Source organism: Euleptes europaea, chromosome 11 (genome assembly GCF_029931775.1).
Source record: "Euleptes europaea isolate rEulEur1 chromosome 11, rEulEur1.hap1, whole genome shotgun sequence".
Classification (NCBI taxonomy): Eukaryota; Metazoa; Chordata; class Lepidosauria; order Squamata; family Sphaerodactylidae; genus Euleptes; species Euleptes europaea.
In genome coordinates this window covers 21,863,173-22,151,530 of record NC_079322.1, presented here as the reverse complement: position 1 = coordinate 22,151,530, position 288,358 = coordinate 21,863,173, and the positions used below count along the sequence as shown (strand labels likewise).

At 44.2% G+C, this 288,358-nt stretch overlaps 4 protein-coding genes across 5 annotated transcripts; 2 read left to right on the top strand and 2 right to left on the bottom strand.

Moving 5' to 3' along the window:
* Window positions 1-43,835: 43,835 nt before the first annotated feature.
* EEPD1 (endonuclease/exonuclease/phosphatase family domain containing 1) lies at window positions 43,836-114,229 on the top strand. The gene is made up of 7 exons (XM_056857518.1): window positions 43,836-44,686; window positions 89,122-89,173; window positions 100,335-100,445; window positions 103,795-103,929; window positions 106,951-107,083; window positions 112,387-112,581; window positions 114,030-114,229. Exons 1-7 carry the CDS (start codon window positions 43,836-43,838, stop codon window positions 114,227-114,229), a joined length of 1,677 nt encoding a protein of 558 aa, XP_056713496.1.
* A 9,997-nt stretch (window positions 114,230-124,226) lies between these two features.
* MATCAP2 (microtubule associated tyrosine carboxypeptidase 2) lies at window positions 124,227-147,806 on the bottom strand. 2 transcript variants are annotated; one of them, XM_056857544.1, is made up of 7 exons: window positions 147,779-147,806; window positions 139,540-140,216; window positions 134,377-134,520; window positions 129,862-129,994; window positions 128,284-128,589; window positions 125,505-125,602; window positions 124,227-124,394 (listed from the first exon to the last, which is right to left on the bottom strand). In XM_056857544.1, exons 1-7 carry the CDS (start codon window positions 147,804-147,806, stop codon window positions 124,233-124,235), a joined length of 1,548 nt encoding a protein of 515 aa, XP_056713522.1. In that variant the 3' UTR covers window positions 124,227-124,232. The 2 variants fall into 2 exon arrangements, with proteins under 2 accessions (XP_056713522.1, XP_056713523.1); XM_056857545.1 differs by lacking the exon at window positions 134,377-134,520 and having other exon boundaries at window positions 147,779-147,803.
* A 9,498-nt stretch (window positions 147,807-157,304) lies between these two features.
* On the top strand, window positions 157,305-186,304 carry ANLN (anillin, actin binding protein). The gene is made up of 24 exons (XM_056857729.1): window positions 157,305-157,353; window positions 161,052-161,205; window positions 161,617-161,877; window positions 163,606-163,943; window positions 164,561-164,765; window positions 166,485-166,675; window positions 166,993-167,091; window positions 167,213-167,324; window positions 168,999-169,115; window positions 170,073-170,305; window positions 170,560-170,696; window positions 171,340-171,487; window positions 172,186-172,321; window positions 173,107-173,286; window positions 173,751-173,877; window positions 174,703-174,751; window positions 174,830-174,886; window positions 175,923-175,961; window positions 176,216-176,237; window positions 177,995-178,107; window positions 182,665-182,751; window positions 184,452-184,559; window positions 185,553-185,725; window positions 186,061-186,304. The coding sequence occupies exons 1-24, from the start codon at window positions 157,336-157,338 to the stop codon at window positions 186,182-186,184; spliced, it is 3,228 nt and encodes a 1,075-aa protein (XP_056713707.1). The 5' UTR covers window positions 157,305-157,335; the 3' UTR covers window positions 186,185-186,304.
* Window positions 186,305-197,910: 11,606 nt separating this feature from the next.
* On the bottom strand, window positions 197,911-287,250 carry AOAH (acyloxyacyl hydrolase). Its single transcript, XM_056857043.1, has 22 exons — window positions 286,935-287,250; window positions 284,383-284,412; window positions 282,361-282,456; window positions 280,714-280,780; window positions 279,713-279,812; window positions 271,493-271,549; window positions 264,669-264,739; window positions 258,173-258,233; window positions 257,419-257,489; window positions 253,180-253,228; window positions 250,061-250,109; window positions 248,018-248,112; window positions 245,469-245,560; window positions 244,338-244,420; window positions 235,901-235,937; window positions 232,751-232,825; window positions 222,991-223,163; window positions 217,209-217,267; window positions 216,082-216,141; window positions 210,568-210,664; window positions 202,246-202,322; window positions 197,911-198,039 (listed from the first exon to the last, which is right to left on the bottom strand). The coding sequence occupies exons 1-22, from the start codon at window positions 287,248-287,250 to the stop codon at window positions 197,911-197,913; spliced, it is 1,944 nt and encodes a 647-aa protein (XP_056713021.1).
* Between the last annotated feature and the right edge of the window lie 1,108 nt (window positions 287,251-288,358).

The window sequence follows — 288,358 nt, the reverse complement described above, 5'->3', positions numbered from 1 at the left end:
CTTTCCTTATGTTTCCTTATGTTTTTCTTATCCTCACAAGGACAACCTTATGAGGTAGGTGAAGCTGAGAAACTCTGGTGGGTACAGGGCCACCCAGCAAGCTTCCATGGCAGAGTATGGATTAAAACCAGGTCATCCCAGGTCCTAGTCTGACATTCTAACCACTACACCATGCCAGCTCTCAACCTCAACAGTGGGGAGGGGGTTGTCTGTTCTACAAGCCCACATGAAGCTTTGGAAGACCACCAGCGAGCATTCAAAGAAAGGTCAGAAGACAAGGTGCCCTTACACTATTTGCACTAGCAGTAGGTCCTTCCAAATAGAAGGGGGAAAAAGGTTTTTAGGAGATAGCAATCTACTTGAAGGTTCCAACCGTTGGGCTGAAGACCGTTATTTCACAAGATATGAAAATAAACAACAATTACAGTCATACTTACCAGACCTTTTCCCAGACAATATTCTAGTAGTTTTACGAAACTTTGTGGTAGATAAAATCTAAGCAGGCCCAGTACTCACATGATGTTAACAGAATCCCCATTTGGCAGAGGATCTGGTAACCTGAGCCAGTCAGATCCCTGGCTGTGCAGATACCAAGCCTGTCTGGGACATGCGCTGGGCCTCATCCAGCTGGAAGTCCCAGGATAACTTATTTTAAGGATAGCCCCAATGCTATGCGTATTGGCCAGGCAGTTCAGCTTGAAGTACAGTAATTCCAGAATCCTCTGCAGTGTAAACACAGACTTTAGTATGGACTACCCTCAGAGAGTGAAATGTAGCCTTACTAGGTTACAGCAATGTGCTTATAAAGGTAGAATTCGGCATTCTATAGAGAGCGCCTGACCAAGTCAAAAGAGGAAAGTGGCTCATTGGGGATCTAATTTTACCTGACTGTCGGGATTACTGCATGAAACTGTTATCTCTGCCAGCTTTCCATCCCTCTGTTGTACTGCACACATACATGCGAGAGAGATTGAAATGTGTTCTCTTGTGATCCCAGGAGGTATTCTTGCTTTTGCCATTTCCCGTCCTGTTTTTATTAACAAGTGAAATGCAGCCCATAGATTTCACAGCGACAAATGACACACTCCTAAGTCTTTTTGTGCAGATCCCGTCCCTTGCGCCTCTTCTCTATATTGAATATATAAACGCTAGAGTGTTTTGAGGATGGAGAGCAGATTAAAGGACTTTTAGATTAATCAATTAATTAATTCACATCATTTATAGCCCGCCTTTCTCACTCTCGTACGTAAGATCCGTATGAAGGATCTTTATCCTGCACTTTTCTAGGGAATTAATTAATTAATTACCATTTCTGGGGAATTAATTAATTAATTACAATTCAGATGCGCATAGAGTTTGTGCACACATAGGTCCTGTATGAAAGGTAGGACAAGTGTGCTGAGATTGGGGTTGAGGCCAGGGGGCACAACCCCAACACAAACATGTTGCAAACATTTTGGCAAGCATAGAGTGTTCAACAGCCACAATCGCCCATGAGCTGAATCTCAGTTCCACCCTCCACCTCAAATGGCTCATGAACAGCTAGCAGTGGTGGTGCATCATTTCCTTGCCTTACAGGGATTTTCCATTTGTGCAGTAGGTGAGATTATTCTACTCAGGGTTATTGGTGGTTAGGTGTGATAATTAAACGACATGAAGAGGTATTATACCTCCCATATGGCTGTGTGAAAATGCACATGTGAGAAATAACGTTAATGACATGGACTTAAATGAACACAAAATGGTAAGATTTTTTTTTTAAAAATACAGTGTTTATTATAATCGCTGGCTGACCGATTGGCTCACTGTTTATGTGTATAAATGACTGCCAAGCAGCATGCAGCAGGTCTGTGCAGGAGGAAAAAAGCCCTCTCCAGAGGCCATGTGAGAATGTGCGTGAGTGAAACAGCGCTAATTGTACTTTACTGTTCTGCACAGGTAGTGAAAAGTAACCCAACTAAAAAGGCTTGAACTGCCCACAAACTATTCAACAAAAAATCAGCTCCCTGCTCGCAACCAGTGAACCAATCACAAGCCGAACAGGCGAGGATTCGAGTATCCCTAGCACACACTTTCGTAATTCACAGAATTTGGTCAAGTGAACAGAGTCCTGAATTGGAATCCCGTGCTGGCAGAGTGCGCAATGGAAGGACCTGTTCACAAATCTGTGTATATGATCCTCTCAACAGTATAGTGGCCACAGGCTGCCACACAGGGTGTGGTTAAGAGCGGTGGACTCTAATCTGGAGAACCGGGTTTGATTCCCCACTCCTACATATGAGCAGCGGACTCTCATCCGGCGAACCGGTTTTGTTTCCCCACTCCTACGCCTGAAGCCAGCTGGGTGACCTTGGGCTAGTCACAGCTCTCTTAGAGCTCTCTCAGCCCCAGCTACCTCACAAGGGGGGCGGAGGGGAAGGTGATTGTAAGCCACTTTGAGACTCCTTTGTTGTGGGGAGGGGAAGGGAAGGTGATTGTAAGCCACTTTGAGACTCCTTAAAGGTAGAGAAAAGTGGGGTATAAACACCAATTCTTCTTCTTCCTTCTTCTTCCTTCTCCTCCTCCTCCTCCTCCTCCTCCTTGTCAGCATTCATTTTACATGTGGAGAGAAACTTGCAAAGGAAGGAGCACTGTATCTGTATATAAACCCACATTAATTTTTTAGATTGGTCTTACGATTAAGCCCAGAGTTGATGTTGGTTACGACCTCATTGTTTACAGTACGATTATTTTTAGGATTGGAAAAACATTATGAATGACATGTTCCCGAAAAAAAATACAATGGTACCTTCACACATTTTAGAAATAAACACATCTGTGGTTTGCACTGATATGACTGAGCCTCCTAATTTTAACCACAGCCTGGTAAACAGACGCATGGTGACGAGCGTTTCAGGAATGTGCCTCTCGCAAGAGTCCACCAATTCAAGGATGTAATATTTGGGAGTTGAACTTTGTGTGACGATGGAAAAAACTGAACAGATATTTTGGCTGTAATCCTAAACACACTCACTAGGGAGAACGCCCATGGAATTCAGAGTAACTTATTCCTGTGCGGTCGTGTTGCCCACTGTGCTATTGGTGGCATCTAAATGTAAACATTAAGGTTGCAAGCCGCATAGGGCAATTCCATGTATGTTACTCAGAAGTCGGTCCCACTGAATTAAGTTAGACTGTGCAATCCTATGCAGAGTAGCTCCATTTCAGTGAGCTCAGACTCTCCATGGGTTTGCACTGTTACTCCCTAGGAAATATGCACAGGATCGCAGCCCCCTCTTGATCTAGTTAGGGGATAAATCAACTACATTTTAGTTAATTGGAGAGGTGGAAACTGTAGGTAGTGGGAATGCAAAGTAAGAGCACTACTGGTTATGAGCCTTGATGAGCAATGGTTACGAACTGTAAATAAAATGGAAAATCTTATAATCAAGGGTGAGAAAGGACAATGTGCTGCGATGACAGTCTAGCTATTTTATAGAGGACTAAACCATGTATTTGGTGTGGTAGTATGAATGAGGATATTGAAATAAACTGTAATATAGAAATTCGGTTAATTTTTTTTAAAGTTTACATATATATATTGTATTTTAAATTATTTTGCTGTTGTCCATTTTATTGAATAAATAATAATAATTTTTTTTAAAAAGAGCACTAATTTTTAGTCTATGGCTTTTTATGCATGGGTAGTTTGTGTCGCAGTCGCCGCCGGACTACTTCAGGGCTTCGTTGGAATTATGCATGATTTTTTCTGATTTTTAGAAGTCACATTCTTCAGTTGCCCTGACCCCACCCAAAAAACCTCCTGACGGTGTTAAAGAGGGACCTGGCAACCCTATCTCCTCCTCCCCCCATTCCTTACAATAACGACAACCCTGTGAGTAGGTTAGGCTGAGCGAGCGCAACTGGTCCAAGATCACAAGCGTCCATGGCAAAATATGAACCTCCCCCCCTCCCTGCTGAACCCTGGCCTACATTAAGTGCAGCAGCGGGTGGGGAGGTGGCTCAGAGTCTATTGGCCATGACTCGCACACAGCTGATTCTGCACACACGCAAGGTTTGGGGGGTTCGGGACAGGAAAGCCCCCCCACCACCACCACATGGGAAATAGCTTTGGAAATGGCAAGGAGTTTCAAAAACCTTTTCTGATCTCAAATTGGGAAGGGACGCCTGCTGGTCCAAGTTAGGGTTGCCAGCGTGGTGTGGTGGTTAAGAGTGGTGGTTTGGAGAGATGGACTCTGATCTGGAGAGCAGGGTTCGATTCCCCACTCCTCCAAGCGAGTGGCGGATGTTAATCTGCTGAACCAGGTTGGTTTCCCCCACTCCTACACATGAAGCCAGCTGGGTGACCTTGGGCTAGTCACAGTTCTCTCCGAACTCTCTCGGCCTCACCTACCTCACAAGGTGTCTGTTGGGAGGGGAAGGGAAGGTGATTGTAAGCTGGTTTGATTCTCTCTTAAGTGGTAGAGAAAGTCGGCGTATAAAAACAAACTCTTCTTCTTCTTCCAGCTCCAGGTTGGAAAATACCTGGAGATTTTGTGGGTGGAGCCTGAGGAGCGCAGGGTTTGGGGAGGGGAGGAACTTCAGTGCCATAGAGTCCAATTGCCAGAGCAGCCGTATTCTCCAGGGGAAACTGGTCTCTGTCGCCTGGAGATCAGTTGTAATAGTGGGAGATGTCCAGCCACCACCTGGAGGTTAGCAACCCTATGCCAAGTCCAAAATCCTACAGGACCCTGTGTAAGCCCTTTGGATTTCTGGACATCAGAGTAATCTAGTTCAGCCGAGTTTTAAAAGTGTGCAAGCCGCTGTTGCATTTAATTAACCAGCCATCGGCTTTTCTTGACTAGGCTGGCTGATTGTAGCTAATATTAACAGCGCTAATTATGTCTCTTGCACTTTTATTTTTACCTCCTACCAGCAAGTGCACACTGACAAGCCCGGCAGCTGAAGATCTGTTTTTCCTCTAATGATTCCTCCAGTGTTTCAGTATCCCCGAAATAGTTACGAGATTAACCAAAGGTGATATTATTAGATGAGAGCCTGGGTGCCCCTAAAGCCGCTAAGGTTAGAACATGTCACATGTTCCACATTCAGCCCCCTCTAATTCCCAGTTCATGTTGGGCTTTTCACTTGCAGGTCCTTTTAGTGCTGCTGGGCATTGGGCAATGAATTGTGGAGGAGCCCCATGGCGCAGAGTGTTAAGCTGCAGTACTGCAGCCAAAAGCACTGCTCACAACCTGAGTTCGATCCCGACGGAAGTCGGTTTCAGGTAACCGGCTCAAGGTTGACTCAGCCTTCCATCCTTCCGAGGTCGGTGAAATGAGTACCCAGCTTGCGGGGGGTAAAAGGAAGATTACTGGGGAAGGCACTGGCAAACCACCCCACAAACAAAGTCTGCCTTGGAAACGTCGGGATGTGACGTCACCCCATGGGTCAAGAATGACCCGGTGCTTGCACAGGGGACCTTTACCTTACTTAATGAATTGTGGCCATTTTGGCCCATGACTAGGCTGAGAGAACATAAGAACATAAGAAGAGCCGTGCTGGATCAAACCAAGGCCTATCTGGTCCATCAGTCTGTTCACACAGTGGCCAACCAGGTGCCTCTAGCCCACAAACAAGACGACTGCAACAGCATTATTCTGCCTGTGTTCCAAAGCACCTAATATAATAGGCATGCTCCTCTGATCCTGGAGAGAATAGGTATGCATCATGACTAGTATTCATTTTGACTAGTATCCATGGATAGCCCTATCCTCTATTAACATGTCCACTCTCCTCATAAAGCTTTTCAAGTTGGCAGCCATCACTACATCCTGGGGCAGGGAGTTCCACAATTTAACTATGTGTTGTGTGAAGAGAGAGAGGAGGCTATGTGATAATAATAATAAATGGATTCCATTTGCTGATTACTTACAGGAGGAGGAAAGAATGGACAGGAAATAAACAGGGAGATTCAGAATTCTTGAGGGGGCTTTGTTGACTGTGGGTTAGTGATCCTTGGATGGTGTGCCTTTAGTACATCTGGAAATCAGGATAGGTGCATATTGGCTGCGCCCATATCACTGTGCCTGGAAATAGTATTGATTTGAAAATGGGTCAGATTTTCCCACATCAATTTATTGCACAAGGGGGGGAAAAACCTCTTGCAAACTGGACTCTCACTAATCTGACATGGCGGCTGTTGGCTGTGAAAAGAGCGGATCGTTCCTCGTTTCTCTCATGTGTGAAACATTTTAAGCAATCGGCCTAACAGGGTGCTGCTGATTAATGAGCAACCATATCATGGCACCCAGCACAATACCATATCGAGGAGCACCCAGCACAATTCAGAGCAGAAACACCGGCAAGAGACAGAACATTCGAGCACATTCGACTAGATGCAATTGGAAGAGTCAATTCAGTATGCCAGAAGGCGTGCCAACCTTGTTTTCAAAGTCCCAATCTGCCATCATGCTTGCCAGGGCTGAATTTAGACATGGAGTTGAATCACACCACAAGTTATAAACCATGATATGGTTATAAACTGTGGGTTGGGTGAATTCTGGGCTCAGTGTAATGTAACTAATGGGAGGGCCACAGGCTGAGATGCTGAGAGTTGCAGTCCCGTTTGTAAATTATGGTAACACTAATTCTTACGCCACAGTGTGGGAATCCCAGGTTAATTTTGGCATAATCAATAGCATTGCCCCACAACACAGCATCACTCAGTGCCACTCCTGGAGAAGTCCGGGAGGCCCGTGCTTGGGGCATCCTTGGACAACATGCAAGTTTGAGATGCAATGGATTCCCATTTAGATATGCCTCAATTAACTTTTCAGTGGTTAACCCCCCCTCCCAAGTGTGCCAGGCTTTATGTACCACCTTCTTGCATTAATCAGGGACATGTGAAGCAGTGACATTACCACTCCCCCAAGGAATAACAGTGAAATGACGTTCATCTCCTTCACTTCAATGATCTTTTTTTCTTCTCTAAAGAAAACATTCAGCGCTTCCATGGAACGTTTCTTCCTTTTTTCCCCCCTTGATCCCAGGAGCAGCCCATACAAAACCAACAATGTGCCTTAAAAGGTCACAGTCAGAATTAAATATAATTCTCTGACTTAATTTGGTTCCAACCACACAACAGGTGAGCTACTCTTGAGACACTGGGGGAGGGAGGATTAGGGCTTAGGATCTACCTAGCAGTGCCATTAATGAGACTGTATGTATTTATTTAAACCTTTTTATGCTGCTTTTCCACAAGGCAGCGAAGGAATGCATGAAGAATCTCTATTTGTGTTGTACCTGTGGCAGTGAATCCCCTTGACAGCGATTGACTGAGCTGCTCTGATGGCTTATAATGTTCATCCCCTCAGGGAACAAAGCAGTTTGCTCATGTAAATTAGAACTCACGGGGCAAATCTAGGCTTTCCTGCCCGCATGGCAGCCATCGCAGTTTTGCTACCCTCTTTCCCAAAACGTCTCAGCAAAGCATGTGAGGTGGACTGATAAACCCTGGGAAAGATCACTGGAAAGCCAAGTCAAACCCAGGAGGCGCCCAGATGCATCGTGATGCTGCGGGGAAGCAAGGGGAGGAAAAGCCCACTTCTCAATAGCATCCAAGCTGGGCCAAAGAACGCATGTTCTAGTTCCCTTATACATGTGATGCCTCCTGGCAGGACAGGATGGTACCTCTGGGATTTGAAAAATATATGAGGCATGATCTTGGAAGCTGTTCTTTTGAAAGGAAGCTGTATAGAGTATGCGTACTTGGGGATCCAGAATGCATCTCATGCTCCAGCAGCTATGAACAGATGTCTGCTTGAGGAAGAAATCGGTTTCATTCATTACATCGCCCATTTGCTGTAACTGTGGGTGGTTAGAACAGAAATATAATGAACAAAAGGGCAACACGTTGGTTCTTCTGATTTTTTCCTCCTCAGGATGGATGCTTGCTCCTGTCTATCTGAGGTGACCTCATCTTTCATTAAACAAAAGCAAAGCCCTGTTGCAGGCCAAGAGTACTGGAAAAGAAGGTTACATGTCCAAACACTGTCCTTGGGAGTCTGTCTGATTCTCAGTTTTATAACTAAAAGTGTGCACATTTGACATAGACTCTGCTTTCACACGTGCTGAATAATGCACTTTCAATCCACTTTAACAATTGTTTGCAAGTTGATTTTGCCATTTCTCACAGTGAAATCCAGCTGCAAAGTGCATTGAAAGTAGACTGAAAGTGCATTATTCGGCATGCATGAAAGCACCCTTAATGTAAAAGGGAAGGGAAATGGAAAACCCACACTATAGGTTTTTGCTCAGTTTGCAGCTGGCATGTTGCTGTGTCTCTTTTGGAGGGCTCCAAAAATGTTATTTTCACTCCCTTTATATAGAGCAGTTGCTCTGTCCCTGCCCAGCTCTCAAGCAGTTATTTTCTCCTCCTTCTAGTACACAGCATAGTACTATAACGCAGTGGGTGCCTGTAGGAACGGACACATTCGTGACCTAGTTTCAGATTCATTGAGCTGTTGGGGGCTTTCAAAGTTCAACACACTTACTAATGTCTGGGATTCTCTATGGACTTTGTGACCACCTGCTTAAACAGACATCAGATTACTGGGGCATTAGAAACTGAGGGCAGAAGGCTGCAGTTCGATGCACCCTTAACTGTAAGTCAAACTGAATTCAGTGTTGCCTTACTCCCAAATGGAAATCTACAAGATCGGGCTGCGTCGCAGCAAACGTCTAATGGGCGAGTCAGTTGTAAATAGTGTTCCCAGGTCCCTCTTTCCCACTGGTGGGAGGTTTTGAGGGCGGAGTCTGAGGAGGGTGGGGTTTGGGGAGGGGAGGGACTTCAGTGCCATAGAGTCCAATTGCCAAAGTGGCCATTTTCTCCAGGTGAACCAATCTCTGTCGGCTGGAAATCAGTTGTAATAGCAGGAGATCTCCAACTAGTACCTGGAGGTTGGCGACCCTAGTTGTAAATTTGTAATATACTTTGGCTTCATTGTTTGTACCAATTTGCACACAGTTCCCAAATATGGTGATGTGGAAGCAAATTATATTAAAGCTGTAGAAGGGGAAAGTGTGCTGATTCTTCTGCAAGCTGTTGTCATCCATTAAACCTGCCTCCTGTCCCCCACCCAGCTACTTCCTTCCTAGGGTTGCCAGGTCCCTCTCCGCCACTGGCGGGAGGTTTTTGGGGCGGAGCCTCAAGAGGGCAGGGTTTGGGGAAGGGAGGGACTTCAATGCCATAGAGTCCAATTGCCAAAGCGGCCATTTCCTCCAGGTGATCTGATCTCTATCGGCTGGAGATCAGTTGTAATAGCGGGAGATCTCCAGCCTCCACCTGGAGGTTGGCAACCCTATTCCTTCCCAAAGGCCTCCACATCATATTTATTTCCTAAACTGAGTCTTGGGGCAGAGGGAGATCAGGGACATTGTGGCGGGGCAGTCTCAGGATTTAGATTTCCCCTTAGTATTGTTTTGAAGACTAATTTTCTTTAATATCCTCCTTCCTGCTTCACAAGCAGAAGCCTAGCATGCAAATTATGCTAATGATCAGCAAATAGGACGTGCAAATCAATGCCAGCCCTGTCTAGTTTTCCTCTTTAGTGAAAATGTTATCTGTGTTTATGGTACACCAAGAATGGATAGATCTCAAACCGGTTCTCGGCATGTACGGTTTTGTCTTGGTGTAGCAGGGGCAGAATGAATGTAACTCACAGTCGCTCACGTGGACATAATCCCCACACCGGTTACGTAAAAGATTAAACAGATATTATATAATCGGGAAAATTAGGCTGCTGGATGGCTTTAAACCTTTCAGCTTCCCATTCTTTAGGAATCCAAGTGACATAAAACCTGAAGTATTAGGAGCTCCAGCGATGTCAGCTTAATCTAGCCAGCGGCATTTGTGTCAGGAAGATGAGCGCCTGAAGTAGTATTACCACTGAGTGCTAATATTTCCTCGTGGTTAAAAGAATGCACTGTGAGCTCAGAGGTTTTTGATTCTTTTTTTCTTTTTGCTGTCAAGTCACAGCTGACTTATGGCTAGGGCTGCCAGGTCCCTCTTTGTCACCGGCGGGAGGTTTTTGGGGCGGAGCCTGAGGAGGGGAGGAGACTTCAATGCCATAGAGTCCAATTGTCAAAGCGGCCGTTTTCTCCAGGTGAACTGATCTCTATTGGCTGGAGATCAATTGTAATAGCAGGAGATCTCCAGCTAGTACCTGGAGGCTGGCAACCCCACTTATGGTGACCCGGTAGAGTTTTCAAGGCAAGAAACATTCAGCGATGTTTTTCCATTGCCTGCCTCTGTGCCGTGACCCCGGACTTCCTTGGTAGTGTCCTGTCCAAATGCTAACCAGGGCTGACCTTGCTTAGCTTCCGAGATCGGGCGAGCCTGGACTATCCAGGTCAGGGCAGTTCTGTTTTTACCTTTGCTATAAATGCACTGCGTCTCTTGAGGTGGGGCATTGTTCTATCAGAGTTAGCACTCCATCCCCACTCATCTGAAATCTGCACTGTGGAAATTATTTATTCACTTACTACATTTTTATCCTGCCCTTCCTCCAGGGAGCTCAGAGTACTGTACGCTGGTTTCCCTCCCTCCATTTTACAAGGGTTGCTAACCTCCAGGTACTGGCCAGAAGAAAACAGTGCAGGCAAATGTATCAAAAACATATATTCATGAAAAGTGCAAAACATCAAACAACAGTGCTATTACAAGAAAACTATCACAAAAATGCAGATATGTACAAAGCTATTCACAATGTGAAAGCCATATTAAATAAAGCACAATGGCTGTCTTCCAACGTAACAAAGTCCAAAATCAAGTTTCAGAAATCAACGTCTGCTGGAACACCTCTTGCTGCTCCAAAGAAGGTGACAGAGGGAACGCTATCCCGGATATTTGTAGCGCTTTCACCAATTGTTTGGCTTCATCAGCCTGAAATGTTATTATATAAATAATAAATTACCATGCCGGCTTACCATACAACATTAGATACAAAATTTAAGGTAAGTTTCTAAAGCGAGTCATTCTTACCTCAGCAATAAGGTTTAAGCCCACCAGTAGGTTTTCCTTATGGGAGGTTTATTCAGGTTGAATTCAACAGTTCTTCAACTTATTCTATTTTTATTTTGTCTTTTTCTATTTTCTTATTAGCTCCCAACAAAATGGGCTGCTAATGTTTAGGGGCGAATTCATGGCACATATACTTCCTGAGTCCGATCACATGTTTCTTGACACGCTCACTGGTTAAAGTTCTTAAATGGGACAGGTCTAATTCATCTACACTAAGGAACTCGCAGGGCTTCGAAGAAATTCTGGCAACCTTACTGGTGTTTTCTACTTTTAGAATTTCCATTCCATGGAAATGCCTTGATCTCAATGAAGCTCCGCTGTTGCGATTTTTGATACATTGAAGCAGTGGAAGCTCACTGCAATTGAATTGAATCTGGTTCATGGTGGTCCCTTTAAATTTCCTTGGGTCGGCAAGCTGATGAAGATATTCGAAACGCGTCCTTGCTACAGACCCAGCCACGGACCTTTGCATTCTTCGTTTCTTCATGATTCATATGGGATTGTATTCCTATGTAGTATGTTAACGATATAAGCCCTAGTTGGCTATTTTGAATATTTAATATTTAATTTCTCCTTTAATAAGGTTTATCCGGTTTTGGGCTCTTAAGCCCTGGGAGGCAGACTGTGTGAATTGTGAACACATTACCAGCAGAGTGTTTTGTTTTGGTTTTCTAGTCAATTATATAAATAACTACAAAGTTTTATAGCTTTGTCTTATCTTATTTTTTTTATTGTACTTGAGCCACGCGCTGCCGTCTTCTACAGTACAGACACCACCTGGAGGATGGCAATCCTACTACTTAGTCACTCCAAACTGTATTTTGAACGAAAAGCCAAAATGTGTAATGGCCATGCCCTACTGGTGGGTAGCTGGGGTTCAAGGAGAACTGTTGCCCTGATCTGTAGGGGGAGGGGGTATTTTGTGTTTTAATAGGCCTGCAATATTTAGCCAGTAGATCAATTAATCTAGTAAATGACAACCCTTTTTGATTAAGTTAAAAGGTGCCGCCAATTAACCAGGCAGTAGGCCAGAAAGAAAAGTTTCAAAAAAGCACGTAAAAAACCCCCCCACAGATAGTAAATTATGTCATAGAAGAGGCATTCCCTCCCCTCCCCCACACAGGAGATACTCCCTCTTATAAGATCATACCTGCTGTATTGTGCATATGTGTGCATCATCCAAAAACAAGTCGAATGTTTTCTCTTAAGAACTATTACTTGATTTGAATGCTGGGTTGATGGATTATAAATATAATTATACACTTCACCAAAAAAAATGTCTTGAAGTAGGTGACAACCTATTTTTAAGACATAAAACCTGACCCAATAACCTTAACAGGAGCCATGAGGGACATTTTTGTCCCAGAAAGGGGAATTCTTGTGACTAAGGATGGTAATTTGATGAAGGAAACCTACCAATCCTTGCTAGGGACTGGTCCCCACGCTCAGAAGTGTGTCATGATGCAATCTTTCCTAGACTGTATGTAGGGATGGCTACTAATCCAAGAAGATGCTTGGGGTACCAGAAGGAGGGCTTGGCTTCCTCCCAATATAGGGCTGCCAGCACCTCCTTGGCAAATTCCTGGGGAGGAGAGGGAACTCAGCAGAGAAGTACTTCCATAGAGTGTACCCTCTTGGAGGGCTCCCCAGGTGCATTTCATCATCAACCCTTCTTTATGAGTTTGGTCTTAGCTCAATAGAAGCTTGTGCCTGGGTAACGCGCCTTTAATTATTGGCTTCATCTATTTTTTGAGGCCCCGGAGGGCAGCTTGATAAGCTTAACCCTCAAGGACTCTTATAAGGCTCCCTGGCTCCAGCATTTTGAACATAAGCTATCACTTGTAAATTTGAAGGCGGAAGACCTTTACTCTTCTTCTGTAGAACAATGTAAAAAACATGTGGCCAAATTGATCTATGCTAGAGATAAGAGTTACATTCATTTTGATGTTTGGAGGACATGTATCCACTTGCCCGGGCCTGTCATGTAAGGATAATTTTCCTTCCTATATGGATTCTCTGGTTAGTCCAAAGTTATGTAGAATCTTTATGCATTCAAGATTTAATTGCCCTTTTCCAATGGTTTTGCTGGGCCGTATGCTAAAAATCCCATTTTTAGACCGGCTTTTTTAGACCCTGCCCTCTTCAGTCAGTGGACTCCTTGGTACATATCCTTTTGCATTGTCCTTATGTATACCAACTTAGGCTAAAATGGATTATACCATGTTTTAACAAATGGTCCACATCTTGTCGAGCAACCTTGGAGCAAAAGGTTCAGTTCCTCTTAGGGGACTCTTACCCTCAACATACTTATTTTGTTGCTCATTTTTTGGAGGCTGCAGAGAAGAGTTGAAAGCAGGTGTTTTTAGAGATGGATCTTATTTAAGTGTTATGGTTTTTTTGTTCAAGACCTTGGTCTAAGAACAGGGAGAAAGAAAGAAAGAAAGAAAGAAAGAAAGAAAGAAAGAAAGAAAGAAAGAAAGAAAGAAAGAAAGAAAGAAAGAAAGAAAGAAAGAAAGAAAGAAAGAACCGGGAGCTGATTTCTGTAGTCTGGAGATCAGTTGTCATTCCAAGAGAATTCTCAGTCCCACCTCATAAGAACATTTAAAAGGCCATGCTGGATCCCTAATCTGGAGAACCAAATTTTATTCCCTACCCCTCCACATGAGCAGCGGACTCTAATCTGGTGAACCCGATTTGTTTCCCCACTCCTCCACATTAAGCCCTCTGGGTGATCTTGGGCCAGTCACAGTTCTCGCCAAACTCTCTCAGCCCCACCTACCTCACAAGGTGTCTGCTGTGGGGGAGAGGAAGGGAAGGAGATTGTAAAATGGTTTGATTCTCCATTAAAGGTAGAGAAAATCGGCATATAAAAAACCAACTCCTCCTCCTCCTTCTTCTCTTATAAATGGTAAACAGGCAGGTGTAATGCAGGCAAATTAAAGTGTCTTTATTTGCATTGCAAGAATGTGGGAATATCCATCACTTCAGGGAAGAGCTTTTGCTTTACTAATGAAGGATCCCTATCTGAAAGGAATGGAAGCTTAACAAAAGGTATTAATGTACATATCCAAAGGCTTTTTTGTATACCCCTCTGCTCAATTAAGTTCCTTTAAAGACCAGAGGATAACCCCCTGCATCTAGCAGATTACAGGATCCTAGCCTGTTGCAGCTGGATGCAAAATGCAAAGAATGAAGAAAGTGGGAGGCTGAATGATCAGTGATACCTTTGAGAAGGCTCTTTGCCTCAAGCAGAAGCTAAAGTAGAGAATAATTTGGCAAAATGAATTGCAGTGCCAAATTGCCCTGTCAACTTTCAGCAGTAGTAATTTCTGTTGCTAAACAAAACCACAGTTGTTTCTTTCTGGAGGATGTTGATTCCAAGACAGGTTTTACTGCAAGGGTGGGTTTAGAGCGGAACAAAAAGGAAAGGAAAACACTAGACCCAGAGAGGAGGGGAAATGTTTCGAGCAATATGGAACAGCCCTTGCAGAACACATGGGGATAAGAGTGAAAGAATCATGGGGTCCTTGTGCACAGTGTCTCGCAGTCAAAGGGGGCTCAAGCTATTTGCCAGTCTCAAAGCATCAGAGAGTAAGATAATATATAGCATAAATAGTGGAATAGACCACAATCCAGTGCCTCTTATAGAAGTGCCCTCCTGAACTATTATTTTGCACCCAGCATATGCCCTAGAGCAGGGGTGGGGAACCTTTTTCCTGCCAAGGGCCATTTGCACATTTATGACATCATTCAGGGGCCATACCAGGTGTAGAGCTCCCAGTGGGGGGGAGACTAGGGTTGCCAGGTCTCCAGCCACCACCTGGAGGTTGGCAACCCCAGGGGAGGCCACACAGAGAAGACCTGCAGGGGCCCCCACTCCCCCCCTCCCAGGCAGGAGGGCAGCCAGTGGTGGGCCCGAGCAAACCAGGCGCCAGGGGGGCGCAGACCACAGTCGATCAGCAAGGGAGGGAGGAAAACAGAGAAAGAGGAAAAGGGAGGGAGGGAGAAAGAGAGAGAAAGGGAGAAAGAAATGGAGAGAGGGGGAGAAAGAAAGAAAATGACGGAGGGAAAGAAAGAAAAGGACTGAAGGAGACAAAGAAAGAGACAGAAAAAGAGGGAGAGAAAGGAGAAAGAGTGACAGAAAAAGAGGAAGAAAAGACAGAAAAGCCTTCCGCCACACTCACACACACTCACACACACACACACACACACACACCGGCCTCGTGCGACCGGGCCCCAGTCGCCATACCCTCTCCCCCCAGAGTCCACAAAAGCCCCCCCCCCAAGCCCGATCGGCTCCGGCATGCATGCTCTGCCACCAGGAGTCGCCGGCCTCTTCCCTCCCCCTGCTGCTCAACAGCCGACAGGCAGCGAGAGGGGCTTACAACGTGCTGCAACGTTCCTGCATGCCGCGGCTGTAGGGGGCAGCCTTGGGGGAAGCATCCCTCCCCCTCCCCTCTCGCCGACCAGCAGCCGACAGTGGGCGAGAAGAGGTCCAAAGAGCGCCACAGCTCCCCTGTAAGCCGCAGCCCCAGGAACACCCTCGGGGAGGGCCGCCCTGTGCTCCACCTCCGCGGCAGGGCCCCAGAGCTCCCGAGGGCCACAAAAACTGTCCTCGGGGGCCGCATACGGCCCCCGGGCCTGAGGTTCCCCATCCCTGCCCTAGAGTGTTACAGATACCGTGGACTGCCAAAAAAACAAATCAGTGGGTTATAGATCAAATCAAGCCTGAACTGACCCTAGAAGCTAAAATGACTAAACTGAGGCTATCGTATTTTGGTCACACCATGAGAAGTCAAGAGTTACTGGAAAAGACCATCATGCTAGGAAAAGTTGAGGGTAGCAGGAAAAGAGGAAGACCCAACAAGAGATGGATTGACTCAATCAAGGAAGCCACAGCCCTCAATTTGCAAGATCTGAGCAAGGCTGTCAAAGATAGGACATTTTGGAGGACTTTCATTCATAGGGTCATCATGAGTCGGAAGCGACTTGACGGCACCTAACACACACACGTATGTCCTAGAATCTTCTGTAATGAATATGGATTCCATGGCATCTCCAGGAGGGAACCTTGGCAAATGATGTGGAAACGTTTTCTCAAGGTAAAAACCAGTACAGGTTGAGTATCCCTTATCCAGACATCCGATATCCGGACTGATCCGAAAACCAGACTTTTTGAGTTGGCATTCAGGCATTACTCACAGGCCCTCAGCAACATGCCAATTTGCTTTCTGATGGTTCAATGTACACAAAATTATTTTGAAATTACATTCAGGTTGTGTGTATAAAGTGTATGCAAAACATATATAAAACATAAATGAATTTTGTGTTTAGATTCGGGTCCCATCCCCAAAATATCTTATTATATACATATGCAAATATTCCAAAATACAGAAAGATCTGAAATATGGACCACTTTTGGTCCCAAGCAGTCTGGATAAGGGATACCCAACATGTATCATAATTCCACACATTATTTGGTTTTGTAATTTTATGCTGGCCATTGGCTGTAACAAACAAACAAACAAACATTATTTGGAAAAGAGGAAGACCCAACAAGAGATGGATTGACTCAATAAAGGAAGCCACAGCTCTCAGTTTGCAAGATCTGAGCAAGGCTGTCAAAGATAGGACATTTTGGAGAACTTTGATTCATAGGGTCGCCCTGAGTCAGAAGCGACTTGACGGCACATAACACACACACATATCCTGAAATGCATGTTTGTACAAGACAGGGGACCAAAATGCCTGCAAGGGAGAAGGGGTTTCGTCACTGACAAAAGAGTTTACACTGTTACAGTTTAGCTGCATATTTCTCAGAGTTCCCTTGTGCTAAGGAATTCCTCTTTCCGCCCCGCTAAAGTCATTTCTGTTTTATCAACATTAGCACAGTTGGAGGCTCTGATGCAACGGAGGGATCCAGTTCTTCCTAACTGCCACGATAATGAGTTCTGTTCTGTAAAGGATCATTAACGGCATTTTAAATGCCTATGACAGCTGGTGGCTCATCCACATGAGATTTCCCCCCACCCACCCAAATGGTTGCAGCTCAACAGAAACATTTATGCTTCTAGTGCAGCCAAAGGATTTAAGTCGTAAAACCAACCAACCCATGAGTACTGTATCTGAGAAGAAATAACTTTATCGGTCTCACCGAAGTTTAAAATTCTACAATGAGTTGGGTTGCCAACCTCCAGGTCCTAGATGGAGATCTCCTGCTATTACAACTCATCTCCAGCCGATAGAGATCAATTCACCTTGAGAAAATGGCCGCTTTGGCAATTGGACTCTATGGCATTGTAGTCCCTCCCCTCCAAAGGCTCCGCCCCCAAAACCTCCTGCCAATGGCGAAGAAGGACCGGGTAACCGTAGCAATGAGATTTTTGGTTATTTAGAATGTTTCTTCAGATACAGATTGCCAGACCAAACTTTTTTTAAAAAAAAAAAAAGTCCAGGGTTTATGCTAACCTAATAACAAGTTGGCCCTGACCTGGATGGCCCAGGCTAGCCCGATCTCATCTAGATCTCAGAAGCTAAGCAGGGTCAGCCCTGGTTAGTATTTGGATGGGAGACCACCAAGGAATACCAGGGTTGCTGTGCAGAGGAAGGCACTGGCAAACCACCTCTGTTAGTCTCTTGCCATGATAACCCCCCAAAAGGGGCTGCGACTTGACGGCACTTTACACACACACAATAACAAGTTGTGGTTAAAATAGTGGGACTGAAAGGATTAGGCACTGGATTGTGTTAACTGGGTTTCAGCCCATCTTGCTTAGCTGTAAATACTAGGTTACACGTACCTCAAAATAGGCAGTGAAACATTTCAGCAAGGAAAAAAAGCTACATCAGTGAAATCAAACTCAACCAAATGGCATCTTTCCAGCTCCACTGTTATTTGAGCTTCAGGGAACTCTTTTAAGAGAGCAAAGGTAGTTGTTCCATTGGCAAATATTGAGAGAGATTATTCTGTACTTCTCGTTCTGTGGAATCTACACCGCAACTAAGGGCCAATTCACCTGGTTGTTTTTGGACATTTTTTTCTCTCCTCAGAAACAATTCTCGTACACCGGATCACACAAAGGAACACATTCTGGGAACTGGTGCTATACACATATACTGTAGCCAGCGTGGTGTAGTGGTTAAGAGCAGTGGTTTGGAGTGGTGGACTCTAATCTGGAGAACCGGGCTTGATTCCCCACTCCTCCACATGAGCGCCGGAGGCTAACCCGGGGAACTGGGTTGGTTTCCCCACCCCTACACATGAAGCCAGCTGGGTGACCTTAGGCTAGTCACAGCTCTCTCAGCCCCACCTACCTCACAGGGTGTCTGTTGTGGGAAGGAGAAGGGATGGTGATTGTAAGCCGGTTTGATTCTTCCTTAAGTGGTAGAGGAAGTTGGCCTATAAAAACCAACTCTTCTTCTCATTCATTTGTATAGTGACTTTTTAGATCATTAATAGGGACGGTCAGTGGTGGCAGAAAGTACCATCAAGTCTCAGCCAGCTTATGGTGACCCCAACATGTTTCAAAGTGAGAGGTGCACACAGGTGGTTTTCCGTTGCCTGCCTCTGCGTCGCAACCCTGGACTTCCTTGGTGGTCTCCCATCCAAGTATTAACTGAGAATCACCATGTTTAGCTTTTAAGATTTCATGAGATGGGGCTCACCTGGGCCATCCAGGGCAGAAGGGTCACTACCCTGCCCCATAAAAACTTTCAGTATTTCATCGGCATCTATATCCATCCATCCGCTGCAAGGCCAGATTCCTGGATCCTATGCAGCTGCTAATCCTGCCCAGGACTCCACCCCAGTGCTGACTTCGGGACGTTGGAGTTGGTCTGCAGAGCTACTGTCACTTGGCCTGCTTTAACTGAAAGAGGCAGGGTGTGGGAATTCTCTCGTACTGCCTTTCTTGGGTGCTCCATGTAAAATGAGAATGGTGGTGCTATCCAGGCCACTCCTGAGCTTTGGGGAGGCTGAGCAAATGTTCAACTTTGCCAAATGCTGGAATCTGTCCTGGATCTACATCCCATGCCCAACCCAAGACCTATGTGATTCCTTTTACCTGCTGTCTCCTGGAGCAGTTAAGACACTTTTCCAATTTCCTTGGGTCTTCCTGCCTTTCTTTTAACTTAGTCCACACCCTTTGCTGAGCATCTGAAGCAGGTGTACCAAGATGGCACTGGGGATGGAAGGTCCCTGTGTAGAATCTCCTGTTGCTAAGGCTGGTTCTGCATGACAGCAGAATATGGAGCTGTTAGCTAAACCAGAAGATTCCAGGCTGGGGGAAGCTATTTGAAGCAGCTTCTGCCCAGCAGGTGTTTCATGAGTGGGCTGTGACATATGGAGCAGCTTTCCACAAGGATAGCTGATATCTCTTGGAGAATCTCCATGTATGTAATGTTTCTGGGTTCCAAAATAAAAGACCAAAAGAATGAGGAGTAGTTTCAAACAGCTTTAATCTAAGGAGCAACTCCAACAGGTTCATGCAAGCACTCTCCACTAACTTAACTGCCTATGTGAACAAGTGGATTTAGGGATGGTCTTCAAATTAACACACCAGACTAACATAAGGGAACATCTATCACAACAATGTTGCTACCAGTAAATCTGGACCAGATTAACACATGCTGAGGCTCTAAATTATGTCATTTTTTAGAGTCCCCATATCATTAATATAAAGAGTCATTTCACCAATTTTAGTAAAAAAAAATTGGTATTCTGAGGGTCTAAACTAGAAGAAGAGTTGGTTTTTATATACCAACTTTCTCTACCACTTGAGGGAGAATCAAACCAGTTTACAATCACCTTCCCTTTCCCTCCCCACAACATACACCCTGAGAGGTAGGTGAGGCTGAGAGAGCTCTAAGAGCTGTGACTAGCCCAAGGTCACCGAGCTGTGTAGGAGTGTAGGAGTGGGGAAACTAACCTGGTTCACCAGATTAGCCTCCGTCGCTCATGTGAAGAAGTGGGGAATCAAACCTGGTTCTCTAGATTAAAGTCCACAGCTCCAAACCACCACTCTTAACCCCTACACCGCTCTTTACCACTACGCCACTATAGCTTACTTAGCTTGTACTTGCATCCAGCTCAGCAGAAATCCTTTCACCAGTCTGATGGGGGAATCTCCAAATGACAGTGAAGGTTCATGTGGGAAGATGCTCTAAAAGTTATGGCTGATACGTGGAGAAACCATCAAGAACAAGCGATTTCAAATGGCTTTCACAAAGAAATCAAAACTTACAGGTTGGCCCTCAGGTAAACTGGAGTTATGCTGCATATTCGCAACCCAGAAGGACATTGTCCGTATGAGTTGCTGGCATTCATTTTCCTTCAGGGTTAATCTCCCTCCCCAGAGCCTCTTTTTCTTTTTTTGCCTTCAAGTCACAGCTGATTTATGCTGACCCTGTGGGGTTTTCAAGGCAAGAGATGTTCATAAGTGGTTTGCCATTGCCTGCCTCTGGGTAGCAACCCTGGGTTTCCTTAGCTGTCTCCCATCCAAATATTAACCAGGTCTGACCTTGCTTAGCTTCCAAGATCTGACAAGATTCGGCTAGCCTAGGCTATTTAGGTCAGAGTTCAGAGTCTCTAGGAGGAGTTACATGTCTTTTGTTACATTTTGGGCTCCCCTACCTCACATATCAGCAGACTGTGCTACCTGGGATCCTTCCAATACATGCAGTTACCATTTTGTGTGAACAGGGTAATGTGTATTTTCCAGCTCTGGTATGCAAAACAGGAAACCAAGCTTTGTTGGAGGTACACATTTGCATGTACTGAAGCTTGAAAATATGTGTGTTGCCCTAGTCACACAAAATGGCTATCACATGTATCGGGAGGATTTGTGCGTAGCCGGTGTTGATGCATGTAAACAAATGAAGCATGCTTACACTATGCTAGAGATTTGGTCCATCTTATTCAGTAATGTCTGCTCTGGTTGGAATTGGCTGCCCCGGGAATCAAGCAGAGGAATATCTTTCTGAACACTTGCTGCCTGAGAGCCTTTTTAACTGGAGATGCCAGGAACTGAACCTGGGACTTTGCATGCAAAGCAGGTGGCTCTTTCAAAGAACCACGGCTCTTCCCTAAAGTATCATTCAGTACACGTCCAGAGCCAGCATGGTGTAGTGGTTAAGAGAGTTAACTCTAATCTGGAGAACCGGGTTCGATTCCCACTCCTCCACATGAAGCCTGCTGGGTGACCTTGGGCTAGTCACAGTTCTCTCCGAACTCTCTCAGCCCCACCTACCTCACAAGGCGTCTGTTGTGGGGAGAGGAAGGGGAGGAGATTGTTAGCTGGTTTGATTCTCCTTACAAGGTAGAGAAAATCGGCATGTGAAAACCAGCTCTTCTTCTTCTTATGTTGGTGAGACTCATTTTGAATGCCTGACGACAGGTTACAGGACATTTTCCCCCTATTGCATCTTAGACCTAAAGAACAAACAGTGAAGGAAAGACTGTGGTGGTCCTTGGATACAGGGAAAGCCTTGAGCCTTCAGAGATCTCTAATCATGAGGCAGGGAGGTATGGACGGTGATCTTGGGTAAGAGAATAGGGGTGTTACAAGCTTTCCCCTGTTTTCAGTGTTGAAATTTTCTGTGCAAAGGCGATTTATGGGCCAGGCTCCCTTGAGTTATCAGAGCACATTTTCTATCTCAGTTACGGAAAAGTTTGCCTTTGACCAGCGCTTCCATGACAAAGTACTGGACCTGTATGCAGTCATCTGTGGACGTCACAGGGGGACTTTCCTGCTTTCCCCTCCTGCTGCAGCCCAAAGAGTCCTCCCCAATTTCATTCTTGATAGTCAACAGACCTTCAGGAACAGCACGGGAAGACAGAGGGCCTGAAGTGGGAGGGTGGAATCAGCAGAAATCACTACCCCCATCTTTTCCAAACGGAAATGCTGCCCTGTTACAGTAAATGCATGGCTGATAAAGTTGCCAGCTTCAGGTTGGGAAATACTCGGAGATTTTGGGGGTGGAGCCTGAGGAGAGCGGGGTTCAGGGAGGGGAGGGACTTCAATGCCATAGAGTCCAATTGCCAAAGCGGCCATTTTCTCCAGATGAACTGATCTATGTTTGGCTGGAGATCAGTTGTAATAGCGGGATCTCCAACCACCTCCTGGAGGTTAAGCAAAACAAACCAATTACCTGTGCTGAAGAAATGTCAGCTCTAACAAAAATGATAGCATACTAGACCATCTACAACATTAAACACAATATATTAAACAATTCACAAAGACTATATCTACACCTATAATAACTCCTAATTAATATGTGCGTATATAGTCACACCTATGCACCAATATACATGTGATTACAAACCAACCACAAGAATTCATTGTCGCCGTCAAGAAGGGAACTCCTTCAGTAACATACCAATTATCCTTTGAAGATTTGCAAAACAGATTAAGATTAACCTGTTGGCTTTGCGGAGCTGCCACGGTGGAATTCGCCACCTTCCTCAATGCTAATTTGGTACATGTTGGTTGAAGACAGGCATTTGTGGATCGGCTTGGAAGGAATCAGCAGTTTGCTACAGCATAAGCCAGCGTGGGCAGTTTCATCTGTGCCCCGATTGAATCAGGCATTTATTCCAGCACCAGTTTTGCACATGGGGCTTAAATGAAGACGGGCATTTATTCACTCCATTGGAGTCAGCTTCTACGTACAGCACTTATCAATGACTTGGCTTACATGAGACTTGGCTGGGACACTAGATTTTCCTCCCCTTTATGGGAGGTTTGACTGGACGACGTTATTGTATCAGTTGGTTTGTAATCACATGTATATCGGTGCATAGGTGTGACTATATACGCACATATTAATTAGGAGTTATTATAGGTGTAGATACAGTCTTTGTGAATTGTTTAATATATTGTGTTCAATGTTGTAGATGGTCTAGTGTGCTGTCATTTTTGTTAGAACCACCTGCAGGTTGGCATCCCTAATGGTGAGGATTTCAAGCCCCTGTCTTATTGAGCCCCCACAGGCAATGAGGACACTGTTTTAAGTGGGAGAGAGCCGGCTTCTCAGAATTTGCAGCCACACCCTGCAGCATCTTGAGCCAAAGCTCTTCCTGCTCCTCAACCAGCTCCACAGCCAGCCTTTAGGTCCAAGAAGTCCTTCCTTCCCTCCATGACCTCTTTGGTCGTTTATGCATGGGTACTTTCACTCACATTCGCCCCCCGCCCCCCGGTCTGAATCAGTTGTTCCTTGGAGTTCTGCATGAGTTTTCCCTCCATTAGAGATGACCTCGCTGCCAGCCCTCGCAAAGTCCAGATCTTCCCATTCCTCTGTTAACCCAGCTCTTCCAACTTCACTGAACAAAGCCTGGGTGAAATCCCCACGCATAAGGCAAAGTGCAGGGCACGCAAGCTTGGTTTAGCTCACAGCCAATTACAAAGCAGCATGTCCAGAGGCAGGGATTGAAATGCTTCCTGCGAGCTCTTTCTCAGCAGATGAAAAGCTTTTTAAAACCGAGGCTTGGATTTCTCCCCCCCCCCTTTTCAGATTGCTCCATTTTTGTTTCGTTGTTTTTCTTAAAATGCTTTTTTATGTGGCAATTGGGTTTGGGGGAGGATTTTCTCGCACAGTAAGCACTACAAGTAAGCCAATTACAATGCAGCATTTAAAGGGGCAAGACTTGATTTGAGCTTGGAGACTGCTGGTGCATAGATTCCCAACAGGAAAGTGTGGGTCCAGCAAGCAACGAACCTCAGGTAAAACTCCCATGCCTAAACGACCTTTGTCAGCCCTGGTTGGCCACTGTGTGAAACAGGATGCTGGACTAGAGGGACCCGTGGTCTCATCCAGCAGAGATCTTCTGAGGTTCCCTACCAGCTCACTTGGGCGAGCACAGAGTTTCAGGCAGGTAGCCAGTTACCAGATGTCCCTTATTAATTAGTATGCCTGTAAGCCAGCCCATGATGCTATTCTCAAGCTCTCCCCGTCCCTTTCTTTGAAGTATGTGAAACAGATTTATAAATAAAGCGGTGTTATTTATAACTAGGGCTGATTTCAACTTGACATAAATTAGAGAGTGTGTGTGGAAACAGATGATCTATGTGCCAGGAACTGTGGATAATTTAAATCGGTGTTTGTATGGTGTTACCTTAGCAATACCCCAAGATTTGCAGCTAAGGTCGATGTTACTTATTTGAATGTGTGCAGTCGCTCAGAAAGATGCAGAATTTCTAGCCTAAGCATAGGATTGGGTGTTTAATGACTATGGAAAAAGTCTGGTGTAGCTTTTGACACCTAATTAACATTTAACAAGCTGAGATGCAAATTGAGTTGGGATAAACCAGAATTACTACAGGAAACCAGGTTTTGTATGGGGGGGCAAAAAAAGCTTGGCCGTTCTTACTGCAAAATGATAGGATAGTTGTTCATCTAGACCAAAGCACATGGACATTTTGGGTTTGGATGAGCTGAATGGAGCGTTGTGAGCTCTTTTACACGCGTGGGGAAGTGGGGATGAGTTTTGCTTCACCCCCTGCCCAGATTCTGATTTACTGCAATGCAGAAAGGAAACACACTGGTGGTGTAGAATATGATTGTATTGTGGAAAATCTGATCTGGGTGCTAGGTGAAGCAACAATATGACCACTCAACACATGGCCCAATGATGAAACACCGAGTGAATAATCAGTTCTGCCATGATGCATCCCATTCCAGGGGGTAACAGTCATGTGAATGTTTTCCTTCAGATGACTCTGTGTCTTTTGGAACATGGAAATAACAAAATACAAAAGGGGCAGGCAACCCTTGGTATTTCAGTGGACTGATAATGTGTGGTGATTTGTCATGCTCTGTGGGCTCGGGTTCCTGTGAAGAGAGTAGGGTTGCCAACTAGCTGGAAGTCTCCTGTTATTCCAACTGATCTCCAGCCGTAGAGATCAGTTCACCTGGAGAAAATGGCCGCATTGGCAATTGGGCTCTATGGCATTGAAGTCCCTCCCCAAACCCCACCCTCCTCAGGCTCCACCCCCAAAACCTCCTGCCAGTGGTGAAGAGGGACCTGGAAACCCTAGGAGAGAGCCAGAGCAGTGGTTTTGGTGTCAGGCTAAGATCTGGGAGATCCATGTTCAAATCCCTACTCTGCTGGGGAAACTCGCTAGACTTCGGCCAGTCCCACATTCTCTCTCATCTTAGCCTACCTTGTAGGTTGGTTGTCGTGAAGATAAAATGGTAGAGGGGAGGAGGATGTTGTAAGTTTTTTGGGGTCCCCATCGGGGAGAAAAGCAGGCTAGAAATATCTTAATAATACAGAATGCTTGGCGAAACCACAACTGCTGTAAGAGCCTGTGCAACTTCCTAAAGCCTAGAGCAATTTTTATGTGATGCCATTTCTAGGCCTGGCGTAAACAGTTAAGGACTCATTTTAACTTGTGATATTTTCCTGTAAATATGAGGGTAGTGGTATCTTAACAACCAACAAGATTTTTTTCCAGCATCAGCTTTTGTGGACCAGTGCTCTCATCTCTAAGCCCCCCCCCCCTGTTTATTTCTGCCACTACAGACCAACACAGGTACCCCTCCAGAATTATTAATGGTATTTGTTATCCATATTGAACCTCTAAAATACATAGGATTGCCAGCTCTGGGTTGGGAAATACCTGGAGATTTTGGGGATGGAGTCTGAGGAGGGTGGGGTTTGGAGAGGGGAGAGACTTCAATACCATAGAGTCCAATTGCCAAAGCAGCCATTTTCTCCAGGGGAACTGATTTCTAGCGCCTGGAGATCAGTTGTAATAGCGGGAGATCTCCAGCCGCCACCTGGAGGTTATAATAGTAAGCTGTGTGCTGTTATTGAGCTGAGCAAAGTGAGATAATGTATAACAAGCACACAGACCACAATGGTGATACAAACAAACGTAAGTACTATCAATGTTGTAGCATGTATTAAAGCTCATACAAGAGATTGTTGCGAGGCTTTTTACTGATGACATATGAGTCTCTCCAAGAACTGCAAATGTTGTGGTCTGATGGATGTTATGCTATGAATTTTATTCTGAAGAAGGAAATGAAACAAGTCTGACCAGAGCTTGTCATTTTGTTCTCCATAGGTGGATCAGGTTTTCCGATCTGACCCAGAGCTCTTTCAGCTCAGCTGGTTTCCCGATTTTCGGTTGGTGTATACAAGATCTTCTCAGCACACACCAAACGCTTTGTGGATATACAAGAGTCCATTACGTTATTGGAAGCTGTCATTTAATTGTCTCATTGATCATTCCTCGCTCTTCAGTTTTCACCACTGCGCATGCTCAGTGCAGCGCACCTCTCAACTACTGTGCATGCTTGGAACAGCGCTGCTTGGGGACACGCTCCATTCCACCCCGTTTGGAGGATCTTTTCTAGCGTTTACTCTTGAGGCATTTTATGGTTCTTGTATACTATTTGTTATGTTTGTAATATCCATGTATGAGTGACAGTGACAGTCACTATAATTATTGAACAATCTCTTGTATGAGCTTTAATACATGCCACCTGGAGGTTGGCAACCCTTAGAATACACCAGACCAGATCTGGGAATAAACCCCCTTCTCCTTTCCTTAATAGTGGCTGCTGTGTAGGGCCTTCTGCCCATCACAGAGAACTATGAAAACGATTGCAGCCTTTCTGAAATTGCTCTTTTTAAGTAATCGAGATTAGTTCACTACACTGTCTCAACCTTTTACCATTGTACAAAGCAGCAATCTGAAGCTGAGTGCCTTTTCCAGTAAAGCATATATCCGCTTTTCTGTGAAGTATGTGAATTAGGTCCTCCGCTAGCAGCACACTTACGGGCCTGATCAATTGTTCTCCTCTTTGTTGTCTTCAGTATGTATGTTTGAGTTATTTACTGGTTCCTCAGTTTGAAGCCAATAGAGAATCCTTTGGGTATGTTTCAGACCAAAATCCGGAGCAGCCTGAAAAAGGATTGTTCTTTGTATTATTTAAGGATCCCTAGTGACTAGGTAGCCTTGATTTGGATGGCCCAGGCTAGCCTGATCTTATCAGATTTTGGAAGCTAAGCCGTGGTTAGTACTTGGATGGGAGACCACCAAGGACATCCAGGGTTGCTACACAGAAAGAAGCAATAATTCCCTTGCTTGCAAATCCTACAGGGTCACCATAAATTGGCTGTGACTTGATAGCACTTTTACCGCAGTAACCATTGAATGGCCACACTTTGCTTGGACTGTGGTGGGATAAGGTCTCAGGTCTTCTATTTGCATTTTGGACTCATTTGGGCTCGGCATAGAACTATCACACATTGACTTATATGTTCGGATTGCCATCCTCCAGGAGGTGGCTGGAGATCTCCTGCTATTACAACTGATCTCCGGGCGCTAGAAATCAGTTCCCCCTGGAGAAAATGGCCGCTTTGGCAATTGGACTATGTGGCATTGAAGTCCCTCCCCTCCCCAAACCCCGCCCTTATCAGGGGCCACCCTAAAAATCTCCAGGTATTTCCCATCCCAGAGCAGGCAACCCTATTATATGTCTTGGTCCTTGGCCTATTGCACATGATCTCTAACATGGCTTTTGGTGGTGGTCAAAGGGCATCCATCCTTCGGTTTTCACCAGCAGAAAAGCCTATTGGATCCAACCCATTATTCTGTATCCTAGACCTCAGCTATTGTTCCGAATCTGAACTCCAAAACAATGTAACCGATGCCTTTTTTTTTTCCACCTGAAGATTGCATATCTCTTGGTTCCGGGATAACGAGTCACTTTCTAGCAGTCTTGAGTTTCTCACAGAGGACTGGGATTGCATTGTTCAATTATAAAAATATGATTGTAGGTAGCTAAAACCATCTTAATTCAGTAGCTCCAACGTAGTGAAAGGTTGCTGCATTCCAGCTTGGGTAGATGGTGCTTCACAAACAACATGAACACACACATGAAGCTTCTTTATACTGAATCAGACCCTTGGTCCATCAAAGTCAGTACTGTTTACTCAGACCAGCAGTGGCTCTCCAGGGTCTCAGGCAGAGGTCTTTCACATCACCTACTTGCCCAGTCCATTTAACTGGAGATGTTAGGGATTGAACCTGGGACCTTCTGCATGCCAAGCAGATGCTCTACCACTGAGCCACAGCCCACCCCAAACATGGCTGGCTAAACTTTGCCTTCTCTCCTAGTATCTCTTCACCTTCAAGCAGCGAGCAAAATGTTGTATCCTGAAGGCAAGGCACCCAAATGAGAGGGCAGCTCGGTTTTAAACCAAAGTGTGGAAAGCTCCTGCCCTGCACAGAGCAACAGCAGCTTCCTATTTGTTACTCTAGCCCACAAAAAGACCTGGAGTGAACCACAGCCTGGCCAGTCCAGGGAAGTCTAAAACACTTGCCCAGAATTTACTTATTTATTGGATTTTTAGGCCGCTCTCCCTGAGTAGAGTGGCTTACAGCACATAAACAATTAAAATAGTTTTAGTATTACAATAAAATTATCAGCCATAGTCAGATAATCTGGCGCTTTAGATCACAGCAGCAGTTGTCACAAACACCGTGCTAAAGCCCAGGGCATTTTTCATTTCTTTTTTGTGCTTAAGGTCTAGTTCATAATTCGTATATGGACAGTGATGGATTTCTCAAAGATTACTCTGTGACTGATGGCAGTTGATTGTAGGGACTGAGTTGGTGGGAAAGTATTGTGCTGGAGGTGGTATTCAGGTTTAACCTGTGATGTTTGACTCACTCCAGCATGCAAGTCATTTTAGGCCAGCATCTTAGTTCCATATCCAGGGGCTTCCAAGGATGTTAAATGAACTTGAACTCTGCTCTCTTGGAGGCCACCTGCCTGTCTTTAAAATTCTGAAGGCAGGGCTTTGGATAACTAACTCTGCCACGAATAAGGTTGCCAAGTCCCTCTTTGCCACCGGTGGGAGGTTTTTGGGGTGCAGCCTGAGGAGGGTGGGGTTTTGGAAGGGGAGGGACTTCAATGTCATAGAGTCCAATTGCCAAAGTGGCCATTTTCTCCAGGTGAACTGATCTCTATCAGCTGGAGATCAGTTGTAGTAGTAGATCTCCAGCTAGTATCTGGTGGTTGGCAACCCTAGCTACGAATCATAGCAGAAAGGCAATGTTGTGTAATGCAACGCAGTGCAATTTCACACCATTAATGGAAGGAGACAAATAAAGAAGTAGAGAAGAGCTCCCTTTTATACCCCAATTATCTCTGCTTTTAAGGAGTCTCAAAGTGGCTTACGATGGCCTCCCCTTCCTCTCTCCACAACAGACACCTTGTGAGGTCAGTGAGGCTGAGTGAGTTCGGAGAGAACTGTGACTAGCCCAAGGTCACCCAGCAGGCTTCATGTGGAGGAGTGGGGAATCACACCCAGTTCTCCAGATTAGAGTTTGCTGCTCATGTGGAGGAATGGGGAATCAAACCCTGTTCTCCAGATTAGAGTCCACCGCTCTTAATCACTAAATCACGCTGGCCAAAATGGTGAAGTGCTTTGTACTCTCCAAAATGTTAGAGGGGGGGGAGGGATGCATTTGACCAATGGTGTGCTTATTGATTCACTTCTACTAAATTATTGGTTGCTCTCTTCTCATAGGTATGGTTTCCTACAGAGTGTGCAGTAAGACACTAACAATTATACTTACGTAATGTTACAGTTGCAGCAAAGAAGATGCTGCTTAGAATTGCAATGTTTTATTCAATTCCCAGTGTCCCATGTTGCGTAAGATTGGTGAAAAGTATCATTTCCCCAAGAAGGTGACAGTCATAGGGCCAGATTTTACAATACTTATTCATACTAGCTGGTACTTGCCCATACAAATAGGCTAATTAAAGTCAACGAGACTTTTTGGATGGGTAAGAATGGCTCAGCGTGAGGCCAATACAATCTATCCTGAGTCTGTGCTTTACAGTTCATGTAAGGTTTCCAATTATGTCTGTTTACTCAGCACATTTATTACTTACTAGCAGTATGTTTGTTACAATTGGCAGGATGTGGGTACAGGCATAGTGTCAATAGCCCATGGCAGTGCCCTTGCGTTATCACCTTGACAGCGGGCCCTGCCCATCATTTTGTGCTAGGTGGGGGTCCACTGCATGAGCACAGCTGTCAGAGAGCAAAGGATTTCCCAAATCAAAGGGCAAGTGCAAGATTTCTGCCTCTAGGCTCGTTCCCACATCCAAATTCTCCCCTGAACCTCAAAGCCGGTTCTCATTGGTGGCAGCCAAGTCAGTGGGTATGGACATCAACACTTGCCCCAAAGGAAGTAAACATCCATTTTTTAAAAGCATTATTTATTTTCTTACTCATTTATACCTAGGGTTGCCAACCTCCAGGTAGTAGCTGGAGATCTCCTGCTACTACAACTGATCTCCAGCTGATAGAGATCAATTCACCTGGAGAAAATGGCCTCCTTGGCAATTGAAGTCCCTCCCCTCCCCAAGCCCCGCCCTCCTCAAGGTCTGCCCCAAAACCTCCCTCTGGTGACAGACCTGGAAACCCTATTTATACCCTCCCTATTTATACCCTCCCTAGCATGGTGTAGAAGAGCCAACGTGGTGTAATGGTTAAGAGTGGTGGTTTGGAGCTGTGGACTCTGGAGAACCGGGTTTGATTCCCCACTCCTCCGCATGAGCGGCGGAGGCTAATCTGGTGAACTGGATTTGTTTCCCCACTCCTACACACGAAGCCAGCTGGGTGACCTTGGGCAAGTCACTCTCTCTCAGCCTCACCTACCTCACAGGGTGTCTGTTGAGGGGAGGGGAAGGGAAGCCAGTTTGATTCTCCCTTAAGTGGTAGAGAAAGTCAGCATATAAAAACCAAATCTTCTTCTTCTTCTTCTTTCAACAAGGATCCAAAATGGAGCACATTATTCTTCTCTCCTTCATTTATCCTCACAACAACCCTGTAAAGTAGATTAGGCCATGGGCAGATTGGCTATTAAGGCTACCAGGAATATTCTTGTGGGGCCAGATAGCCTGGGGGGCCACACCCCTGCTAAGTCCACCCTGGCCCAATGAGAGGAGGGGTGCAAGTCCCTCCCCAACCAGCTGGAGCTGCCTGCCCAGAATGGGGCCAATGCCAGCCTCACCATGGCAAGGTACCCACCCAGCTAGCCCAGAGGATAGCAGTGTTGGTCTGCAGAAGAACAGCTAGATTCAAGGCCAGCATCACCTTAGAGACCAGTAGGGTTGCCTACCTCCAGGTACTAGCTGGAGATTCCCTGCTATTACAACTGATCTCCAGCCGTAGAGATCAGTTCACCTGCAGAAAATGGCCGCTTTGGCAATTGGACTCCATGGCATTGAAGTCCCTCCCCTAACCCCACCCTCCTCAGGCTCCACCCCCAAAACCTCCTGCCGGTGGTGAAGAGGGACCTGGCAACCCTAGAGACCAGTCAGATTTTCAGCTTTTGAGAGTCAAGGTGCCCTTTGTTAGATACAAGTGGAAATGGAGATCCCGGAGTCCTTAGGTCCCAGTCAGAAGGTGGAAGGGGTATTGCAGAGAAGGGAGCAAGGAATCGGGATGCAAAATGCAATCGGCTTGATTCAAACAGAGGAGAAATGCTTAGGGGCAGAAAATTAGCATCTCTAGTGAGACATAAATCCTATGTCCCTACTGAGAAGGGCAGGGTTTGGGGAGGGGAGGGACTTCAATGCCATAGCGTCCAGTTGCCAAAATGGCCATTTTCTCCAGGTGAACTGATCTCTATTGGCTGGAGATCAGTTGTAATAGCAGGAGATCTCCAGCTACTACCTGGAGGTTGGCAACCCTACTTTCTCCCTTCACTACTTCTGTCTCTCTTGCCATTTTCCCTGGAGGAAACAGCAGCTGGGGGGTGGGTGTTTGCCCCTTTCTGTGGCGAGGGCTGGGAGGGCTGGGAAAGGAAATGGGGTTGGGAAATTTCTGGAGATTTGGGGGTGGAGCCTGGAGATGGTGGGGTTTGGGGAGGGGAGGGATGTCACTGTGATATAATGCTATAGAGTCCACCTTCCAAATCAGCCATTTTCTCCAGGTGAACCAATCCCTGAGGTGTCTGTAGATCAGCTGTCGTTCCAGGAGATCTCCAGGGCTCACCTGAAGGTTGGCAACCCTAGACAGAGGACATGCTCTAAAATAGAATTTAGAGGAATTCACTGGACTTTTAAATCTTAAGTGATGTTTAATAAGTGTATAATCTAAGGTGATTATATGAGTTTTCTGAGGGAAGGGAAATCCACCCATTTGTCATCTCCATTCCAGCATGGTGAAACATTTAAGCAATGTAAAATTTTTTGAACATTTGCTATGTTCAAATAATGTTTGCTACCATAGAAATGAAAGACTGGTTAATTCCCCCCCCCCTTAGCATCCATTCTTCAAATGGTAAAGATAAAAGACAGAGCAAAGTACACCATAAAATTAGCAAACAATTGGATGATGTCTCACATACAGCACGCCTGGGCAACTCAGAGAGCCACCATGGAAATCCATCACGAGTTGCAGTGATGAAGCTAATTGGCATAGTCAGTGTATAAATAACTAGCATAGTTTGTGTGTCATCTGAATGACAGCTTAGACCGTCAAGCCAGTATTGATGGATGTGTTGCCATTTTCCTACAGTGGCATTTGTGCAATTTCCAGAGTGATGCCACAAGAGAATGCTTTTTAATATAATCACAAGATCCATCTCAATTAAATCCCTGAAAAGATTTTCTCATGAACAGAGAGCAATGCGGTGCGGCTTAGACTTTTGTTTCCAGTTTGGTTTGTCTCTTGTCTGCAGTCTTGAGAGCCAGTGTGATGTAGTGGTAAAACTGCTGGGCTAGGATCTGGGAGACCCAGGTTCAAATCCCCATGGTGCCATGGAAGCTTGCCAGGTGACCTTGGCCAGTCATACCCTCTCAGCCTAACCTACCTCACAGGGTTGTTGTGAAAATAAAATGGAGAAAGGGATAATGTTGTAAGCCACTTTGGGTGCCCATTGGGGAGGAAAGTGGGTATAAATGAAATAAAGTAGTGGGTATAAATGAAATAAATAAAATCATTTGCCTTCACAGGTTGAAAGTGCAGTTGGACATTTTCTCATAAACCTTCAAAAAGCGGGATGAGCCATAGAATGTTTTAACTGCAATTTTTGCCCTATGTAGATCTTCACATAACCAATTTGTTATAGTCACTAGCCAGAAACAACTGGGGCAGAAAAATAAGTTGTGTATTGCAGTCAAAGTGGCCATAAAAACTTGACTGCTAATATACTAATATACTAATAAAATAGATGTCACCTTTGCCCGTATTTTTCACCAACACATGTTTAATCAGAAAACTGAGGGCTAAACTACACAATATGTGTTTTGGCTAGTTGAGTTCAGGTTCCCATAGGAAACCTGAAAGGGGTCGCCATAAGTTGGCTGCGACTTGACGGCACTTTACACACACACACAGGTAAAGGTAGTCCCCTGTACAAGCACTGGGTCATTACTGACCCATGGGGTGACGTCACATCCCAGTGTTTACTAGGCAGACTATGTTTATGGTAGGGTTGCTAGGTCCCTCTTCGCCCTGAGGAGGGTGGGGTTTGGGGAGGGGAGGGACTTCAATGCCATAGAGTCCAGTTGCCAAAGCGGCCATTTTCTCCAGGTGAACTGATCTCGATTGGCTGGAGATCAGTTGTAATAGCATGAGATCTCCAGCTAGTACCTGGAGGCTGGCAACCCTATTTTACGGGGTAGTTTGTGATTGCCTTCTCCAGTCATCTATACCAGTGGTCGGCAAACCGTGGCTCGCAGGCCGCATGCGGCTCGTTGGCCCCTTGAGTGCAGATCTGCCACAAATGACCATGTGCGGGCGTGCAGGCACGCGCGGGCGCATCGGTCGGGTGACGGGAGACGTGGGGCAGGCGGGCCGCGGGGTATGCGGCGCGGGGGAGGCATGCACGACTCAAGCACGAGTTGAGTGAGTCCGTCAGTCAGCAGTCTCATTGTGTACAGTAGAGCTTCTCTTGTTGCCATGGCTTCCTCCGCCGCAGCCTATGGAGGAGGCGTGTGAGGGTGACGTGCTTCCCCGGGCACTTCCTGCTGTTGCTGTCTTGGTGGCGGCTGACCGCTGAACCGTGTAGTGGAGCTGCATTTGCCATGCTATGGAGAAAGTGGTCCCGGCTCCCTCTTTTGAGACTCCTCAGGAGTCTCCAGCCGAAGACTGTGACGCGTGTGGAGGCAGCAACTCGACAGTGGCGGCGGCGGCGGCTCCTGCTCTGCATCTCTTTCTTGGAGCTCTGAATAAGCAGGGGCGGGAAAGGAATTGGTCTCCTCGTCTGCCAGGCATGCAATGAGGCGCTGTTACATTCTTGGCCGCAGGTCTGGGCTTCGCCTTGCATGGGTGGTCCATGGGGCACCTTGCAAAAGGGGCGTCTTAAAGCGGTGTCGTTCATGGGCAGTTCATGGGGGGGAGGGCATCTTGGCCATCTTCTAGGCATGGAGTAGGGGTAGGGTTGCCAACCTCCAGGGACTAGCTGGAGATCTCCTGCTATTACAACTGATCTCCCGCCAATAGAGATCAGTTCCCCTGGAGAAAAATGGCCGCTTTAGCCATTGAACTCTACCTATATAGTTTAAGAAATTTGGCTCTCAAAAGAAATCTCAATCGTTGTACTGTTGATATTTGGCTCTGTTGACTAATGAGTTTGCCGACCACTGGTCTATACCTTACCCCCAGCAAGCTGGGTACTCATTTTACTGATCTCGGAAGGATGGAAGGCTGAGTCAACCTTGAGCCGGCTACCTGAAACCGACTTCTGTCACCATCAAACTCAGGTCTTGAGCAGAGCTTCTGACTGCAACACTGCAGTTTACCAATCTGCGCCACGGGGCCAGAGGAGGTGCTAAATATCATTTCTAGGGGTCAGAGATCAGCAATGTTTCAGTCCCTCCTCTTGACTAATGACAAAAAAACAAGAAACATTGTAGAATGAATCGCTTGTGTAATTTATACAGGCCAGCTAGCCTTGGCACAGATTTCATTTTAGCACAGAGCTGTATACCCAACCCTGGTTACTGCCTCCACCATTCCTTTTCATTCACATATATTTCAACCTTCAGCTGTTTTTGGCCAGTCTTCCTTTGTGACAGATGGAGATTTAAATCCAATCAGGTGGGCTTAGCAGCAGCACCTTCTTTACAGGGAACTAGAGAAAATGAATGCAATGCTCAGGAATTTCATGTTGCATTAGAAGTTAAAAAACAAACCGGAATGGTTATGTCAGTCAGACATGCCTTAATTCTAGAAGTCAAAACAACGAGAAATTCAATTAGACAGAGCCGACTTTTACTTTATTCCTATTCCAAAATGCTAACTATGACTCACCTCTCTCTCTCTCTCTCTCTCTCTCTCTCTCTCTCTCTCTCTCTCTCTCTCTCTCTCTCTCTCTCTCTCTCTCTCTCTCTCTCTCTCTCTTTTTGGGTAAGGGAGATGGTAGCCTTAAATCCAGAAGATTCCTCTACAGAGATCTATGAGATCTGTACTTTTAAAATTATTCTTTTGCACAATTTGGAAACCTGAATACATTGTAAACCACTTGAATGAGCACCTTCTTCCTTGAGATGGTAGAGTAAGACCTATTTCAGCTGTGAATTTTTTTTTTTTTACTTCTTCAGAAGCATGGCATAGTGGTTAAGAGCAGCTGACTCTAATCTGGAGAATGGGGTTTGATTCCTTGCTCCTCCACTTGAACTGCAGACTCTAATCTGGTGAACCGGATTTGTTTCCCCACTCCTCCACATAGGCGGCAGACTCCAATCTGGTGAACCAGTTTCCCCACTCACCCACATGTAGCCTGCTGGGTGACCTTGGGCTAGTCACAGTTCTCTCTGAACTCTCTCAGCCCCACCTACCTCACAGGGTGCCTGTTGTGAGGAGGGGAAGGGAAGGTGATTGTAAGCTGCTTTGAGACTCCTTAAAGGTAGAGAAAACGGGTATTTAAAAAAAAAAAAACCCTACTCTGACAGTTGTTCAAAATTAGGACTGAAACAGACTTGCTGAGGTCACAAGAGATAGGGTGTATTGCAAACTGCAAGAGCGATTGCATCCATTTAGTGCTTTCCAGAGCTTTCAGCTTGAGTGCTGTAGGTCACCATTGGGAGCATGGGAAGTTTCTTCAGGCTCCCCCCCCCCCCATAAATGCTCATAAAATAAAGTCAGCCGTAGGAACTGCCCGTCCTGTGCTCATCCTCCCGCCAGCTGAATGGAGCCGTTTAAACGCCCTGCATGTCTGGACTATGAACAACAAAAACTTCTGAAACTGCACACACACAGTTCTCTAAATTATCATGCTGCTCGTGCAAGGTCACCCCAAGCATGAAGAGTATCGAAGGTCCCAGCTCTGAAACAAATAATTGGACAGTTTTATATGCTGGCTTCATTGATTCTCTTAAAGGGAATCATCTTTCAGATAGGGGTGTGGCCATTTATTGGACACGACTCCCCTAGAGCGATTGCTCCGGGGAAAGCATTATTTTGAACAAGGTGGTGGTGTCACTGGGATAATACTAGCTGTTGTGAATCTTGATCGTCTCTATGTTGCTTGTGTTTGACAGTTAGATGGGACTTTGCACGTTATGTTTCACTCTCTGTGCTGCTTTATGGCTGTTTTAACGGTACCCAGAAGGGCCTATGTGCATAGGCATTCCCACACATGGAAATCCCAGATCTTCGGCTCCAGGGAATGTTTAGGCCTCTTGTATACACAGGCCTGGCTTTGACTTGATATCCCTCCGGAAGTATACAGAGAGGGAGGAAGAGAGGGGCTTAAACAATTTCACCTCGGTGGTCTAACAAAAGGTACAGGAAAGCAGGCCATTCTAGATATCAAAACAATGCTAAATTTGGAGGCAGTTCTCAGAAGAACAGTTCTAAACAATGTAACAGCAGCAAGTTATTCCGGGTAGTTCCAAAATACACTAAAGGTAAAAGGTAAGCACCCGGTCATTCCTGACCCATGGGGTGACGTCACATCCCAACGTTTACTAGGCAGACTATGTTTATGGGGTGGTTTGCCATTGCCTTCCCCAGTCATCTACACTTTACCCCCAGCAAGCTGGGTCCTCATTTTACCTCGGAAGGATGGAAGGCTGAGTCAACCTTGAGCCGGCTACCTGAAACCGACTTCCGTCGGGATCGAACTCAGATCATGAGCAGAGCTTGGACTGCAGTACTGCAGTTTACCACTCTGCGCCACGGGGCTCTTACACTAAAAATACACTAGCAGTGATCAATCACAAATTCCTAGTGTCCTGTTGAGCTAGAGTTTGTCCCCAAAATGAGATCCTCCCAGATGACCAGTCCAAGAAACAACCACCCAGAGGAAGGGGAAGGTATGTGTCTCTCCCTGAAGGTATGTGGAAGATGGGAGGAGAGGTTTGGAGAGGGATTATGGAAGAAGCCCTGCTCTGGAATGGGAATTAGGGAGGTATGGGGATGCTGGAGAGGGAGGAACCTGCCAGGCAAAAGCAAAAAGAAGATTAGGAAGGTTGAAAATACTTATCATTTATTATGGCCTGTGGGTATGTGGGTTGCCCTGACCTGGATAGCCCAGGTTAGCCTGATCTTGTCAAATCTTGGAAGCTAAACAGGGTCAGCCCTGGCTAGTATTTGGATGGGAGACCTCCAAGGTATACCAGGATCATGACACGGAGTCAGATAATGGCAAACCACCTCCAAACATCTCTTGCCTTGAAAACCCTATGGGGTCTTCATAAGTCAGCTGTGACTTTACTGACAATATACAGACTAGTACCGAACCTCTGATATAAAATTATATCAAACACATTAGTGTATTTATACATGTATTGGTATAAACATAAGTTTACATTCAACTCTATGGTTGCAAATTGATATCTATTTTACATTTGTGATGCAGTTCTTACAAATAAACACCTTCTGATACATAATACAAGGAGTCTCCATTGCTTGACTCTCTTTTATGTGACGCTTCTTCATATATCACAATTAGCAAATTGAGTGTTTGATATAATTTTATATCAGTCCAAGGTGCACAGTCTCTCGGTATGGATCAGCAGCTGGAAGGCCCTGGCCCAAATCCAGCATTCTGTGAACTGACCCTCCAGTGGACAACCCCAGACCAAAGAGATGTATGACGGTCTTTGGCAATTGACCACTTTGCCAGGAGGTCATGGGCAGAGGAGGGGTACAGGAGCGGGGGCTTTGCTTTCCACCCTTAACCCCATTCACAGCTGGCCCTCCAAGAACCAAATGTTGCTGTAGCAAACATGAGAACGGGCCAAGCCCAAACCAATACCCATTAGGAATGTGTCCTAATTCCACCTTGAGAAAGGTGGACTATGAATGAAAATAAATCAAATAAATGACCACATATATAGAACACCTCTACACATTTTCTGATTTACAGTTAACATCCAATACCTGTTTTTGGACTACAGTCTTGATGGGAACATCCTAGGGTTGGCAGCCTTCAGGTGGGGACTGAAAATCTGTCAGGATTACAACTGATCTCCAGATGACAGAGATCAGTTACCCTGGAGAAAATGGCTGCTTGGGAGGGTGGATTCTTTGGCATTAGACCCTGCTGAGGTCACGCCCCAAATCCTCCCCTCCTCATGTTCCATCCCCAAATCTACAGGAATTTCCCAACCCAGAGTTGGCAACTCTATATGGAACACCTAACGTAACTGAAAATCCTGCACGAGGACGCCAAAGAATATAAGTTGTTTTGGGCCCGTTTGGGGGGAAAAGCAGGGTATAGATTAAAAAGAAAATAATCATAGGCACTTATGAGTCCTGAGACCAAGGGGCTGTCTTTGTGATCCCAACAAATGTTTCTTCTTATCACTAGAAAGCATACTGATTCCTAAACCTTTCTTTCAGCCTCTCAACGGCAACATATTGATGTGTGCCGATAGGCTAGTCTGAAGGCTTCTCTGAAGTGCCGAAACTATGTAAAAAACACAAAAACGCCCCCCAGTGAATAAGTACAGTTTCCTTCCGCAAAGCACACCCGATGCAATCAGCATGGCTTCAAAACGGTATTCATTCGCTGGTATCTGCTCAGCCCTTTGAAAATGAAGGGCTTTATATAATAAGAGTTAAGTATTACAACTTTCTCTCCCGTTCCATTCCCCCACCCACCCGTGCTGCACTTTGTCAGCGCCAAGGCTGTTTTTCTTTTGATTTTGGCAAGAGTCCCGAAAAGGAAATGTATAATGAAATTACTCTCTTCATCTGTGAGCGTCCAGCACAGAAATATACACGCCAGAGGGTCACTGCGGTTTAAACAAGCAGCCAGCCGCATCCCCTGCAATTCCTTTGTAGGGTGAGGAGGGACAGGAGTAGGGTTGCCAACTCTGGCTTGCAAAATTCCTGGAGATTTGGGGATAGAGCCTGGGGAGGGCGGGGTGAGAGGCGGGACCTCAGCAGAATATAATGCCATAGAGTCCACCCTACAAAGCATCCTGGGGGACTGATCTCTGGAGCCTGGGGATCAGTTGTAATTCCTTGAGATCTTCAGGCCTTACTTAGAAGTTGGCAACCCTAGACTGCATACCGTTGTAACTTCTCGGTGGATGATAACAGCCACTATTTTTAAAAAGGGGGAGAACTTTGCTGCATGATCCTTATAATTCATAATTGTCAATATCTATTGACAATTATTATCAGCCAAGTATTAGCCGGCATGGCGGAGTGTTTAAGAATGTCGAACTAGTATCTGGGAGACCCAGGTTCGAATCCCCACTCATGCCATGGAAGCTCGTTGGGTGTCCTTGGGCCAGTCACACGCTCTGAGCATAATCTACTTCACAGGGTTGTTGTGAGGGTAAAACGGAGGAGGAGGAGGAGAATGGAAGCTACTTTGGGTCCCCGTGGGGGAAAAGGTGGGGTATAAATGAATTAAATAAATATCAGATGTGCTTCCTGCTCCAAGGGCTAGATTCCAGTCCAGTAGCACCCTAGAGACCAACAAGATCCTTGGCATGTAAGCTTTTGAGAGTCAATGCTCCCTTCATCAGCTTTGACTCTTGAAAGCTAGTATCCTGAAATTCTTGTTGGTGTCTTAAAGTGCCAACTGGACTCGAAATCTGGCTCTTCTACTTGCAGACCAACACGGCTACCCTCTAAAATTATCTCCTGCTCCAAAAAGTGAAGGGCAGCCTGCATGGGATTATCCCATTTCATCCCCACGAGCCCATGCAGAAAACGAAGCTGGGATCTAGCAAGGAATACAGCAAGGCAGGCGGAGGTAGCTTTTTTCCCCTTCATTTGGAAGCATTCTGGCTGCAATCAATCCAAACATGTCTTTTCTTTGCCGTTTTATGATCTCGAAAAAGCTGTTCTGCTTGCTTCACAGCAGAAGCCAGCAATCCAGCGGCTGATTGGCCGGCGCCCATGTGGCACCCTCCCCACCAATCCCCACAGTGGTTGGCGCAGATGTTCAATTTATGAAAGTAAACCTATGAACGAATGGAGAAAATATGAATGCAATGTTTTTAAAAATAAAGATGCAGGCAGCTTGCCTGAAGTATAAGGAGAGGAAGACTGATTATTTACAGCAAAACCAAAAGGCCCCATTTTCATAGGCTGCATCTGAGAATATTTTCCCAGTGCCTAGTGACTTCTCCCCAGTGCGCCAGCTCTAACGCATGTTTCTGTGGTGTTTGCATATTGAGGGGGAAAGTGTTGTTGCCTCACGCGCCAATGGGTGTGCACTGTAACATGACAAACCACAGCATTAAATTGTGGTGTTATGTTAAGGCGGTGTGGTTTGCGTGTGTCTATTTTGGTACTGCATCATAACAATGGCAAAGGAAAACCGAGCCCCCTTTTCTTCCGGGAGAGAATGGATTTGTGCCTTTGGCATGCACGTGTTATCAGACGTTCACATTTCATTTGTTACAATGAACCGGTGAGACGGAGAGGGAAATGGGAGCGGAGGGGGTGTGGCTCAGCGGTAGAGCCGCTGCTTGGTGGGCAGGAGGTCCCAGGTTGGCATCCCCAGCAACCCCAGTTAAAAGTATCAGGGAGAAAGTGATCCGGAAGACCTTTGCCCAAGGTTCTGAAGAGCTGCTGCCAGCCTGAGTAGGCAATACTGAACTTGATGGACCAAAGGTCTGATTCAGTACAAGAAGAAGAGTTGTTTTTTATACCCCGCTTTTCTCTACTTTTAAGGAGTCTCAAACTGGCTTACAATCCCCTTCCCTTCCCCACAACAGACACCTTGTGAGGTGGGTGGGGCTGAGAGAGCTGTGACTAGCCCAAGGTCACCCAGCTGGCTTCAGGTGTAGGAATGGGGAAACCAACCCAGTTCACCATACTAGAGTCCGCCGCTCATGGGGAGGAGTGGGGAATCAAACCCGGTTCTCCAGATTAGCTTCCGCCCCTTCTAGCCATGGCTCTTAACCACTACGCCACGCTGGCAGCTTTATGTGTACCTGTGTCCATGATGTGCTCATGTGACAGAGCTGCGCATGCAGCATTTACATTCACGCAATCACATGCTGCGTGAGTCCTGAAACGAAGCGTCCTCCTTTAATTCTGCAACGACGTAAGGCGACTGTAACAGCATCATGGGTTGCAAACTGTCCCCAGCCCTAGATCCTCGGACCCCAACGCAGCGTTTCCCCCACCCTTCCTCCAAGGAAGTCAGAGCACCCTTCCTTTTTTTTAATTGTTTCTTCTTATACAAATTTCAAATATATAGTTCTTATTCTACATACATTGTTTGTATAAAGTACTTTTCTCATTCCCTTCCATCCCTCCCATCCCCCTCCCTAGCCCCACTCCTTCTCCTTATAATTTTTAGTCTCTTAACCCCAGCCACGGGCACAAAGTCTGGATCTTCCACCGAATGTCTTTTCTTCCTTCCACTAATATCCACTCTAAGTAGGTCTTCCATCTACTCGTGATTTCCCTGCTCTTGTCTTCCCATGAAGTCTTCATGTGTGTCAGAAAACCCAGCAGGTAAAATTATGAAAGGACTACTAGAGGAAATGAAAGTGATTAAATTCAATGAATTGGAACATAATTTTTTTACAAAATGGTACAAAACACCAGCGCAATTAGCGAATATTTTTCCAGGACTAAGCCCCATGTGTTGGCACTGTAGACAATCTAAGGGTTGGTTCTCCCGCATGTGGTGGGAATGCCCAGAGGTTAGGGACTTTGGGACACAAATACTAGAAATTATAAGAACATGTAACGTCTCCTTAACCATAGATTTTAAGCTAATGTTAATGAGCACAACAGGGAACTCGGGGGTAAACAAGAGGGATCAGGCCATACTCAAGGCTATGCTATTAGCAAGCAAAGCAGTAATAGCTCTGGGTTGGAAGGATAAAAGTAAATGGACTATAGAAATATTGTCGAAGGCTTTCACGGTCAGAGTTCATTGGTTCTCGTAGGTTATCCGGGCTGTGTGACCGTGGTCTTGGTATTTTCTTTCCTGACGTTTCGCCAGCAGCTGTGGCCGGCATCTTCAGAGGAGTAACACTGAAGGACAGCGTCTCTCAGCGTCAAGTGTGTAGGAAGAGTAATATATAGTCAGATAGGGGTTGGGTTTGAGCTGATACTTTTTGCAGGACAACGATTCAGCTGAAACCCAACCCCTTTCTGACTATATATTACTCTTCCTACACCCTTGACGCTGAGAGACACTGTCCTTCAGGGTTACTCCTCTGAAGCTGCCGGCCACAGCTGCGGGCGAAACGTCAGGAAAGAAAACACCAAGACCACGGTCACACAGCCCGGATCACCTCCGAGAACCAACGGACTATAGAAATCCGGCACAACTATCGGTTCGAATTCTCACAGTCGGATATCGCCGAGACGATGCGTCAGAGAGCACCCTCCCTATCCTCACAACAACCCCGCGAGGCAGGCCGAGCGAGGCCGGGAACGTGACCGGACGCGACTCGCCCAGTGACCCGTTTCCCCGTGACTGAGCCCTGCACGTGCGGGCTGGAAGGAATAAGGGGTGGGGGGGAGAGGGAGACCCTCCCGCAGGAGGGCCGGCGCCCAAGCGAGCGGAGGTCGCAGGCGCGGTCAGCGCAGCCCACGGCCGTGCAGAGAGGGCGGAGGCGGCTGGGCGGCCGCTGCGCGCTCGGGGCTCGCGACCCCACCCCCGCGGCGAGGGGGCGGCCGGACGGCGCTGCAGACCGGCCGCTGGGGGCGCTGCTCTGTCCGCGGGCGGAGGGCGGTCCGGCACTGCCCAGCGCCGCTGCAGCCACAGAGGGGCCAGAGCCCAGCCCGGGCGGGGAGGCGGCGCCGCGGCTGCGAAGCCCCAGCAGGCAAGCAAGCAGGCAAGCAAGCGGGTAGGGCGGGCGGGCGGGCAGCCGGAGCTTGTGGGCTTGGCGGCTCCCCTCCTCTTCCCGGCTTTGCAAGAGGGCCGGGGGAAGGAGGAGGCTCCGCTGGCAAAGGAGGGCTGGGCGGGAGCCTGACCCGGGGCAGCGGGCTGCAGCTGGCCTGGGTCTCTCGCCCGGGTCTCTCGCCCGGCCCCCCTGGGCAGAGTGACGCCCGATCCCCCTTGCGCTGGGCAGCTGACCTCTTGCAGCTGACCTCTTGGGCAGCCGGCCTCTTGGCTCGAAGGCGGGCGGGGAGCCTCTTCCCCTTCGCTCGGCCGGCGTCCAGCCAGCCCGGCGGCCCCTCCCCTCCCCTCCCCTCCCCTCCTAGGATGAGCCCGCGGCCGGATCGCTCTCGCCCGCCTCCAGTGCGCCGCTGCCCGGCCGCGGCTTCGGACGGCACCCCGGCGGCTCTCGCGGGCCGGGCTCGGTGAGGGCGTCGGGGCGCAGCGGGGCGCGGCAGGGGTCCCGGGCGCCGGGCATGGGGGGCAACCTGGGCTGCCACCGCTCCATCCCCAGGGACCCGTCGGACCTGTGCCGCAGCCGCAAGTTCAGCGCCGCCTGCAACTTCGGCCACATGCTGGTCAACCAGGAGCGGCTGAACATCAACACGGCCGCCGAGGAGGAGCTCATGACCCTGCCCGGCGTCACCCGGGCGGTGGCCCGCAGCATCGTGGAGTACCGGCAGTACATCGGGGGCTTCAAGAAGGTGGAGGACCTGGCCCTGGTCAGCGGGGTGGGCGCCGCCCGCCTGGAGCAGGTCAAGTGCGAGATCTGCGTGGGCGGCAAGGGCGGCTCGGCCCAGCACTCGCCCACCTCCCTGCGGCGGGACCCGAACCCGGACCCCCTGGGCGCCGCCAAGGTCAACGTCAACACCGCCACCCCCGCCCAGCTCATGAGCATCCGCGGCCTCACCGAGAAGATGGCCCAGGGCATCGTCGCCTGCCGCCAAGAGCACGGGCCCTTCAAGAGCATCGAGGACCTGGTCAAGGTGGGCTGCGTCAACTCATCCTTCCTGGACCGCATCCGGACCCAGGTGTGCGCCGAGCGGTCCAGGCCCCCTTCCGCCAACGCCAACGGGGGGCTCACCTTCGCCGCCAAGCCTCACCCCAGCCCCACCTCCCTCAGCCTCCAGAGCGAGGATTTGGATTTGCCCCCCGGAGGGCCCGCTCAGATGATCTCCACCCGCCCCACCGTGGAAACGTTCGGCGGGGTGAGGGATGGGAAGCCCGTGCTCAGGGTGGCCGCTTGGAACCTGCAGAGCTGCTCTGTTGAAAAAGCCAACAACCCTGGCGTGCGGGAGGTCGTGTGCATGACGGTCCTGGAGAACAGGTAGGCGCCTGCAGCTTGCCTTCTGGCATCTGAAGTATCTGCAGATTCCCCCCTCCCCTAGTATTGCTTGCTTCAACTCTTCCACATCTGCGAATGAAAGGGTATTGGCCAACAGTGGATGCTACCGACCTGTTTTGCAAGTTGGGGCAGCCTTATCTATAGACCCTAAGAATTTCTGGGCAATTGTACCACTATTGTGCATAATCAATGAATACGTATGCCTTGTGTTGCGTTTGGGGTATCATTGGAACCCAAACACATATACCAAAAACCTCATTGAAGAATGTGACGTTTCACTGAAGGAGCTGGGTATGTGTAGCCTGGAGAGGAGACGACTGAGAGGTGACATGATAACCATCTTCAAGTACTTGAAGGGCTGTCATATAGAGGATGGTGCCGAGTTGTTTTCCGTTGCCCCAGAAGGTTGGACCAGAACCAATGGGTTGAACTTGAAATTAAATCAAAAGAGTTTCTGTGTAGACATTAGGAAGAATATTCTAACAGAGCAGTTCCTCAGTGGAACAGGCTTCCTCGGGAGGTGGTAAGCTCTCCTTCCTTGGAGGTTTTCAAGAAGAGGTTAGATGGCCATCTGTCAGCAATGCTGATTCTATGACCTTATGAGAGGGAGGGCATCTTGGCCATCATCTGGGCATGGGAGTAGGGGTCACTGGGGGTGTGGGGAGGAGATAGTTGTGAATTTCCTGCTTTGTGCAGGGGGTTGAACTAGATGACCCTGGTGGTCCTTTACAACTCTGTGATTCAGAAACGTGCTCCTTTGGGCATGCTTCTATCTGGGTAGTGCACATTTTGTAACGGACCTTAGAGAATGGTACAAACATCTCTTCCCAGTGTGCTTTGCTAGCAGTTGGCATTTAAGACCCAGTCGGCAGTTCTGGTGGTCCCAGGCAAACACTAGTGGTTGGGTTGTGGTAGGACGACATCTCTCTCTCACAAATCTTATCTCTCTCACAAATCTTACTCCCCCCCCCACTCAAACTTTTTCTCCCTCTTTTGGAGGTCTCTGTGCGTCAGCATCCATGTTTAAATTGGCCCTGATGCTAACTTGGCAGGGGCAGGGGCCTGTCTGTGTGCTGGCAGAATTTCAGTTCTCAGCAATATTTTGTCCACGGTATTGCGGGGCGAAGCTTCAGGGCGCACAGACTTGTTTGTGTGGTCACAGGTTTGAAGGGTCATTAGCAGCACTGCACCCATGATGCAATTAACTGGTGGCTGATGAGCAAGAGATGCTGTCACACTTTTTTTTTTGTAATTTAGCATTTTTGTGAGATGAAAGCACTTCTGTTCCTGAAGATACATACGTTTCCATGACAAACGTTATTTGAAATTAGCATTGTGGTGCGTCTGGACTTCTCCATATGATTCTTCGTATTGCAAAAACTTCCTCCCTTTCTCTCTTCCACCTTCATGAGAAAAAAAGTAACTTCTCTCCCTAGGGTTCCAAAAAGCTAGTTTCTGAATATAACCTCTTGCTTGCCTTGAGAAAAGTATGCACAGAAAGAGTGCTATGGATAAGCTATTTTAGATCAAGGTATTTCTATGCCTATATTTTTCTTAGTTTTTACCTGCACTGCAACGTGAAGTTGAGTATCTGCAGCGCAGAGAGCAACCTATGCAGTATGTTTTGTTTCAATGCTTTGTGTTAAAAGGAACTAATAAGCAATTCTCGTATTCTGTAAGTTGAACTGTGCTGCAATCCTCCTCTCTTCTCTTACAACATAGCTCTGTTAATGACCCAGAGCATATGAGAGCCTTGCGTTTCTGCAGAAGGCGTTCTTGGCTTGGAAAACTTGCATGGCAAACAGAAAAAGCCTATGGCTTCCTAAAGGCTTCTGGTCTTATTAATTCCTTGTAAGCATTTGTAACTGCCCCTAAGAGAACTGATTTCCTTGCAGATGCTGAGACCGAATGCAGTGTAGGATTCTGACACAGCCCAGGGTGGTTGTGGAATTGAGGGTGACTGCCTCGTTTCATGTTGATCTATAGGTTCGGTAATTCATGTTTCATGCTTCTAAAAGTAGGGGAAGGTGATTTATTGTTTACACTGTTCAAACTGACAGCCTGTTTTGTACCCTAAAACAAAAACTGTGCAATACCATTTAGTGTGCAAGACCCACAGAGAGATTGCGGGTAGCTGCATTGGGAAAAGAAAAACTCAAAAACTTTTGTCTGTTTACATCTCATTGCATGAATGTATGACTTAGGGACACCAAGGGAACTGGACTTCAACTAATGTGTGGGGAACATCAGCTTCCCACATTCCACCTTACAGTTTAAAACCTGCTGTTACAGATTATCCTTCTGGAGTTTGTCAGCGCAATGTATATATGTTTTTCCTTGGAAATAAATCCCACTGGAATCAGGGGGACTTCCTCAGTATAGAATCGCAGCCTGAATGTTGAACAACCTATTTAGAAATATCAGGGGGCAAAATCCTTCTGTTACTGTCGCAGTGGCAGGTGGCATTGATTGTTTTTGCTCCCCTACACCAGAAACTCCCAACATCTAGAAAACTAGTATATCAGGGAGAAGACCAGCTGGAGTCCATCTCCCTAATATACTAGCTTTCTGGGAGAAAGGAAGTGTAACATGGGGGAGCATCCAAATGTTTTCCCTCATATGTGTTTGCAGTTTTGAAATCCAGGAATAGCTCTGTTGTGGGATAGCTCTAGATTTGTCATTCTGCTGTGATTAGGTTTTTCCCTTTCAGGTGGGATATAAGCTTGAATAAAATGTACCTTGAAGAAATTATACCTGCAACACCCCTACACACATTTGAGTTCATGCAGTTCTGCTTGAGATCAATTGCATTAATTTATTTAAGTTACTTGATTTATATCCTGCCTTTCTCTGCAATGGGTGACACCTTCCATCATTCCCCTTTCTTCCATTTTATCCTCACAGCAACCCTTTGAGGTTGGTTAGTATGAGAGTGCGGGAGCAGCCCAAAGCCATCCAGCAAACTTCCTTGGCGGAGTGAAGATCTGAACCCGAGTCTCCCAGATCCGAGTCCAGCACTGTACCCACTACACTATACTGGCTTATCAGTAGTGTATATGGCCCATAGCCTTTCCCCCTCCCCCGGTATTTATTGTGAAGAGCATATTGCTAATGAATACTTTGAGACTTATTTTCCAGGGATTTGGCTCCAAAGGTGCTCTCTCTGTAAGCAAAACGGCACCTTTGGAGCCAGCCAGGGTCAGGAAGCAAGCTTAAATAGCTGTGGTTGCTGTATTTGCCATGTTGCCTTAGGACGAGTTGACTTGAGATCTTTATCTTCTTGGACTTGGTCCAAGATAGCAGCAGGGGAGGCAGGCTGCTGGAGTTCCCTTGTCTTAAGCAGAATCTCCCACCCAGCACGCCTGCCTTACTTCTTTAATCGCATGCAGTAGAGTTCATAACTCTGTAGGAATTTCCATAGGAAATGACAACACTGATGACCACTGTAAGAATCCGGTATTTCGCTTTTTGATCCCGGCCTGCAGAAATATTCGAAGGGGAGCCCCGTCAGTTTTGCCCTGTGTACTTGATTCTTTAATCCACCTGTGTTCCACATGACTTACATTACTCCAACACCGAAGCTCCTTCTATACCTATGAATGAAAACACCAGTTCTTCACAACCTGTCTGCTTTTCCCCGTTCTTATTTATTAAAACAGGGGTGGGGAACCTTTTTCCCACCAAGGGCCATTTGGATATTTGTAACATCATTCACGGGCCATACAGAATTATCAACTTGAAAATTAGCCGACCAATACGTTTCTCCATGGCCCAGGTGGGAAAGGGTTAACACAGTTTCTTGGGCTGTCCTAGCAGCTCCATAGCTAACAACTCTTCTGCAAGGGGGAAAGAAGGTTCCTTTTCTCGGTAAAACAAACTCTCATCCGCCTTGAGTAGAGGCTATTCCTGTCCGCGGGAGGGGGTGGATCACCAGTCCTAGATCCTTCTGAGCTAGAGATCTGCCAGGACCCACGAAGGGCCAGACCAAATGATTTTGTGGGTTTTATACAGCCCCCGGGCCTGACGTTCCCCACCCCTGTATTAAAAGAACAAAGATGAATCTCTTCTATCTATTTAAAATGGTGGGTGGCTATCTTTACTTCATTGTATTTATAATTGCAGTTTCAATATTGAACGCTTATTAAGTGTTTGTTGTTCCTGGGGCTGCTACTTGTGTAAATGTACCGTTGAATCTCGGACCGAAGATGCTGATGGTATGAATTTTTAATGGCTAGCATATTGCCTTTTCTCACAAACTCTTTTCATTATTTAGAGGTGACTATTAATGCCTTTTGTATTTGCCCTGAAAACAGACTTATTAGGTGCCCCCATCCCTGAAGCTAGTTGGGCATTGACAGACTCTTGTGAGATGGAAAGTAATTTGGCCAGTGAATGGCTATTTATGCACGGCTGTTTCCTCATGGTCACCCCGCTGACTACTTCAGGGCTTTGCTTTGATTATGCTTGCATTTTCTGACTGTCAGAGGTCGCCTTGCTCTCCCCGCACGTTTCTGCTCATTTTACCCACGTTTTCTGGACTCGTGTTCAGCCAGCATCCAGAAAACGCAGGGGAAATGCGTGGGGAGAGCGAGGCAACCTCTAACGGTTGGAAAATGCAAGCATAACCAAAGCAAAGCCCCGAGTACCGGTAGTTGGTGGGGTGACTGTGAGGAAATGGCCGTGCATAAATGGCCAATGAGAAGAATTCCCAGATCTTTGCAGTGGATTGCACAGTGTGACCACATTCCAAGAGGAACAGTGCACGTGTCCTTTTAGGGGCACATCAACACATATTTACACCAGTGTGAAACTGTTTTGATTTCCTCAGAGTTCTGGGGATGAGCTGCAGTTCCGTGTAAGCGCTAAGAAGGCTTGTATTGACCCCAGTCTGTTTCCAGGATGATTATTCCAAGGCCTGCTTGCTTGGTCATGGGGGCTAAGCAGGTTTGGCCTTAGTTTAAAATGTGTAGTGTGTAGATTGTCCCTTAAACTGTAAGAAGCGAAGCTGCACTTGAGAAGCTTTGGTCTTCCTGAAGTGTCAGCCTCATTAATACACTCCTCTCTGATCTGGAGCAGCAGCATCTCCATTTGTGGAAACAGATGCTCGTGTTTGGGACTGAGGCTTCTGTTCTATTCTTTGCTGAAACGGGTGCTTAATGTGAAGATTATTGTGGGTAACAAACGGCCTTTCTCAAGTGTATCTTTTGTGAGTTAAAGCTTATTAGTCCAGAAGTTAGGATGCCAAAATGGCACCAAGTTGCATGAGATCTGCAGGATAAATTGGGCAAGTTATGAGCTTGTGTCTGCTCACTCGTTGTTCCTGCCTCTCCCCCTTTCCCCTTCTGTGGCTCCCTCTCTGTTGAAATTCAAACTGTAGGCTCCCTACAGCACAGACCTTGTCTTTTGGGTTATGGCGCTGTATAGAGTGCTATGTTCGCCAGTGGCACTACATGAACAATGATAATGCTCACTGGAACCCTGTGCTCTAGTATCAGAGATTCCACCAGGTACCGCCTTCATTGTCCAAAGGTCTAGAAACTTAGATATTCTCAAGGTACTAACTTCTGAATCCACTGCTGTAATGATAGATTCTCTGGAGCGCTTTCTGTGCACGCCAAAAGTAAATGTTTGAGGATTGCCAGCCAGTATTGGCAGTAGTGCATGGCTAAATCCATTTACAGAAATCTTAACTTGTGGTTTTTAAAAAAAGCTTTGTGAAACAGTTTTTAATTCCTTTGTTGCTTTTGTTATTAGGAGGAATTATGACTTTTTAAATAGCTTTTTCAAAATGCTTTACCATCTCCCATCTTGGCTTGCCCTCACAACAGCCCCCTGTGAGGTAGGCACATTGAGGAACTAAGGCTGAAGGAGCATGAGCTTGTCCGGCTGTCTGCTCACCAGGCTGCAGTAGTGCATGGAACAGGTTGAAAGATAAAAATGCAAAGGCCACATCGGCTCCTTATATTCTTTGGAAAGGAAGTGGCTTCCAGCAGGGCCTGGGCCAGACAGTTTCATCTGATAATATTGAGGAAGCACAGTAGTCTCCCCACACATTCCAGACTTCCCTTTGCAAACATGATACTGAGAAACAGGTAGGCGTTTTCTTCTTTCGATGTAAAGGCTAACATTCTCAGCCCATGGAGAGTTGCATTCTGAGTAGTCTTCTAAAGCTCCTGCCAACCACCAGGTACTAGCTGGAGATCTCCTGCTATTACAACTGATCTCCAACCGATAGAGATCAGATCACCTGGAGAAAATGGCTGCTTTGACAATTGGACTCTATGGCATTGAAGTCCTTCCCCTCCCCAAACCCTGCCCTCCTTTGGCTTCACCCCAAAAACCTCCCCGCCAGTTGCAAAGAGGGACCTGGTAACCCTATCCTGCTTCTGCATTGGAGTGGAATGACTTCCAAGCATCCGTACCGATATTACTTTGCTGCTAATCTGTAAACGTTTCAAAGCATCAACAAACAGCGTATGCTTCTGTTGGTTTATTTTTGTATGCTCAGCTGCTGACTACTTGGCAAAGTCATTAGGTGTGTCTGTTTTGTTCCTTATCTCTTCCTTTTATCTCTACCTATATTTTCCTGTACCCATTCTAATAATATACAGGAGGACTCCCAAGATAAAGTCCCCTGCAATACAAGAGTAGAGAAAAACACAGCCTTAATAACTTGAGTACACACAGATATCTTGAGCCTCTGGAAGGATGCAAAACACGATTGTGGTTTTGGCATTACGTCCGAGCCAGCCTCCGTGTTCTCTAACTGGTCTTCCACAAATCCAGACGATGTGCTTGCAGCGTATGCTGCATATAGGCAGTTTGGAAAAGCAGCAGAGTGAATCTCAAAGCCAGACTACCTGATTTAATGTATGTGAGTCAGGCCTGGGGACTCACAGACATATTGTAGCTGCAAGTTTCTATTGGGACCTCAATTTAAAAGTATCACAAGAGCCCAGTTCAGATCGGAACTCTGGCACAGGTGAGGAGGGTTCCTGTCTCCCCCCACATACCATTTTCCTGAGCTGGAATGGCATGGGGGGTGTTAGTTACCCCATTGGGGGTTGCACGTTCAAGCATTCAGTGCAACTGGAACCCCCCTAGTGGGTCAAATAATGTGGCCCCTTGCCCCACTTCAGCTCGTGAAAATCACATAGTGGGAAGGCTGGAGGCCCTCCTCCTTCTGCAGTACTGATCTTCTAACTCTGGAAATTTAGAAGCCGGGGGAAGAGGGGAGTTGGGAAAACCCCCAATTGTGGGGGGAATTGAAAGATGTGCAATACTTGCCTTCTTATTGAACCTAAACTACTTCTACTGCTTAAACAACAGAAATGCATCATTTATACCTTGGCGTATAAAATTACACTACTTAGCGTATTCATAGAATTTAGAAATATAAATATCTTTTTAATGGGAAAAATTGCAAGTATATCCAGAATTTGAGCACTGCAGATTGCTGAACCCTACACCACTATAGCACATGTGTCAGTAACTATTTCTGATCTGAGCAGTAGGAAAAAATAAAACAAATTCTGTAGTGAACAAAAGGAAATGTATTATTCAGACAGACTTTGGGGGTTAGCGCACTTTGTATTCCCAGCGATGTAGTAAGAGTTTGAAAATGTTATAAAAAACATCGCTTTAAAAGGCTTTTTGGATACCACGGCTTATAAATGGTTGGAAGACGTCTTCACAGCTAAAGGGGCCAAACAAAGTGCGAACAGTATTTTTTATAACGTTTTCAAACTCTTAATACCTCGATGGGAATACATAGAAAGTGCGAACAGTATTTTTTATAACATTTTCAAACTCTTAATACATCGCTGGGAATACAAGTGCGGTAACCCCCTTTCTCATACAATCACAATATGTAGGACTGCCAGAATGTTTGGATATTAAGCTAAATTTTAACATTAAGAAGAAGAGTTGGTTTTTATATGCCGACTTTCTCAACCACTTAAGGGAGAATCAGACTGGCTTGCAATCACCTTCCCTTCCCCTCCCCACAACAGACACCCTGTGAGGTAGGTGGGACTGAGAGAGCTCTAAGAGCTGTGACTAGCCCAAGGTCACCCAGCTGGCTCTATGTGTAGGAGTGGGGAAACAAATCCAGATCACCAGATTAGCCTCCGTCGCTCATGTGGAGGAGTGGGGAATCAAACCCGGTTCTCCAGATCAGAGTCCACCACTCCAAACCACCGCTCTTAACCACTACACCACACTGAACTCTTCAGTACACCACACTGAACTCTTCAATAATATAATGATCATTAAACGTGTTACAACATATGTGCCAAAATTTGCATTTAAACTACTGAAAAATGTTGTACAGGTCTCCAGTGTAAGAGCTTTTTCAGTTAACCAGGTAAATAAGTTGTAAGGAATTTTAAATTGATTTATTGACGACTGGAATTAAGCTTGCATCTTTTGATAAGCAATTTTTCACACTTCTGAACTTTTTTCTCTGTAACCATGAGGACTAGAAATATACTTATTTAGCATAAAGTGACTGGCAGTGGAATCCAGAGAAGAGTTATAGTCTTCCAAGCCCATTGACTTCAATGGATTAAGCAATGTACAGGCCTACTGTGCTGGGCCGTGTCAAGTTATAGAGAGGTTGATTGTAGGCACTAGAAACGGCACCTAAAGCAGAACAGCAGCTGTCCGGGAGGCTGCCGGGAGATGAAAACAGGAGCCAAAGTGGCCAAGCTGGGTCACGGTCAGTCGGGCCGATCCGAAGGTCAAAATTCCAAAGGGTCGTTGCCGAAAAGTGTCAGCAGCAAATGTTTCAGGCTCTTTTGCAAAGTTGCGTCCGCAAGGCTGGCTTATGGAAGCTAGCCTTTTGTGCTGGCTTTCTTTTCCTCAGCCTTCATCCCCCGAAGACTCACAGTTCTCTATGCAACGCCTCTGAGCTTCCAATCTGGCGCTGCGCCTTTTAGTGTGGAGTTCTACTGTGCAATGCAGTCTGCATGGCTGCACTAGTTCAGGTGAGCTGGGTGGACTGGGTTGCAGCTGGTGCTGGGTCAACGGAGTCAGGCATCTCCACAACCATTCTGGAATCCCATCAGGGCTGACCTGTGATTCGGATTCCTTCTGCTGCACCTTGTTCTCTCCCTGCTGTGGGTCGGATTGCAGTGGGCTCTCAGCCAGCTGGGGTCCGAGGAAGGTTGGCTCCTCCTGGCACAGCTCTTCCCCTGAAGATTCCTCGCTTGCTGGCGGTCTGAGCCACAATGCCTGCTTTGGATTGCCTTGTGAGTCTCAGAATCACATTTTGTACCAAATACCAGCCTCGGTGCTTGTACCTTGTTTCTGTTATCAGTTACACACACAGCACAGATTCAAAGATATTGTATTAACCTCCATGCTTGTGAATCTGCAGTGCAAGGCTGCTTTTAACTCTTTTCTCGAGGTTCCTAAAGTAAGATGCAGATTGCACCTTTTTCTTCCTCTGAATTTTTTTTAAACAGTTTTGAAATCTTCCTGGTTGTGTGGAGAGAACTTGAAAATGTTACCCGTAGCCTTTGGCTGGAAAGTTGGAATTGCTTTTCGCAAAATACCGGATCGACTTTTTGTAATAAATAAATGGAAAGAAAACAGTACAAGATGGATAGCACTGTAAAATGTAGATAACACCTGTGGGTTGTGTATTATGCCTGATTTGACCTGTTCTGAATCTCAAATCAAAATTTGTTTGATACTTTTATTAATATCACCAAAAATGAAACAAAATAGTGACCTTTGTTTTTGGTTTTTTCTTTGGACCCGTGCTTAGCAGGACTATAAGCTTCTCTCTTCCATAAGGCCTTTGGATTGGTTTTGAGGAGTTGGCTACTTAAAGGTCCTGTCTCCTGTGTCCACTTAGACTGCTCCAGTTTTTTTTCCCATCAATGAATGTGTGGATTGTTTTATTTCCTTTTAACTTGAGCATCTCTGGGTGGAAAGACCACTGATCAGCAGTATTAATAAATGCATACAGCCCCTTTGCTACGACAAAAGGTACCAAAAAAGACTCCTGGCCTCCCCCCCCCAGGAGCTTTCACTACTGTCAAATGTCAGAGCGTGGGAGCACAGGGAAAAGAATGTGAGGTGGAGAGGAAGCGGCGGGTAAGAAATGGTAAAGAAGCTCGGTTAGATAAATTCAGACTTGCTCACAGGTTTGATTCCTCACTCCTCCACATGAGCAACAGATTCTAATCTGGTGAACTGGATTTGTTTCCCCCACTCCTCCGCATGAAGCCAGCTGGGTGACCTTGGGCTATGTGAACTCTCTCAGCCTCACCTACCTCACAAGGGCCATTTATTCATGGAAGGTTTTGCATTGGAGTTGTCACTCTCTAGATGCACATTTTCCCCATCTGAATTCTCAAAACTCTGCACGGCGGCTTATTGTTGAGTTTGGAGAATATGGATGGGGGGAAAAGTGCATCTAAAGAGTGGCAACTCCGATGCAAAACCTTCCATGAATAAATGGCCAAGGTGTCTGTTGTGGGGAGAGAAAGGGAAGGCAATTGTAAGCTAGATTGATTCTCCTTAAAAGGGAGAGAAAGTCAGCATAAAACCAACTCCTCTTCTTCTTCCTTGTGGTTCAAGGTGGCTGGTTCCTTATGCCTCCAGACAACCAGGTGGAAACTTCTTGTTTCAAGAACATAAAGTTGCGAACTGCTCCAGGGAACACAAAGTCCTGTCCCTTTAATAGGGGTTTAATGTGCAGAAATGGGCAGTTTGAAGCTTTGTGTGGCATGGACCTAAATAACCTGATAAATGCTGCAGGTGAAAACTGCTATTAAAGAGACAGCTCAATGGGTCAGTTTAAAAAAATGACAACCTTAGTAGTGCATCACTTAGTATTGCTCTCCTGTGCTATAACAGCAAATGTGGCTTCTCCATTCTGTCTTTTAAAGAGTTGGTGGCTCTCCGTGATGAGAAAGAAGCAGAGGAGCCTGTCAAGTCTTTGAGCATAAGTAGCAGTTTCGCTGTTTAGATTAATGATCTCTAAAACTGAGGAGAGATTTAATTTCATTTTATGGTATTATCGGTCCTGTATGTCTATTTTCTAATTATTTCTGATGATGCTAAGGAAGTAAAGTGTGTGGGGAAACCAAACTAAGGTTACTGAAACGTAACTTCTGAACTTGCCCTTGGTATTTAGCCCACCAAATGAAGGCAATTGAGAATTAGCGGTTTAAGTAATAGGTAATAGGGCAGTACGTGAGCCGTTCCCATTCATGTCATGGGGAGAATTGCCTCGTGTGCCAGTTCCTGCAATCTTAACCATACCTACCAGCAAATATTGAATTTAGTGAGTCTGATGAGCAAACATAGTTAAGATTGGGTTATAAATCTTTGGTCCTTCATCCAGACACATGCATTAGTCATCACGTTATTTCTTTCAAAATTCCCTTCTTAGAAGGTGCATGTAGATTTATCCCTTAAATAGAACTCGCTATTTTTCCAGAGTGAGCTCCCACCACCACTTCACAGTTCCTTTGACAGGTATCAGTTCAAACACTAATCTATTTCATCTGTCTTAGCCTTTCACTCAAATCTTCAAATAGGTTTTATGTCTACGTCTTCATAGCAAACATGCTACGAAGAAAGTCTATTTAAAAATTTGATTTCAGGGCATTTTATTCATGGTTTTATCAGCTGGGAAGCCTCTCAGAAGGTGGCACGGCTGCACCCTTCCTGGCCGTCACGTATCTCCCCCCACACCCAATTTGGATTGGGCTGTAAGTAATCCCCCCCTCCTTCAGCAGCACCACAGTCCTTCTGGCTGCTTTTAAAAGAAATCTTGAGTCAGTCTGGTATAGCGCTCAAGTCTGGAATGAGTCCAGTTCACACTCCCTGCTTGCCATGAAACTGAATGGGTGACCTTCGGTGAGCCATTTCCTCTTGACCTAACCTACTTCACAGAATTGTTGGGGTGGGGGAACCACATCTGCCTCCCAAACGTCTTGGAGGAAAGATGGGATACGAATTAAAGAGCCTAAACATCTGGTCACAAAACTCCCAGCATCTCATTTTGTTTGGCCTTAAAAGTGGCTTGTCTCCCTGGGTTTGGAGGGCAGCTCTGATACCCACCGTCTTTGGGGTGGTGGTTTTTGAGTAACGCTTGAGGTGTTTCAAACATCAAGATATCCCCCCGCCCCATGTAGGAAGGCCTAGAAGAGCCGAGAAGCTCAGAACCTAGAACTAGACAAGGGCAAAGAGCAAAAGGAAGAAAGGTGCTCATTTTGGTCACCTTAGCAGGAGAATTAGCCAGGTTCTTACAACCCAGCTGTATTTTCTTTCCTGACCTCTGAGAACAAGTGAGTAGGTGGCGTTATTTTGTAAAAGGAGAAACTTGTGGGAAGGTCTCTCCTTTGGTAAAAGAAGAAGACGATGACACAGACACCGTTTTTGTTGCTACCTCTGTTTTGGTTTCTGTGTGTCCAGTCGAAGAGAAGAAATAAAGGTTAAAGTACCAGAAAGAATTTATCTTAATTTTTAAAAAGGGAAATGAAGGATTGTTCCCGAACTTGCAGTAATGTAGGTGTGCTGCGAAATTTACTACCAGCCTCAGCCTTTATGTCAACATAATTGGGGATTTATAACTCTCCCCCACTTGCTTGAAGGGAGGAGGAAAAATGTTAATCTATTAAATCTTCAGCTTAGTCGGACGCCCTGAGTTGTTGCCACAGTAATGCTGTCGTATCGAGCTTATTTCCCCTTCTTCGTCATATGCCTGTGGCTGTTATATACCACAAGTGTGTGTGCTGCGCTCCCGTCCACGCCCCGGCCTGGATCTGTTCCAGCACTTCCCACAGAGTAATTCCTGGTCATTGACCTCGGTGGGGGTTCGCTGATGGGAGAGTTTTTAATGCGTTCTTGCTGAACTCGAAGTGGCTGGCCCTCGTGTGTGCAGCAATTGCTGACTTGGAAAAGCTGCTGTTTTAAAACGACACAGGGACAAATCTATCCCTATTGTCATGCCCGTGTCTTTGTAGCAGGGAGCTTTCTGACTCTGGCTCTTTGAGGTGGAAGATCTGTTGCTCTAGGGTAGACGATAACCTATTTTGAACAGTTGAAAAGAGTCAACTAGTTTCACTAACTCTGCTCTCTTTTTTTAAGCACTTTGGTCTCTTTCTTTTATCAGGCAGCAGAAATGTAGGCTGTCATAAATTAGCATTGTGGGAATTGTGGGAGCCGAAAAGATGGATGGCTCTTGGCTATGCAACCCCATCTGAATTTTAAACGGGGATGCTTGAAGCACCTGCCTTTCAGTTCGGCAGCAGGTCTTGTCATAAGGCTGTCGCGTAGGTGAGAAAATGAGTCTCGTGGAAGTATGGGAGGCTGCTGGAGTGAGCGATGACTAAGCGTTTAACTTAATTTTCATAAAGAGCCCATGGGTAACAGTGGGGAAGACTTGGTGGCTATGATGATGATAAAGCAGCTGGAGAAATTAACATTTTAACATACCAGGCTTCTTAGCCATCCAGCTACCCGTGAGGCATCTAACCTGTTTTTCTGGTTGCGTGCAAATGTTATTGATGTGATCAACCCAAACCAGCATGCTGTTGCCATAAAGAGAATTGCAGTTCATTTGCAGCGGGCCAGTTTGAAAAAACACATTTTTAATTAATTTGTTTATTTTAGAAAACCATCTGTATTTTTAATTTCAATACGCAAACATATAAACATTAAATGTAAAACAATCATATTATTAATATGAATAATGTGAAAACCATCTGTATTGACCATGAAATGTCTTTCAAGGAGATTTGCAAAATTAAAGTTAAAAGTCTTGTCACATTAAAAAGGTTTACGTCAGAAATAAGGAGCCCCGTGGCGCAGAGTGGTAAGCGGCTGTACTGCAGTCTAAAGCTCTGCTCACAAGGATTCGGAGTGGCAAGATTAAGGAAAAACTTTTGCTTGAGATCTTGGAGAGCCTTTGCCAGGCACAGTAGATGGTGTATCAAGGTAGATGGATTAGTAGTTTGATTGTGGGTAAGGATGCTTCATGAGTTCATAGGATGAGAGAAGAATCACCATGGTTGGTTGGTCTCGCCCTCTTTTTTAAGAGTATGGAACAAATAAGCAGCAACTTGGCTAGATTCCTACTCTGTAGCATTCTTAACTTACTGGATATTTCAGCTTTATGAATCAGTTCATTCTCAACACTGGCAAGTCCTATTTTTAAAGGCCACTCTCCTTCTTCCACATTGAAATTCATCCCCGGCACATTTTGGTTTTGGCTGTTCCACTGCAAAGAACCTTTATAACATTAGGAGATTTACTTAGCAACAAGTTAAAATAGTTCAGAGATTACAGTTGAACCTTTGGATCCATCAACTCAAACCTTCATGGTGTTTGAGAGGCTTTTTGTACAGAGATGGGAGTAAAAAATCCTAAGGAAAACACTTTTATGCATGGATGTTGCAACATATGAGCAGCAAAGATTTCTGAACAGTTGCTTGTTTTCCTTAAAAACCAAGCATCCCATCCCCACTGTGTTCCCTCCCCTCCCCTGGTGCTGACCCAAAATCCCCAGGAATTTCCCAGCCCAGCGTTGGCAACCCCACTCTCCCTTAAGGTTGCATCTCACAGACTTACCACAATGGTTGCATGACATCTTTAGAGACAGAGACAGGAATAAAGAGTAAACTTTACCTGATGCATACAGTTGATACTGAAATAGCACACTGTGGGCTGTGCCACATGCTCGACTTACTCCTGATTTTCTTGGGAGTTGATCCACAAGCACTGGAATCGGTTTGGGCATGGTTCTTCCGCACATCTGCCCTTCCTCTGCATTTTCACAGTTATGGGGTCAGTTTACTTTTTCTGTACATGCCTTAAATCACGATTTTCAAAAGGGTATTGTCATCTGTGTTGTCACAGCGCCCCGCCTTTTATTTTTTGCACGTGCTTATGGGTCGACGATATCCTGGCTGAATTTTTTAGAAAATCAAAAATGAACATGTGCTTAGAGACCAAGAGAAAGAGTGGGGGGCTCCATTGACATACGTGAGGCTACTGGGGAGGAAGGGTAGCATTTCAGGGCGGGGGGGGCTCCAGCTGGCTATTGGGGAGGGTTGATGAGATTTCCCCACACACACACACACACACCTGCCTGTCTTTGCCGACGGAAGTCAAAAAAGGGAGCAGCTCCACCATCCATCATATGGAGCCAGAAGTAGCAATGTTTCCTCCCCAGGGCTTATGCCTTTTTTAAAAATCGGGATATAGTGTTGTAATGATAGCAGATTCTCTAAATTCCCAGCTTTAATTTGAAAAAAAAGTCTCAAACCCCCTTCCCTTATGGAAATACATGGAAAGGGGCATATCTCCACAAGGTGAAAGCTGGGTATTCAATGAACTTGTTAAGACTAAATGGATTTTTTGTGCGGAATTACATCAATAAGGGTTGTAATTTTTTAATTGAAAACAAAACCACTTGTCATCGGGCTGTGGAGGGAGTGGTTTGACAACGATGACATCGTAGTCATCGAAAAGTGGGTGGGAGTGGATGGGACAAAGAAAACCAAAATTAACATTACACACAAGGAAAAATGCGACTCAGTAGAGGGTCCCAGGAAAATGTTGAGGTGAAAGTGGATTCAAAAGAACTGGGGGAAAACCAATCCAAACAAACAAAAGAGGCAAACGCCGAAGGCACAAAAATGTGTGCAGAAATCGGGGGATAAACTAAAGTCATATGGGGCCATACCTGATGAAAAAACCCTATGCGGTAAATCCCTGTTAGCGATAAAGCCTATTTCCCCCCTACACCGTATACCCTCTACTGTAAGTGAAACATTCTGCACTTGCCAGGTAGAGGGCTGGTTTGTATGATGTTCCTCCTCAGAAACTGTTGGGGAAGGGAAGGCCACACAGGCTGGGCCACCATCTGATCAGCTGGTGAGCACAAGAAACCTGGAAACACTCTTAGTGGGGGAGATGTTCCAGGCTATTTCCGTACCTTTTCCTTTATTTCTGTTCTTTATGCTTGCGGACCAACAGATCATGTGCAAAACAAATTCAATAAGCTCGGTAAAACGGATCATCAAGCATACAGAAATACAAAGTTCAGAATATACATTTGGAAGGAATTATCTTTAAAATCCGCAGCGGGGTTACATTTGGATCAGTATCAGCCAATAACTTTGCTACTATCTCTTGCTTTTCAGCAGGCCCCCACTTCTATTCAGAAGTATACTGTAATCCATTTATACCTGACGAGATCATACTTTTTACAATTTCTGTACTAAATGTACTGAATGTATAAACCAGGGTCATCTTTCTGCAGCTGTCTTTGAAGAAAATTAATACATCTCCTTACAATTCTTGATCATGCCTCTTAGTTGATGCCGAGATACTTTCTCGATAATTTCTTTTTAAAGGATGGTGTTGATTCAGGCAGTTCTTTCAGTTTCCTAAGTTAGCAAGTGCCATCTGGATGGGAACATGGTTGCAGTGCTATTTTCACATTTCTCCCGTTGTAGTGTTATTGAGTGAAATTTGATATAGTGTTGTAATGATAGCAGATCTGAATTCCCAGCAGGCACATCTGAAGCACGATAGTTTCTTGTGAATTTCTTTATTGAGTAAGGATATACATAAATACTGTGTAAGGAGGAATCTGTTCCTCTTCATAATGGTCCTGGATAGGGAAGCATCCTTCTCCCATTAAAATATGCATACTTACTATGCTTTAATCTTCCTAATTGGATCGGTTTAGAACACATGTGAATGGCAAAAAGGGTTCTTAGGCCATAGCCTTTTAGCTGTTTATTCAAGACTAGTACATTGTTTCAAGATTTAAAAAATTGCCTTCAAATCTGCTCCTAAATGTTTTCTTCTCCTGATGGCAATTGTATTCCCTTATGTGTTTGAGACAGACAGATACTCATACACACCCATATCAGGAGGTGTGTCTTGCTGTGTTTTCTTTAACCGGTACTCTTAGCTCATGCTTGCTTTGTGGGCAGAGCAGGAAGCTGCTACCCAAGTAATTGTGCTGCTTAATCTTGTTATCCTCGGCTGTGGAGCCATGCACACAAGGCATATTAATATGCGTAGAAGGTGAGAGGAGCCAAGTGCGTTGACCCCCCCCCCCGTCCCATGCACATTCTCTGCAACATAGGAAAACACATATGCATGTACAAGCTGTATACATGTAGGCTTCATCTCTGTGGCTAGTATTCCTCCTCATTCCCTAAGTTCAACATCTGTTTCACATATATTATTGTGATCTCAATAGAACTTGTATACAACAGCCTTCTACCATTTCTTCTGCTAATGTATAAAGATTGGATGGCATTTTAAGTGCCTGCCACATCTCCACGCATCGAAGCCTTTACTCTGTCCCCTCCCTTTTTTCTAATGACAATAATCAAATTAATAAAACTTGTATGAACCTTGCCTTTAAACATTATTTGAAAAGCTTTTCTGGAGCAAAGACTACTTGGTTACTGTGTGTGTGTGTTAAGTGCTGTCAAGTCACTTCTGACTCATGGCGACCCTATGGATCAGCGTCCTCCAAAACATCCTGTCTTTAACAGCCTTGTTCAGATCTTGCAAATTGAGGGTCGTGGCTTCCTTTATAGAGTCAATCCATCTCTTGTTGGGTCTTCCTCTTTTCCTGCTGCCTTCAACATTTCCCAGCTTCACTGTCTTTTCTGTGACTCTTGTCTTCTCATAATGTGACCAAAATAAGATTATAAGAAGTTACACTGCAAGAGGAACACCCAGCCCACCACCAAATTATGTTACCTTCACCCTCAGTTCAGTCATTTTAGCTTCTAGCATCCAGGTTACTCAAAGTCCATGTGATATAAGAGAACAAGAGCAGAAAGAAACTTAGTGTTTGGATATCACAAACTTAGAATATCTGCTTTTTGCACTTCCAGTGCTTCAGGAGCATCTGTGCCATTAATGAGACCCAGCAGAGGTCTCCTGTCGTAGCTCTTCGTTGTCAATATATGACTCCGGAGGAGGACTGATCCAGTATTGACTCCAATAGAAACCTTGCAGAGAAAGAGAGGAGAGAGTGACTGCTCTTGTTTTTTTCTTGCCCTTTGGGGTATCTCCAGCTGCCTTCTTTGCAGTTAGTGCTGCTCTCTGCGCACAATCTTGGGGAGATCTGCAACAGAAGCCTTGCAGATAGGTCTACAAAAAATGATTAATCTCCCTTCTCCCCAGTCTGCTGGGCCTTCCTCAACTGATTGCCTGGGAAAGAATCCTTACTGTCTACCAGCAACCACACACCAGTGACTGTTTCAGATTCTGCTTTCCTCCTTTGCTTTTATTGTATGTTGAATCACTGAACACGGGGGCTGAAGGTGACATAATTTGGTAGCGGGTTGGGTGTTCCTCTTGCAGTGTAACTTCTTATCTCATTTCGTATATGGCTAAGGTTCCCTGCCCTTTTTTCCCCGAAAAGGAAATCTTGCTCTAAATGACACGGAAGATTTTAATCAGGACACAGAGAGATGCTTCCCTTTTTTGGCTCTCAAAAGAATTCTGTGCCATGACTTCCCTTTCACTTGGTATCTAAGAGCTGATTTTCCTGCTGATGTTTTGTCACCAACAAGGTGTGGGTTCACCCACCATCGCCAAACTTGCATTGTCTGTCTCTTAAGTCACGGTTAAAGAACGGGCTGTAAACATTACTTTTTCCATTGTATTAAGTGTCTTTTACATAAATGTACTTCAGTCTCTTTGAGTAGTAGAAGAAATCTTTCTAAACATATCTTCAGTAAATAGCAGAATGGTGGATGGCTTATTCTGTTTTATTTTCCCAGAACTTGGTTCTGTGTAGTTGAAAGTCAGAGTTAACAGGGGAAAGTTCTTAGGTGAATTCCAGGGTGGATCAATGTGGCAGGTAAGCTGACTGGAAAATGGCTCAATCGACAACTTTGTCAAGGCAGTCTGGAAGTGGTTGGGGAATGTCCCTTTTCAACACCTTTCCAGCAATGACATATGTTTTGAAATATGCTGTAGCAATGCAACCATAACCTCAGTGTTAAGAGAGATAATAGGCTGGAGAGCAGTACAGGTGTACCAGGAAGGACACAAACCATTGAATTGGTTGAGCACTCTGTTGTGTGGCTACTAGGCTACTGCAGCTTGTTTCTGCCTCGAGCAAGGCCATGAAGCCGTTTGCATCTATATAGGGCTGGAAGAAATGATAAAAGGTGGTGGTGGAGTAGAGATGTTAATTGTTTGCATTGTTGCAACTTGAGAAATCGGCAGAAGTCTTCTCTTTCCAGTGTGTGGGCTTTCACTGATGGTTCGCTATCAGTCAAATAGTCCAGGTTATGTTTCACGCCTCTCCTAGAACCCTCCCTAGAAGCCAAAAGGAATAAACTGTCGTATAGTACTTTGGTCACATCATGAAAAGACAAAAATCACTAGAAAAGACGGTAATGCTAGAAAGAGTTGAAGGCTGCAAGAAAAGAGGAAGTCCCAACATGAGATGGATTGACTCAATAAAGGAAGCCATGGCCCTCAGTTTGCAAGACCTGATCCAGGCTGTTAACGATAGGACACTTGTGGAGGTCATTAATTCATACAGTTGTCATAAGTTGGAAGCAACTTGATGGCACAAATACACAAACACGTTTCACATCTAGAGTAAAGGGCTAGCTATATAGAAAGGAAGTGGAAAGTGACAGCAATATTATGAAAGGGAAAGTAGAATATAACTGTCGGGCATTTTGAACTTACCCATCCTTGTTAGTCAGTGTATTTTTTAGAAAGGGGAAACCTGTCTATACAACTTTGTGTTCCATCAGCTATGAACCATATGGAAAGTATGCCTATAACTGATGCCCATAGATTTACTTATTTGTTTGTTGGTTAGATTTTTATCCCACTCCTCCCTGGCCAAGGCTGGGCTCAGGGTAGCTCACAACCATCAACAGTACAGTTCAGTTTTAAAAATAATACATCACCATAATAAATTAGCATTAAAACTCTAATAAAACCCCAGTTTATACATTCCAGTGTCTAAGGCGCCAATCATCACATTAATAAATCCTTAAGTCAGGAGAAAAAGTGGGTGGGTAAGATGGAACAAGATTACAATACATAAAGAAGAAGGAGTGTTGGTTTTTATATGCTGGCTTTCTCTACCACTTAAGGAAGAATCAAAGTGGCTTACAATCACCTTCCCGTCCCCTCCCCACAACAAACACCCTGTGAGGTAAGTGGGGCTGAGAGAGCGCTCAAGAGAGCTGTGACTAGCCCAAGGTCACCCAGCTGGTTTCACGTGTAGCAGTGAAGAAACAAATCCAGTTCACCAGGTTAGTGTCCGCCGCTCATGTGGAGGAGTGGGGAATCAAACCTGGTTCTCCAGATCAGAGTCCACCTCTCCAAACCACCGCTCTTAACCACTACACCACAGGAGCAGGGAGGCCAGTTTTGATGGAGACCATTGCTGACCGCAACCATGGATGTCTACCATAGATGTCAAATGTCTGCAGTACATGCAGTTGTTTTGTGATGTTCATTAAAAGGCTGAGCAATAGTTCACTGGTAGAATGTATGCAGCTGTACATACGTTAGGTTTGTGACCTGGTGTTCTGTCAAGGAGCTCAGATGTTCTCAACGAGAGTTAGGGAGATCTCAGGTTTGTGTGATCTATGATTTACTAGAGCCCCAGGTTCCACCAACTGGAGCTGGTCATAAAATGGGGGTGAAGGCAGTTCTCCTGCCTTTTCTGGTACAAATCAGCTTGTGGGTTGATCTAGATTTTAAATTCTAACCTTTAATCTGGAGCTCTGTTCCATGACCACAATACTACTACTTTACAAGTGACAAAAACTGAGGCTGAGAGAGTGCTGTTTATTTTGCTTATATAACACATTTACATGCCTCCTTTCCACCCAAATATAGTCCTTAAAGTAGCAACTTCAAAACAGCAGTTAAAATGAAAGTATATAAAACATTTAAACAACGCAATGAAGCGTATAAACACACACAACAACACAACCAGGGAGGAAGGCTAATAACAGCAGGGAAACACCAAACAAAGTTTTCATCCACTGGCATAAGGCAATGATTGACGAGTCTCCTTGGGGAGGGAGTTCAAAAGTTTCAGTGCCATGACCAAGAAGGTTTCGGTTGCTACTTGCCTGGCCTCGGATGGTGGGTGCACATGAAGCAGGGTGTCTGAAGATGACCAGAATGGACAGGTTGATTCACATTGGAGTTAGGTGGTCCTTAAGTTATTTCCTGAAGTGTGACCCCTGAATGCGTGACAGAGAATACTTTATATCTACAGATGTCTAACAAGAATTTGTATCTGCGTTTTTATTTATAACTTTATTGAGTTAAAGTTTTTATTGTTACCTGATCTCTTGGCATTTTTTCAATCTGCCTTGTAAAAGCTTGCAGTCAAGATATTTTTATTTGCCTCTCCTATGCAAGCCCATGAATGGGAGGGCCGTGGTTGGTAGGAATGGTGTTGATTTTGCTCAGAAGAAAGAAGAAATAGCCTAGGACAGTAAAGACAGAAAGGGACAAGAAGACTAGAAGAAACTGAAAGATTGATAGTTGCTGTAGAAGAAGATCTGTTCCCCTTTTGATTAGAGTTGCCAACCCTTGGATTAAAAAAAATTGGATACCTTGGAAGCAGAACCTGGTACATCTTGCTAGATCTGTGTAATGTTCTGTGTAATGCCATCCACACATCAGGCTTCCACTGACGATCATACAATTTGGACTGCTGTGCCACAGTCAAAAAGCGGGAATAAATAGCATGCATGCAGAGAAGATACTTCATGAAAGGGAGCCAAGCCACAGGCCAAATTTCACACATGTATTAAAGATCAAGAAATTAGGCATGTATAAGCAGGAGTTGCTCCATTTCCCCTTATCCCCTTTCCCATGCCATTTTCTCTTCTCTTAGAAACCCCCATATCCTCTCCCTGCTTCCTTCCTGCTCATCAACCAACCTTTCTTTTATCTGCCATCCACCAGTCTTCAGCTTTATTATTTATCCATTTATACCCCACCCTTCTCCCCAATGGGGACCCAAAGCAGCTTGCAAAGCAACCCCCCAAATGGCAATTGAGATCTCAAAGGGCATTCATTTCATAAAGGTACAGGCACTGCTTCAGTCATTAGGAAAGTTTAACCTCCCCCATGTATATTTCTTTAGATTTCAGATTTTTATGCTCACCTAGGGCTTTTTTAAAGTTTGTAGAAAGATCTGTCTTGTCTGTTCATGGCCCCAATCTCTGGATTTAAGTATCCACAGATGGGCCACATTGAAGATTAGCCTCATTGATATAAAATTCTGAAAAACACCTGCCTATTTTACAGATGGGAAGCACTCTTCCTGAGACTAGTCCTAAGTGTGGTCTGTAAAGCCAGGGCCAAAACTCCAGTACAGATATAAGCACCTATCATTATTAGTCTACTTCTGTAGCACTCAGGAAACACGCAGACATAAGAAGGTGATTTAGCAGCTACTGTTGAAAGTGCTGCCCATTGTCTAGCCTGCTACTCCCCCTCCTCCCAACCTGCTGTGGTCTTCACCCTTTCCAGACTTGGGTCTCACTGAGCTGCAGGCAGGAAGTCACTTGACAGTTGTGTGGTGGGGGCACAAATATATGACTTTACTGATCAACCGACCAGAAAAGCTGGGGACATGAAACACAAGCCGAGCACCAAGACATATGCTGGAGTGAGGACCAAGCCAAGAGCCCTGGAGGAATCCACCCCTGAGTGATCTTGCTGTTCAGCATACGTGCAAAGAGAGAAAGTAGGCATTGCTGTCTACACAGCAGGTCCTTCCAAAACACTGCAAAAAATAAAATAAAGGCAGCTCTGTATAGGTTCACTACCCCGCAAGAGGAGCTTCGTGACCTGTGCTTACCCATCGGCTGAAAATTGCTGCTCTAGGGTATGAGGTAGTTGACAGTAAACAGAGTCTGAGCCCGCTGCCATCTCTGTTATGTGACAGGGAGGTGTGCAGATTGCAATTAAAATCAGCGGGATTGGTGTGAACAGACCTGTGAACAAGCAAGCGCTCACAAGTAGGCGTTCCAGGCTCCATGCTGACACCAGCACTACCGCTCCTCCTGAGTTCTGTAGGAGGTGGGTTGGCAAATTCAAGCGCCATGGGTTTGTGTCTCTGCAGCAGCCACCCTCGTCAAAGATCCACCTGGATATGAACAACATTTTGCAGTTGTGGAGGCCGACAGAGCTCACTGGAAAGAGCTTCTGGCCTAGTCGCCTTGGTGAGAGGCATTGGCCTTGTTGCGGGATGAATGAGGACCGAGGCAAGGGTCAGAGCGCCTTGGGCAAAACACCAGGCGGGTGTTGACTTCTTTGCTGGGGCAGCAAACACATGCCAAGGCAGGAGCAGGAGCTGATCAACCGCAACTAAGCACATGACTGACACATGACTAAGCACATCTGTTGCCGTCCGCGTTCTGCCCACACTGGTTTTAGATTCACAACAACTGTCCTGTAAGATGGGCGAGTTGTATCTGTTACCCTAATCTGAAAACACAGTGAGGTGCAGCTGGCCATGCATTTTGCTCCTAGATTTCCCATGACTGAACTCAACATTTGCATTCATTAGATCCCAAGTTTGATTTCCCAGTGTCTTAAGAGGTCAGAGGAAGTAGTGCTAAAAATCTTGTCTCTCCCCCAGTGGAGATCTGGATTTGAGACTAGTTGACAGTAATGACAGTTTGTATCCCAGTGAAAGGAACTGTGGGATCCTGATGCTACTCTGATGTCTGCAGGAGACCCACACACTTAAACAAATTAGGAAACTTCTCTGCTTAATTTCCCTGATTTCATCTCAACCACACCATTGCACAATTCATGCTGATAGCTGAAATCACTCTTCTAACCATGTTGTAGCGTGTCTGCTGTCAGCAATTTTAATCCTATTGTCTGTTTAAAAACATGTTCCTCTTTCTTCCACAAGGAATCCTAGTAACCTCTAAGATGTCTGTTTGGCTTTTTGCCCAGTTTGGTGTTACTTGAGTTCAACAAGCCTACTCTTCACAAAGTTCATGATTCTCCCAGACAGGCCGTCTTGTGCAGAATATGCTCTGTAAAGTAGAAGGAGGGCAAAGTGAGGGAGACTGCAAACTTGTTCTGTTACATTCTGGGGAAAGCCTAGTATCTTCAGACTACTTCATTTTGATTTTTGAAAAAGTCTGGTTTTAAGTGAAGTGTTATGGCTTTATAAAGCTTCTTGCAGAGGGAGAATGGGAATTTAGTGAGGTTACAGATTGTAGTCCCGCTTGGTTAATGGACTTATAATTGATTTGAAGATGTAATTTAACTATCAAGTCAATGAGTTTTGGCAAAATGACTCAGAGTAGCATCATTTTGCCAAAACTAGCTGATTTAATAGTTGAAGTCCTTTCCTTTGAAATTCGCAGCTCGTTCAAGCCAGGCAGATGAGATCCCCAGGTAAAAGGTATTCACATCCAGCTCCTAGACTGTTCAAAGAAAGTAGATATGAATAAAATTAAAGGGGCTTGCATAGGAATGTGACAGATAGCCCTCCACACAATTCGTTATTCTCACAGGTTTCTTACATTCCTTTGTGTACACAGAACAATAATTTCTCTCTGAAATCCGCATCCAGCACGCTTCAAAGCTGAACATAGACTTGAATACGCATTTCCCGCTGCCAAATTCAACGCCACGTTCCCTATGCTACAGTGACCCAAGCTCATATTGTATTTAAAAGAGCCACCAAGCTGCAAGCTTGTGATGGGAAGTAATGTGACATCTGAGTCACATGAGAGGGAGAGGCGAAGCCAGAGTTATGGCCTCATTGGTAGGGAGAGAGGTTCCATGCTTCGAGCGCCAGGCATGTTGGGGGATCAACTAGTAGGGATAGTGGACAGCTGGAGCAGATCAGGCCCGGGAGAAGAGAGTAACCAAAGTGAGCTTTTGCTTGTGTACAGAAGACCAACTGGCTGGGGTGTGGGGTGACTGGCCATTTTGGGGGAAGATGGAAAAATCAGAGGAGAGCTTTTGTGTTATAAAGGATTTATTTCCAGAGCTGAGTGAATTTACCTTGCTGTCATTATGTTCCTTTCAGTGTATGAGCAACCAAAGGCAGCAGGGAGAAACGAGGATTATAGGAATGTTGAGGAAGGGGCTTTAAATGTGGCCATTGGGAGGGAATTGAGAGCAACTGAGTACATTCATTTTCTGGCTTTACCCGTTACTGTTATACAGTTCTGTTATACAGTTTTTAGACTGACTGCTCTGAACTGACAACTAAAAAAACATTGATAGAGAAAAAATATCTCTTGCCTTCAGGAACGTTTGGGAACAAAAGCAGTGAACATCCTCTCTGGCTGCAGTGTACCTGTTCCACTGAAAATGATAGAGCCAAATACCCCAAAAGGAAAGCCTCAGGTTTTAGCTGTTGGAGCCATGGGGTTCTGCCATAACAAGCACAGATATAATAGGCGTCAAGGCTGGTTTATGGAGATTAAGTTCTGAATCTAAGGCAGTGAGATGGAGATGAAGGACATAGTGGTTAGGGTGGTTGACTAGTATCTTGGAAGCCCAGATCTGAATCCAGATTCTGCTGTGAAGCGTTCTGGGAGACCTTGGACTGATCACCCTTTCTCTCAGCCTAATCTACCTCACAGCCCTGACCTGGATGGCCCAGGCTACCCCAGTCTTGTCAGACCTCGGAAGCGAAGCAGGGTCGGCCTTGATTAGTATTTGGATGGGAGGCCACCAAAGAAGTCTAGGGTTGTTATGCAGAGGCAGGCAATGGCAAACCACCTCTGTTTCTCTCTTGGAAACCCTACAGGTGATGGCACTTTACACACACACCCAACCTATCCCACAAGCATGTTGTTGTTAAGATGCAGTGGAGAAGGGGAGAATATTGTAAGTTGCTTTGGGTCCCCAGAGAGCAGAAAGACCTAAATAAGGGTCAGATGAGAAGAGACATTGGGATATCTGGATCTAGAGTGTTTTTAAAATGTTCATAGAAGCAATACTAGGACCTGTGGTGGTGGCGGAGTTAATTCTGTGGTTTTGCCAACCAGTACTCTCACTCCACCTCAACCCCCATGCGGTGCTGTTAGCCCTCAAAGGAAAACAATGAGCAAAAACATAAAGGGAGTGTTTTCTAGTTATTCAAGATCAGCCCTGCTCAATTATGCTGTGATTAATTACCACAAATAAGCCTGTGTTGGGTGACTTACCCGTCATGTAACCACTCATTACCACATGCTAACAGGTTATCATTCCCCTGTCCTATCAACATCTGACATACAGATGATAAGGATGCTAGCGTGCGTGCGTAACTGCTGCCAGTTACCTCGGGCATTGCTCACATGTGCCACAAAATTCTTATATGGATATTACCTATGCCGGTGTGCCCTCAGGGAGGGACCATGGCTCAGCAGTAGAGTACCTGCATTGCGAGCAGAACGTCCAGATTTCAATCTCTAGCATTTTCAGTTTATAAAAAAGAACGAAGAAGTAAGTGATGTGAAGGGCCTCTGCCTGAGACTCTGGAGAGCTAATGCCGGTCAGAGTAGACAATACTGACCTTTATAGACCAATTATTTGATTTCGTATAAGGCGGCTTCATGTGTTTATACAATCATCAGATGAGTGAAATAGCCCCCCCTTTGTTTTTCCTGTTTCAAGTGGTGGTGGGGAAAGGGTTTGCTTCTTTGAATTCTGCCCTGATTTTTTTTTTTAATCCCACACGTCAAAGAATAACAAATAAGACATACATTACTGGCCCGAAATGGTGAAGTCCAAGGAAAGGTTTTTATTGCGTGATTGTGCTGATTGTACAAATTGGTGCCTAGAAGAGACAGGCAAGGGTGTTGAGATGAGGGCCTTTTATGCAGGAACGTTTCCCTGTGGTCACACCTGCCAGCTGCCTCGGGGCTTCCTTTTGATTATGCATGCCTTATCTGCCCCTCTGAGGTTGCCTCGCTCTCCATGCGTGTTTTGCCTGTATTTTCCAGATGCACTTTTTAGCCAGAATCTGGAAAATGTGGGTAAAACGCCCGGGGAGAGCAAGGCAACCTCTGATGATCGGGAAAGGTATGCATAATCAAAAGGAAGCCCCGAAGCAGTCGGAGGGAGTGACCGAAGGGAAACATTCCTGCATAAAAGGCCTAAGAGTTCAAAATCGGAGGGGGGTTACCCTGCAAACCTCGGGCACTGGGTAAGCTGCCTCCGTGGGGAATCTTGCTGAGTTAAAACAGTTGTCGTGTGTGACTGCTGACAGACCTGAATCTTTTTACTTGATATATGCTTGAGCTCTCAACAGAGTTGCTATTGTTCGTGTTCAACACAGTGCCGGATTTATGTATAAGCTAAACAAGCTATCGCTTAGGACCCCACTCTCTTGGCCCACCAAAAAAATTTAAAGGAAAAAAAAACTGGATGTACATTTCCAAAATATAAGATAAAAAACAAATAAAATAAAACCTACATACATCAACAGTGTTTTGTGTTGTGTAGGCTCCTATGATGTAAGTAATGGGCCCCGCCTGCTAGCCTGCTCCCTAAAATATCACTGGTTTGCTCATTTCTATATATAGGGTGCCTACATTCTGCATGGACTAGTTGCATGGCAACATGTAGCATGCAGCTGCAGACTGCAGTGCAGCACAGTTGAATGTAGGTCAAGCTGTTGTACCTGGTATCTAATATTAAAGAGTGCTTGTAGACTGATGATCAGGCAGCATAGACTAAGGGTATGAGTCTTATGCCTACTGATTGATTTCATGTAATACATAATTTATTTTGATCCCATTATAAAATTACTTTAGAAAAATATTCATCTTATGTAGTATTTATGTATTTACACCTATTAATATTTCATGTTATAGCAAGTTTCTAGAGACTAGATTATGAGTCTTTGTAAATTGTGTTTCTAAAGGAACTTTTGTTTTTGCCAAATGCCAATGTGTTTGCATTATTTTGTTATGAATAAAAAATCCTTTTAAGTTAGAGCTTAATAATTATTTCACTATTAATATACTTCTTCTTAATTATATTTCAGTTCAACAATTACTTTGATAAAATGCATATTTTGTTATGTGCAAATGGCTTTAGATACCTATTAGGTCCATAAATTACCATATAGCATATATTCAACACAAAAAACAGCGACAATGTGTTGTTGACAAAGGACAGCTGGACATATAAAGGGCCCCATTACCTTCAATAGCTTAGGGCCTCATCAAGCCTAAATCCGGCCCTGGTTCAACAGTATTATCCCTGTTTTAATCAAGTATATTACATGTGCTCTTCTGAAGGTTAAGGGAGTACTAGAGGTAATCTGTTCAGGGGCTCATGGTAGCTCCCAGTGGCCCTTCAGTTGGTAGGATTAGAACTCATGACTAATCATGTGCCAGCTTGCACACAGCCACTACAGAAAACCCGTTCCCTCTCTCTTTGCCCACGCCAGACAGTGTTGTGTTTTGAGTTGCTAAGCTGCAGATTGTCAAGAGGGTAGTGATGAAATCCGTTGTCACTTTTCGGGGAAAAGAATCTTGCTGAGTTAAAACAGTTGTCGTGTGTGCCTGCTGACCGACCTGAATCTTTTGACTTGATAGATGCTTGAGCTCTCAACAGAGTTGCTATTGTTTGTGTTCAACAGTGTCCTTGGATGCTCTGACACAGAGATGCCGTATGTAATTTGTGTGCGTCCTTCGTTACTCATTCTGATAACTTTATCTGATTAATCGATTTGGAGACTGTCACCAGAAGGATCCTTCCCTTTATTACCATGATAAGTGCAGCCATCAAATAAAGGGCCGGGACTAAGGAGAGGGTGACTCATGACTGACACCAGGGAGAGCACAGGTCAATCCTGAAACCAGGCACCTACCTGCACAACAAATAATCTATTGTTGCTATACCTGTTTAACCTCTGTGGCTCCACCTAGAATTCTAGGGACTTGTCTTTTGTTGAGGGTGCTGAAAAGCCTCTGTTCCTAGCCCACCTCCCAGTATCTGAGAGTTAGCCCATCCCTTCTTGTACTTCAAATCTTCGTCCTCCTGTGGTGCCTGTTTCAAGGCTGAGGTGGGGTTTTCTCTTGGATCCATAAATTGTCTCAGTAGCCCTGGCCTTCTGCGTTCAGCTTCGTCAGCCTCTTGGGTTTCCACACCATCTTCCTGTAACTAGCTCCTACCCTACCAGAAAATATTTTTGTTAGGCTTTAAGGTGCTACTGGACTCTTGCCCTTTTCTATCCCTGTAACTAGGTTTGTGAAACCTCCAAAGGGCTGGCAGGTTTTTGATTTCCACCCTCACCCTTCCTTCTGTTCTCAGCGTCTCTCTGCCACATTTCCATCCAGGTTCCTTACTTTCCTCCAGAGTGTAAAGCATCCTCCTTTAGGAATTATTGCTTGATTATATAGCTGTTCAACAAAAGATGCATTCATTCTGGATTTCCTTAATGTGTTTTCTGGGTCCTCGCATGTTCCCCTTGGGTGTTTTCTCTGCGTATGGGAAGAAAACGTTAGAAAGCAGATTATTTTTACGCTCCTGTCGTAACGTAATTGAGTCAGCGATGTTATCACTGGCCAGACCCAGATTGTACAACTCTATGATGTGTGTGTTTGTGTGATGGTGGGAGCTGTTGGCATATCCCTGCATGCTGCTGCAGAGAAAACATTTGGTTTAAGTAGAGTAGATTCTGATGAAAATTAATGTGTTCTGGATTAGAATTACAGCTACTAAAACAACTCTTTGAATGTTTATGTATCAAATATCATGAACTTTTGATTTAAAGCAGTAGTGGCATTGACAATGTAATATACACAGCAAGATCTTTGTGACGGATCTGAAGCTTGAGTTTCCTATAATACCGTTGAACTCCTTTGCTGTTTGAAGTGGGTGGGGTGGGAAACAGCTGCATCCCAATGAATAAACCATCTTGTTTACTTTGTGGTTTTAAAAAATTATAATAGAACATTGAGAATGGGCCGCAAGCTTACTTTCCCCCCACTGTGGTTTTTCTGCAGTTATGTAGCTTCCCGCATGAAAGGAATATAGCGGTTGTGAAATTAAAAAGTTCTATCTAAAGGAACGCGTGGTCTCATTTAAAAAATAATGGCACGTACGGCTCCAGTCGCTACTTTAAAAATGCCTGCAAGTTATAAGGAAGAAATAAATTTGTGTTCCAGATTTCTGTTCTATTGATGCTTCAGGCTAAAACGTTAACTTCAACCCTCGTTTTGTGTTGGCTTGCAGTTTTCTTTATTTTGTGTATTTAGCTATATTTCCATCTTCCACGTTCTTCAAGATGGAGCTCAGAGTAGTGTACACAGAGTTTCCAGCTGGTCTGCCAACCCTGTGTGTGTGTGTGAGAGAGAGAGAGAGTAAAGTGCCGACTTTTGGCAACCCCAGCAAGGGGCTTTCAAGGCAAGTGAGAAGCAGAGGGGGTTTTCCGTTGCTTTTCTCTGCAGAGTCTTCCTTGGTGGTCTCCCTTCCAAGTACTGACCCTGCTTAGCTTCCAAGATCTGATGAGATCAGGCTATACCAGGGGTCTGCAAACTGCAGCTCCCAAGCCGCATGCGGCTCTTTGGCCCGTTGAGTGCGGCTCTCCGAACTTGGTTCGGAGCCCCTGCTCTCGCACCCGCTCGAGCCAGCAGCCGGGCTGCGGAGCTGGCGCGCCTGAGAGAGAGAGAGCAGGCGAGCGGGCGCGCTGTCTCTCTCCCCCCCCCCTCCGTGGAGAATGGCCAGGTCCCCCTTTCCCTTGCCCTCAATGGTTGGGAGGCTAAAACCTCCCCTCTAGCCGCGTGATTGCTGGGTTCCTTCCCCCCCGCCCGCCTATCAGCTGTTGGGCAGGGCGGGCTTCCTTTGGTAGACCTGGCCTCCGGCTGAGTCCCATTGGGAGGCCATGTCTACCCACTGGCTTTCTTGGCGGTAGACCTGGACTCCGAGGAGGGGAAAAAATCCCCCTTCAGAGGCCAGGTCTACCAATTGGCTTCTATGGGCCTCCGGAGGCCAGGTCTACTACCAAGAAAGCCAATGGGTAGACCTGGCCTCCCAATGGGACTCAGCCGGAGGCCAGGTCTACCAATAGGCTTTTTTGGCGGTAGTCCAGGCCTCCAGACGGGGAGGGGGAAATGGCAGGGACTTACAATTTAATTTTTATCAATAAATAAGATCACTATTAAGTATGATATCAAGTTTTATTCAGTGTACCTATAGTTTAATTAAGACTTAAAACTTTAATTAAAGTTTATTAAGTTAATAAACAGTGTACCTACCTACATAGTTTAAGAAATTTGGCTCTCAAAAGAAATCTCAATCGTTGTACTGTTGATATTTGGCTCTTTTGACTAATGAGTTTGCCGACCCCTGGGCTATACCATGCTGCCTTCCCTCCCAGTCTGCCACCCTGGTACAGCCCAAACCCAAGACAGCGTTGTTCAGCTACGGAACCACACGAGGCATCTTCGAGGCAGTATTTCACACATACTGTCCAAGAAGGTCCAGGCCACAGCTTTGAGGAATGTTTGGTGGCATTGGGTGCATGGAAGCATTCCACACGAGAGACCCTTTCTGTAGCAAGCTGCTCTGCACAGTGTGAGCCACACAGAAGACAGAGTTTGGTGACCTGCAAAGGGTAGTCATAATGTGTAGATTGGCTGTCACTGTTTGAGTGTTGTAACTAGGGTAAATGACATGGGTGAGTTTCCTCCGAAATACAGTATTGCTTGGGCCGGTGAGGCACAGAGGAAAGTGTGTTGAGTTTGGCTGTGGAATTTCACTCCATGTGGGATTTGCCTAATTCACTCCATGTGGGATTTGCCTAATTCACTCCATGTGGGATTTGTCTTATGTTTATTTGCTTCATTTATCCCCTCCCTTTTCCTCAGTGAGGGCTTCAAGCACCTTATCCATTTCCTCTGTTTTATCCTCAGATAACCCTGTGAGTTAAGCTAGGCTGCGTGTGTCTGGTCCAGAGTTACCCAGCAAGCTTCCATGGCAGAGTGGGGATTTGAACCCGGGTCTCCCAGATTCTAGTCTAACAGTTTAAGCACTTTGGCTCATTTTTACCTCTCTCCTAAGAAAAGCTTGAATACATGTAGCTGTCTTATCCCAAGTCAGACCATTTGCCTGTCAAGGTTAGTCTTGCCTACTCTGACTGGCAGCAGCTCTCCAGGGTCTCAGGCGGAAGCTTCTCACACCACTTACTACCTGCTGCTTTCAGCTGGAGATGCCAGGGATTGAATATGTAATCTTCGGCATGCAACCACAGATGCTCTGTATTCATGACCCAAAGCAGTTTTACTTGCTTAATTATGTTACGTCGTGTGCTGTTTAAAGTGCAGAAGCCAGGCCAGGGAAAAATGTGGCAATCCTATTTATATAGCGTTTGAGAGCAATAACATTTCACCGTGTGCAACACCATGGGAAAGTTCGAGGAGAAATGCTAACAGGCTCCAAAAGCCACATAATACTTTTCATTAAGATTGACAACATATAATACAACACAGAGCATAAGTTTTCATGTTCTCCGTTATTCTTCTTCAAGCTGGCTGTTTTTTGTTTTTTTTTACAAATGGGGGGTGGAGGGATAAAAGGATCTTTTGGGTCAGGATCGTAAGGCCTCTGTTGTCAGCATCTTGTGTTAGACTGTTTTGTTGAGCACAGTGAGCGTATTGCACCCTTGGCATAAGCGGAGAACAAAAAGCAAAAAAATTAAAAGGAAGCTATCCAACCAGTGGTTGATCAAAGGTCTTTCTTATACCAAGCAGGATATACAGATCCCTTATTGGGCCGAGAGCAAAGGAGAAAACATTGTAGTCCTTATATTCTATTTTATGCAGTAAGTGAAGAGGCCGATTTAAGCCAAAATGTTGCAGTATTGCTTAGGGAAACCTCCCGGGTTCTTCTTCTGCAATGGAGGTGCTCCTTTTAATCCAGTGGTTAAATTGCAGTGTTTTCAAAAAATGTGCGCAGCCTTCTTGGTCCATAGCAGATTCCAAAAGTAAAAGCTTGCACACTGTATGTTGTGGCGTTTTAGTTGTTTGTAATAAAAGGGATTGTGTGACTTTTGTTTTCGGGTTTTGCTGTGGACCAAAGCAGCTTCTTATGGTTTTCCCTGGTTTAATATAGGGTTGCCAGCTCTGGGTTGGGAAATTCCTGAGGAAGGCAGAGTTTGGGGAGAGGAGGGAAATCCACTGGATTTAATGCCATACAGTCCATTTTCCAAAGCACCCATTTTCTCCAGGGGAACTGATTTCTACCGTCTGGAGATCTGTTGTAATTCCAGGAGATATCCAGGCCCCACCTGGAGGCTGGAAAACATAACGGGTTGTCAGATTTTCCTCAAACCTGCAATTGTGTGTGTGTGTGTTTTCTTTGTAGCAACAGTCGACTGTGGCTGTATACCTTGAGTACACAGGGCAAAAACTGTACATATGCCTGCATAATACACCAAGCAGGTTTCACACTGTTTTGTACATGGAAGTAATCCAGTGGATTTCCCTCCTCTCCCCAAACTCTGCCTTCCTCAGGCTCCACCCCCAAATCTCCAGGAATTTCCCAACCCAGAGCTGGCAACCCTATATTAAACCAAAATGATTAGGGGACTAGAGCAACTGTCCTATGGGGAGCGGTTAAGACGCTTAGGGCTGTTTAGCTTGGAAAGAAGGCGGCTGAGGGGAGACACGATAGAGGTCTATAAAATTATGCATGGTGTGGAGAGAGTGGACAGGGAGAAGTTTTTCTCCCTCTCCCATAATACTAGAACACGGGGTCATCTGCTAAAGCTGGAGGGTGACAGATTCAAAACAGATAAAAGGAAGTATTTTTTCACACAACGCATAGTTAAATTGTGGAACGCCCTGCCCCAGGATGGGGTGATGGCTGCCAGCTTGGAGGGCATTAAGAGGGGAGTGGACATATTCATGGAGGAGAGGGGTATTCATGGTTGTTAGTTAGAATGGATACTAGTCATGCAGCATACCTATTCTCTCTAGTATCAGAGGAGCAGGCCTATTATATTGGGTGCGGTGGAACACAGGCAGGGTGGTGCTGCTGCAGTCGTCTTGCTTGGGGGCTTCCTAGAGGCACCTGGTTGGCCACTGTGTGAACAGACTGCTGGACTTGATGGGCCTTGGTCTGATCCAGCAGGGCCCTTTATGTTCTTATGTTCTTAATTCCTACACAAGGAAGCAGCCCAAATGCGTACTGCCCGATGTCCTCCATTTCAGATACAAAACATAGTTCAACAGTCCACCGTGTCCTAGAACACAATTTTTGAAATACTGGAACATGACAGACTGTCAAAAGATCGTCTAGGGAGCATAACGTTGTTGAAAATGAATGCGAGATGAAAGTTTTCTCACTGAAAGCCCTGCGCAGGATTTGGCAGAAGGACTCGGATGAAAGAAGGGAATCAAACAACCTTAAATTACATTTGATTGCTTTGGGTTTAAAGCCGTTTGGCAAGGATGCAGGATTAAACTCCTCGGATGATAAATCCCTAAAAGAGCAACAACCCCTTCTATTTCTGAGTTGCTCGCACAGCCCCTTAATTTTGTTTTCAGCTTTGTTTTGTGTCAAGAGATGATGATAAACTGCTGACCACTTCTTTAATTTTTCGCAAACACGCACACACAAATAAAGAGCAAACCAGTTCTTCAGTTGAAACAATGAGGCAGAATCAGATGGAGGAAGTGGTACTTCTCAGTCTCAGGTATCAAAGTGTAATCCACCGAGGAAATTAGAAAAACAAAGCAAAGGAGCCAAGCACACACAAGTGTGTTTATTTGTAAAATAATCATGTTCTTTATTTGGAAATCATAAGTCATCTATTGTTAGCATGAGGCTCAGGTCCTTGTTTTCAATGTTAGCCTTCCTTCTTCCAGTAAAGAGAATTTTATCCATGATCTGAGTCATCCAAACCACATTTAAATGCCTCTTGTGAAGAGAGAGGTGGAGAACGATATTCCCAGTACACCTTGTGCAGCAAAAGCTTTAAGAAACGTGCTGGCTCCAGCAATACACCCTGAAGATTTAAACAACCCAATAGGACACTCAGAACGCAGTGCATTTTCCATAATTACAAAATAAGTCAACCCATTGGGATAGGATTCATTCCAAGTGTCGATGTAGTAGCAAACGAATCTGAATTAAATTAGCTAAAACTGTAGGGCTTTGTTTTAATAGAAGGATGTACTATAATTAGAATAGAGCCCAGTGCAAATGCAACGCTGGTTTCCTGCCAATCAGGCTTAGCCTGTGATACTGAGCTCTCATTAATCGAGCTGGTGCGACACAGCTTGGTTTTTATGTAGCTTTTTATTTGTTAACCACATTGAGTCCGTGTTTTCAGGATCAAAAAGTCTTGGAATAAACGTGCATGCCCTCACCACTAAATTATAGTCATGGCCAGCCATGAAAAAGGAAGGTGGAATTCACACCAGTGGAAAACTGCTTGCATGGTTCCAAGGCTGGTTTCCAGTTTAAACAAGCATACGAGCCTTGGGTTTGAGGCTGTGATTGTTGGCTCACGAGAGAGAGAGAGAGAGAGAGAGAGAGAGAGAGAGAGAGAGAGAGAGAGAGAGAGAGAGAGAGAGAGAGAGAGAGAGAGAGAGAGAGAGCTAGAGAAAGAAAGAAAAAAAGAGAGAAAGAGAGAAAGAAAGAGAGAGAAAAAGGGAGAAAGGAAGAAAGGAAGAAAGAAAGAAAGAAAGAAAGAAAGAAAGAAGGAAAGAAGGAAAGAAGGAAAGAAGGAAAGAAAGGAAAGAAAGGAAGGCAGGCAGGCATTGAATTCAGAAACCAGGTGGGAAGTACCCAACCACCTGTGGGCTTTGTGGAGCAGGCAGGACTCTCCCAGTTCCTCCTCCTGCAGGCAATTAACTTCCTCCATTTTGGTCTTTGGGGTAGGGGCATTCAGAGGACCCTCAGGAACAGTAAAGGTGGCAAAGTCAGGCTCGGCGGTGTGTGTGTGTGTGAAGCAGCAGAAATCCCCACCTCCTCTTCTGCAACCGAAATTCTGCTCCATTAGAGGAACTGTAAGATCAGATATGGGCCACTTTATGCATTGGCTCCAAAAGACAGCATATTTATTCATTTAAACCGAACTGCATTTTTTTCTTGATGCCAGGGTTATCATATTTCACACTGGAAATTTTATTGCGGAGGTGCATGCCACCCTTCTAAAGCGGCACATAGAAAATTAGCAACACTTGTTGCATGACCATGAAGCATGAACACCTGAAGCTGCCTTATACTGAATCAGACCCTTGGTCCATTGAAGTCAGTATTGTCTACTCAGACTGTCAGCTGCTCTCCAGGGTCTCAGGCAGAGGCCTTCCACATCACCTACTTGCCTCGTTCCTTTAACTGGAGATGCCGGGGATTGAACCTGGGACCTTCTGCCTGCCAAGCAGATGCTCTACCACTGAGCCACAGCCCCTCCAGTGCTTCTAAAATACCTCACTGGCTTCTCCCACCTCTATCCTGCTCTTGATCACTTGGCTGCTGCTGCTTCAGGGCCGAACTAGACATGACAGCATCCTCATGTCCGCAATGGGGATGCTGCCACCATTTTAAGTGCTTTAAAAATGCCGCAAGGGTCCAGTCCTTATCAAGCCCGCAGTGTGGTAGGATAAGGTGATCTTATCCTCCCCTGCACCTTTTCAAGAGCTGCAACAGCCCCCTGTAGCTGTTTTGGCATTTGAAAAGGCATAGGGAAGGGGACAAGAGGGCCTGGTGCTGCCATGCTGCAGGCTTGATCAGGATTGGACCCTCACAGCATTTTTAAAGCACTGACAATGGTGGCAGCATTGCTGTGGTGGACAAGAGGAGGCCGTCACATCTGTTTTGGCCCTGAAACAACAGTGACTTCCCATGCCTGAACCAATAGAGTCGGTTGTCTGCTTCTTCACTTTAGCCACCAAGGAAGCTCTCTGGGTGGAGAAACAAACATTAGTGGAATGAGGAGTTTGTCAGATCGTATATTATTCTGAACAACTAAGACAAATGTGAAGTTCTATTGGAGATCTTTACGAAATGGGATTAGGAGCCGGCAACCGGTCGTATTTTTCTAATAGCACCGAGAAAGATGATTTATTTCTATCTTTCTACTGATACTGAAGAGATTATTTACAGCTTTATTTAATAACTGATCTACTGGTGTTGCATCGTTGAAGAAATATCCACGGTATATGGAAGAACAAACTTGAAGGGTTGCAACAGGACTCTTGATTCTATGCCAGCAGAATTATTGTGTGATTGTAACCTTGGATGTATTTTAGTCAGTATATGTAGGTAGTCGTAATGTTTGTACATGATAAATTATATTTATGAGTATATGTCCCTCAGCCACATACATTTGTACTTTGAGGTTTAATTGGCGAAACAAGAGGCCAATTTTGTTTGGCAAAGCTGCTGCGACATCCTCTCTCAAAGGCCACTCTAAGCAGCTTGGTGTAAGCCTCCTAGCCTGGGGGAAGGATACGATGGAGCTTTCCTTTACGTTCTCCTTCATCCGTCAGCATTCTCAACCTAGAAGGCCCGTAGGTAGTGTTGTGAAAGGTGCCAAGGGAAAAGTCATGTCTAGTGGAAGGGGTGTGTTTTCCCCCCATTAGCTATCATTCTGAAAGGCAGTCCACTTCTATGGTCTCATTAAAGTGGTCTCCGCTATGCTTACAATAGCAGAAGCCAGGTCAGGATCATGTGCAGCAAAATTAAAGGTGTCCCTGTTACCATTTCCCAAGGGAGGACTCGCAGGAACTTGGCAGTATTGCTGAAGCAATAACTTGGGAGGAACCTCTCAATAAGTGTCGTTGCTGGCACAAAAATTCATCATTACAAGCCTTGGGGCAAAATATGTTGAGCAATTCACCTCACATAAGCAATAACATACTCCTGGTGCATGCAGTCAAAAAAAAGCCCAATTGCATTTCAACTTCAGTTCAATAAAAACGGTTATATTTCCTTATGGTGTATCAACTGCCTGTGAGCCATCTATTTTTAGCATGAGGGCAAATTTAATCAGCACTGGATTGAAAGATATTGTTTCCAGTTATCTCATCGCATTACAGGTCGAGTATCTCCTGTCCGGAAATCCAAATCTGGAATGAACCAAAATCTGAAAGTTTTTTGAGCTGGACTGCCCTTGGAACAAGCCACGGCTCAGGGGTACAGCAAGAACCCCCAACCGCTTGGCGTGACTAGGAGCCAGTGCTTATCCGGGAGCCATCTGTTCCGGTTGGCCAGGCTACAGGAGACACCAAGAGCAACAAGAGGCAACCCCCAGTCAGCAGCCACAGAATGCCCCTCTTCAAGCCACAGCTTTGGGAGGAGAAGGGCGAGGCCACATGTAAAGCCGGCCATGCCGCTGATCAGCTGAGTCCCCAGCTGATCAGCAGTTGGGCGGGTGTGGTTGGGGGCAGGACGAGGCAGGTGTGGATGGGGCCCACGTACAAGTCTTACCTAGGGTGGGGCCGGGAAGGAGGCCAAGGAGAGCTCAAGCTGGAGCAGTGGCAAGCAAGAGGGGAGGAGAGAGACTAATGCCGGCAGCCTGACAAGAAAGCAGCCATTTTCTCCAGGGGAACTGATCTCTGTCGGCTGGAGATCAGTTGTCATAGCAGGAGATCTCCAGCTAATACCTGGAGGTTGGCAACCCTAAGCATTGAGTGGAATACACGGGTCCTTTAAAAGGCTGAGAGCAGAGCGGAAGATATGGTAGTAATTAGCAAAACATGATACGCTAGGAAAAAATGACACAGGAAATCAGTTGGGAGCATGGCCTGTAGCTCTGTTTTTGAAGTCCATCACAAGTTTAATACATTTCTTCATTTTAGAGGAGACTCTTGCTCTACGTGCCCAGGTCAGGTAGAGAAAGCCCGATAATGCCATATATTTTATGTTTCTATATTGAAACACAACTTGGATTTTCTGCTAAGAGTGGTCTATGCAGTTTGTTTTCTTGCGAAAGTAGTCAGAATTGCTGCTTTTAAAAGTCACAGAAGAACAACTCTCTTCTCTTCAGATCCAAACAACAGATTTCCTTAATATATATAACACCAACTTGATGATAACAGAAAAAATGCAGAACTATCCTTGTTCTTATTCTATATGTTAATTCAAATTTACAATCTTCTGAGGCTTTTCTGCCAGCGTTCCCATGGGAAGGGCAATCTCCTCTTCCCTGCACTTCAATGCGCAACTCCCTCCGTGGACTCCCTTGAGATTGGCTGTAGCTAGGATTCTGGCGCCTAGCTCTCTCCATAGCTATTCTGCCCTCCAGGGTCTACAGCACTGGTTCCCAACCAGGGGTCCATGGACCCCCAGGGGTCCGCGAGAACTAAATTAAGGTCCGCGAAACAAAGTTATAAACCCATAATAAATTAATACTTTCAATTAAAAGTTCTCTTTTATAAAATATATATATTCAAATATAATTCTAAGTTTAATGTTTAACTAACAGTTACGATTAAAGTTTATTTTCAAATTCCCGGAATTTTTATTTTGAACCTTGGGGTCCCTGCACTGAACAAAAAAGTCCTAGTGGTCCCTGGTCAAAAAAAGGTTGGGAACCACTGGTCTACAGCTTCTTCAGCTCTCAAGCTCCTTCTACCTCCTGAAGGAATTTTCTGCTGCAAGTATCTAGACTTCAGCTCTGTCCCTGTTTGCTGAAGTCCTCCAGAACTCTTCCTCTGTGTGTCTTTTCTGGCTTAGTTAGTTCTACTTATAGTTTGAAGGGGGATTGACAACTCTTACTTGTGATTGGCTCTTATCGCAGTTTGCTAAAAGGGCCAATAAGATTGCTCCATTCTCCCTGCTTCCTGCCTCCTTCTGTTCTTACCAGGTTAAGGTAACAATAAAGGTAAAGGTCCCCTGTGCAAGCACCAGGTCATTCCTGACCCATGGGGTGAATGTCACATCCCGACGTTTACTAGGCAGACTTTGTTTACGGGGTGGTTGGCCCCAGTCATCTTCCCTTTACCCCCAGCTACCTGAAACCAACTTCCGTTGGGATCGAACTCAGGTCGTGAACAGAGCTCGGACTGCAGTACTGCAGCTTACCACTCTACGCCACAGGGCTCTTAAGGGACCAATACAACAGCTTTATTTTCCCTCCTCCTTCTCTAATAGGTTAGCTTTACAAATCCTGATTTGCATGATTGTTCAGCTTTCTACTACACATACAGACCTTAAATTTATTGTAATACGTACAGGTTGAGTATCCCTTATCCGGACTGCTTGGGACCAGATGTGGTCTGTATTTCGGATCTTTCCATATTTTGGAATATTTGCAAATCCATAATGAGATATATTGGGGATGGGACCTAAGTCTAAACACCAAATTCAGTTATGTTTTGTATACACTTTATACACATAGCCTGAATGTAATCTGAAACATTTTTAATAAATTTGTGTACGTTGAACCATCAGAAAGCAAATTGGGGTGCTTCTGGGAGCCTGTGAATAATGTGTGCATGCTGGCTCAAAAAGTCTGATTTTCGGGTCAGTCCGGATATCGGATTTCTGGATAAGGGATACTCAACCTGTATACATTTCTGTTTACAGATATTCACATGGTTTTAAAAAAATTTTCCTCTCAAGCTGGTTGGATCCAAACTCTTGAAATGGACAGAGGTCTCTGACTGCTTTCTCCTCCTTAGATTGGCTTGCCCCCTGACATAATTTAGTTCAGGAGTCTTGGTTTTGTCATTATGCTTAGAGAGGTATTTGACCAAGCTCCCCACGTCTTTTGGTTCTCACTATGTCAAAGTTTCAGGATTGCCACGCTAAGGTGAAACAAACTATATTGTGCTGTGTTAGGATCACTTTGAATTCACTGGCCCATTGAAGGTAGATACTGTTTTTTAGTCGGAGATACAGAACAGAAGTGTAGGAACAGCTGAGTGCAGGAAGTATGAAAAAAATCCATATATCAAATGATGAAGTTTAGGGCACGGCTATGGTCCTGCAGAGACAAATAAGAGACTGCATTAAAGTATACTGCCAAAAATACTCCTTTGGTTTGTCCTCTGAATCAAATGAAACGGACAAAAGAAGAAAAGCCTGAAGCAAATAGACTACAGTGTTTGAAATTTCCACTGTGGGTGGCTATTACGCTTCTAGCTTCATTTGACTGTCATCTGTCTTTCCTGGCTATTGGTTTGGCTGGAGAAGTATTATGGGATGTTTTATGAACTCCCCGGGTACCCAGAGTTTTGACGGAATACTTCTGATGCACAAGGCCTTAGCAGTGATTGCAGTCTGCTGGTTGCGCAGAGGTCTCAACAAGGATGAGCCTGAAGGTGTAGAGCAGTGGTTCCCAACCTTTTTTTGACCAGGGACCACTAGGACTTTTTTGTTCGGTGCAGGGACCCCAAGGTTCAAAATAAAAACTCCGAGAATTTGAAAATAAACTTTAATCATAACTGTTAGTTAAACACTAAACTTAGAATAATATTTGAATATATATATATTATAATAGAGAACTTTTAATTGAAAATATTAATTTATTATGGGTTTATAACTTTGTTTCACGGACCTTAATTTAGTTCTCGCGGACCCCTGGGGGTCTACGGACCCCTGGTTGGGAACCAGTGGTGTAGAGGCACCATCTGACCTGCTCCGGACTGCCTGCGGCTTCCTTGCCAGAGTGGGCTGGTCTTTCTGCAGGTCCCTTCTTTAGCCTGAACTGAGAGATGGTGCTGAGGCCGAATCCATGCCCAATATCCCTTAGGTTGCCAGTGCTTCAGGTTCAATGTAGATTTAATTCCAGGCATTTCCTGTTCTGTGGATGATCATTTCTCCATGGCTGGCTATATATATATATATATATATATATACACGCAGCACTAAAGAATTTTTGTTTTGTTTCTTTTACAGCCAACCTTTGTAGTCCTTGGGAAAGTGTAATGCATTGAACAGACGGCAATAATTGCCTCCTATTTTTAAAGCAGTTGCACCTCAAGTCCTGAAAACCATGGAGGATGTCCAGTCCGTTCTGCTTTCTGCAACAGTTACTGGTGCCGGGTTGCCAGCTACCATTTAGACAAATTGATCTCTCCTTCACAGTGCAGTGCTATAAATCCTGGCTTGGTGATTATGCTTCTTTAGAAGCCCTGTGCTTTGTATTAGTCAGCATAGAAGCCTGGCTAAAGTTAACAACAGACAGAGGGACCATCTTATGTCTCTCTTCTTTCTCCTGTGTGTCGCTGCATATGGCTACATTAACACACAATCAAGTCAGCTAGGTAAACCTGTTAACCTCCTTATTTATTCATTCATTCATTCATAAACCTTTAATGGCATATAAACCTCCTTATTTACATAAGTCAAAAGGCGTGCCTTGAATTCTCTTCTCTCTCTTTTTTCCCATCCCATCTTGCACTCAGTTTTTGCTCTGGGATTTGAGCTTGTGCTTTGCCACAGAAGCAACAGAAGAGCCAGCGGGGTGTAGTGGTTAAGAGCGATGGAATCTAATCGGGAGAACCAGGTTTGATTCCCCGCTCCTCCATATGAGTGGCGGACTCTAATCTGCTGAACCGGGTTGGTTTCCCCACTTCTCCACATGACGCCAGCTGGGTGACCTTGGGCTAGTCACAGTTCTCTCTGAACTCTCTCAGCCCCACCTACCTCACAACGTGTCTACTGTGGGAGAGGAAGGGAAGGAGGTTGTAAGCCGGTTTGATTCTCCTTAAAAGGTAGAGAAAGTCATCATATAACAAAACAACTCGTCTTCTTACCGTGACTGGCTGCCAGGTCCCGGGCTGGGCTAGGAGGCTGGGTAGTCGTGCGGTCCAAGGTTGAGTCAGTGGAAATCAAAACAGGAGTCCAAACGTGCCCAGAAGAAGAGTCGTGAATCAAGCCGAGGGTCGGAGTTCCAGGAATTCAAGCCGGAGAAAGGGTCAGAAGCCGAAGTGGATGCGAAGCAGTCCGTAAACTGAATCGTTGCTTCCACAGAGAAACTTCCCAACAGCCTGGAATACATGGTTCTCTGGTGGTGCACTCCTTTGCCCCACTAGTTACCTAGCCTGGCTCCTGTCAGTATTCAGGGCTTTGTGTTCGCCTATACTCCCGTGCATTCCTGCGGTGGGTGTCTGCATCTTTGCGTAGTCTTTCCCTCAGCCTAGCTACAGGCGGGGGTGATTCTACCAGCTGCAGCTGTCTCTCCTCCTCATTACTCAGGCTAAGTGCGGGGGGCTTCAGCCTTTGATAGAGACCATATGCTACCTTCCGAGGAGGTAGAGGGCCCAGCCTCTGCCACCAACTCATCTGGGAGCTCTTCAGTGTCCTGGTCCCTGCTGACCACGACACTGGCACATTTTTCAAGATGCTCTGGTTTCAATAAAACCTGTTGATTGACTTTGGTTAATTGGACAGTAAGTTTTTTTTTTTTTAACAAAGTGGCCTTTTGAAGTAATGACGGATATCTTTCCATTGTTTTTTGTTGGCCAGTGGAACGTGTCTGATGATGGTAATATTTGGGATTGGCTGATATGCTTCCGGAGGTTTCATTAGCACAAGATTAGATGATTGACTAGTAGCTTCAGTGGCATTCAGACAAATTCATGGGAGTTGGGTGTATTCATTACTGTTAGTCATGACAGCTAAATGGTATCTCTGTGTTCAAAGGCAGTGTAGCTCCAATAACCTAATGAGTGTCACAAATACCAGGTGGTGTTACTACCTGCATGAGCTGCTGGCAAACATCCCAATAGCATGTGGTCAGTTACTGAATGCCTGACTTGATGGGACCCTTATCATGATTCTGCAAGGCAGTACATAGGATCTTACCATTCCAAAAATTCTCCTGTTATTGGTTCTAACATACTGGATTTCAATAGAATAATTATCAGGCAGAAATGTCAATCTGCATGAGCTCTGTCCACTTTAAATAGAGCAAGCCGCAGCATCTGTGTCCCACAAAGAACCACAAACATTTGCAAGATAGAATAAATGAAGATAATGCATAGCTAAATTGTGGAACTCCCTGCCCCAGGATGTGGTGATGGCTGCCGACTTGGAAGGGTTTAAGAAGGGAGTGGGCGTGTTCCTGGAGGATAGTCTACTATACCATGGCTACTAATCAAAATGAATACTAGTCTTGTTGCATACCTGTTCTCTAGTATCAGAGGAGCATGCCTATTATATGAGATGCTGTGGAACACAGGCAGGATGCTGCTGTTGCACTCGTCTTGTTTGTGGGCTTCCTAGAGGCACCTGGTTGGCCACAGGGTGAACAGACTGCTGAACTTGATGGGCCTTGGTCTGATCCAGTGTGGCTTCTCTTATGTTCTTAAGGTGTTCAGTAACTTGTTGTACTAATGTAGATCTGTTTACTGTGGTGGGTCTAGAATTGTGTAAGCAGTTGGCTAATTTACTACATAACATTTTTGTACTTCCAAGTTCTAGTTGGATGTTATTTCAAATGACACTTTTTTCTGTGTTTCTCTCCCTTACAGCATCAAGCTTTTGGCTGTGCAGGAGTTGGTTGACAGAGATGCACTGGAAAAGGTATTTTTAATGTGTTTCTAGAGCAACACAAGCACAACTCTGCTGTTGGCAACAGGATTCCCTATTTAGAGTTAATCCTGCCACATAAAGAAATGATTCCTGCAACCTTTGCTTCATATTGCCTCTTGTCAGAGGAACAGAATTTGGTTTCCAACTTCAATGTGCTGTCTTTCTGTTTATTGCTATGTGACGATACGCAAAGGCCTGGATCCTGTGACTGCGTTCCACTGACGGTGGCGCTTTCCACCAGCAAAAGGAGCCTCTTCCACTGGCAGAAAGCTCCTTCTGCCAAAAGAAAGCTTCAGTGGAACAGAGACAGAAGATCTCTCATTTTTATGCAGTTTTAAAGTGCAAAGCCTTAGTTTTCTAAAAACAAAATTGTGAATATATCCAACACTATAGAGAGAGGGACTGGGGAGGGAGAGAGGCAAACTGCTGCAGCTTATTCTGTTTCAGCATATTTATCATAGTTTTTGCTCTCTGGGTAGAAGGTAAAATAAAAGTTACAAACAGTAAACCGAAGTTTTGTAGTAAATAAAATGAAGTGTATTGTGTGGACGGAACCAGTCTCATATGGCCTCCAAACATATTGGATCAGGGATATTGGATCAGGGATACCACAAATTGCTGCCACGAATCTGCTGTTTGGCAGATGAACTTACCTTGTTTAACATTTATGATCAGATTGTAAGTCAGTCAGGTATATGTTTGGGTTAGAATGAACAACTCAAACCAGCTGCCAAACGCATAAACAGGTTGCGAACAGCCAAACGGTCGATTAATTGGCTACCGGATCACCACCAGCAGGTGTTTGTGCATCCCTAATTTGGATGTCAAATTCTCCAACGTTGAAAACAATTAACTTCAACAGTGTATTATCATACACACTGGAGCAAGTTAAAGGTGGAGAAAATTAGTTGTATTTAAACCCAAACATATCCTTGAAAATATGTTGTACATGTCTGCAGCCATAACTAATCTTCATCATCTAATGCTGTGGATTGTTGTGCACAAAAATCTTTACAATACTTGTTCTGAATGAGTGAAACCTTTTCTCAAAAAGCATTTAACTCATTCCAAAGCAGAAAATATTTCCATTTGCGGGGGGAGCAAAAAAACCAAACTTTCATCTCACTTTTTCGACCACGTCCTCAGATCTCAAACTACAGTAAAGGGAAAACAAGGCTAATGGGTTTTTTTTTGGTTTTTTTTTTTTGCTGTTTTCTTTCTACTCCAGTTTAAAATTTCCTTTTGCCCTCAAGTGACTTTTCTTTCAAAATGTAGACTTGCAAATGCCTTTTCGGTGGTTTCTTCCCCACTCCCACCCCAGCCTAGAAGGGAAGTGCATTTTAGCCTGATCAGGGCTTCTTCGCGATGAAGCCTCTGCTACCTTTATCAATTCTAATTCACTTTCACAGCAAAACACACTGTGACACTGCTGTTAAGCAGAGGTTACGCACTGCCCAAATACAACTCTGATGCTCTGTTGGCTTAAGCGTAGAGATGACAGCTTTTATGTGCATGAATCTAATTAGCATATAGTTTTCTGTTCGTGCAGCATTGCTTTAGAACACATACATCCGCAAATGTGAACAGGCTCATAACCTGTTGGCCTCCTTAACCTCCCAGCAGGGGCAGACTGGCCACTGAACTTAACGTGGAGATTTCTTGCTGCAGTTCTGGTCTAGAGCAGTGGTTGCCGACCTTTTTGTCACTTGCGTACCCCTAGGCAGCCCATTTCCATAAATTGCACCCCTCATATTGCCAGAATGTTTGTAATTAATATAGTTGCTGTTATTTCAAATGCCTTTTTCCGCCATTATTCAGTTTTTTTTCGCGGACCCCTTAAATGTCCTGGTTCGTACCGCTGGGGGTACATGTGCCCCAGGCAGGGAACCACTGGTCTAGAGGACTACTGGTGGCCAGTAACATGGAGAACTAAGCCCCAGCAATTCTGCCAGTGCCCCAGAGGCTGCTTGGCTTATAGGCAATGGTAGTTGGTGTCAGCTCACCAGTTGTGTCCTCCCACACTGCTGCCAGTTTGCAAGAGGAAGCGGTTGGTGAGCTAGTGCCTATTGTTGGCGCTGCTGAGCTGAGCGACCAAAACGATCAGGGGGCTAGAGCCACCGCCCTATGAAAGAAGGCGATTAAGGGGAGGCATGATAGAGGTCTATAAAATTATGCATGGTATGGAGAGGGTGGACAAGGGGAAGCTTTTCTCCCTCTCTCATAATACTAGAATGTGGGGTCATCTGCTGAAGCTGGAAGGTGAGAGATTCAAAACAGATAAAAGGTAGTATTTCTTCACACAATGCCTAGTTAAATTGTGGAACTCTCTTCCCCAAGATGTGGTGATGGCTGGCACCTTGGAAGGCTTTAAGAGGGAAGTGGACATGTTCATGGAGGAGAGGAATATACATGGCTACTAGTAAACATGGCTACTTGTCTTGATGCATACCTATTCTCTTCAGGATCAGAGGAGCATGCCGAATATATTAGGTGCTATGGAACATAGGCAGGATAATGCTGCTGCAGTCATCTTAAGGGTTGCCAAGTGCCTGGTGGTGGCGGGTAAAATCACGCCAATCCACTGGGCTGGCCGCCGACCACCTAAGGGCAGGCGGGCAACGCGTGCACGCGCGCCCACGTCACTTTCAGTTTTACTCGGAAGTGACGCGGACGCTCTAGCAACCTCCGCCGAAACTCTGTGGAAACTCTGAAAGCTCCCGCCGGTGGAGCAAAGGGACCTGGTAAGCCTAGTCATCTTGTTTGTGGGCTTCCTAGAGGCAACTGGTTGACCACGGTGTGAACAGACTGCTGGACTTGATGTGCTTTGGTCTGATCCAGCCTGGCTTTTCTTATGTTCTTATGAGTAGCCCCTGCAGAGCTGGGTAGTAACACCTCAGAGGCTGTTCAGCTTGTCTTCCTCCAGGGTTGCTTTCACTTCCTAGTCCACTTGTATTTCATAGCTTTTTCAAAATGTTTCTGCAAGGTAATAATAGTTGGCTGAAGCCTCAACCAACTAACCCCCACCTCAGATTCAAGTGCATACATCTTAATGGTATGAACTTTCTAACTAGGCCATAGATTCCCACTGACCCCTTTCCAAAGGGTTGGTCAAGACTGAATGCTGTAGGTGCCAGGCTCAAGCCATGTGGGGTGGGAGGGCACATGTGAATCAATACTTGGAAACCAAGTTCATCTCCCATTTGTGGTCTGTGATGTCAGTGGCCAGAACTGGGACGTGGAGAAGCTGAAACCTGAAATACAGCAGGCAAAGGTGGAAAAACGTGGCCAGGCAACAGCCAGAGACTCAGGCCTCCACTAATTGTACCAGGCCTTGGCCTAGCCAGAGACTTCATACTTCTGCTAATCATAGGTACTAGCTGGAGATCTCCTGCTATTACAACTGATCTCCAGCCGATATAGATCAGTTCCTCTGGAGAAAATAGCTGCTTTGGCAATTGGACTCTATGAAATTGAAGTCCCTTCCCTTCCCAAACCCCGCCCTCCTAAGGATACACCCCAAAAACCTCCCACCGGTAGCAAAGGGACCTGGCAACCCTAGCCAATCACGAGGCCAGCTGTTGCACAAATCCTGTTTCTTTCTGTGCCTGATGAGATCACTAAGGCCTGAGCTCACACAGCCCATAGTAGCTCACTAGATTAGGACCTAGTCTCACTATGGTTGCTGGTCTCCAGGTAAAGCCTGGAGATCTCCTGGTATTACAACTGGTCTCCAGACTATGGAGATTAGTTCCTCAGCAGAAATCAGCTGCTTTGGGGGGTGGACTTTATAGCATTAAACCCTCCCCTCCCCTGGCTCCACCCATAAATTTTCCAACTTGGAGATGGCAACCCTAAACCTCATCTCTGTGGGGTTTTTTGTTCAAATCTCGAAGTCCCTGGTAGGCTTCAGACATGTTCTGAGTGAACCTTGTCTCAGGCTTATCCTCAGATCTATAATGGGTTATACCTGGGGTTGACGCTTGGTTTTTATGCATGCAAACTATACACTTTGCAGCCAAGCAATGCTCCATTGAATAATGCTTCCTAACTCCCCAAGCTAATTTTAAACTTCCCCCTATTCCTTCCCCCCAACTAAACTGCTGAACAGGTGTGTCAGTTTGCTCACCTGACCATCTGGTTAGTGAGAGCCAGCGTGCTGAAGTGGTTAGTGTTGTTCTGGGATCTGGGAGACCCAGGTTCAAGTCCCCCCTCTGCCATGGAAGCTTGCTGGGTGACCTTGGGTCAGTCGCATTCTTTCTCAGCCTAATTTATCTTACTGGGTTCTTGTGAGGATAAAATGGAGGAGAGGAGAATTATGTAAAGTAATAGAATCATAGAGATGGAAGGGACCACCAGGGTCATCTAGTCCAACCCCCTGCACAATGCAGGAAATTCACAATTACCTCCCCCAGTGACCCATACTCCGTGCCCAGAAGATGGCCAAGATGCCCTCCCTCTCATTATCTGTTTAATGTCATAGAATCAGCATTGCTGACAGATGGCCATCTAACCTCTTCTTAAAAACATCCAGGGAAGGAGAGTTTACCACCTCCCGAGGAAGCCTGTTGCACTAAGGAACCACTCTAACTGTTTGAAAATTGTTTTGGTTCCCCATATGTGAGAAAGGTAATTGAAGTTCAGAAAGGAAAAAAAGGTCCACAGAGAAGCAGAATATCAAGTACTGCTCTAATTTTGAATTAAAACATTAATTTTAGCCCTGATTCATATGATCACATTAAGAGAAAAGTGTTTTCTTTTTATCTTAAGCTTCATTTTTGTGCAGAGAGGTCCAAGAAAAAAGTTTGTAACTTGGTAGGACTGTGGTGGATGCATGACCTTGGTTCACACTGTTGGCTTTGGGTTCTATCCAGTTGCTTACTGAATAAATTACTTATTTTAGATTAAAGCAGCTCTTACACAGCCTGTATGCATGCCATGCTCAGGGAGAGAGGATTTTGTCAATACTTATGAGCATGTCTGTGAAGCTGCATTAGTATATGAAAATATGACTTAGATTTTCTGAATGTAGTTGAAGTATTAAAGAATTCCAAATGAATTAGTAATATAATAAATGGTCAGAATTTTTCCAGTAGTGATTCATTACGAAATAGTTAAACAGGAAAACGTAATTTGAATGGTATTCGAAGAAATGGTATTTCAAGAATTCCAAGAATGGTATTCCAAGAAAGTTCTAGAATTCTGTGTTTAGTGGAGGTCGGTAGAGTTGAGAAGGTAGATCCGATCTGCACATCACCTGAAGGTAGATCTTCACATTACCTGATGTGAAGCAATCCTAGATAATACTTTGTACATTAAAAATGTGGATAGAGAGGGAAAATGCGATATTTTTAAAACAAAATTAAACAAATCAAGCTTTGTTGTAAATAAAAATTATTTTGAACACTTGAATTGTACTGTATAAATACCTAAGGAAATGCTTGCCTGTTAACTTCCTTTAAAATGTCTAACCTGTTTCTTGGGCCAATGTGAGTGACCCCAATATGATTTTTATATTAACTGAGAGGAATTTTTCACTTACTGAGGGTGCTCTTAGACACAGGCAATTTACAGTAGCTCCAAAGCATGCTTCTAGTTCATACTTAGGGTTGCCAACCTCCAGGTACTAGCTGGAGATCTCCTGCTATTACAAGCGATCTCCAGCCGATAGAGATCAGTTCCCCTGGAAAAAAAAGGCCACTTTGGCAATGGGACTCTATGGCTTTGAAGTCCCTCCCCAAACCCCGCCCTCCTCAGGCTCAGCCCCCCAAAACCTCCCGCCAGTGGTGAAGAGGGACCTGGCAACCCTATTCATACTTGAAGGAGAGAAAGCAAGAGGTTTCCTGTAGATACTTTTTTTTTTTTTTGGCAAATATTGAAACTTGCAGCATATTATAAAACTTCAGAACTGGCAAACGTTGCAGATGCCTGCGTCAGCTACATTCCTGGCTAATGTTCTTTGCGTTTTTGTTTTTGTTTTTTGCTCTCGTTTCATTTTGGCTTGATGGCTAAAATAATCAAATTTAGTACACTTTGCTTTTGATTTCTTCCGTTTGCTGATTTATCAAAGTCAAAGCACATTCAAAGTGAATTAAACCAACTTGGCTGTAGGTCATGGCGTAACTGCAATAAACCTTCTTGAACGCTTGAGCATAAGAGTTGTGCCATTCAGCATGGCGTAGTGGTTACAGTGTTGGACTAGGATCTGGGGGACCCAGGTTTGAATCCCCAGTGTGCCCATGGAAGCTTTGCTGGGTGACCTTGGGCTGGTCACACTCTCCTTCCTCACAGGGTGCTTTGTTGAGAATAGAATGGAGCAAGGGAGGATGAAGTAAGCCACTTTGAATTCCTTTAGGGATGCAAAGCAGTGTATAGATAGCTAAATAAATTATGGTTCATGTTGATTTCTACTGCAGCAAAACACTGTTGCAAATAACAGTATTGTAATGGGAAGGCTGTTGTGTGATAGCAAGAGAGGAGGTAAGCATCTCTAGGTTTCTGTGCCACTAATTGCTAAATGGCTAAATGAGAGCCAGCGTGGCGTAGTGGTTAAAGTGTCAGACTAGGACCTGGGAAACTCAGGTTCGAATCCCCGCCTGTGTCATGAAAGCTTGCTGGGTGACCTTGGGCCAGTCACATGCTCTCAGCCCTGACTCTGGCTAGTATTTGGATAGAAGACCTCCAAGGAATACCAGGGGCTTGATGTGGAGGCAGGCAAGGGCAAAACCACCTCTGAACATTTCTTGCCTTGAAAATCCTACGGGGTTGCCATAAGTCAGCTGTGACTTGATGGCAAAAAAAAAAGCCAAATGTTTTTCTTCGTTGGGAACGAGCTAGGAATCACAACCAGCCAGCCTGCTTGCGTGAGAGCAGAACATTTTGACAGCTGGTTGTGTAGCCAGTAATGGAGCCAGGAGGCTGAGGCTTGAAGCTGGTTGAGTGAAAGCATGTTCTGGCATGGAGAAGTGCGGGAGGGCTGCTAGTTTTTGAAGGAACTCATTCCGTTTTGAAGGCGAGAAGTTCAAAGACCTGTTAATGTTTGTCAACTTCTCAGCGGGCAACTCACCAAGCATGCCCACCATATCCCTAGCCAGGTGGGGAACCATGCACCGAAACAAGTTCAGCACGTGGAATTCTCCTCCTTGCTTTGAAATCTGGAGGTGGGGGTTGGGGGTCTCAATGTAATCCTTTCTGAAGTCTACCACCCAAGTGGCTGTTAGGGGACAGGAGGAACAAGCTCAACTTTCTTCCCCAGAACAGGAAATAGTTATGATTCCACGCACCTTTTTCTCTGCCAAAGAATAGATTGAGAATCTCTACGAGGGAGCCCTACACTAGTCCTAGGAATTGAATTGAAAAGCCTTTGTGGCTGATGAAGCTACTTTTGTAGCGAAAACGCTGGAAAACATCCGGAGCCGCGTTACCATCTCCTCCGCCTGAAAAAGAAAATGAAATTGACCAAGAACAAGCCAAGCTCATTACACGAACTGTTTTGTTGTTAATAATTAGCATTATTGGCTGTTCGTTTTGCTGGTCTTTGTACAATACTTTGTTATCTTCTTGTTGCTTTGTAACCCATGTTACTTAGCTTGGTTTGTGACTTTAGTCCTGTCTAAGTTACAATATATTTACAGTCTTTGACTGTGTGCATTCTATTGGTTATCACTTGTCATTTACTTTTTCAACCTCCAGTTGGTAACTGGAGATCTCCTGCTATTACAACTGATCTCCAGCCAATAGAGTTCAGTTCACCTGGAGAAAATGGCCGCTTTGGTAATTGGACTCTATGGCATTGATGTCCCTCCCCAAACCCTGCCCAAAATCTCCAGGTATTTTCCAACCTGGAGCTGGCAACCCTAATTGCAGATGTTCCCTGTCCCACAGCAGTCCTTTCCTATATCTGGAGAATTGATTCCCAGGGTTGTGGGACCTGCATGGAATAACAGCTATGTGGGTTGGTGGGCTGTAGTGAGGAGGGGGAAAGAGATAAAATCTCTCACTCTTCCATCTTTCCTTGCTGTGCTGGTTTTCTCGCTTTCCATAAACTTTCCCCTTTTGTCTTTAGTACTTTGTTTTCATTGGCTTCTGTCCTTCAAACTGAAAAGAATAATTTGACGTATTTACTTCTTAAATATTTAAAGATGTTTTCCCCTTGAAACTAGTGAGGTCAGTTACAATTGATTTTTATTTTATTTTTTTGTTTCCTCTTTAATGAATAATTAACTGCTAAAGGCATTCTCCGCATCTATATCTTCCAGGATGCAGTATTAATATGTAATCTGAAGTTACAGTTTCGACCTCTGATCAAAAACTGAGCAAACATCAATGCTTCCAGCTTGGATGGAACTTTAGGGGAGGTCGCCTGCCTGCTGGTGTGTGTGTGTATGTGTGTGTGTGTGTGTGTGTGTGTAAAGTGCCGTCAAGTCGCAGCCGACTTATGGCGACCCCTTTTTGGGGTTTTCATGACAAGAGACTATCAGAGGTGGTTTGCCAGTGCCTTCCTCTGCACAGCAACCCTGGTATTCTTCGGTGGTCTCCCATCCAAATATTGACCAAGGCTGACCCTGCTTAGCTTCTGAGATCTGACGAGATCAGGCTAGCCTGGACCATCCAGGTCAGGGCCTGCCTGCTGATACCCAGGGTTAACCAGCCATATGCCTCGCGATTGAGAAATATCTTGCTTGCAAGTTCCAAAAGGCTCATCTGTAAGGAAACCAAGTTAAAGCTGCTTCATCCATGATTATTTATTTATTTATTTTGCAATTTCTAGCCCGCCTGCCCTGGCCAAAGCCAGGCTCAGGGCGGGTTACATCATTTAAAATATACAGCAGTAATACTAAGACTTAAAACAGTAACATCCCAATTAACAAACAAACAAAATCCCCAGATGGCGCTCAAATTTCAATTATATTGACTGAGACGAACAGGCAGGCTACCCCTTCAGATCGATCCAGCATATAACATAAAAAGGGGGGTATGGAGGGCAGCAAGTATAATACCCGCGGCTGCCCTCAACTATAGGCCTGGCAGAAAAGCTCCGTCTTTCAGGCCCTGCAGAACTCTTTAAGGTCCCCCAGGGCCCTGATGTCACCGGGCAGAGCATTCCACCAGGCCAGCGCCGAAAAGGCCCTGGCTGTCATCGAGGACAGCTGCACACTCTTAGGGCAGGGGACCACCAGTAGATTATTATCAGATGATCGTAACGCTCTTTGGGGGGGGGGGATGTACCAGGAGAGGCAGTCCCGAAGGTACGGTCCCAGATCGTGTAAGGCTTTAAAGGTCAAAACCAGCACCTTGAACCTGATCCAATATGCCAGCTGGAACCAGTGCAGTTGGTGGAATACTGGCTGAATATGCTGTCTGGGCAAGAGCCCTGTAAGGAGCCTCGCCACCACGTTCTAGACCAGCTGGAGCCACCGGGTCAGTCTCAAGGGCAGCCCTATGAGTGTGTGCACGTAGGAATAAAATGTCTGCTGTTGTGAAGACTGGGTTTGTCTTGTTTAGCCCTGTGTATTTGTTTGTTTGATTAGTACGCTTTTAGCACGCCCTTCCTCCAAGGAGCTCAGGGCAACATACATCAGCCTCTACTCCACCACTTTATCCTCACAACGACCCTGTATAGTAGGCTGAGTGAGAGTGACTGGCCCAAGGTCACCAGCAAGTTTTCATGGCAGGGTTGGGATTTGAACCTGGTTCTTCTAGATCCTACTTTGACCCTTAACAGCTTTGAGAAGTTGTAATTGTGCGTATGACAGTATGTAGGTGTGATTTTCATAAGTAACAGTAAACATGATTTTTTTCTATACTTATTTTGAAAATATGATTCAGGTACCAGAGTTCCCAGTATCAACTTCACAGCTTAGAGCCGGGACCTAGTTTAGGCAACTATTTAGGATCGTGTGTGCTCAGGCTTCAGAATCCCAGTCGTGGAAACAAGACTTGGAGCATCAGAGCATGCAATTGGCAGGCTGTATGAAGCCTCACGATTGCCCAATCCTGATTTTAATAGTTGGAGCCCAGATTTCTTCTTCTTCCTTTGTAGAGAGCAGCCCCTTGAAATGCAAACTATACACACGTTATTAGCATAACAAAACATATTCAAAATATTGTCGAAGGCTTTCACGGTCAGAGTTCATTGGTTCTAGTAGGTTATCCGGGCTGTGTAAAATACCAAGACCACGGTTACACAGCCCGGATAACCTCCTAGAACCAAAAAACGTATTCAAGTTTGTCTGCTGTTTATCATTTATCCAGCTTCTCTTGCTTCCTTCTCCCTTGGCCTCCCTCGCCGTCAAAATGTCAGTTGTAAGCACCTTGGGGCAAGACACTCTGTCTTTTCCGTTCTATCACTCAGTAAAGCACGACGTACTCTGAAATAGTATTATAATAACAAATAAAATTAATGAATAAATTGTTTATCTGTAAGTTAATAGGCCTAGTTCGACAGCAGCCTGATCCTGGCAGCCAGGGAAAATGGGAGGTTTTGATTTGGTAAGGCTGCCTGGGTTGGCATGTGGGAAAGCTTTGTGCTGACAGTATAATGCTTCGCATTTAGCACTGGCTGCTTCTGGCAGACTTCCCCAGAGGATCCCATCTTTTGAGACAAATCTGATCAGAACACCACCTGCCATCAGCTAACAGCCTGTTCCTTAAGAGGTTCATGCGGGATGTGACTCAGATTGAATGTGGCACTGAAGCGCTGGGCAACCAGCCATCTTCCCCACCTTCTTTAGGAAGGGCATTCATTTTGGCGTTATTAATAGATATTGCATTCTTCAAGTGTCTTCTAATTTACTGGTGCTGCTTCTAAATCCTTGGTTAGGCACCTCATCTAATGTAAGTCAGCATCACCACTGAAAATCAGTAGCACTGTTCAGGAGTTAAGAGGATTTCCCCCCCCCTCCCTGTGCTTTGAATTTAATTCCCTTTTCGAGTCATTTTGAGAAATCTTTAAAGTGAAACTTTTTCTAGGACTCCTTACTCTCCACCCCACTCCCTTTTCTTTAAGCTATTTCTTAGTCCCGTTTCTTTTAAAATGAATCTCAAATCTAAAACGTTTGCTGACTGAGATATGGTCAAGGATTGTTTACTTTTAGCGAAAACCTACAAATGCTCTTGTGTTCTGACTTTTGTTGCTGATGTCGTCTCTTTGCAGTTTTGCATGGAGTTAAATCAGCCAACTCTGCCGAACATTCGTAAGTGGAGAGGCCCTCGAGGATGCTGGAAAGGAGTTACTTCCGAGAAGCTCTCAGGCGAACCCCACAAGGTATTCTACTTTAATCTTGCTCCCCCCCCCCTGACGGAGTAACATCAATAATGGGCATTGCTCTATGGCCACCTTGAAATAACATCCTCCCTAAAATAGAATAGTTGGATGCCAGTTTAAGATTATTAGTTGTATTTTTAGATAGGTTTTAAACTGTCTAATATATTTTTTATACTTACATGATGTTAGCCGCCCTGAGCCTGGCTTGCTGGGGGAAGGCAGGGTACAAATAAAATTTATTATCATCATCATCATCATCATCATCATCTGGACTCCTTGTGGCATCTTATTTTTGTCTATCCAATGGCATAGTTTAATTAGTTTGTGCTAGAGCAGGGGTGTCAAACATAAGGCCTGGGGGGCCGGATCCGGCCCCTTGAAAGCTCTTATCCGGCCCGTGAGACACACGAGGCAGCCACCACCACCCCACTCTCGACCTGGGCTGGCATGGCATGGCCTGGCCCAACCAAGTGGCATTTATGTCATATCCGGCCCTCGTAACAATTGAGTTTGACACCCCTGCGCTAGAGCCTTCTGCATTTTTCTTAAAGGTCATGTTGGTTAAGGATTGTATTGCTCTTCTGCTTTGAGCTAACTTCTCATAATTGACTTTCCCATGGGCTTTGTTATTGGTTTTGGAAATGCTCACTTTTCCCCCTCAGAGTGCAGTAAGTTTTTGTCCAAAAAGGTGAAGAGCTCTATTTAAACCACACACACACACACACACACACACACACACACACACACACACACACACACATATTTGTGTCTACCCACTATATGTAGAAAGATTTTAATGCTGGAATCCAGTTGTTCAAGGTGATACCTGAAAATAAGATATGGGGTTGGAGCATATAGTAGACGTCTGTTAGTAGAACGGTGGTGGTTTGCACTGATGCCCATCTCCAACTGTGAATCCTCCCTTTACCCCTCATGCTGTTTTTGAGGGTCCCTGCCCCCTATTGTGATCTGCAGTGGGGATGGGGCAGCAAGGAAGTCCCATTCTGCTAACACAAATGCCTTCTGTTACCAGGAATTTACCAGTGGCATCCAAGAAAAAGGCTTGGTTTAGACATCATGCAGACTGTAAAACCAGTGTTTGGCTTCCAGAATACCACTCAGATCTGGTTTTCCTTCTACTAATGCTGGTTTCATTGCCTTCACTCAGTTGCCAGGAAGGGCTGGAGAACAAGCTGGTTAAGTTAGGCTGTCTGCAAAACCGTGGTTATGCCTACCTCTGGTTAATAATAAACTAATTCCAATCCATGGCTTCAGAACGTGGTTTGATGGGTGCTAACTATAGTTATAGATTTCAATTTCAATACCTTTATTGGCATACCATCAAGCAGTCGATCAAACTATAGTTGAGGAAGGACCCGCCTTCAGACAATCACGCTAACCATAGTTGGGTTTAATTAAACCATGGTTCTGCATGGTGGCTGAATTGAGCTGTATAGTATCAGTACATTACACATTAAAACTTTATTATGTTTCACGACCAGCACAAAAACAGGTACAGGGAATAAACAAAAGGAATAAGATTAGTATACAACAAGTATCAGTACATTGGGTTGGATCCTCTTGACTCCTTTCTGTTGGCACAAGAAGAATCCCTCTGGCTGTAGAGATTCTACTGACACCAGAGGCAGAAAACAGAGTTTTGGTCGCTTCCTGCTCGTACAGTTTCCCTGTTTGGCCTTTAATCCACACGTATCCTGCAGCTCCCAACATAGCTTTTTTGGCTGTGGGGCTGCTGAGGAAAGGGCAAAGGAAAGAATCTGCCTTTGTTGGTCATTTCTGCACCAGAGGATGCCCTCAACTGCATTTACAAAAATCATAAAAGTAAAAATCGTATTGCAGTTGTGAACACAAACTCACAAATTCATTGTTTCATAGCCATAGCTTCAAAGCATTTTATGAACGAGTTCAATTTTTTCTCTTTCAACAGGGTGTCAGTGTGGCACTCATTCCAGCATAAGCCTTATTCATGGGGGTGGGGGAGGGGGGAGGGACAGATTTAATTTCCAGAACTCAGCGCTGTCATCGAAAGATGAAATGCGCAAAGTTAAGCAGAGCAGTAACAAGAGACAAAAGCGTAACAACTGGGGACGTCACAAGGCGCTGGCTCTGAGAGGCATACTTGCAAGAATTCTTAAAAGAGCTCCAGTGTAAAAATGTTGATGTACTGACAAAATATCCTAAATTTAGAGATGTGGCCTTCTGATTGGACGATTGGAAGACACCTATCAAAACACCAGTTTCTAAACGGATAACTGACAGAGGATGACTTGATTAGTGGTTTGAACATTATGCATAGTGCAGAGGAAACGGATGGCAATTTTTTTTTTCCTCCTTCAGTCATCCAATAATTTTAATGGGCAGTAAAAATCAACAAGTACTTCTTCAGACCGAAATAATGTAATACATTTATGGGCTTCGAAAGTCAGAAGATGTAGTGGTGCTATTACTTGTTTTATAGCTTTAAAAGGCAATTAGACAATATCATGATTGATGGGTCTATCCAATACTATTAGCCATAGTAAGGAAGTTGAGCCACATGTCCAAATACCAACTACGAGGGCCAAAGAGTGGGAAAAGGTTGCTGCCTCCATCTTCTGCTTGTGGATTTACTAGGAGTGTCCAGCTGGACTCAATGGGTTCTTGATCCATCCCAGGTGCAAAGAATGTTGTAGAGAAAGCTTTACAGGGACTTCCAGCGGCCAGGTCATCATCATTCCCTTTAATAAAACTCTGGGAACATCTTCTCACACATGGTTGACAAGAGCCAAGTTAGGTCCATGGGTGACTGTACCCCAAACCGTGGAGTAAGATTCCTCAGCTGAAGCTCCGGAACAAGCCCTATGAGGACAGGCTGAGGAAACTGGGAATGTTTAGTCTGGAGAAGAGGAGGTTGAGAGGGGACATGAATGCTCTCTTTAACTATTTGAGGGGCTGTCACTTAGGGAAATGTTCCTGTTGACCATAGAGGATAGAACTCGCAATAATGGGTTGAAATTGCAGGTGGAAAGGTACCTGCTGGACATTAGGGAAAAATTTTTTATAGTAAGAGTTGTTCAACAGTGGAATCAACAACCTAGGGAGGTGGTGAGTTCCCCCTCACCACCTCCCCTTTAAGCAGAGGTTGGACAAACACTTGTCAGGGATGCTCTAGGGCCGGCTGATCCTGCATTAAGCAGGTGGTTGGAGTAGATGGGCTGCATGTCCCCTTCCAACTCTATGATTCTAACATTGCTCATTTTTGGTAATCCACAATCATGGTTTGGGGTAGTTAAGTGAATAGTCTTTGAATGGCAAGTAGTCTTCATTTTTTTCCCCTTTTACTTCCTAGGGTGTGGAATATTCGGGCTTCTTGTGGGATGTGAGTGCGGGTGTGGAGTTGAAAGATGCCACCATCTATGAGAACACGCACACAAATGGGAATGGGAGGCAGGCCTACCCTCAGCCTTATGTTGCACACTTTAAGGTAATGTGTTCAAGAGAGCCCTTGTTTTATTTTGCTTCTGAGATTTTATACTCCAGTGTTCTGTTGTAAAAAATACCTAGCAAGGCTTACAAAGATGGCACCTTGCCTCCTACCGCTTTGGTCAGCTGTGTGCAGCATGTTCCTCTCGACACAAGGAGCCTTCCTTCCTTCCTTCCTTCCTTCCTTCCTTCCTTCCTTCCTTCCTTCCTTCCTTCCTTCCTTCCTTCCTTCCTTCCTTCCTTCCTTCCTTCCTTCCTTCCTTCCTTCCTTCCTTCCTTCCTTCCTTCCTTTTCCCCTGTTCTTAGACTGAGGTCTTGAACAATAAAATTTAAATAAGACCCATCTCTAAAAACACCTTCCTTTGATTCTTCTCTGCAGCCTCCAAAAAACAGGCAACAAAATAAGTACGCTGAAAGTCAGAGTCCTCTAAGAGGAACTGAAGCTATTGCTCCAAAGTTGCTTGAGAAAACGCAGGCCATTTATTAAAACATGGTATAATCCATTTTAGCCTGAGTTGGTACACGTAAGGACAATGCAAAAGGATATGTACCAAGGAGTCCATTGACTGAAGAGGGCAGGGACACAGCCGGTCTGGAAAAAGGATCCTTAGCATACAGCCCAGGAAAACCATTGGAAAAGGGCAATTAAATCTTGACTGCATAAAGCTTCTACATAACTTTGGACTAACCAGAGGATCCAGATAGGAAGGAAGATTACCCTAAGACAACAGGCCCAGGGCATGTCCTCCGAGCATAAGGAGCCATCCTTCGATGCAAAGGGCTTTGTGACTGAACGAAAGCACCTGTAAACGCTTTTGTTCTGAAGGAAGACGCTGCAGTTTCCTTAGCGTACTGGCAGGATATGAACTGACATAAAGGCAAAATAATCAAATCATGAAAAGCCTAACATCAATCACATAATAAACATAATAAAAATAAAATCCACAATACAAAAAAAAGAAAAGAAAAAAAAGAATCAGACCTTCAAAGAGGCAGTTGAGGAATTATTGGAATAATAAAATTTAAGAAGTCTAAATCCCAACAGTCAGTTCTCAGAGGCCCTAGAGAATGAGCAAGTTTTTAGGTTTCAGCAGAAGACCGCCAGAGGATGGTGCTGTACTTTGTTAGGAAGGGAGTTCCATATCCAGGGTGGAGGAAGAAAATACTTTTCCAGGCTCCCCGATTGCCCAGCACCTTGCACTGAAGACTCTGTCAGCAGAGACCTATCTAGCCATGTGGGTAGATGTGGAGTGTTAGATACTCTGGCCTGGAAGGTCAGAGCTCTGCTTCAAGCCTGAAAGCAAATTGGGAGCTTGTGCCATTCCTAAGGCCCTGGATTTATATGTTTCTTATGCTGGTCCCCAGTCAGAATGTGAGCAGTTGTGTTTTGCACCAGTTGACATTTCCATGCCATCTTCAAAGGCAGCTTTATGTAGACTGATTTTTGCAGTAATTTAATCCATGTTCTGCCCAACCATGGATGAGAGTGGATGGGTCTGCATTTCCAGAGTTAAAACAATCTTGGAATTGTTGTACATTTAAAAACATGGACACATTTTGAATTTTAAGAGAGTTCTTTAATGTAGCCAATGAAAATAGCTGACCAGTGTCTCCTGTGATGTTAATTTATTCTGATATCTCTGTATCCCACTTTTCAAAAGAAGAATCGAAAGCAGCTAATGAATGTTATGCCCAAATAGGGGAAAGCAGATCCACAAAAGAGGGCCTTTCTGTACTTTGCTCTGGCTTGGGCAAGGCCACAAGCTCTTGACGGAGGACCTCACTTCCTTTCCCTACCCAAGGTGGTCGCCAGTGGGCCAAGCAGCCTTATGGGAGGAGTCTTGTTCTCTCTGCCTCTCCTTCTTCTGGGATAAAATGTTTGATAAAGAAGTTTCTCGTACATACATACAAACAAACCACAGCATTCTCATGGCTATTAATAAGAATGCTTTTTTCAAACGTGCCAGATAATTGTCACCATTGCAACTGCTTTGTAGCAAGGTGCTAGACAGAAGCGGCAAGAGGGAATTTTGCTAAGGGTGTTAAGATTATTAATTAGTCTATGTTCCGTTTGGTTCACATCCCTGTACAGGTTGCTCACAAGATGGATATTAGCAAACTTGGCCCATTTAGAGCACATATGTCTTTTTATATGTGGTATTATCATGATGTGCTTATGGAAAATAATTTTCTTGGAAGCGAAATGAGGGAGCTTGATTGGTAACAAAAAACTCCCTGCTGTGCTAGGATCTCAGAGCACAGTTTTCTTAAATGAACATTTCATTTGCAGTCATGTAACAATTTGTGTTATTCACATAAGCTGCAGCATGGAAACTATTCATAGTGTGTCACACATCAAAAAGACAGGAGGGAATGGCAAAGTTGTGAGAATTTGTTACAGCAGAGGGAAAGGGTTGTAAAAGAAATATCAGCCCATGTCTAATATATGGGAATACAATGTAGTTGGGGAGGGGTATGGCTCTTTAAATGGCGGATTACTGAAAAATAGTCCAAAGAAATACAGGACCTCAGATTTTAGGTCTGTTTGTCTTCCTGTCACGAGTGAATCTCCCCTTTCCCCAAAGGCGTGGGATACATCCCTAACTTTATCTTCACAACAATCCAATGAGATTAGGCAAAAAAAGAAATTGACCCCAGGATGCTATATTGGGATTTGAAGCGCACACACTCTCTCTCCTGAATTCTTCCAAATTTAAAATTTAAATGCAGAGAGATCTAAATTTAGAATTCTAAATTGAGTGTTACTGGTTTTCAGTGAAAATCATCAGCGTGATAAAACAAACATGCCTTACATGCAGTAAAAGGAAGTATAGGTGTGGGCTGGGGATGTCAAGATACATGTGACAGATTCTGAAGGAGGGGACATTGATGCAGGAGAAGTTCTGTTATGATTCATTGTGACCTAGGATGGTGGTTTTAAGTTTTTGCCGTGGTGGCTGGCTTTGTGGACGGACCTGTGACAAGCTTTTGTAGTCATGCTTTCTTCCTCCCACCTGTCTAGGTGGGGATGAATGATCTAACACTGGTGAACGTTCATCTGGCCCCTTTGCCCTCAACGGGAGACAATGCTGTGAAAAACCACAATAGCCACAAATTAGCAGCCTTTGCACAGACTCTACAGGAAACGCTGAAAGGTAAGACCATATTTCTCTTCAGACTGAACCTGTGGGGGTAAAAGAAATGAAAAACTAAAACCCTAGCGTCATGGGCCTTGTGTCCACTTGGGTTTAAAAACCTACATAAACCTCAGCTGTTTTACAAACCTCAGAATTGACCTGTGTTGGGGCCACACTGGGGAATTCATAGGAAGACCTTAGGCATAGTCAAGAGGTAGTTAATTGCCTAAGACGTCAGCTGGAAGCTGTACAGGGATGGGAAGGGCTTATATGATCCCTCACATCTTAACTCATCATCTGGAGGCTCTGCAAAAGTGTGTCACACTGCCCCCTTGGAAGTGGCCGGCCAACTAGATCTTTGAATCCTGTTTCCTTATTTCTTATTGCTCTCCCTTGTTCTGATACTTGAAGGTGAGATTCAGATAGATTCTGTACCCATAATGTATATTGCTATCTGGCCTCTGTTGGGGGACTGGAGCGACTAGCCTTCTGTTTACTGTTTACCAAATCTAAAAATGCGGCATGCTGTAAACGTTGGATGACTTAGCTTGGTTTTCCAAGGTCAGTGGCTTAAACCTGATTTCAGAATCAACACCCATCTCCAGTTTCAGAAGAGGTGTGTAGAGAGGGAGAACCTTTACATGCAACCCGTTGTCTGTGTTGGATCTGCAAGGCTCTGTAAGTTGTGTGTTTCTGACCATGACTGACATACCTTTCGCATGGAAAGAAAGTACAGTTGTGATCTAGACTCACTGCTCATTTTGAAAGACTAAAGCTACTAGATTTGATGCCAGATTTGTTGGGTCAGAATTTAGTTAACTTCCCCCCCCCACACACACACACACATTTAATGCATTTTTTTAAAGCTAGGAAATAGCTTCCAGAACGATTCTCCATTAGACAAGTATTGATTTCTTCCCCATGCAAATGGACTCGAAAATAGCATTTGAAGGAAACACTCTTGGCAGTGTTCTAGGAGAGCTGTGGGATGACGGTAAGCATTTAGATGCAGAAGCAAGTCCCGCTGACTGGCATTCTTAGGGGCACCCCAAGGGCAACTTCCATACCATGGGCACGAACATAACCTGGGCTTCTTTCGTTCAGTGGTTGGAAAAGCTGCCCCAGCTGTGCAACAGCAGCAAACAAGCTCGAGGCTTGCCCCCCCCCCACCCCTGTACCGCTCGATGCTGGCACCCCCCCACCACGCCCTTCCTTGTCACATCAACACAGAAGTATCAAGCCCACACACACACACACTGCAGTCCAGCAATCCCTCCCCCAAAGCTGAGCCTTGCCTGAATTTTGAAGAAGAATAAGAAGCTGAGCCTTGGCTGAATTTTGGAGGAGGAAGTTTTTATATGCTGGCTTTCTCTACCACTTAAAGGAGAGTCAAACCAGCTTACAATCACCTTCCCTTCCCCACAACAGACACCCTGTGAGGTAGGTAGGGCTGAGAGAGTGTGACTCACCCAAGGTCACCTAGCTGGCTTCGTGTGTAGGAGTGGGGAAGCAAATCCAGTTCACCAGGTTAGCCGCCACCACTCATGTGGAGAAGTGGGGAATCAAGCCCGGTTCTCCAGATAAGAGTCCACCACTTTATTTGGAAGCCCTGACCTGGATGGCCCAGGCTAGCCTGATCTCGACAGATCTCAGAAGCTAAGCAGAGTCAGCCCTGGTTAGTATTTGGATGGGAGACCACCAAGGAATACCAGAGTTGCTGTGCAGAGGAAGGCACTGGCAAACCACCTCTGTTAGTCTCTTGCCATGAAAAACCCCCAAAAGGGGTCGCCATAAGTTGGCTGCGACTTGACGGCACTTCACTCACTCACTCACTTTATTTGGAACTCCTCCTTTAAACCCCAGAATCTATTGAAAGAGGGTCAGCTTGCCTCTTGGGATATTTCCCTAAGTCCCCTCACAAGTCCCTAACCTAATATTTCCCTAAGGCAGGGTTCTCAAAACTGCGGCTCCAGAGCCGCATGCGGCTCTTTGGCCCGCTGAGTGCGGCTCTCCAAACTTGGTTCGGAGCCCCTGCTCTTGCGCCGGCTCATGCCGGCAGCCGGGCTGCGGAGCTGGCGCACCTGAGAGAGAGCGGGGAAGCGGGCGCACTGTCTCTCCCCCCCCCCTGCCGTGGAGAATGGCCGGTTCCCCCTTTCCCTTGCCCTCAATGGTTGGGAGGCTAAAGCCTCCCCTCCCCTCTAGCCACGTGATTGCTGGGCGGGCGGCTCGGTGGTTCCTCTCCCCCCCCCCGCCTATCAGCTGTTGGGCGGGGCGGGCTTCCTTTGGTAAACCTGGCCTCCGGCTGAGTCCCATTGGGAGGCCATGTCTACCCACTGGCTTTCTTGGCGGTAGACCTGGACTCCGAGGAGGGGAAAAAGTCCCCCTTCAGAGGCCAGGTCTACCCATTGGCTTCTAAGGGCCTCCGGAGGCCAGGTCTACTGCCAAGAAAGCCAATGGGTAGACCTGGCCTCCCAATGGGACTCAGCCGGAGGCCAGGTCTACCAATAGGCTTTTATGGCGGTAGACCAGGCCTCCAGACGAGGACTACGGACGGGGAGGGGGAAATGGAAGGGACTTACAATTTAATTTTTATCAATAAATAAGATCACTATTAGGTATGATATCAAGTTTTATTCAGTGTACCTATAGTTTAATTAAGACAAAACTTTAATTAAAGTTTATTAAGTTAATAAACAGTGTACCTACCTATATAGTTTAAGTTTAAGAAATTTGGCTCTCAAAAGAAATCTCAATCGTTGTATTGTTGATATTTGGCTCTTTTGACTAATGAGTTTGCCGACCCCTGCCCTAAGGTAATGCAGGATATCTGCTCTATTGCTGCATCTTTATCGGGCCCTCAGCCCTATAGATCTTGGAGTTCTTTTTCTTCACTGGGCAAAGCATGATTACCTAACTATTCTCCTGGTAACTCCCCCCTCGTGTGTAAGAAGTCTCTGTTCTCATTAGGCCTTGCTGGTACAACATCAAACAGCTCTCTGTTCAGGTTGTGACCCAGTTCCAAGTCTAATGAAGCCAAGTCTTAGACCAGGATTCTAAGCACCCTACTAGAGAACTTTCAACACCTCGAGAGGTATCACAGCCCGAAGAGGCCCATGTGCTTTGGCCCGTTTATGGAACGGAGGCAAGTGGGTACCTTGAAAAAGCAGTTGCCTTTTATATGGCCCGATTCCTTCTATACAGACCGTGCTGGTTCTGCAATTAGCATTAGGGGGCTGTCAGCTAACACCACCCCCCCCAACAACGATAATCTACAGAAGAAATAGTTTTTGAAATTGAATGATATGGAGGCGGGGATCGCTCGAAAAGGCACACTTGTTGCCCTGAGAGAACACTCCCTCATAGGTGTAGAAATATTTTAATTGTATGCTAATAATGTGACAATAATGTCAAAGATAGGACATTTTGTTTGTTTGTTTTAATTTTTTATTATTTTTATAATAAAACATATAAACAAAAAAAGAAAATATAAAATACACATACATAAAAAGAAAAAAGAAAAAATTACATGTACAGTGCACTACTTATCCTCTAATACAATATTCAAATATATATATATATATATATATATATATATATATATATATACACACACACACACACACACACACACACACACATATATATATATATTTGTAATGTCATAACACTCCATCGGAAGTCCAAAGATAGGACATTTTGGAGGACTTTCATTCATAGGGTCGCCATGAGTCGGAAGTGACTTGACGGCACTTAACACACACACACATAATGTGACAATCACTCACAAGTCTGTTTCGCAGCTTGGGCCCCATGTTTACCCAGAGGGGTGTTTGCTACCAGAGAGGGTTCAAATGCCTTTTCTGGCCGAGATGTTCTACCGGTGTACTCTCTGTAACATTTATAGGTTGAGAACACACTTAAAGCAATGTTGATTCAGTATGGGATACAAGGTGGTGAGGATTTGTGGCTGACCGTGGGCTCCCTCTGCTGGCTGATGGTTTGCATAGCAATGATAACTTGAGTCTTAAGAATCCACAGCAAGTATTTATAAAAAATGTTCTCCCACACCCAAAAAATAAATGTCAGCTAAAACAAACAATGTGAAAGTCAGTAGGTTCTTGGCAGCTGAATTTTGTGCTTGTTAAATATTTCTAGCTCCTTAACAACTTAAAATAATTCTGGAATCTTAGCAAGTTATTGATTGATGTTTATCAGGTTTTGAGGCGCTGTTGTCCATCATGATTGAGCTCATTCTTTAGGGTTATCTGGTAGCCTAGCCGAAGAATTTCTCTCATTTCCAGATGGTCTGCTTTAAGAACAAATAAGGAATCCTGGCCAAAAACGGATGTTAGCAATGAATTATGCAGAAGCAAAGATCGACATAAATAATTAAGCTAAAAATCCAGGTACTGTGCACAGTCACAGAGCTGGAATTGAGTACAGGAATTAGAAAAAAATCTTGCAGTCCTAAACTAAGGGGGGGAAATCATTTTGCATGAAAGAGATTTAACCCAGTAAAAAGTAAGGGCATTTGTTCAATTCCCAATTGCTCTCCCTGAATTTAAAAAGAGAACATTTATGAGGCAATGTTGTTTAGATGCTGAAAACGTATCTACCAGAATACTCACTTTGGTGAGTGTTATCCTTTGCAAAATTATTTTTGGGAGATCCCTGCACTGATCACCAATATTCAGTAATTGACCCTTCCTCCTCCAAGGTGTTGGAATGTTTCTGGACATTCAGAAACTGCAGCAACTCAGCCAAGGTGCTGCTTAAGTGATAAGCAACAGGCAGCCATGTTTCCCAGCCAGTGTGGTGTAGTGGTTAAGAGCAGTGGTTTGGAGCAGTGGACTCTGATCTGGAGAGATTCCCCCCTCCTCCACATAAGCGGTGGATGCTAATCTGGTGGACTGGATTTGTTTCCCCACTCCTACACACGAAGCCAGCTGGGTGACCTTGGGCTAGTCACACTCAGCCCCACCTACTTCACAGGGTGCTCATGGGGAGGAGTGGGGAATCAAAGCCAGTTCTCCAGATCAGAGTCCACAGCTCTTAACCACTACACCATGCTGGCTCTCTGTAAACAGTTACAGCTGGGATCAAGGACCTGGCAGAAAAGATGAGTTTTGAGAGAGGACGTGAAGGTACAGTGAAAGGGGCAACATGTGCCATGTTTAAGGAAAGTGTTCCATACATAGGGGGATAGCAAAGGAAAACAGGCAGAGCTGTGTTGACTCGGAGGGCAAAGGTTGTGAGCAGGGATGTCCCTTCTCCTCAGTCACTTACCGAACCCTCCATTTTTTGTTTTATTTCTCCCCCAGGAGAAAAAGATGTGGTCATTTTAGGTGACTTCAGTCAAGCTCCTGACAGTAGCGACTGTGACTTGTTGAGGAAGGAGAAGTTCCACCATCTGGTCCCCGCCAATACGTTTACAAACATCAGTACAAAGAACCCTCAGGGTTCAAAGTCACTGGACAACATCTGGATCAGTCGTAGCTTGAAAAAGATTTTCACTGGTGAGTCATCAGTTCTATAGGAGGTGAACATTTAGAATCTATATGTAATCCGGCTTCTGTAGTTTGTTATGATGTTGTGAGAATCACCAGCTCTGGAGCACCTAAATGCATTTCCTGCAGCACATCTTGCTAAGTAGACTTAGGAAGGCTTTGAAGATTGGATGCTGGTCTTTCCTCATAGACCTATTCCACACTTTATCTGGAAGTTGCCTTTACAGTGATGTGTTTTTTGTTTGGTTGGGTTTTTCATAAGGCTGTGCAAAAAAAAAAATGTTACCAGTATTTTGGGGGTTTATCAAACCTGGAAAGTTTCAGAAAATCCAGAAAACCTGAATTTTCCAAAAAAAATTGAGTGAACCTGAAAAACCTGAAAAATACCCAAAAACTGAAAACAGTTTCAAATCCACGGTGTGGATTTCTCTTAGATCTGTGCTGCTGGCCCTCTCTGGGGTCCGGAGAAGGCTGGCAGCATAGATCTGAAAAGTCTACCTTACCTGGCTTCTCCAGAGTTCGGGACCTGGGCAGGGTGGGCTTAAGATCCATGCTGCCAGTGAGGGTCTAAGTGGAGTCTTCCCCGCCCAACTTCCCCAGACTCTGGGGAAGCCTGGTGGGATGGACTTCACTTAGATCCAAGCTGCCAACCTAGGCAGCATGAATCTTAATGAAGATCCATGCTGCCTAGGCTGGCAGCATGGATCTAAGTGAAGTTCGCCTCGTCTGGCTAGTCTGGGGAAGCTGGGTGGGTGAACTTCATTCAGAGGCAGGTAAGTAAAGGGGTGAGGGAAGAGGGGAGGGGGGAAATGGTGGCAGGCCAAAGCAGCCCAAATAATGCTGGAAAAAACTGCCATTATTCAGGGTTGCTTTTTCGGCTCCCTTTATTGCCACCTTTTTTAATCCCAGTATTTTTCAGGTTTTTTTTTTTTTAACTTTGGGATATCAATACGCACACCCCTAGTTTTTGCTATCAAGTTGCAACCAACTTATGGCGGCCCCATAAGGTTTTCAAGGCAAAAGACTTGACCACTGCCTGACCTTGCATAGCAACCCTGGCTTCATTGATGGTCTCCCATCCAAATACTAACCAGAACTGCAGTATATCAGATCCTATTATCTCATTCCCTTGCATATTAAAAGGAAGAGACCAAAAGCTTTGTCACTGGGTGTCACATGAAGCTGCTTTATACTGAATCAGACCCTCAGACCATCAAAGTCAGTATTGTCTACTCAGACCTACAGCGGCTCTCCAGGGTCTCAGGCAGAGGTCTTTCACATCACCTACTTGCCTAGTCCCTTTAACTGGAGATGCCGGGGATTGAACCTGGGACCTTCTGCATGCCAAGCAGATGCTCTACCACTGAGCCACAGCCCCTCCCTTTTTGCCTTCTTTAAAAAAAAAATCCCAAAAAATTTACACTTCTCTTTTCCCTCTGCATTTTCCATCTCTGCAGGTCATTGGGCCGTGGTGAGAGAAGGTCTTACTAACCCCTGGATCCCTGACAACTGGTCATGGGGGGGAGTAGCCTCAAGCCATTGCCCAGTGTTGGCCGAATTCTACTTGGAAAGAGACTGGAACAGAAAGGATGCAATTCGAAATGGAAATGGGGTGACGGTGGAACATAGTGACTCAAATGCGAAACATGAGCGATGACGGACTGCATGATCAAACCTCCATTCCTGTGCCTGGAAGGGGTGGTTGGAAGATCCCTTGGCGGAAGGCCCGACTGTGAACCAGAACTGCCTTTTTTCCTCATTTAAAAAGAATTGGCTTCTGCTTTTAACATCTCCCTTTCCCATCTCCCAGCTCAGTGCCCCTCTGTGGATGTTTGAGGGTATCTTATTGCCATGGAGTGGTTTGTGATTATTTTTTTTAATAGAGACATGGTGGACACTTCTGTGCTTGGATAACTGCAAATAAAATGCACTTTTTAATACTATATGTTCCTAATTTCTGTGATTTCTTATGCCACCCCAATGTATAAAAGAGAGTAGCTCATAGACATTCAAATAACCCATTTTTAATATTTCACGATTCGTGTGTGCGTGCTGCATGAGTGGTCTGTCTTTATTGATGGCAAACTAATCTAGAGAATGTGAATTCCACATATGTTGTCAAGAATATTATTTTACATATCCAATATAATCGTGGAAGTGGGGTCATTGTGCATCGTGATCTGAAGACCTGTGAAAGCATTTGCAAGTAAGTAAGTTTCTAGGCCTCTTGAAAAGACTGCTTGTTTTTTGTTTATGTATTATGTGAAATAGCCTTGGAATATCTGAATGAATCATTAAGTAGAAATGAGGATATGGATGAAGTGTCATAACACAGAACATTACCCGATGGCCAGAGTTCAACATGGAATTAGGAATGCTTTAACCCATTCCAAGTGAAGAATTAAAACACGCATCTCTGCTGAGAGTGTGTCCTACGTATGTTTAAAAACCCAAAAAACTGTCGTGTGCACCTCAGAAACACAAGCTGTGAACTGCAGAATTGTTTCTGCGGTGTACATAAGGTTGTGTGTGTGTTAAGTGCCGTCCAGTCGCTTCCAACTCATGGCAACCCTATGAATCAATGTCCTCCAAAACATCCTATCCTTAACAGCCTTGCTCAGACCTTGCAAACTAAGGGCCGTGGCTTCCTTTATAGAGTCAATCCATCTCTTGTTGGGTCTTCCTCTTTTCCTGCTTCAACTTTACCTAGCATGATTGTCTTTTCCAGTGACTCTTGTCTTCTCATAATGTGACCAAACTATGACAGCCTCAGTTTAGTAATTTTAGCTTCTAGGGTCATTTCAGGCTTGATGTGGGCCCAGTTTATTGCATGTGAACCCTGGTACTTGCTAAGATCTCCAGTGAAGGCTCTCCCAACTCTTCAGTAAATAGTACTTCCCCGTCATGGCTCCAATTATCTGTAGTTCCTTCTCTAATAAGGTCCCCAATACTTCCTGAAATGTGTAGGAAGCAGGTGAATAAATATTCAAGCTAAGTTTTTATTGTGCCTTACTGTATTTTTTAATTATTCTTTTATTGGGCATTGCTTTGGGCAGGGTCACCTAGAAAGGCGACTGATCTGTTTTTTAAAAAAACAAATACATTTTAAAGAGGAAATGTGCAAGAGTTAGTTTTTAGCAGAATGTGCAAGTTTGTACCATGTCACCATTGAAATTGTAATCTGTCGACTAAGCCAAGTGAATGAATTGCAGCCTCAGGTCCAGAAACGTGTTACTAAATGTCTCCTTGCAAATCTACTTGGTGATGTAATCAGATTTCCCATTTTGCTAAAACAGGAGATTTCCTGGGAATGCGCATAACGTGTTCCTTTATAATCAGTACTACAAATCCAACTTAGAATAGCCATCTCATAACTATTCCGAGGTCAACTTGACAAGAAAGCATAAGTGTAAATTCACGGATATATTGTACAATTCATATGTGTTATGGGGAGTGGATTAATCTTCTATAGTTACATTGTGAATAACCATGATGGCTTAATATTTAAGTATCCCCCACACACACACACACACACACAAATCAGTTCTGTCTTGTTCCTAGGCCATTGTCTTTAAGGAATAGTTTCATACAAAGAACCTTTCCCTTCATGGGTTGGATTGTGAACTCTTGCCCCAGTAGATGCTGTTGAAGTTTCCAGGTCTAAGAATTGTAGGGGATAAACTATATTGTGGACCAATTGTTAGATCACTGATATAAGCCTGGGACTAAGCCTTTCATGTTTACCCTTCCTTCGGCAGAAAGTATGTTACCTAGCTGATAAAATCACAATGCATGTGCTGTCAAGTAACTTACGACCTATGGTGACCCTATGAATTAATGATGTTTGAAAGATCCTATCGTTAACAGCCTTGCTCAGGTCTTGCATATTGAGGGTCGTGGCTTTCTTTATTGAGTCACTCCATCTCACACTGGGTCTTCTTCTTTTCCTGCTGCCTTCAACTTTTCCTAGCGTTATTGTCTTTTCCAGTGACTCGTCTTCTCACCGTGTGACCAAAGTACGATAACAGTGTGTGTGTGTGTGTGTGTGTGTGTGTGTGTAAAGTTCTGTCAAGTCACAGCTGACTTATGGCAACCCAGTAGGGTTTTCAAGGCAAGAGACTAACATAGGTGGTTTGCCATTGCCTTCCTCTGCATAGCGACCCTGGTATTCCTTGGTGGTACTAGCCAGGGCCAACCCTGCTTAGCTTCTGAGATCTGATGAGATCAGGCTAGACTAAGCCGTCCAGGTCAGGGCAACAATCTATGTAGCCTACTTCAAAAGGATGATATTGGGGCGAGACTAAACTGGTTTAAATCCAGGTAATCTGCTATACCTATCAAGGGATTAAGGACACAGCTTAATTTTTATGATAAAAACCAATAGCGGTCTTTTGTCACGAGGAAAGGCCTGTGGAGACTCATGGAGGGGGGAAAGAACCATTTCCTCCCAGATCCCTGCTCCCAATTTTCCTTCCTGTTTGCCTTTCCTGTTCTTACCTCACTGCACCACTCTTTTCATCCTCACCAGTTCTCCTCCCCTTCCTTGTAGAAGAAGAGTTGGTTTTATTATGCTGACTTTGTCTACCACTTAAGGAAGAATCAAACTGGCTGACAATCACCTTCCCTTCCCCACAACAGACACCCTGTGAGGTAGGTGGGGCTGAGAGAGTGTGACTAGCCCAAGGTCACCCAGCTGGCTTCGTGTGGAGAGGGGAAACAAATCCAGTTCACCAGATTAGCGTCCACCGCTCATGTGGAGGAGTGGGGAATCAAACCTGGTTCTCCAGATCAGAGTCCACTGCTCCTAACCACTACACCACGCTGGCTCTCACAATCTCTCCTTGATTCTCCTGTTAGGTACATTCCCCCCCCCCTACATTTTTCCTCTTCACTTTGACATAAGCAACATTTTGTTTCTTCAGTGTGCCCATGTCAGTTACTGATTTGGCAGGGATTAATGCCTATATTTAAATTACTTTCTTGCAAACCTGGGATTTCTCCTGGGTTTGCAGCCTATGAGGTCCCATTGTGCAGATTTTTTGATCCGCACCAGGTTTGGGGGAGGGCATACGCAGCTGTTCTATAGATATTAAACTAGCTGAATTCACCTCCCTTCTGCCATCAGATCTTATGCTTTCCATAGCACGATCAATTCATACAGCGGCATGATTCTTTCCGTTGGCTGTTCTCCAGATTAATTGGTAGAGGTTCTGTCATCTTCTGATTTATCGTCAAATGTTAAAAGTTGTATAGTGCTGTGAGGTTTAAGCCGATTAACTACCAGACACTGACTGCTGATACGTTTGGCATGCACAATCTGTTTGGCACTAACCGCGCCTTAATTCAGTAATAGGATTATAGGACATCGTTTGTGTGTTTCAACCTTGCGAAATGTAGGAAGTGTATCAGGGCCGGAAGGCTGTCACCAATTTAAATGTGCAGCTGTTAATATCTGGATCGAAGAGTAGAACAAAGAGGATCAGAGACCAAAGGCAGAACTCTGGTAAACTCTTTTTAGCCATCAGAATAGGCTGGTTTACAGTTATATTTCCTGACCCAATTTGTTTTACTTCATTATATTTGCTTCTAGTCAGTCCTGTTTCGTACTGTTTTTGTACTGTAATATTACATTCTGATCAGAGCACTGGCAAACCACACGCCCTCTCACAGAAAATAGTTTTGGGCCGTTGGAAAACTCAGGCCTGTTTCTGTTAGAGATGCCAAAACCCAGCGAAAAAATAACGGGCGTGCCTTACAATGGGGTGAGAGGTTATAGCGGCAGAGAAGTTTTTGGAAGCTGCCAGGGCGCTGTGTCAGATATTGGTAGTGGGCAAGATTTAACAAAGACTTAAAGCCCAGAATTTGGATGTACAAGGTAAATTGTTGGGGGATGAAAGTATGTTTTGTGATTCTTTTACCCCTTTAAAATATCCCAGAACTGCTACAGCAATATTAGCAACATGTAGAACAAGCAACAGAGTTTGTGTGGCATGACCCAGCCACACGATTATTTTGGTAGAGACGCCTCGGAGCCTGACCTCACGCTAGCACATTCTCACGGTCCCTGAACCTGATGGACCTGGAGTCTGAGATGTACGGCCTCAAAGCCCTCTCTCCAAATAGAGAATGAGTTCCCAAGTTCCCGAAAGGAACAACTCATACCGTTGCCCACAAAGGCTATTTGTTCGTCAAGAAGAACTCAAATAACAAATTTATCTTTTAACATAATTGTCATGAAATGTTTTTTGGGGGGTAAGACTCATCCACATACAGTGTCACTCCTTTACTTTATTTCAGAACTTGTGTTACCTGACTCGGTAACAAGATTTTCACAAGAATAGAAACAATCCAAAAAGGGCTACGAAACCACAAATACAAATCTAAAACACCCGTAGAAAGAGGAGACACGGTTGGTGCTGAAGAACAGGCTGACTGCAGTTCACATTGGGGATTTTGGTGTCGGCCAGGATGGTAACCTGCACAGGAAGTTAGTTTTGAATTAATACTAAATGTTTATCATTAAGTCTTAGATATTTTGGACCACGAACAACCACAATCTGGAAAAAAAAAGATTTTTGATGGTTCTAAATGTGCAGTGTGCCAGAATAAGAGGTGGAGAATGCTAAGCATTAAATTGCAGCAGATATTTTAAAAAGGCCCTCTGTCAAAGACAAACAACATCACTACTGTGGTTGCAGCAGATGAGGATTTGCACTCATGTGCCATAGTTCCTCCATGTGCAAACTGGGATGACATCCATCCCTATGGCAAATGGTGGTGCATGGTGAGTTGTATCTTTCACCATATAGCGCCTCCAGTAATAAACTACAGCATATTTCTCTACCTTTGTGGAAATTTGTGCTAGTCTAAAATGAAGGCAGTTACTCTCGCCACTCTTTATGGTGCTGAAGACTCTGCCTAAGCCAAGTTAAGATGAGCAAATGCAGATTTATTTCAGACGAAGCTCCAAATTGTGACCTTTGTACGGCAAATTACACCAGGGGTCAACTGGGAGGGGGAAATGGCCCTGGAAAGGGACCTGCGCGCCCGATGGAAGATGGGAGAGAAAGCCAGCTGGGCTCCTCCTTCCTTGTGCGGCAAAGAGGGGGGCTTGGCAGAGTACCTCCTTCCCCATGCGGAGATAAGCTGATCGTGGGGCGATGGCTACGGTGGCAGTGTTTGCCGTGCACCTCACACAGGGCAAATGCTGCAGCTGTCGCTTGGGGTGGGGACGGGCCCATGCAGAGACAGGCTAAGGACAAGGAACCCTGACCTGGCTAGCCCAGGCTAGCCTGATCTCATCAGACCTTGGAAGCTAAGAAGGGCCGGCCCTAGTTAGTATTTGGATGGGAGATCACTAACGAAGTCCAGGGTTGCTATACAGAGGCAGGCAATGGCAAACCCCCTCTGAATGTCTCTTGCCTTGAAAATCCCATGAGGGAGTCACTGTAAGTCATCTAAGGCCAAAAATGCACGGTCCCTTAACCCACTTTATTTCCCGTTTCAGCCAGGATCAAATTTACCCGGGCTGGGGGGGAAACTGTACGCATTACCTTGAAAAGCAGGGACGAAACTGTCCCAATCGATCCATGTAAACAGAAAGTGCAGGAGACATGATGTTCCTGTTTAGTTTGGCACACACCCCACGCCCCCAGTGATTGGTCATTTCAGATTGACCAACGAGGGCCTTCCCTGCCCCGGGAAACGACCAATCACCAGGGGCGGGGCCTGGGGGTGTTGCAAGCTACAGGAACTGTGCACATCTCCCAACTACATGGATGGATTTGCACACAGTTTCGTCCCTCCTTTTCAAGGTAATGCGTACAGTTTCCCCCTAGCCTGGGTCAATTTGATCCTGGCTGAAACGGGGGAAGTGGGTTAAGGGACCATGTGTTTTTGGCCTAAGTCATCTGCAACTTGACAGCACTTTCCACCATCGAGGACAAGGAATTGGACCCCACCAAGGAACAGGAATGTATATTATTCTCCTCCCCACTCTATAATACTTTTATGCAGGGGTGACCACTTGCACAATGGTATGGAGTACAAGCTTTGTGTTGTAGTAACACCTGGCACGCTTTCGTGTAGAACAACACCCCCTTACTGCCAAAGCCATTCATTACAAAAGGAGGAGTTTATACAGTGTTAGTGTGGGTTGTGTTTCATGAACTAGTGCTCTTAATGTGTTTTAATAAGTATTTTACAGCAGTGTGCCCATTTCATTCATCAGATCTAAGCAGGCAGAACCAAAGCGCTATTTATATCCTCGCAACCCTAAGCATTCGGGACATGATTCTGATGTACTGAAATCAATGTGAATGTCACTGTGGGCTACAGTGGATTCAGGCAAGTACCCAAAACTGTTAGTGATAAACTGTAACACAAGTACAAAGTCAAGGCGTGTTCTTGGCCCAAGTTTTCTAAAAACGGACAAGTACGATGTTTGAACCAATCACTCCAGCACACGCACAATGCTATTTTCAGGCAGCTGGGATGATGCGTTTCTAAATACTTTCCATAACCCTTGGCAAATGAGATTTTCCTTACAAACTATCATGTTACAAAATTGTATTTATAACTTTCAAAACCAGCATGGTCTTTGCTTGTGCTTGGTGTGCTGCATCCAGGAGCACTAGATTACTTAGCATAGCAACTTATAGAAAGAGGCGAGGGTTTGATTATTCCTCCTGGAATTGGAGTAGGAGGGGGTTGCATGCTCAGTGTCTGTGGTTAAAGTCTTAAATTCCTATTTATAATTGAGAGGTACACTTGAGAGAAGAGCTCTTATATATTCCCCATTTGCTGAAGGCTTTAGATATGCAAGAGGAATATGCTCTGCCTTTGATGTAGCACCAAAATCCTAGAAAGAGGTAAAAATGCTTTACTAACAGCCTGACTACTTCAGTTGCTACAGATCCAGATCCCCCAATAGGCACAGGGGAATCAGACATTAATAACTGGTGGTAATGAATAAAGATATGCACATGGAAACAAATGCATCCAGTAGGGCTCACACAAACAGTAGTCTACATAGAAGAGTTGGTTTTTATATGCTGACTTTCTCTACCACTTAAGGAAGAATCAAATCAGCTTACAATCACCTTCCCCTCCCCACAACAGACACCTTGTGAGGTAGGAGGGACTGAGAGAGCGCTAAGACAGCTGTGACTAGCCCAAGGTCACCCAGCTGGCTTCATGTGTAGGAGTGGGGAAACCAACCCGATTCACCAGATTAGCATCTGCCGCTCATGTGGAGGAGCGGGGAATCAAACCCGGTTCTCCAGATTATTGTCCACCGGTCCAAACCACTGCTCTTAACCACTACATCACTCTCGCCACTTTCATACTCAGGCAATATGTATAAAAGCTGGTTTAGATTTGTGGATCTTTCCTAACTGACTGGAATGGTAACCGTGAGAACAGTATACTTGTGACCTCTTCCTCTGCTTGATCTGCCCAATGAAGGCCTAATTACATGCTACCCTGTTTCTGGTCGAAGCAGATGTTCAGGACATGGAAAACTTAATTTTCAGGATTGGGACCAAGGTGGGGGGAGAAGGGGGCTTAAGCCTTCTTCCCTCACACCCATCTCCTGACAGCTAATGAACTCAGGAAGCTGCTACCACCCAGATGGAGATAACGTAAGGCTATGTGTAAGATTCTCTGTGGGACAAATGGCAGCTCCATGGGGGTCATTTCTGGTTGGGAAAACTGTGGGGGTGGGGGTTAAGTATCCTTGCCCTGAATCAGGCCCCAAATAATTAAGTTTCAACACAAAATTCCTTGTGCAAAAATCTCGTTTGACAGGTCCTGAGATGAACCCAGAAACTGTGTAACATGCAATTGGATCCTGACATCGATCTTCTAGGCAGAGGTTATGGGGCAGTCTTATACCATGATGATTATTGCCTCATAAAGAATGCACATGATACAGCAAAGAGGTCTTTTGCTCCTCAAAATGTTAAGGGTTTTATGCTCACAAGCCATTCTTCCTTTTCCCCATTTTTCCTTATGTGAGGGAAAGGGGGGAATGCCCTTTTCCAGAATTTCATCTGCTGAAATGCTTATGCTTATGAGGGACAGAAATTATTGTACAGAACTCTCATCTGGAATACCATGAATGATTTGAGCCAAGTGCCTTTCATGTACTGCCATAAACTTCCACTAGTATTGAAATACTAAATGGGACAATTTATAGTCCCGTCCCAGTTGGCATCAGCAGGACTGCCCCATTAGGAGTGAGTACCCTGAGAAAATCTCCATGTATAGAGAATTCTTCACCAAATTTGAGAACTATCCCAACAAGACCTCTCCAGAGTAAGTAATTTTAGGATAATCTTATGGACGCACAAACAAGGTATGTTGTAACAATGTCCCCTCTGCTTCCTGATATTCATGGGAAAGCCCTAGAGCTGGAAACCCACACTCTTCAGTGGCAGCCCTTCCACAGTTGAGCCATATGTATATAGAATCAGAGAATCATAGAGTTGGAAAGGACCACCAGGGTCATCTAGTCCAACTCCCTGCACAATGCAGGAAATTCACAACTACCTCCCCTCCACACCCCCTGCGACCCCTACTCCATGCCCAAAAGATGGCCAAGATGCCTTCCCTCTCAAGATCTGGCTAAGGTCATACAATCAGCATTGCTGACAGATGGCCATCTAGCCTCTGCTTAAAAACCTCCAGGGAAGGAGAGCTCACCACCTCCCGAGGAAGTCTGCTCCACTGAGGAACTGCTCTGTTAGAAAATGTCTTTAGTCCATCAGCAATAAGGGCTCGCTCTTGACACCACCAACATGCCAACTCTGACAAAGATTTCATGCCTGGGGAACACCTCCGTGGACGCCAGCACGGCCTTTGACTGTGTTCGGACGCTGCCGGAAGGCCCTGCCGGCGTCTTGGGGTGGCGCAGCAGCGGTCAAATGGGAGGACCTTCCCAGTTGAGGCTGACCCCGGGTAAGACCAGTGGCCATATTAATAGGGTCAAACAGCAGCACACAGTAAGAAAAAGTCAACTATTTATAGCAGGACTGAACAATACCCCCGTTGTTCATCTGTGCATATAATGCTCCCCCAAAGGAAATGGGACACATGAGGGTGAGTGAACAGAATGGCTGGCATGGCAAAGCGTATGGAAATTTCTTCACTCTTTGAAAGCGGTGCGGATATAATGCTCAAAATCCAAACCCCAACCGTCAGGCCACTGGGGAGAATGAACTTTTAAAAATTTCATTATGATGGGCTGAATCAGTATGACTGTTGGGGGAAAAAAATCCACAAACTTATTCCTCAGAATACAGAACTTGTAAATGGTAAATATGAAAGAACCTGCGTAAAGGATTTCTTAAAGAATGTGTCTGTGTTCAATCTATAATTTAATCTTGAAAATGTACAAAATCTGACATATACCTTGAGAACGGGATGAAAATGAGTCGTGGGGTGTTTTTGTTCAAAAAATTGAAAGCAACAGATTTCTCAGTCGGCAGCTGCAATTTTCTTTCTTCATTTTTTTTAAAGAGAAAGAGAGGCAGTTTTCAAGAATTTAGATGCTTCCGGGCATCAAAATATGGTTGATCGATCCACTTCTGCCAGTTTGCACTTCCTGTGTTCTACTCTGAAGCAGACAAGAAGCAAAACAACCCCCCAATATGGCCACCCTAAGGGACAAGTGCCTGGAGCTCCTTGTCTGACAGCTCGTTGACTTCCATGATCTTCTCCAAGTGCTCCATGTACCGGATGTGGTCTTGCAAGAAGTGCGGCACCCTCATGTTCTCGAGCACTGCAAATTCCTTCAGGCGTTCCACATCCTCATAAGAAACCTACATGCGAAGGAGAGGAAAGGGTTCATACCAAAGCATGCTTGTTTCGGTTATCTGATTCTGCGAATGCACTCTTCTCTGTCTCCCAAAACAGTGCACTGGGGTTTTTCCTCAGAGTTTGGCGCATGATTGTAAACCCAGAGGCCTAGGAAGACATTTTCAAAATGGTAGCCGGAAGGTGATGAGTAAGTCCTACCGTTCTCACTTCAGTGGCTCCCTGTAAATGCCTTGTTCATTATCTCGGGGACCAGGGTGGGTTGAGCTTCACATTCTACTTGGCTTGTAGAAAAGAGCAAGAGTCCAGTAGCACCTTAAAGACTAACAACATTCCTGGTAGGGTGTGAGCTTTCGTGAGCCACAGCTCACTTCTTCACATACCAGGTATCTTCAGATTCACGTATCTGAAGAAGTGAGCTGTGGCTCAGGAAAGCTCATATCCTGCCAGAAAGGTTGTTAGTCTTTAAGGTGCCAGAAATGTTGTTAGTCTTTAAGGTGCTACTGGACTCTTGCTCTTTTCTACTGCTATTGACAGACTAACACGGCTACCCATCACGATCTACTTGGCTTGTGGCAGCTTGCACTGAACAAGCAATTCCTGAAAAACACCCTGGGAAGACGTGCAAAAGCGCCAAAAAAAGGATTGGTAAAGCTACCTTGAAATGGTTTGTCAGCTTTCTTTTCTCAAGTGCCCAGAGTGAAACAAAACATAAATTTAGGGTTGATATTGCTTTAAAAGCATAAAAGCAGAAAGCTTACAATTGAACGCAACATTCTCTCTGCTGAAGAGGTTGAGAACTACACAAGAGCATAGTGGGGGCAGGTTAAGGAAAATGGATCAGCACAATTTTTGGTTGCTTCTTCAGATTTTTTCTATGCAGAAACCAAAATGTACTTCTGAATATGAGCTGCGAACAACTAATTTCACAGTTTGGAAGATCCCCATAGTGCTAACCATAACATTTTGAACACTGATCTCTTGTCTATTCTGTGTTCACCTCTCTCTGAATGTCAACAGTCTCAAATATTTCACAGCATACTTTTAAAGGACAAGATGCACTTCACATTGGTCAACGTGGCACGCTGGTTTAACCATCCAGCCATTTCACCCACCTTTCCTAGGGCCGTCAGTAAGTAGAAATCAATGGACTGTCGGTATCTCAGAATTCGAAGGATGCCGTCCAAGTATACTTGATCTTTACTGAAGCAGCCTTTTAAAAAAGTGGGGGGGAGCAGACATTTTATTAAGCACATTTCTATCCCATGCTCTCAGCAAAATATATTCCCAAGACAGCCTGGGAAACTCACAGGGATATCCCACACCAAGTTGTTGTAGCTCAGCTTCTTAAATGGATCATTTCCCTCCCGCCCCCAACAGCCTTACACACCATATCATTTGCCAGTTGGAGAAAACCCAGGAAACCGACAAGTTTTTCCCCTGTTTTTTTAGACCAGGAGTGGTCTGAAAAAAAGGGGACAAATGAGGAAAAAGGCCCAGGAAAGCAACGAATGGCAAATGGCACTGCACGTAAGGGAGGGGGGGAAACCAATGCAGCTAATAAGCCAAGATACAGAAAAAACTCGGTGCAGAAAAGTCCACAATTATATATTAAATATAACAGCACAAGTAGCAGTCTAAAAAAAACTAAGTAATTTTAATCAAAATATGTAGAATAAATGAAAGCTAAGTGAATGCAGAAATCAGAAGGAGATTGAGACTGGGAAGGGCAGCCATGAAGGAGCTAGAAAAGATTTTGAAGTGTAAGGATGTGTCACTGGCCACCAAGACTAAATTAATTCATGCCATCGTATTCCCTATTACTATGTATGGGTGTGAAAGCTGGACAGTGAAGAAAGCTGATAGGAAGAAAATAGATTCCTTTGAAATGGGGTGTTGGAGGAGAGTGTTACGGATTCCGTGGACTAATGCCAAAAAGACAAATCAGTGGGTTACAGATCAAATCAAGACTGAACTGACCCTAGAAGCTAAAATGACTAAATTGAGGCTATCGTATTTTGGTCACGTCATGAGACGACAAGAGTCACTGAAAAAGACAGTCATGCTAGGAAAAGTTGAGGGCAGCAGGAAAAGAGGAAGACCCAACAAGAGATGGATTGACTCAATTTGCAAGATCTGAGCAAGGCTGTCAAAGATAGGACATTTTGGAGGACTTTCATTCATAGGGTCGCCATGAGTCAGAAGCGACTTGACGGCCCTTAACACCCACACACACACCCACAAGGGAATGCAGTACATGAGTTAAAAGGACAACAGAACTAGGGTAACCAGATGAAAAACAGGCAGCAATTTTTTAAAAAGGCCTGGCTAGATGCCGCTTCGTCTGCTAGCACCGAATACTCTGCAGATTCGGTGCCAGATGGGTAGGTGTGTGTGTGTGGAGGGGGTTCCATAACAAAGGCTCCTCCACAGAAAGAGGTTCAACTCCTTACGGCCGTCCATCTTACCTGGGAGGGCACAAAACAGAGCCTGTAAGGATGGCCTGAATCAGATCAGAAATTGGGTGGTTCAATTTTTAGGAAAAAAGCCAAATATTCGCTGGCGAACATCTGCACAAAACACTTTAGATTCGTGCGTAGCTTTATTTAAGAATGATGAAAAGAACACTATCTGAGGACAGCTGCAGTCCTATGCACATACTTGGAAATCCACCCCATTGAATTCAATAGGCAGCCGGCTCAAGGTTGACTCAGCCTTCCATCCTTCCGAGGTCGGTCAAATGAGGACCCAGTTTGCTGGGAGTAAAGGGAAGATGACTGGGGAAGGCTCTGGCAAACCACCCCGCAAACAAAGTCTGCCTAGAAAACGTCGGGATGTGACGTCACCCCATGGGTCAGGAATGACCCGGTGCTTGCACCTTTGCCTTTATCTTTTATGCCTGAGTAAACCCATTTAGGATTAGGCTGAGTATCAGACTTCAGTTCCATGTGCCAACCTAGTTATCTGATATATTTTGGATATAAATCAACTTAATCCTACTGAAGGAATTGAGACTGAGAACCTGGTCCAAAAAAATTTGCTGCACCAGCATCTATTGATCTAACTGGGATGGATCAATAGGTATGGCACTAAATAGAAACTTTGTGATGGTATGTGATGCAGGCAAAGTCTTTACAAATGGGATTCTAATCCTTTTAAATCCCAATATTCCATCAAAAATGAGCAGTGAATCAAGGAAGGATTATCTAGCTCAGAATTTTGATGATAAGTAAAGAAGTTCAAACTGTAATTCTGAGGATCAAACATCTCAATCGTGTCCTCTTTGTATTATGCTTCATTTTTAAAAAATTACATTTTAAACAATAAATAGTTTGTACCCCAACTCCATTCTCACAAAAGATCCTTTCCATATTTCATGACAAACACTTTAAGATTTTAAGGACTCAGTCTGGTCTGAAGAAGAAGAGTTGATTTTTATACCTAGCTTTTCTCTATCTTTAAGGAGTCACAAAGTGGCTTACAATCGCCTTCCCTCCCCACAACAGGCACCTTGTGAGGTAGGTGGGGCTGAAAAAGTTCTGAGAGAACTGTGACTAGCCCAAGGTCACCCAGCAAGTTTCAGGTGGAGTGGGGAAGCAAACCCGGTTCTGTCCCAACTTGGGGTTGGATCTAACCAGTTTTTCAGCTGGTGGAAAAAGGGAAGTGGGATCCCCTCTGACCTCCAAAAAAGGCTATACTGGGGATCACGGGACCTGCGTGGAAAATGGCACATACGTTGTAGTAAATAAGGGACTTGGACAAGATAGTGTTAAAAAGTTGGCTGGATCCAGCCTCAATCTTTGTCTCTTGATCTCCCTTGAGACCCCTATTTGAACCATTGCTTTCAATAAAAACATTTGAGTTGACCGGGGGGGGGGGGGGAGACAAGCTTACCTGGCTGGGATGTATCAGTCGAACCTCTCTTGGCTCGAACACAATAGTCCCACCTCGTACTGGGGTCCTTGACAAACCTTCCAATGTCCTGAAATAGATCGCTAAAGGACATTTGGCTAGCTTGGTAGACAGTGTAATAGAGAAGGGCTGCCCTCCATAGAAAAGGGTCTTTTCGGAAGAGAACGCTATGAATGCTCGCCAAACCTTCCTCCGTGGGGTTGATGGGTTTTAGTCCATGCTTTTTGCGACCAGCTCCATTGCTCCATGGTTGACTGTTGTTGTTAATACCCCTAAGATAATGAGTCCCTAAACAAAATGGACACACAGGTTATGTCAGAATATTAACCACGAGCAGCACAACCAACCACCACGGCAGAAACCTGAATAGTGTACCTCTAGACACTACCAGCAGGGGACAAATTCAGGACTTCCCAAAACAATGAGCAACTAAAAAGTAAACAATGTGAAGAAGAAGAATTGGCTTTTATACCCCGCTTTTCTATACCTTTAAGGAGTCTCAAAGTGGCTTACAATAACCTTTCCTTCCCCTCCCCACAACAGACATCTTGTGAGGTAGGTGGGGCTGAGAGAGTTTGGAGAGAACTGTGACTAGCCTAAGGTCACCCAGCACGCTTTATGTGTAGGAGTGGGGAATCAAACCCGGTTCTCCAGATCAGAGTCTGCTGCTCTTAACCACTACACCACGCTGGCTCTGTGGGCTTGAATTTCTGCCTCAAACTGTGGACTGTGGAATTGAGCTTCTGCCTCAACCTCAGGTTTGTTTCAATGAGGATTGTGTGTGAGTCGTGTTTGCTAGATTGTACCTACCCTCCAAGGGCAGATTAGTACACTGACTAGATGTGAGGTGGGGGGAACTGGAGGAGAGGAGAGTGGAATGAGGCGCCTAACTCTATCTATACTTGTTGATTTTCCCCCAACAAGTACACATAATCCAAGTCAGGCTTATTTCTGCTCTTGGGGCCCAGCTGGAAGAAAACAACTTTAAAACACCAGTGGGGAGGGCATTTGTAGGGAGCATCAGCAGGTAGGGAAAGAGTTAAGCACTTCCATCCTGCTCAGTGATTTTCCCTGACAAAGTCCCCCTGCCCCTGCATGAGCCTTACGAGTAGGGTTGGGAAATACCTGGAGATTTTGGGGTCGGAGCCTGAAGAGGGCAGGGTTTGGGGAGGAGAGTGACTTCAATGTCATAGAGTCCAATTGCCAAAGCGGCCATTTTCTCCAGGAGAGCTGATCTCTATCGGCTGGCGATCAGTTGTAATAGCAGGAGATCTCCAGCTACCACCTGTAGGTTGGCAACCCTACTTACGAGGCAAACAGAAGGTGGGAATCCCATGCAATTCATCCGGCAGAGCAGCTTCTCCATTTGCAGAACAGCGCAGTGGTAATTTCTACTGACACCCCCACCCCATCCTAAAGCAGTTCCCGAGAGTCCACTGAACCCCACAAACAAACTTAACAGGGGCTCAGGGGACTTGCCCCAGGCAACAGAAGCAGGAAAGCCCTGCTCCGCAAAGTCCACAGCTAGTTGAATAGCCCACCACTGTTTCTTTGCCTTACCTATTTCATGCCTTAACATCCCTTCCAGCCAATGCTCGCGTGCAGTGGCAATATTGATTGTCAGAGTTGGACGGCCATTCACGACTGTCATCGAGGCTCGAGAAAGCAGGTCTTCGGTGACGTGAACCACAATCTGTCAGGGAGGAAAGGCTCAATACATTAAGAGTTCTTTCTTCCCTACTTTAACTTTTTTCCATCCCCCGTCCCGCACCAGAAGCATAGCTACTAAAAATATCATGCTATCTATATGCCATTTTTCAGGTGAGTTGTTCAACTTTTCTATAACAAAGATGTGACTAGCCCATTCTAGTCACTTCACAATGGAATCATCATATTGTATTTTGTTGGGCCAGAACTGATATTGGAATGCTCTACTAGGGAGCTAATCTAGATCTATTAGTTAGCAAATGGGTAGAATGCGTAAGGGAGAGTGCACGTGGCAAAAGCTTAAAGCAGATTCCACTCCCACCTACCCCACACCTCGCTAGATCCACTATTCAGTCTCTTGATTACTATGATAAGCAAATGCAGGTTGCATCTGGTGCCAGACGCAGCAGTTCAGACTAGAGCTCTTTCACTAGAGGATCGTGTTGGCTCAAGGCAGCTCTATCACTGAGAACACACCTTTATCTATATATCTAATTCTGAAGTGTGCCCCTGCCTGTGGATACTTAACTCTGCAGATAGGGAACACACTCACCTCCAACAGATGTTTCTGCAGACTTAGGGAACCCCCTAGATCTGCAGAAAAATCTGAAGTTTAAAAAAAGGGGGGGTTAAATCCCCTGGTTTAAAAAAAAAGTGGGGATGGGGGAAAGGAGGAGGTCTCGCCGCACTCACCCAGAGCGGCTTTGGACAAGTCGGCAAGAGAGCGGGACTGGGGAAGGAGGATGCCTCACTCCACTCACACATAGCAGCGCCGGGCAAGCTGGCAAGAGAGCTGGGCTAGGGGAGGAGGCGGCCTAGAGCTGCGTTGGGGGGAGATGGGATCTCTCCATGAGTTTCACAGCCCCCAACTTGTGAGAAATGAACGTGAACTGTGAAAATATGACACTGGAGAGCAGATGCATTATTTTTTTTTGTTTAATTTACACGTTGTGAATTGCTTTAGCTGAAGAAAAAGCCATTACCTGAGTTCTTGAAACAAACATGAAATTAAAAATGTAGGTTGAAACACCAAATTAGTTGACATTTATCCCTGCCACTTGGTTATTTGTGACTCTGCTGTTAACTCTTTCCGCCTTGCTATATGACAATCGGCAGCCAGTGTGGTATAGGGGTTAGAGTGATTGACAAGTATCTTAGAGATGCCAAGTTCAAATCCGCACTCTGCCATGAAAGCTCACTGGGTGACCTTGGGCCAGCCATACACACTCAGCCTAACCTACCTCACAGGGATACTGTGAAGATAAAACGGAAGAGAAGAATGATGTGAGCTGCTTTGCGTCCCTAGTGGGGAGAAAAGAGGGATCTAAATGAAGTAACTAAATAAATTCACCAAATAATACAAATTTAGAATGTCCCATGCTCATTTCCAAATAGCTAGAGTGGAAACGGATAGGAGACATTTAGAAGTGAAACAACACATGCTAATTGGGTTACATGATAAACTGCAGGCTAGCCGACACCGATCTAAGGTGGCCGACGGAAAAATGAACCTAGATTGTGCAAAGAAAATGAAAAGTGAGACTCGGTGATAATCCCAGGGGGCTTTTGAAGTAGATGATTGCATAGCCTCAACCCTTCTTCAATTTCTGCAGGCTTACCCAGATGACAATTATTTATGAGGACAGAGAAGCAGAGTTATTCCTCGTTTTCTGTGGGCGACTTTTAGTTCTCCCCCAAATTTATGTTGCTAGAATACTGCATCTTCTTAGCATTCAAATTTAACATGTTGGGTTGGACCCAACGACTACCTTCCATGAAGAAGGCTCCTTCTGTTGGAGGAGGGGTCTTCATATAGGGTGACCAGCCACTGGCTAGCAACCAGCAAGAGAGGGAAGAAGAGGAGTTAGTTTTTATACCCCTCTTTTCTCTACCGAAAGGAGTCTCAAAGCGGCTTACAGTCATCTTCCCTTCCCCCTCCCCCACAACAGGCACCTTGTGAGGTAGGTGGGGCTGAGAGAGTTCTGAGAGAACTGTGACTAGCCCAAGGTCACTCAGCAGGTTTCTTGCGGAGGAGTGGGGAAACAAACCCAGTTCTCCAGATTAAAGTCTGCCGTTCTTCACCACTACACCACGCTGGCAGGGACATCGTGTTGCCATAACACTCTAGGATTCAGACAATATAGTAAAATCCTAGAGTTCTGGTTGATTCCTAGAGTAGCTCATTGGCATCACACCAGCAATGTGATGCCATTTCTGGGAAATTGCCACTTAAAAAAAAAATTGTCTCCCACGGGCTCTCAACGGTCCATGGAAGCATGGTCTCCCTGTCCTCGTAGTGGGAAAGGAACTGCTGGATTCAAACCTTTGTTACTGAGAAAATGTGATTACTCTTCCAACAGGCACTGTTGTCGCTAATCCATGTGGTATGTGGTTCTGATTATGGTGGTAAATTCCTAATATGCACTATTATTTTGTACTTCCTTGTGGTGTTTTGCCATGTAAATATTTTGTGTGTGTTTTACTTTTGTGTTTTAATGTGGGGTTTTATATCTGTGTTGCTGTAGTTTAAAATGCAGGTCTCTAGAGTAAGAAAGAGGGGAGGATGGATGGGTGATCGCAGTGTGTTCTGATTGGATGGTAGCCTAAGAGGCAGAGTTGACTGGTTTGAGGTAAGGCTGCCAGGTCCCTCTTAGTCACTGGTGGGAGATTTTTGGGGCGGAGCCTGAGGAGGGTGGGGTTTGGGGAGGGACTTCATTGCTATAGAGTCCAATTGCCAAAGCGGCCATTTTCTCCAGGGGAACTGATCTCTATCGGCTGGAGATTAGTTGTAATAGCAGGAGATCTCCAACTAGTACCTGGTAGTTGGCAACCCTCAGTTGGAGGAAAGAGTTTGTTTTCAATGTGTGCAAGAGAGAGTGCAATGGGTGAAGCGTTGTGGAGTGTGAGAAAAATGTGTTCTCTGTGGAAGTTATTAGCCTAAGTGGCAAGTAAGAATATACCAAAAAAAAGACAAAAGGGGGGAGAAACCTCTGAATCCTGAAGGAAAAAGGGTGCCCAGCACCAGAGGTTGCTAGACATTTATATAACAAACTGCAACTAATGCAAAAACGTATAGTCATTACAAAAGATGCAAAATCAAACAGATATCGTGAACATTAAAATTTCCAAATGGCTAGTCAAAAAATACAAAAGCACATAGTATAAACTGTTACCATTAGTAACAGAACAATTGTAAGCCATGTAATATAGTACAATTATAATGAACAGAAACCAAGCACTAGTTGTAGTACACAAAACCACAATAGTACAGTGATGGTGTGCCAGCCTTATTGCCTTCCGGACTGCATATTCCAATTTGAACTTGTGGCTTCGTTGACTTATACTAATCACAAAGTCACAGTTTGAAGAAGACACAGCGAAATGGGAAATTAGCCGGCATACCATCACTGAGCCCAGACGGAGGGATATAAGATAAATCAAATTAAACCTGGGAAACACGGGCAATATACGTGGAAACAGGCAGGGGGGGTGAGGCGACCTCTGGCAGTCGGAAAAGGCATGCATAATCAAAAGGAAGCCCCGAAGCAGTCGGCGGGGATGACCGTGGGGAAACAGCCCTGCATAAATGGCCTAAGACATTTAAGGCAAGAGTGGTGGCAGTGAAAGTAAGTAGGAAACACTAAGGAAGGGAAGGAGGCAGAATAGCACACATCTCAGAATACTCCAGACAGGGCCCTTACGGGTGTTACATATAAGGGATTTCAGAACAAAGCAAAGCAAAACATTACATTTCTATTTTTTTTCTGCTGCAGTGCACACATGAACACATGAAGCTGCCTTATACTGAATCAGACCCTTGTTCCATCAAAGTCAGTATTGTCTGCTCAGACGGGCAGTGGCTCTCCAGGGTCTCAGGAAGAAGTCTTTCTCATCACCTTCCTGCCTAGTCCCTTTAACTGGAGATGCCAGGGATTGAACCTGGGACCTTCTGCATGCCATGCCCTGCCCCTCCCCTGTGTGGTATAGAAGCACTCAACTACTGTGAAACTGCTGGATTGAAATTCACATCAAAAAGAACTTCAAGGGGAGACCCCTACATGAAACAGCTGCCTTAGAATTCATCAAAAGCTTTGACACCATCTGTTCCCCCCGGCCTGAATAAGGACTTGAGATCCCTTTGTCATTAGAGGTGTTAAGAATCTTGATAAAAACTTGTCAACCAGCTTAGCAAAACTAGAGAACTAGCCTATTACTGCTATTGAGAATGATCTCTACACTTGCTTAAGTATATTTGAATTTTACATAATTACATTTCACCCTGTACTTCCTGCTCTACGGTGGCCGTGATTGGGGCATGTGTGGGGCATTCCCTGTGGCGTAAGGTGATGTTTTTATAAGTGAGCCAACCTCGCCTAGGCAGCCTTCCTTCATCATGTATTTCCTGACATAGTTCCAGATACGACTTCTGGAAAGCAGGCTGCCTCCTGTCGCCAGCTCAAAATTTTCATAGCTTCCGTATTTTTGCAAGGTCAGCTCCATGATTTTGATGGCCTGCAGAGGAGACAAAAGCATAGAGACTTATATGAAATTAGGCAACAGCTTCTAAGTCAGTGGTTCCCAAACGTTTTTGGGCCACCATCCCCTTGGTTCCACAAACTCAACCCCTGGGTCCCCTACCCTATCCTATAAAAAGCATTATTCAAAATAATGCATGACTCACTAAAGAAGATAATAATAAAAATTCAAAAGAGTAACAATTAATTGCACATCTATTCAAAACCAAATTAAAACATTTTAGTTGAAGTTTATTTAACAAAACGGATGAACTTGATACAGTGGTATCAGCTCTTCAAAGTTTGGGGGGGAAATTCTGACAGTTTCCTCCAAATTTATCAGCATGGTGCCATAGCTTGATGTATTGTAAATTAGTGAACAACACCGTTGAAGGGGCCCACCTCTAGCACCCCCCTGCTGCACTCTTGCCTTAGGGCCTCCCTAGGTAATCCCATTGCCCCCCAGGAGGTGGTATTGCCCACTTGGGGAACCACACTGTTCTAAGTGGAGCTGGGATAACAGGAATTGATGAATTCACACAGGATTACTGTGCGAGGTAGACGAAAACAGAGGTGCGTGGAATTTAGCCTTCAAACCATGTGGTTGAACTATGAGACCTTCAGCTGTTTCCCCACCTTGTGTCAAGGCCAGCTGTTTGAAAGCCGGCTGGTAGGCAAGTCCAGAAATATGCAATCCTAAACAGAGCAAATGCCTTCTAAATCCTTTGGAGGCAGCTGTTTAAAAACAGTATACATCTGTTCAGGATTGCAATGGAAAGCAAGGAAGAAAGAACGGGCAGTCTGAGAAGAAGGCAGCATAATTGCAAAGTTAATTAACTAGGTATGAACCCCTCTTAAATCATCTGCTGGCTTGGGAGGGGCTGTGGCTCAATAGTAGAGCATCTGCTTGGCATGCAAAAGGTCCCAGGTTCAATCCCCGGCATCTCCAGTTAAAGGATCATGCAGAAGGTGATGTGAAAGACCTCTGCCTGAGACCCTGGAGAGCCACTGCCAGTCTGAGTAGACAATACTGACTTTGATGGACCAAGGGTCTAATTCAGTATAAGGCAGCTTCATGCGTTCAATAGCACCACTGCCTCCACTGCCGCAGATTCTGCCATGTTGGCCATGCCAAGATACTAGACTCTTACAAGAAAAGGTACACTCCCAACAGCACAATAGGAGGGTTATGTACTTTCCAGTGAGTCACCTAAATAATTCAGAGTGATAGCTCTTCAGTTCTGTAACAAGGCCCCGGCACTTTGAAAGACATTCATGACAGTCATTAGTCATCCTGTGGATCTGGTTTCTATTGAACAATTGCTTATTTCATTTAACAGACTGTCCCCCTTTAATATTTTATCCTCTGGCATTACCTTTTCCTTCATTGAATTTCCTTCTGCCAAAAGTGAACAAAGGAGAAGTGGAAATTATGAAAAACTGGCTGGAGGTGGATTCACCAAGCCATCAGCACTGGACGTTTCTCTGACACAAGCTTCTGGTGGAATCAAAACTCTTGGGGACACCAAGCCCGTTTTTGGGTCAATGCCTGTGGGTCTCCAAGAGGGGTATGGGAATCCAATTTAATTAAAAAAATTCTATGCCACCTTTCCACCCAAATAGTTTCCATAGCAGCAAACATCAAAACATTTCAACATTAAACACATTTATAACATTAAACACATTTATAACACACACAATAAAGCAATAAAAACATATAAACACATAGAAACAGAGTTTCTGTTTATTCCTAGAGTACCGAGATATCACTTCTGGTCCCCTCCCAGAAGTGATGTCATGCTGTTAAGCCAACGGTGCCCCCATGTCTCTGCCCCAACTCCTGCAGGGTGTCAGCCATCAGCTGGCAACCCTACTAACAAATAAACAATATAATAAAACAATTTAAAAACAGCATGAAACAACAAACAGCAGCCTAAAATGATATGCATGAAACAGCTTCGGGCAAGAAGAAGAAGAGTTGGTTTTTTATTCGCCCACTTTCTCTACCACTTAAGAATCAAACCGGCTTACAACCAAGAAGCATACCACAGGAACAGCTTTTTTAAAAATGGAACCCCTCAGTGAAAAGCATGTGTAAAAAAGAAAAGCTTTGGCCTGGTACCTAAAGGAGAGTAAGAAAGCCCTCCCAAAGTGGATTATACCTTGGCATGAAAAATTTCCATCTACAGCAATTACCTTTGGGCCAATGTCATACCATGCAATCCTAAAAGCACTTTTCTGGGAGTAAGCCCCATTGAGGAAATAAAAGGGACTTATTTCAGAGTAGATCTGCTTAGGATTGCTCCCTTAGAAAAGAAAAAGAAACCAGATCAATTGATGCCTCGCAAATCTTTGGAGTCATGGATTCATTTCAAGCGGACAATGGGTGAATTCCTTTGCTTGAAAGCAGAAGACACACAGTGCGGTCCCAAACTTAGCACAAACCACTGGAACAAGCTTTGTGTTGAATTATCTGGAATAACCCTACCGGTGGCTGAACTGAGATTTGCCGGCACTCTGGGCCTCCAGCACACAGACTCCAACAAAGAGACAGTGCCATCTAGCGGCACATGTTGTATTTCTAAAAGGAACTCTTCCTTTCAAGAAGGAGTTTGCTTGGGTAACCTGAGCCCACTGTAGGGTTGCCAGGTCCCTCTTCGCTATTGGCGGGAGGTTTTGGGAGTGGAGCCTGAGGAGGGTGGGGGGAGGAACTTCAATGCCATAGAGTCCAATGGCCAAAGCGGCCATTTTCCTCCAGGGGAACTCATCTTGATCGACTGGAGTTCAGTTGCATTAGCTGGAGATCTCCAGCTAGTACCTGGAGGCTGGCAACCCTAGCCCACTGCCTGTGGACTCCAGGCAAAAAGGAGCTCCGAACAGCAATCAGACGGGAGTTATGCTTGAGAAGAATGGTCAGTTTGGATTATATGTTTGCTTTGCTCCAGCAAAATCTAGAGGAAACTGAGTCACCCTCCCATTGTCCGTGTACAACAGATGGCATTTAATTTTTTGAACGACCGTACCACAAGGAGTGAGGATCAGTGGTAGAGCATCTGTGCAACGTGCAGGAAGTCCCCGGTTCAGTCCCCAGCATCTCCAGCTTGAAAGGATCAGGTCATAAGTGATGTGAAAGACCTCCACCTGAGACCCCGGAGAGCCGCTGCTGGTCAGAGTAGACAGCATTGACGAGGATAGACCAATAGTTTCACTCAGTACAGGCAGCCTCATGTATTCAGGAAATACCTTGCCTCGTGTCAAGCACAGACAGGAAAGATACAAACACTTTATGCATGCAAACAGTGAGGAACGATGTTAGCATTCCCACTTGTAGATGTGGAAATCTTCCGCGGGACCCAACCCAATGTTCTCATTTGTACACTGCGAGATCCAGCAATCATAGGTCTGGGAAGCCGGATGTGCCCTTAGAGGTCTGTCATTTGCAAGGGCTTTCTCAACTGCTTCAGTGGCAGGGGCAACTCCTGGGCGTGTGAATTTGCAAAGCTGCCCCCTCCACTAAAATGAATCCCATTTACGCAAGAACAAGGCCCTGAGTCAGGATGGAAAGGGGCAAATCAAAACACACCCAGGTATGCCTATGCCAAGGATACAATCTCAAATACCTTATTTCTAAGCAAATGTGAAACTTGTGAGTGGAACGTATCTGCTACCATTTGTGGCATGGAAATTGCAGGAAAAAATATAAGCATGGAACTGCCTGGGTGGCAGTACACTGTAGTGGTGAGAGTGTCGGCCGAGGATCTAGACAACCCAGGTTCTAGCCACGACACTCACTGGGTGAGCTTGGACCAGTCCTATTATCTCAGCCTATCCTACCCTCACAGAGTTTGAATATACAATGAGGAATGGAGAACCCATGTATGGATGTGAGCTCCTTGGAAGAAGGACAAGAGAAAAAATGTGACCAATCCCTAATGCCACTGAAAAGAAATCAGTGGCTCAAGGATTACTGATATCAACAGAGCCAGGCGTGCCTTGTATTCACCTCTGGCACTCAACCCCAGTCACAGTCAAGGGCAAAGAAACCAGGTCACTGCCTAACCATGGCATCCTAAGCAGAGTTACACCCTTCTAAACTACAATAGTTTAGGACTGCACTGTAAGTACATTATGTCTAACTCTCCAGCATTAATTAAACAAGAAATCAATACATCAGTTCTTTAACTGAGACTGCAGGGCAAACAACAGTTAATAGATGGGGTTGGATCCAGCCAAATTTTTTCACTCATTTTGGCCCAATTCCCTTCCTTACCCCAGCCCCTCTCCAACATAGATTTTGTCCATGAAGGTCCCAAACTATTAAAACACACACATACATGTGTGTTTGTGTATGTGTGTGCATACACACACACATATATAAATATATATACACACACATAAAAATAATGTCTTATTACCAAATTTTGTTCTACCCTAGAGAAAGGAAACAGTGGTTAAGGTGTCAGACTAGGATCTGGGAAACCCAGGTTTAAATCCCGGCTCACGCCATGGAAGCTTGCTGGGTGACCTTGGGCCAGTCACACACACTCAGCCTCGACCCTGGCAAGCATTTGGATGAGAGACGCGGAGCGTGACGCAGAGGCAGGCAATGGCAAACCACCTCTGAACGTCTCTTCCACCCTACAGCCGTGTAGCCATAAATGAGCTGTGACGTGACGGCAAAAAACACACAAAAAAAACCCCGACACCACAGTAGGGTTGCCAGGTCCCTCTTCGCCACTGGTGGGAGGTTTTTGGGGCAGAGCTTCACCCTGGTCCACAGCTCCTCACAGGCCACGTGGCTGTACGTGGATCTCAGCAAACAGATGAACCAAACTGACTGTCGACGCTTATTGTGGGGGGGGGGGGGGGAAGCAGGTAATAGAGTAAGTTTAGAAAGGGGTGCAAGTTCAAAATGTAAGAGATAGAAGACTTCAGACAACGAGGAGGGGGGGAAACCTGAAAAAAGATTCTGGCCGCGAGAGCGACGAGGTCTGTGAGAAGCACCTGCAGCCTTTACCTGCTTTAGAAACGTGCCCGAGGCTTGGCTGTACTTCGCCAGCACGTTGGCCATGGCCGGACTGGCATACTCAAACTGTGGATTGTAGCTATAATCCGACTTGAAGAACTTCACCTTCTCCCTCTCCACGTTGGAAGGCTTGATGGCAGTGAGGATACAGAGTTTTCGCCCTGCGTCGCCACCACCGCCCTCCTTGGACGGCGGCAACTGCTTCGGTTTGGTCAGGCTGGAGAAAGAACGCCGCTTGGCCTTGGGCCTGGGGGAGGGCCCGATGCCGCAGCCTGACACAGAAAAGCTGTGAGCTAGCCTGCCAGCGGGGGGCACTGGGCTGATAAAGAGGGCAGGCTGTCGATTGAAGCAGCACCACCCGCCTCGAAGGAAAGGCGAGGGGGCCCGGAGCCTGCGGTGCTCGCTGCTTCGCGACGCGCAGGAGGATTTGGCGGCCTTTCGGTGCCGTTTGGGATACACCAAGGGATGCTTTTGCGACAGGTGCTTTTTCCCTTCTTTGCTCTGCAGGAGGACGTTGTAGCTGCTCGTCCCTGTGGTGAACGTGTCCTTAAGGATTCCGGACTGGGACAGGTTCTGAACGGGGCTTTCGTCGAGAAGAATCAGTTCATGTTCTTCGGGAGTCAAGAGTCTCTTTGTGGAGAGCTCCCGCTGCGGCCAGTGAAGTTTCTCTGTGTTAAACAAAGGAAGGAGAAGGTTACAAAAGAAGCATAAGAACATAAGAAAGGCCCTGCTGGATCAGACCAAGGCCCATCAAATCCAGCAGTCTGTTCACACAGTGGCCAACCAGGTGCCTCTAGGAAGCCACTAACAAGACGACTGCAGCAGCACCATCCTGCCTGTGTTCCACCGCACCCAAAATAATAGGCATGCTCCTCTGATACTAGAGAGAATAGGTGTGCAGCATGACCAGTATCCATTCTAACTAATAGCCATGAATACCCCTTTCCTCCTTTCCTCCATGAACATGTCCACTCCCCTCTTAAAGCCCTCCAAGCTGGCAGCCATCACCACATCCTGGGGCAGGGAGTTCCACAATTTAACTATGCGTTGTGTGAAAAAATACTTCCTTTTATCTGTTTTGAATCTCTCACCCTCCAGCTTTAGCAGATGACCCCGTGTTCAAGTATTATGGGAGAGGGAGAAAAACCTCTCCCTGTCCACTCTCTCCAAACCGTGCATAATTTTATAGACCTCTATCATGTCTCCCCTCAGCCGCCTGCTTTCCAAGCTAAACAGCTTGGAAAGCAAACGGTACAATCCCAGGTAGCAGTAGAAGAGGAGTCGGTTTTTATATGCTGACTTTCTCTACCACTTAAGGGAGACTCAAACCGGCTTACAGTCACCTTCCCCTCCCCTCCCCACAACAGACACCCTGTGAGGTAGGTGAGGCTGAGAGAGCTCTAGGAGAGCTGTGATAATTGCTATACATCTCATTTGACAATACATCCTATATCCCAATCTTTGACTCGATAAAAAATTAAAGAATTATTAGGTGTATGTCTTCAGTATTAAATATAATTATAACTGACTTCCCCACCGACTTCCTCCCTCCCTACAAATATCTGGTGTCTCCTTTGTATTAATATTTTCTAATCCTTATAAGTCATTATTTTAATGTTATACTTTCCCCTTATTTAATATATTTCAATGAGCAATAATAATATTATATTAATAATAGAGAAAAAAGGAAAAAATCATTTAAAAAATAAAAACAGACATAACAAAACACATTAACATAATTTTCTCCAGTCACTCATCTCTGTCATATAAAATGGATTAGATCTTTAAAAACTTTATATACACCCAAGTAAAAAATTGTTGATATCATTTTTCCTCTACCCCCCCCCCCATTTCCCATATTAAGAGTCAAATTGGCATTCTTCTGGCTTTCTTAACCCTTCTTTTTAAACTTTTTCTTCTGTCTGGAGTTTCTGTTGCCATCTGCCTGCTTTCTTGAAGTGGTCTTCTGTCTGTGACAATCTTTACCCATTGCTCCTTGGGCTGTTGATTCTTCTTGTATTCCTGTAGTATGGTCTGACAGCTCATTGTTTCTTGTCAAAAAGTTTTTGATATCTTCCAACGAATTGACGGCATGTTTAACTTGTTTATAGGTGAAGGTAAGTCCTTGTGGTAGCAACCAGTTGTATTTTATTCCCTTGTTTCTCAGTGTCTCAGCAAAATCTTTATAGATGGCTCTCTTTTCAATTAGGTGATGAGGAATGTCTTTGAGAATTATTAACGGTGTATCATCTACACTTAGATGATTCTCCAAATGAAGTTTCGTAATGATATTTTTCATCCTGTTGTCAAAGAAGGAGACCAAGATCTCTCTAGCTTTTGTTTTCTGTACTCGAGTTGACAAGGGGATTGGTTCTGTATATCTTGTTTATTGCATAATTTAATTCTTGTTCATTTAAATGAAATATATCAGCAAGCGATCTTATGATGGTCTCTCTGGTGCCCCCTAGTCTTTCAGGCAAATTACGTATATGCAGGTTAGATTCTCTCTGTTGCAGGTCCAAAACAGCTCACTCGCTCTTCCTGGAGTCGTATTGCTTCAATTTGTTGTGCTTGAGATTTCATGTCCATTTTAACTCCTTTCAATTCTTCAGTGTTGTTTTTAACTGAAAGTTCCATCTTATTCATGCCATTTTTCATTACTGTAATTTGATCTTTTATTTCCTTGATCTCATTTATTAAGCCATCAAATTTTTGAGTAATAATTAAAGTCATTTGTATAGCTGATTGTTCTTGTTGCATGGAAACCTGTTCAAACTTCTTTAATAATTCAGTTTGCATGCCCAACATTTCCTGTATCTTTTGATGATTACTTTCCATGATTGTCTGTGGCTTTTGTATTTTCCAGACTAGTAAGTTAAATATTAGCAGGCAGCTCAGTGCAAAAAAGCTACGAAGTTGTTAGAAGGCTTTGGCTTGGCTTTGGAGCTTGTTCCAGAAAGTATACAAAGAATTGTGAGGCAGTGGGCTTTCCGTCGCTCCCACTCTATGATTAAAGAAGGTAGGATTTATTTTGCTGCTACACTGAGTGGGGCACATCCGGCCCAACAGCCCACTATGGTTTCCTGTCTTCCTAGAGTAGCCACTTCCTGAATGAAAATGTGGCTGGAGGACTCTCCTAAGGTAAAGGAATGGAGAATCGAAAGTAAAGGATTTCTCCTCCCCCCTTCTAAGCCGCAGCTGCCGATTGGTAGCTATTTATGCCCCTCAATTCTTTCTGATTGTTTTGTTTGCCTGCTAATTCAGTTTTTAGTTTAATTAAATAGTCTTTTTAGTCGGAAGGTCACTTAGAATCCTGGGTGAAGGGGTGCAGAGTCTTTAGACGATTTTGAAAAATTCCAGTCGTTCAGAATCGGATTAGTTGACAAAAGGAGTTCATGTAACTTACTCGGATGTTGGAAATCGGGGTTCTCTGTTATTAGCTTGTTCAATGTCGGTAAAAGATAGAGGAGATCGCAGCCTATTTCCATGAGACGTTAGTGGCGGTGGAATTCCTCCTCGGCCGGCGGGACTTCGACCGACCCTCCTCCACATCAAGTAGCTCTTGTGGGAGGGGGGTGGGAGTCAAACCGCTCTTCTTCAGCAGCAGGGGGTTGCCTGCATTCCGATCCACTATTTAGGATCGGAGTCGGGGCTTTTAAGGGGCCCCCTGGTTCAGAATGCCTCTTGGTTCCCTCGAGAGATCTCAGGGGACATGGCGCTGGGATCAGCTCTCTACCGGAAGTGGCATTCCTTTCTTAAAGGTATGGGTACAGCCTTTCTTAAAGGCTGCTTCTATTATTTAGGGAAGCTAACCTTCCATTTTTAAAATGTTTTAATTTTAATTGTTTTAGATTTCAGATTTTTCTGAATTCTTGAGGCTTTTCTCTGGCTTGCAAAAAGATCTGACTTGTCTGGTCATGGCTCCGGTGTCTGGATTTAAGTATTCACAGACATCACCACATTGAAAATTAGATATACAAGAGAGGACTTGCAAGGACTTGAGAGGCATCTCCTTTTCCTCTCCCCAACTATTTCCTCTTTCCTTTTCATAAAAGACCCCATAGCATTTCACCTTTTCCTGCTTTCTTCTCCCCTTCCCACCCAACAGCCAACCTATATTTGTCTTCAGATTTCCCTCTCTCCCCCAGCAGCTTCTACCTATCACCCAGTTGTGTGGTGCTGGCCTCTGGGCCAGGCCCACTTGGATGGTAGGAAACTCTCAAAGACTTGTGGGGGGTCACCTCACTTTCCTCTGTATCCCCCTCCCCACACTATTTCCTCTTTCTGTCCTCCTGTCAACCCTCATATCCTCTCCCTGCCTTATTCTCATCTTCTCAGTCATTCATCAACCTCTCATCTGCAGCTATATCTATTATTTATACCCCACCTTTCTCCACAGTGGGGACCAAAGCAGCTTACATTATTCTCTTCCTTTTTTTCTCCTCACAACAACCCTGTGAGGTTAGGCTGAAAGTATGTGACTGGCAGTGAGCTTCCACAGCATGATTGGGATTCAAACCTTGGTCTTCCAAACCCTAGCCTGAGGTTCTAACTACTATACCACACTGGCTTTCATAGGGTAGCTACTGTTGAAGAGTAGCAACCATCCAGGCCTAGATGAATCATGCAAGTCAGGTGGTATCAAATTACCCAATGGCTGTTGTCAGGCCTGGCTCTGATGAGTCTTCCCTCAAAGGCCAAAACACCCTGGAAAGGACCCTGCCCCCTTCCCCTGACTTTTACTCACAGAAACCAAGCCTTGGAATGCTGCAGTTGCCTAGCAATGGCCACTGAGGGAATCTGTTAAAACTACAGCAGCTCCTTTTATAATTTTTTTAAATTCCCAATGTATTTTTTTAGATTTCACATTTTTCTGCCAACCTGGGGCATTTTTCAGGTTTGTAGAAAGATCTGTCTTGCCTGTTCACAGCTCCAGTCACTGGATTTAAGTATCCTCAGATTTGGCCAACTTAGAATATACACGTGGGAACCCACAAAAACTTGCAGAAGGCATCTCAGTTTCCCCTCCCCCACTATTTCATCTTTCCCTTCCTTGAAAACTCCCATAGCATCTCCCCTTTTCCTGTCTCCTTCTCACAGACAATGCTGTTTTATTTTGGGGGAAATTTAAACCCCCTAGTGGGTTTTTTTTTTAAGGTTTCAGATTTTTCCACAAACCTGGAGAGTGCTCCAAGTTTGTAGACTATCTGTTTTGGGTAAGTGTGGCCTCCATCTGTGCCTTTAGGTATCTGCAGATGGCGGCCACGCTTGAGAAATAGATATATGGATGTCAACATGACGATGCAGCAACAACAGCTTGATTGATATTTGAAAAACAGTCTTCCAGCAAAACAGGACTTCTTAATTAAATTTGGGATCCCATGAAACTAGTGAAACTGACAGTGTATTAAAAATAAGAATATGAAAAAGAAAAATGAGAATTAATCCCCTTTCAGTTATATGTTAAAGGAATTTTCTGTGGTTTAGAATAGCTTTTACAATTATCTGTGCTCTTGTATTTTTGCATTCTGTCTGATATGTAATCATAATGTTGGTATTTTTTAATCATTTGCATAAATAGTCAAGTATTTTTTTAAAATGATTTGGCATGTTGGAGTTTCTGGGTTGCTCTTTGCATTGTGGATTGTAAAGCCCTGATGGCTTTACATAAGGTTCACATAAGGGTGACATGAGAAAAAAAGCTTTGATGCAAGTGTAGTTTAGAGATATTTACTGAGTAGATATGTTTCCTGGAAACAAGTGTAATATTAGGTTGACTAAGATCCTGCCTGATCCAAGGCAATACCTGGGGAGTTAACAGGAGGCAAGAGGATTGAACAAAATACACTCTGTTATCTTAACCTTTGAAATTAGGTCTTTGTAAATTTATCTAATTATTCCTTGGTATTCAACAAACAACGCTGTAAACATAACAGGAGAGAAGCCAGAAAGTTCTCATCAGTACAGACTGCTTGTAGGCATGGTGCACTGACAGTACACTCCTAAGGAGAGTTACTCCAGTCTAAGCCCATTGAAATTAATGGGCTTAGACTGGAGTAACTCTCCTTAGGAATGCACTGTGAGTGTTGGAGTAGAATTTCACAAGCCTGTGTTTAAATCCCTACTGTGCCATGAAAGTTCATTGGGTGACCCTGGGCCAATCGTTTTCTCTCAGCCTAACCTACCTCACAGGGTTGTTGTGAGGATAAAATAAAGCAGAGGAGAATGATGAAGGCAGCTTTGGGTCCTCCTTGGAAAGAACGGGGCTATTAATGAAGAAAATAAATAATACAGCTGTAGATTGGGAGGGTGGATGGTGAGTGGGAAGGAGAGACGGAAACAGGAAAGGGAGAGGATGTGGGGGCTGTCAGGACAGAAAGAGGAAATAGTGTGGGGAAGGCCATATATGGAAAAATGAAGTGACGACCTCCCCACTTGCAACTGCTTCCAGGTTCCCCATTTGTTCAGTACTAATTCTTGTTATCTTGTAGGTACGCCTAACCACAAAGTCTGAAAGAGAAAATACTAAATCTAAATATATACCTATTTTCAGATGTTATTAGCCACCATTACTCCAGCATAACACATCAAATGGAAGGCAGGGGTACTTACTCACAAGTGGATTTGCTTGCTAGGAATGTTTAGTCTGTGGATTACTATTGTGGGCTGGAATCCTTTCTGGCAAATCTGGTCAGTTTCACCCTCAAAATGGGGGGGTCTAGATTGAAACTGACTAGATCAGGTCTCCTCTGCTTTAAAATTTTAAATAACAAGATGGAAAGCCTACAGCCACAGGCTTGAGCAAAACAGGATCAAATATAAACAGAAGCAAACCCAAATAGAAGCAAGCCCAAACCATCTATGAAGGTTGGAAACATGCTTTTTTTAAAAGTGAAGGATAAAAATTGAAGGAATCCAAAAATTGTAGCAAACACAGATTGAAATGGGTAGCTGTTTGAGATTGGACAAAACAAATTTGAATCAAAAGTTGTCTAACAGAAGGAAGGAAGAGATCTCAGGTGTTTATCTGTCAGTGTAAGCACCCCGATACTGGCAGCTCTAGGACTGTTCTGTTTTTAACAATACTGCCACTCAAACGCCATCCAGCAACTATCATCTTTTCAGTAAGGATTAAAATGCTATTTGTGATGTCTCATCAGTACATTAGCTCATTCCTTCTGTCCTTACTTGTATTTTTTAGTATTTAAAGCAGCTTAAGAAAGAAATGTTTAGAAAGCATTGTGAACAAGAGCCTTTTTTGTATTAAGCAGTAATGAATTTATATTTACGTAACAAGATAAATAATTAGTTGCTGTTATAAGTATATTATTATTTTAAGGTCTCTGTGCTGTTGTGTTTTTTCCTTATAATTACTGCTATATAATTACTTGAACAATACTCTCTATCAGTAAAGAAAATAAGCAGGGACTTTATAGAAAATAATTAGGGACTATACTTTTAAATCTCTGAACAGCATCAGTTTGTATATTGCTGACTGGTCTCCCACCCTTTATTTCCTGCATGGCCTGCTGATAAATTTTAACCCTCAAATGTGACTGATTTCATTTGAATATTATGATTTCTTTCTTGCAATGACTTGTATTTTCTTGCATTGTATCCAAGCAGCTCAGGGGCATGACATGTTAAAAATGACTGTCCCCAGGAAAGCAAGAACCATCTGACAGACAGCCTCATCTAGCTGGTTCTGCATAATTCAATGGCAGCATCACTATTGATTTTAAACAGACCCCCAGGTTTTGCTTGTGACAAGAGATATTCCAAAACGCATTGTTGACAGCTGTATAGGAAAAGCAAAGAGATTTATATATGTATATACGGGTGGGGGGAGGATTCCTCATTGCATTATTTAAGGCTCATTCATTCAAATGGCAATTTTTGACAACGTCCCTTTGCAAAAAAAAGGGGGGGGTAAATTTCTCTTAAAAAGAAAAAACCCACCTATGTATGCAAAGAGGTTCTGTTCAAAATAAGGTATGTTTACATTATGGTGTTTTATTTTTTAAAAGGAATGCCCGGCATTTTCAATTAAGCTACCTCCCATTTGGGTCCAGATCTCGGTAGGGAGTGTAAAAACTGATTAATTACTCCTAAGGGGGAATGTGCTTGGGCTCCTTTTGAATTGCTCTAACACCCAAAGGAACTATCAGTAGGGAGAAAAACTGGATGGATAAGAAACAAGTCCCCCCCCCCCATTTAGAGCAATACTCACCAGTGACACGAATGGATTCAAGCATCATCCCTTTGGGGCGGAGGGGGGTTTGTTTAGGGCGCTCTCCCTTTCCTCCCACTCTTCTCCCCCCGGAGACCTGAAGCCCTGACCGCCCACTTGCAGAATGGACAGCCGGGTCGATGCAACCTTTTGCAACCCTTTTGTTTGATGCACCCGGGCTTACAGCAACGTTGAAGCGGCCCCGTGCAAAGAGCCGAGCGAGCAGACGCTTGGCTTCGTTTGCAGGGTCCCCTTCACCACCTCCCAGCGACCCCGGACCCCTTCTCTCCTCCCGCCTGCTTCCTATAAAGGGACATAGGAGACAGCGCTCATGTCTGTTGCTAGGACACCCTCCCCACCGATATCTCGCATGGCAGAACGCAGACCTATACGGGAAAGTAACAGCGGGCGAATTGCGGCTGCGCAACGAACGCCAGCGGGCTGGATCTCATAGAGGGAGTGCTTCGCGAAGGATGCTGGGAGTTGTAGTCTTCCTCTGAATCAGCCGGGCAAAAGGGTAGAGAGGCCCACGGCTGTATCCTGATCAGCAATAATGACGGCGAGGTGTGCCTCCCACTAGTAGCTTTGCATCGGTATTAAGAAAAATGGGGCAGGGAGCCAGGGCTGCTTTATAAAGTTAACTTGCCATGTAACGGTTGGCAGTCGTTCTGTTGATAAGCACGGTTAGGGTTGCCAAGAGGCTTGCCAACTGCCAGGTAGTGTGGAATTCAAAATATAGCACAAAACAATTGTTTCTAAAATAAAGAAACCAAACAATAGCAACTCATGCTATTACAGATATATATTGGAAACATTCAGTAACCACAATTCTGGAGCAAAGAAATGTATATCACAGTTGGTCTAAGTAAGACCCCAGCTCTCAGCATAAGGCTTTACAATACAAAATATAAGCCAAAATGCTCAGTCCTTATTCAGTCCGTATTAATAGTTTCAATTTCATAAAGTGCATCAGTAAACCACGGAAACAAGATGTAGAGCAATGGAGATCCGGTATAATTCAATTTCGTGTAGACTTTTTCAAGCCTTCAATCTTTCCGTGCACAATCAATGCATGAAGGAGTGTACCTTTCCTATGTATCTTATGCTGAGAGCTGGGGTCTTACTTAGACCAACTGTGATATACATTTCTTTGCTCCAGAATTGTGGTTATTGAATGTTTCCAATATATATCTGTAATAGCATGAGTTGCTATTGTTTGGTTTCTTTATTTTAGAAACAATTGTTTTGTGCTATATTTTGAATTCCACACTCCTGATTAAGCACTTGCAAGCCGTTTTTTGATTACTAACTGCCAGGTAGTAGCAGGAGATGTCCTGCTAATTCAACTGATCTCCAGCTGATAGAGATCAGATCGCCTGGAGGAAAATGGCCGCGTTGGCAATTGGACTCTATGGCATTGAAGTCCCTCCCCAAACCACGCCCTCCTCAGGCTCCGCCCCAAAAATCTCCCGCAGGTTGAGAATAGGGATCTGGATTTCAGGATAGTTCACTGCTCACCTAAAGATGACCATTCTTTTAAAAAAAAGAACTTCAAAGGGAGATGCCAGCAAGAAATCACTGAATTAGAATTTATCATGAAATTTGATACCATCCAGTGAAGTCTCTATTACAACGACAATTTCCTCTTATTCAATCAACATTAAATTTCTTTAATGAAAGATCATGTTAGCGCCTTTTATGTCTGTTGTATATGAGCATAGTGACCATGCACAACTCAGCTTTCTATAGAAGTATCACTGCTGCCTCATGTATTTCAGTGTTTTGACACTATTGTACACAATGTTTTTAATCTCTGTGCCCAAGTTTATCTGCCATCTGAGTATACACTTCATGACCTGAATGAAGTAGGATCCAGTTCACAACAATTTATGCTATAAATAGATGCCACAAGACTCTTTTGTTTTGTTTTTGTTTTGCTGTAAGAAATGAACATGGTTACCCCTCTGAAATTTCTAAACTTTTCATCGGTATACCTGAAATTATTTCACTGAGATCCATGAATCATCTGAAACAATATCTTGAAATATATACTGGTAGACTCATTCCACATAATGATGGTCATGTGCAGATTCTTCTTTTCACAGTCTTGGTCCTAAATGAATCTGGAACGTTGTTTCATCAGTCCATCGTACATACCCTGTTTCTTAACTGAATTAGTGTTATACTTTTGAAACCGCCAATGCACGAATAAAGTACCTGGAAATAATTAAAGAACCAGCTATTGGATACATTTTGAAATAGTTTTGTAGTATAATATGATCATTAGTACATGGCTGATTAATTACCACATGTGTGATGTTCCTCAGTGACAGGGACATGTCATATTGTTGTTCTTCTATAGTCTGTTGCAAACACAAGGCAGAAACAGGTCCCTGCTGCTCAATCCATTTATTGCACTCTGCACAATCCAGGGCCTCCCTGTCTGGCTGTTCTAGTCAGCTAGTAGCCGGGAGGTCATAGTCCCTTGTCAGGCAAATTCCCACCTTCTCTCAATACCTCCCTTCCTATCCTGCGGCCATTTTCTCCAGCGGAACTGATCTCTGTCGCCTGGAGAGTTGTAATAGCATGAGATCTCCAGCCACCACCTGGAGGCTGGCAACCCTAGTAATCCGGCAGCCACTGAGAGGCTGGTGTCACAGGTGCAGTAGCATGCAGGCACACAGCCACTAAAAGGCTAGCAGAACTCAGAGTGAACACGGGGTGATGATGTCATTTGTTGGTACCAGGTTCTGCTAGCTGCACATCTGCACAATGCTACAGCTGTGACCCTGGCAGCTCCTTCACCACCTCTTCATGCCTGCCAGTAAAGGCACCATCTTCCTTTCCCCTTTGGTGGTGCAAAAGACTGGTATATTCCCTGTGATTCACCCTCGAAGCTGCTGCTGCTGCTGCTGCACTGGAGGGAATAGGGTATGACTTCTTTATGCGTGCTTTAGTGCCATCAGGGCTGGCTGGTCTAAAAAGGACAAGACAAGGGTTGATGCAATGCCTTAGGGCAGGGGTGTCCAACTCATTTGCTACGAGGGCCGAATATGAAATAAATGTCACTTGGTCAGGCTGGGCCATGCCTTGCCAGCCCAGATCAGGAGCAGGAGGTGTAGGGTTGCCAGCCTCCAGGTAGTAGTTAGAGATCTCCTGTTATTACAACTGATCACAAGCAGATAGAGATCAGTTCACCTGCAGAAAATGGCCGCTTTGGCAATTGGACTCTATGGCATTGAAGTCCCTCCCCTTTCCAAATCCCGCCCTCCTCATGCTCCATCCCCAAAACCTCCTGCTGGTGGCGAAGAGGGACCTGGTAACCCTAGGGGGGTGCCTTGGCTGGCAAGCCTTCAGTGGGATCATCAGCCCAGATTGGGACTGGGGGGGGTGGCTGCCTCGGCTGGCTTGCGGGCCAGATAAGAGCTCTCAAGGGGCTCAATCTGGCCTGTGGGTCGTATGTTTGACACCCATGTCCTAGGGTCTTCTCCCCAGTTACCAGAGAAAGGCCTGGACAATTATTCTCTTGTACTCTGCTTCCAAACAATCCCTGCCCCTTCAGGGAAACGAGAGATCGATCCAGCACGAGGACCACTACAGCTCAAATAAAAAGAATGCTGTGGGATCTGAAAGATGAGCACATTTTTGTAGCGTAAACATACATAAGCCAAAGTTCGCATCATCAGATGTGCAAAACCGGGGGAGGGGGCCAGGCCAGGCTGTGGGTCTTGGGAGATACCCAACCACACCACCCTGGATGCCAGCCCTGTGTCTGCCACTGATGCAGTTTCAGTACGGTAGGCTAGCTCTCCTGTTTTGTTAGCAATAGGATAGTCTGCTTTGCCTCTGTGTGTCCTCACAAATTCCATTTGTTTATCCCCTGCTATCAAATTAATTTCATTGCACTGTCATGATAAAAATATTTATTCCAGAGCAATTATTCCATCTGTAACTCGTAACGTCTGTTCTGCAATTTAAAGTCGTGACCTGAACAAGGTTTACATTTCCTGCAGCGTGGCGTGTTGATTTTAGAACTGTGTTTTACTATGGTTTTAATATTGTTGCTATAGCCAAGTTAGCTAAAAAAAAAATCCAGTGTATAATTGCATTGCAATTATATTAATTATCATTAATTTACAGCTTAGCCATATTTCAACAAATGTTTCCCAAATATAGAAAATATTTCTTTTATAATGAAATTGTCCTCTGGTATAACTCAAGCAAACTGTTTGGTTACAGTACCTTTGGAAGAGATCCAACAGCACTTATTTGACTCAACTGTGCATTTCTGGATTTGAAAACTGCTGTTTTGAAATCCATCACCTCTCTTTGGCCGTTAGGGTGCAACAAAACCCTATATGGAAATGTTCTTTTATGTTTGTCTTGCATTGATAAATGTAAGGAGAGGCCTTGTCCTTTCTCCATTCAATGGACATTTAGTACTGCAATCACAAATGTAACATTCTTGTACCTGAGATTATGGTACAATTGTTTCTCCAGCCATCATTTAACTCTTGATCCTGGTTTTTCATGTTGGTTGGGCATTTTTTCATGGGGTGAGGGAGTGGCTTTCTTTTAAGGCTGAATCAAAACCGCCACAGCGCACCCAATATTTGACAACATTTGGCCCTTTGAAAAGAACCATCCCCATTTTGGCAGATTTTCGGGATGCAAAGAACCAGGGTGAGGAAAAGGTGCCTCTTTTAAAGTACTGACTTTTGTTTTAAATCAGGCAACCCACAGCAAAACAGTGCAGTCCTCCCTGAATCTTGACAATTTGCCAAGAAGAAAGGGGAAGATTATTATGGGTGTTGTGCTGTGGAGAGGGCAGCCATCTAACAAATTGAAGAGGCCGATCTAACAAATTTCAAGGAGGCACTCATAAGAACTTAAGAAAGGCCATGCTGGATCAGACCAAGGTCCATCAAGTCCAGCAGACTGTTCACATAGTGGCCAACCAGGTGCCTCAAGGAAGCCCACAAACATGACAACTGCAGCACCATTATCCTGCCTGTGTTCACAGCACCTGATATAACAGGCATGCTCCTCTGATCCTGGAGAGAATAGGTATGCATCATGACTAGTAGCCATTTTTACTAGTAGCCATGAACTTGTCCACTCCCCTCTTCTCCAGGGTGTCCAGTACAGTTCCTCCACTCTTCTTGGCAACTGCTTTGACAAGAAAAGGGGAAGGAATACAGCTCTGCAGCAAAAGGAGGGGAAGCGCTTTGCATCTCCTCAAAATGCTACTTTTCGCTGTAAAAAAATTACACCAATGAAAATCTAGCACAGACATGTTCTCTACTGTTTTGGCACCTTTCTGGAGAGAACTGGGGGAAAGTATAGGGCACCGACCAAGGAAAATCAGTGATAGTAAAGATGTAGACTGGACCAGCTTCCTTCTGCAATTTTCAGTGCCAAAGCATGGATGGCATTGTCCTAAGGCAGCCAGGCATACCCAATGCGGCACCAATGGACACCATGATGCCTGCCAATGGGTTTCCTGGTGTCCCTTCTGCAGAGCATCCCTTTCCCAAAGTGAATGGCCAGTCCTGGCTTTCTTCTTGCTCATCAGAGCAGGAAGTGCTTCAAGAAACCCCTGAAGGCATCATCTGTGTTTCTGTGGGGAACACACCCATTTAGAAACTGCAACCTTCATAGGGGAATGTTTGGCCTTTTCTGATTGCCACCCCCCCACACAACAAAAAAAAATCCGGTTAAACTGGTTTTACGCTGGAAATGATGTTTTGCATCAGCACGACTCTGGTGGAACTCCCCAATTTCCTTCCACTATAAGATTGCCAGGTCCCTCTTTACCACCGGCAGGAGGTTTTGGGGCCAGAGCCTGAGGAGGGCGGATTTTGGGGAGGGACTTCAATGCCATAGAGTCCAATTGCCAAAGCAGCCATTTTCTCCAGCTGAACTGATCTCTATCAGCTGGAGATCTAGGGTTGCCAACCTCCAGGTAGTAGCTGGAGATTGCCTGCTATTACAACTGATCTCCAGCCAATAGAGATCAGTTCCCCTGGAGAAAATGGCTACTTTGGCAATTGGACTCTGTGGCATTGAAGTCCCTCCCCTCCTCAAACCCCGGCCTCCTCAGGCTCCACCCAAAAAACCTCCCGTCAGTGGCAAAGAGAGACCTTGCAACCCTATGGAGATCAGTTGTAATAGCAGGAGATCTCCAGCTAGTACCTGGTGGTTGGCAACCCTATTCCACCAGCCTATGAAGTAGTGGCAGGGGAGCCAATCCTGTATGGCTGCCAGCCTCCAGGTGGGGCTGGAAAGCTCCTGAAATTATAACTGATTTCCAAACTACAGAGATCAGTTCCCCTTGCTGCTTTGGAGGATGGACTTTGTGGCATTATACCCCGCAGAGGTCCCTCCCTTCTCCAAACCCTGACCGCCTCAGGATCTATTCCCAAATCTCCAGCAATTTCCTAACCTGAAGTTGGCAACCTTACAAAATCAGGTGTCCTGCTAAAGTGGGAGACCTGCTCCCCCTAAAAACTGCTCACAGTGTCAATGAGATTGGGGGACTCCTGCCCTAAGGTATTTTATATAAACTCTGGTGTACCAGAGACTTTGGAGGAGGAAATCATGTTATAAGAAATGTATTCAAATCTGACAAATTTATTTGTGAAGTATGAAAAGCGCATTTGGGCCCAAATGGGATTATTTTAAAAACACGAATTCTGACGTAGCACATCAGAGCCTTTGGCAGCTAGTTCAGGTCCAACCCTTCATTTTTTTGTTGTCCTCGTTCGAAAAAAAGAAAGCATAGCATACAAACCCCTCAGCTTTCATACTTTAAAAATCTCTCCTCCACCCTAGGATTTGAGCTCTCAAAGCAAGATTACACATGGATATCTAGACTTACCTGAGCAAAATGACAATCTTGTAGGAGCCGTATTCTCTGCAGAATATAATCCAGAATCACAGAAATACGTTCTGTTTCTCCCTGTGCTTTGGGCTATCCAAGTAAAACAAGCAAGAGTGCTGCATTACCTTAAGTTAAAAAGGACCTCAGTTTGAATATAATTGTATATATGCTCTTTTGCTCTTCCTGGGTTCTTGGTACTGCATTTACTAAAAGATCAGACCAGATGTAGGGTAACCGTGGTCTGGAAGAGACTCCAAGTCCTCATTTTGGCAAATACCTAGCGGGCTCAAAGGTCCTCCCAAACTGGTACTATTTGGCTCGTATCAGACAATAACAGATACACACCTTGCTTTCTAGAACTTTCTTTTAAGGCTTCTATGACATCACACTGTGACTCATCCTGCTGGATTCTATTCTGCACTTGGTTCACAATGACCTCGCAATTTGGAGGGAGGGCGAAGTCGCCTGACTTTTAACCAGAGCCAGGGGATGATGTTTGGCAGAGGGTTTGCCTCCAGCAAAGCGCCGGAACTGAAATTAAACTTTATGCCATGGTTGAATCTTAAACGTCTTCCTCCTTTCACTTTGGTGGCCAAAGAAAACTCAAGACTGTAAAAAGCGTGGAGGGTAACGTCAGTTTATTCACAGAGGTGGTTGAAGAAAACAGGCAAAGAAAAGTAGGGTTAGCATTTTGTTTTTCCTCTCTGGGGCTCTGCTAAGAGTCTGTTTGACGCCCAAGCATCCCAGGTGGCTACTTGGGGCACCAAATCAGCAGAGACAGCATGAAGGGAACCCTAACCCTAACCCATAGTGCCCAGCTCCCTCCAAGACAGGCTGCAGAGATGCTGCCTCTGGAACCTACCTGACCCAGAGAGGGCTGCCCTGGGGGAGACATAAGAGTAATTTCTCTATCCGGTTGCTGTTTCTTCCTTGTAGAACATGTTACTGTGCATGTAATAGCATTGCAAATGCTGGGAGATTTTGAGGGCAGAGTCTGGAGAGGATGTGATGACAACTGTAGGGATTTTCTTTACTCTCTAAGATATAGACCATAGAAATATGGGGAAATTCCTAGAGAGTCGTTCTGGAGGCCATTTTCCAGCCAAGAGATTTTGGGGGTGAAGCCTGGGGAAAGTGAGGTTTTGCGGGGAGGGATCTCAGCAGGCTATAATGCCAGAGTCTACCCTCCACTTTCTCCAGGGAAACTAATCTCTGTAGTCGAGATCAGTTGTAATTCCAGGAGAGATCCAGGTCCCACCTGGCGGTTGAAAACCTATAGGATTGTGCTGTGCAGCTTTTTACAGTGGTGACAAATTGTGAACTCTGCCGATGGAAAACAACTTAATTTTGTCTGCAGATGCTCTAACTGTTGTGTTGCACCCCTCATTCCAAGGAACAAGCAGCTGAGGGTGGGGAATGACAACACCTCTGATGTACAGCTTTCAAAAGCGACCCCGCAAATAGGGCTGCCAGCTCCAGGAAATACCTGGAGATTTTTTGGGGGCGGAGCCTGAGGAGGGCAGGGTTTGGGGGAGGGACTTCGATGCTATATAGTCCAATTGCCAAAGCAGCCATTTTCTCCAGGGGAACTGATCTCTTCTGGCTGGAGATCAGTTGTAATAGCAGGAGATCTCCAGCTAGTACTTGGAGGTTGGCAACCCTATCAACTAACCAGCATAGCAAACACTCTTTGAAACCTCTAAATTGAACGTCAACCATCCTCTTCACACTACGGTTTTTTTGTTTGTTTGTTGTAAGGATTACGTTAATAGACATGGGTAGGTTGATCTCGCCCTGACCTGGATGGCCCAGGCTAGCCTGATCTCGTCAGATCTCAGAAGCTAAGCAGGGTCAGCCCTGGTAAGTATTTGGCTTGGAGACCACCAAGGAATACTAGGGTCGCTGTGCAGAGGAAGGCACTGGCAAACCACCTGTTAGTCTCTTGCCATGAAAACCCCAAAAAGGGGTCGCCATAAGTCGGCTGCAACTTGACGGCACTTTACACACACACACTCACAGCGTGATCTCAGCTTGAACAATAGCATTAAAAAAGTGAACCACGTGAACAATAGCATTAAAAAAGAGCAAGAGTCCAGTAGCACCTTAAAGACTAACAAAAATATTTTCTGGCAGGGTATGAGCTTTCGTGACCCACAGCTCACTTCTTCAGATACAGCTAGAATGTGAATCCATCTGTCCTCTACTTAAAGACCGATGTGATTCACATTCTAGCTGTATCTGAAGAAGTGAGCTGTGGCTCACGAAAGCTCATACCCTGCCAGAAAATATTTTTGTTAGTCTTTAAGGTGCTACTGGACTCTTTCGCTTTTCTACTACTGCAAACAGACTAACACGGCTACCCACTGTGAAATAGCATTCAAGTAAAGGCGTGGGGACCGAAACGCCCCGTCCCTACGACGAGCCCACGTTGCCGGAAAGCGTGCGCTTGCGGAGGCCCGGGCGCCGCAGACTCCCTCTCGGTCGAGTCCGCCGCCCACGTGACCGGGCTGGGCCGAGCGGAATCGGCTGGTGGGCGGGGCGCAGGCGCGCTGCGGGGCTCGGCCCCAACGGGCGCTGAAATTCAAATCTGAAGGGCGGTTGGTCGCCGCTTCTGCGCAGCTGAGCACGAGACGGAGCGGAGGGAGCGCGAGCGCCGTCGGCGGCGCCTGCAGACATGGACCCTTTCACGGAGGTCAGCTCGCTGGCGGGATGGTTTTCTTGGGAAAGGGGAGAGAGAGGAAGGGGGTCGCCGGCGCGGTGTGTGGCGTGCAAGGGACGTTGCGGGAGGGAAGGAAGCCTTTGCGGCCTACGGAAGGGGCCAGCTCTCCCTCCCTCAGGGCCTCGGTTCCTGCGGCCACGTCCTGGGCTGTAAGGCGGGCTGCCTCCCGCGTTCAAAAGCCACGCAGTCGGGTTCTGCCCCACCTATCGCCTCAAAATCGGAGTTGGCGTAATTACTGGCAGTACACACGTGCATGGTATAACCCGTGTCTTATTTCGAGTTCTGAGGTTTTTGGTTTCGTTAGGAGCGAATTCTGTCTCTCGGGGTGGTGGTGGTGGGGGGTCTTTAAACGCTGCTACTTAAAGCGAGCCACCCAGGGGGGAAATGTGTTGGAGCAAGAGCTGGGACCACCACGGTTGAATGCCCGCTCTAACGTGGCAGCTGGCTGGGTGACCTTGGCCCGGTTCACACGCTGTCAGCCTAACCCACCTCGCAGGGTTGTTGTGAAGATAAAGGGGGAGGTGAGGGGAATGATGTAGGCCACTTTGGACACAAAGGTGGGGTATATAATCGAAGGAAGCAAACAGTTGGAGGGTCCTGTCGCATGTCGAGCAAGGGGGTATTTCTGGTGACCTGTGGTCCTGTTCTTTTATGGCTTCCTTAAGATCACAGGGAGAGAGGCTTTCTGGATAATGAACGTAGCAAAGTAAGGACACAAGATATTTATTCTGTGATAATGCAAGTATGCGTCTGCCCAGAGCAACTTTCTTATCGGTGAGTCTAGCCAGCAAGCTTATTCAAACGTGTGCAAACTGTCTCTTCCAGTGAGTCAAGGAAAAATGAATGGGTGTGGCATTTCCAAATAGTTTCCTTTTTAGCTCATGCCAGTAGCATTCAAGAACTGTATTATCAAGCACCCTTCTGTCCTTGCTGCTGACTTATTGGATCAGACTTTAAGACTGGAACTTCTTTTTCTGCTTTAAGCTTACATTTTAAAAAATGACATGGTGTAGATCCAAAGTTGACTTTTTAAATTATAACATTTCAAAAGGAACTCAACTAGTACTTGATCACAGTGGTCCATCATTTCCCAGTTTTACGCACAAACCCTGGACTATAAGCAGTTTCCCTCTGTGAGACAGTTTCTGTATTGCACTTCAGTAGTTTATTCAAACATGGGTTTGAAGTCCCTATAATGGTGTTTCTTGTAGGTCATTACACCATCTCTGTGTGTTCTGATTGTCATAAAACTAAGGGATCGGTAACTAGGGGATTTGGAACTATCTGTATTTCTGGTAACCTAAAATTGTTGCAATGTGATAATTTCAAAAAATGGAATAATGTGTTTGGCCTGATATAGGTAAAGCAGAAGAAACAAACTGCAGTTACTGCCTGGTATTTAACTTAAGTACATAATTTATTTAAGATAAAACACTTTAAGATGTTGTTATAAAACTGGCCATACACTGTGTTAAATTGATCTTCAGTGTGTGCCATGCTATTCAAAGTTTACCAGAGTCCACACCCTTCTTATGCAACTGAATGTTTTTGAGTACAGGGTGCAGCAGTCAAGTCTGACTTTGCCGTTGACAGGTTAATTCAAATACTTCACAATATTGGAACACATGCAAATATATAAAGTAGTTGCTTCTTGAAAAAGAAATTTTATAGTCTCTGCCACAGACCATTTTAATCTTGTTGAAGTATGAAATACAGAGCACTTTTTTTGAACTGGTATTGCAGTAGCAGCTCTATTTTTTTTTTTTTAACCAAGTGCTTTCCAGTGCTACTGGTAGAGGGGGAAATTGCTTTGATGGGCAAGATTTTGCATCAGGGATATGTTATGATTTTAGCTGTGATGCCAATCTCTTAGTATGAACCCATAGAACTCCAGATATTTTAACTGCTTTGGGGCATAGGATGGGCATCGATTTTTAAAATGTTAACTCTTGTATTCATCATTAGATACACATTCTTGTTGAAAGGATATAATTTCTACACAGATAGGCACAGCAAAATGGAATGTGGCTGTGGTATGCCCACGTTTTAAAATGCTGCTGTTTAGCACTTACAAATGCTACAAGTTAATCTCTACAAGTTAATCTCTACATCTGAATAACATTTATCCATGTGACCATTCCAAATATAGCCATTTTTGGCAACTGATTTTTAAAAGCTTGTATTATTCTTTAAGTCAAAAGTGACTAGAATAAGTGTAAAGGGTTAAATTAGCGGCAGAACGAAATGACCATCACTATTAAACTCCCTTTACTTTCCTGGAAGGGATATGATCCCTTCCGCCTAGGGAAATACTCCCCCCTGCTGGTTATAAACACATTCAACTTCAGTCTTTCCCAGGTATTGTGGATAGCATGCTGGCCAGCAAGGGACCTGATACTGCACACATTACAAGTAGTTACTGTATATAATGTGAGAACGTTATAATTAGCTCTGGTGTAGCAGTTCTCACTTGAGTTAATAAAGAGAATGGCTGTTGGTTCTAATAGCTTGTGATTTGCCTCTTACTTGTTGCATTACAATTAATTTGGCCTTCTGCACTAAAATGTTTTCCTCTTAATTAGTTAGGTTTGGCGATTATAACTGGTTTAAACCAGCTTCATCTGTTGTCAGCACTTGAATCACATTATTCAGCAGCTCAGTCTCTTGAGACAAATTCTAGAGAGATGCTTGTTGGTGGTGGGCCAATCTCTAGTTCAGGGGTGTCAAGCTTACGGCCCGGGGGCCAGATCTGGCCCCTTGAGAGCTCTTATCTGCCCCACGAGCCAGCCCCCCCCATCTGGGCTGGTGAGGTATGGCCCAGCCCGACCAAGTGACATTTATGTTATATCCGGCCCTCGTGACAAACGAATTAGACACCCCTGCTCTAGTCCTTCCTTTTGATAGACGAAACCAGGTAAGAGGCTCCAGTTACTAATACATTGATACAATATCCTTGGCTAGGAAAAAATATCAATTTTCTCATATTATAAAGGGCAAGAGTCCAGTAGCACCTTAAATACTAACAAAAATATTTTCTGGTAGGGTATGAGCTTTCGTGAGCCACAGCTCACTTCTTCAGATACCGTATCTGAAGAAGTGAGCTGTGGCTCACGAAAGCTCATACCCTACCAGAAAATATTTTTATTAGTATTTAAGGTGCTACTGGACTCTTGCCCTTTTTGACTACTGCAAACAGACTAACACGGCTACCCACTGTGACTCATATTATAAGTTTCTTGCAAAATTGTTCATGTTAGCATACTACTACTTGAGTATTTTGTACTCAATAGGATTCTTTCCTATAAGGAGAGGTTAGATACTGGCTTTATCATACCAAGTAGTTTCGTACACCAGAACTTACTGCATTAGGTACAGAAGGTTGTAAAATTTAACCTACTGGGTTTGATCCAGTCTAAATTAGCAATTTATACTGATTCCCTCTTCCCACTGCAGACTTCCCTCACATTGTTGCTCAGGGTCCCGTTTCCCCCCAGGAGCAGCATTTCATAGAGGAGATGTGCTGCGGGGGGAGGGGGGAGGCAGGAAAGTTCCATTCTGCCATTGGGAAACGTGGTCTGGATCCAACCCACTGTTTAGAAGTGCTTTCTGTGTAATGGGCTCAATTGCTTATTGCAAATGATACCTGTAATAATCTATTATGAAATATTTAGAAACTTCTCGAGCGAACCCGTGCCAGGAGGGAGAATTTACAGAAGAAAATGGCAGAGCGGCCCATAGGAGGAATGAGACCGACAATGCAAACAAAAAGGAGCAGAGAGCCTTTGTCAGAAACTGGTAACCAGCCACTTCAACCTAATGAAGAAGGTACCTCTCACAAACATGAGATGGGGGGAGGGAAGGGGGCCACTTTAACGGGATTTTCAGGCTTCTGTTTAAAAATGCCCTTTACACCTGCTTGTTCCATTTGTCAGGTACCTTATGGAACAGACACTAGACATTTAAGATCATTGGCTTATTTAGATGAATCTGCCCCATACCCTGTGACTTTTTACTAAAATACAGTGTTTTGTAAGAACAGCTTTCTTGCAAGAGGTCTAACTCTTTGTTAAATTGTTTTGCAAGTGAGGCAGCAGGGAGTGTCAGAGTTGTGCAGTAATGGGAAACTACCCAATAAGGGGAGTTTTGATCTCATATGTGGGTGATTCTTGTTTTGTTCTGTGTCTACCACCTTGAGATCACCCTGGTTGACTTTATTTTTCTCCCAACTTTCTACAGCAAAGCCGGGTACCAAGCCATCACCATCCAAAAGACGCTGCTCAGATAAGGTGGAGGCTGCAGCTCCTAGTTCTGAGAATGCACATCCAGTTAACTCATCTTCCCTAAACCAAGTTGTTCCTGAAATTGCTCCTACTTCTCAGTCTGTTGCTTTGTCATCTGAGAAAGAAGAGCAAGACCATAAAACTGATTCGGTTTCTGGTGCTTCAGTTAAAACACGTATGCAAAAGCTGGCTGAACGGCGACGTTGTTGGGATAGTGGTATGTGCTTCGTCGTACATGATGCAGCATGTATAGATATGACATAAGATGGAAATTTGATATCTTTCTGTTTTGCTTTACTGTCTTCAAAAGGTGCCTCATTTCCTGGCATTCGTAAATCTGTTTATCCAAAAACACAGCTTTTTCTGGAGGAGAAATATAAGTTGTCTGGCTTGACTTAGCAAATATGCTAATAACTGCCTATCTTTCCATGCATAACCATATTAATAATATTGCAGCACACTAACAGCTTGAAAGCTAGGAGAAACGAAAAAATTCTTTTGCAGCTTACAAGAATTTTGCGGCCTGAATCTAGAAGCAGTTCTTAAACCTTTTTCAACATGGGTTCTTTTTGTTGCTTCTGGCCCCATCCTGCTTCAGTTTATCTGCTGATTTTTGCACACATTTTTGTGCCTTTTCACCGTTGTTTGTTTCCACCACACCCCCCCCCCCACACACACAAGTTTCTTCTGTTTCTTCTGAGACTACTTTTACCCCGATCTTTTCTGGAAGCCGATTTTGAGTTGGTTTTTTCCTCAATAGAAATGTTTCTGTCAGTTTGGAGAGACAGCGTGGTGTAATGGATAAGAGCGGCAGGTTTTAATTTGGAGAACCAGGTTTGATTCCCCATTCCTCCACATGAAGCCTCCTGGGTGACCTTGGGATAGTCACAGTTCTCTCAGAACTCTCTCAGCCCCACCTACCTCACAAGGTGCCTGTTGTGGGGAGAGGAAGGGAATGTGATTGTAAGCTGCTTTGAGACTCATTAAGATAGAGGAAATCAGTGTATAAAAAACCTACTCTTTTTCTTCGGTGATCTGTACACTCCTTCCCACCTCCAGCCCACTGTTTTGTGATTGGACTATGATGGTCAAACCACTCCCTCTCCTCCCAGTCTGAAGACAAGTAATTTATTTTTCTTTTTTAAATAAAAAGGCATTAAAATGTCAATATATTGATGGAGCACTGTAACCTAGACTTAGGATGTTCTCTAAAATTCCCAGCTTTAATTTTTTTTAAAGTATGACTTTATATCCCTCGTGGAGATATAAGGAAAAAGGCATATCTTTGCTAGAGAAAAGACTAGAGACTTACTTTAAAACAACGAATTCAGAAAACCTAGTCTATTGTTACAACGCTCCAGCAATATATCAGTATTTTAGTGCCATTTTTTAAAAGTGGGGTGCTGTGATGACAGCACCCTTCCTTAAAAATCATTGAAGGCACACAGCAGAAATTTGACTGACTGCAACTGGGACAATGCAGAGAGAGGGCAGACGTGCGGAAGAACCCTGCCTAAACCGATTCCATTGCTTGTGGGTCAACTCCCAAGAAAATCAGGAGTAAGTCGAGTGTACAGAAAAGCCCGTCGTCTTGATTTTCTGGGAAGGTCACTGAAGGTTTAGGTTGGTTGTTTATATTGACTAAATCCAGAATATTAATAAGCCTCTGTGGTACAGAAGTTGTGTGTGAAGTGCAAGTTCTCCCAGAGCTCCAACTTTTGTGTGTGTGTCGTTTGTGCATTCCATTCTCTTTGGTCGGGGACAGACTGGCCATTGTCTCTTTTGTCAGATCCTGTTTTCTCCCATAGGAGGTGGGGGGGAGTTTAGCTCAGTTGTGTATTTTGCTGTGTTTCATGTTCTGCATCTCGTTAATATTTATAGGAAGAACTGTTTTATTAGCAAGGGCCACATGTAACACTGACCCCTCTGTATGATCTGTTTTCAGATTTGCCTGAAAGTCCTTGCGTATCTCCCATCCAATCAAAAGAAAGTGTTGTTTCTCCGCCCAAACTACCCCTTACATCTGAGACCCCAATAGGGCGAAGAGGCCGTTTAGCGAACCTTGCTGCTACAATTGGTTCCTGGGAAAATGACCTAAGTCATCCATCTGCAAAGCAAAACAACACACAAGAACAGCCTGGTACTACTTGTTTATCCAAATTGTCTACTACAAGTGGAGCATCTGCTAGAATCAATAGTGGCAGTGTGAAGCAGGATGCTGCTTCCTGTTCCCAAAGGGCTGTTGAGTCATCTGTGAATAAGTCAGCAATCTCTGGGATATTGGTAAGTGATCATATTTAATCGGATGTATGTGTTTGCTCTCCAGATTGTTGAGGGGCACTCTTCGCTGTAACAGTCTTAGGCTGCAGTTCTAGCCACATTTTAAGGCAGTAAGTTGCATTCAGTGCAGAGAGACTGCTGAATAAACCTCAACACTGTACTGTGGTTTCAGGAAAAAGAATTTTGTAGCATGTTATCTTCTCTAAAGTGAGCTGTTAAAACAGTATTGATGCCCCCTGGAACTGTAATCTGAATAAATCTTGGGAGGGGATTTCTTTATAATTGAGATGCCTTAAAGAGACAAAATGTATGACCAATTGGCTGTAGAGTGTACTGTTTGTATATGTGAGTTATTTGCCTAGTCTGCCTTGTAAGTGGCAAATATTGAAAACATTTCAATGGTCTAAATGTAGTAGAAGGTGTTGATCTGCTTTACATATCCCTGTTTAAGCTGCATTGGTGCAAACGGTAAAGGGCAGGGGCAAAGGCAAAGTCTTCTAGAACATTTCAGCGCAAACTGCCATTCTGAAGCAGTGACAGTGTCACCTCTGGGAAACGCAGAAGAATTCTGTACTGCCATCTTTTGAGTTGAAGTAACTCCTTTTTTTCCTCCCCTTCAGGGAAGTGCTAATTCCAAAACCATCTTGGGAGTAAATAACCATCATGCAAAAGATATCGAGGTACCAAAGTTGCAGCTTCCAGAAGAAAAGCCTGTTCTTAAATCATCTTTGAAACCAGTATTATCACACCCACTTCCAGCCAAAGAGGAGCCAAACAAAGGAGCACATACACACATTGACTACAAGGATAAGCCAACCACACCAGGTGAATTACATAAAACAGAGAATAATGGGATTTTGTTAGAAATTTTGCACAGAAAATATGGTGTGTTTTTTAGCTGGATAAATAGTTGTCTGAGTAATAACATCTGCTGGGTGTATCTAAGAGTGAAACTGCCTTGGTGAAATGCATGGTGTGAAGGTTTTAGTTACCAGTGTTTCTGATTTCTACTATAATGCTACTTCTCAGCCTTGATAGGCTCTGCATACATTACATTTTTTAAAAAACCTGCTTAAAATAAGCAAGATTTTTGCTCTAACACCTGGTTGCTGACAGAACAGTTTATGTACAAATTGAGTGGAAAATTCAGACTTAAAGTGGTTGAAATGAGAATACAGTTGTGCCATAAAATTACTTATCTACACTTAGATCTTACCTTGAGATCAAATGCTAGATAATGTAGGAGGATAATCTCTGCACCCTGCTCTACATTCCTGAGATGCAGCACAAAACAAAGCCTGTGGAAAGTAGTGGTGCAGCAGAGTTAGTTGCTTATAATGTAAGATCAATATCTGAATATAAGCTATTTGCATACTGTGCTTTTATTCTTTTAAATGACCCTCCAACATGTAGTATTTTGTTGTATACACAGAAAAAAATCACCACAATGCACTATAATATGGGCATGATACACCATAATATAATATGATTCTGCACTGAGCAGAATTGAAGAGTGACTTGCCATTTACTAGCCGTGAGTGTTAACAAATAAGAATAACATGGAGTTATTCTTATTTGTAGCGTTTGCCCATATGGTGGTGAGAATTTTACACAATCCCATTACTTGAGGACTTGTTGTCAGTGTAGGGGCCAAGGAAAAATTGACATAATGTACACTTACCGTGGTAGGCTACCAATGGTAAATAAATACTATGGCACCTTAAACCAAACTTTGTATTATGTGTGTATATATATGCTTAAGAAAAAAGACAGTTTTGGAACACTGCAGCTGAAAGGCCTTGAAATGCAACAACCTCATCTGCAGCACTTTTGTACAACACTCAATTGGCATATAAAGTGAGTACAATAACCCCAATTTTCCTGGCTTTGCTATGCTAACATCCTTCTTATAGTAGAGATGTTACCATAGGAATGCTAGGAGGATTGAAGTGTTCTAGTTATTGCTGTTTCATGTGGCCACTGCACTTACATTGTATACATTTGAGGCTGACATAAAAATAAAGGTATTACAGGCTCTCCCCCTTGCATTTCATGGCCATTTGGCCTCATTGCTTATCTTTTTTCCTTGTATGTATATATCTTGGGGCCTCTTCAAGAATGTAGCTCAAACTTTTCATCCCTGTTTGCTTTTTAAATTCTGTGTTTAGGCTTATTTACACTGCAAGCTGGTTCTGCTTGTTTGGCCAAAGCACTTTTATGTATCGGATTCCAACTTGTAGGGAAATGCGTCAACTTCCCTTGCTAAAAGCTCAAAATACCCTTCTGTAATAAATCTGCCTGCACACTTAGCTGTTGACTGACCTTTTGCTGTATTTTAATTGGCCTACATGGGCAACAGCTTGAAAACGTTTTTATAAAAGCTGTGGAGGTCTTCTTGGGGCTTTTGGAGTTCAGATATAGTAGATGAAGATGTGTGGTGCAGAACAAGGGCTTTCCAAAAGAGCTTGATGCTGTGTTTGAGCATTAGATTCTTCATCGTTTAGACCTATCTAGTTAATGAAGCAAAACCAATTGTTGTTGTAGGAGGACCAGGCATTAAGCCTTTTCTGGAGCGTTTTGGAGAGCGTTGCCAGGAACGTAGTGCACATAGTCCTGCTATAAGTGGAGGACACAGAACTCCCATTATCACTCCAAATACAAAGACAATCCAAGAAAGGCTCTTGAGACAGAATGAAGCACCCTCAACTGTCAATCTAGCCCAGCAGCTCAAGCAGGTATGACTTGCTACAACCTTATTATTTACAGTGATCACATTTAGACTTCTGCCAGAGAGACGTGCAAATTCAGATTACATTGATTGATTTTGATTTGTGTACCGCCCTCACTCCCCAGCCAAGACCAGGCTCAGTGCAGTTAACAACCCATTATATAATAATACAATAAAATTGCAATAGCATAAAATGGAAAACTACATGACTGCCTCAATAACCCTAACTTAGGGTGCTTTCACACTCTGAATAATGCACTTTCAGTCCACTTTCAATGCACTTTAACGATTGTTTACAAGTGGATTTTGCTACTTTGTGTTCAGGAACGTGAAAGAGAACTCGCATCCATTAGAGGTCGCTTTGACAAAGGCAGACTGTGGAGTGCTGAAAAAGGAGCAAACAAAGGCCCAGAAACGAAACAGGTAACATGTTGAAACTTTTTTTAAAAATTAATGTTTAAATGACAAGCACCATTGCAAATGCACAACATCTTTTAAGTTTCACTGGTTGTTATAGGCTCCGTGTATTTTTTTGTTTTAACAGGAAAACCAAGTTCAAACAAGCTCAAAACTCCTTCCTGGTTCAGATGCCTCCTCCCGGTTACCAGAAGAAAACTCTGCAACACTTGAGAGAATAGAAGAAAGCAAATCTCCAGGTGAGAGTGCCTTTGAACTGGTGTTATGATCCTGACGACTTACAACTTAGCCCAGAAATTGGCAGCCTTTTATAATTAAAGAGCCAAACTGTCAAAATGTGGGGAAAGAAAGCAACAAAACAATTCCTGTAAGGCAGCCTGTTGACATGGCTGAAACATTACTGATGATTGTCACACTTGATAATCCATATTTTTTTTAGCTTGAACACTGAGTGTTTTGTAGGAAGTCTCGTAATAAGTAATATATACAGGAGAATCAGCCTGCATGATTATTTTAGTGCACTTAATAGATTTGTGCATGGTTAGCATTTAGATTATTGGCAGCTGTTCACCCCTATATCTTGCTTTCTGTTAAGCATTTCTAAGAAGCTGTGTAGTCCCGTAACAATATTTTCCTGACATTCCCTTAACATATTGGTTATTCTAGCACACTACTTATTCCTCCAATAGACTAACTTAAATATTTGATTTTCTTTAGAGCCATATTTGGTTCCCTAAAGGTAAAGGTAGTCCCCTTTGCAAGCACCGGGTCATTCCCATGGGGTGACGTCACATCCCGACGTTTACTAGGCAAATGTTGTTTACAGGATGGGTTGCCATTGCCTTCCCCAGTCATCTACACTTTATCCCCAGAAAGCTGGGTATTCATTTTACTGACCTCAGAAGGGTGGAAGGCTAAGTCAACCTTGAGCCGACTGCCTGAAACAGACTTCCTTCGGGATCGAACTCAGGTCATGAGCTGAGCCTGGACTGCAGTACTGCAGCTTACCACTCTGCACCACAGGGCTTTTACTGATTTGGTTCCCTACTGAGCTGCATTTTGCTCTATTCCCATGTGTTGCAGACACATTTAGCAAGCACAAAGACTGTGTGAGTTTGTGGTCTTGTAGATGGCTTAGTAGGAAAAATCTAGGTTCCAGTCATTGGCATCTCTTTCCAATTTCAGTGTTAGTTACAAAAGAATGTGGATATATTTTTACTTTCTGTGTAGCAGAAGGGATGGTAGCTCCTCTGTGGTAGCACATACCTGGTAACCCATTATTTGATGATTTGGGAAGAATTTGTAAGATTTGAAATAAATCTGTTTACCAACTATTTACCATGAACAGTCTGGTAGATGTAAATAGATTATTTCATCAGTAAAATGAGAGTAAAATTGTTCTAAATCTTCTGGGTGTTTGGTGTTTATTTGCATAAGGCCTGTTCAGACAATTTCTGAACTCAGTATGAAAAAGGAACCAGTTGTAGCGATGGCTAGCAAAATCAGGGATATCATGGGTTTGGATGAATTCAGTGTCTTACTAGGTCAGAAGGAAGTGTGTGTATTTAACACTTGTTCTCTTGCGCTTAGTGTGGCGAGTAAGGAGCAAATCTTGGCCTTGTGCCCCCCCTTTCTGTTTGAGTTGAACATCAAATTGATATGTAACTGTGATCTTCCTTAACTGTTAAAAAGGTAAAGTCCTCTGTGCAAGCACTGGGTCATTCCTGACCCATTCTCAAAACTGGCTTTTTTGTAATGAGCTTGGAAAGTATGTCTGGCCAGATTCATTACCTGACAGAGAGGAGAAATGGGTTGAGGGTTTTGAATTTTGAAGATTTTCAAGAATTGGAAGAGCCACAAACTTGGCTTCTGGAAAATACTTACTCGTTCTTTTGTGTGTGTAGAAATTCTAGGCACTTCAGAAGAGAACAAGACAGAAAAACCTATTCCTCTGAAAATCTTTTCACCAGAGACTCCTGTAAAAACAATGTCTAATTCAAAGCCTGAACAACATCTTGACAAACAAAATGGTTTGTGTATTTCTTTGTGTCCTAATTTAGTCAGCTTAGTCAGTTTAGCCCTAAGTCAGAAAAGTATGCAGGGAAATTAGGTGGTGGTAGAAAGCTATTTTGTTGTAGATGACTTGTGGCAACCCTGTTGGGTTTTCAACTTAGGCAAGAGACTAACAAGAGATGGTTTGCCATTGCCTGCTTCTGCACAGGTATCTTGGATTTCCTTGGTGGTCTCCCATCCAACCGTTAACCAGGGCTGACCCTGCTTATCTTTCCAGATCTGATGAGGTCAGGCTACCCTTGGCTATCCAGGTCAGAGCAGGGAAACTGGACATCCCTAAAATGGACTATTGACTTGGACAGAGGCTAACTAGCTAACAGGAGGGCTCATTGAACAGATTTAACTTTCTTAGTTGTTAACATTTCATTGGAAATGCTTATCTCAATCTGAGAAACATGAATTCAGTGGGTTGGATCCAGACTAAATTGGCAATTTCCACTATATTTCCCCTATCCCCAGGAGCAGCACTTCGTGGAGATTGTGGAAGGGAGATGCAGGAAAAATTTTGTCTGGATCCAACCCAATGTACTGCTGGTTTCTTCTACGGTAATACAAAAACTCCTAAGTAAACCAATGTTGGAGTTAGGAGAAATAGCTACTGATTTCTCTTTCTAATGTATGAATACAGAAGATTATGGCTCAATAAACTAGTGCTCTTGCTCAATACTGTTTTTTATTGGCACCTGGCCTTGTGCCTTGTTCACTTTTGCTCTAACTCTTGTGCAACATGGTCAGAAATGTTGGTTCACCTCTGGAAGGTCTTGCCAGGGGGTTGGATCTGATTACCACCTGGTCTTTCCCAGCCCTGTAACTTCCTGACCCTGATTTCTAGTTAATGTGTGGTGCTTTATTTAAACTTTTAGTCCCAAACTGGGTCACTGTTAAGACCTTGTGTTGTGCATTTTACTTTCTAGGACAAGAGCAAGAGACTGAGGCAAGGGTGGAGGAGGGTGAGATGAATAGTTCAGAAGTGATAAGCAATATCTTTGATGAAGCTCTTCAGGATGATGGGCCTGACATAGAGAAACTTAAAAAAGAGATGATTATGACCTTAGAAGAAGACAGTGACTATGAACAGGAAGAGACGCTGAATATTTCATCAATGTCCCTCCTAACACCTTTAACGGAATCTGTTGCTAGTCCACAGGTAAGAAAAAATATGAACTAGTGTGGTATAATTTTGTGCATATCTAGATAGGGAACATAATCTCTCTGGGAAACACACAAAATACACCCAGAAACTCTTATTGGAATACCTTCACAATTCCTCTCTGGGAAGCACACAAAATACACCCAGAAACTCTTATTGGTTACCTTCACAATCCTTTCACTGTAATCCTTTCACTGCTTCAAAATGTAATTGTTCTTAAAAAGCTCAAAAGCCTGTCTCTTTTTTTGTAGGCTTTTGCTTCCCCTAGTAAATCAGTTGGTGAAGAGAGCATTGCAAGTGACGACAGTCCAAAGTCCAGCAAGTTTCAAAGAACAGAGTCTGGAAGCAGCTTTGGGTCCCTGTCAGAAGATCGTAGCCTTCTGTATAGGTAATTCCTAGCATAGAAGGCCTGGATACAATTTCTGGCCAACATGGAGTGATGGTTGCAAAACCTGGAGAAAGGAATGAAATGCCTAGTTTGCCACGAAGCCAATGTTTCTTAGGTTTCTTGTTGGGCAGTAGACAAATAAGGAAAGTAGAAGGGTGGATCTGTGGCCTTTTCTGAAACTATGGAAGAAGCTTAGGGGTGGTGGGTGTCCATTAACCCAGCCATTGATCAAGACCTCATGTAAAGGGAATCCATATTGGCCCTCTGTATTGCCACATTGTTTATAAGAGGGAACTTTAAACTACTGAAGTCATAAGAGCTAGAAGAGACCTGGAAAGGGGGGGAGTGGCGCAATAGAAGAGCCTCTGCTTTGAATGCAGGAGGTCCCAGGTTCATTCCCTGGCATCTCCTGTTGAAAGGACCAGACAGTAGGTGATGTGAAAGACATCTGTCTGAGACTTTGGAGAACCACTGCCAGTCTGAGTTAACAATACTGATCTTAATGAACCATGTGTCTGATTCAGTATAAGGTAGCTTCATGTGTGTGCAGGCAGCCTTCCTCCTTTCCCTCTGCATTTCCTGAATTGTATTAGGTTGAATATGGTGCCCTGCATCTCTCTAAAACTGACTTCTTATGTTGAAGTATTGATGCCTATCGGTCTCAGCGATTTAAAGAAAAGGATCGTCCTTCAATAAAGCAAGTAATTGTTCGTAAAGAAGATGTTTCCTCCAGGCTTGAGGAGAAAAGGAATGGAACTTCTGGTCAAATTAACATTAAACGAAAATTACAGGTAGTTAGAATTCTCTGTTATGGTTCTGTGAATGAAATATTAATTTTCACTAATTAGCCATTTCATATGTCTGCAAGGATGGAAAACTGCTTACACTGTGTGGCCATCCATATTCTTGAATGCCAGTTAGGAGAACCCGAGTTAAGGTTAACTACAATAAACATGGGTGTAGCTATATCACCAAGCCACGATTAAGGGTTGAACTTATGCAAAAGAAGGAGCATCCAGTCCTGCATCCTGATCCCTTTACTCTGTTTCAGAGTTCTAGCCCTTCAAAGAAGGTAAAGGTGGTCCCTTGTGCTTACCACTCTGCGCCACGGGGCTCCTTTTCTAGCCCTTCAAACTGTGTTAAATGTTAGCAAGTGAGTCTCTATCAAGCAATATTGTCCCTGCTATTGTATTGGTCTTGTGTATTTCTCCTGTTCAGCACTGCAGCACATATGTCCCTCGTGGTGGTGGTGGTGGGGGTGTTGTCATTTTACCTTTGGGTAGGAGAAGTGCTCTCAATAGCAACATTACACCTCCTTCCCCATTCCCAAGATCCCATCCTGAATATCAAGATCCGAAGAATCTGAGTGTACTTTAGATCTTCGATAGAACCGACACTATTGAAAATGGAATAGAACAGGTCCTTGGGTTACGGTTCAAATTTTGGGAGTTCACAGGCTTTCACTAAACCTACTGTTTGACCACATTAGGAGCTGAATAATGAAATCAACCTGCAGCAAACTGTGATACACCAAGCAAGTCAGGCTCTGAACTGCTGTATAGATGAAGAGCATGGGAAAGGATCGCAAGAAGAAGCGGAAGCTGAGAGATTACTTCTCATTGCCAGTGAGTGGATTCTCTTTTTTATTTGATCATTGCTAAAACTGCCTTATGCAATTTGTACAAAAGTTTTCAAAGCTGCTTCACATGTGATTCTCCACTAGAGGGCAGCAGCTTTTTAAAAAGGAGCTAGATGAACTTACAGTGGATGGATGAACGAGTAGATGTTTGCTAAATGAAGCTCATTTATAGTAACAGTACACCCCTGAATACTTGGTATTGGGTGCAAACTGAGTATGGCCAATCTAAGTGACTGTGTGTAACTGTTATGCTAGGTGGTTTTGCTTTGGTCCTATAAGGAATTTCTTACATTGTTTTTCCATAGGTATGGTTTTTTAAAGGAAAGATTTAAAAAATCTTGAATTAGCCCTGAATTAGTGACTGCTACACCATTCATTGATAGTGGATGAATTCATTTTAAAGCAGTTGCTAGCAGTGGCTCCAATATTCAATTGAATGGAGATTTTTAAAGCAATAACAATTAAGAAAAACTGGAAAGGTGAGGCTAGGTTTAGAGTTAACTTTTTGTTGTAGTGATAACTGATTGTCATTTCTTTATGTATTTATATACTGCAACAGTTTTGTCATAACGTTAATAAAACTGAAGCTAGAATTAGGTTTTGTGATAACAATTTTAAAATTTGGTCATTAAAAATTAAACCTTGGAGGCTGAAAAATGAGTCCTGGTCCTAAATTTTTGGGTTGGCTCCTAAACCCAAAGAAAATTTGTCGAGACCTGGTACACGTGCAGTGGAAACTATCTTAATTCTAACCCATTTATGTTTCTGCAGCTGAAAAAAGAACAGTGCTGTTGGAAGAGCTAAATAAACTAAAAAATGAAGGACCTCAAAGCAAGAAGAACAAAGCTGGTTCGGTATCTGGACTCTTTCCATCCAGGGGATCTGTTACTCTGTCAGAAATTCGTCTACCTCTAAAAGCTGACTTTGTATGTGGTACTGCCCAGAAACCAGGTAACGCCTGCTGCTGTACTTTAAATTGGGATAAGTCCTCCTTCTATTCAGTTCTGCTCACTTAGCGCTCAAAATCCAGACCATTGTTGTGGAAAAATTCCCATGTCAAGTCGATGACTTCTGAGGAGGGGAGCAGGCATCTATCACAAACGGCAGGCTGCTCTTGCACTCTGATACTTCCAGATGACTTTTCTGCAGTGCACCTGTGTTCTTCAGCGGAATCTGGATAGGTTTATCTTGGTCCCATTTGGCATTGAAGGCCAAAAACTTCCACTTTTGTCCCATGATTCCTCCCACTGGATAAACATTCCTTATTCTTTCCAAGCTTAGTGCAATTTCATTAATTTTTGTAAGGAGCTTAGCAACAAAAGCGCTGAACAGAACATTTTCCCTTTAGTCTTAAGCTCTTGTATTAGCTGCTTTGTAATTCTTGGGTTATGATCAGCTGTTAAAATTGTTCACAGAAACAGCCACCTACTACTACATCATCATTTTGAGAGCAGGAGCAGAAAACATGGTTGCAACTCCGCTCGCAAGTATTGCAAACTCCCTGAATGGAGATGCTCTAACTTTTTCAACGACGTTTACTCTGTAAGTACTTCTTTGTTTAGCTGCCTGTTTTTTTTTTACTACTCCCAAAGAATGAATACTGTGGTTGTTTCCCCACCATTGTTTTGAAAATTTGCAAAAAGGTGGGCCAGCGGCAGTTACCTTAAGTTAGCCCGGCATATAATTCAGTGGGTTCTTGCTCCCTGCCCTCCAGCTTACACATCACTGTCTCGGGTACCCTTTATTCCAAACCTCAAAGATGCAGCCCCGGTAGCCGACTGGTCTACGGCTGGGAACTTGGAGCTGCTCTGTACTTGTGCGCATGCTCTCTTGACTGGCACTCTGCAGAACTGCCTTTTACTTTTATGCTGCTCACCTGGTGGCAGGTGCTACTTGCCACTGGTGAAACCTGCACAAGGCCCCCTTGTGGTCAAAAGAAGAAAAACTCTTCCTAAAATCTGTTAAGGAAGAATGTGGAGTGTTACAGCGTGTTTGGGGATACATGTAGATTGCCCAATATTGGCCATTTTTTATTGGGAGGAGGGGGACAAAAGCAATGGGGCTTCTGGAATAATTGCAGCATATGTTGGTTTGCAAAAGCCTTAGACATGACCCATTAGATTTCTAGGGCAAGTCCAGAAGAGCCCAATCCTCAAGAGACTAGTTCTGGGGCATTGGCGGCTGTTTTCTACTGTACTTTGATCCAACCACCGTAGTTCTTACAGCCATCTGGCTCATAGTTTTTCTGAGCATAGGGACAAAAGTGAGTCAAGCACAGTCTCTTTGTATTTGTTATCTAAGCTGTTAAATGTGAAATTTCAGAACTGTTTTATACTTGAAATCTAATCCCCTCTCCCCTTTCTAAAGGCAAGATGTGTCCAGTGACTTTGAGATCAACATTGAAGTGTATAGCTTGGTAGGTATTTCTACTTTGCATCCTTTGGAGAGAACACTTGGGGGAGCAAGAGGCTTAAAAGTCTCTTTTCTGTGTTAGGTACAGAGGAAAGAAACTGCAAGCATTGATAAAAGGAAAAAGTCAGCTAAGTCTAAGGTAAGAGGCAACTGTCATGCTTCTCTTGCTTGTGTGTAATATGAGACATTTTGCCACTTTGGTAACACTTGTTTCAAGGGGTTCATATTGGCCAATGGCAAGGTTTCCTAAAATTATAAGACTATTGATTGCCCGATGCAAATGGAACATGTACATGTTTCCAGAGGCTAGTGTAGCACAGTGTGGTTCTTAGAGCTGGTGGGAAAGGGTGAGCTGCCAAGTGATAAATTAGCCCGACTGGATTTGGATCAACAGAAGTTGTTCTCTGGCTTAATGTGCATCAGCTCCACACATAATTATATGCTACAATTGCACTGGATTGCAATTTGCTGTACAGTACCCTGCTTTTAACCTACAAACAGGTCCTCAAAGCAACTTATGTATATATTATCCACACCAGCAAACAGCGCATCAGTTCATAACAGCAGCTTATGCAAGAGTAACTTGAAGATTTAAGACAAGTGCTTGTACTTAGCATAAGGACAGCTAAAACACATTCTGGTGTATTAATCTGCTGTACCAAGCCTGTTGAGGAGCCCCGTAGTGCAGAGTGTTAAGCTGCAGTCAAAAGCTCTGCTCACGACCTGAGTTCAATCCCGATGGAAGTCGGTTTCAGGAAGCCAGCTCAAGGTTGACTCAGCCTTCCATCCTTCCGAGGTCGGTAAAATGAGTACCCATGTGAGGGCGTAGCTTGCACATGGCCTTCTAAGCTCCCCCGTATAGCAGTAGTCCTCCCACCCCAAAGAAGCCAAGTCAGGAAGCCATCTGGAGTTGCCTTTATCAGAAATGAGAAGCCACTAGAAGGAAATTCTGCTCCTCTTCATTTGGGGAAGTTCTTCCAGTTCACAAAGTGTATATGTTGGTTCCTAGGACCACTTGATAAAAAAATGTAGTCTGGATGTTGTCAAACCTGTTTAAGTCTTCATTAGTTGTGTTTTATTTAAAAACTAAATGGCTTATTTGTGATTTCTTTTACAACTAATTTATATAATATACTACTTTGGATTTATTTGGCATTTATTCTTTAACATCATAGGTCATTACTCCAAAGCGATTACTGACATCTATTACTACTGTAAGTACTAATATTCCCCAAAACACATTTTGACGTATTATTAGAAGGATACAATTGGTGGTGACCAAGGCTGATTCTTCTGCTGACATACAATAACATTTAGAGTTGGAGATTTTTTGTTCTTATACTTCAGGTTAAAAGTATAGGGAATTAGCCCATCTTCAAAAATATAATGAAATTCTTCAAATCAACTGGCTTAAAATCCAAAACAGCTCAAATAACCTGTTTTCATGTTTTTTTCTTGCTTTTTGCAGAAGAGTAATCTTCACACTCCAGGTAAGCCAAACCCCTAAGATCCTCATTTTGGTACTTATCCTGAATGTGATGGTGTGGAGGTGAGAATAGCTCTTCAAAATCAGTAATAGGTCATCCTAAGGTCTTGAATCTGGTGTGAAAAACCTTTCTCCACCCACCCCATTTTTTTTGCATTGCCCAGAGGTGATTATTCCTGTTTTTCGAACGGCATGTTCTCTGTGTCCAGATTTGAATGTGACTCGGACAGGTCGACACAACCTGCTCAAGAGGCGTCATGCTCGCACAGCGTCTCTTTCAAAATGGGCTTCTGCCAAGCAGCTTCAGGTGCTTCATAAGCACAACAGCGCAATAGTTGCCCAGGGCATAGATTTCTGGCATGCTTATTAAGTACATGTAGAAGTTTTGCATAGATAGTAGCCACATTTAAATCTGATACTGTGCAACCCTGGTGCCCCACAACCCAGGTCTTTTGCCTTTAAATTGTGCCCCAGATTGGTAAGGTGCCTAAATTTTTGGCCAGTCACAACCCCCCCTCCTGCCAATAGTGATTTACATCATATACAGAAGCAAATAAGTAGGAGGAAAAGTCCTCATGCAGTTTCATAACCTTGGTCACTTTCAGATATTTGAGGGAAGAGCTTAATGTGGTTCAGCGATTCATAATTGTTCCATAGAAAATGTCCAGAGGGTGGGGGTGGAATGCTGCTAGCATAACAAGCTCTTGTTACGTTGCATGGTATGGAATTATCCCAGAGGACGCCTTTGAAGCAAAAAGTGGAATCATAATAATGTCTACAAAATGTAGTCTTTCGCTTTTGCTTTGATTATTGGATGTATTCTCGATTCCATTGTTTTCTAGTTTTGTAGTCCAGTTTTACTGTATTGTTTATTATATTGGCTTCCATTGCATCTATATATCTAATTCTCACATGTGCCCCCTGCCTGAGAATCGCTAAATCCACAGATAGGGGCACACGCACCCCGGACAGATGCTTCTTTAGACTGGGGGGACCTCCGCCCCAGGTCTGCAGAAAAATCTGAAAAGTAAAAACTAAACAAGGGGATTAAATCCCCCCCAAATAATAAAGTGTTTTCTGCACTGTTGAGGGTGGGAGGGAAGCCTCAGTGTGCCCTTGAGACGGTGGGAGGGATAGGAACTGTCCCCTCACCGAGCAACAGAAGCAGGAACAGTGGGAGCCAGTGAGTGGGTGTTGGGGTCCGGGAAGAAATAACGAAGGTAAGGAGTGAGTGTGTGTGAGATTTGAAGGATGTGAGAAAAATCAATGTGTGTGTGAGAGACCGGAGAGACTGAAAAAGAAAGAGAAATTGAGGACAGTTTTTGTGCGCGCGCACACACGGGAGGGGAAGAATGGGGAAAAAAGAGAAATTAAGGATAGTGTCTATGTACGTTTGTGCGTCTGAAACCAGAAGGACACAAAAAGAAACAAATTAACAATGCAGCTTGTGAGTGTGTGTGATACAGGGCATTGGGGGACAAGGGCAAGTATGTATATGCTTCAAGAGGCGTTGGGGAACGCAGAAAGAAAGAGTGACAGCAGGGGTTAGGGAAACAGATAACAAGAGAAACACAGGCATTGGAGGGAGAACCAGAGAGAGAGAAAAGGGGTGGGGTGAGGGAAGGAAGCAAAGGAGATATGATGACCATTCTCGCAGTTTGTGGGTTCCCGCTTGTTCTCTAATTTTGCAATCTGCCTTAAGTCTCAATGAGAAAGGTGGACTATAAATGAAGTAGACAACTGTGATTTTTTTCTTTACAGCCATGGCCAGTCCATGTGGGCCCAATGCCGTGCGCACAAGCAACTTTGTTCTTGTTGGTTCTCATAAAATTTTACTGTCGTCAGTTGGGAGTACCAGATTCCTTTTGGACAAGGTAATCAAGTTGCTTGGTATTTTACAAAGACCATTCCAGTGCTTAGCGATGTCACCCGATCCTCCAAAGTCAACTCCAAAGTATGGTGTCTCAAACATTCAAAGGGTGCATGTGCTCTTGTTCCGAGTTTTCCCCCTTGTAGGGAGTTTGGAGAAATAGCGGTATGTAAAAGTACTCAACAGATGAAGCTATTTTATAAACAAAATTTGTAGCAAATATCTGCTAGACTCTTATTGCTGGGGGTCTGAAATAGCTTGCTGCTCATTACTTAACCAGGACAGCTAAATTTGATTTTAAGGGGAAATTTCCCAAGAAAGGGTATGCAACTCGGTATGAATGCCCAGCTACTACTTGTTTCGTGTATTCCTGAGCAGCACAGATAGATACATTAACAAGAGTTTAAAATTGTGTTTGGTTGCCTGCTGTTCATTCTGAAACTTTTTTCTTTCAAGCCCTATGAAGGAATTGATAGGGGTATTAAATAAGTTTATATTCAGTTCAGTTATGTAGACTTTCTTCTACGGTCCTGAGGCTTCTTCAGTGATCTGTGGTTGTATTTAATTATTTTAAAGTTACCTTGATTTTGCCTTTGTTTCTTGGCAAAATCTAGAAACTTGAAGGTAACTTGCACACTGGTGGAAACTGGGAATTACTTTCTTGTAAGCATGTGTTAAACTTTACCTTGGCTGTCAGATATGCAACACAATTTTTCTGACTTACTCTGTTTCCCACATTTACTGACATTTAGGTTGATACATGTCTCTTCCGCATTTTGAAAATGAAATGATTAAAATGCATGCCAGTTGCTCTATGCTTTTTTGTAATTTATTTTGGTTTTAGTCACATTCAGCCATTACCCGTTTCTTTTTCCCCTAGATAAATTATGGAGTTAAGGAAAGAAACCTACTTGGTTATATGTTCCAGGATAAGGTTGCGATGTTTACTTCAGAGTTTTCTTTTAATTAATAATTTCAAGTTTACTTCTGCGTTCTTAATGCATGCTGTGTTAGTCTGTTCCTAACCTTTGCTCATGACAATACTGACATGCTTCTTTAAGGACCACTATAAAGTTATCTGATTTGATGAATACAGATATCTTTAAAAAATAATATTGCTGTAGGGACTGCTTCACATTTATCTCTGTAGGCTCAAGCACGCTCTTAGAAACTAAGCAAAAGTACAGGAGCTTGAATTTGGGGCACCTTGTCCTGTTGATTACATTCCATGGCTGTATAAATAGAAGGGAGCTTTAGGAGAAATCCTTATTGACACAGGGAGGATTTCAGTTTCCAGCCCTGCGTTCAGGATGGCAGATCCTTTGGCATGAAGTCTTGGTCTCACTCAGTAGCAAAAACAAGGGAGGCTGTAAAATCCTCCAAATTAAACTTGCTAATCATAGTAATCCTCCTCTCTGAAGTTTTGACAGTGCACTAAATAGCTCTCAGACGTTCAACAATGTATAAGTAGGTGACTATTTTTTTCTTTTTAGAAGAACTTTGAATGTTTTTAAACCCCATGTAAGGTACTAGTGATTCATGTCACTTGCATCCCAAACTGAGAATGACTTGAGAGCAACTACAGAAGGTGCCGAAGATATTTTTTTTTAAGGTTTTGCTCAAGCTTGTTAGTCTTTTGAGCCTTCTCAGAAGACGGGGCATCTGAAGTAGGGCCTGTGAAGATGACCGTAGTGGTCAGGTAGAATGACATTATGCCCCAGTCACAATATTGAAGTTAACAATTGCTGAAGTTCTGCGTTGTAATTTCATTTTACCAAAAAGGAATGGATGCTGCATTTTAATTGTGCTTTTTTGGTATCAGAAAAAATACATTTTTAAAAAAAGTATAATCCCTAACAATGCTAAATATCACCATTTTGAAAGAACTGCAAAAGCAAAACACGCAATCCTATAAGCAGACTGTTCGCTCTTAGGCTTCAAAGAAACCTTCATCACGAGCACCAGATAATTCTGACTGCAGTGTTTGAAGGTTCCGAAAAAGGAATGTCTGCCCTCTAGGCAGGTCACAGCATACATCTCTCTAGAGTCAAGGATGTGGTATTGAGAAGTGAACTAGCAGATCCCTCTCTCATTTTGTGACATAAGTAAATTTACAGTCAAAGGAACAAACGTCTTGCGTGTCCGCACAAAGCAGAAGTAGATTAATGGTTGCATGCAGAGCAATTTGGTACTGTCTTGCTGTCTGATTAAATTAGCTTCATGGCCATTCAAGGGCAGTCCTGCATATGCCCGCAACTCATGTTGCTATCCACAAGGTATAAGTTGAGCCTCATGTCCCTGCTGGCTGTGTTATTGCCTTCCAACATCAAAACATCAAAACTTCATTCTATAGTGATCTTCATATGGTGTGGGCAGCCGTTGACTGATGTGATGCGAGCTGCAAGAAACGTGCCTGCTGGCTTATAAAAACCAAAGAAGGGACACTCCTGTGCTTTATCCAACATGGGAGAAAAGGATAGGAAAACCAGAGTAAATGTTGTCTTTGCGTTCCCTTGAATCATTCTACTACATGTGTGCTTAGCAAAAGTTCAGCGAAATATTGCCAGGCTCTAAGGCAGTTGATAGAAGTCATGTTCGAGTCTTGTGTAAATTCTAATCTAAGCACCTCTTGCTTTCTTTGTCGGCTAATAGATGTAGCATGAGCTACTAGAGAGCTCAGATCTAAGATCTTTAGCAACTCTGCTTGGGCAAAGGTATCTTGGCATGCAAATGAAGTATACTGTGGGCATGGAGACCTGGCCCATGTTGCTTCAAATATGGCAAATTAAGTTTGGCCTTTGTACAGTATATGGACAATAACAATTCTGAAGAAATTGCAGTGAAGGTGAAGCTCATCAGAATAAAAGAAGTCAGTTGCTTTTTCAAGGAGGGGAAACTAACCGATACTCGGCTAATTTATACTGAAGAGGGGAACAGAATGTAAGACTTGGAAGTTCTTTGTCCTCTCTGGATTTGGAATCACTCATCCTCAAATGCTACAAATGGACGTGACTTTCTCTTGGCTTTCTCTAATTGTGGGATAGCATTCTTATGTTAGTGGTGCTAAAAGCAAACTTTAATTTCTGTAGATTGTGTTTACCAGGTCTACATTCAGATCTTCGCTTTTGGCACCTGCTTTTTTACATGAAAGGGGTGAACGAGTGTCTTTCCCTCCAGCTGCTGTTAGTTCAGAACAAGTGTCTGAAATTTGTCCTTGTGATATGAACAAACCTTGAAAAACTTGTTTTGGTCCTTCAAGTGAGCTGTCTGTATGCCTGGGACAGGCGGATGTTCTCCTTTGCCGAGATATGAACCAATTAAGTGTCTTTGTGTGTGCTTGAGGCAGGGTGTCTTCTGTGTTTCAGTTTTGCTTGGCTGGACTAAATGTCTAAATGATGCACTCAGTTATAGGTAATACTAATAAGAAAGGTGCTGCCCATAGATCCAGACTTGCAGCTTGATCCTCCAAGCTGATTGGCTGCGTACCAGCTATGCTTGGTGGCGGCTGCTGCGGTGGTGGTGGGGAGAATCTGAAAACCAGTTACAGGCATTTGCTAGTGGTGAAGGACAGCTGTGCTGAGCCTTGGTCCCTGTGCCTGTAGAAACACTTGCATGCCTGCAGAAACTATCTTGTTACAGTAGTACTACTGTTTTCTTGAGAACTAGACTGAAAAGCTTGTATGTAAAATGATTATCCTACTTGTTTTCAAAGTAAGTTATTGAACCATGTAAAAGAATGTTGCCCCAGAAGGTTGGACCAGAACCAATAGGTTGAAATTAAATCAAAAGAGGTTTTGTCTAGACATTAGGAAGAATTTTCTAACGGTTAGAGCGGTTTCTCAGAGGAACAGGCTTCCTCGGGAGGTGGTAAGCTCTGCTTCCCTGGAGGTTTTTAAGAAGAGGTTAGATGGCCATCCTTCAGCAATGCTGATTCTATGACCTTAGGCAGATCATGAGAGGGAGGGCATCTTGGCCATCTTCTGGGCATGGAGTAGGGGGTCACTGGGTGTGCGGGGGAGGTGGTTGTGAATTTCCTGCATTGTGCAGGGGGTTGGACTAGATGACCCTGGTGGTTCCTTCCAACTCTATGATTCTAATGTAGGTGAGCTGCCTCCCCCCCCCACTTATACACGGCACTTAAACCCATGTTGTGTTCTAAATAGTGAATGTCCTCGGTCATTAAGACATGCACTACCAACATTTTGCCCTTTTCTCCTTTATTCGTTTATAGCCCGCCTCCCTCACTGAGATTCCAAATGGATTACAAAATATAAAAGTATTGCAGATAAAAGGTTGCAGACATGGCATACTATAAACACTGCAGAAAACAAATTATGACCATGGTATTCCTTGGAGGTCTCCCATCCAAATACTTGCCCATACCTCCCAGAAATCTGAAAATTAAACCTTCACCTGGAATACCTATGAACAAGCTAGTTGTGTTCATGGGACCAGAGATTGTAATTACATCTGACCTAAACCTGTTTGACTTGATAAAGTTATGTTGCGTTGGAAGATTCTAAAAGTTACACTTACTCTCTTCTATCTGCTAATTTTTCAGGTTCCATTTTTGTCTCCTCTGGAAGGCCACATATACCTGAAGATTAAATGTCAAACAGATTCATGTGTAGAAGAGAGAGGATTTTTGGTAAGTAGTCAGTAGTCATTACATGTATAGACTAGTCAACCCTAGGTTCTTTCTTTGGTAATAAGGCTGATAATCTTCAAAGCCAGGAGCCAGCAGGAGTGAGCTGACTGTTTTTGAACACATAGTTTTGTTTACCTGTACTGCAAGACTAGAGCATCACCTGTAAACCAGGAGTCCAGACAGCTGTTTAATCCTGCTTTGAACTCCTGGTTTGTAGAAAAGAGAAGAAACCATAGTTAGTGCTTTAGATGTAAGATTTTTCATTGCGACATGCATGGAAGACAGTATTCTCCATGCTTGTTCCTAAAATTGACACACCATGGTTTGCTTTAACTATGCTTAACCTTCTGACCCATTGATTTGTCAAGCTCCTGTTTAATCATGTTGATAATTTACAAATAATATTAATTAGCAGTGTAGTACAATTTAGAGAAAGATTATAGCATTATTGGTAGCAAGCCCTCCTAATATGTAGAGCTTCCTAAACCCGCTTTCCTTTCCTGTGAAAAAGGAGGGGAACCCTCTCAATATGTATGTGACTTCCTAGGCTCCAGCTGATGCAGCAGGCCTAGAATAAATCTCAAAAAAACTATAATAACAAATATGAACCTAATCGCAGCTGCTAGATCAGAATTGGCAGTTTTAGTTCACTGGTTACAGTTGAATCCAGCAGATAGCGCTGTTTCTTATGAAAGTACTGGCTAGTACCAGCAAACTACTATTACCCGTATATACTCGAGTATAAGCTGACCCGAATATAAGCCGAGGCACCTAATTTTACCACAAAAAACTGGGAAAACTTATTGACTCGAATATAAGCCTAGGGTGGGAAATGCAGCAGCTACTGGTAAATTTCAAAATAAAAATTCTTTCTTCTGCTCTTGACAGAACCTTAAGTTTGAAACCAGCTTCGTATGACCTGCGTTTTTGTTTTGGTCCAGGATTAGAAGTATTGGGATCCATTTGTAACAGGATTAAAAAAAAGACTTTTAAAAAGAAGTGCTAACGCAACACATGCAATAACACAGTGCGTACACAACGCAGCGTGTATATTATGAGCCCTAACACAGGCTGCTCTATGCAAGCATAGTCAACACTGGGTCCAGATAGGGGTTAATAAGAAAATAAAAAATAAAATATAGTAGACTAAGTACTGTAAATAAATATAGCAGACTAAGTACTGGGTGTATGGCGTGGCCTTGGCGGCTGGCAACCCTAGCCCCTCACGCCGTACTTGGGGCAGGTCGAGGAGAGCTTCCTCGGCCTCAGAGCAATCCGACGGGGAGTCTGAACTGTCCTCCCCGTCGGTAGCAGCCAGCTTGCCCTCTTGTCACCGCACAGGGTTTGGGCTGCTGCTGTCAGTGCTGCTGCTTTCCTCCCCGGCCTCCACTCTTTCCCGCCTTTATTTCCCCATCTGCCCCTGTGGCCCCTCCTCCCAAGCCCTTAAAGGTCCTCCCTGGCTCGCTCCACCCTCTCCCTCCTTCCCCCGTCTGTGGCGGCCACGGGGCGCGCCCGTGCCCGCCCGTCAGCTGGGCGGTGCTGGGGCCTCTAGCAGCGACGGAGCCCCGGCCCAGAGCCATTGTCACGGCGGCACAGGGGGGAATAGGGGTTCCAGTAGTTTGGTTACTAAGGTCAAAGGTCCTCAGCACATTTGAGCAAAAAAAGTTCTCACGAAAACTGACTTTTCCTGCCCTCTTTAGACTATGTTTGAAGATGTTAGTGGGTTTGGAGCTTGGCATCGGCGTTGGTGTGTGCTTTCTGGTAATTGCATCTCTTACTGGACTTACCCTGATGATGAAAAGCGCAAGGTAATTACAGTTCTAGAACTCTTTAAGTTCTAAACCAGCGTGGTGTAGTGGTTAAGAGCGGTGGTTTGGAGTAGTGGATTCTAATCTGGAGAACCAGTTTTGATTCCCCACTCCTCCACATGAGTGGCGGAGGCTAATCTGGTGAACTGGGTTGGTTTCCCCACTCCTACTCATGAAGACAGCTGGGTGACCTTGGGCTAGTCACAGCTCTCTTAGTGCTCTCTCAGCCTCACCTACCTCACAAGGTGTCTGTTGTGGGGAGGGGAAGGGAAGGTGATTGTAAGCTGATTTGAGTCTCCCTTAAGTGGTAGAGAAAGTCGGCATATAAAAGCCAACTCTTCTTCTTCTTCTTGATTAATGCTGGAGTTGGACATGCTGTCAGTTCTGTGGTTGTATAGTTTATTGGTACGGTCTGTTTGACCAGCCAAAAGTAATGCATAAAATTACTGACTTAATAAAACTGCAAAATTAATATAAATTTAGATAAAATTAGATAAAAGTCTAATGCTATTAAAATGTAAGATTTTAACACAAATCACAAGAATTAACTTAGCATCTTAATATTTCTAAAAATATAGCAGTTAAGTAATTTTTTTCCATTCTATTTTTGCGAGTTTTGATTGCGATGGCACAGAATTTGGCGGTTGGGAGCGAAAAGTGTGGAGTATCACCCATCAGGAGCCTCTTAGTCAGGAATTCTGCTGGCTTATCGGGGAATTCACTGATCGGGGAGCAATGAATTTGATACGGGCCTCATGATACAGTTCTGTGGTTGCCTGAAAGTATAGGCACACACAAACTTTATTACTGTAATAAACAATTTAGGGTTAATGACTGTTGGAAAGCCTCATGTAGGAGGAGCAAATATGACCTCTCCCTGTGTAGAATTTCTGATGAGGCAGTTAATAATTAGAAATGTAATTTACATGAAATGAAATTCTGTTCCCTGAAAACTGTTGACTGCTTTATTATTTGGGCACTTTTGACTTTCAGCATCCAATGGGATCGTTAAACCTGGCAAACTGCACTAATCGTCAAATTGAGCCAGTCAACAGAGAGTTCTGTGCTCGGCCTAACACTTTTGAACTAGTTACTGTTCGGCCACAGAGGGAAGATGATAAGGAAACGCTTGTTAGCCAATGCAGAGACACACTTTGCGTTACCAAGTAAGTAGTCTAAGGCTTTTGCTTAATCTCTTTACTTTCTGAAAGTCTGAGAATTGGAGTTATACTCCATTTTCCTCAGTATTCAAAGAATACGTTAAATAATCATTTACAGCCATTTTAAACTGCCGCTTATTTGGTCAACAGGACTCATGCATACATGAGTTCAGCACTGAGGTTAATATGGAAATTTGATATTGTTGCTCTTGTGGGTTTTCAATCTGTGTGATTGGTAGGATATTTCTGGAGAATAGTCACATTGGTAACACCACCTCAGTTTCTTCATATTCAAAGAGATGTCTGAATTAATACTCAATATTGCATTTTCTCTCTTTAAGGAACTGGTTGTCTGCTGATACTAAGGATGAGCGTAATCTGTGGATGCAAAAACTAAATCAAGCTCTTGCTGATCTTCGCATGTGGCAGCCCGATGCTTGCTATGTCCCTATTGGGAAGCCTTGAATTGTGGGAAACCTCCCCCAGAAAGCTTGCTTATAAAGCCAAAGGCAAACCCTATCACTACTTAATGAAGACTTTTGTATACGGTGTTTTGGATTCTACATTACACTTCATGCTTTAAAATGTGGAAGCGGGTGTGTTGTATGTATGGCACTCTTTGCTGCATTTAGAGTTCTAACTCTTTTCTAGTATTGGAGTACGGAAGCTGGTTTTTAAGCTCTTCTTGAGTGTGCTAAATATTTATAATGCCTTGAAATCTATAGTTCAGTACCCTATTAAAATCAGTTTCTATTAACTAAACAGGGCTTGGTTTATTTCAAGAGCTGAAGAAAGCAAAGAGAGAAAAAACTCAGCTTTATCGTGCACAGGGTTTTCCATACTGGGATACTGCTAAGCTTTCTGGTTTAGTGGGGAACTGGCGCTGAAGCAGGAACTTCAATGCTTTACATAATAAAGGTATCTTAAGAAACTAATTGGGGATTTAAAAGAAGAAACACCTGGGAATTAACATTCAATACTTGGCACTTGTAAAAAGTGTCGGTCTAGAATATGAACAAGGTAGAATAGCCATAGATCCCGATAGGCAAAATAAAGTTAAGCAGAAATGCATTAGTGCATGGTATTGCACATAATATGTTTACAGGTATGTCCAATTATGCAAGATGTTGCACATTTTCCTAGAAAACAAGCATTCTGAATATTTTCTTGAAGCTGCTCTTTTTAAAAACAAAACAGTTCTTCTCACTGTTCTTTCCCTAGCCATATTCAACTTGCATTGCATAGTTCGAGCAAATTAAAACTTCCACTGACCTTTCAGCACTAGGAAGCCATAGGAATATCATGTAGACTGTAGAGCTTACTTAGGCACTCAGGGTCTGTAGGTTTTTATAGCTGAGATGTCTGTCACTGCAGGTAAATTTGGCCGATGAGTGCGGTGGCCAAGTTTCTCAGTTAAGCATCAGATGTGCAGCGTTCACACATGCTTTCTGCTGGGTACCACGACATGCTGTGTCGCTGCTGTGTGTATTAAAATAGCATCAGAGCACTTCCTCTAAACTGTTGCTTTATATGCTTAGACACTAACACTTTAACTGCTCCTTTCTGTAAGACAATTGCTATTTTTCCCTGATGTTTATAAACTTCTCCACATAAATAAATGTTTAAATGTATCAAAGGGATTGTCTGCCAATGATTGTCTGCAACAGTAGAAAACAAAGATTTGGATCCAGAATATTGTTTTGTTGAAATATTTATATACTGTGTTTCTGACAAACACTTAGCCTGGTGCACTGGGGTTTAGAGTGTAGAGATTAACCGGTCGAGCATAAGCTTGAGACAGGCTATCTTCATTCTTTGTTATTTTGGATGCAGCATTACAACATATCAGATTGGCACTGTGATATAATTCTATCCAGGAGCCTCCCATTGTACAGGTGTGCTTAGTAAAGAATACAGGTTGAGTCCACAGGTCACTTCCACTGCTGTAATTTATTTTTGATAGTGGGGGGTGGCATGTGTAAGGAGCACACCCAAACTTTCCCTTTCAGTGTTCGGGAGGGGAAAGTATTCTGTTTTCTAGAACCCTACCAGGGATGAATTTTCTATTGTTCCCTGCTAAGGCAAAAGCTGCAAAGCCCTTGGAACGGGACCCCCACATAAAGGCCTGGCCATTAGCAGGTACAAGAATAACATTCTTGCAGTAAAGGACTTTGTATGGAATTTGAATGCAATTATCAGTGGTTTGGTTTAAGAACAAGACGTGTAAATAGCATTTGATTATATTACTTAACAAACAGACCTTTGTTCACCAATTAGCTTTGAGTGTGTAATTAGATATGACAGAACATACATTCCATATCTAACCTTGGTTGTTCTTCACCTGTTAAAGACTACTGTCAAAGGAGGGAAGTGACAACCTTTTGACCTCTATTTCAGCTGTGTATAATCCTAAATCCAACAAGGGTTAACAAGATCCACCTGTACAGGGTCTAATGAAATGGGGTACGTTTGACTAATTTTGGGGTAATTAGGAGTTGATTAGAAAGAATGTACCAGAAGAACTGCTTAATGACTGCCTTTATTCTGAAAGGTGTTTGATTAACAGCTGGTCACCAATGAAGGAAATCATGGACTTAAACATCTGTGAGATGCAATTATATAGAAAAGAAACAGCTGTTCTGGGTTCATTCTGGTACCTAAATTGATCCTGCAAAAGTCATTGTAAAAACATACATAGGTCCCAACTGTATGATAAAATAAGTAGAGGTCTTGTAGAGTCACAGCAAGAGCAGGGGAAAAACTTATAATTCTAAGGTATTCTAAAATGCTGGGGGCGGGGGACTCCACAAAATATTTCCCTATATACACTTAGGAAACACTCAAAGACAAGTTTTGGCAAAATGATTAAAGGTACAAGGATAGCTGGTAAGACAAAGCTTTACCGTAATATGAAATCTTTCAAGCCTATGGCACAGAGGCCCTGAGAAAGCAACATGACAGGTTAGCAGGAATTAACAACTATGACAGTTTATAGAAGATTAAGAGGAAATTGTAAGCAAAACTAGAAGTATTAAACGACATTCTTCAAAGGTGCCCCTCAACAAATAGACAAGGTTTGTCCATTTGTTAGTGAACAACTTTCAATTTATTTGAATTTTGGCATTGATGCAGCAGTAGTATTGGAAATAACATTTGACATCAAGATAGGATTGTCAACCCTCCAGCTGGGGCCTGGCACTCCCCTGGAAGTACAGCTAATAGCCAGACTACAGAGATCAGTTCCCCTGAAAAAAATGACTGCTTTGGAGGGTGGACTTTGGCATTATGGCTTTTGAGGGCCCTGCCTTCCCCAGGCTCCATTTCAAAATCTACACGGATTTCCCAAGCCAAAGTTGGCGGCCCTCCAACAAAACATATTTTAAGTTATGTTTCTTAGTTTCACTCCAGTCCATCTGTACTACAAAACTGTTTCTTTATCAAACTAAAAATGGAAGAACAAATTCTACTTTTGTGTAACTTGCATTCAGACACGATTGACAGACTTTTACTATCAGAAAAAGGCTGCAAATGATGCATTATAATGGGAATAGTGAACTGTTAGAAACTGAAACACCATTGTTTAAACTAAGGATGCCCTTGACAGACTTGCTCATTTTCTAGTAGGAGACTCACAGGTGGTAATAAGAGACCAGCACCAAATGCTACAACCCCCTCCCCACGAGAAGGAAACTTGCTAGATTATTTAAGAGAATATTTAGGAAATGTACATCTCCAAAAACTAAGAAAATACTTGAAGTTATTAAAACTAATGTCTATTCAGTCTCAAATGAGTCAAGGGGAAGCAATTATCTTTAGCATAACTTTTCTGTTCACAGTGTAAATAAACATGGATGGCAGATGGTAATACTTACAACCTAAATCTTGGATCAAAATAATTAGAAATTTACACAATAATCCCAATACAGATGGCCTGCCATCAGAAGATCATACAGCAAAATGTATTGAAAAATCAGCTGGCTAATGAGTCCATACTTGTAGTGGAAACTGCGGAAGACCATTGTACTACGAGGAGGTAGATGGTGGTCAATGCAGCCCTTCCCCATGTGAGAGCAATCTCAGGTCATTAGGGAGTTTCACACAGCACTGTAAATGATGAGCACCTGGTGATGGGAGAAAAGGTTAGTTTTCACTCTGTTAAAAGAAGGGGAGGGCTTCAAGCCGGCCAGCCAGCCAGCCAGCCGGAGGGCGTCTGGAGCATCAGGACGGCTGCCAGAGAAGAAGCGGCTTGCTTGCCTCCCAGGAGACAACTTCCCATCTCCATATTCAGCCTGGATAAAAGGGTATTTTTGTTAAAAGTTTACTTAGCTTGGGTAAAAGGGTGTATTTTTTGTTTAATAAAACTGCATACTTTGTTTCCCCCAACACTTGCCTATTGGAATCAATTTCTTTACCTAACCATGGGTAATACAATTGGCGCTGTGAGCAGGATTCCAGAGGCAATATGGGGTCAAAGGAATGCAGGGAATGTGCAAAGCTGCATCCCAGGATGGTCGTGTACCAGTGCATGGGCTCCAGCTGCGCACATGTTAAACTCAATAACCCCACCTACCAAATGGGATACTGAGCTGGAAAAAGCAGGAGGTCCCACACCCAGGGCAATAAGTAAATGCTTTAAAAAGATAGGAATAAGGGAAGGTGCAGGTGTAGAGGAATGTGGCAAAGTGGGTTGGCTACTTCTCACTGCACTAAGAATGGTCTGGGAGTTGTTGGAAGCTTCTTGGAAGCAGGTGGAAGAGCAGGCTGCAGAAATAAGTGCCTTAAAAGAACAGCAACTAATTCTGCAGGAAGCCTTGAAGAAGGCAAGAGAAGGCAGGAATGCTGCTGAGGAACAGGCAGGGGCTATAGCTGTTCGTTTAACTAAGATTAAACGGAACCAGCAGCAGAAGAAAGACCCCTACAAAACCAGAGCACTCAAGGTCCCTAGAGACTGGAGTTCCGCAGGTTCAGGGGATTCCAGTGAGGCAGAGTGGACTGAGGGGGAAGGTAGTAGCAAGGAGAAAGTGCAAGTAAGACCTCTGGTTACCAACAAGGCCAAAGGGCCACCTGGAGGGCAAGCACAGGTTACTCGCACTGTGAGGGATTTCAGCCAGCAGGAGCTGACTGAAATCACCAAAAATACTAAGCAGCAGCCGGGGGAGTATTTAAGCCACTGGTTGGTACGGCTTTGGGACCAAGGCTATACAGGTGTGCATATGAGCCCCCAGGAGCTATTGAAATTAGGTGCGTTATCCAATGACGTGCTCATTAATGGGTATTTGAGGGGGGCTGCTGGTCAAACACAGACCCTCTTTGATTGGGTTTGCCTGGGCATCAGACAACGGTACCCTGCCCCCATGGACTGGGAAGAACATCTGCCACCCTGGAACACCATTGCTGAGGCAACAGCACAGCTTAGGGGGATGGCAATGCAGACTGGGATATATATCCAGGGATTCCCAGGTCCTGATCCTATGCCCCTAACGGCAGGTATGAGAGCACGGCTAATTAGGGGAGCCCCGCCCAGTTTGCATGGTGCTCTATTAGCCCTGCTGGGACCTGCTCAAGGGCGAGCAGTGGGGGATGTGGTAATCCTTCTGGGACAGCTGGGGGATGTTCCCAGGGAAAATAAGCCCAGAGCACGAACTGCAGTAGAGAGGTCCAAGGATAAAACAAAAGGGCCAAAAATAACCCGAAAACAGATGTTTTTTGAGCTCCTTAGGCAAGGAGTGGAAAAGGAGAAGATTGATGGCCTTCCAACACCTGACCTGTTCCAGCTGTGGCGACGCAAATGTGCTCCTCAGGAGCAGAAAGGGAAGGTACCGCAGACCAAAGGAGTCGAGGTGAGAGGAGTAACACCAACTGCTCCACCTGAGGAGGAAGACTTCTGGTATTCACCTGTACCCAGTGTATCAAAGGGGTGGGAGATGCCCATACCTTTGGATTAGGGGTGTGGCAAGGCTCCAGTGAGTAGGCTAATGAAGACAGCCATTCCTGGAGACCCACGCCCACATATACTCCTCACAGGAGCTGTGGCTTCAATCCATGGGAACCCCACAGTGTATATTGATGCCTATGGGAACAGGGGGGAGCATCAGCAGGCAGCCCTGGCAGAGGCCAAGGCTGCTGTAGTATCTGCTAGGCCCCTGGGTCCCTTTGTAAAAGGACTTCCATGTGAGCTGCTGTCTGCTACCATAGAGGTGACTGTATGGAGTCTTTGGCAGAAAGGGCAGGGAGGGGAATGTGTGCCATTGGGCTTCTGGTCGCGGAGGCTGCCAGACGCCATGTCAAACCATTCTCCCTTTAAAGACCCACTGCTAGAATGCTACTGGGCTCTGGTCGAGATAAAAAGATGGACTGGCCAGGAGCTAGTGATAATGAGCCTGAACTGGGTGGAAGGTGACTCAGTCAGTCCTCTGGTAGGCAGAGCTCAACCCCCATCTGAGCAAGTTCACCCTGGCCCCCAAGGAGTGAGTGCTTTGCAGGAAGAGTTGCCTGTCAAAAAGGCTCCCCCTTATTCAGAAGTGGCTCATGAAACTATTTGGTGCACAGATGGTTCAGCCAAGTATGAGGGGGGAGAACGAGTGTGGTGTGCAGTTGCAACTCTAATCATATTGACTTGGGCTGGGAAAGGACAATCCAGCAGCCACTGTGCTGAACTGGTGCCTGTGGTGAACAACTTCAGATTTTGGGAGGGGTGGTATACTTGATTCATCGAGGTAACTGGAAATGTAAATAGTTGAACCCTGAGTTGCCAAAAGGAACACATGGATGAAGGGTGTATTGATCACCAAGGGGTGGAATGTAGTGGAAACTGCGGAAGACCATTGTACTACGAGGAGGTAGATGGTGGTCAATGCAGCCCTTCCCCATGTGAGAGCAATCTCAGGTCATTAGGGAGTTTCACACAGCACTGTAAATGATGAGCACCTGGTGATGGGAGAAAAGGTTAGTTTTCACTCTGTTAAAAGAAGGGGAGGGCTTCAAGCCGGCCAGCCAGCCAGCCAGCAGGAGGGCGTCTGGAGCATCAGGACGGCTGCCAGAGAAGAAGCGGCTTGCTTGCCTCCCAGGAGACAACTTCCCATCTCCATATTCAGCCTGGATAAAAGGGTATTTTTGTTAAAAGTTTACTTAGCTTGGGTAAAAGGGTGTATTTTTTGTTTAATAAAACTGCATACTTTGTTTCCCCCAACACTTGCCTATTGGAATCAATTTCTTTACCTAACCATGGGTAATACAATACTATCACGTTTGATCTAAGTTGTGTAGGCATACAAAATTCCTAGTAATTCTAATGTTACTTATATACTTAGCCCCTGCTTCCCCCCCCCCCCCCCGATTTTTGCTCCAAAGTAGCACACATCATTCTACCCGCTATTTTACCCTTACAACAGAAAGCCTCTGAGGTAGGCTAGGCTGAGACAGAATGTCACTGGCCCAGGGTCATCTAGCAAACTTCTATGGCAGTATAGGGACTGATCCTCCAACCACGGTACCATGCTGCCTTCCAAAGCCTGGAAAAGCATGTGTACTACCAAAAACTTATGCATCCATCTCTTTACTAACTTGTATTGAATGTCTTAACTTTAGTTTACACAGCATCAGTTAAGACAAATCATTAAAAGTAAAAATGTAGCATGACTACTAGATATAAATCAATAGTGCTTACACTTGAATGAGCTTTATTTTTCAGATGTGGAAAATGTGTTTGCCAGTTGTTAAATAAGGCCTTTCTCATTGGGCAATCTGAGCATTTCCATTTATTTATTGGTTTGACTTCTTCCCGGTTCTCTAGATTAGAGTCTGCCGCTCTTAACCACTGCACCACGATGGCGCTCTTGCCAAGAGGTTCATTCCTCTGGCACAGGCCTCCTGTTTAAATGCAAACCTGGCATGAGAAGGGTACATGAAACCAATGGGACGGGGGGGGGGGCTTTTCCAACCAGTTGTCCCCTATTCCCAGATCAAAGTAGTCTTCTAGCAAAGCAGTCTTCTCAGAAGCAAGGCCTCCTGTTACAGTGCCGCATGTTTCAAAAGTGTTCATAAGCCAACAATGTGGTTCTGCCGTTGTTGTAGCCTGAGGGATCAATTAAGGTAAGCTTACCTTGAAATTGTTTCATATAATTTCTGGTAATAACATCACTTTGAACAAGTAAGAATGAGGCTACCCATGTAGAGGTGACATTTGCCATCAATTAGGTATACCCATAATCTATCTGCATATTTTGATTTAGGGTGATTACCGTAGGTATGATTGAACATAATCTGAAATGGAGTTTTTAGAAGGATAATTGTGCCATATTAAATGGTAAAACTGGTACTATAACAAAGAGGTTATCCAAGATAATGTTTTTGTTAACCTGCCTTTAAAAGTAGTCACATTATTAAACAAATGGCTGAAATTAAGAATGAAATTCATGCAAAATAGTACACTTTTAGAAAGTGCAGCAGATGATTTGTCTAAACATAAGGCACAGGGAAGAGTGGGCTTTTCTAAAATCAAGACATTACCAGCCTAGTGCCTATGACTCATTGGGTAAAACCAAAAGGGATTGAAACAAACGAATTAAATGGTAGACTGGAGAAAGGCTCATGTGGTACCAAGCAAAAAGAAGACAATTGACAAGTCACCCTCTTATACAGCCAGGGTGTCTTGTACAAGTGGAATCCTATGCTAAGACATGCCCTCCCTTGACACTTGCCAACATGGTGTAGTGGTTAAGAGCGGAGGTTTGGAGCGGTGTTCTCTAATCTGGAGAACTGTGTTTGATTCCCCACTCCTCCACATGAGCGGAGGACGCTAATCTGGTGAACAGGATGGTTTCCCCACTCCTACACATGAAGCCAGTTGGGTGACCTTGGGCTAGTCACAGTTCTCTTAGAGGTCTTTCAGCCTCACCTACCTCACAAGGTGTCTGTTGTGGGGAGAGGAAGGGAAGGTGATTGTAAACTGGTTGAGTTTCCTTAAAAAGGTAGAGAAAGTTGGCATATAAAAACCAACTCCTCTTCCTCCTTCCCAATATGGCAATGAAATTCAATAGGCAATGTTTATGCTTTGGTGGGGTCCTGAAAGATGGTCATATGTCTTTCCTATATGGAAGTGTTGCTTAAAATGAGCTGCAAACCTCTTATTTTCCAAGAAGGGCTATATTTTTACACTTGCACAAATATATATATTTCTTATTGTGAAAACAAGATAACGTCCAACTTTCTGAACAAATGGAAGACAGATATGGACTGCAGCAAGGACTGCAGGTAGTTTTGGTCTAACATTTGTTTAGTGTATTATCCACAAACTGAAAGGAATTTTTATTAGTAGTATTTAACATGGTAGAGATTAAAATGTGTGTTGAATCTAATATAAAGTGACTGCTGTTGATGGTAATCTGAACATTGTGGCTTCCTTTATTTTTAGGATGTGTTTATTTTTGGAGCTTTTTGGACAACTGAAACAATTCTGATAGTTGTCTTTGGATGGTGCATCTCACAGGATTTTCTCTGTCACAACTTCCCACCTACCCCACTGCACCAGGGTACCCAGTGGGAATTTTAAAAGTTTGAGGGGGTAGAACCTGGGCCTGGGTATAAACCAACTAAGCCAGGTTCATTACTGAGGGATAATGAGGCTGGATAGTTCAAGCTAGCCCAGTGTTGTCAGATCTTGCAAGTTCAACAGAGTTGGCACTGGTTAGTACTTGGATGGGCTACTACCATGTAAGACCATGGTTGCTAGACAGAGGCAGAATGGCAAATAACCTCTGAATGCCTCTTGCCTTGAAACCCCTACAGGGTCACCATAAGTCAGCTGTGACTCAACTGCAGCTCCTCCTATCGGATACAATGGCTAACTTATCTGCAAGCATGGCTAGCTTTGCCTGGCTAGGAATTAAAATCAGGAAGAGATTGCTTAAGAACCTACAATAGCCAAGGAAATGGAGAATGAATACTGTTTGATCCTACAGATTTAATGCATGCTTATTAATTTATTTTTCTTTCTAGTTTTATCCTCGGTAATCTTCGGATATTATCAAGCATTGTAATTTTACCCATATCTAGATTTTGTTTTGATATTAAATAGCTATGTATCTTGGTAATGTTGCCATTTTAAACCATTTTAATAGCAAATCCATTTTGTATTTGTTTTACCCTATACTATTAAACTGTGTAAATTTGCTTTATTTGATGGTCTATGACTGCAAATAAATTATGATTGATGATGATTGATGACTCAACTGCAAAAAAGAGGTAAACTGACAGGGGGAAAGATATTTTACTGTTTAAAAGGCAACAAGAACAAAGTTTATTCCGGGATGAAAAAAAGCACACAGTCAGTAAATATTAAATAGCGACCACGACCTATAGGGGATCAGGTTTTATCCATTTGTCAGGTGGAAAATGCAATTGCGTAAATTTGCAAATTGGTGAGATAAACAGTGTGGGGGGGATTTCATGTATCTGATGTTTATGTTAGATAAATATGTAACGGTTATGTTTCGGTCAGTTCCTTCTGTTCCAATACCAGCTAAATAAAGGCTTGCTAAGGTACATACATGCCCAAGGTGGTGGTGGGGGGGGGGGTGTTTTTCCAGACAGGCTCAATAAATGTAAATACAACACTTGGCTGCAATTTATGCACTGGACCCAGCAAATCCTGCTGGAATCCTGTAACAATTTACTCAATTTTTTACTCAATTACATAGACAAGGGAACTTTAACTGTAGATCTGGTACCTTTACAGATCTTTAAATCATACTTCTGTTAAATCACTCTGTTAATAACCCTTGTCTCTCCCTTCCAACTGTCAAACTTGTTCGCTTTTAACCATTCCCCAGTATACAACTCCTCTTGGCTGGGTCAGAGCACCACATTTATTGCCTCCTGTGTTGCTGGAGCAAATTTCTTGTGCTTTGTTGCCTTGTCATAATATAATTAAGAAAATAACCTTAAATAATATGACTCCTGCTGATGTAAGAACAGCCCCGCTGCTCTCTTTGGAAGGAGCTTTGGACAATATAAACTAGCGGTTCAGTTTGCTAATGGTAACGAAAATGGCTACTACTTCATATTGGTAAAAATGATGAGGTTTTCCCCAGTGTGACTGGTTCAAACATATGAGCAGCTGCATTAATGTCAAGATTAACCTGTTATTGATAAAGAATGTTCTGATTTCTAGGTGAGGTGGTCATATTTCATGATATACTAGAATAAACAAAAGCTGCACACACTTTTTGAAGTGGCATTTTAATATTTATCATTCCACACCCTCAAAAATAATGAGCGCTTTCATATCTGATTGGTTGGATCCCTTCTGATAGGTTACAGCCTTCTTTAATTACAGGGATAGAATTTGAAAGCGTTTTGCTGAGGCCGAATCAGGTCCACTGTGTGCCCTTAACCCTCATTCCCACCCATTACATCTGTTTTCGCTGATTAAAATCCATACTCTGAAAGATGGGTTAATTGAGGCTTTAGGTGATTAATCAACCAATCTGCTTATGTAGCATATTAGGGCTCAAAGGTTTTATCAAACAATGTAATGTGGTGATAGAGAAGCAGTGTGCACAATTATAATGCACACAGTCCAACCTCTGCAAAACTGTTTAATCAGATCACAGAGTGAAATCTTACAAAGGAAAACCAGCACACTTGAGTTAACCCTATCCATTTGTCCACAGTGAAAAATGCAATTGCGTGGAGTTGCAGTAATCTGGCTGATTGGCTGATAAAGAAAGCTGTTTCAGCAATTACATGTTGGTCAGCTCTTGACATTCCAAAACTAGCTAAATAGTATTGCTTACGAAGAAGTAGGCAAAATGTGTGGCCTATGCGCCAGAAAAAACACATCTACCTCTGAAGAAGTTAGTGTGCCTGGCAAACCAAGGGTGGGGGACAAGAGTGTACTTGACCATACACATTGGGGGTATTGACACCCCCCACCCTCCGGCAGCATTGCCACTGTCTCAGGCATCGGGCCCGGACCTGACTGGTAGATACATAGGTCTAGGAGGTCATGACTGGCATAAGCCATACCTGTTGCCTTCTCCCATGCTGCTGCCTCCGGGGTTTGGCTGGGTTGCTTGGGTGGAGAACTGGGCCTGCATCCTAAGCAAAATGGTTTGGAAAGCCTAGCGTCTTTGTTGGGGTGATTAATCAGCATTCCAGAAGGCAAACTGCTGGTGCCTTCAGCCTTGAAATCAGTATCCTCCTTGATCTTTGAATATTGCTGCAATCTGGTCGTTGAGTGGATTCGCTTTTCCAAGGATGTGAGGCCGTTCGCGGAGTATCTTCTCCCAGAAGATTCTTGCCAGAAGTGCAGAAGCAAACTAGAGGGGATCAAACAACAGAGAGAGGCCATGAATAATTTCACCTGCTGAAGTCTGCAAAAGAACTGGAAAATTCCTGTACGGCCATGAACCTAATTATTTAAAATGGCAAAAAGTTTGGTTCATAACTACCTGGCTGATATTTCTGATACTATGATACAATAAACAAATAGATGAAATATGGCTAGATGAATCTCATCTTTACTGTGTGTATTTTTTTCCTCAGACGGATTTTGTCCACACAGTTAGGTTTGCTCGAAACAAACTCTTTTAGTACTATTAAAGTACAAAACAGCTTAGTTTTCGCCTAACATACATTTTTTTAAAAGAATAGTTTCTCTTATATAGTTAATACGCTTTTATCTGATGTTTTTGACCCATAATTTTACCCCCTCATTTTTGGTGTATTAAGGCAGCTCTCCTTTCATCTCCAAAGTTGGACTGAGATGCCAATAAACATGAAACTACAAGGAGTAAAAAAAGCACCACTCCATTAAGGGCCCCATCACTGACAAGATGAAATGTTTCTCTTGCACACTATTCGAACTGCTTGCGCAGCGCTACCTTTCCAACAAGGAGACCATGTCTAAGTAGAGAACAAACGGTGTGCCCATGTATGTCCATACTTAGGATTGCCAACCTCCAGGTACTAGCTGGAGATCCTGCTATCACAACTGATCTCCAGCCCATAGAGGTCATTTCCCCTGGAGAAAATGGCTGCTTTGACAATTGAAGTCCCTCCCCTCCCCAAACCCTGCCCACCTTAGGCCCCGCCCCAAAAACCTCCCGCTGGTGGCGAAGAGGGACCTGGCAACCCAGTCCATACATGCAAGTGACTTGTAATTCTGCTGCCACTGCTACACTAGGCTACAGCTTTCAAACACATATAATCCTGGCAAAGTAGCCCCCTTCTGTGATTATTGCAGGCTAGCATAGTTTTTAAAAATTTGGTTACGTATAGTTGATCCCTGGTTCAAGGGAAATGTCTGAAGAAGTGGACTTTGGCAGGGTCCTGTCAAATACTAAAGGGGCTTGATTTTCAGTAACTGTATCCTACAAAACAATCTGGTCACTCAGTACTCAGATCGTTTCTAAAACCTCTCAGGGTGTGTGTGTAAAGAGCCCTTAAGTCACAGCCAACTATGGCAACCCCGTAGGGTTTTTGAAGGCAAGAGACGTTCAGAGGCGGTTTGCCATTGCCTGCCTCTGCATTGTGACCCTGGAATTCCTTGGTGGGCTCCCATAAAAATACTAACCGGGGCCAACCCTGCTTAGCCAGATCAGGCTTGCCTGGGCCATCCAGCTCAGGGCAAAAATTCCTCCAGCACTGATAAATACTAACCCTCCTTGCTCTCCTTTTCCACTTCAGCAAGGGCATTACAAATATTACCTCATTACTGCCCATCAACTGGTTTCATTTCCCTGGCTTGGAAAAAAGCAGACACCTCTAAAAAATGGGGAAAGGGGATTGATCTCCAATAGTTTAGCTAACAGTGACTTCCTGTTGGTCAACAAATGGAGCACCTCGGGTGGCACAAAGAGTGAAGGAGATACTTGCTGCTACTTTAAGTTCACAAACATTATTTCCTTTAAGTGACCCTTTACTTTCTGATGGTGGCACCTGACATGCTTCACTGATACATAACGAAAGAATGTAATAAATATAATAAATAATGAATTCATTAATACAGTCAAATCAGACCAGTAAGGGAACCAAGATGTGTATGAGTTAAGTGCCATCAAGTCGTTCCCAATCTGTGTGTGTGTGTTAAGTGCCGACAAGTTGCTTCCGACTCATGGCGACCCTATGAATCAATGTCCTCCAAAATGCCTTATCTTTGACAGCCTTGCCTAGGTCTTGCAAATTGAGGGCTGTGGCCTCCTTTATAGAGTCAATCCATCTCTTGTTGGGTCTTCCTCTTTTCCTGCTGCCCTCAACTTTTCCTAGCATGACTGTCTTCTCTAGTGACCCTATGAATGAATGACCTCCAAAACGTCCTGTCATTAACAGCCTTGCTCAGGTCTTGCAAACTGAGGGCTGAACAGAGTTCCCAGTTCAGGGATAGTTCTGTTTTGCCGAGCTGATTGCTCTGCTTTCTGGAAGCCCCTGGCATCTCCATCGGAAAAGGATTTCAGGTGCTGGGAAAGTCCCTGCTGCCTGCCCGAATGGGTGGAACTCTCCCTCAGCCAAGGATGCCCTCGGCCTCTAAGGAAGAAAGCCCCAGGCTCTGGAATGCTGCTGCCAGCAAGAAGGGACAATATTGAGCTAGCAATATTATTGTTGTTGTTAATTTGATTTTACAAGGCACTATCATAGACTGCATAACTGAAATGTTGTTTAATCCAGAAAGACCTTGCTTCTGTTAATCTCGAAACCTTGGTAGCCTGGGTGACTGTAGAATTCTTTCCGAGTCCATTTGTCTGATGTAAAACTAAGAACAACAATAGCAATAATAAGGGCGAAAACGCATGGTCGCTTTAGCCTGCTTTATTCCCTGTTTCAGCCAGGATTCAGCCAGGATTGAACGCATGCGTTTCGCCAAACTTGCGTTCAATCCTGGCTGAAACAGGGAATAAAGCAGGCTAAAGCAACCATGCGTTTTAGACCTAAGAATGCCTGGCATTTATCTAGCATTTTTCACTTACATTATCTCAATAAATCTTGTTGTACATTTAAATGTTCAATCATTTTTTAAAAAAAATATTTAAATGTTTAACTACACCTTTCTGCCACATATTTACCAACAAATACCCTCCCCTACACAAAGTCCAAAGACCAAATCCTGTGGCTCCCTATCTCCTGCAAATTATCCCCCCCCCCCACTTTGGGGATGACTGTGCTGAAATGAAACGCCACCACATGGGTAATGTCATTTTTATATCCCAGTTTGGCCCTGGACTATGGCCTGGGGGAAGAAGACTCCTGCCTTCTGCCCTGCACCACTTTCCTGAGCCAAAAGGGCCCCAGTGGGGAGTTTTTGATTAATTTTGGAACTGTAAGCAGCTCAGACCCGGCTCATTAATTAACATCTTGCGTTGTTTGGCCCTGAGTTGAGAGACAGGACATTTCTGGTCCAAATCTCACCTTATCCATGAATCGCACTGATTGGCCTGAGGCAAGCTTCCCACCCACACCCACCCCTGTGCACTGCTATGCACACACACACGCACACACACACAAAGATGGAGGTAATATTGTGACAGTTTCACAAGAAAATAATCCCTTTTCCCCACACAGAGTTTGGGAAGCTCTACTAGGCAAGCATAGTTTGCCATGTTGTGTTTTAAGATGACAAAGGAACAAGGAGGGAAAGAAGTGTACTGGCTTGTGGGTGGAGATGGGTGACACAGACAACCAGAGTGGGGCATCTGGTGGCAACATGCCCCCTGAGCTACTGCTGCTGCCCTCCTTATGCAGGGTGGAAAATACTAATGTCTTGGTTCTATGTCCATTGCTCATTTGACTGATACTACGGGGTGGGGGGGGGGAGGGATTCCTCTTTTGTTCCATTAGCTCGTCACCATTAACATCTCATCCCTGGATGAAACAGCTAATGACACTTTCTGAGAACCAGACATTGCATTATCTGCTATCAAAGAGATTGGAGAATTGTGTGAGTGATGTGGCAACCTTTCTCTTTACAGCGTTAAGACGAAGCATTTCTCCTAGGGATTTAAAGGGCATCTTTCAGCCTCTCAGCAATATTGGGCAAGGGAGAGAATTTAGTCAAGAGAACAGTGCCCTTTTAAGTACTCCACAGAGCCCCTTTGCATGTTTTCAGGCCCTTCCTGTTTGCAACCCTGGTGGCACCAGCGGGTTCATCCACTGTTGCCAAATATCATAGGAGTCAAGTACACCAGCACCTTAAAGATAGTTGTCAGAAGTCTTACACCTACTCTGTGTGAATGGATTCCTCCTTTGACTGGATATCCTTTTACACCATCCTCTACGAAACACCTCCACCCATCGTACATAAAATCAGGCCCCACAATTATGCGCTTCATGCATCTGCAGAAGAGAGCTCTCTGACCTGCAAAAGCTTCTGCTGAAACAAACATCGTTCATCTTAAAGATGCTACTGGACTCCAGTGTAATTGCACTGTGTGTGTTCCTTTAGATGTGGAGCTTTTTCAGATTATCCTCTACTCCACCACCACCCCACACATGCCTGTGCACATACACGCACACAACACTATTCCTTTTACCTGACTAGGATGAAATCCATCAACAGGTTCTATGAGCTGCCAGTTTTCACCTCCCATCTTGCGCCATTTCTCCACAACTGCAAAGCAGATAATCGCAGAAGATTATGCACCTGCACATATAAACAACACATCCACTTCACATAGCATCACTGGCAGTATTTTTAGCAGATGACTGCATGAAGATTATGATGATTTATGGAAACCTTGTCAGAGCCAACACTATGTTCAATCCTCTTTCCTTCCAGGCAGCGTTTAAACCTTTTCCAAGCTATTTATATGCGAGGGGAAACTCTTTGAACAGAAATGCTGGCGGAACAATTTGCTTCCAGTTCCAATTAAAGAGGAAGCTGAAGTGAACAAGAGTACCAAGGGGTGAATGTAATGCTGATTTAACACTCCTTTTGTCTTGTTTTTGTTACATCTTTCAGCGTCGAAGTTCAAGGCAGTGGTCTGGAAACAAAATGGATACTTAGGGTTACAGTGCCAAAATCTCTAGGTATGCCATGTTCTGTTACACACTGTGCATCTCATTAAAAGCAAGAGATGCTCAGATATAAATTGGAGCTTCAGAGGCGCTAAAAGCCTTTCTCCATATTTTAGTTATAATTGCAACCAGGCAATTGCCCGAGGGACCCTCCATTGCTCCTTGATTTGACAGAAAAAGAAAATAGTGTTGGGTGCCATCAGCTCACTGATGACTCCACACTCCAAAAATAGCACTCACTTCCAGATGCTGCATACAGGTGTTGAAAAGCAGTGCCAAATCCACCTTCTCGAAGTACGACTGAGAACTACCACAAGCCTCCAACAAAGGTTCGCTCTGGTCCCATCCTCACCTCACCCAGATCCATCCCAAACATTGCATAAAAACGAAACATATGACTTGCTCCAGCTCACAAATTTTGTCCCCATAGTCCTCTCCTGGCAGCCTTGCCCTCAGGCACCATCCTGTCAGGCGCTGAGAAGCGATGCTGCCAGTTCCTGACCATCTGAGATGATGCTTCAGGAACGACCCGGTAAAGGTCCCCTGTGCAAGCACCGGGTCATTCCTGACCCATGGGGTGACGTCACATCCCGACGTTTCCTAGGCAGACTTTGTTTATGGGGTGGTTTGCCAGTGCCTTCCCCAGTCATCTCCCCTTTACCCCCAGCAAGCTGGGTACTCATTTTACCACCCTCGGAAGGATGGAAGGCTGCATCAACCTTGAGCCAACTACCTGAAACCAACTTCCGTCGGGATCGAACGCAGGTCATGAGCAAATCTTGGACTGCAGTACTGCAGCTTACCACTTAAGTGGACTAAGTTGCTATTCATTCAACTCCTAATGAATAGCAACTTAGTCCACTTAAAAAAAATTTTTTAAATAAAATGGTGCAGATCACAGCTTTCCTCCAATAATGTATTGTTCACAGTTGTTAAAAATAAACTATAATTTGGTCAGTTTGATTTTACAAGATTAAGAACATAGGAATATAAGAAAAGCCATGCTGGATCAGACCAGGGCCCATCAAATCCAGCAGTCTGTTCACACAGTGGCCAACCAGGTGCCTCTAGGAAGCCCACAAACAAGATAACTGCAGCAGCAGCATCCTGCCTGTGTATGCTGCTGTCATACTGCCCTTGTACAAATCTATGGTGAGACTACACTTGTAATACTGTGTACTGTTCTGGTCACCACACCTAAAAAAGGATATTGCAGAGCTTGAGAAGGTGCAGCAAAGAGCAACCAAAATGATCAGGGGGCTAGAGAACTGCCTTATGAGGAGCGGTTAAAACACTTAGGGCTGTTTAGCTTGGAAAGAAGGCGGTTAAGGGGAGACATGATAGAGGTCTATAAAATTTTGCATGGTATGGAGAGAGTGGACAGGGAGAGCTTTTCTCCCTCTCTCATAACACCAGAACTCAGGCTCATCTGCTGAAGCTGGAGAGTGAGAGATTCATGGCTGTTAGTTAGAATGGATACTAGTCATGCTGCTTACCTATTCTCTCTAGTATCAGAGGAGCATGCCTATTATTTTGGGTGAGGTGGAACACAGGCAGGATGGTGCTGCTGCAGTCGTCTTGTTAGTGGCTTCCTAGAGGCACCTGGTTGTCCACTGTGTGAACAGACTGCTGGACTTGATGGGCCTTGGTCTGATCCAGCAGGGCCTTTCTTATGTTGTTAAAACAGATAAAAGGAAGTATTTCTTCACACAATGCATAGCTAAATTGTGGAACCACCTGCCCCAGGATGTGGTGATGGCTGCCAACTTGGAAGGATTTAAGAGGGGAGTGGACATGTTCATGGAGGAGAGGGCTATTCTTGGCTACTAGTAAACATGGATACTAGTCATGATGCATACCTATTCTCTCCAGAATCAGAGGAGCATGCCTGTTATATTAGGTGCTGTGGAACACAGGCATGATAATGCTATCTTGTTTGTGGGCTTCCTACAGGTTGGCCACTATGTGAACAGACTGCTGGACTTGATGAGCCTTGGGCTGATCCAGCATGGCTTCTCTTACGTTCTTATGTTCTATATTCACCCAGAGAATGGAAACTTATCAGCCAACCAATGGGCAAGCCAGGTTTGATAGTTGCAGTCGTTTCCAGTCTGTTCTGCCCCTCAGGTGTCTTGCATGAACACAAACACACATGGCCCTCAGTGAGTCTGACAAAATACTTTTGTAAATCAGCCTATGATAGAAAGAAAGAAAGAAAGAAGGACAGAAAGAAAGAAAGAAAGAAAGAAAGAAAGAAAGAAAGAAAGAAAGAAAGAAAGAAAGAAAGAAAGACACATACATAACCCATCAATCAACAATGTCATTTGCATTCATGGCTGGAGAAAGAGTTGATGGTACAATGATGGATCTTTGGTAGTCTATAATGTACATACTCATTTATTTTGTCCTGCTATCAAACCTGTCAGCTTTTTCAAGTTCCCGAAGCACTACAAAACCCCCATGAAAGCGGGATGATTGTGCACAACCACAGCATCGACAGCCCTGTCATACCAACATCAACTCTGTGAACAACCAACTGTCTTCGGTAGACACAGCATTCAAAACAGTAATATGCAAATGCTGCCGAGAGAAGAAAAAAACATTAGAAAATGGCCAGACTTCAGAGACATTCTAAAATGCGTGGCCAGGGGATTTACCCCGACGACATGCCAGAGAACTCAAACTCCAAAAGAATTAGGACTTCATCCAAAGTGAAAAATTTAGATTGCAGCTGCTGCTCAATATTTCATACTTTGAGACTCCAAAAAGGTTTTGCATCAACTTGAGCACACACAAAATCCTTGGAAAATAGGTCAGTGATGATAGCGGAGGCAGCTTAGAAAGGAAACTTGACAACTGACGGTTCTACTAAGCAGAAGCCTTTAATCGCAGGTGCTTACAGGGCTGTGTGAAACGCTTTCAGAGCAGGGATCTCTTTTGCAGTGATTGGCTTTTGTTTTCCTATGTGAGAAGGTAAGCTGTACTGATTGCCTCCCATTTGACTTCCTAGTTGAAAATAATTTGGATCATTAGCAAACTGACAATAACGCTTATGAAATATTAAGAAGTTACTCAGAATGGGTTTTGATTGAACGAGCTCCCTCAGTAATTCAAATGGTCAGCAAAGAAATCAGTGATTGCATAACTAATAAACAGGACTGTCAAATAAAAAAAAGGTTGGTAGACCTCAGTCATGCTAGGAAAAGTTGAGGGCAGCAGGAATAGAGGAAGACCCAACAAGAGATGGATGGACTCAATAAAGGAAGCCACGGCCTTCAATTTGCAGGATATGAGCAGGGCTGTCAAAGATAGGACATTTTGGAGGACTTTCATTCATAGGGTCACCATGAGTCGGAAGTGACTTGATGGCACTTAACACACACACACAGACCTCAGAGCGATAAGGCTCCAGTCCAGCAGGAAATTTCCAGGCACGGAACCACGGTTCCTTGCTGGGCTTGCAAATGTAACAGCTGACTGGGTGCAGATCTGAATTGACACTGTTGTGCCGAAGGAATCATTTCCTGACATTCAGACATACATGCAAGCTAAGGCCATTAGCTGGCAGAAGCTGTTTCGCAGTATCCCTTCCCCCTTCCCTGCAGAAGAAACGCACACACACATTCCAAGGGCTGGAACAAACCGCTGCTTCATACAAGTTCAAACCCACCCTCCTCTCTAGATTCTATAGGGAATCAGGAGGCACATCAACACAATGTTGGTGCATTCGGATAGAGACAACCAATAGCGTTCGGATGGTAAGGTGTGGATGGGAGATATACACACTCATGTCTGTCTTGCAGTACATCTCCCTCTACAACAAGTTACACACAATTACTTTCTTATATGGCTCATCAACAGAAACATCAGTGAAGCCGAAGTAGGGGAGGGCGGTGGCTCAGTGACAGAGCGTCTGCTTGGCCTGCAGAGGGTCCCTGATTCAACCCCCAGCATCTCCAGTTAAAAGGAACAGGTAGTAGGTGAAGTGAAAGACCTCTACCTGGGGTCCTGGAAAGCTGCTGCCTGTGTGAGTAGGCAGTACTGACCTTGGCAGACCAAGGGTCTGATTCACTATAAGGCAGCCTCGTGAGCTCACGTGACAGTTTGTGATAGTTCCTCATCAAGGTGCTATAGAATGATCAGTGGTTCTTAGCCTTTTGTAACTTATGTTCAACAGATCACTGGCCATCTGTGCAGGGCTGTTTCCCTCGTGGTCACCCCTGCCGACTGTACTGGTGCTTTGTTTTGATCACGCGTGCCTTTCCCGACCGCCAGAGGTCGCCTCGCTCTCCCCGTGCGTTTTGTCCATGTTTTCCAGAGGCTGTTTTAGCGAGAATCCCTAAAACGCGGGCAGAACACGCAGAAATGCACGGGGAGAGCGAGGCAACCTCTGATGGCCGGGAAAGGCACGCATGATCAAAACGAGGCGCCGGAGCCGTTGGCAGGGTGACCACAAGGGAAGCAGCCCTGCATAAACGGCCACTGTCTCCAAGAACCTGGGTCTCAACATGTTAGAAACAAAAAGGCCACTTTCCCCAAGGACAAAACTGAAATGTTTACAGTCGCTTTGTGATTAACATGCCAAAAGGTGGATAATCCGTGGCAGTTAGGGTTGGCAGAAGATGGCACATCAAACTGGCAGGTAGACATGGGGACTGAGGGAGAGCAAATTCTTAGTAATCGTTACACAGCCCCTGCATCCCACCTCAACTACTATTGCGCACCGCTGGTTGAGAACCATTGCTCTTGGTCATTCACCACAAGCAGAACTTGCAGTTGTACGTGTCCCACTGCAAACCGTCTCAATACGAGTTGAACGGTGGTGTAGAGAACCTCTCATTTTCCTCAGGATAAAGGAGTAAGATGACCTATTCATCATAAACAAGAAAACACCACTGGCCCAGGAAAAGGAGACTGCTCATGGGCATTTCTACATTTCTACATTCTCATGAGAATATGTGGACATTTCTCCCCTATGATGAGAGCAGTACCAACATTAGGATTTCATCCTGTGCATGCTCATGAGTTATGCTCATGCTTATGCAGTTCTTACAGTGCCTGTGTGTGTGTCAGTTTTCCTGAGGCTGGACACCCACCCACCCCATGTATTTCCCAACTACCCACTGCACTGGGATCTCCTGTGGGATTAAAAAGGTTCAACAGGATGTAAGGGGGATCTGAATATAAAACGTCCCAAGCCATCAGTAAAGTAGTATATGAGGGGTAATGAGGTAAACTGACAGGAACAAGGTAGTTTACTTTTTTAAAGTGAACAGCAATGATATTTATTCAGGAACAATGAAAACACACAACTGAGGGAAATATTAACAATCAGTCAGGAGACATGGGATTTCAAGTTTTACACAGTATGTGCCCAAGGGGGGAAAAACTTTCCCCAGACAAGCTTGATGCATGTAAATACACTCTGCTGCTATTTAGAGCCAAGCTAGATGTTATGTTTAAAGAATCGAGTCCTGGTTCCCTGGACTCGACTTGCTCTCCCTGCGGCCATACAGCAGCTGGGAGGACTGCCTGTTTAAAAAGAAAAGAGCACGGTTGAACTGGAAGCTGTAAGATTGCGTGGGTGGGTGGGAGCTGGCACATACTGCACGTGGAGAAGTCAAAACGGGGGGAATAACTTTTCTCTCCAGCACCAGGAAATACAGTGAAAAGGAGAGGGCCCCCAGTAGGGGATTTGAATTAGGGTTGCCAGGTCCTCCCTCTTCACCAGTGGGAGGTTTTTGGGGTTGGGGTTGGGTGGCTGCATGAGGGTGCGGGTGCGCACGATGTGCTTACGCCACTTCCGAGTTTAGTGCCGGAAGCACCACATCACGAAGGGGTCCTTTACCACTCAAGCCCCTGGGTTTGAGTGGCAAAGGGCTCCTTTGCAATGCAGTGCTTCCAGGACTAAACCCAGAAGTGAAGTAAGCATGTTGCACTAGGGTTGCCGAAGAACGGTACACTCCTGTCTGGGATGGTCGTCCTCTTCCACCAAGTGTGCAGCTTCAGGAGGGACGCACATGGAGTGGTGAGGGAGGTAGGGGACACCTGCCTAGCCAGCCAGATCAGCCAAATCAACTCTGGCGATCAATGGGATGACCGATGTCGCAGCCAGATCGCCCAGCTCTATTTGCAGGGTTGCCAACCTCCAGGTGGTGGCTGGAGATCTCCTGCTATTACAACTGATCTCCAGCCAATAGAGATCAGTTCACCTGGAGTTAGTTAGTTAGTTTTATTGTTACGGTCACAGACCAGCACAATTCACCTGGAGAAAATGGCTGCTTTGGCAATTGGACTCTAAGGCATCGATGTCCCTTGCCATCCCAAACCTCGCCCTCCTCAGGCTCCATCCCAAAAACCTTCCGCCGGTGGCAAAGAGGGACCTGGCAACCCTACATTGCATGCAGCTGTGCGTGCAGCTGCTGCTACAAGCAGGCTGCTGGATTGGCAGGCAATTGCCCACCATTTCCAGCAACCTGGCAACCCTAGTTTGAATGCAGATTGCCAGCATTCACAGAGACAGAAATGCTAAAGAAACACATGCCAGTGGGTTTTAATTTTGATTTCAAAAATCCCAGTCCCTCCTGCAAAAAAGTGGAACAACAGGGGAGGTGGTGCACGCAGCAAACTTGGTATTGCAATGTTAGGGCCATGAGCTACTGGGCTGCATCCATGAAACCTGGCAATGAAATCTTGGAACTTCTTGAAACAACAAATGCCCTGGCTCTTATGAACCTCGGCAATTACTAAATAAACAACTCTTCAAAATGAGAAGGCAACAATTATAGCACAGACTGAAGCCACGTAAGCCCTTGCAGTTAAACACATTTGTTCTGAATCTGTGGATTTATTTGGATATTAACATATAATATTAGATAAATATTCAAGTGGGGGACTTGCAAAGGGCATCTCATTTCCCCTCCCCCCAATATCCTCTTTCCCTTCCCTGAAATCCCCCATAGCCTCTCCCCTTTTCCTGCTTCCTTCGCTCCTTCCCACACCAGGCAGCCCACCTTTATCTGCCCTCAGTCTTCAGGTTTTCCTCCTTCCCTACCTGCTTCCCTACCAGGGAAAACTACGGCCCAGTTGTTATGGGTGCCAGCTGCCAGGCCAGGTCCAGTTGCATGCTGGGAACCAGCAAGGACATTCAGGGGCACTCATCTCCCCCATATACCCTTCCCCATACTATTTCCTCTTTTCCTCCTCCTGGTAACCTCCATATCCTTAGCTTTCTCTGATTCCTTCTCTCTTTCTAGGGTTCCCAACTGCCCGGTGGTGAACTCACCGGGCTGCCCGCTGCCCCTCAGCTGGAAGGTGGGTGGAAGTAGGCCAGCTGAGGGGGGGTGATCCATGTGCATGGTGTGCACGCGGCGCGATGCTGTCACTTCCAGGTTTACCCCGGTAGTGCTGGTAATGCTCTAGTACTCTCCCCCCAAACTCTATGGTTTCCATAGAGTTTTTGGAGGAGTGCGCTGGAGCGTCTTTGCCCCCCAACCCCGACCTCACAAAGCTCCTGCCGGTGTCGTCGTGGAACCTGGAAACCCCTTCTCCGTCCCACCCACCCAGCCACCAACCTACCTTTTATCTGGCCCCCAACTTCGGCTATATTTATTATTTATTTACTTCATTTATATCACACTTTTCTCTACAACAGGGACTCAAAGCAGCTTATACCTTTCTTCTTGCCTGCATTTTATCCTCACAGCAACCCAGACCTTCATTGGTGGTCTCCCAAGTACTGGTTGTGGCAACCCTGCTTAGCTTCCGACAAGAGCATGTTAGTCTGGACTATTCGGCAGCTACTATAAATGCTTTCGGCAAATATAAAAGCAACATACTTTCTTTCAGTGGGTAATCCATGTAGAAAAGATCAAAATTGGCATATTTCTCAGATTCTGCTATTCCTCTCAGGATGCTGGAAAGTTGCATTGCCCTCTGGGGGAGAGAAATGTGCATTTACAGTTAGGAGAATTTTTATCCTGCCAAGAGTTCAGTGCAGCTCACACTAATCTAAACAATAAAACAACACATGAGCTTTGCAGCACCGCCAGAGCGCTCCAGCTTCTGTGCAGGAAAATAAATGTGAAATTCAGTATGTCATTTAAAAATCAAAGTTGCACACAAGAATTATCAAAAAATTATGGTTTTACTATAGAACAAAAAATAAAGTATTTGGGTATTTGGTTAGCTTCAAATAATTTTAATCTATTTAAAAACAATTATATAAAAACATGCTACCAAATTAATACAGACTTGAAAAACTGGCAAAGAATACCTTTATCATTATGGGGTAGAATTTCAGTTGTTAAAATGATGGTTTTACCCAAAATGCTTTTTTTATTTCAAAATTTACCAATAAGGGGGTTAAAATATTTAAGATATGGAAAAAAGATATTTTAAATTTCTTGTGGAATAAAGGAAAACATAGAATAGCCTACAACAATTTGATTCAATTAAGAGAAACAGGTGGGTTAGGCTTACCAGATTTAAAAACGTATTATGAAGCAGCATGCTTTGTATGGTTGAAATCTTGGATAATGTTAGAGGATATTGAATTATTAGAATTGGAAGGTTATAATTTACGTTTTGGATGGCATGCTTACTTATGGTATGAGAAAGAAAAAGTAAATAGAGATTTTAATATTCATTTTGTTAGAGCTGGTTTGTTTAAAGTGTGGAAAAAGTATAGAAAGATATTAGAAAATAAAACTCCTGGATGGCTCAATCCAGTGGAAGCTTTTATGAGAAGAGGAATTCAGCTGAATTTAGAAATGGATATATATAGAAATATTATTAACTGGAAAGAAGGGATATGGATTCTAAAAAGTAGAGAAGAACTGGATATAAAGGATTGGTTTCTATACTATAAAATAAGAGATATATTTAATAAAGACAACCAAATTGGATTTAATAGAAATAAATCAGAATTAGAGAAAATATTAATAAAAGGAAATAAAGGACTGATAGGTAGAATGTATAAATTGTTAATGGAAATTAATTTAGAACAAGAAAGGGTTAAACCAATTATGATTAAATGGATGAAGGAGCTAGGTTTTAACATAGATCAGGAACTATGGGAAAAATTATGGAAAAAAGAATTTAAATTTACAATAACCAATGAAATTAGAGAAAATTTATACAAAATGTTTTACAGATGGCATATAACACCAGTGATGATTTCTAAAATAAACAGAGAAGACAGGGGACTGTGTTGGAAATGTGGTGAGGAAAGAGGTACATATATGCATGTATGGTGGTTTTGTAAAAAAATCAAAAAATTTTGGAAGAAAGTTTTGAAGGAAACAAATAATTTGATTAATGGTAGTGTGAAAAGAAAACCATTATTTTGCTTATTGGGAATACCACCAAAAAATATGAATGATGAAGATAGAACTGTTTGCCAGTATAGCTTTGCTGCTGCAAGAATTGTAATAGCTAAAGTTTGGAAGCAAGTGAATAAACCTTCAATTAATATCTGGAGAGAGAAGTTATGGATATATATGAGGATGGCCAAATTAACAGATTTCCTACATGGGAAAGATATGGAAAAGTTTAAACAAACTTGGTCAAAAGCCGCCTCATATTGGGATAAGATGGCAAAAATGGATTTTATGGTTATAATTAACGAGTTGTAGAAATCAGAGTAATTTTATACCTTTGTATTTTTAATAGTAAAATCTGATTAGACACCTGCTACGGAAGTCGGGTGAAGGGTCACTGTTACTGGTGGGTGGTGGGGGAAGGGGTATCTTCTTTTCTTTTTTTTAATATAAGAACTTTGATATTTGAGATTGTAATAAGTAAGATATATGGATACTCCTCCGAGTTTGTATTATGTATTTTTTAATTTTTGTTACTTATTGATTTTTTTCTTTTTTTTCTTTTTGTTGTTGTTGTTGCTGTTATATGTACTGTTTTTTGTTTGATATTTTTTGTTGTTGTTAAAAAAATCTTAATAAAAATTTATAAAAAAAAAAATCAAAGTTGCACAACCAAACCACAATAATTGGCCTTGCTTACACAGCCTTTGTTTCAAGGCCACAATGATACATGCTGGAAGGTTCTGTTCCAAGGATCAAGTCTTCAAACAAATCAAAGCATACGATGGTACAAAGCATTCCATAGGTACAGATAGGGTTTCGGGTTGCCAACCTCCAGGTACTAGCTGAAGATCTCCTACTATTACAACTGATGTCCAGGCGATAGAGATCAGTTCCCCTGGAGAAAATGGCTGCTTTGGCAATTGGAGTCTATAGCATTGAAGTCCCTCCCCTCCCCAACCCTGCCCTATATAAACTATAGAAGAAGAAGAAGAAGAAGAAGAAGAAGAAGAAGAAGAAGAAGAAGTAGAAGAAGAAGAGTTTGTTTTTATATGCCGACTTTCTCTAGCACTTAAGGAAGAATCAAACCGGCTTACAATCACCTTCCCTTCCCCTCCCCACAACATACACCCTGTGAGGTAGGTGGGGTTGACAGAGCTCTAACAAAGCTGTGACTAGCCCAAAGTCACCCAGCTGGCTTCATGTGGAGGAGTAGGGAAACCAACCCCGTTCAGCAGATTAGACTCCGCCGTTTATGTGGAGGAGTAGGGAATCAAACCCAGTTCTCCAGATTAGAGTCCACTGCTGCAAACCACCATTCTTAACCACTACACCATGCTGGCTGGTAGATGGCACTCATCGTAAAAGAATAAGATTGTAGTGGCCTGAAGAAGCAGTTAGGGCTCCCAATATAAATTAATAACAGCATAAAAAGGGGGTAGGGAGGCCAGCTCTGATGATAAACCGTTGCGGCCCTCAACTATAGTCCTGGCAGAATATCTCTGTTTTATTAATTTATTATTGCAGTTTAATCCTGGCCTTCCTCCAAGAAGTTGAAGGAAGCACCCACCTTTTTATTCTCAAAGCTACCCTATGAAGTAGGTAAGGCTGAGAAAAAGGGGATAGGAGCAAGGTCACCCAGTAAGCAACATGGCCAAATTGGAAACTAAGCCTGGGTCACTCCAATCTAAGCCTGGCACCCTAATGACACCAGGCTGGCTCTCACAAGTGTAGTTCCATAAGATGACTAAGCAGGTGTCCCGTTGGAGATCAGAACTGGCTCTTTCTCCGGGGCAAAGAAACTGAAGTCTATTGAGCATGTTGCAGGCATTTAAAACAGTTGGGTTAGACCAGTGGTCGGCAAACCGCGGCTCGCGAGTCGCAGGAGGCTCTTTGGCCCCTTGCGTGCGGCTCTGCCACAAATGACTACGTGCGGGCACGCAGGCGCACGCGGGGGTGTCGGTCTGGATGATATTCTTTCTCCCCCCCTTTCCACTTGGAGGCTGGTTCAGTTGCTCGTGATGCGCCTCCCTCGCTGAGCTCGCAGCCCTCCTGCTTCCCGGCTCACTCATTCCTGCCTCCTGCTGCAGCTGCCTTGCATTATTGCGCCTCCCCCCCCTTCTCCTCCTCCCTGCCCGCCACTCTCCCAGCCAGCTTGATTCATTTTCCCCCTTTCGCTGCTGCGTGGAGGAGGAAGACGAAAGCCGGCAGGGGGGAGAGTAGCTGGGTGTTTTTTTTAACCCCCCCTCCCCTTCTCGATCCATTTTTCGGTTTGCTTTTTAATTGCAAAAAGAGGCCAGGAGCCTTCGGTTCTCCTCGCCTGATGAACGTCCCCTCGGACGCTTGGACATCTTAACTCCGGATCGCTCCAAACAGGGCCGTTTACGCACGGGAGGTTTTGCCTTGGATTTGCCCCTCTTCAAATGCACATTTTCCCCATCCAAATTCTCAAAACTTGCTGGTGGCTCATTGTGGAGTTTTGAGAATTTGGATGGGGAAAATGTGCATTTGAAGAGGGGCAAATCCAAGGCAAAACCTCCTGTGAGTAAACGGCCCAGGTTAGCCCTCACGACGATTCACCCCCCCACACACCTCTTCCTCCCCCTCCTCTCTATTACCACCCTGTTTGGCTATGCCTGCCTTTTTGGTCGGATCCAGCGAGGGGGACGACGACGACAACAAACGGCTAGATTCCCCCCCCCCCGGCGAGGCGACCCTGATGCAGAGGCAGACGGGCAGCAAGATCACGTGGAGGTCTCTTGAGTTCAGATTTTGCAGGACGGTGAGGGGGGTGGAGTAAGGGCGCCGATCCCACAAACATGCTTCTCACAATTGTCTAAAGTAACTTGCCTTTTATTTGGTCTCTATCTCCCTCCCCCCTTGTCAGTGTACCTATAGTTTAATTAAGACTTAAAACTTTAATTAAAGTTTATTAAGTTAATAAACAGTGTACCTACCTATATAGTTTAAGTTTAAGAAATTTGGCTCTCAAAAGAAATCTCAATCGTTGTACTGTTGATATTTGGCTCTGTTGACTAATGAGTTTGCCGACCACTGGGTTAGACTGAGAGCCGGCGTGGTGTAGTGTTTAAGAGCAGTGGTTTGGAGCGGTGGAGTCTGATCTGGAGAACTGGGTTTGATCCCCCTCTCCTCCACATGAGCGGTGGATGCTAATCTGGTGAACTGGATTTGTTTCTCCACTCCTACTTAATAAGCCAGCTGGGTGACCTTCGGCTAGTCACAGCTCTCTCAGTCTCACCTACCTCATAGGGTGTCTGTTGTTGGGAGGGGAAGGGAAGGTGATTGTAAGCTGGTTTGATTCTTCCTTAAGTGGTAGAGAAAGTCGACATATAAAAATGAATTCTTCTTCTTCCATGGATCCATTCCGCTAGCACAAGCGTTTTCTTCTGTTGCTTTTGCATCTTGCACCAGGGCAAGTCTCCAACCGGAGGAAAAAAACACTTCTGATAGAGGAACAGATCTTCACAGTCATCCCACTCCTTGCAAGATTGGTCGTAGTGTGCAAATGCATACAAACCTGAATCAAGTCCTTAGGATTTTAAAAGCCAAGCAAAGGAATCTTGACTCTTAGTAGCGTTAGAGTCTATGAGATGTGATTTCTCTAGCAAAACAACAGCAGCATTAAAAAACGGCCTTAGTTTATTGGGTGACAGACCTAAAGACATATTAGGCAAGTAGCAAGATAAGTGGATCAATTAAATATACATAATTTGCATATAAAACCAGATGATGTAAGCACAAGTTGCAACAGCTACCATTTTAGAAGATGCCTTCCCTGCTTTCTTCTAAGAAGGAAGAATGCCACTTTACAGCCTGTAATCCACCATTTTTACAAGCAAATGTATTAAAAATTATTTTTCTATATATTGCAGAGCTCCTTGGAAGGGCAGCACAAAAATTTAACAGATAGACAGGAGTTTTCCTCTACTGGAATATTCTTTATTTAGCAAGAAGGACGACTAGATCCAACCCATAATTTCAAATTGTTTCTATATTACATTCTAAGCTTACCTCTGTGCTGACGTTCCTAAGTGTGGCATTTGAAGATAACCAGCCATTGCAAGGATTGACCTGTATGAATTGGAAATGTTGTTTTAACCATTTCGTATATGACAGAGAGAACAAGCAGATAGGCAAGAAGAAGAAGAGTTGGTTTTTATATGCCGACTTTCTCTACCTTTTAAGGAGAACCAAACTACTTTCAGTCTCCTTCCCTTCCTCTCCCCACAACAGGCAACCTGTGAGGTAGGTGGGGTTGAGAGAATTCTGAGAGAACTGTGACTAGCCCAAGGTCACCCAGCTGGCTTCATGTGTAAGAGTGGGGAAACCAACCCGGTTCACCAGATTAGAGTCCACCACTCATGTGGAGGAGTGGGGAATCAAACCCGGTTCTCCAGATTAGAGTCCAACACTCTTAACAACCACACCACGCTGGCTCTCTCTTTTCAAATCATTCTGAGTGCCAGAAGTACTTTATGCCTTGGGTTATACTTTTAGAACATGACAGGAAATGCACAGTCAGCGGGGACAATCAAGGGGGATTACCAAAATTCAGGAAATAGCCTTTCTGAACAGATATAACTGCAGACAACTATCTCTGTACCATTATCTACTATCAGGGCTAGTCAATGCATTACACGTTTAGAATGCTAAAAGCACGGGATGGCCTACAAGAACTTTGGTTTCCTCAACTAAATCCCTCTCCACGCCAAATGCATGCTGGATGTCAGCATACTCCAGGGTATCACCCCTCCCATCTGGCCTTGGGGCATGTTGCTCCCAAAAGTCTCAAACATTCTAAACAGATGTGCTACTCAAGTATAGCAGAATATGGGGGGGAGGGAACACCTTCCACTTCCTACTGCTTCCACTATGCTGCACCTTTCAAAATGCCGCCTAGTGATAAAGCCATCCCTGCAGCGCATGCACCGTCTACCCAACAATCTTACACATTTTCACATGGATATTTATCCCTGTTCTTTACTCAGTACCTTTCCATTCTTCCTAAAGGAGAGGTTCTTGTGTGGCTCCAAACCACTTCTTCTTCCATCCAAGATTTTGATCCAGCTGAGGGACCATGTCATTTTATCTATTGTGTATCGTTCATATGAAAAATACAACTAGGTGGGATGCCTTACCTTAAGACAGCTGAGAAACGAATAAATTTGTTTGTATGTGATGTCTTTGTTTAACTGGCCTGAAAAACAGGAACATTTTAAAACTTGTCACCTTTCATACCTGCTATGTTTCCTGTGCAGGAAATGAACAGCACAAGGCTCACAATAAATGACAATAAACTGTAATATATCACAGTGGATGGTTCTTATTAATCTTATTCTTATCACTATTATTTACATAGATATTTACAGCATTTAGGAACATATGCACAGAGGCATTCCAAAGTCCTTTTGAAACATTAAAGCGAAAGAGTAATTGGTGAAGTGATGTTAAGGCTGTGGTAAGACCCAATGCAAGAGTGAAAGAGTCACAGTGTGATCAATGAGCGTCCCAAACACACAGCAGCAAAAACGCCCGAAGGCTGACAAGTCTTCACCCCGCAAGGACAGGGCGGAGCGGGAGCTGGGAGCCGGGAAAACCCCGGCGCCGCAGGGAGGAGAGGCATCACGAACGAAGAAGGGAACGCTTACCCGGATACATTTTTGCCAATAAGCTTCATCAGCCAATTCTTTCAACAAATATAGCTTTCAATTGACCAATATTCTGGTTCTCTAGCAGGATCACAAAGAATTCTCCAGCCTAGTCCCTTTAATTGGAGATGCTGGTGATTGAACCTGGGACCTTTTCCATGCCAAGCAGATGCTCAAATCTCATGGCATTTCCCAAGCCAGAGTTAGCAACATGACTAGCTACTGCTGCAAGCAGGACGAGGCAGACCTTACAATTTTTGTTCAAGCCATATAAGCAGTCCTCCCTTTTTTTTTTTGCTATCAGCTTGCAGCTTGTGGTGCCCCCATAGCTTTTCAAGTTCTCAGAGACCTGTTTTATCTTGAATTTGAAAATGTGGGCAAATCGTGGGGAGACGCATGGGGAGAGCGAGGCAACCTCTGACAGTCAGAAATGGCATGCATAATCAACACAAAGACCCAAAGTCATCGGAGGGGTGACAGCGAGTGAAACAGGCATGCATAAAAGACCTGGGCTAGCCTGGGCTATCCAGGTCAGGGGGGAAAGGCGAATAAGTAAGTACTAATGTGCCTCTTTTAAAAGAAAGCCTTCCCTCCCAACCACCGATGTTTCTTTACCTTCTAACCTGCAGCCCAAAGATTTGGGCTTCCATGTTGTGGGATCAACTATAGCAATGCAAGCAAGTTCCCACCGTACCATTTGTCTCAGCCCCACTGAACAGTCACTGTTTTCTGTTCCGCACACAGCACACTTTCCCCCCTCTATTTTCAAGCAATCAAGCAAGAGAGAGAGAGCTATAATAGTCTGCTGAAATCTCAGGGACTATGAATGATAGGGAGCCTTTCGCTCTCCAAAACAAATTTAGCCATTTCATATCAAGGAAGAAGATTAAAGGTGACTGTGTACAATCATGGTTTTCACTTTTCATAGCTCAGATAGGCTGGGCTTTAAAGGTGGAAATAATATTTTCTGTCGTACAGGGAAATGTATCTCTCTTCTGTGCAGGTGAGGTGAATTCAAGCACTCTGTTAAATACACAACCGATTTCCCATGACATGCATTATATTAAGCAACACTCATGTTTGATCAGCATCCTGTAAAGTAGGGTGTCCCCCCCCCTCCCCGCTTCATTCTCAGATAAATCAGGATGCTAAAAAAGATATCTTAATGATGCATTTTTTAAAAATGGAAACAGCCTCAAGGCCAGTTTGTGTTCCATGTAACATGTTCATAAAAGGTGACTGCGACAGAATCTCAGGTTGTGCATAGAAATTAATATTTAAACTATTGTAATTAATTTCATTGTGGATTTCCCCCCCTTATTTAATACACTGGCTACCTTGGTGAAATCCTCACAATTAGGACTGGTCCTACTGCATGATCGACTGTGTACCTCTGTCAAAATGTCAGTTATTTAATTTGCAGTTTTGCCAAAGGAAATGCCACTGGCGTTTTCCAGTTTAGTGCTAAATTGTTGCCATCAGTGCCTGAGCTAAATTAGCCTATAGCTATAATCTAGTACAGGGATGTCAAACTCAATTGTTACAAGGGCCGGATATGACATAAATATCCCTTGGTTGGGGCAGGCTATGGCTTGCCAGCCCAGATTGAGAGTGGGGGGCGTGGCTGTCTTGCGGGCCGGATAAGAGCTCTCAAGGGGCTGCATCCGGCCAGCGGGCTTATGTTTGACACCCCTGATCTAGTATATACTTACATAACATTGCTTAAATTGGAAGGAATGAGACTTCTGCCCTACACAGAGATCTGAGGATACCAGAGGCTCAATCTGGGACTCAACAATGGGGAAGGGGCGTAGCACAGAAGGTCCCAAGTTCCATTTCCTGGCATCAACAGTGAAAAAGATCAAGCAATAGGTGATGTGAAAGACCTCAACTTCAGACCCTGGAGAGCTACTGCCAGTCAGAGCAGTGATGTGAAAGACCATGATCTGAGACCTTGGAGACTCAATGCCCATCAGAGTAGAAAATAATGATAGATCAATAGTTTTACTTGGCATATAAGGCAGCTTGATGTGTTCAATGCAGAAGACACCCTAACCTCATGCACTAGGTGGGCCCCTGGGATTTGATGAGTATTGCAAGATTTGCGGTCTCATACATCAGTAGTTCCTATAGCAATTAAAATACATAGTTATAGATGAATTCAGCTCAAGCTATGATAGAATATAGAAGTGGATTGTAATTTCCCCCCAGTTTTCCTTCTTATACTTTATTTTAAGGTCTGCCTTTCAGACAGAGAGGACCATGGCGCAGAATGTTAAGCTGCACTACTGCAGTCAAAAGCTCTGCTCACGACCTAAGTTTGATCCAGACAGAAGTCGGTTTCAGGTGGCCAGCTCAAGGTTGACTCGACCATCCATCCTTCCGAGGTTGGTAAAATGAGTACCCAGCTTGCTGGGGGTAAAGTGTAGATAACTGGGGAAGGCAATGGCAAACCACTCTGTAAACATAGTCTGCCTAGTAAATGTCAGGATGTGACGTCACCCCATGGGTCAGAAATGACCCGGTGCTTGCACAGGGGACTACCTTTACCTTTTACCTTCCAGGTTGGTGAATGGTAACGGCAATTTCCCCTTCTCCATTTCGCTAAGAGCATTCTTGTGCATATGGAGAATTTGCACGCAGAACTGACTTTGGCCACAGTGAAATACAGTGATCTCAGAACTACCCATCATGGTGGAGGTTTAGGGATTAGATATTTGCTGGGTCAGGTGTTTGGTGCATCTGCACACAATCACGGATTTGGGCAATTGCCTGCCATTGCTGGATATGCTGCCATTCAGCAGACAGAAAGTCATAGAAAGAAGCCATCATGAAAGTGACTTCTGCATACAGAAGCTTTAAGCCCAACTATCAAATAAAAGCTTTGGGCTAAGAGAAAAGAACTAACATTGCTAACTTCCGAAGCCTGGCATTAAAAAAAATCATTGCCAATTGGCAGAGCTTCAGCCTCATAGAGAGAACTTTTTCTCACTCTCCCATAGTACTAGAACTCGTAATAGGGTTGACATGTGTGCTTCTGGTAATCCTAGGGGTTTTAAGGGGTGAGGCAAGGGAGGTGGAGCATCTCGTGACACTCTAGGAATTCCTCGATCTCTTCAGCTGAAGACAACAGACACTGGGGAAATTCCTAGAGAGTCACGGCCATGCTGACCAGAAGTGACATCAGCACATCTGCTACATCATCCCCGTTTCCTCCTGCTGCGAGAGTGGGCGAGAGCCCATGGGGGTAGGAGGCTGATGCCACAGTAAGCAACCTGGTAAGCCTACATGTGGTGTGGATAGGTAATAGAATCATAGAGTTGGAAGAGACCACCAGGGCCATCAAGTCCAACCCCCTGCACAATGCAGGAAATTCACAACTACCTCCCCCCTCCACACCCCTAGTGACCAGAAGATGGCCAAGATGCCCTCCCTCTCATCATCTGCCTAAGGTCACAGAATCAGCATTGCTGACAGATGGCCATCTAACCTCTTCTTAAAAACCTCCAGGGAAGGAGAGCTTACCACCTCCCGAGGAAGCCTGTTCCACTGAGGAACTGCTCTAACTGAGGAACCACTCTAATAGATTCAGGATGGATATAAAAGGCAACACTTCTTCACTCTGTGAGTAATTAAATTGTGAAATTTTCTGCAACTTGATATAGCAGTGGCTGTTAGCATAAATGGCTTTAATAAGGGATTGGACAGATTTGTGGAGGATGACTACAGGGGCTACAGCTCAGTACCTTTCCTTTCTCTTTTAGAAGCTCCTTGATTCATAAACCTGGAGCAGCATAATTCTAAATCTATTGTTTACGGGATATAAGGACTGAGATAAATTTTGCCACTGCCAATGTAACCTTAGGATCACTGTCACTTAATAAATAGGGTATTAACGCAAACACAGAAATACTAGTCCAATCTGTTAGAACAGGAATAATATAACTTGATCTTAGATCCTCATAAAAGTGACATTCCAGGAGCACGTGTGCTAGAGAATCAACAGAACCAGAAGAACAGTGGCAGGTCCTTTCCGAATAATGTAGGTTCATGTATCTACCTTGCATAACCATAGAAGGGGGAACATTCAGTCTAGCAAGAAAGAAAAAGCTTAAGAAGAAACAAGAGTTGTCAAGAAATAGGTATAAGCAGTCAAGCAATGAGGGGGAGGAATTCCAAAGAACTGAGACGAGAAAACGCCACGAGCACGAAACAACGTGCTAACATAATCTCTTTAATATGCTTTATTTTTATTTCAGAGAAAGCCTCTGATTTCCCAGGATCTCTTATCATATCCCATGATATGCCCATCAAGGACAATTTCTCATCAAAAAATTTTTGCCATGAGGATCTATACGAGTCAAGTTTTAAAAAAACTAGATATTCCTCAGTGCTAAAAAAACAGCCTAAATTGTAGCTTCAAGAGACATTTGGCCAGACTCAGAATGAAGGACAACACCAGCAACGCATTGAAGGGCATTTAACAGCCTCTGTAAGAAACTGAAGCAGAGGATGATCTATAGACTCATCAGCAGCATTTATCCAAATAGCAGCACTAAAAAGAATAATTTGAATAATTTTTAGATTAAAAACTTGAATAACTCCAGGGATATATTTTCCACCTTTGGTATAAAAATAATTAACAATTGCCCCTGCATCAGTTTGATTCTATTAGACACAGCCTTTTGATGGAAGTTCTAGTTCAGATTATAAAATAATACCAAGATATGCAAACTCCTTAACACAATCAACATCAATGTCATCTAGTACCAAATGGAAAGAGGGGAGTTTTCTCTTAGAGAAGAGCATAATCTTTGGTTTATGGTGGTTTATTGGAACACCTCCCCTAAAACAATACAATGACTTTTGCAATCCAACTCTTGGACGAGACAAAAGAACTGTGTCATCAGCATAAAGCAAGATTGGAATACTATGGTTTGCTAGCTTTGGTGGGTGACAAACCTCCTGAAGATTCACTGCTAAATCATTCAAATATAAATTACACAATAAAGGAGCCAGAAGGCAATCTTGTCTAACCTCCCCGACCAAGTCAAAAGGCTCGGTCAATTCCCCTTGGTCACAGCTTAGTACTAGTGCTAGAAGGCAAAACCAAGGAAAGGACTTGGTTTCTGTGCCCTGTTCCTTGGCCCTCCAGGGCATTTTATTGATCGCTATATGAAACAGGATGCTGAACTAGATGGACCTGTGCTCTGATCCTGGAGAACACCTCTTACATGTTCTCATGCCTAAGAAAGGAAGATGGAATATTTACCAAGAGGATGGTATCTGTCATGCACGGTATCCCATAAGAAGGTACCATCGACCAAGCCGACTAAAATCACATGGCTCCCTTTGGGAAGAAGACTGTTTAGATAACGTAGACTCTTCATAATGTTGAAGTACATTTGCTCAGGCGTTGTCATCCCTGACACTGTGTCAGCCTTTCTGTGAAAGAAAATGAAGGCAAAATGCTTAGTGTGCAACAGCAAGAACCAATCATTGGAAACAGTGTCCGACTTTGGAAATGTATTTGGGGAAGTTGGAATAGATCAGGCCTGCCCAGGTTGTGACCCACCAAACTGAGTGCCAACCATTAGTGAGGCACTAAGGTGTGCATAGGGTTGCCAGCTCCAGATTGTGAAATACTTGGAGATTTTGGGGGTGGAGCTTGAGGAGAGCGGAGTTTGGGAAAGGGAGGGACTTCAATGCAGTATAATGCCACGGGGTCCATCTTCCAAAGCGAACCATTTTCTCAAGGTGAACTGATCTCTATCACCTGGAGATCAGTTGTGATAGCAGGAGATCTCCAGCCACCACCTAGAGGTTGGCTCCTTCGATGTGCAATTGTTTGATGCCCTACACCCTAATTTTTCAGGCAGCAAAAATTGGAAGTTCATTGGTCCCTAATGGGCTGACATTCATAGCTGGTGGGTTCCATTCAGTTCTATGGGACATAAATTGTGCAGTGCAGGCCTACACTAGATGGTCGATCAAGTCCATTCCGATCCCATGATTCTATGTAGGATTTCGACAGAACTCTGGGCTTTCTGTACTTAATGCTGGTCCTATGGGATTGGGAAGCTTCCTTGTTAAGAACCAACCAACCCGAACAGTTAAAGGGCAGAAGAATATACTTGGGCAGTGCTAACAATCAAATCCGTTTGCACGTGGAAGCAGCCTCACTGCAGCTAACAGAAATACTTCCAGACAGAAGCATTTTAGGAACTGGCAATAAAGTCCCTACAATGGCCAATTTACCAATAAGGACATTTAATCTCTTTCCATTGTATCTCTCTCACTCATCTCTCATTTAAAACCACAGATTGCCTCTGGCTCCAATAAGTCGGTTCTTGTTACCTCCCTGCTATGCTACCTTTATCCCATGGATAAAACACAGTTTTGGGAGAAAAATGCAATGGAAGCAATAACCAGTGAATCTAACATTTTTGCCATTTGCCTTTAAACAAACATTCTCTGAGCATTCATTAATTTTTTCATGTTTCTCTCTTTTTCATTGCTCTGTCCTACATTTATGCTTTGGTAAGCGGCAAGAGCTGTACCATCTGTCTACATTTTTACACATCCTCATTTAGACACTGCAATTTGGGTTCTACTGGGAAAGCACACGAGCTGCCAGTTTCATTATCTTTGTCATTTGCAAAAGCCTGTATTTCTCAATGTCTCGCTTGCCATGCTGGCATGAAATATTGGCATTTTAGTGGCGCTTTGGCCGAGGCACGGTTCTGCAGTGCGTAGAGTCAAAGCGCTTATCCCAGTTGGAAATGGAAACCTGAATTACATCAGGTGGTTTTTATGACTCTGATCAAAAATTGCTTTTAAAAAACCAGATTATTAGACTTCAATAGTATAGAGAAATCCTAGATTTCATTACTCATTTTATAAAACGACCCCCATTAAAGAAACAGAATGTGAAAATGATACACTATATCCGATATCATCCAGTGTATGGTTATCCATTCCCCACTTCCCCAGCTGGTGAGCAGTTCCAGCAACATACATGGGTTTGATTTGCTTCGGATGAGAGACCACTGGTGTTTTTGTCATCTTTGCTTTACTTACAAATATACAAGCAGAATAACAATGGAGGCAGAGAGGCTCTACTACTGGGTAGATCTGCTACCCCTCTTCATATTTCCAGTGTGTGTGTGTGTGTGTGTGTGTGTGTGTGTGTGTGTGTGTGTGTGTGAGAGAGAGAGAGAGAGAGAGAGAGAGAGAGAGAGAGAGAGAGAGAGAGAGAGAGAGAGAGAGAGAGAGAGAGAGAGAGAGAGAGGCCTTTTATGCTTCTTTTTCATTATGCATGCCTTTTCCGCCCGTCAGAGGTCGTCTCGCCCTCCCCACATGTTTTACCTGCATTTTCCAGATTCTGTCTAAAACTGCAGTTGGAAAACATGGGCAAAACACATGGGAAGAGCAAGGTGACCTCTGATGGGGGTGACCACGGGGAAATGTCCCTGCATAAAAGGCCAGAGAAAGAAAGAGAGAAAGATGGTATCCTGCCTTCCACATGCTTCAGCCAACTCATCATATTCTCTGTCTGCTTTTCTCAGTGCAGTCCGAAGCAGATTTAAACAGAATCCTTCTGAAGTCTACTTACTGGGGCTTACTCCCAGGAAAATGTCTTTAGGATTCCTCTCCCATAGGGTTGCCAACTGTGGCTTGGGAAATTCCTGGAGATTTTGAAGGTAGGGCAGGGTTTGAGGAAGGTCCTCAGCAGGATATAATACCAGAGTCTAGTGTTGAGGGGTTTCTCCAGGGGAACTGATCTCTGTCATCAGAAGGTACGCACCTGGAGGATGACAACCCTGCTCTCTCCTACCTCAAACCTGTGAGTTCTTCACAGACAATTATCCATCTGAACTTGATCTCCTTCAAGATCAGATGGATAACTGAGAGCTATTAGAGGACTATCTCCTAACAGTTAGCGTCTATTGAGGAACATGACCATTGTTTTGTAATATACCCTGGTTCTTATGAGGTATAACATTTTAGGCCACCCATAGTAATTATTCCTAGTAATCAAACAGCGAACGCACAATGGTATGGTTTGAGACCTACAAAGTTACATCTCTGTGGGCTAGATGGAATGTTCAAAATGTTAGATTCTTTTAACCCTTTAGCTGTTTTCAGCTATTACGCTTTCAGTTATTATACCTCATATACCAGGGAAGCCTTCTATGAACAATCCTTTAAACACATGTTGTGACCATTTTGTGCAAATGGGACAATGGACATACTCTCCAGCCTGGGCACATATGATTAGAAACTCTCAAGAAAATCTGGTTTCCAATTGCGTATACCGAAGCTGAAATTACATATGTTGTCCTATTCACACACAAAATGGCAAACAGAGGTAATGAGAGGATTGTAGATAGCGTGCTCTCCCAGTACGTAACACAGGAGCACTAAATAGCAATGACTGAAAAGAGCTTTTGTTATACCGCAAAGATTCTGATAGAGCTAAACCCAAATGACAGGTGGATTTAAGTCTACAGATTATAAGCAGTGGTGTTTTAAAGATCAGGTTTTTAATCCCATACAATTTCCCGGTAGATTAACCCCAGTGCCTTTTGTGTAGGAAGTTATCATCATTGAAAGTGAGATGAATGAGCAACAATTGGGAATACAGTGGGATTGGAACATGGGTCAACCTGAATCTTTCTTTTGCCGAATTCATGTGCTCCCTTGCTGAACCAGAGCTGGACCAGTTTGTTGTCTAGTTTGTGCCACTTCAAACTTCAGCCTCAACCGTGTAGAAAACAATTCATAAAGGGGAAAGTCTATTAGAAATAAGACTGGCAAGAAGGGATTCAGAAGCACAACCTGCTGGAGCAACATTAGCAACTATTTGAGGGAGAAGGTAAGGTGGGCATTAGCGTATTAAGGGAAATAACAGCCCCCTTTGCTCCATGAATGGCACATTAAGAGCTACATGGTGTGAATGTGAAAAATAGCTTCACGTTGGCCATTTATTTCAACGGGAAGGGGTTCAAATAAGAGTGGAAGAAAATCATAGCATTAGAACCCCCTCCTAATGTCTAAGATCTTGCATAAAGAACCACATGCTTTCATATTGCGTGAATTTTCTTCTTTCTTGTAAAAATATATATATTTACATAATACCATGGAAATTCAATGGTTTTCAGCCCATGCCATGCTGTCAAATGTAAAGCAATTCCTTAGGCATATTAGTACACTTTGAACACAACAGCAAAACACTGCTCACTGTGATTCTTCTCTTTTTATAAAATCACAGTAACTAATAGTCCAGTACACATATTAGATGATAATAATGCTAATAATTCCTAATCAGGTAGCAAAGCCGTTTTCATAAATACCAATGTAAGCAATTAAAAAAAAACACACACATTTGCAAATTTGTAAAATGAATAGGTTAAATAGATGCTTTAATTGGACCTTAACTGTAATTTCCCCCATTTTGCAAAAATGCAAAACCAAATCCATTTAGCATGTGTAGAGAAAAAAAACCCAGCTTATATCCAAACCTGTTCTTAAATGAGTGGAATGGCCCTCCCACCCACGCAAGGGAAGGTAGTTTCTGCCAATGCCCCCTTAGAACTTCTGCCTCTCTGCCTCTTTCCACACCATTCCCAAAGGGATTCCCTGATCTCCAGGAAGGTTTTTCAAATGTGCACAGCTGCAGCAAGAAAGCAGAAGCAGAAACACCACCTTCATTTGTCTGCAAACCATGCCTCTGCCAGGGAACCTTCCTTCTGGGGCTGATGGAAGCATGAGGAAGGGCAGTTTTGCTGGCAAAAACAACGCATAGGACTATTAGCCCTGTCTCTCTTGGGGCCCTGCACCGAAGTTTTCATAGATCTGGGACCTCCGTCTCATCTAATTTGAGCTTCAGCCTGCCAATTCTGCAGTTCTTGACTATAAGAAATGCAGATAGAAGATCCAATTTAAACGGCCTCAAAATTCCACGTGATCACTACATCCAGAGGTAAGCTGCCTGGCCCTGGTGTGGAGAAGAGTTTTTTATTCACATAGGGGTTTCCCAATACGTAGAAAAATATGACTTTGTAAATTAACCATAAAGAAGAAGAAGAAGAGCTGGTTTTTATATGCCAATTTTCTCTACTTTTTAAGGAGAATCAAACCGGCTTACAATCTCCTTCCCTTCCTCTTCCCGACACCTTATGAGGTAGGTGGGGCTGAGAGAGTTTGGAGAGAAGTATGTACCCCAAGGTCACATAAGAACATAAGAAAAGCCATGCTGGATCAGACCAAGGCCCATCAAGTCCAGCAGTCTGTTCACGCAGTGGACAACCAGGTGCTTCTAGGAAGCCCACAAACAAGATGACTGCAGCAGCACCATCCTGCCTGTGTTCCACGGCACCTAATATAATAGGCATGCTCATCTGATCCTGGAGAGAATAGGTATGCATCATGACTAGTATCCATTTTGACTAGTAGCCATGAATACTCCTCTCTTTCATGAACATGTCCACTCCCCTCTTAAAGCCTTCCAAGTTGGTAGCCATCACCACATCCTGGGGCAGGGAGTTCCACAATTTAACTATGCGTTGTGTGAAGAAATACTTCTTTTATCTGTTTTGTCACCTCGCTGGCTTCATGCGTAGGAGTGGGGAAACCAACTTAGTTCACCAGATTAGAGTCTGCCGCTCATGTGGAGGAGTGGGGAATCAAACCCGGTTCACCAGATTAGAGTCTGCCGCTCTTAACCACTACACTATGCTGGCACTCTCTAAAGTGGGGGGGGGACCCTAAAAAAAACAGTATGATGAAAGCTGAAAATGCACCAAAGGGGCCCGAATATTGAAAGTAGGGGTGGTTTGGGTGGTATCCAAGCTTTGTGGCAGTCTTACCTGTTTCCTCAAAACAGGAACATGTTAGAAACCCTGCAGACCAATGGCTCACTCCTATTTTAACAAAACTACCTGCCACCATAACAGGTGATAAAATAGTCCCCTTTTTGGTGGAAGTGGCCAAGTATCTCTCCACCATATTTTCCTTAAAGAAACAGGAAAAAAAACCCTCCCCGTTAACTGCTCAAGACCTGTGGGTCATGGGAGCTTGAAAGGAAAGGAAAAGAAAGACCATGGGGATAAATGGAAAGGTGAGTAGATGTTAGAACTGGAGTTTCTGCAACGTGGCTTATTGGGATGATGAAATTTCTCCTGCAATGCAGGGGAAATCCTGAAACTTCGTATTCATATAGAAACTTCCCACCCAAAGGATATGCTGCTATTTTGAGCCTGGAATTTTTCTTTCACGTCAACTTGGAGTAAGAAGAGGAATCAAATTTAAGTTGGCATCCTAGAGTGAGCCAAGCACCTCTAGTTGCAGTAATTGCTGGCAATTTGCCTTCTGTCTTATGACAGAAGCCCATCCATATAGTGGGCATCAGTAATTCGTTTCCTTCACGGCCCCAGTGGGTGTTCGTGAAGCGTGAGTGACAGAAGACTTGCTTTGCAGTAACATTTGGGACTGGGGGAGTTGTATTACCCTTTGTCATTAGGAAGCTGCAGCCTACATAAAAAGAGGCAAGGGCAGGAATCTCCACACAAAAATTCATGAAGCATCTCAGTGATTTTATTAACAAGATGTTGGAAAATGTAGAAAAATGCTTAACATTTCAATATTATTGTGATAGTGTCAGCCACAGCAGCTATTTGAACCGCTTATTTGAATTTTCCAGTGTCTTGTTTGCAGCGGCACATGAGCTTCTGTCAGAGGTCCTCAACCTTGCTTAGTCCATTGGCACTTTGGGAAGTCTGAGAATGGCTGCCATGGGGGGGGGGGCAATTCTAACAAAATGCCCTCTAATGACAGGGCTCCCTATTTCCAGATGATCATTCTCTACATACCCAAAGGTCATGTCTCATTGGTTTTCCTGAATTACCTTCTGCTCCAATGAGGTGGAAGAAAACCAGAATAGGTTCTTTGCTTTGCGAAGGCTGTGTTTTTCAGAAAGAGGCAAGTGGACACAAAGAAACACACTGGTGGGCCTTATGGCAGACATGGGCACCATGTTGGGGATCACTGGCTTAGGGAGTGATCCAACCAAAATAAAAAAAAGTGGATGCCCAATCCAGCTAGAGAGATCCACATGTATAAGGAGGTCCACCCATTTATAAGATGCTTAATTAGTGCCTGTGAACATGGAGCAAATGCACATACAAATGCAGGGCAGAATATCTATCCAACTGTGGTTGCTATCTGTTCACACTGCATTGCTTTCATCCCCATCCCCAATTTTGCTATTAGGATCCTACATAAACATCCTTTAAAAGTACTAGAGCTGATCCGGTGCCTTTGTGTGTGTGTATAATCTTCAATCTCAATCTTTATTAAAAACAGTCATAGACCAGCACTTTAATTTACCACTAAAACCCTTGATATTAAGCTCTACCCAAAAGTTTATACAAATAGTAAAAAAAAGTTGTTTGCACTCTTTGCAAACTATATATACTACCCTTTAAAATTATTGGCCTACCGATGTTCTCAGCAGCGTCTGACAGATTCTACAGGCCGCTGTACAAAATTTAGCCGTTCCTACTGTAACCTGTGAATTTTCGTCTATAACCAACATTTTAGTGTACTCCTGACCTGTATGGCTGGGATGTCAACTAAGCCAGGGGGAGATAAACTTAGAACGAACCTCTTGATATAGTGGACAGCGTAGTAGAACGTGCGCCATTTCCTTTAGAACGTGCGCCATTTCCTTTAGAGCACAGGGACATACCCTATTCTCCAGGGGAACCTTTCTGTATCTCCCATCCACAACCCCCAAGGGAACAGCTTGTCATTTGGCAAGGATGAATGCTCTCCTATATCTGAAGATCTTTAATTGGGAGAGGTAGGTGGCAGGACATATCTGGACTGTTCTGCTGATGGAAAAGTCGGTGCCTTCTCTAGATCTTTTTGGCACTCCATATCCAGTATCCTTTGTTTTATAGCTTGCCTCGTCTGATCATATCCCATTTCCAGGGTGGATTGAGGGGGAAAGCCCATTTCAACCAACTTGCCTCTGACTGCCTTCAGCCACGTAAACTGGTAATCGTCTAAGAGAATCAAGGGGGTTAGGCCTTGAGGTTTTAGGTTTAATTTGAGCCAGAGACAGATGGAAGCAAGACATGCCCTAGCCTCTACTTTGATCTTCCCAGTCTCCAGGTGCAGAATAGCATTTGACACACAGCAAGGAAGTAGGAGAGCTGCTCTCAAAAACTTTGTTTGCACCTGTCCCAATGGAGCAAAGAAGGAAGGAGGACCTATCAAGGTCCCGTATAGAAGTTGGGCCATTGTTTTAGCCTGGAATAATTTAAGAGCAGCTGGGACATAGTGTCCACCCTTTGTTCGTAAAAATTTAACTATAGTATGGGCGGATTTTTTGTCCAGTATCTGTTGCATGCTGACAGTGGGCTTTCCTTGATCCTGTGGCCTGTAATACCACCCCTAAATACTTAAACCTAGTCACCTGTTCTATGAGTACACCCTACATCTTGTCTGTCCAACTACCCTGAGAGTTCCATACTTAGAACCTAATTGCCAGGCAAACATGGGCTTGATCCAGATCGGGACCATGTTGTGCGAGGACAGGGGGTTGAAGCCTTCCTCCAACACTGTTTCCCGACCTGAAACAGCCCTGAGGTGTAGCCCTTAAGTACAGATGTAGCCCCCAACCAAACAGCTGCTCCCCAAGGCCATTTCAGTTTGAGAAAACAGTGAGAAGGGAGAAGGCTTAAAGCCCCCTCTTGGGTTCTGTTCTGAAGTGGGACTGCATGCACCTGGGAGTTACGTTACAAGGGGAATTTCCAGATGACCTCTGACTGGTAAGATCCAGGGTGGACACAAGAGGGACATGATGACTTTGTAGAGTGTGAATTGGACCAAAGTTTAGAGCAGAGCTGTCCAGGTTCAGCATGAGAAAAATTAGTGGAATAACTTCAAAAATACTAACAAATTGCAACAGATTTTTAAAGAAGGAGGCAGATGTTAAAAAACAAACTGCATACATGCACACAACCTCATACACACAATGTGACAGGATGCAATAGGTCAACACTACTTATTCCAAGTATGCTATATGAGTGTGGTGTAGTGGTTAAGAGTGGCGGACTCTAATCTGAAGAACCAGGCTTGATTCCCCACTCCTCTACATGAGCGGCAGACTCTAATCTGGAGAACCGAGTTTGTTTCAGTACTCTTCCACATGAAGCCTGCTGGGTGACCTTGGGCTAGTCACAGTTCTCTCAGAACTCTCTCAGCCCCATCTACCTCACAAGGTGTCCCTTCATGGGGGGAAGGGAAGGCGATTGTAAGCCGCTTTGAGACTCATTTTGGTAAAGAAAAGCGGGTACAGAAACTCCTTCTTCTACAAACTTATAGTTTTGTACCTGTTTGACAGCCATCTATTCCTCCACTCCCCCCCCCCAACGAACTGTAGGAATTATAACCTGGTAAGAGCGCTAAGGCCCTGACCTGGATGGCCCAGGCTAGCCTGATCTCGCCAGATCTCGGAAGCTAAGCAGGGTCAGCCCTGGTTAGTATTTGGATGGGAGACCACCGAGGAATTCCAGGTTTACTGTGCAGAGGAAGGCACTGGCAAACCACCTCTGTTAGTCTCTTGCCATGAAAACCCCAAAAGGGGTCGCCATAAGTCAGCTGCGACTTGACGGCACTTTACACACACACACAAGTGTGCTAAGAGCATAGCAGCCTAAATAGCTCAGTTCAGCCCAAGCTCATCAGGGCTAAGGAGCTAAGCAGGGTCAGCAGTGGTTAGTACTTGGATGGGAGACCACCAAGGAAGACTGGGGTTGCTGCTCAGAAGAAGGCAATGGCAAGACACCTCGGCTCATCTCTTGCCTGGAATGGCCGTTGGATGGGGTCACCATCCATGAGTCAGTTGTGACTCAACAGCACGTTCTTCTTCAAAGAGTGCTAAAAATACTCTGCAGGTGATCCGTAGCCCTCCTCCCCTCACAGAACTCACAGTTCCCCGTGAAGAGGGGATCATGTCTTACCCGTTGCAGACATCGTTCCCAATCAATGCATAGGTAACTATTGCAGGCTTGTCGAACTGCTGACTTCGAGCCAGGCTAGAAACGAAAAACAAACAGGGGTAAACACCAGCATTCATCAAGAATAACAGACATGGATCGGAAGGACCACCCTCCATATCACAGTAGAGCAGTGGTCAGCAAACTCATTAGTCAACAGAGCCAAATATCAACAGTACAACGATTGAGATTTCTTTTGAGAGCCAAATTTCTTAAACTATATTGGTAGGTACGCTGTTTATTAACTTAATAAACTTTAATTAAAGTTTTAAGTCTTAATTAAACTATAGGTACACTGAATAAAACTTGATATCATACTTAATAATGATCTTATTTATTGATAAAAATTAAATTGTAAGTAAGGTATCTATAAAATTAAATCATGACAATGACTGACAAACACTTAATGTGAACAATGGCCTTGCATCTCCCCAACCCCCACTGACCTCTTGGCGGCCACTCTGGCGCATCCCGGCCGCCTCGGCCTCCCACGCTCGCCTCTCGGCCTCCTCCTCCTCCTCGCCGCCGCCTGGGCTCTTTCCTTCCTTCCCTCCCCGGCCTGCCTGCCGTCCGCCCCTCCTCAGAGCCTCGGCCTCCGAGGAGGAGGAGGAGGAAGGCGGAGGGGTGTCCTCCCCCTTCCCCTTTCACAGGCGTTCTCCAGCGGCGGAAGGGAAGGGCAGGCCACGAGGGCGACGCGCTGGAGCTTGCAGGTGAGGAAGGCGGGGAGGGTGTGTGTGTGTGCTGGATTGGGGCCTCCCTCCCTCTCCCCGGTGCTTGGCCCAGGCATGGTGGCGGCGGCTCTGGGCTGGTGGAAAGGCGGAGAACTTTTGCAGGACTTCTGCGAGTGCGCAGAGCCCGGCCGGGGCAGGGAAGGGACGCCAGGCTCTCCTCCACCACGACGTGCAGCCCCGATCCTCCGCCGAAAGAAGCCCGGGGAAGGTGGCTTCTCTCGGGTGGGTGTCCGCGATCCTGCAGCCCAGAGCCGCACTCAAGGGGCCAAAGAGCCGCATGCGGCTCTCGAGCCGCAGTTTGCCTACCCCTGCAGTAGAGAACAACATTAGAAAGAAGTCAAGGAGAACAAAAGCATCTAACCTAGGAGCCCAAAATGCCCTTCTAAAGAGCAGCAGTATTGCCGTAGCTGGGAGCAAAAAAACCTTTTTGAAGGAGTGAGATGTGTCTAGCAATGGCTGTTCATGCAGCATGAAAACACACACACATAAACACGGCCCATGTTAGCAATGGCCATGCATGTACAAATAGCACAAAGGCAGCTCAAAAGCATTTCTGATGTACAAACACCCATGGATCAGTTATGAAAGGCAACAATAATGATAATTAATTGGATTTTTAGGCCGTTCTATCCCAACAGGTTGGGCTCAGAGTGGCTTACAACAAGGTTATACAATTAAAATTCATAAAATATACAGTTTAAACTAAAACAACAGCATTTAAAACGACAACTGCCTGACTCATGGCGGCAGCATTACTCCACACATATGGTAATTCTTTATAATGTTTACAATAATAATGGGGAAAGAATGGGGAGAGAAGAGCGGGAGGCCAGCAAGATAGTAACTGTTGCTGTCCTCAGTAGGGTTGCCAGCTCCGGGCTGGGAAATATCTGAAGATATTTGGCGTGGAGCCTGAGGAGGGAGGGGTTTGGGGAGGGGAGGGACTTTGATGCCTCAGAGTCCAATTGCCAAAGCGGCCATTTTCTCCAAGTGAACTGATCTCTATTGGCTGGAGATCAGTTAATAGCAGGAGATCTCCAGCTAGTACCTGGAGGTTAGCGACCCTAGTCCTCAACCATATGCCTGGTGGAACAAATCAGTCTTACAGGCCCTGTGGAATTGATTTAAGTCCTGCAGGGCCCGGATCTCACTTGGCAGATTGTTCCACCAGGTCAAGGCCAAAGCCGAAAACTATCTGGCCCTGGCTGAGGACAGCCGGACATCTTTCGGGCCTGGGATCACCAGCAGGTTTTCTCCGGCAGAGCGAAGTACTCTTTGGGGGCTGCAATGGGAGAGGCGGTCCTGCAAAACCACCTCTTTTTCTTATATTATTTTCAATGAATGCATTAAAATTGAGCATCTGTGGACAGTTTTTAGGGCAAACAATGAGTAGACACATAGAACAAAGAAGCTCAGAATGAAAATTGAAGGCTGAACTAAAACAGGGTTGTTACCAGCTCCAGGTTGGGAAATACATGGAGATTTGGGGGGTGGAGCCTGAGAATGGCGGGTTTTAGGTAGGGGACGGACTTCAATGGTGCATAATGCCATGAAGTCCCACCCTCCAAAGTGGCCATTTTCTCCAGGTGAACTGATCTCTGTCACCTGGAGATCAGCTGTAATGGCAAGACATCTCCAGCCACCACCTGGAAGTTGGCAACCCGAGCCAAACATGTTTGAGCTCCTTCAGAATTTAGTGAGGATCAAGCACTATTGAAAAATAGTTGGGGGATATAGACTGATTCATTTTTGTTTCTTTTTTAAAGGTCACTTGCAGTGTAAAACATTTGATTGCAAGAATGGAATATGCTTTGTCTTTGAGTCCTTGTTGTTGTTCAAATTGAGCAGATTAAGGCCAGGTTAATCCCAACTAAGCAATCAGAAAAGCTCTAAAACATTGGGAGAAAACCCACAACATTCCCACGCTTGTTTGGAAAGCTCTCCACTCAAGATAACCTACAGCTTTTCAAGATGTTCAAGTATTTTCCCTCCATCCCCCATCCCGGCTGCCTTCATTTATTTCAACCTTTGTAGCTTATGGCGAGGAGACATATTTCTCCCACAAACTTCTGTGCTGAATGCAAACTAATTAATTTTCACTTAGCACAGTGGGAGAAAGGTTTTTCGGCCCACTTGCCAGGAGCTCAGAAGGTCAAAAAAATATAAACTGTCTGAGTTCTCATTAGCATCCATGACCTGGACTTAAACTGTATATTTTACACGTTGAGTAGCAGAATACGATTGCAGAGAAATTACTTTGTAACATATTCAAGTACTGTGAGCTATTCATATTCTGAAATGCTTGGATTTGGTTAACACTGATATCCCTCCAAGTATCTTTTTCACTCTAGAAGAAAGTATCAAAAGCTCACGTACTACTTACCTTTCAACCAAATCCCAAAGATTTTTTGAAGAGGCACCTAAATTACCACAGGAAATAATAATAATAATAAAAACATTTAACACAACTGAGTTAACAAGCCAAATACCAAGAAAGGCCCTAATCTAAAGAAAGCCTTAATGAAATATATGGAATAAATTAATCATGAATAATTAAAGACCCACTCATTTCAATGAGACTTAAACATAGCTTGCTTTTCCTGGACAGAGGCCAACGTGATTGTGAGGGATGAGGAGGAAGAATGCTTCCAGCATGGACCTGCTGAGGTCCTACCACTCCCCAAACCTCACCCTCCTCAGGCTCCATCCCCAGATCTCCAGGAATTTCCCAAGCTGGCGCTGACAACCTTTCCTACAGTATAACAAAGAATCACGGGTTTGGGGGATTGCCTTATGAGGTTTCAGGTGTGATGAACTTTCTGGTCCATTAGTGCTGGACGAATAAAGACTTGGCAGACAGCAGAACATGCTGGAATGAGAAAGGATATTGCCAGACACGCTGGAACTATCTGGCTGCAAGCTTGCCTTATCATATTGCTTAATGAACCTTTTGCTACCCGATGCCATAAACGAACTATAAAATTTAATGACACAAAGACAAAAGGGTTTGGATTTCCCTGACAGAATCCACATAGCCTCTGGTTCCCCAGGCATGAAAGATTAAGATAACATTTCCTTCTTCTAACGCCCCCATGAAATATTTCCCCAGGGTTCAATGGGCTGGAGCGTCATTAATAGGTACAGAACACGAATGGTTGTGATTGAAGATGTTATCATATAAAGCTATAAAAGAACAAGTGAGAAACCTCAGTATAAAGTGAAGCAGAAGAGAGTTCAGGAAGAGTTTCCATTGATCATGTATGACAGGAATGCAGTGTTGGAGAGGACCCTATGGAGAAACAGGGCCAAGAACCTACTTATTTTATTTATTTAAAGTGTTTGTTAGCCAGTTCTAAAAAGAAACGGCCGAGGTCGCTTATGATAACAATAAAACATAAAACGTTACACGTAGACGTACATTAAAACCAAGGGACTTTTGATTGGTGTCTATCAAACAGCAAATGCCGTACCTTATAGTTTTCGAAGTTTCAAAAGTATTTTGTGATATTGCAGGCATGGGGGGCGGGTAGGCACATTTGGCACCAAAAAAGCACCAAGGACTCCATAGTCTAGTCACAGTCTAATCACCCCGGCATACACCTTGGATACCAGATGACATTTTAAGGGAACAGACATTCTGCATATGGTGACCACGTTCTCATTAAGTGTTCAAATAAGCCCATACAGAGAAGGCACCTTTCTGGTATCTTTGCCAATTCTGATACATCGACGATTCTGATAAATCATTTTGTATTTGTTTTACCCTACACTATTTAACTATGTAAATTCGATTTATTTGATGGTCTATGACTGCAAATAAATTATTGAATTGATATATCAAATCTGCCATAGCACTGAGAGAGAACTGTAGGTCTGTTCCAAGTGCTGGGCAGGGTGTCGGAACTTGTTATGGCTAGGGGGTTGGATTGTGCTACAAATCAAGTTCCTTTGTCAAATCTTCCCTCTGCTATGAACTCGCTTAGGGGCCTTAAGTAAGCACTCCTCTGTCAGGCTCCACCCCTGGAGACTGCAACATGGGATGATAATACTTAGGGTTGTGGTAGTGTTAAAACAAAATACTGGATGTGAACACTGTACAATGCTATACTTTTATCTAGGCTGCCTTTCGACCCATACAGGGTCCCCAATGTGGCAAACATCAAAATATTTTAAATTGTTGAATATTTAAACAATTCAATAAATACATAAAGACACAAAATCACATAGCAACACAACCAGGGAGGAGGACCAAGAAGAGTTGCTAGGAGTAAGCCAAACAAAACAAAAAGTCTTCACTCGCTGGCAGAGGGAAAACAGTAGAGGGAGATCAACTATGGTGGAGGACAAGAGATGGAGGCAAACAAATCTCCCAGAGCAGGGAGTTCAAAAGTTTCAGTTCCATGACCAAGAAGGCCCTTTCTTGGATTGTTACCTAGCCTAGGGTTACCAGGTCCCTCTTCACCACCGTTGGGAGGTTTTGGGGCGGAGCCTGAGGAGGGGGGGTTGGGGAAGGGAGGGACTTCAATGCCATAGAGTCCAATTGCTAAACTGGCCATTTTCTCCAGGCGAACTGATCTCTATCGGCTGGAGATCAGTTGTAATAGCAGGAGATCTCCAGCTAGTACCTGGAGGTTGCTAAGCAGAAAAAACAGCACGCAGGCTCTATGAATAGTTGCCATTATTATTTTTACTACAATTCAAAATATAAAGAATACTTATCACTAACTTCTACAATCTACTCTATTCTATATTTTAAATATATGCATACATAGCTAATTAGCCAACGGCAAAGTACAATTTCTTGGTGAGAAATTCCTTAGCGAGGAGATTTCTTGAACGAAATGACAATAATTCCAGTGCGTACTGTTTTTTCTGCAACATTGTTTATCCAGCATAGTTTTTTTTGCATTTAAGTACGTGGAGGTTGGCAACCCTAGTTGGTAGAGGCACACAAACTGGGGCTCCGAAGATAACTGGAGTGGAAGGGAAAGTTCATATGGGAGGAGGCATTGTTAATTATAATCATTTATATAGTGCCTTACATCATCAGTATTTCAATCTCTTCTCAGCTTTCAATACAACCCCCATTTTCTAGTTGGTGTTTAGGGCTAGTGGTAGGTATTTTGTGCCCTTGGGACCCCCATTTCTTCTCTCTGCCTTCACCTACTTGAGAGCCTTTGTCCTACAAGTCGGCATTGGCTCATCTTGGTTATTCCACTACACTGTACAGATGTGTGAGTATATTTATTGACTAACCATATCCCATTGGTAACAAGATCTGATTTCTGCAGGTTAGCCAGGAATTGAAAGAAAATTTTCAACATATTAACCACCTGACAATTTAACATTTTAAAAACTGAATGCAAAATTATTTATTATTTATATATTTATACCACACTTTTCTCCCCAAAGGGGATCCATAGAACATTGTTCTTCCTCCCACCATTTTATCGTCACAAAAACAATCCTGGGGAGCGGGCTAGGCTGAGAGGGTGAGATGGACCCAAGGCCCCCAATGAATTTCCATGGCAGAGCGGGGAGTCAAACTTGGTCTCCCAGGTCCTAACTAGGTAAAGGTAGTCTCCTGTGCAAGCACTGGGTCATTCCTGACCCATGGGGTGACGTCACATCCCGACATTTACTAGGCAGACTTTTGTTTACGGGGTGGTTTGCCAGTGCCTTCCCCAGTAAGCTGGGTACATATTTTACCGACCTTGGGAGGATGGAAGGCTGAGTCAACCTTGAGCCGGCTACCTGAAACCAACTACTACACTCTTTAATAAGTAACTTATAGATGGTGGGTTTTCTTTAATTGAATGTCATTTTTTTGTCATGAATCAATTATTAATTGCTACTAGATTTACAAAAGAATGATAATGGTCTACCTTGTGTGTGCGTGTGTGTGTGTGTGTGTAAAGTACTGTCAAGTTGCAGCCAACTTATGGCAACCCAGTAGGATTTTCAAGGTAAAAGAGGTGGTTTGCCATTGCTTTCCTCTGCATAACAGCCCTGGTATTCCTTGGTGGTCTCCCTTCTAAGTACTAACCAGGGGCGGCCCTGCTTAGCTTCTGAGAACTGATGAGATCAGGCTAGCCTGGGCAATCCAGGTCAGGGCCTAGTCTTCTTTACCAGATTATAATATACACTTTTTATTATTTTAATAAATAACATTATGCATTAAATATTACATATTTTAATAAATGCTTACTAATTATACTAAAACTATAATAAACACTGAGATAATGTATGTGGAGGGCTTGGAACTGTCACAAAAAGGGCTATTTTATTTATTTCAGCTCTCAATGAGTTTCAGAAAGATTTTCTACTAACATACAAAAGTGCCAAATATTGTTTCTTCGAATGCCTGAAAGTACTGTAAACTGCAAGCATGAAAAGAAAGTGCTTCCTCAGAAAGATTTGTCATTAATTGTTAACCCAAGAAAGACATGGCTTAGATCATGTCGAAGATGCAACGGCAAAAGCTTTATCTACCGCCTTCATGTAGCCAGGTCCATTAACACCACCCAGATGGACTAATGGTTTTTGGAAGAGATTTTGGAGGTACTATTTTTAATGGTCCATCTGTCAATCCAAAAAATTAGCTTCCACGCTTCCAAATGTGCCTCTCAAAAGATGGAGGCATTCCAAATGCTATTTTTAAAAGAAAGTTCACTGCACACAGATTTGCATGAAATGAAAAATATCACAGGGGAGGGGCAGATCACACCGGAAACTGTCCTGTCTACAGTGTTGGCTTCATTTAAAAGAGGATATACTCCAGGGAGGGAGGGCTTCCAACGTGCTCCTCTCCTCACAGTTTGATCATTTCAAAGACAGCGCACAGGATGCAATCAGCGAGGGAAGCAGCACCCACACCATCTGAGCAACAGATACGCTAAGCCAATGTTTAATTAGCATGGAGGGAAGTTTGGAAGTTAAGTATGCCAAGTCTTCTGCAAAGTATGAACTTTAAAAGCAGGATGTTTTCTTGAACACGCTATACAACCTGCACCGACTCCTTGCCATATTTCAGTTGCCTGCAATCCAAAAGTCTCAGCTTTGGATCCAGCCAGGTTTTTCACCCAGTCTTGCCCCAGTTCCTTTCCCCTACCCCATTGCTTTTGTACGCTCAAGATTCAGGGGAGGGGCCATGTCTCAGTGGTGGCCCTGCTTAGCTTCTGAGAACTGATGAGATCAGGCTAGCCTGGGCAATCCAGGTCAGGGCCTAGTCTTCTTTACCAGATTATAATAGACACTTTTTATTATTTTAATAAATAACATTATGCATTAAATATTACATATTTTAATAAATGCTTACTAATTATACTAAAACTATAATAAACACTGCATGCTTGGTATGCAGATGGTCCCAGGTTCATAACCTGGCATCTCCAGTTAAAGGGACTAGGCAAGTAGGTGATGTGAAAGACCTCTACAGGAGACCCTGGAGAGCTGCTGCCCATCTGAGCAGACAATACTGACTTTGATGGACCAAGGTCTGATTTGGTATAAGGCAGCTTCATGTGTTCATGTGTTTTCTCAAAAATTTCCCCACATCTGCTTGGGATAGAATTGTCGTTTTCACTTCCTTATAGGTGAAAGCCAAACCTTGTGGCATAATCCAACGATATTTGATGCCATTAGCTTTCAGTATAGACACAAAGTCTTTGTAGTTATTCCTCTGTGAAAGTAGATGCCTTGGAATATCCTTCAGTAATATAAGAGAGGAGTCTCCTGCTGACACTGGATTTTCATAATGAATCTTCATAATCTTGTCTTTAACTCTGGTGTCATAGAACACTATCATCAAATCTCTTGGCTTAGATCTTCTCATTCTAGCAGGTAGTGGTATCCTGTATATTCTATTAATGGCTTGTTTTAATTCTTGTTCATCTATCTGAAATAAATAGGCCAAATCTGGTATTGCAGATTCTTTATTATCTCCCATCATATCTGGAAAATTGCGTATACGAAGGTTGGTCTCTTTCACTCTCATCTCCATCATTGCCATTTGATTTTTTGCCGCCATCTGATCCGCTTGTATTGTTTCAATCTGTTTTTCTTGGCTTGTTAATTTTTTCTTTGTGTCCTTGTGCTCATCCATCACTTTCTTAATTGATACATCCATCGCTTGCATATCTGTCTTCATAACAATCATTTGAGTTTTTACTTCTTTCAAGTCTCCAGTGACCACATCCAACTTCTGATTAATAGCTTGGGATGCTTGACCAAGATTTGTCATCATAGAAGTCAACTGTGCCATCTGTGTAGACATCTGTTAGCTTCATGTGTTCATGTGTGATCCTCAGCAGAGCCTGTTTTTGGTGGTCAAAGAGGACACCTCTTTCCTTTTTCACCAGGAGACAAGTTGATTGGATTCAACCCAATAGTTTTAGGGGCACTCATTAACAATATGCAGTTTCCTTTCTTTCCTTCTTTCAAAAGGTCTTAAGCAGTAAAAGGGGAGCCTTTATTTCTTTAAGGAAAATATGGTGGATAGATACTTGGCCACTACCAATGTTGTTCTTGGGTCTCTATCTGCCAGCAAAAAGGGGACTGTTTTATCTTTTGTTACGGTGGCAGGTAATTTGATTAAGATAGGGGTAATCTATTGATTGCGATAGGAATTATATTGAGGGCATTCCAACATCTCATGGGATAATGAATCCACTCTCTTCAGATCAGATGGACAAAGCCTATCTGAATAAGGTAAATTGCCATATCTTCCATTTAATACCGCTGAAGAGGCGGCATTCAAGCGAGCAAGCATGAATGCTCTACGGTAATGAGGGACTATTAAATTGCTAAAATAGGCTGGAGTTCACAAAGATGGAAGGATACCTAAAAATTGGGTAGAGCATCCTTTCCTAGAACACCTTATAGAGCTGGAGTAATCTAATTTTTATATAGTTCTTGATGGTTAATATAGACTGACTTTTCCCTATACCTAATAAGATATCCTTAGATAGGCCTAGGATTAATAATTTCTTGTCTATTTCTTGCATGCAACAGGAGCAAAACTGGTCTTTGTTTAGTTTGTAGATCAGAAGAAGAAGAGTTGGTTTTTATATGCCGACTTTCTCTACGACTTAAGGCAGAATCAAGCTGGTTTACCATCACCTTCCCTTCCCCTCCCACAACAGACACCTTGTCAGGTAGATGAGGCTGAGAGAGCTCTAAGTGAACTATGACTAGCCCAAGGTCGCCCAGCTGGGTTCATGTGCAGGAGTCAGGAAACAAATCCAGTTCACCAGATTAGCCTCTGCCGCTCACGTGGAGGAGTGGGGAATCAAACCCAGTTCTCCAGATCAGAGTCCACTGCTCCAAACCACAGCTCTTAACCACTACATCACGCTGTCCATCAGGCCATCCTTCTCAGTTGAAAATATGTCCTTGACTCAATGTTTGACGGCTTGTAGCCATGCTTTAACTTCAATAGAACCTTGGCCTAATTCTAACCTTAAACTTACTCTAGCTACACATCTTGGGGTCCCTTTAATTCACCCTAAAAACTGACACAAGGGGAGGTCAATATGCAGTTTGAGGTGTGCCCCTGAAAGAGGAGACCAGCCTTAGTTAATGGAAGCTACTCCACCCTCTCAGGCGCACTGCTCATGGAGAATGGGCTGCAGTGCTGGCCCACCATTCTTAATGTTTGTGATTTGGGGTGGGGTCATGCAACATTGCAATGACCTAACAGTAAATACTCCTAATACATTTAAAATTAATTTTTCATACTGAGCAAGGAACATGATCTGCATATTTCCCCTTATGCCTTCATAAATAAAAGGACTAAAGAACATAAACTGTGGAACTCGTTGCCCCAAGATGTGGTGATGACGCCAACTTGGAAGGCTTTAAGAGAGGAGTGGACATGTTCAAGGAGGAGAGGGCTATTCAGGGCTTCTAGACAAAATGGAAACTGGTCATGATGCATACCTATTCACTCCAGGATCAGAGTACCATGCCTATTATCTTAGGTGCTTTGGAACACAAGCAGGATGGTGCTGTTGCACTCATCTTGTTTGTGGCTTCCTGGAGGCACCTGGTTGGCCACTGTGTGAACAGACTGCTGGACTTGATGGACACTGGTCTGATCCATCATGGCTTTTCTTATGTCCTTAGAATAGCAGATGTTTCTGAGTAGAAGCCTAGAGCAGCTCTAAACGGCAATCCTCCCCACGCACTCCTCTCTCTGGCTACAGCCCCGGCTAACATTTGCCATGAGTAAATGTTTTAAGCCAAGCCCCAAAGCTCCCCCCCCCCCCAATTTAGCAGCCCAGTTTGCAGATTTTTTTGGGTCATGTGAAAAAGGGCAACACGTTCATTCCCCTTATCAGTGATGACAATCACTTATCAGTGATGGCCATTTCTGCCAAGCACTACCCTTTTCTCTATTCTTTCAGTAGAAATGCCAGAGTGAGGGTGGGAAGCAATGCCCTCACTCAGTTTTGGCTTCAGATCTAGATACAAAGCCAAATCTTATTGGCTATGTGTTATAATTAAAAAGCTGTCTCTCTCTCTCTCTCTCTCTCTGTGTGTGTGTGTGTGTGTGTGTGTGTGTTGAGGGGGAACTAATGTCACCAGGCAATGGACAAAAAGCATAAAATACACAAGAAGGGGAGAGGGGTTTCTGAGAACCACACATTCCCTATTCTGAGCCAAAAAGTTTGGTTCTGGCCTTTCATCTCAAACCTATTGCTTTCCATAAATTGAATACCACTACCAGCAAGAAAGCAAGCAAACAAACAAGTTAAAGGCATCATAAAATCAGGGCAGGCATATATACCAGAGTAGCAGGGAAAGTAAATCTGAAGTACCATTTTTAGAAATATTCTGGTAATCTCTATGGTTGCAGCGGTTTCTTTGGCGTAATCGCACGTAGATTGAGTCTGTCCATCCACTGAAACAAATATTAAGAAATGCCCAGTGAGTCAATGCATAAAACAAGAGACCAAGAGTTGTCAAGATATACATTATCTGTGGGTCACACAAGGCTCAACTCTTACATGGAGAAAGGATGCCTAAATACACTTAACATATGCTTTATTGTTTATATCTGAATCCATCGCTTTTCTCAAAGAGCTCAGAATATCATTTTAAACCTCCACAAGAACCCTGGGAGGTAATTTGTCTCCCAGTCTAAGGAACTATCCAAGACCAACCAGTGTATTTCACAGCTGAGCAGGGATTTAAACTTTGGTTTCCCACATCTAAACTCAACTCTGTAGGCTCTGCACCATACTGGGTTGGTTTTCCATCCGCAGAACAGGATATCCCTATCCCATTGCAGCCCAAAACACTGTCTGTTACTCCTAGGAGACATGGGAATCTTGCCCCTAGGAACAGCTTGGTAGGGAATTGATAAAAATATCTCCCCTTCTGTTTCCAGAAATCTTATCCTGGATCCAACCCAGTGTTGGCACAGTAAAGCCTTGAATCGTTAAGGAGTCTAGATCATCCTATAAATAGCTTCTTAAATCTAGCAACTTTGACTCTTAGCAAGGAGGGAATGGGAACAACAAATCTTTCTCTGTAGGGTTGCCAGGTCCCTCTTCACCACCAGTGGGAGGTTTTGAGGGCGGAGCCTGAGGAGGGCGGGGTTTGGGGTGGAACTTCAATGCCATAGAGTCCAATTGCCAAAGCGGCCATTTTCTCCAGGTGAACTGATCTCTATTGGCTGGAGATCAGTTGTAATAGCCGGAGATCTCCAGCTACTACCTGGAGGTTGGCAACCCTAGTCGAAAGTGCTGACAAACAAAACAAGCTTTGCAGGGTCATGTGTGAGTATATACATTTGCGACGTAAGTAGAGGAAAATTTGGGAGACCATCACAACCTTTCTGAACATAAAAAGAAGTTACAGCAATATTTCTGCATTTATGTTTGAATGTGGACTTTTTTCCGCTACATTCTTTCACCTATTCTGAAGTTATGTTTTTATTCACTTACCCAATTGTGGAGTTCAGAAATCCGGTGGCTTCTGAAAATTGGGGCCAATCAAACTCATTGGCCAAGGTTTTGGGAAGGGCAAAAAACGCTTTCTGCAAAGGAGAACAAATCAGGGTGGTTTTGCTTTTGCATACAGAACATTAGTAATTAGTTTGATTGCTATTATCAGCTAGCATGAAAAGAACGAAGGAAAGTTCAAGCTGTTTGAATACAGTTAATCAAAATGAAGACTGTGAATTATCAGTAATTACAGATAAGGCAGTTATTTTACTGCAAAATGTAGATTTGCGGGGGGAGGGGGACACACATCATAAACCTCTTCCCCTCAGGTTTTCTTCTACAAGGATCAGTAAGTGTTGAGCAAGACATTGTGTTTTTGGCTTGGAGCCATTCTATAACCTTCAGCAGGATCTTTTCAACAGGAGATACTAGTTGTGGAGCTGGGAGCTAAACTCTACTGCCATAACAGAACAGATGAAAAAGAAAGTCAGGATGCACTACTCTAGGTAAGCTTCTACTATGCTTTAAATCATGGATCAGTCCCACAACTTGTTGAGTTTGGGGGCACTTTCAGAACAGCAGGAACCACTACAAAATGGCTTCCATAGTGTGCTGGGGCCAATAATAAAATATGGGTAGGCTCCATGCCAACCATGCTCCTACGATGGAGGCAGCTCTTTCCAGATAGGTGCTCCCTGAAGACATAAAGATGATACCTCCTGGGCCCTTCTGAAGCTCTTCCTGCTCCTATGAGACTGAGGAAAGCCAAGACTGCCTCTTTGTTTGGGGAAGGAGCCACAGGGTGCCAGGAATCACATTGAAATGGTTCTCTAAAGGTTTCCCATTTGTCTTTGAGATGTCGTGAAACAAGCTCTGTAGGTTAGGCCTGCTGAGAACTTTTGTACAGGTTGAGTATCCCTCATACAGACAGCTTGGGACCAGAAGTGGTCCGGATTTTGGATCTGAAGTTTGACTGTAGTGGGGAGGGAAGATAAACTGAAGTCTGGGTTTCACTCGCAGCATGCCAAGACTTCAGTTTAGCATCCCTCCTTGCTGCAGCCAAATTCTGTGTGGGAAGTTAAAGTGAGATCCCCGCCGCCCAGCTTCTCCACACTTTGGTGAGGCTCGGTGACAGGGATCTGCCTGCATGTCGGCTCCAAACATCCGGATTTGGGGTCAGTTTGGATTTTGGATGTCTGGATAGGGAATACTCAACCTGTATTAATAACTCACCTCTCTAGGGGCTCAGATTTGCCATTTAAAGCAAACTCTGGAGCCAAGCACCGATGTTCCTCGGACACGAGTTGTTACATATGTGTAGATCAGACCCTTAGTAGATGGGCAAGGAAGACTTTCAGCTCTGAGATCCTAGCAAACACGCAGCTCTAAGCTCAGGAACTTTTCACCATGGAAACAAAGCCCTGCTTAGAGTCAGAGCTTTGCATATATTTGTGCCCGGAGAAACTGTTCATGGGAAAGTTTAATCATAACGATGGCCCAAGATTTATAAAAGAAATGCCGACGAGGTACCTGGCAACTCTTGCAGCCCTACATCTTGCAGCACATATAGTCGGTGCCTTTCAAAAAGGAAAAGGCCGGCACTTTTTATATCTTCATCTACAGCCTTGTGATGGATACAACCAAAGGTCCCCTGCTTGACATGCTCTTGGAACCAATCATAAAGAATTAAATTAGGGCCCTGTTTCAGTATCTCTTTCAGGACACTGCCTGCCAATCGTGTAGATCTTCAGGTAAAAAGGAGGTCAAAAAACACAGTAGATAAATAGTCTGCTTACTGTGCTCATAGCTGTGTGATTTTATGCAGAGTTACTCCAGGTTAAGCCTATTGAAATCAGTGGACTGAGACTGGAATAACTTTGCATAGGATTGCATTGTAATGTGGTGGAAAATGCTGTGGTGATTGGTGTGTGGCCACGTTGATGCGATTATGTTACTTCCGGTTTACACCCAGAAGCGCCACATTGCAACGGGTCGCTTTACCACTCAATGCTAGCGTTTGGGGAGTTTGAGTGGTAAAGCGGACCATCGTGATGTGGCGCTTCTGGGTGTAAACCAGAAGTGATGTAATCACATCGGTGTGTGCGATCTCCGCTCCTGAGCTGGCCGATAGGTTGCCAGGGACCTGGGAACCCCATCAAACAATCAATTTCATATGGCTTCCATTTTCCCCCAGAGACTGTATCCTGTCATAGTTAGGGTTGCCAGGTCCCTTTTCACCACCGGCAGGAGATTTTTGGGGCAGAGATTGTGGAGGGAAGCATTTGGGGAGGGGAGGGACTCAATGCCATAGAGTCCAACTGCCAGAGCGGCCATTTTCTTCAGGTGATCTGATCTCTATCGGCTGGAGATCAGTTGTAATACCAGGAGATCTCCAGCTAGTACCTGGTGGTTGGCAACGCTAGTCATAGTTCATAATTAAAGAGGAATTTGGCATTCACAATCTATTTTCATCCAGCACCCTTTATAATAGAGAAGAAGGCAAATTATCAGATACTCAACTGGTATAATAAGCAACTAAAATGGCATACCCATGAAATCTGTGATGTTGTTAACCATTTAGGAGGGATGTGAAAGTGAGCCCCAGCCGAATCTCCCAACAGGACAACTCCTTTGGACTCTGTACCTACAAGAAGGCATATTGCATAAATATTTGTAAAACTCGCACGAACAGCCTGCAAAGCTGCAACACGCAGGACCCCCACCGCATTAAGAAAATCCATGCAACTGTTTTGATGCAGAGGGCAATCAAAATAATGAATTGGCCATTTTTGCTCGTTTTCAAGTCCGCGACAAGATTTTCAACTCCATTTGCACCATAAATAACCCAGAATAAATAGAGGCATCAGTCAGTTTTACAAAAAGTGCATGCTAAATTAGACCGATTGCTTCTCTTAAAGCTCACATTGGTATTTTAATATGGTCTGTGCTAGAAGCCCTGTAAAATTTAATGTCTCCACTAAATTGAACAACATTTAAAACATTTAGCGAAATCTGAGTATTGAGTGCACTGCTCTCAGTTTAGTTTATGAGGGCTGAATTTCAATCTTCTTAAATGGGCTGCTCCAGTAGGACAATCCAGTTTTTAAAAATGGATGTTGCTGGATCAAACCTTAATAATCCAGGTAAATCAGACCGCTTTGCAGAAGAATTGTGTATCGCCATTTACTAGAATGATGTATTGCTAGTTTAACAACAACAACAAAATTAAGATGAGTAATGAGACCAACTCTTAAAATCTAGTCAGGGTTTTCCCCAACATGTGTGAATTATTCCTGCTTTTCTTAGCAGTCAATCTGCTAGATCTAAGTCACACTGAGCACAGAGGTTCTGCATGTCTTCCCTTCCTCTGCATTTTTCCACGTGCCAAATTGGTTCGTTTTCTTAGAGATGTGCCGTTTAAAAAATTAGGGTTTTTTTTGAGCGAGGGTGATGTCATTGGCAGTGCCAACCCCCCTTCTTTTTGTTGTGGTGGTGCATGCACTACATTGATATACTGCTAGATGAGGGGCTAGGCATGCACAGGCGTGAGAATTGACATATTGTTCCTTGTGGAAAAATGCCCTCCACTCAAAGGTTTGCCCCCAATTTTTGGACGTTGGCGGCTGCAAACCTTTAAACAGTTTTGCTGTCAACAAATAGCAGACATCTAGGCAATTGTGTTCAAGCAGTGGGTACTTAATGTTTAATCATGCAAATGTTTCTGGCAGGCACAGTGAAGCAGACCAGTGGGCCAAAAGTCCCTACCAGAATCAAAAAGTGATAACAAATAACCCCTGAAATCCATAAAATATCAAATTCCCATGAAAAATAAACATAGTAAGGAGAAGGCACTTGATATCAAGGCACAGGCATGTCTTATAGCGATATATCGGCATCATGGCATTTTTTTATAAATAAAAAAAATCGAAGACTACAAAATCCCTGAAATGTCACATGGGAAACGTGATGTCACTTCCAGGAATTCAGTGGAAGTGACGTTGTGCCAGTGACGCAACATCGTTTTCCAGCACTTTTCCCCCTGCCACTCTGTTACATGGGGACAGGGAGGTAGGGAGGTTACCCTACCGTCAGATGTAATATTACTTAATCCCTGAAATGTTATGTTGGTATTCACTGGAAATGACTTTATGACACTGGCGCAAACCCGGTTTCCCAGCAATTTCCCCCCTGCAAGATTCTATCATTTTACCATGGAGTTCTGGCAAATCCCAGCGTGTCATGCGGGCAACGTGATATCACTTCTGTGTATTCCCTGGAAATGACATTGTGCTTTTGGGACAATGTAATTTTCCCAACTTTCCATCCTTCCGAGGTAGGTAAAATGAGTACCCAGCTTGCTGGGGTAAAGGGAAGATGACTGGGGAAGGCACTGGCAAACCACCCCGCAAAACACAAGTCCGCCTAGTAAACGTCGGGATGTGACGTCACCCCATGGGTCAGGAATGACCCGGTGCTTGCACAGGGGACCTTTACCTTTATTTATATATAATCTGACCATGTATGAGAAAATGTATACATTAAATACATTACACGTATTGTCTCAGCTCAGTTTTATAAATAAAAGGAATTACCATTACAGAATTTTTGCTCATATGGAATGCCATCTTTTCCATCAATACCCTGATAGAAGAGAAAATTAGTTTGTCATTGTATATGCATGTACGCACTCACACACACATGTACTGGACTAGGGATTCCCAACTTGTTCAAGTAGGAGGACCCCTTTTTAACATAAAAAAATTAACAGATCTCCACATTATAGTAGCCATACTGTTAGTATCCACTGATCGAGAAGATACATGACAGAAACTACTATGAATTCACTAACATTTTTGAATGGATTTGTATTTTATGAATCACAGCTGTATCTACATACATTTGAAAACAGTGATATGGGTACATGTGTGAGATATTATTTATTCAGTCTACAGAAGGTATGCTTGCTCATTTATTATACAGACTCGTTTAAGGAGATGGCTGGTGCTGTTTTGTAGCTTTCATAAACTAGAAGGGCGGTCGAAGCACAGACAGTACAAACCAATGACTTGAAACAATACAATACAAGAAAAAAATCACATTTGTATCGTTTGGAGTTACTGGTATAGACTGACCTAGCATTACCCCTTTGCTAACACGGTTAGCAGTGAGTCTGTACTCTTGGGGATTCGCTTGGATGCCCAATGAGCTTTCAGTCCTTGACGCAACAATTGGAAAATGCTTATTTATTTTGATTCTAACCCTGCTTTTCAGTAGTAAGTTAGCTCCCAAAGGAGCTCAGTTGTATCAGAATCTAAAACAAATAATGATTAAAGTGCAATACAAAATGTTCCTTGTGGAGAGAATTCTCAGTTGTACTGCATGATCAATAGGGTTTCCAGGTCCCTCTTTGCCATAGGTGGGAGGTTTTTGGGGTGGAGCCTAAGGAGGGTGGGGTTTGGGGAGGGGAGGACTTCAATGCCCAGCAGTTTGAAATTTAATCTTTAAGATGTGCCATATAAGAGGAATCTATATGTAAGTATTTTTATATTTATTGTATTTATTAAATGAGCTATTTTTGTAATTTTACATTTGAAACAAATTATATTTATTGCATTTTAAAATATTACATATTGGAATAGGAAGGACTGATGAAGAATTCTACCCATAAGAATTTGAAACGGCCGTATCCTCCATCAAGTTACTCCTCTAAAATTGGTATTTCTGCTAGAATTGCACACTTACCTGCATGGGACTTATAGAAGAATGCAGCACCTTGCAAAAGACCTTGCATTTTTGTGAATATTTTTGTTATTGTCTGTGTCACCATCCATGTGGACTTGTTTGGTTGTACTTGTTATTTTTGTATGCTTGTACATAACACTGTATGTTTAGATGTATAGTTGTAACTAGTCACCATAGGATAAATAGTGGTTGCACTTAACAGTATTTGTTATTGTACATTTTTGTCGCCCCTGTACTGAGTTCTTGGAGGATGGCAACTAATGATCAAGGGATGCCTGGCTGTTACCACCCACCCCCGACTCACCATGGCTTTAGCAATGGCACTTGGTCTTATTTAGTTATTTATTCCATGGCACAAGTTGGGATTTGAACCAAGGTCTCCCAGATACTAGTCCACCACTCTTAACCACTACAGCAGGTTAAAAACATATTTTCTTCTAGCTAAAAGACAATATAAAAACTAACTAAAAATATGGAAGTGTTTTGTGTTTAGTACAGTGGTTTGCAACCTGTGGGCAAAGGACCCCCGGGGGGCCACGGAGTTATTGCAAGAGATCCACAAATCCATGTCCCAACGGTGGTTTATAACACAGGAAAAGTACAATGAAATCAATCAAAGGCCATTTAGATACAATAAAAAGTAGCTTAAAACAGTAAATTCAACAAAATAAAATTACACAGAACCGATAAAATACAAAATTCCAAGGGTGCAACTTCTTTGCCACACCAGTTCTGATAGACTTCACTCAAAAGCCCCTCCAGAAAAGGCAAGTCTTCAGACCCATCTAGAAGGCCTTGAGGGAAGCAGCCATTCTTTAATTCTGTATGGGGTGTTCCAGAGTTAGGGGGCAACAGCAGGAAAAAGCCTTTCTCTAGGTTCCCGCTGGATGAAACTACACAAAGGCTAGTTTCTAGAGGAAGGCCTCCTCCTGAGTTGACCTCAAGTCTTGGTCTGATTGATTCGACTGGAGGTGGTCCTTTGTATACTCCGGGCCAAAGCCATTTAGGGTTCAAAAGTTCAAAAATCAACACCTTGTACTGAGTGCACAAACAGACGGAAAGTCAGTGCAGATGGTATAGCACTGGCTAAATATGGTCATGCCTGCGGGAGCCTTAAGGACTGACCCAAGTTGCCTCATTTTGAACAAATGGACGTTTCCAACCATCTTCAAGGGCAGCCCCATGCAGAGTGTGTTAGAGTAGTCAAGTCTGGATGTAACACCAAAGCATGTGAGACTGGGGCTCAGTCAGCTTCCTCCAAAAACAAAAAGCCACAGCTGGTGATCTAGCCTCATACCTAATATTCCTTGTCCCTCCCTGGGGGCCTCTCCCCAGGCCAACCATCCCCTCTCCAGCATGGTGTAGTGGTTAAGAGAAGTGGTTTGGAGCAGTGGACTCTGATCTGGAGAACTGGGTTTGATTCCCCACTCCTCTATATGAGCGACGGAGGCTGGTTTCCCCACTCCTACACATGAAGCCAGCTGGGTGACCTTGGGCAAGTTACAGCTGTGTTAGAGCTCTCTCAGCCCCACCTACCTCACAGGGTGTCTGTTGTGGGGAGGGGAAGGGAAGGTGATTGTAAGCCGGTTTGATTCTCCCTTAAGTGGTAGAGAAAGTCAGCATATAAAAACCAACTCTTCTTCTTTTCCTTCTCCTCCTCTTCCTCCTGGCATGTGGTATCCAACCACACCAGCCCCACTGGGCAGCTGTGCCAGTATGTCCCAACCATTTCCTTCCCAGCCAGCCCTGTGGAGGGGGGAAATGCCAGCTGCTTCTTCTGGCTATGACACTGGTACGCCAGTCAGGTACATCAGCCATCGCAGCAGCTTTTGCTCCCCAGCAAAGCCAGGCATCACAGAGACACACTCTTTTGAAAGGAGTCCTTGAAATAAAAGCCCATAAGCTGATTTCAAAACAAGGAGAGAATATATGAGAGAGAAATGTCATGCTATAACATTCAACAACTCACCCATATGCCATTACAATTAGAATCCTGCTGAGCATCCCAATCATCAGGGCTAAAAAAAAAGTGTCAGAAAGGAAATTAAAACAGCTTTGCAGAAACTACCAGAGGCATTTAGATTTGGTTTGCAAGTGAAAACATATAGCAACATATCTGTGATCCACAATTTTCAGGATAGATATAGGAATCAGATAGTATAGTACTTTAGGGCCACTGCCCAGAGTTACCCGTATTTGAAGGACCACAGGGGGACTTGAAAGCTAAGGTTGAAAGATCCATCAACATTTTTTTTTTGCCATCAAATCACAGCTGACTTATGGCGACCACCCAGGGTTTTCAAGGCAAGAGACGTTCAGAGATGGTTTGCCATTGCCTGCCTCCACGTCATGACTCTGGTATTCCTTAGAGGTCTCCCATCCAAATACCAGCCAGGGTCAGGGCTGAGAGTGTGTGACCAGCCCAAGGTCACCCAGCAAGCTTCCATGGCATGAGGGGGATTTGAACCTAGGTTCCCCAGGTCCTATTCTGACACCTTAATCACTACACCACGCTGGCTCTCATCAACATTTATACACAAGACCAAATAAGAGTGCTGTATTTAACCCTACTGGTATTAAAAATGTATACAGTCACCACAATACAGTTGTTTGCAAAGGGTATCAAGGCTCAGTATATTCAGACCATCATATTTGATTCAACAAGGAGACAAATACATGTGTAGAAAAGTTATGCCCACATGTGACGCTGCCAGTGGATTCTGCCGATGTGAATGGGACAACCGGCATATGTAGGAATTCTGTACACACCTAGCTTGGGTGACTCTTCTTCCATTATAGACATACATTTCTGCTTTACACAGATTGCAGAAATGAAGGGCTTCTCAAGAAAGCAAAGAACTGCAGCCATTGGAGTCAGTGAAGATATGCATTCTGTCTCTTTCCCAAGCAGGGCTTAGATGCGTGACTAACAGTGCATTCCTAAAGAGAGTTACTCTAGTCTAAGCCCATTGAAATGAATGGGCTTATACTGGAGTAACTCTCCTTAGGAATGCACTTGAAATGAACAATGCATTAATGCGTGTTGCTTTGAATGAACCCACCACCAAGTACTCAAATCACTTTAAAAAGAAAACTGTTTAGAAATTTACTAAACACTTACAGTACCACTTGCTCTGGTGTAGGTCCGAAGGAAATCTGATTCCATTTGCACAAAATGACTGGAGTGTTGTGTAATGACCACAATTACAGTTAAGACTGGCAATCAGTCCCGTTGCTGATTCATGCATTACAGATTACTCAGTTTAAGTTTTGGGTCACCACATATCGGTTGTGGGTTCTCAGTCCTTGTACACAAGGTGCCCAATTAGGATCCGAACCTCTGCAAGTGTGGAGAAGGGGCTTTTTTCCTGGTCCAAAACAGTTAGTGGAGGGAACTATTTGGCCAGGAGGGCAAATCAATATGTAGCCTGGAATAACTCTGCGTAGGATTGCACTGTAAGGCACTAGTTGCTATCGCCCCTCACTGCAATGCAGATTTGAATCCTCCCACACAATCTTATTGTTTTTAATATCATCATAACTAATAGCAATGTATGGCCCCCATCTGCAGGCCACACCGAGGCTAAACAGATTTCCTTGCAAACTGGGAGGACTCCCCAGGTTTGCAGAAAAATCAGAAATAAAAAAATAAAAAATAAAAAAGGGGGTTCAATCCCCTCCCAAATACAATTGTGTTGTCTGTGCAGAGATGGCATCGGCAGACTCCAGGAGCTGCTCTGACCCTGGCTTCAGGCAGCTGTTCTAGGCCTGGCTGCGATGGCAGATGCCACGAGCCGTTCCCGGCCAGACTGTGGCAATGGTGGACACATCAGAAGCTGCTCCGAGTCTGGTTGAGCTGGCGCATGCTAGGAGCCTCTACAACCTTGGAGCGACTCCCAGGCATCGCTGATGCTGAATGCAAAGGCGGATTGTAGGGCCTGGAGCCATGCCAGGCTTGCTGATGTGGGAAGAGATGGGTTCTCCCTCCTGCAGCTCTGCTGCCGCTGCCACCACCACACGTCCCAAGGTAGGGAAAAAGAAGAGAGTGTAGATTGTCTGGCACATACTGTTTACTTTATGTCTCTCTCCGTGATGGGGGGAGATGGGATTTCCCCCCATGAGGGGAGATGGGATTCCTCCCCCTGAGTTTTGTGTGCCCCCACTTGTATATTCTAATAGCGAAGTGTGCCCCCACTTGTATATTCTAATAGTGAATTATCTGAGGATAATTAAATACAAAGATTGGACCTATGGAGGTGGATTTCTCAACAAACCTGAAAAAAACCCCAGGTTTGCAGAAAAATCTGAAATCTTAAAAAAAAAAAAAAAAAGCTTGGGGGGGGTTATAAAGTCCACAATTTATAAAATGAATGCCTATAGCTTTAAAAACTGGATGCCCTCACTGGCTGTTGCTGGGCAACCAGAAAAGGCTTGGTTTCTGTCTGTAAAGCACAGAGTGGGGTGGACAGGGACATTTTCAGGACTGACGATGGGGTCAGATTGACCATAAAGAGCAACTTGAGGCTTTCTGTTGGGCTGAAGGCCTTCCTACTGTACCTGGGCCAGCCAGCCCTCTCACAGAAGGGCTTTGCCTGACCCACCATAGCCCCACACAAGGCAGGAAAGGAGGCATCTAGCAAGCCAGGGGAAACAGAGCATGACTTACCAGAACCCCTGCATGATGGTAACGATGGAAGAGGTGGTGGCTCCACCCATGCGAGGCCCAGCCAAGCACCACACAAGACAAAGCAGACTGTGGCACCTGGCCTGGGCCGAGCCCCAAAGGAGACAAGGCAGGCAGTGGCACCTAGCCTGGCCAAGTCCTGTGCAAGGCAAAGAGAGGCAGAAGGCGGCCCCTGGCTGAGCCCCATGTGAGGTGAGGCAGAGGGCGGCTCCCAGCTGAGCCCTGCACAAGGCAAGGCAAGGTAGACGGTGGCGCCCAGCTGATCACCGTGTGAAGAGAGGAAGCGGGTGCCACCCAGCCAAGCCTCGCACAAGGTAAAGTGAGGCAGGCAGAGGTGAGTCTCACACCAAGTCCCACCCTAAGGAATCAGTGGACCCCACCCAGTTTAGGATTCTCAGGGGACTTGCCCACTCTACCCCTCAAACTCTGTCGCCGTAACATTTCTGGCTGCAGGTGTGCAATAACTCAGCCCTTCGTGACAGAGAGGATACAGAAATATGACACTTTGAAAACCCTACTCTGGAAAAATAGAATGGCCTGATGTTGCAGGAACTGACACTGGCTGACAGTGACTGATCATTATCCCCCCCGAAGACCAAATACTGTTGCAGAGAAGACGATTAAGCAGACGTGAATGACAGGTGCTATACAGGTGCAAACCCAAACATCCAAGAGCAAAGAAGAGGAGAAAGGGAAGCCAGCTATCAGATGTTTTGCTAGAAGGCCAGAATTGTGAACAAATACAATCCCAAATGATTACTGGAGCACATGGTGTGATGCTATAATACATGAAGAAACACCTCAGGAATCAGCTAGGCGGACAAAGAATTTTTATCTGCCGCTGTCAGAAAACAGGAGTTCTTTGGCATGTAGAAAAATGTAGGGACACTTGAAGAAAAAAAAGATTGATGGTATGGTGTCGGAAAGTGCAGTCAGGTTTATCGCAATCCTGTAGGGTTTTCAAGGCAAGAAACATTCAGGTTTGCCAGTGCCTGCCTCTGCACAGCAACCCTGGACTTCCTTTATGGTCTCCCATCCAAGTACTAACCAAGGCTGACCCTGCTTAGGTTCCGAGATCTGAGGATACCAGGTTGGCCTGGACCATCCAGGTGAGGTCAAGGCTATTGTTGGTAACAACCTGCTAAAAAGTTAGGAATTTTTAGACACAAAGTTGTTTCTCTTTTTTACAGAACAACTGTTTGGTAAAACAGCAGTGCCTAAGATGACATACTGTTCTTGTTGTTCTGTTATCAAATGTCCTGGCTGGTCAAATCCGCCACACCCCGCTCCAAAATCAATCTCATGGAAAGTGTGCATAAATCCTATCATCTGTAAACCATGGGTCAGGACAGTCATTCAGAAATCCTACCAACCCCCAACCCCCCGCCCCCCAGCTACTAGGATAAATGAAGTTGTCCTGTAATATTGAAAACTTTCAGGATTTTATTCTCTCTGAATATAAAGTGAGTTCTTCTAAACAGAGAGACTTGTTTTAACCAAAAGAGATGAAATCATCCAAATTACCGTCTCCCCGGATACACAGAGGCCGTTTCGTCGTTGCAGTCCCTGCCACGCCAATGATATCCTCTCAAGGTCTAAACAGTAAGAGAAGCACAGATAGAATAGAATGTTCATTGTTATTTTCCCCCTGCTACTTTCAAACATCTAAAATAAGAATCTAACTCAAGGAGAAGAATAAAGGCTGGTAAATCAAACGTCTCCCTTCCAGCTGTCTTTAGAAAAATGACACACTGCTCATTTTTATGCAGAAATAAGACATGCTGGCAATTTTAATATTTTTTTTCAGATAGCTTTGCTTTACCTTTTATTAATATTTCAATAAACATGACACCCTTTGGCAGAGCAATTTGCTTCTCCGGGCAATGTAATTTCATGGCCAAATCTCCCGAAAAGATATAAAGGAATGATTATTTTTCCTGACCGTAAAGGAAACAGTATTTCAAAATAATAAACCGCCATATTCTGGTTGTTCACAAAGGAAGAGATTTTGTAGATTCTGGAAGGGATTCTTGTGAGGATCTTCTTATCAAAAGTTAATATGGCTTCACTGTGGTGTAGCAGTTAGTGTTGGTCTAGGGATGCTTGGGTTCAAATCTCCACACAGCCCCGAATTCACTGGTTGACCTTGGGTAGGTCACTATCTCTGAGCCCAACCAACTCACAGAGTTATTGTGAGGATAAAGTAGAGGATGGGAGAGCTATATAAGCTGTCCTCACCTTGGAGAAACAGTGGGATAAAAACATGATCAGTACTTACCGGGAAGGTACTAAATTTATCTCCATCAAAATCTTCAAAAGGTAACTTATTTTTTATAACACTGGGAGGAAAAGAACAGAACACAACTTTTTAACTTCTTTTTAAAAGTGTTACTAAGTTGAAAGTTCAGTTCATAGTATCATCATTTCCCCAGCTCTATACTTAAGTATATACACCTTGGCAAGAGTCATGGTTCTGTCATAGAGCATCTGCTTGGCATGCAGAAGGTCCCAGGTTCAATCCCTGGCATCTCCAGTTAAAAGGATCAGGCAGGAGGTGATGTGAAAGAGTAATGGATTTATCTGTGGTGCCAAGTTTTCAGAGCCGTTAGAATCAATGCTTTCTATCAGGGTTGCTTTCCCCTTTTCCTTACAAAGTAGCCATTCATTTTCTTTACTATACACCATAATCGTTGCATTCATCCTTCACAGGAAGATGTAAACTCTTCTGTCAGCACTGTTGTTAGCATTTGTGACAGAGATAATGAGATGTCTGAAATGACATGCGAAGTGACATCATAAAACACGACAATACACAAATCCCAAAGGAATATCACAACAGGATTTTCAAGAAACACTGGCACACAGGGTGACACATAAATGGCCATTAGAGAGCATTTCCAGCCTCTTAGGCACATAGGAGATGGTGGATTTGTGTTCCAAAGTCAGCACTAGCACATCTCCTTTCCCTAGATTTAACAGCCATTGGCTCTTCATCTACCATTTCACGCTTTTAAAGCACTAGCACATTTTCATTTTTGTGTCTTTTAAAGACCCTTCCAGACTGATGGTGTCTTCCCTGGCAAGAGGTACTTTGGCAGCTAATATCTCCATTTCCTGATAATGGAAGGGGGCAAGGGATGCCTTTGATACAGGGGGAAAGTGACACAATTGGAAGACTGCTGTTATCTTTAAAAGAAGACTGTAGATAGCTGGGATGTTGAAATATATTGACACACCCAGTCTCCAAGTAAAACAGCCAAGCAAAGAAATATGCATGGCAAACAAAGAAATGCCCATGCATTCAAAATGTCATAGCTAAGCAGGCTAGGGATTCATGACAGACACCACTAATTAATAGAACAAATGTTTACGCAAACACCATTCACCACAACGAATAGGGCTGCTAACCTCCAGGCACTAGCTGGAGATCTCCTGCTATTACAACTGATCTCCAGCTGATAGAGATCAGTTCACCTGGAGAAAATGGATGCTTTGGCAGTTGGACTCTATGGCATTGAAGCTGCTCACTGCTGTGGACACCTCACCTCATGTACCTACGTGAGAGAGCCAGCATGGTGTAGTGGTTAAGAGCGGTGGACTCTAACCTTGAGAACCAAGTTTGATTCCCTATTCCTCCACATGAGCAGCGGACTCTAATCCACTGAACCGGGATGGCTTCCCCACTCCTCCACATTAAGCCAGCTGGGTGACCTTGGGCTAGTCACAGCTCTCTTTAGAGCTTTCTCAGCCCCACCTACCTCACAGGGTGTCTGTTGTGGGGAGGGGAAGGGAAGGAGATTGTAAGCCAATTTGATTCTCCTTAAAAGGTAGAGAAAATCGGCATATACAAACCAACTCCTCTTCTTCTTACTTTATATCAGCACAGAATCCTCAATGTGATGACAATTGAGCAGAACCCCCCATGGCCTGCCAACCCCCCTTTCCCAGCTGATTTGTATTGTAAAGCTACTGCATGGCTCACCTTGGATAAGTAAAAAAGCCATTTAAAGGGCTAATGGGGGATGGGGATGGGGAGTCACCCACAACTACCTCACAGTTCCTCCTTTGCGATAGATCAAAAGAGGGTTTCCTTTGTTCCAGTTCAAAAGAGAAAAGCTCACAGTGAACACAACGTTATTTGGAAGCTCCCTTTCAATGTGACCACATCCTATTCTCCCATGTGGAAGTAACTCATGACCCCTTGGTTGTTTTCCACAGGACTATGCCACAATTAAACTCTGCTGGATTAGAGCAAAATATGTTTAGGTCCACAGTAGTTAAAATCGACAGGCCAGCTTCTGAAGAATCCTGGTCAGGACCAAGCCGTTTGTCCCCCTAATTGGACCAAGAAGCATTTACTGAAATCTCTCTTGTTTACACAATGGAGCTTAAAAGTGCTTAGCGTTGTTTAGATCATCCATGTACCCTTTAAAATGAACCAATGAACCTGCATAGAAGGGAAAGCACACAACTAATGGGTTTATAAACGTGGTGAGCGGAGCAATTAAAAAGCCTTGAGTAAAGGCCAGCGAGGAGAGCGGAACCCCAAAGGGATGGAACCCTTTTAGTTTAATGACCTCTCATAAATGCTGCCTAAGCAGAAGGCTAGAAATCCTGGGAAAGTTATTTGAACTATCACAATATCATAAATACGTATGTGCATACGTGCATGTGTGTGTGAGTGAGTGTAAACTAGGATCTGGGAGACCTAGATTCACATTCCCACTCTGCAGTGGAAACTTGCTGGGTGACTTTGGGCCAGTCACACACTTTCAGCATAACCTGCTTGACATGCAGAAGGTCCCAGGTTCAATCCCCAGCATCTCCAGTTAAAGAGACTAGGCAAGTAGGTGATGAGAAAGACCTCTGCCTGAGACCCTGGAGAGCTGCTGGCAGTTGGAGTAGACAATACTGACTTTGATGGACCAAGGGTCTGATTCAGTATAAGGCAGCTTCGTGTGTTCATGAGGATGAAATGGAGGACAGGAAAATGATGTAAATCACTTTGGGTCCTTATTAGGGAGAAAGACACGTGATGGATGGATGGATGGGTGGGTGGGTGGATCAATTCTTGATCATGCTGTATCAAGATAAAGTTGGCTTAATTGTGACAAAAGTTATGGAAGGATTGGTGAGGCTTTTAGCTCTCTGCTGATCCACTCATACTTGGCTTAAACCAGAGCTGGTCTGGTAGAAACAGCTGCTCAGTTGTACTTTAAGGTAAATAGATGGGGGGAAGTCCTGCCATCAATCTATACAAAGGTCCTATGTGCCAAGGGCAGATGAATGTATGCCTGAGTAAATGTTTGGATATGTTTAGGGGTAACACTCTATGCTGCCAAGCTGTACAGTGACAAGTGGCTCAGTGTCTAAACTCATGGCTGATTCACACACTACAATGTCCACATATCCCTTGTGGACTTTGGACAAACATGTTTTTGAATGTGTTGAGTGCCGTCAAGTCACTTCCGACTCATGACGACCCTGTGAATCAATGTTCTCCAAAATGCCCTATCCTTAACAGCCTTGCTCAGGTCTTGCAAACTGAGGGCTGTGGCTTCCTTTATAGAGTCAATCCATCACTTGTTGGGTCTTCCTCTTTTCCTGCTGCCCTCAACTTTTCCTAGCATGACGGTCTTTTCCAGTGACTCTTGTCTTCTCATAATGTGCCCAAAGTACGATAGCCTCAGTTTAGTCATTTTAGCTTCTAGGGTCAGTTCAAGTTTGATTTGATCTAGAACCCACTGATTTGTTTTTTTGGCAGTCCACAGTATCTGTAACACCCTCCTCCAACACCACATTTCAAGGAATCTACTTTCTTCCTATCAACTTTCTTCATTGTCCAGCTTTCACACCCATACATAATAATAGGGAATACGATAGCATGAATTATAACTTGATCTTGGTTTTTGAATTAATTTGATCTTGACATGTTTTTAGCATTCCCTGATATGAACTGTATTCTCAGGTGCACAGGTGCTTGATTTGTATCAGGACCACACAGCACTTTGAAAGTCAGCTTCCGCTTTCCTCCTGTCCTGCTTCCATGAACCGAAACAGCCCCTGAGAGCCACTATTTGCTGTTTGGGGAAACTTGCATGCACTGATGGATACATGCAGGTTTTACCCAATGGGGCAAATAGGCTCCTTGGGGCCATTTCAGGTTAGGAAAAACACACCGGGGAGGGGGGAAGGCTAAAGCTTTCTCTTTCCATGAATGCCCTGGTCCCAATCCAAATCGTGGCCTTGTACACCTGAATACTGAGGTCCCAACATGGAATTCCAGGCATGTGTCTGATCCGAAGCCCACGTGGCATCTAAGCGTCCATCACGTGATCTCCTTCCTCAACCTGGAATGGCACTCCAAGTCTAACACAACACCAGCAATTACAGCAAACACAGCACAACAGCAGAGCCTCCTGAGGTCAATGAGAGATCCTGCTGGCCATATAAGCTGCTGCCCCAGTGGCAAGTGCGAGGGAGGAATGGAGCTTTGGCTCAAATATCAGACCTGGAAAATGAAGAAGAGTTGGTGTATATACCCCACTTTTCTCTACCAAAAAGAGCTTCAAAGCAGCTAACAATCTCCTTCCCCCCCCACAAACAGGCACCTTGTGAAGTAGGCGGGGCTGAGAAAGTTCTGAGAGAACTGTGAACAGCCCAAGGTCACCCAGCAGGCTTCATGTGGAGGTAGGGCTGTTGAAAAAAAAATTCGGTAGAATTCGGATTTGGCAAAATTCGGCCCATTTTTATTCGGGCTGTGCTGAAGTCCGAAGCCCCCCGCTTCGGCTCCCCAAAATTCGGGGGGGATCCGGAGTTCGGGGGAAAATTCAACCCCCACGCACCTTCAGGGGGATTCCCTGAAGGCGCGCAGGGGGCCCTTTAAACAGATCTGCGCCTCCCAGGAGGCGCAGATCTGTTTAAAGGGCTCCCCAACAAGCCCCTCTGCGCTGTCTGCGCAGGCAGTGCAGAGGGGTTTAAACCCCCCCCCAGCCTTGCCGGGACCCCCGGCAAGGCTGGCGGGGGGCTCTCAAGCCCCTCTGCGCTCTCTGAGCAGAGAGCGCAGAATTGTTTAAAGACACCCCCCCAGCCTTGCCGGGACTCCCGGCAAGGCTGGCAGGGGGCTGCAAGCCCCTCTGCGCTCTCTGCACAGAGAGCTCAGAGTTGTTTAAAGACTCCCGGCAAGGCTGGCTGGGGACTGTCAAGCCCCTCTGTGCTCTCTGCACAGAGAGCACAGAGGGATTTAAAGACCCCCCCCCCAGCCTTGCCGGGACTCCCGGCAAGGCTGGCAGGGGGCTGTCAAGCCCCTCTGCGCTCTCTGCACAGAGAGTGCAGAGGGGTTTAAAGACCCCCCCCCAGCCTTGCTGGGATTCCCGGGAAGGCTGGCGGGGGGCTGCCAAGCCCCTCTGCGCTCTCTGCGCAAGGGGCCCTTTAAACAGATCTGCGCCTCCCAGCTGGGAGTCGCAGACTTGTTTAAAGGGCCGCCTACCCGTGCCTTCATGGAAGCACCGTGAAGGTGCGGGGGCCCCGGATCTGCCGAATTCATTCGCCGAACCCCCAAAGTCGGCAAATTCGTCTCCCCCGTTTCCTGCCTTTTTTGAGTTTGGTTCGTCCGAACCGAAAAACAGCCGAATCGGGGGAAATTCGGCTGTTTTTCGGTTCGGCCTGAACTGAATCAACAGCCCTATGTGGAGGAGTGGGGAATCAAACCCGGTTCTCCAGATTAGAATCCGCCGTTCTTAACTTTTACACCACGCTGGCTCTGAAGTGTGGGAGCAGAAGGGGGAAAGAATAAACAGGAGAGATTGTAAATGAGAGAACAATGGGGAAAGGGGGCTTTCTGTAGAGGAGATAAATTGCCCCACAGCCCCACAGTAATGCTGAAGGGTGTGCCACCTTTGATCTTCAGGGCAGTGACCTACAGAGTCAAAAAGGAACCCTATTTGCCTCTGTAGTGAATTGTCACTCATGGTTACCAATTAGTTTATCATCAGTAAATATTCTCTCTGTGTGTAAAGTGCCGTCAAGTCGCACCTGACTTATGGTGACCACTTATGGGGTTTTCAAGGCAAGAGACTAACAGAGGTGGTTTGCCAGTGTCTCCCTCTGCATAACAATGCAGGTATTCATGGATGGTCTCCCATCCAAGTACTGACTAGGGCTGACCCTGCTTAGCTTCTGAGATCTGACAAGATCAGGCTGGCCTGAGCCATCCAGGCCAGGGCAGTAAATATATTAATTATGCAGATATCCAATGTGCACCTGAACGCATGGAGCAGCTTTACACTGAGTTGGACCACTGTCTATCAAGGTCTCTATTTTCTGTTAGGACTGGCAGGGTCTTGGACAGGGGTCTTTCACATCACCTCCTACCTGATCCTTTTAAGAGGTAAATGCCAGGGAGTGAATCTGGGACCTTCTGCATGCAAAGCGGATGCTCTACCACTGGAATGGAGCCTACCCCTATCCTACCTCTCCACTGAGCCTTCCTGGAGCCTTCCTTCAGCTCAGGTGGCTCCTCCTCCAACAGAAGATCAGCTTAAGTTGGATGACAGCTCCTTGGAAGAGGGTTGGATCCATGCTATTGAAGTAGTGAGTACTTTGCAGGAGGAGGGCTCCATGTTCTCCTCTGGCTTACTTCTCTGTGGCCCTGGCTATGACCCCACCACATTCCAAAAATTAGTTGGACACTAAGTTTGTCTGAAAAATAAAATCCCAGCATGCACAGTAAATCTTCTGCACAGTTTTCTACAGTGAAATGGTTAAATACATACCGTTCCATTGTCCTACACAGCTCCTGCAGAAGAGGAAGCGAACATATGCCTGACAACCCACCAACTTTTTCCTAGGCGCAGGAAACAAATTATCAGCTCATCTGGGTTCTATAACTGCTTTCCCAAAACTATAGTTAAAATCACCTTGATAAACAGGTGGCACATAATAATAACTGAGCTTTAAACTTCACAAAAAACGAATCTGTTCACAGACTTCAAAGCACCACAGAATTGTCTTTAAAAGATTAGGGAATAGGAGACAAATACTGGCTGGGGAGAAAATGCTGTCACTGAACTTTGTCATTAAAAAGAACTATTTAGTAAACAGGGTGCATTTATCCTTGTGTATGAAAAGAATACATTAATTCTAATACTCAGTGGAGATTCCTCACTTGGATACAGAACATGAATTTTTACTCTCAGAATATTAGGTTTTGTTTTTAATGAATATCATGAATCTTTATCGATGCCAGTCATTTGGACCTCTTTGCCCCAAATGAATCCACGGTATGCCTGCACAATCTTCTGTCAATTATTTCGGTATTCGATTGGCCCCAAGTAAGCTCCAGGCTACAACTGTGGAATTTCCCCTATTAAAAATTATCTTCTTTAGCTGTATCTCAACATTACAGGTGGGAGAGCATTTGTGAGCATAAGGAAGCACTAAAGAACTGCAAAGATTATTCATCTTACCGTAGATTTCTCTGTAAAAAAATGAAATATGTAAATTTGCCCTGAGACTGCGTGACAGAAAGATCTACACAATCACTTGCTCAGGAGCTCTCGAGCAGAATACAATGAGCTAAGCAAGAAAAATGGGAAATGTTGCTATTTACTGTATATATCCTCTTCCCATAGGGCAGTGGTTCCCAACCTTTTGTCACTTGCATACCCCTAGGCAGCCCATTTCCATACATTGTACCCTTCATATTACCAAAATGTTTGTAATTAATATAGTTGCTGTTATTTCAAATGCCTTTTCCTGCCATTATTCAATTTTTTCACATACCCCTAAATGTCCTGGTTCATACCCCTGGGAGTATGTGTACCCCAGATTGGGAACCACGGCCATAGGGGATGACACCGCTGCTATGGAAGCTCAGTTGCTGTAAAGGCTCAAAATATTAAGTAATACATAATGTGCCAGCTATCTCCAGAGGTCTCTTCCGTGATACACTGTAGAACCTTTTGATGCACGATGACTGAAAGATCGCAACATTTTCAAAGCAGTGCATACCAAGTTTTTGAAAGTCATTTGAAAACAAAAACAAAAAACGTGTTCTGAATTTATTTCCTTGCCCATGAAAATAAAAAAAATCCTCAGGGCTACTGTGGGCTTTAGGGGCAATAAAATTAGAGGGCACATTAGTTAATCTCTCAGATTTTACATTTCAGCCTAAGGCAGGCATTTGGCATTGTGAGAATCCTTGGGCATTATCTTAGTTCAATTAGGAAGCCAAGTCAATCAGGAACGGGTGTGTGTTTGTGTGTGCGTGTGCGCATGCGAAGCTCCCAGTTTAAATAAAAAAAAATACTTCTTCCACTTGCATATTTATGTCTAACCTTATGAATAAATCATATTGAAAATAAATTCTCCCTTTCTGTGGTTTATAACTTTAAAACAGCTTCAATCTGAAGTTGATAAAAATTTCACGTTTTCATCCTGGCAATTATCTAGCAAAGCAAGCAAACTGAAGGTCAGACAGAATTATTCCTTTCTGAATCCACTGAAATCAGTGGATGTAGAAGGGTGTAACCCTGTTTAGGATTGCATAAGATGTTTTCTCTTATGATTAGTCCTTCTCCAGAAGCACGGTTCTTCTCTTTGTGTGGCCAGTATGTGCAGATACAGAGCAATCAATCTACCACATTCTTCCTCCTAAGAGATTAGGCAAGCATTAAGCAAGGGTGACTTGCTCAAGCCAACCCAACAAGAAATTGACTCAGCCTGCTTCTCTGGTCAAAATCCAACCCTTTGTCCAGTATTGTCCTGGTGGCGATAGCTTCTTCTGCATGATTTGAAGGAATGGGAAATCAAGTGGTAGTACTTGAACTCCATCTTAACTTCCAAGGAAAAGTGTTTATCTTGAGAAAAGATAGCGCCACATCAGACAGTGTTGCACGAAAGAAGCAGGGGCTATGCAGCTTAAATAGGTAATATACAACAAAGCCAACCAGCAGGCTCTCAGCAAACTTCTGAAAGCAATAACCCCAGTTCCTGACAGAATCCCTATTCAGTCATTACAACGTTAAGAACATAAGAACATAAGAAAGGCCCTGCTGGATAAGACCAAGGTCCATCAAGTCCAGCAGTCTGTTCACACAATGGCCAACCAGGTGCCTCTAGGAAGCCCAGAAACAAGACAACTGCAGCAGCATTGTCCTGCCTTTGTTCCACAGCACCTAATATAATAGGCATGCTCCTCTGATCCTGGAGAGAATAGGTATACATCATGACTAGTATCCATATTTACTAGTAGCCACGAATAGCCCTCTCCTCCATGAACATGTCCACACCCCTCTAAAAAGCCTTCCAAGTTGGCAGCCATCACCACATCCTGGGGCAGGGAGTTCCACAATTTAACTATGCGTTGTGCGAAGAAATACTTCCTTTTATCTGTTTTGAATCTCTCACCCTCCAACTTCAGCAGATGACCCCATGTTCTGGTATTATGGGAGAGGGGAAAAAAACTTCTCCCTGTCACTCTCCCCATACCATGCTTAATTTTATAGACCTGTCTCATGTCTCCCCTTAACCGCCCTCTTTCCAAGCTAAACAGCCCGAAGCATTTTAAATGTTGGGGAACTACTGCACACTGCAGGCAACAGCAAACCACCTCCAAATACCTCTTGCCTTGAAAATCTATGGGGTCACCATGAGTTGGCTGTGACTTGACGGCACTTTGCACAACACACACCACAGGTGAGCATGCTAGTATACCCATCTTGTCAACACACACAATAACCATTATGTAAGAATTGTGCTACACATGTTTCCTCCAACTTTGGTACGTGCAAATGAGTACCCTCAAAGATCTGAGTTTACACTGGCGTGTACCAAAGCTGGCCAGTACACATATTGCCCTAGCCACAGAAAACCATGAGTATTGATCAAGTCATGTGTAACTTTGGGAAACCTCAGTAGCACTTTTATCAGACCGTATGTGGGAGGCTGGCAGTATAATTGCTCGTTAAGTGTGAAACGTCATTGCAAAGCAGGTCCAAAAAAAGACAATCTCCATAGAACAGGTTGACAGTAATGTTGTCTGGATTCTCTGTATATCTGAGTGAAAAAACACAGCCTCTTTCAAACTAAATAGCTAGCACAAAACCATCCTATGATGTTTAACAAAGAGGAGATGAAAACGCTTATTTACAGGGGGTTGTTTATTGCTGGCATTACTGTTTGGCATTAACCTAGGGCTAATTAGAAATCTCCGTTTTCATCTCTGTGACCTGTTCTGCACCAAGAATGCACAAAGAAACAATATCATAATTCCTTTGCAAAAAAATTGCTCTGCCATCAAATGCTCGGAGAAAATGGGAAGCAAACTATATAGCTTGGCTGAAACGTAAAAGTAAAAGTGTTATCTAGCCGGTAGGCAAATGAATTTTCTTCAGCCGTTTCTGCTAGTTAAAAATGCCATCAACACATTGGGACTTTAATCTGCCTCTTCCAATACAGCATTGTGAGCTCACACCTTCAATTTTTTAAGGAGCTGGGGAAAGCCTACATGTGGAAACATTTGTTACCTATATAATTATTCCACAATTGAATCCATGAACCTGACTAAACCTGAACTGCATCATACTCAGGGAAAATTACAGTTCCTACATAGCATCTCCTTGCATAGGTGCTCACTAAACTGCTTCTTACAAAATTGCTTCTCAGCACAACTATGGTCTGAAACTAGAGATATTATCAAGGAAGCATATGCAAAGACTATTCCTATAGCCAATAGAAATGAAAACCCTCCGTGGATAATGGATGAAACTCTTTAAATTGCTAAAGTAAAATCTAAATGCAGAGTTTCAGCGACTCACTCGTAGGGACAAAGAGAACTATTACAATAACCAGTGTAAAGAAACAGAAGAGAACAACAACAAAAAAGAACAAGAGATCTGATCCACAAGATCCAAGAAGTCAAAGGGAAATTTAAAGCACAGTTAGGCATGCTGAAAGATCAACATTAACTGAACAGGACAAAATAAAGAAAAGATGGAAACAATACACTGAAGAACTACACAAAAGAGATGAAAGGATGACAAATTCCTTCCAAGAATAAACTTTTGAAACCTACAGGTTTAGAAAGTGAAGTGAAAGTGAAAGCTGCGCTGAGAGTAATTGGGAGAAACAAATCACCAGGAATAGATGGGATATCACTAGAGCTATTATAAGCCACAGAAATGGAGTCCATCAAAATCTTAACAAGAATATATTAACAAATATGGAAAACAAAACAATGGCCCACCGACTGGAAAAGGGTCAATTAACATTCCAATTCCCCAAAAAAAGAGACATTAAAGATTGCAGCAACTATTGGACCATCATATTATTTTCTCATGCAAGTAAAGTGATGCTCAAAATCTTACATCAAAGACTTTATATGGAACGAGAACCATACATGGAATGAGAAATGCTTGATGTTCAAGCTGGATTCAGAAAAGGAAGAGGCACTGGAGATCATATTGCAAATTTACATGGGTTGCTGGAGCACACGAGAGCATTTCAGAAGAAAATCAGCTCATGTTCCATAGATTACAGCAAAGATTTTGACTGTGTGAATCATGAAAAGCTATGGTTGGCTTTAAAAGAAATGTGCCTCAACATTTGATATTTTTGATGTGCAACTTGTACTCTGGACAAGAGGCTACTGTTAGGACAGAATGGTGAGAAACAGAATGGTTTCCAGTTGGCAAAGGTGTCAGACAAGGATGTATTTTATTTGTCTAGCTGTTCAATCTATATGCAGAACATATAAGGAAAACTGGATTAGATTTAGAGGAGGGTGGAATGAAAATTGGTGTGGTTAGAGAAGAAAGAGTAAAGCCAAATAAAACAGAAGAATCCTTCAGCAATAACAACTCATTGTATCATACATCGTCAGGCGTTAGCTTCCAAGACTCTTCCTAAAAGCCTTGTTAATACCATGGAAATGGCCATAAAAGTGATCAATGTTATTAAAAGCAGCGCCTTAAATACACGCCTTTTTAAAAAACTGTTCACTGAAATGGACTCCGATCATGAGACTCTTCTTTTCCACACCAAAGTTTGTTGGCTATCAAAAGACAATATGCTGGGAAGGTTATTTGAACTACGAAAAGAGGTTGAGCTGTTTCTAGCCGAGAAGAAAATTAAAGATTTACTAGAGCTGTTTTCTGATTCGAAAAGTCAGATGCATTTGGCTTATCTTGTGGATATTTTCTCACATTTGAATAAACTAAACTTACAGTTGCAAGGGTCTGGAAACATAAATTTAGCAGGTGTGGGAAACATTTTTATGTTTGAAGATAAACTGCGCGCCTTTATTTGCAAACTTCAATTATGGGTAGGCGAAAACAATTATTCTGCGTTTGTGACATTAAAAGCACTGGTCGATGATAGTAAAGATGACATGATCACTGCAAATATACAAGACAACATCAGAAGTCATCTGCAAATGCTGGTCGATGAATTCCACCGTTACTTCCCGGAATATAACCACACAGAATCAAATGATACCCAAAAGCTGATTCGCAATCCTTTTGGTATTGCTGTTGAAGAGGTTGCAGAAGAAATCCAGGAAGAGCTCATTGAATTCCAAAATGATAGGCAGTGTAAGGATGCGTTTGAATCAGTTTCTCTTGAACAGTTCTGGTGTAAAAAAGCAATTTCATATTCTACAGTTCAGGGATTCGCCTTGCAATATCTTATCTCTTCTCCACAACTTATTTATGCGAAAAAGGTTTTCTGCTTTGCTTATAATTAAGAACATGACAAGAAATCGATTGGAAGCAAGTGATGATATTCGTGTAGCTCTGAGCAACAGTATTAGCCCCAGAATTGCCCAGCTTGTAAAAAGGATGCAAGCTCAAAAATCACATTGATTTACAATTAAAAGTTTCTATTATAAAAAATATATTCAAATATTATTCTAAGTTTAATGTTTAACTAACAGTTATGATTAAAGTTTATTTTCAAATTCTCGGAATTTTAATTTTGAACCTTGGGGTCCCTGCACCGAACAAAAAAGTCCTAGTGGTCCCTGGTCAAAAAAAGGTTGGGAACCACTGCTCTAGAGCAAGTCTTTGGACCTAGCTGGACGCTCCGAGGGTCGAGTTCACGTTTTCCTTGAGAATTGTCAGCCAGACGTGAATTTGAGAGTTTCCCACTGGGAACACTTCCCAGGCATGCTGGGCGCAATTCAGATCTGTACTACAGTGTACAGGGGAAGGGTGTTCATGTCTTCTGCCCCTGTACCACTTTTCCACAACCCGAGGAGCCCTGTTTTCTCATTGGGACCTTTGAAGCTAATGGCACTCTAGGGCCATTTAAGATAGGGAAAACAGTGCAAGGAGATGACAAAAGCGCCCTCTACTCATGTGCCATGATCCTGATCCAAATCGGGTCCCATGTGTCTGAGAACTGAAATCCCAGCAGGAAAATCACAAGTGTACATGGATAACCAAGTTGTGAGCAGGACCCAGGAAAACATAATGTGTGGTTAGGCCCTAAGACTGCTACAAGATGTGTTAGTTGCTGTCCATATTAAAGTTGCTTCAAGCCCATTCCTTCTTCTGTTACTCTTTATTTGTGGACTCAGAAACATGACATTATTGCTTACCAAGATCCTAGTTGTAGCCATTTCCTCTGCTTCCTTTATAGCCACCTCCAATCCAACCTAGAACAGCAGAAGAAAACATTTCACAGTTATTATATTCTCCTCCAGCCGTCCTACAGGGTCCACATTTATAGAATTAGCCAAGGCAAGCTAATAAAGAATGCTTCTATAAATTGTTGCCTGCTGAATTCACCATTATTTGACCACTTTCCATGATTATAAATGTTCATTTATTTACCTGCAAGGCCTCATTTATTTTCTTCTAATGAACAGAAACACATTTTTACAGGCTTAGGATTCCTAGCCCTATTTTGTTATTTACAGCAAGCTAACTTTTGCTTAGCATTCTTCACAAATTAGAATTTGGGGTACATTTTCTAGGAGATTGTACAAGTATGTTTAGTAGAAGGGGATCCTGTATACTATAATGAAGGGGAGATCCACCTCAGGCTGACGATTGTTAATAAAACTGGCAGTATCTTTTGTTAGAAGAATGACCATGATTTGAAAAATTACTTTACGTATGCCCAATGTTGTTGCCATGCATTATGAGGTTCTCATCAACCAGCAACATATCTAGGTTCTTGTCAACAAACGTATCATAAGCTGCTTTTTGAAGTCCTCTCAGTTTCAGAAGAGGTTTAATATGGGGTGTAGAAAAGCTTCAGAGACTCAAGCACAAAGCCTATCTGGGTCATGTGGAAATAGCTGCATCATTCTTTGAATCCTGACCAAGGAAAAGGTTGAGTGCCTTGGCCTAGTCTACTTAATTAATGTCACCTTGTCAACAGCCAGACCCCTCCCACTAACGGTGCCAAGACACTTCTGTCCACAAAATGGAAGCCTCTCAGAAAGTTTTGGGAGCCATTTTGTGTGTATAACATAGGCAGGAAGGTGGTCGACAGCTGTGCATTTTCCCATGACCCAAAGGTGCACCAGTTAGACAATGGGGATGGCTAATCTCCACTGTCTCACTTTAAGGTAATTTAATCAGCACTCTGAGCTGACCATTAATTATCTTAGCTGCACCCATCCTGGACAATCAATCAGTGTTATGGAGAATTGCCCAGGCATTCTCCTGCATCATGACGACTCATCAGACCTCTCCTGTCTTTTTGTTTGGACCCTGGTAAAGCAACCAATTCTTTGTATCTGGCTTTCCTGCCAGTTTACCTCATACTGCCTCAGGACTCATTTTGGGGTAAAAATACTAGTCCTTTGGCCATTCATTGTGTGTCTTGGATCCATGCATACACCCCCACCTGCATGTGGGCTTCTTTTCTTTTGCTCCCGGAAATGCTGGCTGTTTCCCCTCTCAGTGCTGTCTTTGCTGGACGTCTCTTCAGGAACGGTAAATATCGCCCATCCCTGAACTATTCCAATGTTCCACCCTTGTTTCCTTAGCTCTTTGCATGTGTTGGCTTACTGCTTGAAAGTTAATCCTTTGTTACTTTCAATAAAATCCCCTTTTGATTTATACACCACCTGCTTATTTGAGAGTTTCCCCCAGGATTATTCCTGATATATATATAGGTTACAGATCCCAATTACCCGCCTCTTGCTCTGTCTCTGTAGCTAATTCCCCCAACTTAAGTGGACACTGTCTAATTTGGGTAACAACCTCAATGGAACTGATACCTCCCATAAAACTCCAACATTCATACCTCCCATAAGGATATTTCCTACACTACTTGAATGCAGAGCAGGAAGACGCTGTGTGTTGCACTGATTTTGCTACTGATTGGGTAGCTCTCTTTTTAAAAACCACCATCCCTTAGAAAGGGCGAGAAGTTGGGCCAGGGAGAAAGATGGTGGATCGTGGGCAGAGCTTGCCATGTCCAGGGTGAGGTGAATGGCAAAATATCATGGTTGTCTCAGGTCTGAAGTTTGGGATCTATTCCACTAGTTGTCACGCTTCTCTTCAGTGCAAAGAAGAGGATGTTATTACACTAGGGGAAAGCTTTTTGCACCAGAAGAAGGTGTCACAGCTACTAGAATGGATCTACAGAATCCAACTCTCTACCTTTTCACACTTCAGTTCTAGTGACCTGAAAGTAATGCTACTAATCAGACTGATACAATTGTGGTTGTAGGGATGCCAGCCTCCGGGTGGGACCTCAGAGATCTCCAGACCACAGAGAGCAGATCCCCGGGAGAAAAGAGATGCTTTGGAGGATGGACTCTGGAATTGTACCCCACTGAGGTCCCTGTCCTCCCCAGGCTCCATCCCCAAATCTCCAGGAGTTTCCCAACTTGGATCTGGTAACCCAACCCTCCCTCAATCCCCTGGCAGTGGCCAGGGGAAACCAGGCAACCCTAGCTGGTTGGCAACTCAGTTTTTGCATGGCAGATGTATGGTTAAAAAATTGAGAGAGTTGCATGGAAGGGAGTCCTGAGTTCCAGATACAGAAAGAGGCTGCATATCACCCACATGGGATTTCTTTCTTCAGATATCACACCACACTAAAAACTGATCTTGCTCACACATCTTGTCCCCCTAGGTCCATATTGTGAATCTGCTTCAAAAAGAAAGTGCTCGTGAAGTGTTCAGTGAAACAGTCAGGGTCCGCGCACATCACCAGTCATCAGGACAGCACTAGATGGATCAGTCCAAAATTGAAATTAAAAGCACAGGTTCGGCGGCAGGCCGTCTGCGTTCAACTGTATCCAGCAAGGGACTTAGTTTTTAATCTGCAAACGTCTCTAGGCTCTTATCAACAGCTCCATTGGCCTGGAAGAACTGCCAAACACTGTGTTCGTGTAAGAACTTGGAGCCACATTGTGAAGCAAATGTGACTTGCTTACACTTCGGTACTTCGCCCGGCTCTCTTGTTCAAGTAATACCTGTGAAATACCAAATAAACCTTGTCAATTCTCAATGCTAGTCTAGGTCTAATTTTTACGTTAGTTGGAGAATGGCAGATTCCATTCACATGGGTGCAACTATATAAAAGTATAAGATAATATCGAGGCAAATGTTGGCTGACAATTGCTTTATCAATGGGTTTAGAATGGTCAGCCAACGTTCTTTTCAGCGGGAGCCAAATGTTTACAGATAACAACCCGAGGACTGTGATGGGAAGGTTAGAGAAAGTGACCCCTCCCCAGCTGATGGGAGTGTGCACGTTTGTACATGTGTGAAGAAACAGCAGGTTTGACTTTGGAACGGAATTTGAGCTTAATTGCCTCTAGGGTACCATTTAAGCATACAAGAGGTCTCCATTCAAATTACATGGCCAATCTCAGTAAGTGTGCTCTCGGTGCCAGGAACTGAAGGGCTGTTCAAAACCTGTGCATTAAGACTCCTGCCCTGCTATTTTATGTTACACACGGATCTTCAGAAGATGGGAAGTCTTCCAGATCATTAAAATGGCATTGGCAAAATGTTTCAGTCTCACAGCTATAAAGAAGCAAAGTAAAAATGATGACATAGAAGTTTTTTTTAAAAAAAAACACTGCTGTAAGCTGTACTGTACAAACCAGAGTGACAAATTATTAGAGCAGCAGGGTTTGTTTGTTTGATTCCCTCTGAAACGCAATGTGCTTTGTGGACAATATTTTTAGGGGTTTGCAGAGGTGACTCCTCTATGAAAGGGCTTTCTAGAGGCCTTTTATGCACAGGTTGTTTCTGTGGCGATCACCTAGGGTTGCCAGGCCCCTCTTCACAACCAGCAGGAGATTTTGGGGGCGCAGCCTGAAGAGGGCGGGGTTTGGAGAGGGGAGGGACTTCAATGCCATAGAGTTCAATTGCCAAAGCGGCCATTTTTCTCCAGGTGATCTGATTTCTATCGGCTGGAGATCAGTTGAATTAGCAGGAGATTTCCTGCTACTACCTGGCAGTTGGCAACCCTACGATCACCACTCCCCGCCGACTACTTCAGGGCTTCGTCTTCATTATGTACTTTCCCCCCCAGCCTTTAGAAGTCATTTCGCTCTCTCCCTGCATTTTCTGGATGCTGCCAGAAACGGCATCCAGAAAATGCGGGGAAAACGTGAGGAGAAAGCAAAGTGACTTCTAAAGGTCGGAAAAGACGTGCATAAGGAAGACGAATTCCCAAAGTAGTTGGGGGTATGCGATCACCGTAGAAACAACCTCTATGTAAAAGGCCTAGAAACTAGAAAGGAAGGAAGTGGTTAGCAGTGGGAAGGTGTGATTGAGTGGAAAAGTAAAACCTGTTATTCTATCACGTGGATTTATGCTTTGTGCCTAAGTAAAACAAGTACAAACAGGATGTTCTATTCAGTTACCTCTTATCAAAGTTTTCTAGTTTAGAAGGAGAACATAATTTCTAGTTTTCTACTCAGGGATTATGAAGACTCACAAGTATAGTGCAGTTTATCTGAATGGAACTATAGAAATTTAGGGGTGAACCTTTATTAAGTGCAACAACAAGAAGGAAAATTGCTGGCCCTACTGAGTCACCCATGGCTCCGTAAGCTGCATATCTTTGCCTTCTGAGTAACATGGCTTGCCGGGGGGAATTTTTCAGAGCCTTATTGTAATTGATTTAGACATCTGTCAGAACACATTAATTAACTGGAAGGTATCGAGATACAAAAATAAAGACCAACAAGACGTTTTTGAAAAAAATATATTGGCAGGAGGCAAATTGATCAAGTGAGCACAGGTTTGTTTCGGGGGCAAAATGTTACATGTACTTTGCATTTATTTATTATTATTTCCTGCCTTCTCACTAGAACAAGGAGAGCTCATAATTCAACTGCATGAAATATTGTTTAAATGTCCATTCCTCTTGGGTCAACAGCCAACAGATGTATGCAGGGAGCTCCCTGCTGAAACAAGATTCTCAGGTGCATGGGGGCCTGATTCAGCTCAGTCACAGCCGACTTATGGCTGTTTTCAAGGGTTTTCAAGGGAAGAGACAAACAGAGGTGGTTGCTATTGCCTGCCTCTGTGTAGTGATGCTGGAACTCCTTGGCGGTCTCCCGTGCAAGTACTGACCAGGGCTGACCCTGCTTAAAGTCTGAGACCTGATGAAATCAGACTAGCCTGGGCTATCCAGGTCAGGGTGAAATGGCCCTGGGAAACCACTATTTGCCTTGTTGGGGAAACTTGTGTATTCTGATGGCTATGCTTTCTACCAATTGGCTACACTTGAATTTTCTGAGGGGTGCAATTAGCAACTTCCCAGGGCTGCTTCAGGTCGGGAAAACAGTGTTCGGTAGAAGGCTTAAATCTAAATCCAGATCAGGCTCTCACGTGCCTGGGTATCTAAGTTTCAACAGGGAACACCCAGGGCATAAGTCCTTAATAAGGCTACAATCTGAATTCATGAATAGCCGAGGTAGACTTTTATAGAAAAAATATTTGCTTCTTTTCCAGGCAGCTGTTGTATTTTATTCTGTTTAACATTTGTGTGCTCTGTATTACTCCTGATTCTGTCAAATGTCACATCAAGGTCTCGAGAACAAAGCACAAAGTGAATGAGATATCTCTCGCTAGAAGCTAAGGCAAGAAGATAAAGCCTCTCTTTCCATTCGAGAGATTTGTATTCCTACTGGTTTGGATGGCCTGGATAGCAGATAAGATGCAATTTCTCAGCAGACCCAACAACATGCGATGCAGCATGCAGAGGTCTGGAGTGGACTGCAAGGATCAGATACATAGACCCAGCGGGCTGTGTCATGGGTCAGCCTGCCGACACTTCCTCAGATTAAGAGGAACTAGAGGGAGACGGCAGGGTGAGACCTGAGGAGCAGCCCCAGCCGACAGAAGACAGTGAAAGGAGCGAAGAAGAAGTCTCACCGAGTCTGCAGCCTGGCAGCTCAGGAGAACCGGCAGATTCTGGAGTTCAGCCAGAAGGTGGCATCACTCGAGCAGAGACACTGGAAGATCCGGGCCATGATAGAAAGCTGTGGGAAAGGTGCAAGGCTACAGGCTCTGCTAGGGTTGCCAACTTCCAGGTGGTGGCTGGAGATCTCCCACTATTACAATTGAAGTCAAGGAGACAGAGATCAGATCCCCTGGAGAAAATGGCCTCTTTGGCAATTGGACTCTATGGCATTGAAGTCTCTCCCCTCTCCAAACCCCACCCTTCTCAGTCTCCACCCCCAAAATGTCCAGGTATTTCCCAATGTGGAGCTAGCAACCCTAGGCTCTGCACAGAGCACTCAGCAATTATGAAACAGGGAGTGCCTGAACGGCCTAATGGGCAACGGTCTACTTATTTAGGCAGGGCAACGAGGTCAGAGGTGTGTGGGGAGCAACTTGTTCATTTGCAGCCACCTCGTGTCTCTGTATTTCTATGGACTTCTGGACATCTGTTACCCTGACCTCGGAAATGAACCTTACCTTGAATTCGGATTGCCCCTCTGGTACTGACCCCCTAGGAAATGGACTTGAACAGCATGGTGCCCAACCTCAGACTGGTTTCCTGGTTACACTATCTGCCTCTGGCCCTGGTCTCCACCGGCATTCTGGACAGGCTATTAATAATCCCTTTGCATCACTTCTCCATATTGTACTTATGCATTAACATGTCCAATGAGTTGCAGACTTCTGATGGATCAGGTGAAGGTCCACTGAGTCCAGCTTTTGGGGTTTAATGGCGGTCAACCAGTAGCTTTATGGAAGACTTGCTGGTGAATGCCTTCCCCCATGTATCATCTCCAGCATCTGTGAATCATAGGCCTATTATTGTGTCTCAACATCAATGCTCCATTTAGCTATCCCGGGTAATTTGTGATAAGAGATAACAACAAGCGGAAAGCAAATCCAGATGATGCTGGTGGGGAAAGGTGGAAGGGACTAGCTTGCTAGTTTGTAGACAAGGTAAAATAGTTGTTGCCTGATCAGGTGAAGGACTTGAGGAACATTTTCTTCCATCAGCATGTCATTGGCTGCCTTCTACAGGGCTTGCCAAGGTAAAGGTCCCCTGTGCAAGCACCGGGTCATTCCTGACCCATAGGGTGACGTCACATCCCGACATTTACTAGGCAGACTTGGTTTACAGGGTGGTTTGCCAGTGCCTTCCCCAGTCATCTTCCCTTTACCCCCTGCAAGCTGGGTACTCATTTTACCGACCTTGGAAGGATGGAAGACTGAGTGCAACATAGAGCCAGCTACTTGAAACCAACTTCCGTCAGGATCAAACTCAGGTTGTGAGTAGAGCTTGGACTGCAGTACTGAAGCTTACCACTCTGCACCACGGGGCTCTATTTGACAACACAGTCCCTTTTTTCATAGGCTTTATAGACTAATTGGGCACTATCCTATTTAGGCTTCAGGAAGTTCTTCCAGCCTAAGAAACCATCCTCCAACTAAGGAGTTTGTGGCTGTCCTGGCCTGGTGGAATTCCCTTCCTAGTGACATCAGGGCCCTGTGGGACCTTAAAGAGTTCCGCAGGGCCTGTAAAACAGAACTACTCCACCAGGCTTACAATTGAGGACAGCCATCTATTTGAGGCAAGTTGTCATCTATGCTGGCCTCCCAACCCCCCCACACTTTTTTGTTTTTTTCATTAACTATGTGGGGGCACTGACTACTCTGCCAGGTCTCTCAGCAGCGATTATGCTTTTAATAAGAGCCATCTGGTATATTAATTCATATTTGTTGTGTGGTTTTAGCAGTTTTTATTGTAGATGTATTATGGTTTTATTGTTTACTGGTTATCTTGTTGTTACTCTCCCTGAGCCTGGCCTAGTCTGGGATTGAGGGCAGCTTAGAAATCTAAATACATAAAATAAAATGAGCTAGATGTTCCATATTTGATCTTATTGGTGGGTAGCTGACCATTTTACTGGCTATTTAATTTATGATGTTTTTAAAATGTTAGTGTTTTATATTGTACAGTGCTCTCTGTGACCTCAGGAGTGAGACAAGGTTAAAAATAAATCAGTCTAAGTTGGTAAACCTCATATACACAGTTCATAATTTGCATCCAGGACCTGGGGAGCATACATCCCTGAACACTTAGCATCGTTGTTGACTTCAGAAGCAATGTGCCATCAAACATATGAAAACCATCAGACACTCTTCTGAAAATACTATATAGGCACAGAACAGCGAAACTGAGCAAAGTCCAATAGCCGAAAGCCGGAAAAGCCGAATACTTCTATTTGGATATTCGTGATTGGCTATCTGGCTTTGCTCAGATTCCAGGTTTTGCTATTCTGCCGAAATTAAATCAGAAAAGGCTAAAGTGACTTTTTGGGGTTTATTTTCAGTTCAGTAAACCCGAAATGCACAGCCCTAGAACTCACCTTAGAAGGATGGTATACATGACAAACTGGTTGACCTGCCTCCCGTTTACATAGCTTAATGGAATAGCACGCCACATCAGCTTTAATTTTATTTTCCAATCTGAAAGGAAATGGTGCAGAAACAAAGACTATTTTAAGTTCAACTGCCTCTGTGAAAATACTAATTTAAAACACATTTCTCTATGGATCTGTTTGATCTTAGTACCATACATCTGGCTGGATGATAATGATTTTCTGACATGGATTCTATGCTCCGTTTTAGCACTTGAGTCCAACTTCAGTGAAGTTGTGTTTACTTTAAGCCATGATATGCCAAACAAGGACTTCAAGTATAATGCTGCTTATCTCATCTCAGTGAAATATCTGTTAACATGGAATCTCTTTACTATCACCAAATGTAGTCTTTCCTTCTTGACTGAATGCACTATTTGGTTAGAAAACAACCAATGTGATTACATAATCACAGAACACTCTCATCCCCAGTTTTAATGCTGAAGAAGGCTAAGTTAGTTAATAAGGGTTTAAAGTGGGTTAGAAACAAGGAGAAAATGATTTTTAAAAGCCCAGTCGATAATCCAGTTGAACTAAAAGACCTCAATGTATGGGCAATCCAATCTTTATAAAGCAAATCCATTGTCACACAAGGGTTTGTGTACCCTGTGTTTGTATGTCACACAGACGTGCTCCTGATGTGCTGAGCTACAACATAGGATACGCAGATCTATACCAAAGCACAGATCTGAAAGCATGCCCTGGTACCAGGAATTTTCAGTGGCTTGACAAAATCGAATTCACCAGTAGCACCAGGATTGAATTTTAGAAAATTAAGAGAGAGAGAAGAAGGATAAGAAGAAGATACCTGGCCCATTAAAACTTATAGTTTAATTATATCTGGACCAAAAATGTGAAAGAGAGAGAGGGGGGGGGAGGGAGGAGGAGGAAGAGGAAGAGGAAGAGGAGGAGGAGGAGGAGGAGATGATACCTGGCCCATTGATACTTACAGTTTAATTATATCTGGACCAAAAATGCGAGCAACGAAAAAGCAAATTTTTTGCAACTTCAATTGTTCTGGAAAACAAAATATTTTAAAAACTAAATGTACATAGATAAAAAGTATTTTGGAACATACAAAAGAGCACAGAAGAAGACAAGAATTTCCTTGCTAGATTAGACCAGGCATCCACCTAGGGGAGCATTCATTCTTCAACAGTGGGCGGCCATGGGAAACTTACAAGCCAGACATGATATAATAGCCATGCTCTTTTTTATTTTGCCTACAGTAAATCCAGTAAAATGTGTCTCTTTATTGGAGATTCAGTTTATTGGAGATTCAGGTTACTGGAAATTCTACTTCCATGAAGACAGTAGACTTAACCCTAGGCTATAAGTTGTTTTGAAGTCAACATTAGCATATACTTTTAAGGCCATTTATGCATGGCGGTCTCTTCGTTGTCTATTTTGGGGTTTTGCTTTGATTATGCTTGCATTTTCAGACAGTCATAAATCACCTAGCTCTCCCCATGCGTTTCGGCACATTTTGCCAGTGTTTTCTGGATGCAGGTAAACACAAAACCAGACTTCAGCAGGGCAATTTTCCTCTTTAGTTGATTCTCCATACACTGCTGAAAATGGAGGAAGGCATATCAGTTGCCACAGAAGAAACTACCTCTATAAAAGCCTAACATACTGAAAGGAGAAGGTTTCTCCTTCAGACTAATTATTCACATGGTATATTTCAATGGGCAGTTTTTTTTTTCCATAGGGACCTCACATTCATACAGGGTCCTCCACCTGCAGCCTCAAGAGGTCCAGGAAATAGAATGGCCACCTAAATAATTCTTTTAATGGTATCCACTGCCCCTCACTGTCTGAGTCCTGGCTGCTATTCTTGAAATTCTTAAACAAGATAAACTGTCAAAGATTGCCAGACATACAAATTAAAGCAGGGGTGTTGAATTCCATTGTCACGAGGGCTGGATATGACATAAATGTTACTTGGTTGGGCCGGCCAGGCCAGCCTAGATTTAGAGTGTGTGTGTGGGGGGTGGGTGGGTGGGGTGGCTGCCTCGGCTGGCTCACGGGCTGAATAAGAACTCTCAAGGAGCCTTATGTTTGACATCCTTGAATTAAAGGACTTCCTGCCGTGAATAACTATTTGATATATCATTTCATTAATCCAAGTTGTTATGTTCAATAATAGCAGGCCCATGGCCATGTAGGGGTGCCAGTTCCCTCTTCACCACCAGTGGGAGGTTTTGGGGGAGGAGCCTAAGGAGGGTGGGGTTTGGGGAGGGACAACAATGCCCTAGAGTCCAATTGCCAAAGTGGCCATTTTCTCCAGGGGAACTGATTTCTATCGGCTGGAGATCAGTTGTAATAGCGGGAGATCTCCAGCTGGTACCTGGTGGTTGGCAACCCTATGGCCATGGGAGTTTGCTGGGTGACCTTGGGCCAGTTACCTGCTCTCAGGCTAACCTACCTCACAGGGTTGTTGTTGTGAGGATAAATGGAGAAGATGAGAATTACGTAGGCCACCCTGAGTCCCCACTGGGGAGAAAGATGTTGTATAGATGAAGTAAGCAAATCATCATAAATTTTCAGACATAAGTGTGGATTTTTAAATATCAGTGAACTGCAGGCAGTTTTACCAGGTAAGTAGCTACAGAGCATCTCCAGAGCTTCTGTGACTGTAGAGTTGTGGATCTGAGACAGCTGTTCTATTACAGACACCATAATCACACACCCTGTGAAGACCAAGAGAAAGGATGATCCATGTTACTCACAGTGATAAAGCATTTTGAACATTAATTTATGTGCTTGATTACTTACAGGTTCTGTGGGTAGAAGGGGGAAAGAACACAATAGCCAGTTCCAAACATTATTTCTTTCTTTATTTTATTTCTTTAGATTTTTATCCCACCCTCAATTCCCGGCCGGAGCCAGGCTCAGGGCAGTCAACAACCTATCAAATTCAATAAATATTATAAAATACAATAAAAACACAGATAAAACCATTTAATTATCCCCATAAAACCAGAGGTAAAACAACAGGTGGTGTTCCTTTATGAGTACAGGACCGAGAAGTAGGGTTGCCAGCCTCCAGGAACTAGCTATTACAACTGATCTCCAGCCGATAGAGATCAATTCACCTGGAGAAAATGGCCGCTTTGGCAATTGGATTCTATGGCATTGAAGTCCCTCCCCAAATCTCACCCTCCTCAGGCTCTGCCCCAAAAATCTCTCGCTGATGGCAAAGAGGGACCTGGCAACCCTACTTTCGACAGGGTATGAACAGCAGACAACTGGGGGGGGGGGCGTATTTGAGGTTGTATTTTATCTGGTTTTAATCTGTAATGTTTTCCTTACTAACCATAAGCTGCCTTAAAATGGCTTAAATCATCCTCAATTCTTCCTGCATCCTTTGTTTTAGTGCTCTGGCACAAATCTGCACATGGATCACTCTTGGATCACTGGCCACTGTTCACCTCTATGATTCCCCCTTCTCTTAAGCATGTCTAAGAAGCCCTTCAGTCTCACCAACATCTTTGCCTATCAGTGCCTTCACATACCAGGTATTGTAGCATCCCACTTGCCACTATTATATAGGTGGTAGAAAGTGCCATCAAGTCACAGCTGATTTATGGTGATCTCGTAGGATTTTCAAAGCAAGAGATGTTCAGAGGTGATTTGTCTTTGCCCGGCTCCACGTGGGCTGAGAGAGTTCTGAGGGGTCACCCAGCAGGCTTCATGTGGAGGAGTGGGGAATTGAACCCAGTTCTCCAGATTAGAGTCTGCTGCTCATAACCACTACACCAGGGGTGGGGAATGTCAGGCCCAGGTCTGACATTTGGTCTGCCCCTTCGTCGGTTCTGGCAGATCTCTAGCTCAGAAGGATCTAAGACTGGTGATCCGCCCCCTCCTGTGGACAGGAATACCCTCTATTCAAGGCAGATGTGAGTTGGTTTTGCTGAGAAAATGGAACTTCCCCCCCCCTTGCAGAAGAGTCGTTAGCTATGGAGCTGTTAGGACCGCCCAAGAAACTGTGTTAACCCTTTCCCACCTGGGCCATGGAGAAACATATTGGTCGGCTAATTTTTAAGTTGGTAATTTTGTATGGCCCGCGAGTGATGTTATAAATATCCAAATGGCCCTTGGTGGAAAAAAGGTTCCCCACCCCTGCACTATACTATGCTGGCTCTTACTACTATACTACTATATTACATAAAAAAATTCTTGTCTTCTTTCTTTTTTTTTAAGAGCCACAGTTAGTTCCATACTGAGCCATATTTGACTCTGGAGCCATAAATCGCAGACCTGTGTTTAACTAGACATGAGCAAACCCTATACATACTGTTGTTCTTCAGCAGTCAGGGCTTTTTAAATCTTACTGAATGACATGGTTCAATGCACACACATACACAGAGAGAGAGAGAGCATCTGAAACCACTATAAATATGCACAGCTTAATCCCATCATTTAAAAAGTTAAAACTTTGGGGATGGATGCAACTTTTTTAAAAGGTTCCAGCCAGGAGACTGGCTTTTTGACAGCACTCGACAATAGCTTTCTACTCTCTGACAAGATGAAAAACTTCCTTTATTTCAAGAAATGTCCCAGTATTACGATGTCTATCATCCATTCGAAGCGAGACCTGGGTATTAATAAAATACCTGTCTCTTTTCGGAGATAGTTTGTTCCACCTGCGATTAATTTATGAGGGGGATAAGAGGAAACTATATTCCCGCGTTTCAACCGCAGTAATCTGAACATTCACATTTCAAGAAGTTGCTCTCCCATCATATTAAAAGAAGAGTATTTAATAATGAAATGACATTTCCAATAGACTAAAGGGAATAAAAAACACACACACAAAAAAAACATAACCCACATCCTAGCTAATAAAGTCAGAGTAAGAGTTTGCAGGCCACAAAGCCCTTGGCAGGCTGAACAGACTGGTTAAATTAATCTACTCCTGCAGCAAACATACAAAGGAAATTCTAATTAGAATGGTATCAATGGATGCCGAAAAAAGGCCAGGCACAAAAGAGTTGCCTTTTTTAGCATACAGATTTCAGACACAGCACATGCCCGATTTCTTTATTATTGTTCTGCAAGTTCAGTGGCTTTCTGTGTGATTCTGTTCATGTAGCTTGGTGAAAATAAGTTTAGCAATCTTCAGAAACCAGGGTTCCAGCACATCAGATAGGGTTGCCAGGTCAACCGGAGGGAGGTTTTTGGGGCAGAGCCTGAGGAGAATGGGGTTTGGGGAGGGGAGGGACTTCAATGCCATGGAGTCCAATTGCCAGAGCTGCCATTTCTCCAGGTGAACTGATCTCTATTGGCTGGAGATCAGTTGTAATAGCAGGAGATCTCCAGCTAGTACCTGGAGGTTGGCAACCCTAACAACAGAGGTCCTTCTCCCTATGCACCAGGGTTGCCTGCTCTAGGTTGGGAAATATCTGGAGATTTTGTGGATGGAGCCTGAGGAGAGGGGTTTGGGGAGGGGAGGGACTTCAGTGGGTATAATGCCATAGAGTTAGGATTGCCAAGTGCCCGGTGGTGGTGGGTAAAATCCTGCCAATCCACCAGGTTGCCCACTGACCAGCTGAGGGCTGGCGAGCACTGCATGCATGCACGCGCGCACGTAGCGTGAGTGTCACTTTGGGGTTTACCCGGAAGTGACGTGGACGTTCTGGCAACCTTGGCTAAAACTCTTTTGGCCAAGATCGCTAGAGCATCCGCGTTGCTTCCGGGTAAACCCGGAAGTGACATAGGCACCTTGCGTGGGGTGCGCGCACGTGCTACGACAGGCGAGCGCGCATCGCGCACCTTGGCCGCAGCCCTGCAAAGCTCCCGCCGGTGGAGCTACATGGCCTGGCAAGCCAAGTCCACCTTCCAAAGTGGCCATTTCCTCCAGGTGAACAGATCTCTGTCGCCTGGAGATCCGTTGTAATAGTGGGAGATCTCCAGCCACTACCTGGAGGTTGGCAACCCTAATACACCCCCATGAAACTAGCGGAAACTTCACACATCCAGCTGACTTAGAATGTGTTTTCCTGTTACAGCATCCCCAGAGCCCTGGAATCTATTTTTGTCCTAGCCACCCTGCTACACAATATAAAGCCTCCTAAATTACAGTGTAATCTTAAACACCCCCTTCTAAATCAATGGGGTTTTTGTATGTGTGTGTGCGTGTGTGTGTGTAAAGTACCATCAAGTTACAGCCGACCATGTCAGACTGTTACACAGAAAACAGGGCAGGCACCCTGGACCGAGTAACATGTAACTTGGCCCACAATCAGGTCATCACTTTTTCCATTTATCAAATGATGAACATGCATGTGTGAACTAGCCGTAGGTCAAGCAAATAATTTTCTTTTACGGGCAGATATGTGAATGACTGCTGACTGCAGAACCAAGTGTGCTATACCTTACACATCGAGGCTATGCAGAAAATCCCCAGATGCAAATATGAAGAGTTTATTTGAATTGTCTTAGCTTCTTCCCTCCACCATCAGCGGCTCAGGGGAAAGAGTTATCCTAGTCATTAAAACACCCACAGAGCTTCACGTAATGAAATGTGGTTCAAATTCAAAGCAAAAAATAAGGGCAGACGTAAAAATGCCTGTTGCCTCCTGTCTGCGGGGAAGAAAAATGACCGTGATGGAAATGAATATCTGTTCTCAAAGGCTTTCTATCTTTCTAGAAACACAATACACCATTTTCTTTTCTTGCTTTCGTTGAATAAGAAAGCTCAGACCCAACGTTGGCCCCTCTGCAACCCAAGCGTGTAGATTAACTATGGGGTGGACGTGAATCCTTTGGGGTATAGGGGTAGGGGTGTTTTTGTATTGCTTACCTCAGTAAAAAAAAAAAAAGCCTCTAGATTCACAGTGGCATGAGGGAGAGAAAACAACCAGCTCCCACTAGGCTAACACAGAATTCCTGCAGCAATCCTGTGAGGAAAAAACAGCTGCCAACCACCATCTGTAGAGAACTATCATCATCATCACCTTTAATGCCCGACACATTTCAGGACTTGCGCTTCATTAGAAGATAAATCATTGTCGGCGTGAGAAGTAGCGAGGGTGTCGAGCTGCTGATGTAATATCCAAAAGGATTTTTGTAAAAACTGAGCTTCAGTTTCTAGACATGCTCACTGTACACTGTTGCCAGCTCTTGGCTGACAACCCCTGGGGAGACTTTGAGGGCCCAGACTCACCATAACAGCAACCTGTGATGCCATGACCCCTTTTGGTTCCAGGGCTGGAAACGACATCATGAATCCATGGGACACCATTTTCGACCCTGCATTTCCCCCTACCGCTTGCCGGAGCGAGGGCGGACAACTGCGGGTAAGGACAGGAGTTCCTCTGCCCTCGCCTGGCAAATGGCAACCCTTTCAGTGCTGTTACTACAACATTGGTCAATTTCTGGATTGCAACAAATGTCTTGGTTATGTGATTCTCATTTGTGAAACGTGAACTTTCTGGGCAGTGGCTTTCAGGTTTTCTATCATTGGAGAACCTTTTGACCATGTTATCTGTTAAAGAACCCCTGCACATCTGTACATTTCCTCTCAGGGGACACATTTGCTTTATGTGAGATGCTGTCTGGGCCAGCTGAGTCTACTTGTCGACCTCCATGAATTGGATCTATTCATTCTAGAGGGAACCAGCTGTGGAAAAGCTGCTCAATCGTGACTTATCTTTCCACTGAAGAAATCTTAAGACCCTCTGGTGGCGTTTGCAAATCACCGCCTTTGGGTATTATGCAAAACAGAATACACTGCAAATAAAAAAAGAGCTGATGTTTTTAAGAACAGTTTAATCCAGTGAATAATATATAGGAAAAAGAGGCCATGAAACAATTTGAGAATTACATAACTCCTATGATTTTCTTGCCAACTGTGTGCATAAAGCCAACATGAGGAAAACAGGGCACGCTGGCTATGAGTATAGAAGGCACCCAATTCTGAGAGCAGCTCAGGTTTTGAAATGTGCATTCCTTTTGTAGGGTTGTCAACTCTTGGAAGGCACAAATCTAGCAAAGGGCGGAGCTCTGGCCCAGATCCCACCCACCCAAGGTTAGGACCTGTGTTCAGGTCAAAGCTGAGTTGTCAAAAAGGAAAAGATGCTTTTGAGTATAGTTTGGGCTGATCTGCCATTCCTTATTCCTTCAGACTGTATGGACTCAAAGTCCTGGAAACACATTACATGGTGCCTGAAGTGGAAGGCGTGCATTGGATTACAATGAAAGTCATTCCCTAACTACAGTACACAGCTAGAATCAGAAGTTCACCGAGAAACATTATAAGGGACATCCAAGTAGGTTTGCTGGTATTCCATGGGCATGACTGATTTCCCTGCATGAGGCCTGCATTGGTCAGGCCGCACCTGGAGTATTGTGTGCAGTTCTGGAGGCCTCACCTCAAAAAGGATGTGAACAGAATCGAGCGGATGCAGAGGAGAGTGAAAAGGATGATCAGGGGCCTGGAGACTAAGCCCTGTGAGGAAAGGCGAAGGGAGTTGGGTATGTTTAGTCTGGACTCTGGAGAAGAGGAGGTTGAGGGGGGACATGATCGCTCTCTTTAAGTATTTGAAGGGCTGTCACTTAGAGGAGGTCAGGGAGCTGTTTCCTATTGGC

Excerpts from the sequence above, each read along its gene's own strand:
- EEPD1 (XM_056857518.1), top strand. The coding sequence starts at position 43,836 with ATGGGGGGCAACCTGGGCTGCCACCGCTCCATCCCCAGGGACCCGTCG. Across the intron at positions 44,687-89,121 it reads ATGACGGTCCTGGAGAACAG|CATCAAGCTTTTGGCTGTGC; the intron begins GTAGGCGCCTGC and ends TCTCCCTTACAG. Across the intron at positions 103,930-106,950 it reads CTTATGTTGCACACTTTAAG|GTGGGGATGAATGATCTAAC; the intron begins GTAATGTGTTCA and ends CCACCTGTCTAG.
- MATCAP2 (XM_056857544.1), bottom strand. The coding sequence starts at position 147,806 with ATGATGCTTGAATCCATTCGTGTCACTG. Across the intron at positions 134,521-139,539 it reads CGGGCACGTTTCTAAAGCAG|GCCATCAAAATCATGGAGCT; the intron begins GTAAAGGCTGCA and ends TCTCCTCTGCAG. Across the intron at positions 129,995-134,376 it reads AGGAAGGCTGCCTAGGCGAG|ATTGTGGTTCACGTCACCGA; the intron begins GTTGGCTCACTT and ends CCTCCCTGACAG.
- ANLN (XM_056857729.1), top strand. Across the intron at positions 167,092-167,212 it reads AAGGCCCAGAAACGAAACAG|GAAAACCAAGTTCAAACAAG; the intron begins GTAACATGTTGA and ends TTGTTTTAACAG. Across the intron at positions 167,325-168,998 it reads AGAAGAAAGCAAATCTCCAG|GCACTTCAGAAGAGAACAAG; the intron begins GTGAGAGTGCCT and ends TAGAAATTCTAG.
- AOAH (XM_056857043.1), bottom strand. The coding sequence starts at position 287,250 with ATGGTCAAAAGGTTCTCCAATGATAGAAAACCTGAAAGCCACTGCCCA. Across the intron at positions 284,413-286,934 it reads CATCACAGGTTGCTGTTATG|GTGGAACAAACTATCTCCGA; the intron begins GTGAGTCTGGGC and ends AATTAATCGCAG. Across the intron at positions 271,550-279,712 it reads ATGTATACCATCCTTCTAAG|GTTGGATTGGAGGTGGCTAT; the intron begins GTGAGTTCTAGG and ends CTGCTGTTCTAG.